Here is a 288,358-nt window from a genome sequence, read left to right on the forward strand (position 1 = left end):
CTCTGGGTTTCATTGTTCTTCCTTTTTTTCCATATCTGGGAGAGGGAAGGAAAGAAAACACTTCAGAAATGAAAGATTAGTATGGTATATCATAAAGATGAGCTTTGTAATCATTTTCCTTTAAGCAAAGAATTAAAAGATAATAAAAGCCCTAATTAAGGACCTCGTTAGCTTAACTAGATTTTCATATGCAAAGCACTGTCACCATAGAGCTGCAATAGAATAGAAATTTTGTCTGGCCATAGCAGGCTCCAACAGGGCCACTTCTACTACTTTTGAATTATTTTCTTCTGCTTCTTTTTCCCCTCTTTGAGATATGGAGTCTTGGTTATTGTACCCTTCTCTCTTTTTTTCCCTCTTCCCCAAGTCCCCAAGTGACTTCCTCAAAATTTTCGCTGCTATTTAGCTGGGATGGCTGTCTCTACTTTTTTTCATTTTTTCCTCCCCTTAAATTTTAAATTTTATCACTCTATTTCTCTCTCATTCTATCATTCATCTACTTCTTATTTCCATTTCAATAGTATTTAGAGCTTTTAATAGTATTTAGAGAGCATTTAATCTATTTATTCTTATGTTTTTTGTGTTTCATGGACTCAAAAGTCTGATGAAGCCTTTTTTTTCCAGAATAATATTTTTAAGAGTATATACAAGAGATAGGATTACAAAGGAAACTATTTGATTGAAATGATTATCATAACATTAAAAAATATTATAAACCTCTTATTAAAAGTCCCTTATTTAATCAAGGTCCTCATTTTCCTGATGAATATGAGAAAATGAAGTGACAATTTTTATATTAATCCTACTTTGGGGGGTGGTTTAGAGGACAATGACTCTGATTTCATGTATATAACAAACTTTCTCCACCAGAAATCTGCTCAGCTATGTATAGTCTTAAAGTGAGGCCTGGAGGAGATGAAGAGGCATTCTTGGGGGTTACAATCTGTATGCAAATGAGTTGACCTTGGTCTCTAGTCTTCCTGACTCTGAGGCCAGTTCTCCTATCACTAGGACATTATAGATACGAACAGCTTATTTTTTTTATTTTTCTCCCCTGTAATTTATTCTATGATTGCAAATGATTCTCATTGTCTCCATCATTCCATGACCTTGAAAAATTTGTGATCATTCCATACTTTCCTGTGTTCCCAGGTGAGATGATAGCAGGGTTACTTTCTTTTTTCTTATTAAAGGAAGAGGTGAATAATAAGGAATTACAGGTCATTCCTAAAGATTTTAAAAACTTGCAAAGCACTTTTAATAATTATCTCATTTGATGTTACAAGAACCCTGGAAAGTTAGCATTGTTGGATAGAATTCTATTTCCATTTGACAGGTGAAGAAATAGGATTAATGAAGTAAAGTGATTTGTCCATGCGAAATAGATTACAAACCCAGGACTGAAATGGACTCCAGTTGGAATCTAGTCAAAGTCCCTCATTTTACAGAAGGGGAACCTAAGGTCTGAAGAAGTGTTAAATGATTTGCCATACATGAGAAACAGAGTAAGCAACAAAAGTGGGATTGAGAGAAATTAAGGAGATATAAAGCCAAACTAAAACAATAACAATTTTAATAATATTTTAAAAATTATTCAGAGTCAGTATAACCGTAGCTTTTTCCTTCTTTGTAAAAAAATGAATGTCTTTTCTCAGATAGTATTGCAAGCCTTTTGATTTGAGTTTTAATTCTGATAGACTACCACTCCAACATTATTCAGTCTCAAAATAGTAGTGAGAAGCATGCATAAATAATTTTAACCAGTCACCAAAGATTTTAGTGCTAAATTCATATTCCATTGAGAAGAATTGTGAATATTATGAACCAAATGATTATTGATACCTTTTCTGTCATCATGATTATTATTATAAAGAACAACATTTTCCCTTAACCAAGTACTTCTCTTCAGTGCTACTGGACAAAACTCAGAAAAGAGTAACTTTGAAAAGAAAATGAAGTGGCTAGTAAAACTAGCCTGTTTGATGAAGGACAGGAAATGAAATTCAGAAAGAAGTAACAGATCCATTTTTGTTTGTTTAGCTAGGTTCCTTCTCAGTGCTATTAATCACAGTTGGGTGGCTGCAATGCTTTGGATGATGTATACAGAGCAGAATTAGACAGTACTATAGCCCACCAGGGGTATTGCATTGATCCAGGAAAGGCTTTGCTAAAGACTTAAGTCTAAAAGAAGTCTGAATGATTGGGGGAGATAGTTTTAGCAATCTTGGGAAGCAGGAAAGACTAGGTAAAAATGGGGATAAGAAAAAGAAATGAAGAGGTCAAAGGAAAGTTACACCTGGGTCCTTATGGTATTTTGAACTATAAAGCTAGAGGTACTAATTCCAGCAAGGAGAAAAAGTAGCATACTCAAAATGGGAAAAAAATGATACAATTACATATTGAGACAAGAAGCAATATTGGATCATGTGAAATGCAAAAGATAGGAAGTCAGAGATAATGCCAATGGTAATTAGGGAGATGTGAGCCAAAAATTTTAATAATCTTAGGGATAATTAATTAGTTGTTCAACCATGGTGCTTTTGAAAATACAGAACGTTATATGAAGGGAAAATGTCCCGCAAATTCAACATGGATATTAATGATGTATTAAAGCCAAAAGTCCAAAAGTACATAAAAATGTTGTACTTCAAACTAGATTTTAGGTGCTTGGGCATGTTCTGCCTTTTGTGTATTGAAATAAGTAATTTTGATAGGTCATTGGTAGATTTTATTTCCATTTAATCTATTTGGTTTTATTTAATAGATAAAAAGGAATAAATTTTTGTTTGTGAATAATAATGGTCCCAAGAAGGATTAAAGTTGAAAGGGATTGGACAAATGTAAATTTGGAGGTGCTTTGACCTCAAGGTGTGTTTCAAGTGGATGACATCTGACTTTCAATCTCAGGGGCAACTTTTAATCTACCGCACTCTTGTTTGTGAGGCCAATTTAGAGGAGATGCTTATTAGTGTTTCAATTTCGATCTTTTAGGTTCACTTTTTTTTTTTTAGTTTTTTGCAACACAAATAAGGTTAAGTGGCTTGCCGAAGGCCACACAGCTAGGTAATTATTTAGTGTCTGAGACCGGATTTGAACCCAGGTACTCCTGACTCCAAGGCCGGTGCTTTATCCACTACGCCACCTAGCCACCCCTTAGGTTCACATTTTGAAAACTGCCACCTCTATTCCTACTCCACTAAGTAACCCAATCCCAGGTAATTCCATTTTATGAGGGAGTGTTTTCTTTTTTACCCTTAAGAGTATTAAGTTTAACCAAATCTTATCTGAACATATTGCAGTGTGATTTTTTTCACCAATCACTGAAGTTTGTTTTTTAAAATTGATTCTGTATGATATTTTAAAAATCCCTTGATTTAAAAATACCCATAAATATCTGTTCACATGGAGCTTAAAAAGTCAATTTTCTTAAGTGAAAGAAAGAAACATTTTTATCCTATTTCATTTTTTTTGGTAAAGAGTCTTCACTGAAAGATTGCTCTTTGGATACAGAAAGGGCATGCAAATTTTTATCCCCAGATAACTCTTTTCTAAATTATGGCCATATGAAAGCAGAGGATTATAATAGAAATATGAATGTAACCACCCTGAACAGTCTAATATACATGAGTTTATATACATTAGTGTTCCCTTAGGCAATCAGAAATCCATTTTATTTCTTAACCCCAATTGTCCACTGAGGTTTCATGTCATTTCTTTATTGGCAAGAATTCTCTCCTTTAGTAAAAACTGAGGAAAATACAAAGCTATGAATCCAGAAAAATTGTCTCCCAGAGAATTTAGCTAGACACCCTTATAATTCTGGGAAAGCACAACCAGAAGAATGCCAACAGAGGACGACTGCCCAGCAAGTGCGGTAGTGGTAATGGTGGAAGGGGTGGTGGCAGATGGAAAGGAAAGCTTACTGGAAATAATCAAATATAGTCCTACAGCTGGGAAATCAGCAAGAGGTGAGGATCAGGCTTTCATCCTTGTTAAATCTGTAATTAAGGCCTCATTCTGCTTCATTTAAAACCTGCTGTGTCTGTGGGTGATACCCTCTCAGTACTAGGGTAAGGGAACTCTCTCAGAATTGGCAGTGAGCAATGGACCAATCAAGAGAAAGACATAAAGAAGGCACAGGTGTTGGAGAGGGGGCCAATCTGATGGAGGATCCCAAATAATAATGAAGTGATCCTGTCCAAAGCTGACATGCCCACACCAATCTGAGGCCTTGACTTTGTGACACTAGTTAAGTAGTGATGAACATCTGCTTGCCAAAACTAATTTTGACAGTCTGCTAAAATCAGAAATCACTTATTGGATTTATAAAGATGAATCCATCATAGTAATTGCTCCCACCACAGCTCATATAAAACAAATAAACAGGCAAACAAAATTATGTTAAACCATGGATTTGTGATTTTTTTAAAATAAGAACCCAAGAAATGGTTTTGATATCAGACAATTATATTATAGAGATTCATATACTTATGAACCATTGTAAAAAGCTGCACAGACTTCAAAGATTTTTTTAGAATTTAAATATAACTATTATCAGTATTTCATTTTTCTTTGTAACCCTTTATTAAGTAGAATATGATTCCCATATTATAGATGTTGAAACTGAGCCTAAGAAAGTTCAAAGTTACTCATAGTCATATAGTATACAAAGAAATTGACTCCAAATCAGGACAGACACTTAAAATTTTGGAAGGAATTAATTAAATTCCAACATTATCGTTACTATTTTCTCTAATTTTTAAGCATTTTTATTTAAAGCTTTGAGTTCCAAATTCCATCCCTCCTTCCCTCCCTTAATCCCCTTTCCCCCAACTGCTCCCTGAGGTGGTAAACAATCCAATATAGATCGTACAGGTGCAATTATATAAAACATTTCCATATTTGCCATTTTGTACATGAAGACTCAAATCAAAGGAAAAAATGAAAGAAAATGAAAAATAGCATGATTCAGTCTATATTCAATCAATATCAGGTCTTTCTTGAGAGGTAAATAGTGTACTTCATCATTAGTCCTTTGGAATTCTCTTGGATCATTGTATTTCTGAGTACAACTAAGTCCTTCAGAATTCTTCATCAAACAATATTGCTATTACTGTGCATGCATAATCCTGATTCTGTTCACTTTATTATGCATCAGTTCATAAAAGTCTTTCCAGGTTTTATTTTACTGAAATCATCCTATTTGTCATTTTAATAGCACAATAATATTTCATTACAATTTTATACCACAGTTTGTGTAACTATTCCACAATTAATGGGCATCACTTTGTTTTACAATTCTTAGCCAACACAGAAATATCTTCCATAAAAATTATATAAATAGGCCCTTTCCTTTTGGGGAGGGATATATTTGAGATATAGACCTAGAAATAATACTCCTGGATCAAAGAATATGTAAAATTTTTTGACATGGAGCATAGTTTCAAATTGTTGTCCAGAATGTTTGAATCAGTTCACAACTCTATCAACAATGCATGAGTAAACCAGTTTTCCCATATCCCCTCTAATATCAACATTTTCCTATATTGTTATATTATTTACTCTGAAAGGTGGGAGTTGTTTAAATTTGCTTTTCTCTGATCAGTAGTGGTTTAGAACATTATTTTATATGACTATAGATCACTTTGATTTCTTTGTCTAAAAACTACCTATTCATATCCTATGATCATTTATTAACTGAGAAACAACTCTTATTTCTAGAAATTTGACTCAGTTCTCTATAGTTGTGAAATGAGACCTTGATTAGAGATACTTGTTGCAAAAAATTTCTGTTTTCTCTTTTCCTTATAGGTTTGATTAAATATTTACTATTTTTTAAAAAAGGAAACATAGAAATAAGTTTTAATTGCAAAATAACATTTCATTACAATCATATACCAAAGTTTGAGCAGCTATTCCTCAATGAGCATTACTTCTGCTATAAAAATAATATAGAGTGGGAGAAAAAATTGTGCATTGTATAGGAGACTAAAGTGTCACATCAGATCTTTGAAAGATTTTGAAAAGGTAGGTAAAAAAAAGATAATTGAGAATTTTCCTTACTGTTGACACCTTTTTAATTGATCTTTTTTTTCATTTTATGTATATAGCATTCAGGTCCTGAAATTCAGTTGCTTACATAAGTCTGGAGACTTTAATCCACTGCTCAGACAATATTTAGTCCCTTTCCCTTCTTGGTCTGAAGGACTTAATTAATTTGTACCATGTTGCATTTTGCCCTACCTAATTTCTATTTTTCTTGGGAGTTGATGGATAACACTATCTTCTTAATCTGTGGCTGTGGCTTCCTTAGACAATAGACAAGATGACAAACGAAAGAGAATGTAAAAACAGTGGACAAGGCCTCTTCTAATAATTTAGGTAAAAATCATTTTTAGAAAAGGACCCAACCATTCAGTCACCAAGTAGACAAACAGACATCTGCAGCTTGTAACATCAAAAGTTCTTGCCACCCCAGCAAACCCATGGGAGCACTGAAGCAAAAGCCATCCAGTTCAGAACTAACTACATCCTTTCCTTTCATTACCAGTCAATAAACTTGCAGTTCTTTGACCTCTGAGTTGATTTGGGGGGTGATTTCAAGGGAGTCTGTGAACTTGCGTGGGAAAAAGAATCATCTTAATCTTCACTAACTTTTTGGTTTCCTTAGTAATCCTATGTATTTTATTTTGTTCATTTAAATATATTATTCTGAGAAAGGTTTTATAGATTTCATCAGACTGCCAAGGTAGTCCACAGTGCAACAATTCCACATACAGATTCTCAACTCTTATGGAGGTTGCAAAGCAAGATTCTCTCCATTATAATTTTAATAATGATGCCTCATGGGCAATGAAGTGACTCAGTAGAAAGAGTTCCATCTGAAATCAGGAAGACTCACTTATCTGAGTTAAAAATCTGGCCTCAGGTATTTATTATCTTTGTGCTGCCTGAACAACTCACTTAGACCTGTTAGACTCAGTTTCTTCATCTGTCAAATGAGCTGGCAAAACCACTCTGGTATCTCTGCCAAGAAAACGACAGTGGAATCACAAAGAGTTGGCCACAACTGAAAAAGACTGAACAACAATGATGCCTCACACATTTATACATTGCTTTATAGTTTCAAGGGATTTTCATGTATGGAAGAATGTGTATATTGTTACATGTTTATCCATGTGGAAGTTGTAAGTCTCTGATCCTCAGTATGTGACCCTATGCAAGACCTTCAGTTTCCTAGACCTAAGTCAACTCTCTCAGCAAAAGCATTGAGTATTGCCTTGAGAGTAGTTCTCTACATATATGAGATGAAATCAATAGTCCAGAAATCCCTCACCAGCCACCCCCCCAGTAGTTTGTACTTGGGGGAAAAATTTAAAAATTGTGTTCTAGATAGGCTAAATTTTATCTACAAAAGATCACATTACCACATGTCTAATTAATGACAGTTATATTCTCTAATTCTTTTTAATCCATGATCCAGGAACTCTCTGAGTTGTATGGCTTCTGTAGTCTTTATTAAGGAATTGTCCATACATAGTGGTATTGCCAAAGTGACATTGAAAAAAATTAATGTGTGTGTGGGGGGGGTATGTTGGTGGTTATCATACAGAGTGGGGTTCCTATAACTCTAGCTCCATTCTTTCACTGTCCCTTACAAAATAGAGGAGAGGATTTGAAAGATATATCCCTGCCTGGGAGAATCTAGAAAAAAAGAAAATATGAAACTTGATATACCCATTACCCACTACCCAAGGAGAGGCCAAAGGCTAAGGATCCCAACTCCACTTAGGGGAAGAATGAAGTGATGTTAATCAGATTGCTATTGTGTATAGCGAATGTTCTCTCAAGAGAAGTAGAGAAGCACATCTGTCCCACTCACACATCAAAGACCGAGAGCAGCTGAGACTGCTTGTGTCAAATTCCCTACTCAGCCTCTTATTCTACTTGTGCTCCTTTCCTGGTTCATTTACCATTCTGTGGACTGTTTAGCAATAAGCCCTTCATCTGATTAACATTTCAAACCCATTGTTGGTTTGTGCTGGCTTAAATGAACTAATCATAATTAGTACTTCAAAACCTGTCTGGCTATGCCTGCAAGGAGGGTTGGGGGGTGGTGGTAGGAAGATAAAAGAAAACAAGCTAGACTTTCATTAAACATGTCATTCAGAAGGAGGTCAGGATAAATGGTTGGGCAGTGGAAGAGATTTGGGGATTTTGACTTATGATAAGGTCATGATTCACTTTTGGTCTACCTAGGTGGTTTTCAGTGGAATAGGAGTTCATTAATATAGTGAAAGGAAAATTGTGACTGAAAGGAAATTTAGTTTTTAAACATTTGAACCAAAAAGAACCTCCTTAAAAAAAGCCCAGAAAAGTAATTTAATTTCCCAGGACACAGTTTTCACAAAAGATTTATTCTAGTAAAAAGAGAAACAATGGTGGGGGAATTGTGATTTGAAGAGATGCTCACTTAAACTGTTCCTTGAACTTGGGTACAACTTTCAGAGGTTTGCACAAAAAATATATGAATTATGTGTAGCAATATTTCAGATGATGTGATATAAAGGATAGAGGATTGGTTTATGAGCTAGTCAGGCTTAGGTTCTGAACACATCCTAGCTATGTGACCACAGGATGTAATTTTTTCTTGCAGTACTCTAAGACTACAGGTTACAGATTAATTGTAACTACATCAGGGAGAGAATTTCTGAATAAAGGAGTAACCTATAATGTGATGTGAAATCAAACACTTCCCCTGTAAAAACAAATAATAATAAAATAGCTAGGAGCAGTAGTTATTACATTGAATAGCAGAAGAGGTAAAGACAAAGGTCTCAACTTACTGGAATAGTGTGCTATAAAGAACAAGATGAATTTTAATAGCTAATAATAGGTATCATTTATATGATGCTTTAAGTTTTGCAAAGTGCTTTGTATATATTAACTCATTTGATTTTCATAAAGACCCTATTGGTAGGTGTTCATTTCAAAGATAAGGAAATAGAATCACAGAGAGATTAAGTGAATTTCTCAGGGTCACACAATAAAAATATGTGAGGCAGGGAAAAAAAAAAAAAACCTTAGGCTGTCCTGACTCTAAATCCAACACTTCTATCCACTATATCACTTGGCTGTCTTTTTGAAAATAGATTAATGAAAAGTTCTGTAATTTTGTTTAAATGAAATTTATTTCCCCAGGAGAGAATTAGGGGAACTATGGTTAACCAAAAGTTCAAATGAATAACAATAGCCATAGCAACAAAAAAACAAACACCTGGGGGTTTTGTTGGATTATAAACTCAATGTCAGTCAATAATGTTCATGGCAATCAAAAGAACTAATGTAATTTTAAGATAAATGAACAAGAAGATAGTCCATTGTACTTTATCCTGGACATTTCTAGGTCTCTGAATTTAAGAAAGGCATTGGCAAGCAGGAGCTCAGACAGGACAGTCAAAAGAGGTTAGTTCCTCTAATATGCTTTCCTAAAAATGACAGGTTAAAGGACCTAGGGATGCAGACATTGGAGAAAAGAAGACTAGGAGGAAGAGCAAGTGGTGGTAATTTCAATAAAGCAATTAAGAGACTGTCATTTCAGAATATCATTTTGGTGAAATTAGTTTTTAAACTTAAGATACTATAAAAATAAATGTGAATTATTTTATTTGTGGAATGGATTGCCTTGGGAGATAGTGAGTTTCTAGCTGCTTAGAAGGCACTACTGGAAGTTGATCTTTAGAGATATTTTTATCTGAGATTTATAATTTGGATAGAACTTGTTCCAGATGACATCTGGCAACCCATCCAATTCTTAAGATTATTTCTTCCTATGATTTTTAGTTCACCAAAGAATGGTGAATATTAAAGATGTAGAAAAGACTCTGAGCTTAATATGGTCAAATATTTATATATTTATATATATAATTATATATATATGTTATATATGTTTATTAATATTCAATTATAATTGCATATCAATTAAATATTCACTTATACTATAACTATTAGTACTATCTATTATTTATAATATAATTCTATATTATAAACATATGCTCTTGTTCAGTCATATCCAACTCTTCATGATCTCATGACCATAGCATAATATTATCCATGGGGTTTTCTTGGGAGACACTAGAGTGTGTTGCCATTTCTTTCTCCAGTGTATTAAGGTAAATAAATGTTACATGGCTTGTCCAGGATCATACAGCTAATAAAATGTCTGAGGTCAGATTTGAACTCAGGTCTTCCTGACTCCAAGTCACTGAACCAGATAGTTGCCTCTCTATACACATAGATGTATCTATGTATATATATATATATATATATATATATTATATATACATATTTAATATTTACTTGTTTTGTTTTTATGCATAGTCATATTTTTTTTAAAATTGCAATGAAAAATTCAGATGACTGGAATGTTGCCTCCCCCCCAGGAATAATGGAATGGTCCTTTCTCTTTCTTTGTCTCTGTCTCTCTCTCTCTCTCTGTGTCTCTGTGTCTCTGTCTCTGTCTCCCAGTCTCTGTATCTCATATGTTTTCAGAAACTTCATATTTTTCTTTGCTTTATTCTTTTATTTTGTTGCTATAAATGGAAAGAACATGCTAATGGCATTGTTAACTTTTATTATGAATTCTTTTGCTGCAGTGGCCAATATACAGTATTGATCTACTCTGTATAACAAGATTTGTTTATGGATTTTCACATTTTTGCCAATTCTTTGCCTCTACCTAGATATGACCAGTTAATTTTAAAGTTGGAATTGATAATAATATTATTTGAATGTTTCTTCTGAGCCAGATTCTAGAACAATGTGCTAGCTATTTCTTCAGGAACCTTTGGGGCCAAACCTTTGAGCTGGTCCTACCACACATACTTCCCAGGTGTGTGACTGTTCAAGAGACTTAACTCCTTTCAGACTCCATTTTCCTATTTCTAAAATACTGGTAATGCTACTTCCTCCTCAAGATTGTTGTGAACATCAAATGAGGTAATAATATACATGAGGCCCTAAAAGACTCAGTTTCATTTTAAACTTTGATAGTTTTGTATATAATATATGCATGTATAATATGAATTTTAAGCTTTGATAGCTTAAAATGACACTGAGACTTTTGGGATAGCTTAAAGCAGCACTAAAAGTTTTGGAAAACCTAGCAAAATGCCTTAAACTGGCAAATAATTGCTATTGAATTGAATTGGCATTCCATCTCCTACCAATGAGTATTTACATCATGATCCTTGTTTTTAGAACAAAGTTTTTCTCTCCATCTCTTACATTTCTTTTAAGGCTCATTTTCCAAGTTACCTTCACTGTAAAATATTACCTTATTTTGATAGCTGCAAATGTGCTCCTTTTCTGCAACCTATCTCGTATTCACTTCTCTTTGTACATGCTTATTTCCTCATCAGAATATGAGTTGTTTAATGGGCAGGAACTTTTATTTTTTTTTGTTTTTGAATCATCAATGATTAATATAAGATTGTTTTAATTTTATGCATTTCTGATAATTTGAAAACTCCCATCCCACGAAAACTTATTATTCTGTTTCTGCATAGTTGCAATTGAATTAGTCCAAAATAAAAGATAAATCTCATTCTTTGAATAACTTCTGCTTAGTTCCCTGATCAGTCAGTTGAAAAGCATTTATTAAGTGCCTTATGCTAAGTGTTGAGGATATAAATACAAATAAAAAAGAAAGATGGTCTTTGCCCTCTTGGAGTTTACATTCTAATGGGGGAAAAATACATACAAAGAAACTGAAAAGAAGGAAAGGAAAAAAGGATCAGCTGTGCAGGGGGTTGGAGAGGATAAGACAGAGAAATTCAAAGGTGTGCAGTCTAGTGTAAAGAGATCCTCTCGATCAATATAGCATAAGTCTAATCCCTTTTGCTGATGACAGCCTTTCAAATATTTGGAGAACACTCTTAAGTCTCCTTTAAGTCTCTTTTTCCTGAGCTAATAATTGCCAATTCTTTCCATTGATCATCATAAGATATAATTTTGAGTCTCCCCATCATCCTATTTGTCCTCCTTTGAGCATGTCCCAGTTTGTCAATGCCTCCTTTAACGTGTGAGACATACAGAATTTAATATAATCCTCCAGGTATTGTCAGATCAGCACAGAATATAAGGGAGACTATGGGCTCCCTCATTCAGGATACTGAATATTGATTAATGAAACCTAAGTTCACTATCGCTTATAGCTCTGAGAATAAATGAGGAGCAGAAATACTTCTAGGTAGTTCATTCTCCTCATCTATAAAACATGGAAGTGAGCCCTTTTGATCTCCACTTCTTGATTTAAAATGGGGGTAGGGGAGGATTTTATTTTTATGCAAAAACAGTACCCTTTTGCACCAATGCCTTTACTTCCCAACACAAATGAACTGTCCTTGGTCCTGAGAATATTTGGCAGTTTGAGCTTTAAAAGATGAATGAGGAGTAAAAAAAGTGATATATAAATGTGTGTGTACATATATAGATACATATACACACACACAGGAATTTTTTTATGATTTCTTTATGATGGACTTATGCTTAAGTCATGGCCTTAAGGGAAAAAAATATGTTTCACAGAAGCTGCAGGTGGCAAGATGAGGAAGAAATGTGCTTTCTTCTCTTATAAAAAAGACTACATAGGGATTATGGAAGAAGTACCTGGGGAGAGAAAAGGAGGGCAAACTGCTGGAAACAGAGAAGAAAAAAAAAACAAGAGTAGGAAGAAGATGTTTTCCAATCAGTGGCAGGAAGTAAAACAAGGAGAAGGCTTCCAGTCCTGCCCCTCTGCACTGTGACAGGACTTGTTTAGTTGTTTTTGTGATTTTTATTCCCTCTGGAAAAAAATCACCTTTATTTTCCTGGTATTTTCAGCATTACCAAACTTGCTTCAGAAGTAAAGGAAAGGAGAAAGGTGGGGTGTGGAGGTTAACAACTCTGGCTCAGGATCATATCTTGATTTTGAGCACAGAGGACTGATTCTGCAGAAGAGACTTGGGCAGTACATGGTCAATTCTCAGTGTGTTATGCAGTTAGTTCTCCTTTCCTTTCAGCAGCTGAATTATTAGAAATTACCTCTTGATCACGTTCAATCAGTCTACAGGCATCCATCAAGAACCTTCTGTCGGTGACAATGGGTATCATTAGCTGGGCTATGGAATCATTGACATGATTTCTACTCTCCAAAAATTTTCAGTCTGGTTAGGGTGAAAGGTATATACCCATGAAAGAACAGAATACCACGTTTCATTATAAAATTCATATATTTTGAATTTATTTGATTTGATTTGATTTGATTTTTTTTTGGAGCTAAGATTAAATGACTTGCCCAGGTTCACAAAACTAGCAAGTATCTGAGGCAGAATTTGAACTCAGATCCTCTTGTTTACATGGCTGGTGTTTTATCCACTGCCCCACTTTGCTGCCCCCACACTAATAATTCTTTGGGCCAGAAAATTTCCTTTCTACCTTTGAAGATATTAACTACTCTGTAATTGAGTCTTAGAATTTACTTAGCCTTAAAGACATTAAATTACTTGACCCTATTGCATAATAGAGGTAAGATTTAAATACAAGCCTCTCTGAGTTATAGAAATATATATTTTCCTATAGATCATTACAAGTTCCCTGAAGAAAGGGCCTTTTCTTTTTTTCTTTTGCTTTTTTCTATCCCTAGCACATTCTTGACACATAAACACATTCCTAATTTGAAGACTAGTACTCTTTTTACTATCATGTCTCTTGTAATTATCATAAAATAATAACATGTATTATCTGCATAAGAGTTATACAATTGATAAGGTGTCAAATTATATAGGAATTCTTATGAATGGGAGATGTGTGATAAGAGGAAATGGATAAGGAAAACATCATGGAGAAGACAGAATCTCTAGTAAATTCATAAGTGATAAAATTATCTCTAGTCCAAACCTTTCCCTTTACATATGAAGACCCTTGGACCTATTGAAGATTAGAGATTACCCAACCTCATGGAGATAGGGAATATCACAGACAGGCCCTCTGATTTCAGAGGCAGTGCTTCTTTTCACCACTGTACTATGGTACTAAATCTTGAAGATTCAATAGAGATAAGCTTAAAGAGAGAAGGAGCAATTCCTGGCTGAGTAATGTGAGCAGGACTATAGGTAGTAACCTGATTCTGGCTGGCTTGGAAGGCATTGTGCTGAAGGATTAAGATTGGTAATGATAACGAAGTAAATTTAGAGAATTTTTTGTAAATGAGGAATTTAGTTTGTGAGTAGGGAACTAATAGGAAAAATAGTATGTTTAAGGAAGATTAATCTGGAAGGATGGAGTGGAAGGGAGGAGTCTAGTTGAAATTGCACTAAACGGATGCTTTGCTATGGGATAAAATCTGTATAGTAGAACAAATGCAAAGGTCCCAGAAACAATAATTACATTTAAGAAACTAATATAGTACAAACTGCTTTATCACAATGACTTGCTGATTTGGATTTGTCCCAATTAAGCAGCTTTTTCATTGAAATTAAGTTTCTAAAAATGTTACAGCTACATTTTCTTCTGCTTAATTCATTCAGTAGAGCTCGATTGTTTGTTATGTATCTTTCTTATTCCTGTCTTCACTTGCAACTAGTCATTTAAGATATCAAAACATCAAAATTAATGCAAAATACTACCTTTTAAGTTACAGCACTTTCTTCCAAAGAACTTGCTTGCTTGAATGAATTCAAAGCACTCAATATCATCTCAACACTAAGATGGGATCATTATTACTGCTAGTACCAGTTCCCATTTATATAACATTCCAGATTCACAAATCACTTTTTTCACAAAAATCCTGAGTTAAGAAACAATATGTAATATTATTCTCACTTTACTCACTTTCCACTTTACTAAAATTAAGTTTAATTGGTTTATCTGAGAGAGTATACTGTTAACAAACAGAGCAGTCAAGACTAAAGACTATGACTTCTGAATTGAAATAATATGATGCCTCTGCTGAGGTCTTGTGAGACAAGGCTCAGAACATCTGAGTCAAGACAAAGTCATACTTTGAAGAGAAGGAAAGAGATGATAGATATGAGTAGATGGCTTCTGACCTGCACATTGTTTCATATGGCTAATCTTTTAGTCTTTTGAATGATTTCAACCACACATTACAGAGAAGGAGGTCTTAGGAAGCCTGATGAAAACTATGGGCCAGATTGTTTATCTGTTTGCCTTTTTTTTAAACTTGTGTTTCTATATTTCAACTAGACTGGAAGTACATCAATCAGCCAGAGCCAGAGACCACTATTATTTGGCACGTGTTCTTGGATCTGTTCCATTTCCCACCTGGGTCTCTCCTTAGGTAAACCAGTGGCTCTTCATATTCCCTGACTTTCCTCATTTGCATGTAGACACCTTACTGTCTTAGCATACTGAAACTCAGAAAATCTAATCTCTCAAGAATTTTCAGTCTCAATTTCCTAGGTCATAAGGATTACAAATGTTCACTACTATGGTCACTGTCAAATTATTTTTCTAAATTCATAAAATAAAAGACATAAGATCACAAGAGGAGTTGAAATGAAGATGAATTGAAATTACATTGGAACCCAATTGGAATTATATAAAAATAGACATAATATATTTGATATATATGTATATAAATGAAATAACAATGAAATGCAATTTCATTTAGAAAACAATAACAGTATGGTTAGTAATATTAATTTTGAAAGGACTTTGAAGTTTGAGAATGAGGAAGGCTATCACCACATCATGTTGTATACCATAAAGAGTAATCCTTCCTTCTCCACTAACAGTACTTTATTCCAACTGAACTGAATTTGTATTGATTTTTTAAAAATTTTCAGTCTTGATCTATCATTCCAAATCCATGTGCCCTCAAAAATAAATAAATAATATAAACAACCACATTTGTCAATCAAAAACAAGGGAAGGATCATTCTTGAATGGCAGTAGAGGATGCTTTCCATTAAACCAAGGTAGTTCCAAACTATAGATTTCTAACAATTACCAGCTCTCTATCTAGCCCCACCCAATACAACTTCACAATAATCATAGTGATGCACCAAAAGGACAAATCAATGTTTTTAGATTAAGATCATTGTGGTGGACCCATATACCAAGAATCATCTGACATCTTTCCTAGGACATCACTTACTGCTAAAATTCAAGTAGATTTATTATTGTCTTTCATATTCCAAGAAAATACTATTGACCCACTCTCATGAGAGCAGGTATTTTCATTCATGAGGCAGACGGTTGAGGTCATGGGTTCAGTATGTGGCCACAATATAGAGTAAAGTTCACTGACACCTACAGGAAAATAACCCTTCACCATGAACCTCATTAGCCTCCTTAATAGGCCCTGAAAGCTGTAGGGCTAAGGTTAGTCCCTCCAAAGAATTATGCCAGAATACTTAGGAAATTTCCAGTTTACAAGTCACATATTAGTCAAACATGCAGTATTCAATTTGGATCCCTTAATAAATGTTCTCTTGCTTTTGTACCCTTGTTCACAAAGTGACTAATATGGAAATATGTTTAACATAATTATACATGTATAATCTTTATCAAATTACTCACTATCCAGTGGAAAGGAGAGAGAGAAGGAAGGGAAGGAGCAAAAAGCTCAAAATATTACAAAAATGGATGTTGAAAATTATCTTTGCAAGAGGTTGGAATAGTAAATAAATTATTTTTTAAAATATTCTCATGGTTATTTTTAAAAATATCAATTCTAGGTTTTTTAGTTCTTACTTTTCAAAAAAACCCCTTCTATGTCCTCTGCAGTTCAGTGATCTCTTCACTGTTCCTCCTTTTATCTCCCAAATCCACACATCATTTTCACTAAGTCTACCTCCTCATCTCTACTTCCTGGCTTCCTTGGTTTCATTCAAGCCTTATCTAAAGTCCAAACTTCTGCAAGAACTTTTTCCCAGTACTCCTTAATCTTGGTCTTTTAATCTGAGATTACCTCCACTTTAATTGCATATATCTTATTTATTTATTTATTTATGGTTGTTTGCATGTTTTGTCTCCCAAATATATTGTGGACTCCTTGGGAGCAGAGACTATCTTTGCACCTTTTATTTATCTACAGTACTTTGCATGGTCTAAGGCATAGGCATCTGAAAAGTTTGATTAGGAGAGTGGTATAAAGAATAAAAGGAAGAAACCTGTTTTGAATAGGAATGGAAACAAGTGGATAGAAGAGTAGAATATGTGCATTATTTTTACTGAATAAAGAATCTGGTGTTTCATAAAGGAATGAATTCATAAGCCTATAGGTCCTAAGAATATAAATGTAGAGCTTCAGAGTTTATTAATGGTGATCTTTTGTTGTTTTTCAGTCATGTCCAAGTCTTTGTCAGTTCATTTGGGCTTCCCTGGCAAAGATACTAAAGTGGTTTTTCATTTATGGGATAGTGATGGGAATGGGGAAACTGAGAATGCAGGGTTAAGTGACTTGCCCATAGTAATAGAGCTATTAAGTGTCTGAGACCACATCGGAACTCAGGAAGATAATTCTATTCTCATTTTATAGATGAGGCAATCAATGAGCATAAAAGTTATATGACTTACCTAAGGTCTTTCTGATAAAAGGCAACACATCTAAAATTCAAGCCAAGTTTTTTAATTTGAAAACCAGCATACATTCCACCATATGATGCTCTTGAGTGTTCAATGTATAGAATACACATTTTCAAAAAGCTAGCCAGAAATTTATGTATCTCTTTTGCTTCTCCTCCTTGCTAGTTTGAAGGCTGAGAAGGAGTGGGTTCAGAATTTCGAGGGTATTGGCAGCCCCTTGATTCCCCCTTTTCTCATGCATAAGCCCTGCAGGTGCTTCTGCAGGAGCTGCTTCTGCCATCAAACAGCTGTTTGAAGGCCCCCAAAGGTTTGGTGTCTAAATGAATTTCCCGAATATCATGAATATCCGTTTTATTCAGTGAGCTGGTCAGCAAAAATGAAAGCAAAGCAACATCAATTGCTGCCGTCAAATAGTGAGCTGCCAGGAATTCAAGAATGCAGACGCGAAAGCTGTGTGGAAAACCTAGAGGGAGATTTCAGAGGCTTCCAAGGCTCTCTAGCCAATCGCATCAGAGTTTACACTTTGGCCCACGTGACCTATTTTACTCAGATACTTTGCAGTCATTCTGCAGATGTTGCAGGTGCAGGCGAAAAGCAGTTGTTTGTGCTCTGTTCTGGTGATGCTCGAGAGGATCCTTGGTTCTAAGCATCCTTGTCATCCTCCTCAACTCCCCACTCTCCAAATCAATGCATATAACATGCAAGTGGCATAAAGGAAGGCAAAGCCTACAGACTGTTTTTCTTTTTTTTTTTTTGAGCAAGTTTTTTTTTTTTAGCAAGTTGTGCTTTTCTTACTTTAAAAGCATTATGTAAATGATATCACATGTCATTAATAATGCTGTGCCTTTCTGTCTTTGAGGAATTACGGACACAGTCTCACCTCCTGCTTTAATCCTCTCCCCTTGTGTGGAAATATTGAAACAAGTACAGAAAGAAATGCTGCCAAAAGCTGAAATATGTATTTTCTCCCACATGCACACACACAGGATACACATATTGGAGGAACAGATATGCTCAGTCACTTAATGCTTGTGCCCTACAGTGATTCAGTATCTGAACTTGGAGTGGCATTTCTGTAGCTCCTTGTTGATTTTAGGTTAGTTTAGCTGTTGGCCACTGAATTGAATTCTTAATTTAATTCATTTATTTTTGACACGGCCAGCCTAGCACAGTGTGAAGGGAAGCAAATTCATAGTAAAGTGTAACATCAGGAGACTCTAACTCTAATATCTTCTTAATAACTAACACCAGTATAGATGCAAGAGATATTTTATTTACATGTACTCTGAACCTGTACAAGACAGAAATGGTGCTTCAGAGCCCATTAAGTCAGATGATTTACTGAAAAGAAGTACAGGCAGGGAGGTACTCATAATTCCCAGGCTTTGTTAGCAATATTTAGGAAGGTTAGAGATAACACAGCTCTGAAAGAATTCCTTTTAGGGGGAGACAAGAGGGGAACAAGAGACTCTTGCTCATAATTACCACCAGAAATATGTATGAACTAAGAGAAAGGACATACATTTTGTCATATAGAAAGGCCTACTAAATGATAGATTACAAAATCATTTGTCTAGAACAGAAACACAATTCAATTCCAATTTTTGGAATATGGTTCCAAAATTCAGTCCTTTCATGGATGATATAATACAATTTAAAAAATTTTCCTAAAATCACCTAGGTGCCATAGTAGATAGAGTGCTGAGCCTAAAATCAGGAAGACATCTTCCTGAGTTCAAATCTAGGCTCAGACATTTACTGTATGGCCCTAAGAAAGGCACTTAATCCTGTTTGTCTCAGTTTCCTCAACTGTCAATTGTCAGATGATCTGAAGAAGGAAATGGAAAACTACTCTAGTATTTTTGCCAAAAGCTTTCCAAATGGGGACATGAAAAATTAGACATGAATGAAAAGACTGAAGAGTAACAATAGCAACAGAATTCACCTAGTAATAATAATAATGGACTTGGGTTGGGAAAATCAGTAATCTTTCAATGAATCCATAAAGTTTCTTAAATCTCAGTGTTTCAATTGAATGGATTGAACCTGAAGATCAACAATCTTGTAAATCAAGATCAAGTAGTTAGAACCAGAGAACAGGAGGCAGGAATATCTGAGTTCAAATTTAGCCTCACAAAACTAATAATTGTGTGATCCCTGACAAGTTACTCAATCTCTGAATGTTTCAGTTTCTTCATCTATAAAATGAAGATAATGATATCTAGTTCCCAGGATTGTTGTGAACATAAAGTAACATTTGTAAAATATCACAAACCTTAAATCATTATCATCATCATCATCCCTACAAAAATAAATGCTCCTTTAATTCTTATTTCTCTGATCATGGATACCATAGACATGGACAGGCTGCAAGTCGGACACAAGAGCCTATCATCTTTTCAATGCCATCATTTCTTCCTTCCACAGTATATGTGCCACACCACTTAGCAGAGGTAGAAGCATTTTATTTATCGAATTGGTAGAAATTGTACACTTAGTGACCGTAACACCCTAGTAATAATACATATCATCTGCCTACCAGTGGTGATGTTAGTGGATCCCCTTATTATGAAATCTTACTGCCTGTAACCTATAATTGTCATTCCATAAATTGTGTTGCCATCATTCTCCTTATTCAGCTCAGCAAAGTTCTAATATTTTTCTTCCATTTCCAATCTACATTTTCCAAAACCAATTTCCTCTTTCTTCTTCTTCCCCTCATATCTGACAGCATCGGAGAGTCCCATATTAGAATTTAGAGGATCTGACTTCAAATCTTGACTCATGATGCCAACATGACCTTGGACAATTTGCTTATCTTCTCTAGGCCTCACTTTCTACATTTTCAAAAAGAGATTTGGTGTTCTATAATATTTTAAGCTCCAAAATCCTTTGATTATATGAAATGTATTTTTGAATTTCAAAACATTTCATTATTTGATCGCCATCCTTTCTAATCATTCTATTTACTATTCACCAAATAATTGGATTGAATTTAGTTAGGACATTCTATGATTTGTTTTTATCTTCATGAGTTTGTTCTCCATATCTGATACACAGTTCATTCTTAATTCTCTATTAATTCAGCCCCCAATCGCTCTTCAAGTCTCATTTAAAGTATTAGACCTCACTGATCCTCCAATTATCAAAATCAGAGTAGTGGATAGGGTGACAGCCTTAGAGGCATGAAGATAATAATAATGATAATTATAATGATAATAATAACACCTAACATCTCTATGTGTACCAGACATATATAATAATTATAACTATAATCTCATTTCATCTTCACAACAACCTTTTGGGGGGGGGAATGCACTATTATTATTCTAATTTTACAGATGAGAAAAGTGAGACAGCAATTGAATGATTTGTTCACATTCTTATAGTTATTAAGTATCTAAGGCAAGATTGGAACTTGGATCATTTTAACTCCAAGCCTAGCCTTCTAACCACTGAACACCCAAGGAGTTTGGTTTTAAATCTTGCCTCTAGCACATGGTGCTTTACTTCTTAGTGCCTTAGGCAACTCCCTAAATTGCATAGATTAGGAAAAATGACTGGAAGAGAGTTTCCTCTCTTGGCTATTTCCCATAACAGTGAAATAAATAATCCAGTCTATATCCCTGACTACATAGCACTTAAAATGAACAGGATTTAGCATCAAAAAACATTTGATTATCATTCATGTCTATTGTATCATTCATGTCTATTGTTTCACAAATAGTAGTTTTGACTTCTTAATTATACTGAATATTATTTTAAGACAAAGACCAAGGCTATTATGTTGCACTTTCTTTTAGTCCCTTAATCATTTTCCTTCCTTTAGAGACTCACAAAAATCAAGAGAAGAAAAGAGAAGAGAAGAGAAAGGGGGAAGGGAAAGGGGTAGGAGAAGGGAAAGGGGCAGGGGAAGGGAAGAGTAAAGAGTCACTATCCTTGAGGAGCTTGCACTCCAATGGGGAGACAATATATAGATCAATGGAGTAATTCAAGATGCAGATAGGCATTGTAGAAGGAAAAAACAAGTTTAGAGAAAAAGATTGCCACATTCATACACTGAAAAAAATAATTCTGCTAAAGGATAAGAAGCAAGTATTTATATTCTGTTGAATTATTTTTTATTTTGATATAATCATATGGTAAAGGGAATGACACCTCAGTATCATAACATTCCTCTTTACTGAGGTAGCTACATGAAATGGAAGGTGCCTTTTCCCCATTCCTCACCACTAGTCCCCTATCCGCAACATGTAAAAGTGTGTGTGGGGGGATTTGAACGAAAATTTGACATAATAGAAAAAAGTCTATGAATTTCTTTCCCCAAAAGAGTCAATGCTGTATCTTTTTCTATAAATTCAAAGAACTGGGGTGGCTAGGTGGCACAGTGGATAGAGCACTGGCCTTGGAGTCAGGAGTACCTGAGTTCAAATCTGGCCTCAGACACTTACTAATTACCTAGCTGTGTGACCTTGGGCAAGTCACTTAACCCCATTGCCTTGCAAAAAAATCAAAGAATTAATATTGTGACTTCAGAACATGAAACTCCAGAGGATTAGGGTACATAAGACCACAAGATCCCTTTTATAAACAGGTGTTTGGGGAACTGGTAAAAACAATTTGCATGGCAGCAGAAGCATTCAGAAAACATCACTACGGTACCTGATGCTAATACACTGACCATGTGAGATTCTTAGAAGGCTCAGAGCCAGACAAGATGAATAGGAAATGGAAAGATAGGCACTCACAGCTGTACTGACATTAGGATGATAAGGAACAGCTTAATAACAGCCCAGTAAATACATCATCAGCATTTAGTTCCCTGAAATTCTTTCATTAGTTTGAATATTAAACATATGTTGTTCCTGGGTGGAGGAGCAGTGGGAGAGAGGAGGGGGGCTGGTTTTCTCAGGAGATTGGTAAAGAAATGAAAAGCTATTTATCTTGAGATTATGAGTCTGTTTTCAATGAAGATTGCTAAAGACAGTTATTGCTATTTTATGGTCTATACAAAATGAACTTTCATTATCCATTTAGATATTCATTTGAACAACTTGTCACCATAATCCAGTATTGGATTACTCAATTGGATATTTGGGCAAATGCATGGAACTGCTACCATAGCCAGTAAAATACTGTGCTCACTCCACCACACTCCTCACACACACACACATCCTATAGTTCTCTTCCCAACCTATAGCTGAGCTTTTCTGCTTTGCTCTTACTGCATCTTTGATAAGATTTGACCTCTTGACTGACACATCCCTTGGAGGCAGGAGGATTACAGAAATATTCTGTGCTTCTTTGCTGTTATTGTACTCTATTCCTTTGTTTGTGTCTTTTGCAATATTTCTTTGGTCTATGGCAGATTCCTAACCCTACTGTTAAGGGATTTCTTCAATTGAGTTATTTGCAATTATCGCAAAAATTATATGAAATTATAAAAAATAAAATCAATTTTGAATTTAAACTATATTAGTGTACTTGAAAGAGGGGAAATATACTGGAATAAAGGACAAATCATTAGGCTTACAGGGGAAAGGTATGACTTTTGAGTTCATTTCTAACACTATGTATCAATGTGGTCCTGCCTGAGGTACTTAACCTGAGTGTTCCAAGTAATTCTTTTACACTATAAATTATGGCATAGTTGCTGATATGCCTCGATAAATAAAATTCTTAATGGGTCATACCCTCCAAAGGAGAAATTATATGTCAAGTAGAAAACTAACCAAAAACAAACAAGCAAACAAGACTTTTAGGGGGTTGGGAAAGTAACCATAATAAACAAATTACAGTAGGATGTCCTATAGTTTGACCAGGGATTAAAAGTCATTGTGTTTGATGCATCCAATGCTGTGATATATTAGTAGCATGCTTCATTTAACATTAAGATAACCTACATTCAAATCCTTTCCCAGATGTTTGCTAGTTGTGGGTCCCTGGACAAATCAATTAACTTTTCTCATCTTTGGTTTCCTATCTGCAAAATGGGAATGATAGGGGCAGCTAGGTTGCACAGTGGATAGAGCACCGGCCCTGGAGTCAGGAGTACCTGGGTTCAAATCTGGCTTCAGACACTTAATAATTACCTAGCTGTGTGGCCTCGGGCAAGCCACTTAACCCCATTTTCCTTGCAAAAAAAAAACCTTAAAAAAATGGGAATGATAATAGGAATTCATTCAAAGAATTATTTGAAGATAAAAATGAGATTATATATGTCAAGTGATTTGCAGTCCTTTAAATACTTTATGAAGGCTAGTTATTATTATTAACCTTCCTATTTACAGTAAAAAAAAGTTGTTCCTAAATTGTGATCAGATTTAAATTCCTAGAATCCCACTGCACTGATAATGTTTGTCCTTCATTTTCAAAGAAGATCACATCAGAGAGATGATGCCTTGATGAGGACATGAATTGGATTTGAGTGAGGGGGTGCTGTGCTAAGTCACCAGTCTCACCATTTCCTCTAGAGTCATCTGGGTCCAGCGGCCAGATATGAATCAGGATGACTGGAAATGACCTTGGATGTAAGGCAATCAAAGTTAAATGACTTTCCAGGATCACACAGCTAGCTAGAGTCAGGGCTCTGAGGTTGGATTCGAACTCTTGACCTCCTGACTTCAAGGCTGGTGCTTTATCCACTGTGCCACCTAGCTACTTGCTGTATGGGAGACAGCTTGGCATGATAAACATGGGTACATGCCTGGAGATCAGAAGACCTGGGTCCTAGGTCAGTCTTATTTTGACCACTTACAGAAGATTCATTTAACCTTTCTTGAATTCAGTCTCACCTGTAAAAGCAGAAAGTTTGACTAGATGTTATCAATACTTCCTTCTAGCACTTTGCTTTTGTCATGTCCTTTAGTATAGCTTTTTGATAAAATATCAATCAACAGGCATGTCCTATAAACACCTTCTATGTCCTAGTATTGTGATAAGTACTAAGAATGCAAAGACAAATAAGGCAAACTCTAGCCTTCCATTTTTGAAGGTGGTATAGTTGATTTTTTTGCATCTTTTTTTGTAATTTTGATCCTTTAACTTCTAAATGAGTCTATTTTTGGATTATAGTGGTATTTCCTTCTGCTTTAAACATGCAAAAAGCAGAAAATCCAGTACTTTAAAATGGACTTAGTCAATGGTTCAGAGGCAAGAAGAACTGGATTTTGATCCATTACCAGTGTTCTGAAAATTGATTTGAGAAGAACAATGTGAAAATATGGGGTAGAATGTGAATGGGGACTGGTTTGGCTTGACCTCAGCTCTGATGCTCTATTTGTGTGTGGGACAGCATGAGTGACAGAGGGCGTGAGGAGTGCTTCATAAGATGTAAAAAGAACTGATTGATTTATCGATCTAAGGAAGACAGTCTCCTTGACGGAGACATGCTGTCAAACAGTGGCAGGATGCTCTGCTAAAAGCCCTCCAGATTGATTACCCTACCTGGCACCTGATCCCTCATCACTTTGGCAGGTAAAGAGTTCTGGAAATGTACTCACAGCTGCATTAATAAGATAGGAAGGGAACAAACAAGAGAGATGGGGTTAGGCTGAGGAAGAGATTTCTTACAAGCTCTGAATTTCCTCAAAACCTCAAAATCTTTCAACTGGTGTGAAATACACAGACAGAAAATGAGACAAAATAGCTAATCCAGCTGAAAAAGTGTGCGGCAGCAATGACACCTCTGCGTTCTGAAATTCTGTGATTTGGTTTTCCCATCTGTTACCACTTTGAAAATTCAACTAGTCCTCTTTGAATTCTTATGTAATTAGAGTGTGCTTTGGAAATACTCTGTTAAGAGGGACACCTGGTATGATACATTGAATGCTTCTCCTTTGATCCACGCTAAGGAATCTCTACATACAATTCAAACATTTTACTGTGCTAATCAAGGAGAGTACTTTTAGAATCACACAATTTATTTTTGTGTACACACATGCTACAAGTATGCCACAACTGACTAGTTAGGCAATCAGAGGGATAGGATGTAGCAACACATCAACACCAATATTGTCAGATCATTAGATGTCAAAATTTGAGCAGAGAAGACAAAAACAATGATATAAATCGACATAATACTGAAAGAGGGTATATCTAGTAAAGAAAATGAAACTTGTTGAAGATAGAAGCAAGGACTACTTGATTGAAGAGATAATTCTTTGAAAACTGAAAAGAACAGTAAACTTGGAGCCTGAGATCTGAGATTCATAGAATTGTATTATGAGTAGATTAAAGAATCTCAGGCCAAACTAAGTCATATGTTATCTGTAAAATTCCTGACAGTAGTTATCCAATTTTTACACAAAGGCTTCTAATTCTAGGGAATTCATTACTTCCCAGAAGAGTACATTCTCTACTTTAGAGTAATAAAACAGAAAGTTCCCTTACCCACATTATATTATCTATTCTGAAATATCTTCATGTCATGGAAGTGATCCTAGCTTCTCAAAAGTTATGGCAACTTGGGCATAAACTCTGGAAGGTTAAACTGATTTTGAAAGGATCATTTGATGAGTTTTATGATTCTTGGCCTAGGGCCAGCCTAATTTAAGCTCAGAGAGACTCATTATTAGGTTAGCTATAAGGTGATGAGTGGTGTTTTTGTTTTTTTGAACACAGTAACTCAAAAACTTTCTACAAAGTTATACAATGCTTGCAATTTAGGATAACAAAGGGAACTATCCATAATTATAAACTCATTTATATATTGGGATATGTTTTTTCTAGTGACTTTAAGCTGGATCTCCATGATTTTGTACAGAGGAAGTTTTATCCTAGTTCTGCCTTTTGGAGTCAAGGAAAGCAAATTTAGCTCTCAGATCTTTTGAAACTCAACATTATATGTTTGGAAAAAATATTTTTAATTTTTAATTTACAGTATTCTTATCTATAAAATGATACCATATAGCAATGTTTATGAAAAATGATTTGAGGAAACTCTGTGACTAAATGAGAGATATATGAGATGTGTTTGTTAATTAATAATTATATACATTATTTTTTATTTCAGGTAATACTCATTATATTATTCTGTTCTATATTGTCATTAATAATAATAATAATAAAATTATTAAATCATTAAAGTACTTTGTTCTTACAAAGTACAAAGATCAATTTCCTATACATAAAACTCGAGACACTTGTCAAATTGATGTTTCCAAAGTTCAGATCTGACAATGTCACTGTTTAAGAAGCTTCAATGACTATTTCCTGACTTCAGAATAAGGTATAAACTATGTTCCAGTATTTAAAGGCCTTCATAGTATTGGCTGCAGCTTACCTTTTCACATTATTTGCATTCACACTTCTAACATCTCAGACAAATAGTTCTACTTGCTGTTTCTAGTGCATAATATTGTTTCTCCCCCCCCTTTTTGTATAAGTTATCCTGGAGGCCTAGAATATACACACTTTTCATGTTTACATCTTAGAATTCCTAGGTTGCTTCAAGACCCTATCTTCTTCAGGAAGTCTTTCATTATCTTCTTTACCTCATTCATTGATGCCTTTCCTTTTCTGAAAATTAGCTAAGTGTAAATTTTGTTCAGTTTTTCTTTAAACATGATGGTTAGTTCCAGTGGAATGTAAGGTCTTTGAGGTCAGGAATAGTTTTTTGTTTTGTTTTGTTTTGTTCTTGTCTTTGAATTTCCAGTGCTTAACACAATATTTTACACACCATAGGATATTGAATAAATTTATTAATAATAAAATAAAAACCTAGAATCATAGAAAAATAGAAGCTTACATAGGGATTTGGGGACAGAAGTTAGGAGATGAAGTTCATGACAACAATACACAATTGTCTAAGGGAAAATCTATTCCTATAGCCATTTTTCTAGCTCTTATCTAATGAACACATGATGTAATCTCCTGATCTTAATTTGCTTTCTCAAGTGAGATTTTTTTCTGAAAAGAACTATTTTTGATAGTCTGATGGAATGTCAGTTAGCTGTGCATGAATTTAGTTGATACTACATTTTGTTGAAGCTACATTTTTTCCTGGATCTGATCAAATTTTGATAAAAAGACAGGCAACATTGTAGAACAGCAGTGATAGGAGACCAACCTCATGTGAAAATAGTTAAAAAACTTTGAGAGCTTTTTTTGTCCATCAATCTAAATTCTTCCTTGCATTGCCACTCCTCCTAACTCTTTCACTGATTAGTCCTGGATGTAAGTGATAGAAACTCGGGCTCATTCTACTTTTATGAGTATCTATCATATCTTAGAATTTTAATGTCTTCTTAATTATGTTTCATCTGAATCTCTCCCCCAGTCTTCATCATGTGATTCAATATTCCGTGAGACTTACCTGGTCTGGGAAAAAAGATATTTTCTGATATCGAAAACAATTGCATGATACAGGACCTGAGTAATATTTGATCTTGTGAACTATAAAGGGACATGCACTTTTCAAAGAAGCTCTTATTTAGGTCTGAGTACATGTCCCCTTCTTTTATATAGAGATGAACAGCTCTTGACTTAGCGATATGGATGGTTTCTTAGATCCATATTGTAGCAGACTTACAAAAAAGGAGTCAGATCCTCAAATAATAAGATCATTAGAGATGGGTGGGATTGAGCTGCTAAATGAATGAGCCAGGGACTCTAAGGATAAAAGCTTAGGAATCTCTGCAAATGTCATTCCTTAGGATATATAAGGAACTGGATTTCATAAACTTGAAACTCATTCAAAATATTGGGGTCCTTTTTTTGTGAAGACATTGACTCTAGCTATATTGAAGTTATCCCTTGATATATTGTCTGGTTTCACTGCCTCCTGTCTCACCTCTACAAATCATTACTTTAATCCATGTATCCTATATTTGATTAGCCGCTGTGCTAGTTATTTGTTCAGAGTTATGTATTAGTTAACTTCAACTACCCTTTATCTTAATGACTTCCCCAGTCATTCTTTAGATTGATGGCCCATTTACCAATGCATTTTTTCAATGTAGCAATAATGAAAAATACCTTATAAAGTTTAATCAAATCATTACTTTTTTGGGGGGTAATCTATGTATGTATATATTGAAAAACCTCAAAGTGGCCAATGAATAGAATATAGTATATTTGCACAATGCCACTTCACTTTAATTAATTTTATTTATAAGATGTGACATCCCTGCCATAAGATCATGGTTTCATACAAACTGAAGGACAACTACTTCTACTACTAGAAATGGAATAGACCCTAGTGATAACTAATTCTCTCTTTTTAGAAATCATAGAAAGAAGGCTCAGAGATGAACTGACTTCTCCAGTGTTCCAATTAGGACTAAAACCAAAGTTTTTTTAACTTTTAAATCTAACTCTCCACTACTTTCCACTCTTTCCAAGTAACACTCAATTAAATCACTAGTAAGTTGATCTGTCTTTGTGATTGTAAAGGGACATTGCTAGATTCACTCCTTTTCAGAAATTTCCATGAAACATTACAGTTCTAGCTCTATAATCCTAAAGTCATTTTTTAATCTATGGACATGATATATTTGAAGATTAGATTAGTGAAAAATTATTCCTGGCCCAGAGAAAAGGAAAAATCACATTAAGTAAATAATTTTACCCAGATTCTATGACATAGAACTCATGTTCCTTTTGTGAGGTTGGAAGAAGCAGTGCTATTAATTCAAACATTTAGAATTTTTGCATAAGAAAAGTATTTAATTTTAATTTTCTGGTTCAAAAGACTTAAGGTATACTGAGTTGGAAACATTGTGGGAAAAAGTATTCCTGAATGGTTACTTATATAATGCTGCATCCCTACCTCTTCTAGTCTAATGTTATCATCAACAAATGAGAGAGCAGTAAAATTCTTGCACAATATTCATTAATTTTTGAGATACACATTACCAAGAGAATATGACTCAATTAGAGTTACTGTGAAACACATATCTATTGCCAGAGAATACAGATGAGGTTGTCCAATACCTAAAATCTGATCTAATCATGGCCCAGGGAAGTGAGGCAAGGGGGCAGCGGGTGAGGTAGAACTGAGCCTCACCTCTGATTTGGAAGGGTTGAACTCATACACCCAGCTTGCACTGAGTGTTTGCCCCAGGTGTATGCACTCAACCCTTTCCAATCAGAGGAGAGGCTCAGTTCTGCCTCTCCTGCAGGCCCCTCACCACACAACCCTGGCATGATCCCAACTAAAAGATATGCTGACAGGCTGAAAATGGTGGCAAGTCTTACCAAATTCATAGGTCCAGTGATAAATCCTTTGTCTGTTGTTCCAAATCTAGTCCCCAAAGGATAGAGAAACTCATCAACAGAAATGAGGGTTTTTGTTTTTTATCTATCTACCTATTTTTCCATTTATTTGACACAGAAGGTCTTGAGGATCATGTTCCAAGATATAGATTACTTTTTTTCACTAGAGGTATACCTGCTTCAAAGAAATCACAGAAACTTCAAGTCTTAAGGTATGATAGTCCTAACATTTTCCCTCTCTGCACTGTGATTAGTACAGTCTGGAACATAGTAGGCACTTAATAAATATTTTAATAATTGTATTATTCTTTTACCAAAGCAAAATTCCTAAAAGATACTCCTAGTGCCCAAAAGAAAAATGTTCAATTAGATGTCACTTAGACTTCAAGTTTCTCATCTGAGAAAGAAGTGGGGCTGAAGATATGATTATTAAGGTCTCTTCAAATTTTATATAGATGACCCTATAAAACTGTATATATGACAGCATACTTGATAGAGAGAAGCAAAGAAAGAAAAGCAGGTGTTTTATTATATTTTACTTAATTGGATGTGAAAGTGACATTTATATTAAGTATGTCTTTTCAGATTTAGACTTTTAAGCTTGAGAGCCTTTGTTTTTTAGGAAATGAAGGACAAGACATATTTGGGCGAATTTCAAATATGACACATTCCCCTCCCTCAATCAATTTTCTAAAATATCAGAAGACTTGAATACAATATTGGATCCCAAAGTCAAGTCAATCAAACATCAGGTGAATTTTGATCAGGAAAAGAAAAGGCTTGCCCCGGACTACCTCTCTAGCTTAGAATTCCTGTGTTTTGTCACCCCTACTATTTTTTGGTGGGGGGATTTGGATTATTTTTTTGCATTTTTTGGATTTTTGGACAATGGATTTAAGTGACTTGCTCAAGGTCACATAGTTAAGGAAGTTCCTTTTATCTTGTATAAGCTTGGTCAGTAGAATTTAGCACAGTTCACTATCAGCCAACTTATAACTCATGGTCTCGCAGGTGATACTGAAGCAAGGTCTAGATTGCTTTACGGAGTCAGAAACAATATAATAATTTTTTAACTCCTTGTATGCTCTAGAAAAGCTGTTCTACTGACTGATGCTCTTAAAATTACCAAAGATCTTCTCCTATTAGCTATGTTATCTGGTTTTAAATTAAAATTAAAAATAAATATAAAACAAAAATATTAAGGGAAAATATGCAGATAAATAATTGTTTTGATCTGATCAAAATATATATTTTTATCCCTTAGATATTTCACTGCCTCCTTTCCCATGAGGAGTTAAGAGTAATAGTACAACATGTGGTGACCTTGAATGATTTTTAAATTATTTTCAACTTCTAGGAGCCAGAAAAATATCCACATATTTTCTAAAACTAAGTCCAAAAGTCAAGGGACTTTTTTTTGTAATAACAAGTGATACACTCTTTTTAACTGTACCACCACTCACCAAGTTATTTTTTTTAATAATGCTTGTCATTTTGTGGTTTAAATAATTAAAAGAGATTCACCCAAGTAGGAAGAAGAATACAGAAGGAAAAAGAAAAATATCAGACAGATGTATAATTATCCCCCTCCCCGAGTCCCCCGGCCCTGGTAAATGTTTACATTTAGTAATCTGAGATTCTACTTAAGATTCAAACTGTCATTTGCCCTGAAAAAGAGAAGAAAATATGGTAGCAATGTTTGACTACAGCTGCTATCCAGTGATTCATGTCACAGAAACTTGAAATTTAAGCACACAACTGCATCAAGAATATACTATTTTCAGTCTCCAGTGTCCAGAAGAAAATATAAATTATAAACACATTTACATATTTCCTGGACATCACATAACCATTACAAAGTTACCTTTCACTGCAATCCCAGATTCATTTTCTCACATTATCATTGGGGTCAAGTGGCAGAAATGAGAAAGATGGGCACAAATGGCCAGGGAGAAATGGAAGTACAGAACAGGACAGAGAAATTGCAATGGACAATCCTCGTATTTTGGAAGTTCTAGCTCCTAACCCAAACTCTCTCTCTCTCTCTCCCTCTCTCCTCTTTTGTTCTTGCCGCCAGGAAAGTACAAGAAAACTGAGAGAGTTCAGGGACTAGTTAATCAAAAACACAACCAAATGTGGATACTTTGAACAAATACACTGCAAAGAATAGCTGCTAGGGATTCATTAGATTACTGTGACTTGAAAGGTAGAGGAAAGAAAGACAAGATTTTCATGAGACATGGGAAGTCCAGTACCCTTTTCCCCACATCATTCTGTAAGAGCAGACCTTTAGCATCTGATAGACAAACAGTGGAAACAAATATCTAGGGTTTACCACATAAGAGAATCATGAAAGTTATGTTTTGATTTACCCTCAAATTTGGCTATTTTTACAGCTAGAATTATTGTAATTTGAAGGATTTTCATAAAAAATAAAAGGCAGTATTCAATCCACAGATCCCTGGCATGGAATTACGCTGTTAGAAATATTAAGAGATATAACTGAAACATGTTAATTTTGCCATGGGACATGTTGACACAATTTTAAGAGCTATCCCCTTTCTTCTGTTTATTCTTTCTTTATCTTGTTCCCCTTTAGGAAAAGAGGTTCAGAAATTACATAAACCCTTTCCTTCTCTTTTCATCTTATAACTTTAGGTTGTTCTGCAGACCTCTACTCAATTTGCCTGGACTCTGGGCTTAAATTCAGTGTAGGAACTTGGAGGAAAGAACTAGTGGGGCTGATGGAGAAGGGGTTAAATCCCACATTTAAACCTGCTAAGTTTTGCATATTTCTACAGTTTCCAATCCTGAGTGATTGTAGTTTTTTCTCAGTGATCCCTTTATTAGAATCTTGGTGCAGTAAGAGTCCCTGAGAAAAAGAAATTTTAAAAATATGGCCTCTTCAATAATATATCTCTTTCCTACAGCTTGGTTAAAATAAAATATTAACTTGTCCAATTTGAAAGAGGGGGAAATGGCTAGGTTATGGGATGTTTCCCATCATATATTTATGCTTCTGTTAGTACATAATATTTTCATATATTTTCTTTTTTTTGTCTTTTCTCTATCTGCTATTCTGGCATGGATTCCTTTGACTATTTCAGGAAAAAGTACCTCTGACATTTCTGACTGTGGCACAATCTTCCGACAATTGGAGTAGGGGAGTTATGGTTATTATCTCCAGTATATTTAGTTACCTCAACATATTTTTAAAGTTTTTCATTCTCTTCTGGAAAATTTAATTCTCCCTATTAACCTTTTAATTTCAACATCATGAACTCTCTTCCATAGTTTTTTTCTGTTCCTTTTAGTCTTCATTCCCAGGTTCCCCCACTCACGCTAAAATATAGGACAATTTTCTAGATAGAGGATGAAGCTGGCAAGTCTAGAAATTCAAGTGGCTTTCATGCCATTCCAGCTCAAGGAAAAATGTTAATGTGTCTTGATAGAACATTATTAAATCTTTATGAGGGCATAAAAGCAGTAGTAGAACAGGTAAGTAAGAAGTAATATCTTTCAGATTAGATTTGGAAAACTAGCCTTCAGAAACTCTGGCATTTAAGCTGGGTAATGTATACATGCAGATCATTTACCAACTTTAGTGTCTTCAAAGTACCCCAAAATATGTCTGTAAATCTATCCCAAATACGCATCTGAAAAGTTCATCCAAGAACACATTTTAAAGAATCTATGTATTATTTGATAACAATTTAATGCGATGAGAGGAAATCTCCCTCCCCCCAACTAAGAGTCATTGGGAAACATATATAAAATACGCTTTTTGGGGGGTCTATTCCTTTGATTCAAACTATTTAGAGAGCTCCTAGTGAGTAAATAATCTTCATCAATGCAGATCAACAATTATTTTGTTACTTAATGACCTTAGGCAGCTGTATCAAAGACCAACAAGCTGATAACTTACTTGAGGTTAAACAGCTTGGACAAGTATAAGTGATGGTATCTGAACCCAAGATTTCATAACTCTATCATCAGGGGATAAACTGCTTTCCCATGTGCTTATTTAAGTAAATACTAAATGAGTATCTTTTGGAAGCATATGACAAAATTAGAAATTCTGAATGAAAAAATATTAGAATTAGAAAATTTGAAGTCTCTAGTCCAACTATGTCATTTCATAGACAAGGAAATCAAGATTGAAAAGGGTGAAGGAATATGCTTAATGTGTTATGCAGCTAGTAAGTGGCAAAACTGGAATTAGAATTCAGATTTCTACTTACCCTTAATCACTGATCTTTGAGTCAGAGATCACTGCAATCTTCCACATTTTGCATATGTATATAAAATACAGGCACACAGAAGAATAAGGATTTCAGCAGTATGGGAGCACCCTCAATGAGATCAACGAGATCATAATTTTTGCCTTTGTAGTTTAGGCATTGGGAATTACCAGAAACATTTAGAAATTAAAGGAATGAGGATTGTAGTGTTGTTATAGATGATGATGATGATGATGATGATGATGATGATGATGATGATGATGATGATGTTTGTCCTTTCTTCCCAAAGAAGACCATGATGTCAGGTAGGTATTACTATGACAACTACATGAATTGGATTTGAGTGAGGGGGTCCTGTGCTAAATCACCAATCTGACTTTCTTCTCTGAAGTCATCTGGGTCCAGTGGCCAGAGATGAATCAGGATAACTGGAGATGTATCTGGATGCAAGGTAAGCAGGGTTAAGTGACTTGTCCAAGTTCACACAACTAGTCAGTGTCAAGGCTCTGAGATTGGATTCAAACTCCTGTCCTGCCTGACTCCAAGATCAGTGCTCTATCCATTGCAAATACTGTAATAAATCTAAGAGATCATCTAATCCAACCCTCTCATTTTACAGATCAATCAGCAAATATTTGTTGTTGTTGCTATTTGTCCAAGTATTTATCATGTTCCATGCATGAAGCAGGTTGTATTTCCATTGGGGCATACAACATGGATATAAATAGGTATATAGGTAAATACAAGATATCTATATCTATATTTCTATATTTCTATATATCTATATCTATATCCATATCTATATCTACATCTCTATCTCTCTATCTCTATCTCTATCTCTAATCTCTCTCTAGCTATAGCTATAGCTGTATCTAATCTATATCTATCATCTATATATATCTATGTATCTATATATCTATATCTATATCTATATCTGTCTATCTATCATCTATCTATCTATCAATCTATCTATCATCTATCTATCTATCTATCTATCTATCTATCTATCTATCTATAGCGTCAGATGAAAAGCAACTTTAAAATAAAAGATACTAGCTGCTGGTAGAGGACTAGGAAATGAAATCCTGAGAAAGTGGTACCTGAGCCAGCTGTTCTAAGAAGAGAAGCTGAATCAGGAGACTTCTAGGCATAGCGTATACCTATTGAAAAGGCAAAGCCATGGGATAGATGGAGCTGCAAATATAATGAGGAAAGCTGGTGGTTCAGTGAATAGAAACTGGGTCTGGAGTCAGAAAGGTTCATCTTAATCCCCTATCAAGCCTGACCTCAGACAGTTATTAGCTGTGTGACCTTGAGAAAGTCACTTAATCCTGTTTGCCTGAATTTTTCTCATTTAAAATATAACAGCATTTTCTTCAATCATGAAGAACAGGTACTAAAATGAACTGGAGAAAGAATTACTAAACTACTCCAATATCTTTGAAATTGTCTATACATATATCTATCAAGATATACATATACATATATAGAAAATAAACAAAAAACACTATATATTTTAAAATCTATTTTTAAAAAATGCACCTAAATTTTTCATTGGGAAGAGTTGGAACAAGGGTTAGCAATGCAGAATTTATAGAGGATCAGTATCAGGGTCAGAAATATCTGGATTCAAGTCCCACCTGTAATGCATATTGGTCTCTAAGATCCCCAAGAAGATCTTTAAGATTATATATACTAAGGGTAGCTAGGTGGCACAGTGGATGAAGCACTGACCCTGTAGTCAGGAGGACTGGGGTTCAAATCCTACCTATGTGTTTTGAGTTGGGGGGTGACCTTGGGCAAGTCATTTAACCCCATTGCCTTGCAAAAAGACAACCAAACAAAAAGACTATATGTACTAACATTACCAAATGAAAATTACATGCTGTCATGGGGAAATGGTAAGGAAGGGAGGGAGTCAGAAAAATATAAAACTCAAAAGTTTCCAAAAATAGGAATGTTGAAAATCATTGTATGTAATTGAAAAAATAAAATAAAAGTAATTTAAAGACAATATATGGCAGCATAAAGCTAATTTGTATGGTAAATATGGTTACCTTATCAATTCCCTACATACATGAAATCAGAGGTCCAGAAAAATATATGCATATATACATATATATATATATATATATATATATATATATATATATATATATATATAGAGAGAGAGAGAGAGAGAGAGAGAGAGAGAGAGAGAGAGAGATCTATATATTTATATATACAGACACATGTGTGGGTGATGGAACAATACTGTAAAAAAAACATTGTTGACTCTCAGTGTGTGGAAACTCAAAACTGTACTGTCGTATCTACAAAATTAAAAGTTTAAGCTTTTTAAAACAAGTATCTATATATGAACACCTTGTATATAGCCATGACATTATAACATGCTAATAGGCCTGTAACTTGAAAGGAATAAGATGGTGTAACTAATTGAAATCAGTTGGCCAAGTTAAATTTTAATATGCCACTTTGAGCATACAGGTTGTATTTTTTATGGGATTTGAGTGAGTTCTCTACACAGTATATTAAATGTCAGACGACCTTAGACCCAAAAGGCAGTCATGATTAAGGAAATGAGAGTAAATGCTGAAGAATATACTGTTTCTTTCTCTCTTTTATTTATTTGATTCTTAAATTATGGGTAACTTGTTTGTATATTGCCTTCATTTTCAAATATGACCTTCTCTCTTCCACTTTTCAATGAGCCACCCCCTAATCAATGAAAGAAAGAAAGAAAGAAGAAAGAAAGGAAGGAAGGAAGGAAGGAAGGAAGGAAGGAAGGAAGGAAGGAAGGAAGGGAGGGAGGAAAGGAGGAAGGGAGGAAAGGAGGAAGGAAAAAGAAAAGAAAGGGAAAATTATCAGTAAAATCAATCAACACATCAATGATGTCTCATGATACACACATCACATTAATGATAATCAATAATCCACTTCTTCAAAAATGGAAAAGAAATACATTTTATAAATCAGGATATATATGTATATATATGTATATATATATATATATATATATATATATATATATATATAGAGAGAGAGAGAGAGAGAGAGAGAGAGAGAGAGAGAGAGAGATGGCTTCATATATATATGGATATGGATATTTCTGTATCTATAAATTTTATATATATATATATATATATATTTTGAACCACTAAATTAATAACTTAATTTACCTATGTATTACAATTCAAAGGATCATTTTCAAATAGAATAATCTTTCTGCCTTATAGAATCAAAATGAACTATATTAAAGAGAGCAAACACAAATCGAACACTTTAGAAACTAAATAAATACATTCCAATAACTATAAAGTTCATTAGAGAACAATTAATCTAACTTCACTTTTCAAATGAGTAAAATGAGGCATATCATCCAATGTGACAAAACTAGGTTTAGAAACAAAGTCTCGTTATTTTCATTTTGATGGGCTCAATTCTTACCCACTTCATCCTGGGAATTAGAGAGGATAGAAAATGATCTCAGCTATACTGTTCAATACTCCTCGCATGCCCCATTATTGGCAGCCTTGATAGTTCATAATAAGGAAAATGGGTTACATAACTTCAGTAAACATAAATATGCTGCTTATTGGGCTACCTGAGTGGCAGAAATGATATTGATACCTGGCGCATATCTATACATCAAACAGTGCAGCTACATACCTTTCTGAACATTTAGTTAGGTAGATAATTGTCATGAAACTAAGTCATGTGATGTGAGTTAGGACAATTTTCTCCCTTTCCAGTTTTATTTATATAAAGCTAGATCAAAAAGCATCTCACAATAGAGCAAAACTAAGGTCTTTGAAAAATAAAAACCCATTTAAAGTATGGAAAAGGAATGAAAATTTAATGAAGATCTGATATTTTCTTCCTCCTTATTACATACCTTAAACACGTTTCCATTTTGAAAACTCTTTCATTCTGTTTTTCTATTATTACCTGACCATTTTGGAGTCAACATTCTTTCCTGTCACAAGAACAAAACTCTGAAGAAAGGATATTTCACATGTCAGAGAGAAGAGAAGAGATGGCTAAAATTGTCATTAAAATAAAAGACAATGACCATGTCTTGTGAAACTGTTATGCATGCACATGATAATACCAGAGTAGGGTTAGGGTTAGAGAAAATTATTCCCAGGGAAATGCCTTGTACAAACACCACAATCTCCAAGTAGAGTCTAATAAAAATTAAATAAGCTTTTTATCCCTCAATATTAGTTCTAAGCAAATGATTATCTTGTCATTTAACATAACCTTAATATATGAAATCATGAGATTTTGCAAGGGGAACATTACTCCAGTCAAATCACTCTGAAAAGTTGTCCTTATTAGGTACTTTTTGGTTCACCAGGAAAGCATAACTTTATTTTGAGGACTAGTAAGTAAATTAATATAATCTAAGATCTAACCAGACTGTGAAAGTCTGTAAAGGATATATCATTTCTACCCACTTCCCACTCTCAGACAACAACAAGATGTAACTACTGATTGTAGAATTTAGAGTTTGAAGGAAACTTAAAAATAATTTTGTGCATGGGGTTCTTAACCTAGGGTTTGTAAATTTTTTTTTGGAAGAACCTGTGGCAAAGTCTAGGAGTCCTTAGAAGATGTCATACAACTCAAGTATAGAATTGTATTTCAAAATAATCAGCTTCCTTTGTGATCCTATACATTTTATTTTTGTATTTAATATATCATTCTGAGTTAGGCCCATCACACTAACACACACACACACACACACACACACACACACACACACACACACAAACATGATTATAAAACTTTCATATATTCCACACACACACACACAAACATGATTATAAAACTTTCATATATTCCAAAGCTCCCAAACTACATCTATTACAGATACAAGAAAAGATAAGCCAGAGAGTTGAAATGATTTGCCTAACATCATGTACAAAGTAACTTACAGCCCTGGAATTTTAATTCATGTCTCATGATTCAAATTCTATGGCATTTACAACTATCCTATTTTAACTGAATGTCCACTCCGCTAATATACACAAGCAAATAACCATTCTTCCCCCCCAGCTTACCTGTCCTCCTCCAATATATTTTGAAGTAGGCTAACATGAACATGGGGCTATGCTAGATGTTATGTTAAAGGATTCTAAGAGAAAATCAGTCTCTGGTCATTAGGGGAAATATCATTAAACTAGTCAAATGTAGAGGGGAGAGAGAGAGAGAGAGAGAGAGAGAGAGAGAGAGAGAGAGAGAGAGAGAGAGAGAGAGAGAGAGAGAGAGAGGTTTATCTAGCAAATACCCATTTACATTTTCTAATTATATTTTCTTTATTTAACTGTTTTTGACTAAAGATGGAATGAAATTATAGAGAGTAAAAATTCTGAGAGATAAAGTTTAGTTCAATAAAAATTAATTTATTAAATAGAGTAGTTAATCAATAACTTAATGGTTAGTGTTTCGGTAATCAAAGATGCCTTAAATCACATGTGTGTCTTCTGACAATCAATCCTAATTAGTGAACATTTAATGGGTAGAGAGGCTAAAAGCCCTCAGCCCCTTCCAATCACTTCATTGGGTTTGGGGCTGGGATGCTCAGCTGAAAATATGTCTGGCTCTTGAGGTCCAAGTCCCCTTCAGCAATATGAGTACCCCAATCAAGTTCTCTCTTTGATTTTTACTTCATGAGCTGGCTACCTTTAAATTTTTTTTTTATTTATGATAATGTGGTTAAGTGACTTGCCCTAGGTCACACAGCTTGGCAATTATTAAATGTCTTACGCTTGATATGAACTCAGGTCCTCCTGACTCTAGGGCCAATGCTGTATCCACTGTGCTACCTAGCTGCCCAGCTGATTGACTCTTAACTCTACTAAAGGGGATCAAGGATAGAAGTCCTTTTCCCTGGGGAAGAATCTAATTCAAACAGGATCCTGTTTATGTTGTAGCTAGAAATTAGATTCCCAGTTGGGTGGGACCCAGGCCAGATACCTTGAGAAGACCTGGAATGACAATGATGCTCCTTAGTCAGAGAGGTGCTTCTCTTTAAAGCTAGCCTCTTGACAAAAAAGGGAATAATATAAATTATTATTAATAATCAAATAATATGGTATTTATATTATTTTATCTCAACATGAAGATTAGTTTAATGAAGTAATGGAATCATGGAGATATTTGATGAGAAATAGGAATCTTCTTAAAAGAGATGGAGCTATGAGGCAGCTAGGTGGTACAGTGGATAGAGCACTGGCCCTGGAGTCAGGAGTACCTGGGCTCAAATCCTGATTCAGACACTTAATAATTAGCTAGCTGTGTGGCCTTGGACAAGCCACTTAACCCCATTGCCTTTTAAAATCCTAAAAAGAAAAAACTAAAAAAGAGATAGATCTAGTTTAGGAGGAAAGGTTACATTTTGGGGTGGAAAAACAGAGAGAAATCAAGTGAAATGTATATATTTCCTTTTTCACTGAATATTTCATCAGGAACTTAGCAGAGTACTTGGCACACTGTTACATAAATGTTTGCTCTTATTATTATTATTAATAATCATTCTAAACTCTACTATAAAGAATTGGTATGAATTTAGGCATGTTGCATCTGTGTCCTCATTTGCAAAACTGAGTATAATACACATATCACATGTGCCCTTCAAGTATATTTTGAAAATCAAAGTCACACATCCACAAAACACATGGTAATCATATATTTGTAAACAAGCAAGTTGGAGCCAATGCTTTCTCATAGCTCTCATATTCTATGAATCTTCTGCTACTATAATTATGATGAGTTTGGTTTCTGTGGAATGTCTTTGCCTCAGGGGTGTCCACATCCTTTTAAGTCAATGAACCAGACCCAGTCTTTAATGATAGTGCTCATTAGATATCCTTTGGTCAGCCTGAATCTTGTTTCCTTCCACCACCACCCACTTCCTCACCTTCGGGAATGAGGCAGCTCTTATAGCTAGAGCTATATAAAGGCTTCTGTCTACAGTCTCCTCTATGTTTGTATTTACATGTATATGAATGGATGAGTAGGGGAAAAATCATTTATTAAACATTGTACTAATGACTGGGCATTTAAACAGAAAAAAAAAAACATGACAGTTCCTACTTTCAAGGTGCTCACATTCTAATTGGGGAAATAACATAGAAAAAAAATCATCTAACTTCCTGATAAATACTCAAGGGGACCTTGGAAGAACCTGTGGTAAGGACTAGGAGTAGTTGGAAGGTATGTTACAACTGAAATATAGAATCATAGAATATCAAAATCTGAATGGACTAATCTGAAGTCTAATTTCCATTTGAATCCTTTTAGAATGTCATAGTGGGCAAACAGGCTTTTTCTCCATTGGAAGCAAACTCTTTAATAACCTATAGCATCAGAGATTGGGGGGTGGTCTACATAATAAAACAATTTTACTATTAATAATGATAGCTAATGTATATACATATAGAACTATATTTACATATATATTTACTATATGTGTTTGTGTGTGTGTTCTTTGATCCTCACAGCCTTGTGCTATTGATTTTTAGCTGTTTTCAGTCATGGTTAACTTTTTGTGATCCCACTTGAGATTTTCTTAGCAAGAATACTAGAATATTTTGCCATTTTCTTCTCCAGCTCATTTTACAGATGAGGAAACTGAGATAACAAAGGGTAATTGACTTTCCCAGCAACACAGCTAGCAAATGTCTGAGGTCAGACTTGAAACCAGAAAGATGAGCTTCCTGAATCCAGGCTCTACTATTATAGCCCTCTGAGGTAGTTGTTATCACCATTACCATTTTGCAGATCAGGAAATTGAGGGCAACAGGAGTTGGGTCTCTTGTTCAGAATTTATTAGCTTAGAATAATCAGAATTGAGGCAAGATTTGAATTCTGGCCTCCTTGATATTAATATCTGCATACTATCAACTGTACCATTTATAGAACCAATAAGAAAAAGATACTATTTCCATGTTGAAACATATGTAGATTTCCTCATTTTAGGTAGATGTCTAGGCTTTTTTCTCAAAGTTGCTTTTATTCAGGAAAGAAAAAAATAATACCAGAAGAGGACCTAATGATGAACATCCTGCATACAATGCAGGAAAAAAACCCAAAACACCCAATTTATTCTTCTGAGATGACACTGAGCCCTAGCTATTCTTTACCAAGACTAGTGTTAATGGTTGACATAAAATCAAGATTTTTACTGTCTATGAACTAAAATATTGATAGTACCACATTAATAATTTTTAAAATTTCCATTTTCTGTTAAAGTATAGAAAGTGTATTTGGGGGCCAAGGAAAGAACTAAAGAAAGAACTAAAATTTAACTGGAAACTAAATAAACTAAATAGCCTAATTTTTTTAAAAAAATTAGTGAATCAAACTACAAATCATAAAAATAATCAGCAATTTCATCCAAGACAATGATAATGATGAGACATCATACCAAAACTTGAGGATTGTAGCTAAATAAGCTATTAGGGGAAATTTTATATCTTTAAATGCTTATATGAATAGATAGGGAAAGAGGAGATCAATGAATTGGGTATGCAATTAAAATAGCAAGAAAAAGAATAATTTAAAAATTCCCAACTTAAATCAAAATTTAAAATTGTGAAAATCAAAGGAGGAATTAATAAAATTGAAAGTAATATAAATATTGAACTAATAAATAAAGCTAAAAGTTGACTTTATAAAAGCTATAAATTAGATAAACCTTTGGTTAATCTGATTTTAAAAAAGAAAGAAGAAAATGAAATTACCAGTATCAAAAATGAAAAATGTGAACTCACCATTGAGGAAGAAATTAAATGATTTGAAGCTATTTTGCCAAACTATATGTCAAAAATTCTGACAATATAAGGGAAAATGTATGAATATTTACAAAAAATAAAAGCTACCCAGTTTAACAGAAGAGGAAATAAAATACTTATAACCCAATTTCAGAAATCATCAATAAGAAAAAGAAAAGAAAAGAAAAGATCTCCATGGCCAGATGGATTTACAAGTGAATTCTACCAAACATTTAAGGAGAAATTAATTCCAAATCTATATAAATTATTTTAAAAAGTAGGTCAAGAAGGAATTCTATCAAATTCCTCTATGACACCAATATGGTGCTGACACCTAAACCAGAAAGAACCTAAATAGACAATATTATGGACCAATAATAAATATTGATGCAAAAATTTCAAATAAAATTTTAGCAAAGAGATTATAAGAAGTTATTTTTAGGATAATACACCATGATCAGGTAGGATTTATGGCAGGTATGCAAAGATGGTGCTATATTAGGAAAACAGTCGATGTAACTGACTTATTCAGTAATAAAATTAGCAGAAAAGATATGATTATCTCAACAGATGCTGAAAATGTCTTTGACAAAATGCAGCACCCATTCCTATTTAAAACACTAGAAAGCAAAGGATTAGATGGAGTTTAAACTGATAATCGTGATCTATCTGAAACTATCAAAAAACATTATATGTATACTAGGAGCATTTCTAGTAAGTTCAGGGTTGAAACGAGGATTCTCATTACTTCCTCTATTACTGAAATAAGAAAAGAAAAAAGAAGTTGAAGAAATTAGGTTAGGAAACTTTCATTCTTTATGGATGATATGATGGTATAATTAGAAAATACTGGAAAATAAAATAAAAAAAACACTTGAAACAATTATCAACTTTAGCAAAGTAGCAGGATACAAAATAAACCCATGTAAATCATATGCTTTCTATATATAACCTATAAAGCTCAAAAGCAAATAATAGAAAGAGAAATGCCATTTAAAAAAGCTGTAGACAACAAAAAAATCTTGGTAATCTACTTCTCAAGGCAAACACAGAATCTAAATTACAAATATTTTTCACACAATTGGAAAAATGTCAATTCTGAGTTAATATAATAAAAAAGACAATTCTACTCAAACTAAATTAATTAATTCAGTGCCATATCAATCAAACTACCAAAAACTATTTTACAGGGTGAGAAAAAAATAGGAAGAAAATTCATCTGGAGCAACAAAAGGTCAAAATTATCAAGGAAATTGATGAAAAATGCAAAGGAAGATGATCTAACTGTACCAGATCTAAAATTATGTCATAAAGGAGAAGTCATCAAAATTGTCTGGTATTGACTAAGAAATAAAGAAGTGAATCAGTGGATTAGATTATATACAAAAGAAACAGTAGTAAATGACTGTTGTAATCTGATAAACTCAAAGACTCCAGCTTGTGGGATAAGAACTCACTATTTGACAAAAATTTCTGGAAAAAACTGGAAAATAGTTTAGTGAAAACTAGACAGAGCCACAGTTCACACCAAAATAAAGTCCAAATGGATACACGATCCTGTATCTTGACATAAAGGGTGATACCATCAATTAAGAGAACATCTGCTGGACCTGTGGAGAGGAGAGAAGTTTGTGACCAAACAAGAATAAGAGAATATTCTAAATTGCAAAATGGATGATTTAAACTGAATTAAATTAAAAAATAAAATAAATAAAACCAATGAGGCCAAGATTAGAAGGAATGCCAGAAGCCTAGAAACAATTTTCACAGTTAGTATTTCTGATAAAGGTCTCAGTTCTAGAATAGAGATCTGAATCAAATTTTTAAGATTATAAGTCATTCTCTAATTGAGAAATCGTCAAAGGATATGAACAGGATGTTTTTAGATGAAGAAATTAGAGTTATTCATAATTATATGAAAAATGCTCTAAATCTTTATTGATTAGAGAAATACAGATACAAACAAGTCTGAGGTATCACTTTATATCTATCATACTGGCTAAGATGACAAAAAAGGAAAATGATCAATATTGTAGGGGATGTGGGAAAACTAGGATATTAATGCATTATTAGTGGAGTTGGGAACTGATTCAACCATTCTGGAAAGCAATCTGGAACTAAAACCAAAGGGCAATAAAACTGCATATCCTTTGATGCAACAATAACACCACTAGATCTATATGCCAAAGATATCCTAAAAATTAGGAAAAGCCACATATGTATAAAAATATTTTTAGTAGTAACAAAGAATTGGTTATTGAGTGGATAGCCATAAGTTAGGGAATGGCTAAAGAAGTTATGGTATATAAATGTTACGCAGTTCTATGGTTCTTTAAGAAAGCATGAGTGCCTGGATTTAAGAAATACATGGAAACTTGCATGAACTGATGTTGAATGAACTGATCAGAACCAAGAAAATATTTTACACATTAACAACAGCATTGTGAGATGATCATCAATGATGGATGCAGTTCCTCTCACTAGTTCATTGATTAAGGACAATACTGAGAGACCTGTTATGGAAAATGCCATCCACATCCAGAGGGAAATATCTATGAGGTCTGAGTACAGAGCAAAGCATACTGTTTACTTTTTGAAACATTTTTAGTTTTTTTTCTGTTTTTTTCGTGACTTTTTTTTCACCTTAATTCTAATTCCTATATCCCCCAAATACATGACTAACATGGAAATATGTTACATATGATTTTACATATACAATGTTTACCAGATTGTTCACAGCCATGGGGAGGGAGGAAGGAGAGAGTGGTAGAAAAATTGTGGAATTTGTAAACTTGCAAATTGATGAATGTTGAAAACTACCCTTTCATGTAATTGGAAAAACATGTTTTATAGAAGTCTAATATATTATTACTATGTATTTTTACTGCCATAGACCAAATTGAAGATGGATATTGATTCAGTTTTACTAAACTGATTTGCCATTGCAACAACTAAAAAAGTTAATCATAGGATATCATCTCCTAAAAATGAAGAAATAATTATGTTAAGAGCATCTCAAATGTTTGGGTATTTTTACTTGGAATCTCTCTCTCTCTCTCTCTCTCTCTCTCTCTCTCTCTCTCTCTCTCTCTCTCTCTCTCTCTCTCTAATTGAGTCTGTGTGACTTTCTTATCTCCCCATACCTTTGCTACACACATATTGCACAAATGATTCATGTGTGTTACAAACAAAAATGGGTATCGCAAAACTCTTGGATCTCTCACGGGAGAGTAGCAAATGACCCTTTAACAGAACTTGACATTTCTTTTATGTTTTTTTCCTTTCTTTCCCATTTTCCCCTTAGTTCTTGGTCTTCTTTCACACCTTGACTAATGTAGAAATATGTTAAATATTATTTTTCAAGTACAACCTATATCATATTGTTTGCTGCCATTTGGGAAGGGGGTAGGAAAGGAAGGTGGTAGAAAAAGGAGAAACTTAAAAATTTGCAAAAGGATAAATCTTGAAAAATATCTTTGCATGTATAATTAAATAAATAAGGAAAATATATGGTTTTTAACCATACTTTAATAGAAACAGAACAATTACAAAGTTAAAAGATGAAAAGGGAACTTGTACATGGAGGCTGACAATCATAGTCTATAAAGAATTTAATACTTACTAATCAAATTAATTAGTTATGTGCCCCTTGAATCACTATACATGGTAACATGCAAAAAAGTAACTTTCCTGAGAAATATTAGATTTGACATTTAATTATAAGAATAACCTATATTTAGAGAACTTTTTAACTTTACAAACAATTTAGTTCATAAAAACCTAGTAAGATAGAGATTATAAGAAAATATTGCCTTTTTTTCAGATGAAGAAACTGAGGTTCAGTAAATATCAAAGCTTAGACTCAATTCCTAATTTTTAAAATTTATTTTCATTCATCTGAACATGTGTATTTTTAAGTTACACCCTCCCTTTCCACCCCCCTCCCCTCAATGGTGAACAGTCAGGTTAGCATTGTACATATATATTTTGATAAACATGTTTACAGATTAGTTATTTTTAGTCTGAGAAATTAGAATTAAGGGAAAGAGATACATAAAAGATAATTTTTATAAAATATTCAGATTCTGAAGTTTTTTTGGTTTGTTTTGTCTTTTTTTTCCCTCTGGGTGAGGATAACATAGTTCATAGCTGGTCTAATACAGTTGCCCCTAGCTCTCTGAACTGTTGAGAGGAGCTACTTCCATCAAGATTGATCATCTCGCAATGCTGAGAGGAATATAGGAAAATCTATTTAAATGTTAATTAATATCGATGAATAGAGTAGTCAACATGGATTCCAGAAGACTAAGTTCAAGTCTTACCTTTGAACCTTAATGTCTCTATGTCTATAAGTAACTCTTCCTTTCTCTTCAGGTCTAAATTTTCTCAAGTGAAAATGGTAATAATAATAATAATCATAATCATAATCATCATAATAATAATATAAGTAGCTTTTTTGAGATTTACAAAGTGCTTTATATTTAATCTCATTTTGTCTTTGTAATAATCTCGTGAAATAGCTGCTATTATTAATTCCATTTTACTGATGGAGAAACTGAATTTGAGAAAGGCTATGTGACTTGTCCAGGGTCCCATAGTAGACAAAGGTGTAAAGCAATATTTATTCTCTGTCTTCTCAACTCAAAATCAGCTTTATTACCTATATTCCAACATTGATTTATAGGAATGTGATTGGGATCTATTGATGCATAAATAATGATTATCATTTTCATGCTATAAAATAATACTATGAGACTGTACAGCATATATTTAAATTCAAGAAAAAACTGAAGATAAAATAATATGAGCACATAAGAATATCCATGGTTGAATAAGTTTTTGACTCTTCCCAATAATTTTCTCAGGTGTTATATTTATCGCAAGGAAGCTGCTGTTGTTATTCAATACATTTTTTAACTCTTCTTTTTTGAATTTACCTCAAGATCAATTTATTAGTAAAATAGGAAGAATATTTTCATTATCAAAATACTCAGCTTAATTTATTGGAGTATTAATGTAACAACTCTTATAAATTTTTCATGTAAGGTAGATAGCATAAGTATGATAAATCCATTTGACAGAAATGGAAAATAATCATCAAAGGGATTTGGCAAAAATCATAGTTGGGAAGTAATAGAGCTTGGAATTGGACCCAGTCTTATAACTCAGGTTCTTGCAAAAATCTAGGAAGGAAGATGCTATTATTATCTTCATTTTTACAGATGAGGAAACTTAGTCTAAGTGATGTTTGAAGGACAGTGGCACTAATGATTGAATGGCAATGGTAGTACAAAAGTTACACAGCGTGGTTCAGGTTAAGATTTGTCCATTGTCATAGGGCTAGTAAATATCTAAGGTTAGACTTAAATTCAGGGCATCCTGGCTCCAAATCCAATGTTCTATCCACACCTCACTGCCTGTACTGAGATGCATGTTATAAAATATGAGCAGTTGGTCAAAGTCCTAGTATCTAATAATATTAAATGACAGAACTATTCTGTACCTCTGGACTATTGAGAATCTTCATATCCTATAGAACAAGTATAAGCTGGGGATTTAAAGATGGCTAGTAAAGTGACATCCATCCTACTCAGTGCTTTAGCAGAATAGGCAGAAATAACTTTTCGACTATTTTGAGAAAGTTTGTTGATAATATATTTTGTTGCTGTATATCCAGTGTGCAACCTGGATTTTCTTTCTGCCAAAGACTTGATAGGATCTTTGGAGATTTTGTTTGATGTGGTACTTACATTATGTGATCTTCCACAAAAGAATTTCTTGGCTACATCAACAAGCACCTATAATCATCCTGTGACATGTGATGAGCAATTATCAAACTGTGGACTAAAGTATAGGTTTAAAGGTAAAAATGAAACAAAGTAGCATAAATAGCAGTACCAAGTTATTTGAGTACCACGGTATTCATCTCTCCATTAATGACCAACAGCAGCTGACAGTTCCAAAGAATTTTAAGGTTTGAAGTAGAATTACATACATTATACAATCTTAGGTACAACTTTAAGATACATTATTATCTTTTTTTATGTAAGGACACTCAATCCAAGAGGTTAAACATTTTGACCCTGGTCATAAAGCTATTAAGAGATAAATTACATATTTGTATAATGTTAAGCAAAGAGCTTGTCATTTAGTAAGTACTATTTAAATACTAGTATCATTAATATTAATTATTATCTAATGTAAGCTGTGAACCTATGTCCTCTTAGCTCCAAGTCAAAAACTTCATCCTTCAGGCCACACAGTTTATCATGATATCATTGCAAGGAAGCTCAAACCAAAACTGGAATTTTAAGCATAGACTGAAGATTTAAAAGTTGCTCAAATTCTTAAGAAAATCACTTAGGATTGAATGACAGGGTTCTGTGCTAAGATGAGCATCTTCATTTAAGGAAACATTCATTAACAGTCTTAATTTTTGTGCCATACAAATTACAATGTCTTTTGTGAAGTTTTGCTAAAAAGTATTTGGACTCAGAGTTATCATAAAAGAATACATTTAGGGATAGACCTAGATCTCTAAGTCAGGTCCTATTTGGATATGTTACTATACTGACTAAAAACAAACTTGTTTATGGGGAGAGTAGTCTAACTATTTGCTAAAACCTAGAAATCTACACTAACATCAAATTGAATATAATCTACTAACTTTCCCTCTTCACATTCAATGTTAAGTGGTAATATAAACCCAGAGAGAGAACTACTACTGAAATGAGAAGAAACTAGATAAACCAAAATTCTGTTGAGTTTGTTGATAATAGTCAAGGCCTTAGAGTGATGGACATCATTTCATGCTCCCAGTACTTCAATGCATTTAACTCTTATTAAAAGTTGCATATCATTTTGCAAAATATCATAATCTAGAAATTCAGCAGAAGGTATTTATCCAGTGTTCTGTGCTTCTTCTTCATGTCCTCTTCACATTGTAGGAAATTATTAGCATACCAAGAGATCAATTTTCTCTCAATAATGTTGTGTGATGGTTAATTTGTTTCTCAGATTATTCCACTTTCTTTGTGATATCCGTTTTTATTACTTCTACATTTCTTTAAAATGTCTCATTTGTAGTGTGTTGTAACTTTTCTCTGTCCACCACATGCTTTTCCATTGCCCTTTGGGTAATTCTGCACTTCAGTTCTTTGGAAATTGTAGTCTTTAAAGAAACACGCTTTAAAGCAAATAAAAGGGATGGGCCTGCTGAGTCAATTGTGTCTGTCTGAGGTGTAGCATGACTACTTAGGAGTTTGAACTTCTCAGTAATTATGCTAAACCTAAAACAATCACAATTAAATAGAGTTTGAGGAAAATGAGAATGGTACCTTGGGACTAAGGGAAAAGATAATAAAAGGTAGAATTGTGGCTATAAGAAATAGGATCTTTTATCTTAGACCAAGGTAGAATGGCTCCTACTCAAAATCATATTTTTCAAAAGTTCAAAATCCTGTCAAAGATAATTTATAGTAATATCTTTAATAACCTCAGTATCAGAATGTTAATTCTGAATGGAACTTTTGAAATCATCTGGTCCTGCCTCTTTTTATTATAGATGAGTTAACTGAACCCAGAAAGGTTCAGTGATTTGACTCAGGACATGTGATAGGTCCAGAAATAAAAATAGAAAAGTAGTATATTTTCATTTCAACACAGTTTCCAATATTGCAAAAAAGCCTCTCATCTGGGATCATAAAATTCAAGAGGGCAGAAATTCTCTATATACTTCTCTTTGTCAATCACGTAATATAGCAACCACCTGCAATAAATCACTTAAAAGTGCTTTTCCTCAATAATAATTACAAACAAGTATTTTAACTGTATGATTAGTACTTGACTATTTTGTAGTTACAATGATTAGGAAACTAATTTATTTTCTTAATAACTCAAATATATATATATATATACATATATATGAGTCATGAAAAGAGATTCATGTTTACATTACATCTCTTGAAATGTACCAATTATTAGACTAGTGCTGTGCTGTAAGAAATGATTAGCAGATTGGTATTAGAAAAACTTGCATAAATATATAAGAGAATGTTGTACTTGAAGAATAACAGTGAACAACTAAATTGTTCTGAGCTCAAAGCAACTGCAAAGGATCTATGAAGGAAGATGCTATCTACCTCAAGAGATTTGATAATTAGAGCAAGTATAGTATGATTTTATATATATATATTCACACACATACATACATTCATATACACATGCATATATACATGCACAAAACATGTTTTCAGTGTATATTAGATACATATGTATTTCTACACACATACACATCAAACACACATGCGCATAAATGTATGTATACAATGTGTATACATGTGCATGCACATATGCATACATGTAACACTACATGCATGTCCTTTTCTAATTCAAGGTAGTAAGGAAGTGGGAGAAGATATGGAGATAGTTTGGAATTTTAAATGTTACCAAAATAAAATTAAGCTAAATTAAGAAATTGACCAACTATATGCATAAATATCTGATATGATCATTTGCCTATAATGTTTGTTAAATTCCATCTAAAATATCAAGATGATTAATTTTTATATTTTTGAATGTTATGCATATTTCCACAGAAGATCTCAGGATAAAACGTTTACTCTTGTTGTTAATCTATCTGAAGATAGGTACCATCCATTTTTTTTAAAGTCTGATAAATGCAGAAGAGAATGCTGAAACAAGTTACTCAAGGTTATGACATAAGTATAAATGTAAAAGTCCTATTTGGATTCCACAGACCTTGACTCAAAAGCCTCCAAACTAAATCCATTAAACAATTTTTTTTATCCTTGTAAATAGCACATTTTCCAGAGTTCAAGATGCTTTCAGAGCTTTAAGCATTACAATTTTTTAAAAGTAAGTTCAGTGAGCTTATTTGACTTCTAACTGTCTATGATCATTTCAATGCAAGTAAATTGAAGTGGAAAATTTACAAAATTATGTGAATAAATGAGGCAATAAAATATTTTTGAACCAGATAATTTAACAAAATATTTCTTTGACTGAACATCCAGAAGTACATGTTTCTGCTCATACCTGTTTTTTTTCTGCAGATATGTTCCATGTCATACTCACTCTAAGCAGTACCAAGGTTAACAATTGGAAGGATGTTCATGAGATTCTGACATAGGTCTGAATGGGATTTTTGAGAATCTTTCAAAAGTAATGAGAATATTAGATTTTTGCAAATTGTTTTTGGCAGTCAATTAACTTTATGAATGGGCCTTGCCCTCCTTTAGCTCTCTAATCTAAAGATCAAGATTTGGGTCTTCAATGATTTTCCTTTTTTCTGTTTACATTTAAAAGCACAATTTTAAAAAAATAACTGAACAGAATTGAAAATCTAGAAAATTTTAAAAGCAAGTAATACTGATACAAAAGAAACATGTCCTGGGGAAGATTAGTGGATAAGGAATCAGTGCTTATTTTCAAATTCTTAGGTATCATAAATAATAAGCATTTTTCTTAACTGAGGTAGGTAAAACACTTAATCCATTAACAAAGGTTATTTTCATTTTCTCATAGATTACAACAGCTTTTACTTCAGCAGATTATTTTTATGGTGACTTGGCTTAAAATCAATATCTCATTCACCCACTTAAGTATTTTGAGTTTTCTTTGCTCTCTTCAGATACTTAATCCTGAAAAGGCTCTTAGTCAAACTATCATTTTCCCCCTAATTGCAATCTTTTTGTGAAATAATCATGTCATCCTGTTGGACCACTTACTAGTTGAGACAGCTTGTTCTACAATTTAGCATTCTTGTTTTAGAGGAAGACTTGGGTTTCAATCACAACTTGATACTTATTAACGGTGTGACCTCAGACATATCAATTAACTTATCTGTGATCATTTTAAAAATGAAGATAATAATACTAGTGATATCTACAATGTCAGAAGGAAATGCAATATTATATATAATGCATTATATGAATGCTGTAATTATTATCCTTGGGAACTGGTTATCATGATACAACAAAAATTATTTCTAGAACACCTATTCCTATCATTATTTATTGTGATATACTAACAAATTATCTCCTGCTGGCATAATGCGTTTATAATAAAGAAATGTATTTTTCAATGTGCTATTATTATTATCCTTCAATTAAGTTCTTCATAATTAAATCACCATAGGGTACAAAGATAATGAAAGGATATCAATTTTTCCTAACCTGGAAGGTATACTAGGTCAGTCAAGTAAGATTTTAATGGGAAACTGGATCAAAAATACAGTTCTATTTGTATGTTTATAACAGCATTTTCACCTTGCAGCAGAATAGAATTGAAATTAGAAAAGTTCATCAAAACAATGCATAATCAAGTTCAGCGAAGTGGCTAAAATATTTAATATACATTCTGTATAAGGGAAACAACAATCATCATATTGAAAGCAATGAAATTCCTGCTTATCTGTGTATGTATGCATATATATGCATGCATTTTATATATATATATATGTATACATACATATATGTGTGTGTGTGTGTGTTTGTCTGTATGTCTATCTATCTATCTGCCTTTAAGTTAAGATATTTTCTGAAACCAGGGCACTCTGTAGTGTGAATTCTCTTTAAAAATGTTCACTAGAGACACAGTCAAGGTAATGGAATATAGGCAAAATTCACTTGAGTTCTACCAAATTCCACTTCAAACAACTTTAAAATATCATCTCAAAACAAATTCTGAAATGACAGAACCAGCAAAAGGTTGGGATAAAAAAAAAAAATCATCCATCCTCAAATGACTTAGAAGTTGGTCAGGAAAGGACAGGTCTCACTGGGGTAAGAGTGGAATACAGTTCAATACAGAAAGTCAGTAGCAATCCAATAGGGCTATGGAATCAGCAGCAGAAGCTTCAAGCACTCTCAGCTGACAGACAGTAAGCAGGCTGGACAAGTCAGACAGAAATTACAGAGAACCCTCTCCTATCACTGGGTGTAAGACTCTGGAGCACTGTGCACATGTGGTTCTTAGTTACAGTTCAAAGGCAAGGAGAAGCAACAGCAGTAGCAGGGGCCTTTGTTGAAGTTCCAGGATAGAAAAAATAACTTTGACCACCCCTCTCCTTAGATCATGCCACCTTAGAATAATTGAAAACTTACAGAGCTAGCTCTGGAAAATCATGAAAGCGGCAGTTATCAAAACTGCCTGGTACTTGTTAAGAAATAGAGTAATGGATCAATTTATTAGAGAAGATTCAAAAGAAACTGCAGTAGATGACTACAAAAATCTATGATTTGAAAAACCCAAAGACATAAGCTTCTGAGATTAGAACTCACCATCTGACAAAAGTTACACCCTCCCTAGAAAATAGTATGGCATAAACTAGATCTATATCTCATACCATATACCAAAGTAAGGTCAAAATAGGCACAGAATTTAGATATAAATGAGTGACACCATTGATAAATTAGTAGACCAAGAAAAACTCAGATCTTTGGAAAGGGGATAATTTATGACCAAACAAAAATTAAAGCACAAATAAACTGCAAAATAAATGATTTTGACTATATTAAATGAAAAAAGTTTTTTTCACTAATAAAATCAATGAATGCCAAAATTAGAAGCAAATCAGAAAGCTGGGAAGCAATCTTCTAAACCAGCAGTTCTGATAAAGGTCTCATTTCTAAAATGTATAGAGAATTACATCAAATTTATGAGGTTACAAGTCATTCCCCAACTGATAAATGGTCAAAGGTTACAAATAGACAGTTTTCAAATGAAGAAATTAAATCTATATAAAACAATATGAAAAAATGCTCCAAATCACTATTGAGTAGAGAAATGACTATTAAAACAACAATGAGGTACCACCTCACACCAATCACAGTGGCTAAGATGAAAAAAAAAGGGAAAATGATCTATGTTGGAGAGGTTGTGGGAGGATTGGGACATTCATGCATTGCTGGTGAAGTTGTAAACAGATCCAACCATGCTGGAGAGCAATATGGAACTATGCCCAAAGAGTAATAATACTGTTCATACCCTTTGAGCCAACAATTCCAATTCTAGGTCTAGATAAAGAAGGAATTATAAAAACAGTGGTCAAAGTCCTACAAGTTGCAAAATATTCATAGCAGCTCTTTCTGTAGTGGCAAAGAATTGGCAATTGAAGGATACTCATCAACTGGGGAACAGCTAAACAAGTTATGGAATACTGTTATTCTATAAGAAACCATAAATGATCAGACTCTAGAGAAGAATGGAATGATTTATGGGATCTGATGCTGAGAGATGGGAGTAGAACCAAGAGAACAATGTACACATTAACAACAACATTGTGAGATGAACAACCTTGATGGAAGCAGCTCCTCTCTGCAGTTCAGAGAATTAGGACAACTGCATTAGACCAGCTATGGACAATGTTATCCCCATGCAGAGGAAGAAAAACAAAACAAAACAAATCACACACACACACACACACACACACACACACACAAACTCTTTAAAATATGATGAACATTTTATAAAATTGTCTCTTATATGTATCTCTTTCCCTTAATCCTTTTTTCTTATACTGAAAATAACCAAATTGTAAACATGTTTATCAAAAATATATATGTATAGGTTATTCTGACTGTTCACCACTGAGGAGAGGGGGGCTAGGAAGGGAGAGTGGAAGGAAATTATATAGCTTAAAGATATACATTTGCAAATGGATTTTAATCAATTAATTAATTTAAAAAAAGAAAGATAAAGAAAAATTTGAAACTTGGGACAGTGCCTCCTCTGCCCCAGGAACAGAACCCAAATTTAGCATAAAATTAAAGGTCAATTAATAGTAATGGAAAATGAACAACTAACAAAAAGAACCTGATCACAGAAAATTACTAGAGTAATAGGGAAGATCAAAACACAAACTTAGAAGTATTGTCACAAAAGTTATATTCATAGCCTCTAAGAGAAATGTGAATTCATCTTGGGTCCAGAAAGAATTCCAAGAAATATTCAACATTTTTTTAGAAAAGTCACCTGAGAGGGACAGTTAGGTGGCACAGTGGATAGAACACCAGCCATAGAGTTAGGAGAACTTGAGTTCAAATCTGACCTCTGTCACTTACTAATTACCTAGCTGTGTGACCTTGGGCAAGATAGTTAAACCCATTTCCTTGCAAAAAACATACAAAAATGGCTCATAATGGGGGCGGCTAGGTGGCGAATAGATGGTGAATAAAGCACTGGCCCTGGAGTCAGGAGTACCTGGGTTCAAATCCAGTATCAGACACTTAATAATTACTTAGCCATGTGGCCTTGGGCAAGCCACTTAACCCCATTGCCTTGCAAAAACCTAAAAATAATGGCTCATAAGATATGTAGAATAAAAATCAGGAAAATGAGTGAGATATAATTCCTTAATATTAGAATTAGCTCAAATGAACACTAATGACTTCTTGTGATATGAAGAAACAAGAAAACAAAATAAAAATTGAAAAAATGTTATCTCATAAAAAACATTAAAAACCAAACTGAGAAGAGACAACTTAAAATTATTGAAGTAACTGAAAGCCATGATTATAAAAAAGAGCCTAGACATTCTATTTCAAGAAATCATCAAGGAAAACAGCTCTGATATCCTAAAATCAGAGACTTAAATAAAAATTGAAAGAATACACTAATTGCTTTCTGGGAAAGATTTCAAAAATGAAAATTCTCAGGAATAGTATAACCAAATTAAGGAGTTACCAGATTAAGGATAAAATTTTGCAAGAATTCAGAGAGAGAAAGAATTCAAAAATTATGGAGTCACAGTCATGATGACACTTGATTCAACAGCATTTACATTAAAGCATCCAAGAGTTTGTAATATTATATTCTGGAAGGTAAAATAGCTAGGATTACATCCACAAATCATCTCCATTGTAATACTGATTATAATCTTTTCAGGAGGAAGTGGGGGTAGGAAACAGAATTTAAAGAAATAGAGGTCTTCCAAGAATTCCTGATGAAAAATGAGAAAACTTGATTTTCAAATACAAGACTCAAAAGTAATATAAAATGTGTGAGAAACCACAAGGGATTCAATAGGAGTAAACTGTTTACATTCCAAAATGGAAAGAGGATACTTAAAAATCTTCAGAATTTTATGATTATTAGGACAATTAGATTATTAGGGCATATAAATAGAGGGCACAACTCCATAAAAATAAAATTAAAGAGTGAAAAAGAAAGATGCACTGGGAGAACAGGGAAGGGAGAGGTGATGATGATGATGATGGTGGTGGTCTTTTGTCCTTTTTTAGAAGAAGACCATGATATCATAAGAGGTGATGCCATGAAAAACACAGGAATTGGATTTCAATGTGCTAAGTCACTAGCCTCACTTTCTTCTCCAGAGTTATCTGGGTCCAGTGGCTAGATATGAATCAGGATGCCTGGAGATGGCCCTGGATGTGAGGTGTAACTTGCCCAAGGTCAACAGCAAATAAATGTCAACTGTCTAAGTCTGCATTCAAACTCCCATTCTCCAGACTCCAAGGCCAGTGCTCTATTTACTGCCCTAGAAGGGAGAGTTAAAATGGGGTAAATCTCACATAAAAAAAGAGGCAAAAGAAGAGCATTTACAGTAAAGAGAAAGATGGGGATGTTATATAGCAATTTTTGAACCTTACTCTCATTGGAATTAAATCAAAGAGGGAATGATAGATATATTCAGTTGGGTGTAGGAAACTTATCTTACCCTAGAAGTAAATAAGAGGGAGAGACTATTAAAGAAGGAGGGAGGTTAATATAAAGAAGAGTAAAATACGGAAGGTGGTGATTAGAAGTCAAATACTTTTAAGAAAGAACTTTAAGAAAGAAGGAGAGAGGAAAAATGAATGTGAATGGAATCAGTTCACCTGTAAAAAAGAAGTGAATAGTAGAGTTTACAAGAAGCACACTTGAAGGGGAGTCACATGCCAAAAAAAATAGAGCAGAATTTATTATACTTCAGCTGAAGTTTAAAAAAAAAAAACCAGTGAAGGCAACCACTTACTTGCTGTGTGACCTTGGGTAAGTCACACCTCATATCCAGGGCCATCTCCAGTTATCCTGGCCAGATCCATATCTGGCCACTGGACCCAGATGACTCTGGAGGAGAAAGTGAGACTGATGGCTTAGCACAGCCCCCCCCTCACTTAAATCCAATTCCAATGTTTATCAGACTATAAAAAAAGCAAAAACAGATCTAATTAAAAGCCATAACCAGGGAAACAACACTTTGCTAAAAGGTATCATAGACAATGGAGTAATATCAATACCAAACACATATTTACCAAATTGTAAAACATCAAATTATTTTTTTAAAAAACTTAAATGAATCACAGAAAGAGAGAGTTCAGATACGCCCCCAAAAGCAATTCTTTCCTTGACAGCCCATTTACCTTTTGTCCATTCTCTTTCTTCCCTTTAACTACTACTTTCTCACTACCTATTGACTTGTCTTCCTCCTTTATTATTGATTCTTCTTTCTCAGTTATTACTAATGGTTCTGTTCAACAAAAGCAATTATTATTCTTGGTCCTGATATATCTGCAACATGTGATATTGATGACTTCTTCTGTATACAAGTATGTAGAGTCTCTTCTTTTGACTCCCAAAATATCTTTCTTTTCCTATATGAATTATGATTATTGTCTACTACATTCTACTCACTTCTGAAAAAAAAATTCTCTTACTTCATCTTCTGAGATGCTATGCCTGTTCAAGTCTACTCCTGTACTTTATGTTACTTGTCTATTTTCCTTCGTTCTCTTCTCTCCTGAGCTCTGGGTTTTTATTTACCCTATTCCTATCCACTTTGATGGCAATGTTTCAAACTAAACAGTTTGTAAATTAAATTGAATTTATCATCTTCCAGTTTCCACTCCTCCTTCGAACTTCCTGATTTTTTTTCATTCATGGCACAATTCTCCTGATCACCCAATACTTAAACCTCCAAAGTCATCACTGACTTTTAATTTTCCCTAATTTACATATAAAGTCAATCATTTTCTTTCTGATCTTAGCCTCTATAATGTATTTATATCCAAATCTTTGCCTCACCCTTCTTTAACATTACTACCACCTAATTTAGACATTTATTTTCTTGCCTATTTCAGAATACTGAAATTGCTATGACCCATTTCCCCATTTCCAAGTTCTATGCTCTAGGTTATTCTGCATATTATACATAACACTTCTAGGATAACTTTATTAAATGCCCACTTTTTATCACATAAGTACTGCAATCAAAAATTTTAAGAGTATTTATTTCCCAAAATTAAGGTGAAACTTACTAGCTTAGCATTTAAGTTCCCTAACTGTGATCTTAATCTAATTTTTCATTCTTCTCTCCTTACTCTCATGTATTAAATGTCTCCTATGCCTCAGCCTATGATTCTATTAACCAAAGGATTTCAGTCTTTCACAATTGCCTAAAAATAGTCACTAACTCTAAGCGGGAACACATCCAAATTACATTGAAAACTCATTGAGGGGAAATTCTACATCTTATTTGTATTTAGACCTTCTACTATGCCCACTATAGTCTTTTGTAACACCAAGTTTTTAATAGATATTACTTATTTTTTAGTTTTTTTTTTAGTTATTTTTTCAAGGCAATGGGGTTAAGTGGCTTGCCCAAGGCCACACAGCTAAGTATTAAGTGTCTGAATCCGGATTTGAACTCAGGTACTCCTGACTCCAGGGCTGGTGCTCTATATCCACTGTGCCACCTAGCCACCTCTTTAATAGATATTTCTTGAATGAACAAAATAATAAAGCTTTGAGGTCTTAAGACTGTTTTAAAATAATCATAGTAAGTACAGCATTGTTATTTTTCCAGCCTAGGCTTAACATTTTTCTTCATCCTCATTTAGAGAATGAATATTTCAATGAAAACTATTTGTAGGTATATGATTTACCTCCCTTCTCTCTGCTGCCTGGAAATGTGACATTCCTAAAGGGAAGATGACATTTTCTTCTTTGTTTTTCAACAAACTCTATCATGATGTATAGTCTTGAGTAGTTTAGTGATTCAGTGAATAGAGCACCAGCCCTGGAGTCAGAAGGACCTTGGTTCAAATCTCAGATACTTTATAATAACCTAACTGTGTGACCTTGGGCAAGTCACTTAACCATACTGCTTTGCAAAAAACAAACATACTGATGGTGTTTTGCAAAGATTGAACTTAAATGTCATGAAGTATATTTATATAATTCAAACAGTTCTGATTGCATATAATTTAAAAAAGCCATCACAAAACTATGAGACTGACAAGGAACAATAATTTTCCAAGGAAATTTAGAGGCAACCACATAGCACAGTGACTAGAGCACTAGACATGGAATCAGGAATATCTGAGTTCCTTTCCTTTCTAAAACACTTACTGACTGAATGTAGTCTTGGGCAAATCATTTAACCATGCTGCCTCAGTTTCTTCATTTACAAAAGAGAGCAATTAATAGCATCTACCTGTCAGGGAATATTGGAAGAATAAAATGACCAGATGTGAGATGCACTTTGCAAACTTAATTTAATATCAATATGCTAACTTTTATCACTAGCTATAATTATTGAATTCTAGGTTTTGAATTAGAAGAAACATGGGGAAAAAAACGCTCTCATTTTGCACATGAGGAACTGAGGCTCACGGTATAAAGTGATAAAGTTAGGACTCAACTTAGGCCATTTGACTTGAAAATCTGCACTCATTCCACTCTAAAATCATTATTCTTGTTTTACAGATGACAAACCTGGACAAGTCAAGTGTCCAAAGATACTCTTACAGCCTACAAATGTATGTTGGTCTATCTTAAATTCTTCCCACTAGGCTAATCATCTACATAGCAATGAAGACAAAATAGACTGCAATTTTCGACTGGTACTGAAGGCAAAAACCAAGACCTTTATAGCTCTGCCATGATTTGGCTTTGTAAAACAGTAGAAAAGACCCCAAAATTACTATCATTACTCTTTTGCTGAACAATTTAAAGTCTTATAAACATCTGTTAAATAATACTTGAAATACTCTGTGAGACAAGTGGGTAGAAGGATTTTACTGCTGAATAGGAGACTAGGATTCTTGCCACATCCTTTAATTCTTTATTGCACTATGAGCTTGTGACAAGACCTGATTAGAGCCTAGGACTCAGTTCCCAGAGGAAGATTGGCCATCTTCACCTCAGAGTTTCCAGTGCCTTTATCTCTCTCTACCTATCTGCCTTCTAGAGTTTCAACAGGGAGGAGCAGGTGTACATTCTAATTGCAGTGTGCAACTAATGGATCAGAGGAAGCCTGACAGTTTCCAACAAGATCCTAAAACCCCTGAGACTGCCACTACATTCATCATGCACTGGGTAGAAGAGGGATTTCTTGCTGTGACCAAAGAGAAGGAAATGGAACAGTGAAAACCAGAAGCTGATTTTCATGCCTATAATTTTCTACTTTACTTTGCACTGTTAATGCTGGTAATTAATGGAAGTGTTTGTGTTTAAGTGAGATTTCTTTCCCTCCCTCTCAATTGTCTCCTTCTGCTTGAGCTCCTCTATAGTCCCCTTCTATTCAGAGTGTGTCTTGAACCACACAAATGCACGTGAGCTTCAGAATTTACAAATAAAAGGGAACTGAGGAAAAGTTGCAGTTAATTCAAAAGAAAATGAACTTTACTACTGGAATTTATATCCATTTGAAAGTTATCTAACATTCAATATAAGAGTGTTTGCTTTTGCTAACTACTAACTACTGAATAATTTAAGGAGTATCATTATACATAAAGTTCCTCCTTGTTCTGAAAATATTTAGGTAAATGCAGTTAAAGAGTCCTATGAGCCTCAGGCTTCTATCCTCTTTCCCCCTACCTATTTCTCCCCCAAAAGGGATTAATTGCTAATTTTGAGCTGTAGTGACTTCTATAGAAAAAGGGAACTGTCCATATTCAACCATATATTTTACAAAGACTGTAACAAAATGTCCATGGAGTTTTTGGAGAATATAAACTGCTTGAAGGTAGGTTTTTTATCTTGCTTTTTAATTTTTTTCTTTAACATATAGGACCTAACACAGTATTTGACATAGAAGGGAACATTGAATAAATGCCTGTTGGTTGATGTAATAATTGGCAAATGTGTATTATGCAGCTAGGAAGGAAATACTGTAACTATCTATAAAAATATGTATTTATTTTGTTTTTATATTATAGCTATATACCAATTTAGTCTCTAACTCCAAAGTGATCTTTTCCGTATAGGACCATTAAGCGAAACCATATGAACCAGAGACTGTGTCTGATGGAGTAAACAATATTTCCCATCAATTCTTCACCTTCCAATCTCTTTAAAGAGAAAAAAAAGATTTCCATCTATAATTTCTGAGAGAATATGTAATTGCAATTAATTAGAGGTCCAGTGTCTTTTCAGTCCTATATCCATGAACTGATGTAGAAGTATGCAGAACAAGGAGAAAAAGTAGAAACCATGACTAAAAAAATAAACCACTCCTTTTTTTGAAAATCTCTTCTATACAGTGCTTTAATAACACATCCTCCTTTTTTTCTCCATTCCTATCAACCATTCCTCCTATTTCCTTTTTTCTTCATTTGAATTAATTTTTTGACTCCTTAAAATTTGTATTCACCAATATTCCATACTCTCATCATATCTTTCCTTTGATAATAAATCATTGCAAACAAATAGGATATAAAATGCAAAGATGTTCTAGAAATGAAACAATTCATTCTCTAGGACATGAACTTTCATTCATTTATTTATTCATTTGTTTGTTTTTGTTCCTACTTGTTTGTTAATCTATTAATTTTATCTCTCTATTTATCTGTTGGTTTGCTATTTGGCATGGATCTCTGTGTTAATCTGGGAATCCTTTGGATATATTTTTAGATAAAAAAAGGTTCAATATGTGCCAGAATTTTATAGTGTCTTTTTTTGTGTGTGTTGATAAACAAGAAGAATCTAATGGCGCACCCATCAATTGAGAAATGACTGAACAAATTGGGAAATTTAAACATGATAGAATACTATTTTATTTTTTTAAAAACAAAGAAATAATGATTTCAGTGAGATATGCAAAGACTTGTACTAGCTTGTTGCTAAGTTAGAAGAATCAGAAAATAGATATTTTTTATCACAGATTACAAAGACAAAAACTTGAAATAAAGAATGATCAACACAATGACTGTCTAAGATTCCAGGTGACTCATGATGAGCCATGTGGTCTATCTACTAACAGAGGATATAGGTTCAGAACGCTGAATAAGATTAATTTTTCAGCATGGTCAATTAGAATTTTTTTGACTATACATATTTATTACAACAAATCTGTTTTCTCTTTTTCTTTGGAGTGGTGGAAGGGGGAAATATATTATTAAATAATTTTAAAAAATATAAAAATTAAAGGGAATTCTAAATTTTAGCTAGAGGTTAGTGAAATGAAGATTTTTTTCCATCCAAGGTCATGATCCCCTAAATTCTATTATTGTACCCCAAATTAAAGATTACCTCACTAAAATTTCTGCTGACCCCCAGGGCATTATTCCACTTCTAAAAGCCATATTCTATCTTTTTCCCCCTCTTTACTTTTTCTGCCTCTCTGCCATTTATCATTATCCTCATCATCATTATTCCTTTTTGCAGTTTTTACCATAATTTATCACTCAAGATTAAATTCATGACATCAGCCAATAATTACTTGTCCCCCAAAAGCTGTGCACACAGCACAAAGTTAGTTCCTCTGGGCCTAACCTTGGATTCAATCCTCAGATTGAGAAAACATATGGACTTTGAATCATGACCTGAAAGTTTACGTATACAAGCTATGTCAAGCCAACAGGGCAAAATTCCCATTTGAATCTACTAAAATGTCTCATCATATCTTCTTGTGAATCCATCATATACTGAATCCCTAAACCTCCCCCAGATGCTTCCTATGGTCCTCTCTCTTCCCTGGTATGTTGTACTCTGTTAACCTTGGCAGACAGATTTTCCTTTCCTTTCACCAGGTGAGGGAAATGCCAGTGGTGAATCATCACCTGAAAGCAGCAGGTACACAATATTAGATTTCACCTTGTTCCCTCCGTATGCCCATTGTGTGTCTGTCTGTTCATTGACTTTGACACCTGCTATTGGCTCTGTGCCTGAGATGTAGGAGTGACTCTTCAGTACATTCACATGGTTCTGCCAGAAATCAGCAGAGGTTCTTGTTTTCAGTCATTGGTGAAGTTGCAAGGCTTGCAAAAATGGAAGCCAATAGAAGAACAAATGTACATGTAGGAGAAGAGAAGATTAGGAAGAAGAAGAGTGAGAGGGAGAAAAATGAGATTTCTCTCTTAATGGATCAGGACCAAACTTCTGATCTCTTTGTCCTATGAGTCCTAGTGACCTTCAATTACCAATTCTGACCAGAAAATGTGGATTAGGCACTCTAGAGGGAGACTAGAGAACCTGATTCAAATCCTAGCTCAAACATTTAAATGACCCTGAGCAAATCACTTCTCATTTCTACATTATAGTGTTGATTTTATTGCCTTGATTGTTTCTTCTAACTCTAAATCTATGGTCTTATGATATATATTCTCTGGACAATTCTACTGCTAGAAAGTTACTAGGAAGTGTTACAAATAACTGCCTTTTTAAAGTTTTCTTAGAAGCATTATATTTAGAAACAAACAAATGGAAACAGCCTATTGAAAAATAGCTAGATGGCACAGTGGATAGAATCCTGAACCCAGGGTGAGGAAAACATCTTCATGAGTTGAAATCTGACCTCAGATACTTGTTGTGTGACCTTGGGCAAGTCTCTTAACCTTGTTGGCCTCAAGTTCCTCATCTATAAAATGAAGTGGAGAAGCAAATGGCAAATCACTCCAGTACCTTTGCCTAGAAAATCCAAAATGAGATTATGAAGAATTGGACATGACTGAAATGATTCAAAGATAGCAGCAACAACAACTATCTAAAAATAGGGGAAAGACTAAATAAACTGTCCTGTGGGAACCTAAAATGCTATTTATACTGATGCATATGAAGAATGCACAGACATTTAGAAAGACTTTTATGAAAAGATGTAAAACCATAAATGTGAAATGAGAAAAAATGGAGTATATATCAATTAAGGTCATTTAATAAGGAAAGTGAATTAAAATGAATGAACAAATAAGAATTTATTATAAAGATCTGAAGGAAATGACTGAAATTTAAAAATAAAATTTCATATGTTAAAATTAATTACAATGCAAAAAATTCTGGTTATGTTTTTATTTATTCATATTCACCATTAAGTTTTTAATAAAATATAGCAAAGCATAAAAGATACACATAATTCTCTCACTTCTATTAACAACATCTTGCATTAAATAGTAATTTAAAGCACATTTATGACAGACTGTTACTTCCTTGCTCCCTGTGATGCTATGTTTTATTTTCTTAGTCCTAGAATTTTTAGAAGACAACCAAAAAACAAAAAGATACAGTGGAAGAAGCATTGGAATAAGAGTTAAAAGACCTGTTTTCAACTGCTAGCTCTTCCTCTAACTTATTGTGTCATATTGAACAAGTCATATAGGTAGTGTTGGGCTTGTTTTGTCATTAGTATAGTGAAGGAAATGTTCTTTATAAGGTTGAAGATCCTTTCCCTTTTAATACTTATTATATGAATGTTTCTATTGCATAATTTTCTCTTTAATTTTCTTGTTTGAAAAATCAACTGGGATTATAAACAAATATTTACTGGAGGTTTAGAATAAAACAAAAAGTAAAGCACACTTTGTCTCCTTAGGAGAGAACCAAAGTCAGATATAAGAATGTCTAGGTGCTTGCAACTGACTAGAATGAAGGTGGTTGGATAAGAGGGAATTAGAATATATAGAAGTAAAATTAGCATTTTTCTAAGATTCACAAGAAAATTGGGGAGTGCCCCATGTTTTTCCTCTGAGTGTTTGTATGAAATTATTTTTTCCAAAGAAGAATATAAATCTAGCCCTATTTCATTTCTTGTTTTAAAAATGATATTGATCATATAAGGCTATGGATAGACAAGGGTCAGCTAATGTACGAAGAGCTAATGTTTATAAGTTCTTCTTCACTTTCATGATACCTTAGTTGAGATCTAGACACCCAAATTGGTCAGCTTTTCAATGATATCAATTTTTCAAAATTTACAGTGTGAGTTCACCATGGTGTATTATTTAAAAAAACAAATTTTTGAGCCTAAAACCCAGAGAATGTGATTTTTAATCTCTGTTTTTTGACCATGTATGTAATTTGTGACAGGCCATACTCATCTCCAAAATTAATAGCTTGATATAAATGACCTCTAAGAATCCTTCTGGTTCTAAATTCTATGATCTTAAATTTTTTGATATATTGACTCTATAACCCAATTCAAGTGTCACCATCCATGTGAAGCCTTGATGAAAACTGGAGACCAAAATTTCTAGTTAATTATTTTGCCTAAAACATATTTCCTCTGTAAAACATTTCTAGTTGTAAACGTTCTCTCTCCTCTAGGTTAACCTCACTTTTCAAATCCTATCCACTGTCTCTCCTTAGTTTTCTGTTAGCACTTCATTGTCTACATACATGCACTATTATCCTATAACAAATTACCATATTTCCTAAATAATGATACCTCTGTTTTGCTTTCCCTTATTGGGGGATATAGCTGTGAACTACTTGAAAGAAGGATTTTTTTCATTCTTTTTTTTTCATCTTTCTATATAGCCTAATATAGGAGATATATAGTTCAACTTAGTAAAAATTTTTACATTTCTACTAATTGAGGTACTGGGAAATCAAAGACAAAAATGAATCATAACTCAAATTATAATATATGTTATAATATGTTATAATTCAAATGAAATATATTATCCATCTACACACTACCTGATACTTGGCAGTTAGTTAACAAAAATTGGCTTTACTGTGATATACTACACTCTTAGTGAAGGTACCGCTCATATATTATTTTTTTCATATATATATATATATATATATCTACATGGGATTGATGCATATTATACATGAATGTATGCATATTTTATGTTTTTATATATGTACAAACTATGGTAAATCTCATTTAGCAAACATTCTGGAGGAACTTGAAACCTTTTCAAATATTAATGAAGAAAATAGGAAAGTCATTCAAAAACCATCCATCAGTAAATTTAGATAGGCTGAAAACTACAATTATGATAATCTATTCCATGTGTTTTTTACCTTTTTCTAAGATCCCTTTGGATATTGTGGATAGCCTTTTCAAAATAATCTATTAAACACATAAACCTTTTCTCAGAATTTTATTTTAAATGCATGAATTAAAATATATAGGTTTATGAAGCTGATCATATTGAAATACAGATATAAGCTATGTCTTTTTAAAAGATTATAAAATCTAGGTGAAGAAACTATTTAAATTTTCTTCTTAGGCAAAATAAAATTGACACCCTCAAAAAATGATAGGACTTGCTCAGAGTCATACAGGAAGCAAGAAGCAGAGCTGGGAATAGTCTCATTCTTCTTTTTTTTAATTTTTTTGAAAGCAATGGATTCAAGTGAATTGCTTAAGGTAACACATCTAGGTAAGTGTTATATGTCTGAGTCAAATTTGAACTCAAGGCCTCCTGACTTCAGGGTCAGTGCTCTATCCACTGTGCCACCTAGCTACCTCGAAGCCTCATTCTTTGATTCCAAATCAGGTAATTTTTCTACTACACATGTTGACAATTGGTCTTGGCTGTCATGATAGCCTTGGAATAAAATGAAGAAATATGGAGGAGAGTGATAGGGAAGTTAAGTGAATTGAACAATTGTACCTCAAGTGCACTGAAGAATGAATTTTGTATACCCTGTAGGACATTTGATCCTCTTCTATTCAACATTTCTTTGTTGTTTTAATCAATGACTGAGATCAAGAAATAGATAATATGTTTAAAGGGATGTCATAGCATACAAAACTGGAGGAGAATGAGTACTGTTAAATTACAAGATGAAACTAATGATAGGAAGTCTAGAATCATGAATTAAAACCAACAAAATGATATTACATATTCTTTTGATTTAAGTTGTATGAAGTAATAAAAATTAAATGGAAAATTATGAACTTAAATAAAAAATCAATGACATGCACTATTATCCTATAATGATAGTGATATGATGATACAATGATAGTGACTGAAGTTAACTATGTGTTAGTTTTAAGCTTGAATTATTAGAGGACTTTTCAAGCAGCATCTATTGAGCAAGAGTTTTCCCTCTTTATTGTGCATTTGCATTGTAATGATAGTCTAGTGCCTGCAATTCTAGTTCGAGTGACTTATCTATTTAAGTCTCAAGGAAAATTTTAGATCTTGCAAATTTCTGTCTTGGTTGTGTATATTTGTTTCAGACTGGCAATATTCAGGAGTGGGTACTGATCTGGTCAGCCTATCAAAGTTGGTGGCTACATAGTTCTGTAGGATTTGTTAGAATGCTTCTGAGGTCTCATCCATATCTAACAGATTAGAGAACATTTTTAGGGCAAGACTACCCTGACACAATGATCCGGTTCTATAACAAGGCTACCAACATTTAGTGTCTACTTATGTAGCATTAATAGATTCATGGCACTAAGGAAAAGAGGAAGTAGTAATTCTTCTATCATCTAACTGTTCAGATTACATGTGAAGAAATAGGTTTCATTTTAAATATCATTAATTAATTAATAATAATAACAATAAATAATTGTTATTATTATTATTGTGAAAATTAAAACACAGACACATATACACACAAACAATAACTACCAAAAATGTAGCACATAAAGACTATCTCTTATGGGTATGTTTACAGTAAATTTCCCCAAAATACTTCCGTAAGAAATTATGGAAGAGTATGAACAAAATTATAAAGTATTCTTATCCAATAAAGTCAGATCTAAATAATTGTAAAAATATCAGTTGTTCATGGTTAGGTCAAGCTAATATAATAAAAATAACAATTCTACCCAAATTAAATTACTTATTCAGAGCCCTACCAATCAAACTACCAAAAAACTATTTTACTGAGCTAGGAAAAATAGTAACAAAATTCATCTGAAGCAACAAAAGGTCAAGAATAGCAAGAGAATGGATGAAAACAAATGTAAAGGAAGGTGGTCTAGCTCTTCCAGATCCAAAACTAAAGTGGCAGTCATTAAAACTACCTGGCACTGGTTAAGAAAGAAGAATGGATCAGTGGATTAGGACAGGTTCAAAAGAAATCTCAGTAAATGACTACTGTAGCCAATTGTTTGACAAACCCAAAGACATCAGCTTCTGGGATAAGAACTTACTATTTGACAAAAATTGTTGGGAGAACTGGACTAATCTATAGACATGTCTATCACAACTATGTATGTACAATATTAACCTATTTGTCACTGAAGGGAGGGGCGTGGGAAGGGAGGTGGAAGGAAATTTTGTAACATAAAAATATACATAAGAATATACATGAATGTTGAAAAACTTTTGTAGCATGTATTCCTAAAAATAAAATATCAATAAAAAGTTTTTAAAAAGATAAGACTTAGAAAAGATCTGATTATTGTCTTCAAATACACAGACTTGTATATGCCATAAATATTGGACTTCTATTGTGTATCTCCTTAAGGTTGACATGAAATCTGAGGATAGAAGTTGATATTTTGGTTCCATAAAGAGAAACATTTTCTAATTATTGCAACTGTTCGATAAAAGAAAGGGATATGCTTTGCCCTTCCTCAAAAGAAATAGTTGAGTAGACCTAGAAAGATTATTTGTTTGTATGTAGATTCAGGCTTTAGATAAGGATCACCTATAAAGTTTCTTTCAACTTCATAATTCTATTATTTGTCCCTTCAAAATAGATGTTTAAAAATCAAAGATGAAACTTGAAAAGGCAAAACTAACTTCTAACACAACTTTTTAGTACCTTTCTAAATCATTCTTCTCCCTCTCTCTGTCACTTGCACACTGATATACTGACAAACTTCCCACACAGATCCTCCACTGTCTTCTTTTGTTAATCTTTTTCTGTTTAAAAATCACTCACTAGGAATACTAATAGGGCAGAGAATAAGTATTTGGAGAGTTATGCTTCAATTAGCATTGCCATTTATTATCCTGTTAAAAAGATGGTAATATAAAAATAATTTTTTTAATTGAGTAAGTAGCTGCAGAACTGGACCGAGATGCTGACAACACAAGGACCACTATCTGAATAGTATTGTTCTAGACACAGTATGTGCACACATAGTTTTATTTGTTTTCTTCTCGTGTAAAGATTGAGAAACCTGTCCAGTCATCAGATAAGGATTATATAAGAAAGAAATATGTGATGTAGTCAATGGCTTAGAACACTGTTGAATATATAATAGGTATTTAATAAATATTTATCCTGAAAGTAATTATTATAGGACTTAGTGAGAGCATGGATGTGAGAGATCATAAACTCCTTTTTTTTTTTAATAAATCAGGGAACCAAAGCCCATAAAGGTAAAGCAAATAATCTAAAGACATGGAGCTGTTAGATAGCAGAGTTGTTATTAAGTCTTTTTGTTGTTGTTGTGATTTTTCAGTCATGTTTGACTCTGTGACTCTATTTATCATTTTCTTGGCAAAGATACTGGAGTGGTTCACCATTTCCTTCTCCAGCTAACTTTACAATTGAGAAAAACAGAGGTAGACAGGATTAAATCACTTCCCCAAGGTCACATAGCTAATAGGTGCTGGAGGAGGCCAGATTTGAATTAAGAAGATGAATCTTCCTGTCTTCAGGTCTTTCACTCTATCCACCAGGCCATCTCTTCAGTGAACCATTATCACTTTATAGATAAAACTGTAGGGGTTAAGTGACTTGCCCATGGTCCCACAGCTACTAAATGTGGAGGCAGTAATTGAATTAAAGTCTTCCTGAATCAAAATTTGACTGTGCACTTCATTACCTCTGATAGTTATCAAAAGAACAGTGGTGGTATGGATAGAAAGAAGGGTAAGTATATGATAAATATGTGAAGGTAAAAATGACAAGATTTGATAATGATTCGGATATGTAACATGAGAAAGAGAGGGAGAAATCAAGGATGACACTAAGATTGTGAATCTACATTATTGGGAAGATTGTGGTTCCCTTAATTAAAAAATACATAAATAAAAATTTAAAAAACTGAAAAGAGGCCAGAATTTTGGGGTAAAGATAATTGAATTTGTTTTAGATATTAAGGTATTTGAGGAAAGAGTAACAATATGTACTTTGGACCAGTGCCAGTATAGATTTGAGGTAACCTCATATCAATTTTTAAGAAAATTTCAATTTGGATGTGAGATTTTGAGAAGGAACTTGAACCTAGGAACACAAGACCTGGTCTGAAGAGAGAGCCTCAGGGTACCTTGAATGTGTTATAAAAGCTTCTTCTGAAAGAAGAGCAAGGTAGGAGTGGGCTAGGGTGGAGGAAGCAAGTAGATTGAGGCTAATTATTCAGGCTAAACCCATACAAAGCTCATTTGTTTGTACATAATAAAAGAGGATAGCAAACTTTACTATACTCTAAATTTCAAAATTCTGGTTGTCTCACCCCAGTTACAGCCCTAAATCTAGATCATAATCTTCTCCAAAGAATTTTTGGGACAACTGACTTCTGGAATGCCTTGTATAGCCTACACTTTTGCTTTAGTGTTGTGATGTATCATTTTATGTAATCCCTCTCCTTTTGATTATATACCCTATAGTTCACTCTAGATATTTATGTGATTTAAAAAAAAAATCTTGTTTCTGAATTGCCTTGGATTATTTGAGTGTTCCATTGATTAAGCACTGACACACAGATGACTGAACTCCTTAAATCATGAGAAAGCACCATACAGGTAGCTCCAGGGACTCGGGAAAATGTCCCTTGTATGTATAACAATACAGAGAGCTAGAAGCCTCTTGAAGTCAAGTACTATCTGGCTTGCTAGATTGTTTTGATTTCCCCAAGACTTAGTACAGTGTCTGGTACATAGGAAGCATTTTTTTTCATTCATTTAGAGACCTAAACAGATTGGAAACAAATTCAGGTTCAATCCTGATGGTAGAGTCATGGGCTCTTTCTTCAATCTGCAGATCAAGTCCCTATAAACAAAAGTCATATTCAGGCCCCAGGATCTGAGGACCTGTGAGCTGTCCATATAAGCTGAATGAAATCCCATTCAAGACAAGTGCTCAGCCTGTGAAGTGGCCTACAGCATCAGCTTACCATTCATCTTCCCCAACTAGAGAGGCACAAAGGAATGAGCTATGAAAGGGAACCTTAGTCAAAGGAAAGGCTACTTTAAGCCTGGAGCTTGTGGAAACAGACCCTGGTGACAGAAGTGGGGTCAGCAAAGAGCACAACAAAGAATTGAAATAAAGAAAATGTGTTTTACTAAGTATCTTGGGTTCTGAGATAAAGTTGCTATGGTTGATAAAAGAGGGCATTTTTTTTGGTCTCTTTTTTTTTAAATGGGAAAATATCTCCCATTACACACACTTGGCCAGGTCCCTGGGCTGCCTTCTGTCTATAGCTCCAATGAAAACAAGTTACTGAATGAAAGTAAGACAAAAGGTGAGGTCAAAAGGGAAAAAAGGCAATAGGAGAGAGAGTGAAAAGAGAGTGAGCAAGCTGAGAAATAGTGTTGGGACTGATTCTACATATAAGCTTCAAAAAAAAATTTCCACTGTAGAACAGGGCTATATTAGAGGCCCCCAGAATGGATCATATACATTTTTGATTCCCATTGCTTCCCAGGTCCCTTCATCAGCAGAAGAGACAGCATAATCTGTGACTTATGGGCAATCAAAATAGGGGGGAAAAGCTGTCTAGTCAAGGAAGTGTATGGGAAAATTACATGGGCATCTTAGTTGAATAACATGGAAATGAAAATTGAGGGAGAGGAAGGGTAGTATGGACCTCATCACTCATTTTCCTGACTTAGCAAGCAAAAAAATATGTATCCTGAATGACTGGACCTCCTTCTTCCCTTTTCTCTAGACCTCCATACCCACTTCCTATTCTTTTGATGTAGTGCTATAAAAGTCAGTACATGAATATTAGGGAAAGGAAACTGAATACAGTAGGATTTATAATTTCACATTGACTTTTTCCTATAATGAGAGTTGGAGACTTTGAAATTAAGTCTGCATTTCTCCTGACTGATTAGAGTTATTTCTTGTCACCAGTAATTTTTTTTTTTTTTTGGTTCCAAAGACCAATTGCAGAACTTGACGTCCTAGGAGGCTGGTTCTAGTGCATCCGGGAATATCAGAAGTCATCTGGTCCAAATCTATTTATTTTAGATTAGTAAACTGAAACCCACAGACAGTAAGTGCTATGTCCAAAATCATACGTGAAACAAACCTCAAAGGTGAGATTTGAACCTAAGACCTCTGATTCAAGAACCGATGATATCTTGCCTGCATCACTACTTCTCTGTAGTTCTCAGATTAAGTGAATTTTAATTTCCACATTTTCACTACTCTGCTCCACTATACTTTCCCAAAAGTTAATGGGCTAGATAAACCTTCTATATATAAGTTTGCAAACATCAGTTTTTTCCTTTTCTTTATAGATGAGGAAACTGATACCCAGAAGTGAAAAGACTTGCTCAAGATCAAGTAACTATGGTATGACAGTTAGTCTCCAAATTCTACTATACCATACTGCTTTACTACAGTTAATTTAGCATATAATTTATAAAAATCTTCATGAAGTTTGGAAAACCTGAGTGTAAATCCAACCCCAGTCACTTAGTATAATTGTGTGACCCTGGGTAAGTTGCTTAACTTTTGTTTGCCATAATCCATTGGAGAAAGAAAGGACAAACCACTCCAGTTTCTTTGCCAAGGGAAAAAAAAACATGGATGACTTTGGTGTGCTATGGTTCATGGGATCAAGGAGAACTGGACAGAACTGAATAAATGAAGAGCAATCAACAATTTTGAACCACAAGGAAGAGAAGAAATTTGCTGAGAGTTAGGGATTTACAAGGATACAATCATTGACATAGTTGATATATAGTCCAAGCTTAGACTAATCACAGATATATAAGACATCACAGAATCACTAGTTATTATAACCAGATGTAATCTTAGAAATTATTCTGGACCTGAGATATGATAAATGACTGATGACAAATCAAGCAACCCTAAAGAATTATACTATCAGAAAAAAGATACGGAGCTTTGAGTTTAAAATCATCCATTGTTTGCTTGAATAAGAAGATATCTGGATGTGGGATATTCAACATGTGCTCTGAGGCTATTTTGTCTTTAGACAGTTCCAATGGTAACACATGAAATCTCTTTGACCTCATTGCTTCCAGTGATATTTGATATTCTGGAAACCAGGTGAGTCCCTCAAAGGGAGAGTTGAGAGTATAATAAGCCAACAGTACAATCAGGTAGGAACAAGGATGTCTCAATTAAGATATCCAAGGCTCCTGTCTCTTATTTATCCTTTTATTCACTAACATAGTCTAGACAATTAATTGTTCCAGTGACCTCATCACCTCACAGATGAACTGAAATTTCTATGTCTAGCTTTTCTCCCCTATAACATTTATGACTTGCCATAGCCAGATTAAAAACCATTTTCATCACTTCACTCTCATATTCATGAATCAAAAACTGCATTTGAATTAAATCTAAATATGTTTCCTTCTCCCTGATTTACCTATACTTTATTCAAACCTGTTTGGCTTCACTACCCATCTACTTAAAATGTTTCACTATAATCTTACACAAACCTCTATTCTAGTTAGGTTAATTTATTGATTGCCTCAAGATGTTTCATGTACATTTCCTCCCTCAATGTCATGGTTCCTATTTTCCCCTCCAATTGAATCACTTATCTTTCCATTCATTCCACCAATCTAAATCTTAATATTTTCAAAGAAAATATCATTAAGTTTATTCTAAATCCATTCAAGTGATTCCAACCTACACTAATTTCCATGAGTTTGTAGTATTTCAACATAGGTATAAAACAGAGATCATATAATCTCTTGAGAAGTGAAAAAAAAATAATTCCTAGGCCAATGGTACAGAGATATGTGTAACAATGACTCCAGCTTTTACTATTTTTCATATGTCTATAGTATTTCAGTGTAGGAAAAAGTACAGAGATCATATAATCTCTTGAGAAGTGAGAAGTGTTTAATTCCCAGACCAAAGTTACACAGATAGAAAATAAAAGAATAAATATTGGAACTCATGTCATCTGGTTTAAAATTCAGTGTTTTTTTTCCTTCTATAGGTTATAATTACCTCCTTCTCTGAATCAAAAAAAAATCGATAGTGCATACCATACAATAACACCTTCAATCCAAAAATATTCTATCAATCTCTAATGGTTTATGTGTTTTTCATATTTCTTCAGCTAGATTTTACCTGTCTTGAGGAAAAGGGCTATACCTTTTTCCTTAAAGATGATACTACAATTTAGGATAAATAATTAGCACTCTATATATTTGTAAATTGATTTGTAATGTGGGAAAATAGTTGAGGCAGCTAGATGGTAAAGTCCATAGAATGATGGATTTTAATTTAATTAAATTTAAATTTAAATGAGCCAGGAATTTAAATCCTGACTCAGACAACCAACTTTGTTAATCTTCCTGTGATGTTATGAAGATAGAATAAGATAATATTGTGAAGTGCTATGTAAATCTTCTATTTAAAACTATATACAATAATAGCCATTATTATTTAAATAAGTTTCTTTTAATCTTTATTCTTGTTATTGTCATAGAAATAGACATTGGTATAAATCATGATACACAATAACTCCCTAGTTCAGATTATCCAAGAATTCTCCTTTTGCTGCCTCCTACTTACCTTATATCATAGTCATAGCATCTTCCTTCTGCTTCTAGAAGGAAGACCATGGTGTGGCTATATGATCTTGGAAAATCAGCTACATGATGGCACTTTTTGAAACCCCAGTGAATCAGTATAAGTTGGCAAGATATCATGTCTTCTTACATGTTTACTAAGTTGTCAAACACAGAGTTCTTAACCTCACAGATCACTTTGTTGATCTTTTAAAGCCAAGAGACTTCTTCTCAGAATAATGTGATAAATGAAGTAAGTTAGAGGGTGAAAATATTTTCAAACTATACAAGTTGAGTTACTTACTTAAATCTGTCCATGGAAGACTGCATTTTCTAGTAGATAAAGTTTTTATGAGATTTATCTCCATTCTGGGTGTGCTTACACTTTGAAAAATTTTACTGTTGGGGGTGGCTAGGTGGCATAGTGGATAAAGCACCGGCCCTGGAGTCAGGAGTACCTGGGTTCAAATCTGGTGTCAGACACTTAATAATTACCTAGCTGTGTGGCCTTGGGCAAACAAGCCACTTAACGCCATTTGCCTTACAAAAAAACCTAAAATAAAAGAAAAAAGTTTACCATTAAACATTTGTTTTCCCTTTATAGCTATGGTTATTTTTGCAACTTATTACTCAATATCTATCATATTCATATTGGTATTACCATTCACCGTGTATTCATACTCTTTCTTTGTAACTCCTTTCCTTATTACACTAGTGTAGAAAAGTGCAGATACAAATTACTAGACTTATGAACGGGGCAACCATGTGGAGAGTCCCTATACACTTTCTCATTTGCTTTCTCTTTTCCCTCCCCTTCTCATTTCACCCAAGTGGATTTGTTGAAGTCCTGAAACAATTCCAACAAGGTCACACTATTTGATTCTGCTGTCAGTTTAAATTATGTCACAGCATTTATAACTAAATAAAAATACAAAAGAATAAAAATAATGGAGGGATATGACTGGATTCTGCAGCAGGTTAAGGTATAACATTTCAGTTGGCCAACTTGAACTGTCTTCACTCTAGCTTTCTCCAAATAATCTCTAGATTTTAATTATTATATGTTATTCATTCTAAATGAATTAATCAAAAGGATATGTGAACATCAGTCTATAGTTAGTATAAGCCATCTCTTTCAAAATGGTTTACCTCCCTAGATTTGAAGCCAGGAAGAATAGTTCCTTGGTCTCCATCTGAGAACATTGGCCTCATTCTATAGAATAAATTGAGAACCAGAGAGGTCAGTGACTCACAAAGTCAGAAGGCTAATAAGCATCACAGGTAGGATTCTAACATGTTGAGCGAAAAATAAAATTTAAAATAGACCACAAACATTTCTATGATTAGTGTGTTTATTTTTTCTACTATTTTCACTTCTGACATTTCAAGGATAGGTATCAAAATGATTAAATGCTATCAGAGAGAATGTTTGTAGGATAGTTTCTTTTTTCTGTATCAACCAAATATCAATATGATGCAGGTTTTTTTGCTATATTTTGTTACATTTTGTTTTTTAACCATCTCTTTTTGTTGGATCTCCCATCTTTTATTGCATTTAAGAATCCCAGAGAACATTTAGCTTTTGTCATCAGGGTAAGAATTTGGTGAGTTGTGGTTTAATGATAAGGGCTCATGACCTTATTACTCTTTTTATCTAACCTGATACCTCACGGTGGAATGTAAATACTCTTGGAAAACTGTGCCACTGGATTTTCAGCTCTATAAAGTTAAGTATACTGATGAGGGCCCAAGTGTCATCTTCACAATATATTGTACCCTGTCTAAGAATAAGTATACCTATACACAAAAAACTTTGTCCAATTTGGTGATGAAATTTTTTGATACATTACATTATCACATGTCTCCATCAGCAAAATGCCTATTAGTATTAGTATTTAAATGAGTGATTTTGAAGTCATTAATTATAATAGTGCTGCTAAAAAATGTCTCTGAGGGGTTTCCATGTGATCTGTGGGTTGATCTATGAATATTTAAACTATAACATTTTGTACTTATGTTTTAGCTTACTAATTGTTTATTTCTATCTCATCAAGAGAAATCACATTGTTCTTAATTATGAGGAAATTGTTTCCCCCAGAGGCAGGTGAGGACATTAGGGAGAGGTGCTATGGAAATAATAATTTATAATAATAATAACTTATTGATTACTATTTGAGAACATGATGAGGGACCAGAAAATACTTTCAGTTGCTTTTTTTCAGAAAGTGTATTGGTTAAAAAAGTCTATCCACTTTTGCTCAATCTTTTTTGCAACTATTCACAAACACTTAATTGCATAGCAACTAATTTAAATTAAGGTTAATTTCTGTATAGTTAGGGCACACAACTACAGTACCTATGCTCAGTTGAGTCAAGCCAGGCCCTGTCCTGATTAGCTTCATATAATGTCCAAATGGAATAACTAAAATTCTAAATTCAAAAGTCTGAAAAGGGTATTTGATGTTTATACTGTGGAATAATAAAAGCGACAACAAAATCTTTACATTAATTCAGCCAGCATCTATTCTGTGGAATGGTCAGTAGTTGGAAAGACGCCATGGTGTAGTAGAATTGGAATAGTCACTTGTTACACTGACAGTACCCTTTGGGGTAATAATATGGGAAATGTTTGTTGTTATATGGTCCCCCACTGGAGCTGTAACAATAGAATAGTGTTATTATACCCAGAATCCCCTCTGTGGCAATAACCAAAGAAATGCTGACTTTCCCACCACCTCTACTCCCTCACTCCCATGTGTAGTTGTAACACATAATGGTCACTTACTATGCTACGCCTTCAACCCCTTTTGGATCACTAAAAGTAACTATCTTTGTCTCATTTAAACTAAAAGACTCCCCAAAATAAGCTCAGGGAAAGAAGAGAGCTACATGAATACTCACTACTCCAACTTTGTCTGAAAATTGCTGTGCTTCTTAATAAATTCTTAATAAATTTTATCCTGCTCCTGATCTTCTTTGAAGAATCCTATCCATTCTCTCCCTCTCATCCAAATTTCAAATAAACCTGTGTTTTTTTAATTTTAGGAAATAAACAATATAAACCACGCACATTTTCTAATCCAAAGTGAAGATAAGGAAGTAGACAAATGAAAGCCTTTGAAACTGGAACATTAATTTTCATATAAATCCAGCCAGAATTAGTAGTTAATTTATTTACTTAGACAACTTGTCAATTAAACTACTTAGAGGGAAAGAGTTAGCATGGATAAATGTAGAAGTATCATGTCAAATTAAACTTCTTTTTTTTCCCTCTTAATCAGAACCAGTAGACAGACTAGGAAAATATCATATAAAATGCACTTAGATTCAGAAAGGAAACACTCACTGTTTCTTATGATTCGTGAACTATTTGATATCAAGGACTGCCTTTTGACTTTCTTTTAATCCACAGCACTTAGTATAATGTCTGGTATATAAAGAAGTTTAAAATTTTTTATTAATTGTAAGGCACATCCATCCCCTTATATATAAGATGAAACAATGTGAACTAGAGGACAGTATGGTTATGTGGATTTGGGATTAGTTGGATGACAGGGTGTCCAAAGTGTTGATTAATTGATCAATATCATCCTCAATGAGATCTCTAATGGAACACCCCAAACATCTGTCTTTGGTCCTATCCTGTTCAAAATTTCAATTATTTAGGTGAGTCTTATTGAATTTTCTGGAACTAATAAATAAGACAGTGAATAAAAGAATTGGTATGGTAGTGAATCTCAATAAACTAAAACAATATATTAAATGTAATCAGAGGGGATTTAACAGGGATAAATGTGACCTTCCTAACTTAGATTAAATATATTCCATTTGCTTATTTCAGGATCAAAGAAATATGACTAAAAAGGAGGAACTATACTAGAAACCCAATAAAACTGAAAGCATCATGTAGCAGCAACTTCCAACAAAATAAACTATCATCAGCAACAACATTTAGTTGCATTAATTCCTATATCGAGAATGTGGGAACTACTAGTCTCATATATACTTTGATTTGGATGGACCGATTTAATTTTATTCAATTATGTGTGGCATATTTTATGATGGACGATGGAAAAATTCTAACATTAAATGAAACGTGGCCATGATAGTCTAGGGCAGGGTACCTGGATATATACAAAGCAGTTAAAGGGATTTAAGTTGTTTAACCTATAGAAAGGAAGAATTAAACTGGTTAGGCCTTTTGCCCTTAAGTTTGAAGGATTATATGGAATAATGATTAGAATTCTTATTAAGATTAAATAGTAAAGTTGCAGGGGATTTGGGGAAAAGTTGATTTTGCAGGGGGTGTGGGGAAAATTTGATTTTGGCCAAGAATGGGGGGGGGAACCTTCCTAAGCAATTAGGACTTTCAATTCTAGGACTGCATTAAGTGGTAGTGAGTTCCCTATCAATTAGGGAGCTATATGAGTACTCTCTGGGGATATCATCATCAAGTTTTCATATTTAATTAAAGAATTAAATAAATTTATTTCAAAGTCTCCTCCTATTATAAGAATTTTCATTTTACAGCATTCTTTAAAAAATAAAAGTGTATAAGACAGTTACAAATATTATTGTCCCTATTTTGTGTTGATAAAACTCTCAGATAGATTGGGCAACTCATCTACATTTGAAACAAATGTCAAGACAGGACTTGAACTACTCATTCTTCTGACTTTAAGTTCAATGTGCATTCTGTTATAAACCATTAACTTTTTAAAACCCAAGTAATGTATTTTTTGAAATATACTTTTCATATTCATGTTATAGATCATAATTTATAATATGTTTCTATTAGAAAATATAATCCTATGTCTTACTTTAGAGGTTAAGAAAACATTCCTGCCTGCTTATTCTTCAGGCAAAGTCAGCATTTTTTTCAATATAAATCCTCCTTACTATGTTGTCTTGCATTTAAACTCCTACTTATGCTCTGGAATAAATTATGGTAATAGTGACTCCTGAACTCCTAAGGTCAGAAGCCAGACTAGCGCAGTTTTGAGAGTAGCCAGGAATACCTCAGAAAACATGACTTCCTGAAATTTAGGCCAATAGCAACAACTGCCATTTATCTATGAGATATTGGTAAACTCTGATATATCTAGAACTACTCCAGGCCTTTGTGGGAAGTGGTTATTAGAAATAGATAAGAATAGGTAATAATAATAATAATAATAATGATAATGATAATAATAATAAGGAAATTCTCATTACATTTTAAATTTCATGAAATGTTTATATGCAATATATCTATTTTTAAAAATTTGCTCAGCATTTTCAAAAATTAAATAGTATACATATTATTATAATCATTTTACAGATGATGAAAGTTATTAACAAAAAGGTTAAATATATAGACCTTTTTTCTATATATGTAATATTTAGATATTTGATATATAAAAAGTATTTTCAGAAAACTTATCTATGGAATTTTTTTTTCTCATTCACAATTGAATGTCTGTTTTAAAAATCTGTGTGTCTGCAGTACTAGGCACAATGCTTTCTTGTATTTTTTCCTCTTTCTCTGAGTTGCACTGATTTTTAGATTCAATGATTGACTGACATTTTAACAATGAATTTGTTGATCTTCCCTTTTTCTACTTTGTTAATATATTTTTAGAAATCTACATTGTCTCTGAGAGATACTTTAACTGCAATCAATCCCATAATCTTTGGTAAGTTATTGTTATTATCTTATTTAACATTATTATTCATTGTTTCTATTCTTCACGCAACTACCACCACATTATTTAGAACTGGTGATAGCATTTGACTCTCAAATTTGTAGCTTTTCTTCAACTTCCATTTATTGATTACTATTTAAATTGAAAATGAATTTAGAGTCAGGAATAGCCAAATTTTTATATTAACACACTTAAACACATTTTTGCTTCCTTCTCTTTCTACTTTTAACATTTTGTGTTCATTAAATCCATATTTGTGGATATTTGACAAATTTTAGATCCTGACTCCAGGGCTGGTGCTCTATCCACTGCCACCTAGCCTCCCCCACTTCAACTATTTTATAGGTGTGATTTCTGGTTAATCAATTAACCAATCAATGGCTCAATTTACTCATTGATAAACTGTTGATTACAATGTCCATATTACCATATGAAAGAACCAATTTGTCTTTTTAAAAATTTTAATTAACATAGAAAAATGAGTTGAACTATGATTCAACTTCAGCAAGATAGACTTTCCAATATCATTTCCTTAACATGTAAAACTGTAAAGAATTTTGACTTTGAAATTTTGAATTCTTTTGTGTCTTCTAGGGCCACTTAATTATGTGAACTGACACTTTCAAGAAAGTGCTATTAAAGACAACTAAGACAGAGTTTTAATATGTCATATTCATTAGGGATCAAAACAACCAACATTTTGCATACTTTAAACCACTACAATGGAAATAAGCTGCCCTATTACCTGTCCATCTCAAAGTCTATAAATTATGTGTTTATATTTAAAAAATTCTTCACTGATTATGAAAGTGTCCCATAGTGTCCACTGTTGTCAGGATTTGGGGACCTTTTCAAATTAGGGCACTTTATTTTTGTGAAAAAGAAAGAAAAACTCTATTTGTATATAGTATGTTAAATGTATTTCTGGGTATATGTATGTGTATTATACAGATTAAGATTTCAGTGGCATTTTAGATTTTTGCTGTTTAAAGGAAACTCCTATATTATCTTCTACATCTAAAATGTTGATAGTTTATATTAAATTTTGAGTCATTACTTCCTCTATAAGGTGAAATGCATGTGATTTTAAAAAAATTATGACTTGTTTAAATGAAAGAGAAATCTAATGAAGAAAACATATAATACATATATTAACAAAAAAATAAAGCAAACTGGATATAAATAGACAAGCATCATTATCATACATAATATATATATATTCAGGTATATATGTATATGTATATATATTATCCTGATCACATTTATTACTTATTAAATAGGTACTACCCCTTAGTCTCAAAAAGTGGAAGATTCTATACTGAAAAATCTATGATTTTTGAATTAATATCTTATAGATTTAATATGTTTATCTTGTGTGTGTATATATACACATATTTATATTTCTGTGTAACAAGATATGTAAGAAGTATTGAGAGTTTGATTCCCTACCACCACAATAAAGTGAAAATTGCAATAAAGTGAATCATACATTTTTGTTGTCTCAGTACAAATAAAAATATCATTTTGCACAATTTGTTGTAATTCAATTGTTTTATTTTTATACATCTTCATGACTTGACTAAGATACTGGAGAATCTGCCAATTTTTCTCCTGTTCATTTTATGGATGACAAGTTTAAATGATTTGCCCAAAGTCACAAAACTAATAAATGTCTGAGGCTATGAACTCAGGAAGATGAGTCTTCTTGACTCTAGGCCTAGCAATCTTTCCACTGCTCAAACTAGCTTTCCTCCATGTTTACATTGCATTGTAGTCTATTTAGTCTGCAACAGTATTGTATTAAAAAACGAAAACGATTCTATACTTTAATTAAAAGTATTGCTAAAAATGCTCTCCATCATTTGATAATTCAGTTATGTTTTTTTTTGACTGGTGGGGGGGTATTGCTTCAATATTGATGACTGCTAACTGATCAGGGTGGTGATTACTAAAGGTTAGAATGGTTGTTACAATTTCTTAAGACAGTGAAGTTTGCTGTATTGATTGAGTCTTCCTTTCACTTGAATATTCAGACACTATTTTAGGGTTATTAATTGACTTAATTTCAATATTGTTGTGCCCCAGGGCTGAAAATAAGTGGAGTAGTCAGAAAATAAAATCTATAAATTAAGTTTATAGTCTTTTATGGGTGGGGTTCTTGAAGACCCCAGATAATTATAACAGTAACATCAAAGATCATCATAGATCACCTGTTATGGGAGATATAATAATAATGAAAACTTTTGAAATATTTTGAGAATTACTTAACTGTGCCACAGAAACATAGTATGTAAAAATATTTTCAATTTTCCATGTTATTGGAAAAATTGTTTCAATAGACTTGATTAACAATGTTGCCACAAACCTTCCTAACTGCTGTTGTTCATCCTTCATTCTCAAAGAGGACCAAGGCCATCACAAGGATGATGCCTTGACTTACATGTGAAATGAATTAAAGTGAGTCAGAGCTACTGAAAGTAGTCAGACTCATTCTAATTGCTAAAAAATTAATATATAATAAATGTAATAAAGCAAATGTAATAAAGCAAAGCACAATAAAATGAGGTATTTCATATTTTATAGATCTATGTATATTTTCTAGTTCTCCTGTTTTGGGACTATAATGAATATAGAATTAAGGGGAACATTTAATTAGGATAGGACAGATTTTTTTCAGGTATCCTAGTGGAATAACTATAGTGTTTAACTTTCCTAGTATCTTACCTAAATTCTATCTATTATATACCACTTCTAAATATATTTTTTTCTAACTATTCCTTTCACCTTTTCAATATTCTGCTTCCCTCCTATTTCAATCAAGAATCACTAAACTATGGAATTCTTGTAGGACTAATTTTAATACTCCAGCTTAAGAAGTTACAGCTATGTTGAGGGTAGTTGTCCTGCCAGAATATTGATGCCCATGGACTAGGAGATGCTTGAAGAAGCAATATGTTTGTTTGTTTGTTTTAAGTTTTTGCAAGGCAAATGGGGTTAAGTGGCTTGCCCAGGGCCACACAGCTAGGTAATTATTAAGTGTCTGAGGTCTGATTTGAACTCAGGTCCTCCTGACTTCAGGGCCAGTGCTCTATCCACTGCACCACCTAACTGCCCCAAGAAGTAATACGTTAAATGAAAATGTTCTAGAAAAAGTCTGGTTAGAAAAGAAGGAAATAAGCATTTATCAAGTTCCTACTATGTTCTAGGCAATATGCTATCAGTATTGTCTCATTTGATTCTCAGTACAACCATTCAATGCAGGTACCAAGATTATTTGTATTTTATAACTTTTTTGTAAGGTTTTTGCAAGGCAATGATATTAAGTGACTTGCTCAAGGTCCCACAGCTAGGTCGTTAGTAAGTGTCTGAGACTGGATTTGAACCCAGGTCATCCTGACTCCAGGGTCATTGATCTATTCACTGCATCACCTAGCTGCCCCTGCATTTTATAATTGAGGGAACTGAGGTAAATTGAATAAAAGTGATTTCTCCAAGATTGTGAAGATAATCACTCTGAAGCTAAATTTGAACTCATCTTTTCTTGATTCTAGGCCCAACACTCTATTTACTATGCTACCCAACTGTCTCTGCAAGGACATGCAAATGAAAGCTATAGATTTAAGAAGAGGGAAAATACCCTAAGTAGAGAGGTCCTCTACAGAAGGGAGGTATAGGATAATATCTTAGATCTAAGAAAGCAGTCTTTTAAAAATCCAGGAAAGTCAATGAGGCAAGGAGGATCACATGGAATAGGAGTGGATTTATGAGTAGGGCAAGGTTATGACTGCTATACCTAGACTGTTTCTTTTGTATCCTCTTTTGAGTGGATTAAAGATATGTGTTGAATAATAATAAATAACTCAATAGTCTCTAGAAGATCACTTGTCAGAGGTGTTATAGAAGGAATACCTGCTCAGTTATGGATTAGATAATTTCAGTTGTTTGGTTCTATGCAATTTGGGATTTCCATAGAACTGAATTAAAACAAGAACATGGAGGGTTTTGGGATCATTGTAGGGGCATGGTTTCAGTTTTTGTAATAACCTCTTATTTAAAAAATAGAAATACAATTTTGATTGTATTATCGGAGAGTTGTTTTTTCATGGCATCTTTCAGTTTGTATTTGTAGCTTAAACTCTCAGGAAAGTAATCTATCTCTGGCTTTCCAAAAGCTCTTCCATTGGGTGCTAAATTTAATGGAACATAATTGGGTTAAATACCTAATGGAATATCATTTAATCTTAGGTTTTTCCCACAATAAAATAGACAAAATAAGTTCTTCTTCCCAGATCACAAAATACAGTTTGAAGATCTAGTTATGGAAATAGTGCTTTGAGCTCTTGGTACGCAGGTGCTCTACAGATAAAATATGCAGTTTTTATTTCTATGGGTCACTACTTCAGACAATGACTTTCACTTGCATTGTAAAGAGTTTAATTACTTTTTCTGAAATTTGAGGGTGTGGGGGGAGTCTGTTTTCCATTTGGATAGGGGCCAGGGCAGCATATCTAGCTGATATAAGCTGATTTATTCTGAGCAGTTCTCCCAAGCTAGTATCAGGAATGGTTTATAAATATCAGCTAACAGGCCTTTGAAGGTTTCTAAGAAATTAATTACAATATACTTTCAATTAATTGCCAAATTACTGAAGGAATTCCCCAGGAACCCACATTTTAAAACTTGTGATATTGCTGTGAGGAAGACATTGAAATATTCAGTTATAGAATCATCAATTTTGAGATAGATGGTTGATCATCTCTTTTTTTTAGGTTTTTGCAAGGTAAATAGGGTTAAGTGGGTTGCCCAAGGCCACACAGCTAGGTAATTATTGAGTGTCTGAGACCGGATTTGAACCCAGGTACTCCTGACTCCAGGGCTGGTGCTTTATCCACTATACCACCTAGCCACCCTGATGGATGATCATCTCATCCAACACCTTGAATTTATAGATAAGGAAATGGAGAAACAGAAAGGGGAAAATGACTTACCAAAGATCTAGTCAGAAGTAAGTAGGTAAACTTGAACTGAACTCCAAATCTAGTATTCTTTCTATTATAACAATTTCTAGTTACCTATTAATTTAATAAGTCCTCTCTTGTAATCAGTATAAGAAAATGATTGAACTAGACCATAAAAAGCCAAGCTTACACTTCAAATGTCAAGATATTCTACAAATTCAACATATGTTCATTAATGCCCTATTATATCTATTATGAGCAATCCAATTGGGGAGAAAAGGAAAATCAATTGATCAACAAGCATATATTGCAGTCACTTTGTATCAGGCAAGGATGCTAAAGATACCCAAACCAGACAAAAGTAAAATAAAGAAAAAAAAAACAAAGAACTAGTCCTCACCATTATGGAATTTTATCTTCTATACAGAGAGAAAGCATATACACCTAGAAGTAAATGCAAAATACATATAATATGTACCATCTGACTAGAAGAGTTAAGAAATGAAAAAAACAAAACAAAAAAGCAACCTTGAGGCTATAAGAATATTAGCATATCTATGAAATTTGCTTTCTCAGACAAGGTATTGATGAGGTACACTAAAAATGACTGCTGATTTTCCAAGGCAGCAAAGAGAAATGGTTATCTATTTAATCAACCTCACAGTCAATTTTAAGTGTTTGCTGAAGAGGATGGAAAAAAGAGAGCTTTTTTTTATCATATACTATGGACTCCCTTAGCTGTCTGTAAAACAAAGGAAGCATTGCAAGGTTGATTAATAATATATTAGAAACCATTGGAAAGTGTTTGATTTCTTTTTCTTTCTCCAAATTAGCTGATTTAAAATTACTTAGACTGTTTACAACATTCTCTCTTCCTTGTTCTCGTCCAGTTTTCTCCTTTGACCTTGCTCTATCTCTCATGGAGCTTAGTCTACTATGATGACTTGCACAATGTTGGCAGTTAAAAAATGTTTGTTGATTTTAAACATATTCTCTGTCCTAAATCTTGAAACTTCCCCTCTACCATTATATCAATTTCCCTTTTTTATTTTTACTTTTTGTGTAGTTACTTCATTGATTCTTGTGATCTAAACTGTAAGAACCTATGAGGGCATTTTAATAGTCTAAAAAGTGTGGGTTTTTTTCTTGAAGTCAAGAAAAAATTAAATTCAAATCATTATCTGACCCTAATTATTTGACTATGGAAAAGTTCTTAAGCTTTCTAAGTTGAGTTTTCTCATCTGAAAATGAAGATAATAATATTATCATCACTGTCATCATCATCATCATCATCATCATCATCATCATCATCATCATCTGGTTTAAAAGTGATGAAAATCAAGTTCCAGGTCTTTCCCTGTAATTAGCCCTTTATATGACACTGGACAAGTCCTATCACCTTTCTACGTTTCTGTTTCCTCGTCTATAACATCTGTAAGGTTTTTCCCATGTCTAATATGCTTTATTTATTTATTTATTTATTTATTTATTTATTTATTTTCAGCCGTATGTACATGTATATTTTTAAGTTACAAAATTTTCTTCCACCCCTCCCCTAAGTGATGAACAGTCTATATGCAGAAGAAATTATAAAAAAGGGAAAAGTCCTACATGCTCCAAATACATAAATATTTTTGATAAATTAGTTATTTTTGGTATGAAGAATAAGGATTAAGGGAAAGAGTTACAAAAGAGATAATTTTTATAAAGTGTTCATCAGATTCTAAAGTGTTGTTTGTGTTTGTGTGTGTGTGGGTATGTGGTGTTTTGTTTTGTTTTTCTTCCTCTGGATGGGGATCACATGGTCCATAGCCAGTCTAATTCAATTGTCCTAGCTCTTTGTACTGCTGAGAGGAGCTGCTTTCATCAAAGTTGTTCATCTCACAATGTTATTGTTAATGTGTTCATTGTTCTCTTGGTTCTACTCCCTTCATTCATCATCAGATCCCACAAGTCATTCCATGCTTCTCTAGAGTCTGACCATTTGTGGTTTCTAATGGAACAATAATATTCCATAGTATTTATGTGCCATAACTTGTTTAGCCATTCCCCAATTGATGGGCATCCCTTCAATTTCAAAATCTTTGCCACAACAAAAGGAACTTCTATGAATATTTTCGAACATGTAGGACTTTTCCCTTTTTTATAATTTCTTCTGGATATAGACCTAGAATTGGAATTGTTGGGTCAAAGGGTATGAACAGTTTTATTGCTCTTTGGGCATAGTTTCATATTGCTCTCCAGAAAGGTTGGATCCATTCACAAATCCACCAGAAATGCACCAATGTCCCAATCCTACCATAACCTTTCCAACAATGATCATTTTCCTTTTATCTCATCTTGGCCAATCTCATATGTGTGAGATGATACCTCATTGTTGTTTTAATTTCCATTTCTCTAATTAATAATGATCTGGAGCATTTTTATATGATTATATATATATATATATATATATATAGCTTTAATTTCTTCATTTAAAACTGTCTGTTCATATTTTTGACCATTTATTAATTGGGGAATGATTTATGAACTTATAAATTTGATGCAATTCTTTTTATATTTTAGAAATGAGACCTTTATCACAACTAATCATGAAGATTATTTCCCTAAAATGTTTAAGTAGTGAAACAGATAAATCTAACCCAGGATGGGAAAGAAATGGATTGGGAAAAAAAAACAACAAAAGTATAAACACCACAATCTTAATTATATGCAATCATGAGGAGCATCATATTTAAGCTGACACTCATGGTCCATTGTCAAAAAAAAGGAAATAGATCAATCACCATTCTGAATAGATAATGCTAAAATTTTCCCGTTTAATATTTCCATTATAGGTCTAGATCATAGAATGAAGAATATGCTTTAAAAAAATCACATCTGAAACTATCATCACACACTCAAAATGTGTAAAATAAAATAAATTCCAAGCAAAAGACACAAAGTTAGATATATTTCTAGTGGTAAACTATTCCTGACTACAGTTTACATGGAATATTCATACAAAATAAGGAATAATTATGAAGATGCTTAAATCTAAAATAGGAAAAAAATTAAGAAGAAATTGTTCTCATATTTAAAGCTCATTCATTTGAGCTAATGAGGAGAAGCTATCTGAATTAATGAAAAATCAAATGTAAGATAAAATTAAACAAGTTCAATGCTATGTACATGAGAAGTAATTCATAAATGTTCATTTGAATTGAATAACTTTCAAGTACAAGTGATAATTTGAATAGTTCATTCACAAAGTAGGCCCAAATTTGCTGGCACTAATTTTATGAATTAGATATTATATAATATAATTAGCAGCACCCATCTATAAATAATTAATGTTTTTATGTTTGCAAAAAGGTACCAGCTCTTACCTCTAAAATGGTATTTTTTTAGCATTTAGTAAGGCAATGGGGTTAAGTGCTTGCCCAAGGCCACACAGCTAGGTAATTATTAAGTGTCTGAGGCCAGATTTGAACTCAGGTACTCCTGACTCCAGGGCCAGTGCACTATCCACTATGGCACCTAGCCGCCTCTAAAATCCTTTTTTGTTTAACATTAATTAACCTTTATTTCATTGTGTTAGGTTTTTGTCTGTGATATAATTTTAAGATAATATTTCATATGTAAATTTTATTAATGTAACATTAGGATAAAGTATTTTTAAAGATAGATTTTATATTATTTTAAATAAGACATTGTTTTTAATATGACATATCAAGTATTCCTGAAAAAGCTCAGTTGAAGAAGAGTTTTGATCAAGATACATTCATATATTCCTATTTTTAGCAATAAAATAGAATTTAGTAGTCACTAAAAGTGATCTTCAAGGAATGTTCAGTTCATGTGAAATTTGCTTATTTCTTTTTCTAATCACAGAGTAAATGAAATAACCAGCACACCTGGGTGTGTTACTGGAAAAAGAGGGAGACAAAGTTTTTATCAGTCCATGCTTTTTCATCTTAGAAAATTGCCTCGGTGACATAAAACCCAAATTGAAAATATTTTCTTTTAACTGAAGAAGAAAGTTCAAATCATCAAGGCTGCCTAGAAAAGTAAAGGGAAAAAAAGGAAAACAAACACTGCTTATTTCCCAGGCTTGTTGAAAGTTTTTGATAAGAAGTGTTAAAAAAAACCCTGAAAATAATAATAATAAAATTCTCCCATGTGAGAAAAACTGTGAATCTCTTAGGTAAACAGTCTGCCACTTTCAAAGCTGCCCTAAATGATTCCATATTGTATATCTCCATCTTCTTGCTGTCTTGATGTAGCTTCTACAGTGTGACTACTCCAGCCTGGTTGCCTTGCTACTCTTGGCTAGAACTGAATATTATAGACTTAAAAAACAAAAGCACAGTCAGATACTACATCTTTTTTGTATGGTTTATTTTTACTCTTTCCCCTGGCCCAACTATAGCAGCTGCATAGTTTAAATATTCAAAATCAAGCTGCTGGAATTAAGTTATTCCTTTCTTTTTTCACTACACTTAGTTTTGAAATAGGGTGACTCTGACCTGGGTAATTTTCACTGCCGACCCCTTCCTGTTCTGGGGTTGCATTGCCTTGAATTTGATCCTTCTTTTCTTCTTTTGCACTGTACCTTTGAAAACTCAGCAAATGTAATCTTATTGCAGAAATCTTTTATAGTTAGCTATGCAAATCTGCCTTATCTGAATGGTAGAAGACCTCTAAAAAATAATAACCACAAAAAAGAAGTTCTATCTGCATGGTAGACCTCTAAAAAATAACAACCACCATCAAAAAGAACAACCACAAAAAAGAAACAAATAAACAAAAACCAAAACACCAGGCAACCTGTTTCTTCCTTCAGCTTAAAGCTGCCAATGGTCTAGGTGGGCCAAGATAAGTCACATCTTCAAGTTGCCTCCATTCTTTTGTGTGAGTCTAACATTTGGCAACTAAGGTTGATGCCATCATTAGCAAGAGGGTCAACTACTCTCTTGAAGATTTAAAATCCCATAGAAAAGGACTGGAATTCAATTGGCATCCATCTCTCCCATCAAATATATGTATATGTCCTGGGACCATGTGTGAGCTTCCTTTAGAGAATCTGAGGATTGTGAGACATTGACTTGACATTTTTTCTTATCTTTTGGAAGAGCTGAGCTTTTTTTCTATTTTTTTTTCTTTTGAACTACTAAAGCTTACCAACTCAATTGATGACAGATAGCTACAACCAATGTCATAGAAAGTGGATTAAAATGAGACAAATAGAACTGCCAGAGAAAAGGAAAGTAGGCTTAGCAAATTTAGCAAATTTAGCAAATTCTATTCCCAGCTGACTTTTTGTGTGACCATAAATAATTCACTTAACCTTCCTGAGACTAAAATTCTTTATAAGTAAAATGGAAAGATAGTAGTCTTCAGTTTATAAGCAAGTTTGTGATCCAATGACTTGTTTATAAGTTGGTCTTTTGGAACCAATATATTTCCTTCATCACAGCAGTGCTACAGCTTTTTAGAAGAGCACTAAAAATGTTGTAGATGAGCTTTGGGAGCCACAAAACAGAATTTAGGATCAACATTTCTGGTGAATGCGCCAGGCTTTTCCATCCTATGATTGTCTCTTGAAATAATGGAGTGAAAACTTGGAGGAGGAGTTTTGCTGCTGATATTTGGGATCAATCCACGCAATTGGGCTTGTTCAAATCTTATAATATGGAAATACAGCAAAGGATACCAGGGATCTTAACTTGGTAGGGTTATATGGAGTTTGATTATCTTGTGGCAGCTTTCTCTGTGTATTAATTATGTGCTGAATAAAATTTCTAAGAAAATCGTTTGTACTAGACCCTACTAAAGAGTTTTCTGAAATCTGAAGGACAATTAACAGCAAAGGGATTTGGTTATGAACCTATGTCAGAATGTTAAGGAAAGTTGTGGACGATTTCATATTCCATGGACCAGCTAGGTCAAAGTTTGATGTTGTAGCACTCAGTTATAAATGAGATTTAAATTCCAAGGCAAGATCATAAAAACTCATTCAATACATAATACAAAGACATTATTCCAATAATAGTTCCACCTACCTCTCCTTTTTAAAAATGTGGGTAAACTATTAAATATATGATACTACAGAAATTTTCAGGCATATTTGATTTTTAATTGATTTTTCTGAAATCTCTCCATCTCTCAAACTCACATTTTGAGGGATGGCTCTACTGTATAAAGGAACATATGATGTGAATGTAGAAATGAAAGTTATTACTAAAATTATATTTAAGCAGGGAGTGGAGGCATATATCTGTAGTCCCAAATATTGAGAATGTAGAGAATGATGGAATCACTTTGATATTAAGATAAACTGATACTGTGAACCTCTGGGAACACAGGTTTCAGTGATTAAAAGAATGATGAACTAGTCTGGAAATGAAACATCAGAATAGGACCTATCAGTAGATATTGTACTTATAGGCTGGGGGAAATATGGAGAACCAGTCTCAGAAAATCTTATTAATAATATTTAAATAACAAAACTAAAACAATAAAAACAAAGGTTCTATAGGTATGGGTGAAAAAATCCCAATTCCTGAACCCAAAGTTCATTGATTTTCTCTTGGGTTCTTCAAATCTTTAATTTCCCCTGTAACCTCTCTGTGCTGTATCATTGTGTGTTTGTGTGTGTGTGTGTGTGTGTGTGTGTGTGTGTATATGTCTGTGCATGTTTGTGTTTGTCTGTGTGGTGGTGAGTGAGATGATGTTGAAGAATTGGACAGAAGTTTCAGTGATTCATTATTTCCCAAAGCCATGGAAAGATTTAAGTAAATTGAAAAGTCTTTCCTACTAGTAGGGATTAGGGTGTCAGGGACTATTTATCACAAATCTTAAGGGAAGTAAATATTTGTAACACTATCAAATAAGTTGGTTGAGGGCAGGAATTGTTTCCTATTTATCTGAAATTTAGCACAGTTCAATGCACTAATAGACACACTAAATATTTAAGTCCAACAGAATGTTTTGGATTTCATTTGTTAATACATTAGAAGCATTTCTCCTTTTTGACCTCTGAATTTCCTTTCTCTGCTCATTATTGTTGACTAACAAGCACCTTTACCTCTTGTTTTCTTTATGGGTTCTTTCTATGCTGTTTAAGGTTTACTTTTGCATATTAATGGTTAATCATAGCAAATCATGCCTGCGTCTTATAGTTTTAGAGACTTGCCTAGGATTCTAGAGAATTTAGATGACTGGCTTAGGGTCACACTGTCTTTCTGTTTCAAGGGTAGAACTTGAACATAAGCCTTACCTAGAAATTGTTCTCTAAACATTCTTGGTGGTAGGATACTAAAAGCAAACTGCTTCAGAAAAGTTGGGGCAATTTATGTCTCTAAATGACTACAGACCTGTGGATGAAGGCAGTTACAAAGGAATGACTAGTGACTGAATTGTAGACCTTCTTCATTGCATACATAGATCTCTGAAACACATAGCTGTGTGTGTCATTGTGGTGAAATCTCTTTAGAATGACAGAAATAGTCACCTGAAATATATGAACAACTTTATCGAGCTATTGAGGCTAATCAAAATCAGTCAGTACCTCCCAAAATAATTGTAAAATAAATACCTAAACACTTAAATAATGTGCAGTCTTACTGAATCAGGTAACAAATTTTATTTGGTCAATGAAAATCTACACCTAAGTCTGTGATTAGTTAGCTTAAAGTGGAATTTGCATTTTTTAATTTATTCTTTTGCAATAAATTCTCATGAAGCTCTATATTTTATACTTGAAAAGCCAAACTTCTTTTCATTAATGTAAATGGAACATTAACTATTAGCCTTTCCTGTGGGCACTTGAATGCTACTATTATGCAAAGCAACCTAGAAAAGACTACTTCATATTTGTATTTGTTCCTCATATGAACAATGAAATGGGCTTCTTTCATTATGCTTTACTAGTTTATTGCTAAATGGTTTCTTGGTTAATTAAATTACTTTTCAAAGACATGTAACCAGATTCCTGTTCCTCTCTCATTTCTATTTGCCTATTTGTCTGACTCCCTTCAAGCTTGATAGATTCAACTTTAATATGCTATGCTTTAGCTATTGTAGTTTCAGGATTTAATGCATCACACAAGTAGAATATCCTGCTTAAGCCTGAATATGAATGAGTGGTGGAGAAAGGGTCAGCTTTGGAGTCAGAAATACCTGGGTGTAAGTTGTCCATTGTATGATAGTCACTGTGTGAACAGCGGATAATTCATTTGTACTCTGAATGTTGGGGAAAACTCATGGTCCCAGTCAAGTTTATAAAACAAGAGTTCTTAAGCCTTGGTTACTGATTTTTTAATATTATGTTTTAATAATATTATATATTTAAATAAAATTAGTTTCTTTTGTAAGTCTATATCTTTTACTTTATGATTTTTTTTCTCTGGGAAAATGTCCATTGACTTCACCAAATACAAAAGGGATCACTGATACACATACATACACAAACACACACACACACACACACACACACACACACACACATACATACAACCCCCAGGTTGCTGTTTCAGAATGAAGTTCCAAAGGAATGGTTGATGCTTAGATTTCCATATATTAGTGAAGTCACAAGTCAAGATCTCTCCTCTCTCTATAACTGTCATTGAGGAGAGGGAACAAAGAATGAACATACAGTGAAAGGAATCTCCTCAATGAGCTTTCATTAATGATCATTTGGCAGAGGGTGCTTATTGACCTCCTCCCATCCTGCTTGTGGTACTGTTTGTTTTTGGTCGGAGAAAAGTAGTAGAAGAACAGGATGAGTTTTTCTTTGTCTTTTTTATACTGATATTTTATTTTTCCAATGATATATTATGGAAGTTTTTCAACATTAATGCACTTGCATATTTATGTTACACATTTTTCTACCACCCTCCCTTCCCAATTCCCTCCCTTCCTCAGCAAATAGTCTGATAAAAGTTATACATATGTTTTTGTGTTTAACATATTTATATATTAGTCATTGTGTATATGAGGAATTAGGACTAAAGGAAAAGAAAGAAAACCATGGGATAGGAAGGAAAAACATGAGAAATTTTAGAAAAGCAAACATAATAACCATTCAGGAAGAGTTTTTCTTGAAATGTGCTACATTTATCTCTTCATCCCTTTCCTGCTGTCTATGAATCCACACACTACTTGCAATTTTTAGTAATGTGTGGCGTGCCTCACTGTAGCCAAGTAACAGAAGTGGCAGGGTTTGGATTCAGGAAGACCAATCTGCTGAGTTTGGTTTAAAGGAAGGCAGCCCACTTTTCATTAGAAGATTTCAAATAATGAGGTATTCCTGACTAGTCAATTCAGCCAGTTCATTAAGCATCTCCTATGAGTCTGGGATACACACCAGGTAACAGTCATAAGTAAAAGAGTTTAACATTACCCTTTCCACTCTAACTGCTGAACAAAGAATAAAAGAGAAGTGTTGGGGAAAACAATCATGTGAGGAAAACAATCGACTCTTTGGAGAGCAATTGTAAAATCCCCCTCTTCACAACAAAATACTCCCTTTCATCTATCCTACATTCCAGCAAGACTAGATGATGTGCAGTTTCTCTTCTCACCTCAACTCTTGCTTAAATTATTTCCTCTCTGCCTCCCCAATTCCCAACTCTACTTGCCTACCCTATTCTTATAGTTTTCAATGCTATCTACTCTATGGAACTTTCCCTAAACTCATCTGCTTCTAAAAATATATCAAATAGTTCTTTAATAAGTTACATTTGTACATTTCTTATGTGATCTTGTGTAGTTACCATGAGAGGGCCAACATGGTATAGCAGACAAGGAATCAAGAAGAATTAATTGGGTTCAAAATCAACTTCAGATACTTAATAACTGCATTACTTTGAATGAATATTTCATCTTATTTTACCTTCAATTTCCTCATTTATAAAGCATATGACAGAAGATTTTGTAGGGCAGCTAGGTGGCACAGTGAACAGAGATTAGGGTTTAGAGTCAGGAAGACTCATTCAGGTGATTGGACTTGATGTCCATTAAGTTGCTTTTCAGCTCTAAATCTCTGATGTAATTTCAATTTACCTTGCCTCCATCTCTACTAAACAGACTCTTCTGGTTCCCAAGACCTTTTCTCTATTTTTCTGTTACCTATCCTGTTTGCTCTTTTTGCTCTAACTGATTCATAATTAATTCATTACTTGGAATTAACTAATAATAAAAACTCATCCTTATGCAGTTCTTAAAGATTTACAGGCCAAGGGAAGTTCTCTTTTGTCTTAGTACCAACCATTGTAAGTTTATAGATGTTGCTCATTATAGCAACTTTCAAATTCCATCTGTTAAATGATAGAGGATTTGTGATTTATCAGTAGGCAATGACCAGGCTGAGAAATGGCATATCCTTGAGTATTTAAGGTTTTAAATGATTTTATTTTTATAATGCACTATTCTTACAACAACCTCTTGACTCAAGTAGAAACAATACAGTAGCTCACATAATTCAAGAAATTATACCAAATATTATTTTAAAAGAAGCACTTGAAGAAACAAAGTCCTTAAATGTTGAGAGTAATACATTTCTATGGTAGAATATTCAATAGGATAATAGAAATAAGCAGTAGGATGTGCAATTTGGGGTCAGGGTCCCTGCCTACCACTTTGAAAAATTATATCATATAAGTACTTGACTATGTCTAGTTGATCTTCAAGTTTTACTCATGATGCCAGATTCAGATATTATTTTAAGGACTTTTTTAGGTCCTAAATGTTTTATGTTTTATTTGAGGGGGAAAAATGTTCATAGTTAATAAGCCTGACCTAAGAGTTCCTTATCCTAGTAATCTATTAGCCAGAGAGTTGCATCAAGTACTCCTTTGAAGTTGGCAGAAGTTCTGGTGTCTGGCCAACTGAACAACTATTAGGTGCTCATAAGGGTTGAATATGAGTAGTTGTCATCAAGTTATCATCTTTCTAGACCCATATTATCAAAATCTAGGTTGGTTTTGGGAATATCTGTAACCAATAGAGGCAATGCGCTATGAAAAATTCTCCTCTGGGTTAAGGCAGATCATGGTAATTCATACTGCATCCATGGAAGACAGGGATATTTAAGAATTACTAGCAAAGTACCAAAAAGACCCAAGTTTGTAGGAGCGAAGGCAATACATCCAAGAGCCCTCACGTTATACATTTTCTAATACTAAAATCATCTCATAATGGAAGACTTTTTCATAACTAGAATATCTTGATGGTAATTCTGGGGCTTCTGCAATCACTTCATGTGTTTGTGTTCCTCAGCATTCCACATCGTGTTGAAAGGAGCAGACTAGCCATTTGTGCTGTGTCTTATCACTGCAATAAAAGTTGTAGATATTCCTTAAAATAATTTTAAAAGCACCTTTAGTAAGGAGAAATTTAAAAGAAACTATAGCTAGCAAATATAATCCACATGTGTATAATTCTTGGTGCTTTAGCATCCACAAGAAAACCCTATGAGGGTAGTAATATATTAATTATTATTCACACTAATATATGAGGAAAGTGAGGCATAGAGAGATTAAGTGACTTTCCAATATTTACATAGTTTAAAAAAACATAGATTTGGAATTGGGGCCTAGATCCGGTTTTCTGCCTCAAAGACCTTACTGATTCCTTAAAACAAATGCTTTTAAAAGTGGTGGACCAATATCACTCCTAATAGAGCAAGGTTTCTCAACCTATGGTCCATGACCCTGAGTTTAATTTTAATGCATTTTGATAACTATTTTTCAATATAATTGGTTTTCTTTGTAATTCTATGCATTTTATTTTATACTTTTAAAATCATTATTTTAAAATGGGGTCTATAAGTTTTACCATAAGGGTTCATGACCCAGAGAAGCTTAACTAATGAATAGATAAATCTGGGCATAACTTCTATTTTATGCTTTTGCTTTTTTTTGCAAGCAAAAGCGTTTTAGGGCTCTCCTTTTTGCTTTTTTGCATGTGTAATTTGTCCATCTACAAACCTATCTGAATATATATATATATATATATATTTTTTTTTTTTTTGATACTGGATTTTCATATCTCAACCCTACTGAAATGTGGTGGCTACTTAACCCTATCTTTATGCTGATCAGTTAACCTCTACTTTTCAAGTCTGGGTTAGTTAGCTCCTTTTAGGCAACCTGTTGGCCCTCCACTACCGGGAAAATGTCTCTTTTATGCCAGAAAATGAAGATAACTGATTACCTTTAACCTCTACTGCAGTTTAGAATTTCCACACTCATGCCATACATGAACCCCAGACTCCTAATAACAGGAACTGCAAGTAGGTTCTACCACATCCATCTAGACCCTTTTCTTTCTCCCCATAGACCCAGTGCAATCCCATTCACTTTCCCTAGTCAGACTGACCAAAGTTCATTTAATTGTTAGCTGCCTGGTCACATTCTTCCCAAGAGCTCAGCAAAATAAGTGTATTAAAACACACTTCCAAAAGAAAAGTGCCTCCATAATCTCCCAAAGTTGACTCAACTACTGAAGTAATGACCAATTCTGTGGATTTTACTATAATAGTGATCTATACATCTTTTAATTAACCTCAGGGAATTCACTTCCCACTTCCATTCAACAAATACATTGTGAGGGCATACTCAAGTAGAACACTATCACCTTTGAGAAAAGACTGGGAATCGTGCAAATAGGGTTAATTTACATCAGGAAGATCTGGAGTAAATCCTCTTTAACCGACTAGCAATGTGTACATAAGCAAGTCATTTAATTTATCTGAGACCTGGGCAATTATCTAAGATTATAGAAAATGAGTTTTTAATTTGGGGCCTGTGATTTTTTTTAATACTTGGATGTTTTTCTTTTGATATAATTGCTTGCCTTAGTAATGTTTATTTCATTTTAAAAATCATTCTGAGGGGCAACTAGGTGGCACAGTTAATAAAGTGGCCCTGGAATCAGGAGGACCTGAGTTCAAATCTGATCTCAGACACTTAATAATTACCTAACTGTGTGACCTTGGGCAAGTCACTTAACCCCCATGTCTAAAACAATTAAATAAAATATCATTCTGAGAAGGGGTTTGTAGACTTATAATGCAAAAGCAATGCAATTCAAACACACACACATATATGTATATATATATATGTATATATATATATATATATATATATATATACACACACACTCACACATGCACACACACAGGGAGGTAGAGGAATTTTGACCTATATAAATTGAGGGGATCTTCCACAGTCAGGTTCATACAGCAATGAAATCACAAACCTCCATCTTTTTCATTTCCTCATTTCCTTCACAATATATCTTTCTAAACCTTTCTTCCTCTGTGCTTTATCCCATCTATTCCTCAGCTCTCTTCTTTCCTTTTCCCACTTCCATTCGACTCCCACTGCAAATCAATACTTTCTTATATTTGTTTTATTTTTTTGTTTGTTGATTTATTTTTGACCCTGGAGGCTCTTTTCTAGTGCCTCTGGGAACTCATTGCATGGGTAGCAATCTATTCCACCGATTTTTAAGCCTAATCCTGTTTCTAAGCCTGTAGCTAAAATGCTCTGGGAAAGTGTTTTCAGAGATTCCTGAACATGCCCAGCACACTTAGGCTTTCAGAATGATGCCACATGTGATACCAATGGGATGCCAATAGGCAGACTGTCACAAGCAGGATGTGAATGGAATGTGTGGCTCTGGCTCAAGCTGAGTTCAAATTCATTGTCAATATGTCAGCAGTTAACTCTAGTAGAAATGAATAGGGATGAGTGGATCAGCTTCATTGCATATTCTGTAATCCACTTCTAAACCACTTTGCCTGGACCAATTTAAATTGTATCTGTGTGTAGGCTGAAAGCAGGTTGGCTGAAGGGTATTTGAAACTAGATTAGAAAGTGCTTTAATTATTTTGCTCATGTATAAGTACCCAAAGGGTTTTTGACCCTGCATAAACAATGTAGTGTAGGTGGGACTTAACATGGGCTAGGGCACTTTCTCACTCATTAGCGGCTCATTAAGCTATCTTAATACTAAAACTGTGGGTAGAGCAAAAACTGCTTAGCAAATCGATGGAGAAGTAGGCGAGGCAGACAACAAAATTCTTGGCAGATAATAAAATCCTAACTACCCCCTCCACAGTTTTTTTTTTCTTATGTTGTTATAGCTCTTTTTTTCCCCTCCCAGCACAATCTCCCCCAGCATCAAGAGTTAAGATTGCAAATCTAAATAAAAAAATGAACCTCAGAGGATAAATAGTATCATTTTCTCATTTTCCAAAAGTGGAAGAGGAGGTTAAGGGATTTGTCCAAAGTTACCTAGGCAGAAATTATCAAAAGTGGGATTTGAACCTAATTCCTTTGACTCTTTAGCCAATACTTGTCTCACTGCTGTTTAATTCTTAGTCTTATACCTGTAGTTATCATTCAGAAAGTGAGACCACAAACCACATGCAGATAAAAAACAGAACAAGTAAGAATTAGCCTTTCAAAATCCCCACCACAAATTGAGATCTAGATAGTAGTGAATTTATCCCAGATCAAGAAGCCAATAGAAAGATAAGTAGAAGGCAATAAGAAAAGTCATGATGATGGACTCTTTAAAATTCAGAGAGTATGGAGACAGAATGATTATGAAATGCTTTGATTTCTCTGTATGCTTTTTAGAAAAGGTGGTGAGTTTTAGGTTTATAGAGGTCAAATATAATAATAAAACAGAGACAACATTTTTAATTACTTCTGGTAATTAGATTCCCACCACTGGGAATTTGGAGATGGATAAGGTTAACCATGGAATGGTAGTGTAAGAATTTAAGTATGTGCAGATAGGATTATTCAGGAAATAGTGGTGCTGTTTATTAACAGTAGATCTCTAGGTTCAGCATTTATGATAATTTCATGCAATCAAAACTCACCATGTTGTTAAAAATGATCTGATTTTCGACAGTTTTGGTATAAGGAAAGTGTCATGAGAAAAGTGAAATCGGGGTAGAGTGGGAGAAACAGCAAACTTTTCCTACATCTCTGAGTTACTATGGGACCTTTAAAGAAGTGATTGCAGGAATTATAACTAAGAAGGATGTGGGGAAGAGTAGGAAAGGAGAAGGAAGTGAGATAATGAAGAAAGGAGGGAGAAGAAAAAGGAGAGTAAGAAACCAAGATATTCAGAGACAAAGAGATAAAGGGGGGCAAAGATAAAGGGAAAGGACAGGAGAAAAGACATAAAGACAGAGAGACAGAGAATGAATCACCACTTCCTCGAGAAATCATGATTCAGAAAGAAGCTTTCTTTATTCTAATTCCTCAGCAACTGCTAACCCAATAGAATTATCCAACAAGCATATTGGCAAGAAAAGGAAAAATTTATTTTGAAAGGCTGTCCACTATAATATCCACATATGCCTATCAATAGCATATCTCTATCATTTAAATTGAGTTTTAATCAGTTTACTTTCATCCATTAGAATATGAAAACCTAAGTCTATATGTTCAGATAACTCACAGATTATGATGATGTGATTTCCCATATACTTTATATGTTGTAAGGAAAAAATGTTAAGAGTGAGAGGTAAGTGGTAGATAACACATGTGTTCCTGTTGCTAGGAAAAAAAGCAAAGAAAGGCTTCAGTACTTTGGGTGGCCTTAATATAAGAAGATATGGACAAGAGTAAGATGACTGTGATCTGCATTGTTGGGGGAATGGCCACATTAAAGAGATCACAGATACATTTGAGTGTCTGAAAAGGGGGAGGAAAGTCTTTTGGACTCAGTTTAAATATCCAAGTATGGTTAAATAATAAGAAAAAAATTTTGGGGGGGCAATTGAAATGTGTGCAACTTTAATATTAGGCTTAAAATACCATTAAGTAGGGTAATGATGACAAAATTGTTTTTACCTTTCCCATAAACAGATGGATCCAGGTTTAGATACATTCCCACGATTGTTATGAAAATAAACCCTAGGGAGCCTGATTCTATCAAAACACATTATTAGCTTACACATACATAACATCTGATTCTCTTCTTTGTGCTTTAAAAAAAGAGAGAGGAACAATTTAGTGGTGAAAGAAATTGCTTCTTCAAGGGTTCTGTGTACTTTTGGATATCTTGAAATGTTTGTTGCCTGCTTCATGATGTGTGACTTACCTAGTGAAAAGATCATTAGACTGAGTCAAAGTATCATGCAGGATCACCCAAGGTGTATGATGTTAAACCAGTTAACTCCCATTTCTTGGTTAATTAAAATTAAGAGTGAACAATTGGAATAGTGTCCCAGGGAGCCAATGCACATCATTTAAGAGAGAACTCTCCTATTTGTAGCAGTCTTCTGTCCTTTATTGCATGGTGTCAGTTCTGAGGGATCTCCTTTCTCCTACAAGTACTGGAGAGTTAGAGATGTTAAGTAGTGGTGCACATCAAGGGGAATTAGCTCCCTCAGTGTTAACTGTGTCTAACTGGGACAGACTGAACTCCTTGTCCAACTAAATTTGTCTGGAAAACTGAATCTCTAGTTATGATTATGTCTCTTGACCTCTCATTTCACATTTGTAAAATTTAGGGATTGTGCTAGATGGTTTCTTAGATTCTTTCCATTGCTGGTTTTCTAGACTTCTATGATTCAAGTAATACACTGGAATATCGATATATTCCTACTTATTTTTTTCCATTATTGTATCATGTAGTTTATCTAGCAAATAACCTGTATTATCTGGTTCATTTTCAGTCACAGAAGACATCAAGATATTAGCAAATGTGCTGGTTTAACTTTTCTGTCTTTCACAGAACCAACCATGTAAAGTGACAGTCTATTATATGTCATGGGAAATTATGACGAGAATTTCCCCTCTAAGGAAAAAATAAACTAACAACCATAATCTATTTTAGTTCCAAGTTTTGCATCTTGGGTTCCATTTTTCTTCTAGTGTCCATCTTACACTGACTTTATTCTAATCTAGAAGGGGAAAATCATTAGTATTAGCAAATTCTAACTTGACTTAAGTGTCAGAAGAACACAAAGGAATACAAGAATTCTAAAGCTAAGAGCTGAAACATAATTTATTCATCTGGGGCAGGCATCCAAGTGGTCAAGGTCTAGGGTTTAGACTCCAGAGTACAAGAAATTTTTCAAGGTAAGTGGGTCCTCTGCAGTATTGGGCTGGTAAAGGTTTAACAACCAACTTCGCAAAAGGAAAAATAAAACAAAACAACATATGAAACACAAATTTTAATATTGTTAACATCATTTTTTAAACTGTCACTTTCTTAAGTCTAGATCAACAACAAAACAATTAACCAAACCCTGATCTGGAGTATTTACTGATTTCAAAGTTATAAATACACATGTAGAAAGCTAAGGAATTGGTTCTCTATGAGCAAGCTCTAGCACATCCTTAGTCCTATGGACTAAGCAGTGTCTGGAGTTTGTGTTCAATCATAGTATGGAGGAACAAAAATTTGATAGAAATACCAATATTGAACATGATTTTGCACTTTACTTGTATAGTAATGGCTCTGACATTTTTGCCTTATTTTTATGCTCATTGTTAACTGTAGAGGACAATGAGCATAGGAATTAAATGGAACAATAGAAGTCAGAGCTTTCAGATCAGTATTCCTTGTGGATGTGATAGAAATAGAGTGATTGATTTATAATAAACAAGATGTTCCTTAACAACACTATGTTCTGGAATATTATCATTCCTGTGCCCCATGGTCTAAGTAACTTGATAAACTTGAAAGTGTCTTGAAAAGACAACCAGCATGGCAAAGTCATATGAAGACTGGTTGTTTAAGAGGTGTTTAATCAAGAATAGGGAAAATTCAGTAGGGACATGAAGACTATCTGCAAGCATTTAAAGGTTTGTGATGAGAAAGGGGTTAGACTAGTTCTATTTGATTGTGGAGGGCAGAAAAGGGAACAATGGTGGGGAGAGTTGTAAAGAGACAAATGAAGGCAAGATATGAGAAATAAAAACATCCTAACAATTCAAGCTGTCCCAAAGTAGAATGAGCAGCCTAGAAAAGTGGTCTTACCATCCTTGAAGGTCATCACACAGAATCTAGAATGCCACTTCTTAGATATGTTATAGTAGGAAAGTAGTGTGTGCGTGTGTGTGTGTGTGTGTGTGTGTGTGTGTGTGTGTGTATAAGAAGGGGAAGAGGGAGCAGTAATTGGGTCGGATAGCATTGGAGATCTGTTTCAACTCTTAGGTTCTGTGTTCATGTAGCCCTGGTCATGACAGTTACTGAATTAGTTTAGATACTTCTCTATTCCCTGAAACCCAGAAAAATCCTAAATAGCCACTATATGACTAGAAGAGAGAATAGATAATACAATTTCTTTTCATATATTGACAAAGTAGGGATATATTAAATACCATTTATTATTAAAATAATAACATCAGGAGCAGCTAGGTGGCTCAATGGATACAGCATTGGTCCTGGAGTCAGGAGGACCTGAGTTCAAATACAGCATCAGACACTTAATAATTGCCTAGTTCTGTGACCTTGAGCAAACCACTTAACCCCATTGCCTTGCAAAAAAGAAAAGAAAAAAGAAAAATAAGATAATAACATCATATAAATAATACAATGATAAAATATAAAAACAATTATATTATTAATGGTGTATTAGTATAATTAATGCTATATAATACCATAAATAAAATATAAAAATATAAAAAGAAATAACCCATTTCTATGTATGTGATTGTTTTTATAACTCTGCATCCATATTCATGTATAGTATGGTTGTGTTTAATCTTATATACACTTACACATATATATGTATATGTCTACACATAATCATATATACATACATACACTGTGTGTGTATGTGTGCATTTGGTGGTTGTGCTTGAATACAGAAGATGTGTGGGGGTCCAGCCTCTGCAGGGTCCTTGGAATCTGACAAGAGAGATAGAGTCAGTGAAATTAGTTGAGTCAACCAGTGGGTAAAGTCAGGAGCAGGTTGACTGACTGTCAGCAGCTTGGATTTATTTTTATAGTCTCAGAATCATGTATGTTTCAAGCAAGCTAAGATCATTTCCTTGGTTACAAAAGTTTACAATTTTCATCATCAATCATATAGTTCATATGGTTACAAGTTTGATCATGTAGTGGTTACAAGTGTGATTATCAATCATGTAGTTAATTTTCTTGTCCCTGCTCAAACCGTGATGACCTCAACCTGCCTATTGCCTAGTTTGTTGCTGCATAGTAAAGTTATTAATTAAACAGAACTTTCCTTATAATAATTTTTGATATAATTTCTTTAATGGAATGCTTTTATGTTTTTGTGCTGCATATGTAATGTTTGCCGATATGCTCCCTTGACAACCTATAGTGAGGGTAGTTATGTTTGTCCACCCATCCATTGACTCCTTCAATAACCAATTTTCCTTTCAGCCCTTGTTGGTAGACGCTATGGTTTCTATGACTTTTTATTCTTTCCCAATAAACTAAGGCTGTTAAAGTTTACATATTGGTTACCTATACTAACTATTCTCTCACCATCTTTATCATATATTCCTGCGTATGATAAGGGGGGCAAAACTGTTAATTTCCCTGGAATTCTATGTGACCCATCTTGTATCTGGTTTCCCTGTATATATTCTGACATCTCCCTGGAACTCTCAGTGCTATATTTTCCAAAGATTTCATAATGTTGACGCCTTTTGTATGTCTCAGGGAGAGGCAATCCTGTTAAATTTGGACAAAGTTCACAATCTGTTTTATTCAAGGAATTTCTCTGAAATCCTTCCTTTATAGTCATTCCACTATTAGGATGAGTAAGTTTTGCAATCAATAATAGACCTATAAATATGGGTATACATGGAATTCCTATATATATTGAAGAAGGAAATGTTCCATCAGGCAGTGTCTTCTTGAGTCTTATTGCTGTGGCTGTGTCAAACAACTTAGAGACCCTGGCTCCCAACAAAGAAGAAATCAGTAAAACATTGTTAGACTACTATTCCTTTCTCCTGGAAAACTCCTTCTCACTAAAAACTATGAATATTATTGAAAGTCTATAAAGTATTTATGGAAAAGACTATAAAGAGCTAATACAACCTAGGGGTTCTAGTTAAGAGGTTCTTAGAATTGTTTGTGTCTTGGACCTATTTAGCAGTGTAGTGAAGTTTATGAATTAATTTTCATAGTAATGGTTTGTTGCCTACAGTCATTATCAAAGGAAATGCTAAATTTCAGAGTTCAGTAAAAATAAAGATTCCCCCCCCCCCCTTCCCAGTTTAAGGACTTTCTGGCCCAGAACCTCTTGGGTATTTGTGTGGCCCCCCAAAAAATAATTCCTAGCCTAGAAATTAGAAGTTGATAGAACTATTCTTCATGTCACATTCGTTGAATTGATTTGAGATCATGGAACACTCACTGGAGTTAGTACAATCATTCCCCCCCCCCATCATTAAAAATAGTCTGTTTCTCACTTCTATTAATACTTTTGGGGAAGAAGTTCATTGCAGTTGAAAGAGTGAATTTGGAATCATTATTTTAATCTCTGCTTATGATGAATTCTGACAAATCATTTACCTTCTCTGAATCTCAGGATTTTTTTAACCACAAATATGCAAGCTAGACTGCATGAACCTTAAGGTCAATTCCATCTCTAAATGCTATAATCTTGTCACTGTTAGGAATTTTTAATCTAATTTTTTTTTACAAAATTACATAATTTCAGAACTGGAAAGGACCTTAATATATACTAACCAGTCTATCATATATACACATGAATTCTCATATATTTGGTAAATAGTCATCCAGAATCAGTTTGATGCCCTCTAATGATGTTTCTAATTGGAGTTCAAATTCATTATCTCTTGTGGCAGCCTACTACTGTAACTCTAAGATTTAGGAAGGGAATTTTTTTGTTTTTGTTTTGCCTGTGTTGTATTTGTGTGTGTATGTGTATATTTTCCCCTGATATAACAGTTAAATTCTCTTTTTTGTAACTTACAACTGCTGTCCCATTCTTCACTCTAGGTTAGAAGAGAACAATCTCCATCCCAATTCCTTCATTCTAATTATAAAAAGAGTCTGTATGTGTTAAACTAAACTTTTAAAAATTATATAAATATTGATGTTATTAGACATCTATAACTATATCCCTCTGTATTCTTCATCTTCAACCTCCCTTGGTAAATTCTATTATACTGAATACAAATGGAACAGTCCATTCCCAGAATGTAAGAAATGAAAAAAACTGCTGAGTCTATATAAACTGAGGGAAGAGAAGAAAGCAGATTGGACACTCACACCATAAATTGGTGTCAAAAGGCGACTCCTCCCCTGCCCCCAATTGACACAAAATCCCTTTGAGGTTTGCTGGTTTATTTAGTTCTTTCTCCTGAACCCAACCTTAGATCCTTCACACTCTAAACAGCACCTTGAAAGACTGTGTACATAGGGCTTCCTGTTGTCCCTCTTTGAAGGAAGTATAAGTAGTCTTGAAGATTTTGTTCTGAAGGACAATTATTAAAAATGCAAAATCCTGGTCTCCTCCAGACCACATCTCTCTGCCATCAGCTGAATAAATGATTTATATCCTTTCAGGACTGAAAGCTGCTCTTTGTGGAGCTGGCAATGTGCAGTTTCAGACGGTTAAGCTTCTGCTCAGCTTGAATGATGCTGCTCATGCATAAAGATATAAAACAAGGATGTAGAGGGATACAGATACATCTTCCAAACTAAAGCACATACATCATTCACAACAGATTTTTTTAAAAACATAGATCCCATAGGAAATAGAAATTGACATATAGATACCACATAAGAAGTAAGGGAGAAAATCATAGACCCAAGCATACAGAGGATCCTATAGACATAATCCCAGGAGGGGAGTAAATTGGGAGTGAGGGAGAGAATCAAAGAAATGGGAAGCTGGGTCAAGAGATAGAGTCAGTGAGAGTCGCCTATACCCAGGGGATAAGACTTTCTTACTGGAATCTCAGCATATATAAGAAATTCCAGATCTTCATTGTTTTATAGAAGAAGTAAAAACAGCCAGAGGCTTAAGTGAGGGACTGGGTGATTGGTCCCTACACAAAGAGCATAAAAGGAGAAATGGAATATCACAGTAAGTGGAAACCAGTGAAGAAAGGAGAAAGGAAGACTAGCAGTAATCAACTCCAAAGTACATGTCTGGTATGGCATTACACCTACCAAAGACATGCAGGGAAAAGGAAGGAGTCCTAGGTAGAGATGAGAGCAATTTCCACAGAACCAGGAGGCACATCTGTAGGAGAGAGGAAATCGTACCAGCTAATCCATGGGCCCCTGGTGAACATTACAGCATTATTCATGGGCTATCTGGTGAGAGTTGCAATCAGTGAGGGTATTTCTGCCTGAATGGCTTGTAGGGTGTGATTACTAAATTAAATCTAATGAGAAAGGGAAAGAGACAGATCAGAGGTTAGAAAGCAAATGAGAATGCAAGTCTGAAAATCATGTCAGATGTGCACCTTGGTAGCATTAGAAAGTAGAACTAGATCTGCACCTGTCTCCTTATGGTTGAGGATCTGTATGTTTTGTTTAGGGATAGTTTCTCTTTAAGATGAATAATATTCAACTCAACTCAATTCAATTCAGTAAGCAAGTATTAAACTCCTACTGTATTACCATGATAGACTTGGGGAATTAAACTATCTTAAAAGATTATGAGGGGATATGACATTTTACCCCATGAAATTCAAAGTAACTTTAGTGAGCTAGGTACAGGACACTAACGGTAAGGAGAAACTATCTCCCATAAAAAGTTTGTGTGTGTGTGTGTGTGTGTGTGTGTGTGTGTGTGTGTGTGTGTATGTTACAATTAAAACTGAAAAAGGACAGTTTAGAAAGGGAAGCATTCTCACATAGGGAACAGCTTGTGACAAAGCATGGAGGCAGATCATATGAATGAAGAATAGTCAATAGGCCAGTTGGGCTGGAATCCAGACTTTAGAAAAATCAGTCTGGAAAGAAGAATAGAATCAGATGATGAAGGATTTTAAATACCAACCAGAGGTAGGTCAGGAAAAAGATGTTTTCAGCAGTTACCTGGGTCTAACAATTTAAATCTTGAATGTTTGTAGCTGTACATCTTAAACAACTCTAGAATATGAAAAATTTGAACTGTCCTAAAAGAAATCAGCTTATCAAACACAAAGAATTTTAATAACACCAGAAAATGCAATTCTATTTTTTTTTCTTCAGGCTACCAGGATGTTTGACTATCCAAGAAAATATCACCGTGACACTGTTAAATGTGAAATGTTGTGAACATGCTGTAGAGGGTAACACACTTTGAAGAATTATTTATTTTCTAGTCCTTCTAACTATGCAAATGAATTAGAATAGACTTTTTTTTCTTTGTTTTGTTTTGGGAAGTAGGAAGAAATGAGCAAATCAGATATGGGATTCTGTCTTTTCCTCCCATTTGTTTTTTGAAGCTTCATCTGAGCAAGTCTTTCTGATTTTTTAAAAAGTACTTAATCTAATCCATTCCTTTCCTTGTAGAGCAATTTGGGATTTCTTAGAGTTTTTCCAAATTAGTCCAATAAATTAATGGGTAAATAGGCAACATCTATGTGTCACGTGGCATAGCAGATTTTTTACACAGAAGTCTTGTCCTTATTTGAAAAGATTCTCTTGGACATGTGATGGAAAACACCATCCATATCCAGAGAAAGATCTGTGGAGTTTAAATGAAGACCAAAACTTGCTATCTTCAATTTTTAAAAGTTGTCTTATGTATTATGCTTTTTCCCTTCTATTATTTTTTCTCCTCTTTTATTTGATTCATCCCCCACAACATAACTAACATGGATCTATATTTAGTATAATTATACTTGTATGGACTATGTTAGATTGCTTTCTGTCAGGGTGTGCAGGGAGGGAAGGAAAGGAGAGAAAGAAATGTAAAATTCAAACCTTCCAAAAATGAATGTAGAAAACTACCTTTTCATGCAGTTGGAAAAATGAATAACCAAAATATTTATTTTTTTAAATAAAAAGAAGAAAAGATTATTTTGGTAATGAGTGAATGTGAACAGTTTATGACTTGAAAGACAGATTAGGAAAAGGTTTCTTCATTCCTGCACTACATGGCAGCACTCTCCTTCATGGTCAAGGTTTTAGTTGGTGATGTCACCGGCCATAGTGATTCAGGGATTAATCTCCATAATTGCCTTTTAGCTTCTTCATTATAAAAGTATAGTCTCCTGCATGGCAAGGAGCCAATCTGCTGACCCTACTAGGACAGTGCTTCACATGAGACACTCCATCCCTGGTCCCTATATCTTCCCACTCTATAAGAGTACTACAAGAATTGCAAAAGATGAAATAAAAATAGATGATGCATTGGAATAGAGATGGGACTCAGAACCACATTGCAGAAATAGCTCTTAAGTTTGGAGCTATATCTAGTTATGGCCATTCTTCCAGAAGTTTTCCCTAAAGAATAGAAGTTATTTGAAGGCAGAATTGGTTTCTTTTTTTCATAATTATTAATGAGTGCCTAGTAGTAGACATTCATAAAAGTTAACTTTGAACATGTGATGTGCTACTGTTAAATAGGAGAGTTGTATCTGAAGCCCTCTACCCCAACCCCTGGCCCGCGAAAGAAGAAATTAATATCCGACAGTCTTTGCAGAGAGTTAAAACTATGTTCAGAGAGTGATGATAAGGGTAGAAGGAAAGAATTAATTTACTAAAAGATATAATTTTTGTCCTGGGGAGTACATATAACTCAAATTCTCAATAGTCAAATTGATTGTGACTTCATAATGTTTATCTTTGTCCAGGGCTAAAGCAAAAATCCCATCTGTGCCTATCCATCATTCACAACGCCCACACTATTCCATAAATTTCAATCAGAGAATTTTTTTAGATGTTTTTACAAGGCAAATGGAGTTAGGTGGCTTGCCCAAGGCCACACAGCTAGGTAATTATTAAATGTCTGAGGTTGGATTTGAACTCAGGTACTCCTGACTCCAGGGCTGGTGCTCTATCCACTGCACAATCTAGCTGCCCCTCAATTAGAGAATTTACCCAATAGAATGGGGCTTTTCTAACTTTCTTTTAATGGAATAAGGACACTAATGGAGTACATGGGACTCTTTCAGTTGTCCCTTTCATCATATGATTAGACTATTATATTTTCTTCTCATTTGTTTCTATAATAATATAATTAATTCATTTTTCCTTCTTAGATATTTGCTTATATTGAAGTCTACCTAAACCACCAAATGCTTCTCCAGTGTCCAATGCTTATTTTTTATTTAAAAAAAATTTTGATATATTTTGCTTGTATACAGCTTAGCTATTCCCTTGTAACACCCCCCCCCACACACACACATACACCATCATACTCATTTTGATTCTTTGGAGAATGCTGTATTCCCAGAAACATGGCCATATAATAACCATATTAGATCAGTAAAGAAAATATGGACCTTTTATTTTCCCTTTAGAGAGACATTTGGTATCAATAAAAAAATTTTAAAAATTTTCAACAGCATGAAATAGATACACCTACAAAAAGTCATAAGAGCATATTTCAAAAATTCCACAAAATTAAGGTCCTAATATAGCTTTTTAAAAAACAAGATTAATCTGGAAGGTGTACTGTAGTACACAATAAATGCAGTGATTGTACACAGAAGTTATTCCTTAACTAGAGCTTTGGTTATGAAATGGCTCAGAGAAGAAAAATGGAGGGGGAGACACAATTTAGAACCAACAGAAATTCTTCTGCTCCTGCTGCTAGTTTTTTGTTTTCCATACATTATAAAACTTGATCTAACAGGAGTTGAAAGAAAGGACATTTGAGAAGGGGAGAGAAAATATACTTATTTAGATATAACCAAATCTAAATCTAGAGAAAGTGTAGAAGGAAGTGTTCTTAGGGAGATGTATTTGGTGAGGAATCTGGTCTTTATTAGAAAGATAAATGTAAAGAATTCCAAGTTTTCAAATGTAAAGCAATATGCTGAAACCATGCTTTGGAAACTGAATTCTTGGTATTGAGGAAAGGAGTGAAGGGCAATGAGGTGGCACAGTGGATGAAGCTCTGAGTCTGGAGTAGGAAGACCCATGTTCCAATACAGCCTCGGTCACTTACTAACTGTGTGATTCTGTTTGTCTCAGTTTCTCTCATCTATGGCAAACCACTCCAGTGTTTTTACCAAGAAAACCTCAGTGGGGTCATGAAAAATCAGACATGACTGAACAAGAAGAACTGCAGTGAAGAAAGACTAAAACAAAGTGGGCTGCCTAGGAGGCCACTGCAATCATCCAGTCGTAAGGGGGTTATAGACTTGGATTAAGGTTGGGACTGTGAAGTATATAGAAAAGGGTGTGATCAGCAGGATTTTGTGACAGGCAGGATGTAGGGAACAAATGAGAGGAAAGCATCAAAAATAACTCTGAGGAGATGAACCTGAAGTATTGAGGGGAGGATCATGTCATTGAAGCTTAGGAAGAAGTGACATTCATTTATCACTTTTGTCAGCACTCTTTGTGACCCCACTCTCACATTGTCCTGCAATAATTTGTGCCTTATATTTTGTAGCTGATTTTTAGTTTCCTTCAGGCCTGAGTGCATAGAGATAATGGGTGAGGGGTTACAGGATCCAGTTAACGAGATGAATAGTAGAATTGAGAGAGAGAGAGAGAGAGAGAGAGAGAGAGAGAGAGAGAGAGAGAGAGAGAGAGAGAGAGAGAGAGAGAACAGGAAGGAAGGAAGGAAGGAAGGAAGGAAGGAAGGAAGGAAGGAAGGAAGGGAAGAAAGGTTATCAGAGAGAGAGCAGATGCTGATGTTAGAGGAAATAGGCAGCCAGCAGTGTCATAAACAGGGGAGAGATCAAGAAAGGAAACAACTGAAAAGATGCCAACTGATCTTGACATAGAGTGAACATTTTCAGTGAAGGAGTGAAATAGAAACCTAATTTCAAGAGGTCAAGAAAGGCGGAGGAGGTGGTGAGTAAATGGAAGTCTCTGTAGTCAACCAACTCACAAACTATAGGATTTTTTTTAAAGATAGAGTAAAACTTGGATGTTTACATAGTATTCAATGAATTAGGACAATAATTTTAGAAGTGAAAAGAATGTAAATTCGTTTTTAAAAGTACTCTCTGGGGGTGGCTAGGTGGTGCAATGGATAGAGCACTGGCCCTGGAGTCAGGAGTACCTGAGTTAAATCCAGTCTCTGACACTTAATAATTACCTAGCTGTGTGGCCTTGGGTAAGCCACTTAACTCCACTGCCTTGCAAAAACCTTAAAAAAAAAAAAACTGTCCAGAAAGAGAAAACTTCTTTCAAGCAAAACTTTACTGTGCATCTCTGGGAAAAATAAGCTAGAAAAGAATACAGCAATAATAGAAACTGGTCAAGTGATACAAGCTTGATCTAGATGCAAACCTATATGATTCTGGAGAGTTTAGCAGCATACATAATGTTGTGGAGAAAATTTCCCTGAGAATATTAAAAAGTTATATAATCTGGATCAAGCCTATGGAAAATTGTAAAGTTATGGAGTAAGAAATTCACGGTAGCAACACAATTCCTTGAGCAAATTTATTTCAGTTCAATCTGGGAAAATCCTCAAAAATGCTTCATATAAGTTTAGATAACACCAATGCTCTCATAGCTATTCTAAACTTCCTTAGCCTGTATTCCCTTTTGTACCTCTGTAACTCTGTGGTACTGACCAAACTGCTTTCTGGCATTTTCCTCCCTTTTCTTGCTGACAAAATCTAAATGATCTAAAAGCATCTCCAATGAGTACAAGAGGGAAGAACACAACCGTTAGCAAATGTGTATTTGAGCTCCACACTCCCAGGGTTTTCGAAGTAATAAAAACCAATTAGATAACACTCAGCAGCAATAGTGAGAGGGAACAGTGCAATCTCACCACTACTAATAGGGTTTTTAATAATAGATAGGTTTCTTTCTGCAGAGCGGGAGAGGGGAGCAGCAGAGGTATCAATTGTACAGCAATCTGCTGACCTCCATGAGATGTAAGAAGTGTTACATTAATGGGGCTGGGCCTCTCAATCCACAAGTGCAAAGGGGATTCCTAGTCATTCAGTCATGAATGATATTTGTCATTACCAGAGGGAATCTTGCAATGGAATGTGGGGAAAGTTATATATATTTTCTCCTTGCAATATTACAGCTACTGGGGAAAAAAAAAGTTTTGAGAAAGTTCCTAATTTAAAGCAGTTTTGCATACTAGATTGATAAAAGATAGCATGATATAAAGGACAATGCTTAGAAATGGGAAACTTTGGAGTCAGAGGACCCTGACTCAAATCTCAGATGAGTTACTTAACCACTTCTTTTATGTTGATGAAATTACTTGTTGCTTTTGGGCTTCAGGTTCCTAATCTGTAACATGAGGGAAATCCTAAGATCTGTGATCTTAGAATTCTCATTATGATAATGTTCAATTTTGGGGTCAAGTAATGCTAGAGATATGCAGACCATGTAGAAATCTATTATGTTAAATGGACTAGCTTTGTTCTTTAATGGAATTTAGTGAATGTCTGATTTGAACTTAACACAAATTAAAATTCTTATGACAATCTTTACTATATTCACTATTCTTATGAAATATTTGCCTAGAGCCCCTCTGCTTAAAACTCAAATAAAAGCTATGGAAACTATTTGTCTGGTTGTCATGGAAACTATCATTATAAACTCACCATACTGTACTTAATGCATCATCTCCTTCCTTCAGAACTGTGAAGCAAGCCTAGTGTGCCATGGAAAGGAAACAATGTCATGGAAAGAGATGAAGAAGCAGTAAAATACAATTCTAGCACTTTCTTCTGAGTGCACCACTACTATAAACTTGTAGCATTCCCATCTCTTTCAAGTTTATTCACTTTCCCCTTCCTTTCCTCCATATTATTCTTTTAAGTATAATCACTTATGTTTATGAAAGAAATTTCCTCAGGGCTGATGTTTATAGGACAAATTCCATATGATCAGATCAAGTTTGTGAATAATACATTTGCCTATGAATAAATTCCCCAGGGCATGTCCTCCTGGCTGAAACTATCTGCAATGAAGTATAATTCATTTAAGGAAGCTAGAGATATAAATATATGTGGGTGGAAAGTATGTGGGTGGAAATGACTTAGAAACATATAAAAGCTGCCTCTAGCTTTAGGATGCAATGTTTAGCTTAGAATACCAGCAATAAAGCCACTGACTTGTATACATTTGATTCATCAGGTCATTTTCTGTCAAAGGGAAGAATGGATTGATCCAGGCAAATTGTATTTGTCTGGATAGGACAGTTGATGTGATATTTTTAAAACATCTCTAGGTCAAAAATAATGATGAAGATCTTTTTGGATATTAAGGCATAATAAAGTTTTTCACCTGAGCTCTTTCCCCTAATGGTCAGTCTTATTTTTAGTGTTCTCCCTATTATGCCACATATGAAGGGGTTAAAAGTATTTCCATTGCTGCCCTTTATCATCATGACCATTAACAACTGTTAAAAATGTGCAAGAACAAAAAAAAGGAGATACTTATAATTTTTTTTATTGAATTCTGTTATCATTAAGTCAATGGCTAAGTCAATCCACAAATCTATATGGGGCACTTACTAGGAGCTAGGCCAATTTGGGGAGAACAAATAGAAGTATTAATTATTTAGAAGATATGATATGTCCATTAGAAATTATAACTTAGTAGTCTCTGAATGATTTGTTAACTCATGTTACCATATAGGAATTCAGCAAGTGGGAGAGATCATTTTAGGCTTAGGTGATGTGTTCATCAGAGTGGATTTTAAAATGAATCTCAAAAGATGGCCTAAGATTTGAGCAAATGAGGAGTGAGGAAAGACATCTAAGAAGATACGCTGCTATGGACAAAAGTATGAACATGAGGAAATAAAGTATTTTCAGGGCTAGTGAGAAGAAGATTTATGATGCAACAAAGGGTCTGTGTAGGGGAGTAGTGAGAATTGAGTCTGAAGAAAAGACACGGGCCACATGGGATATATTTTTCCTTTCCTTTTGCAACCAAAGTCCTAGAAAAATCTGTCTACACTTACCATCTCTGTTTTCTCTCTTCTTACTTAATTTTTAACCACTTGCAATCTTAATTCCACCCCATTATTTATATGAATATATCTCTTTTTGGGGGGGATCTAGTGACCTTTCAGTACTTACCCTCTAGATCTATCTGCTGCATGTGACACTATCCACCACTTTCGATTAATTTTGCTTTTTTTGGTGTCTCCCTTCCTGTGGATTATATAAATTGTCCTCAGTCTCTATATGTACATTAGAACTATGACTTGAGTATTTGTTTCTCTCTCTCTCTCTCTCTCTCTCTCTCTCTCTCTCTCTTTCTCTGTGATGATTTTATCAGTTCCCATGCATTCAATTATTCAATTATTATTTTTCTCCATGACTCTTAGATATAGATATTCAGCCTTCATCTCTTCCTTGAGCACCAATATCACATCTCTGAATATATACATATTATATATATATATTAAATATATAATAAATATTAAATATTATATATATATATATATATATATATATATATATATATATATATATATATATATATATATATATATAAATTTCAGAGATCTCCACCCGGATATCCCATTGAGTCATCTTGATTTCAATAGTTTCAATACATAACTTGTTCTCTTTCCCTCCTAAACCCACCCTTCCCCATTTCTGCCAAAGATGACACAATTTTTCCAGTTATTCAGGTTCAAAATGTAAGAGATATCCATAAGTCTTCATTCTCACTCACTTCCCAACCTAATTATTTGCCAGGTCTTACTGCTTCTATCTCACCAACTTGGACAGCTCTTATTTTAATTGATTTCAACACATGGTCCCACCCTAATTCTAATCCTAACCCTAATCCATCCTCAATATGATTGCCAAAATGATATTCCTGAAATATATTTGATCATGATGCCTTTTAAAGAATTTTGGCATGTACCCATTCATTGCCTTTAGGATAAAATACAAGCTGCTATGCATATTTAAAGCCTTTTAGACTCTAGGCTATATTCCCTACATATTACCTCCTAAATCTGTAATCCAGTTGTACCAATCTATTTACTATTCCCTGTACATGAAATTCCATTTCCTATTTCCAAACCTTTGCAAAAACTGTCTTTTCTCTCTGGAATAATTTCTCTATTCACTTCTTCCTCTTTGAAAACCTACTTCTCTTCAAAGATAAGTTCAAGTGCTCTTTCTTTCAGGAGGTCTTTTCTTATTTTTTCCAGTTATTAGTCTTTCCATCCCCATTATGATATATTTGTTTTGTCTTTAGCTGTTTTTCCTTATCTATGAAAAGTTTTCATTCCCATTTCAGTAGAATATAAATTTATTGAGGAAAGGAACTATGTCACTTTTGTACTTGTATGAACCCAGTGTCAAGAACAGGACCAAATATATAGTAGCCATTTAATAAATACTTGTTGATTTGATTGATCAAATAAATTCAATATGCTAACCATGTTTTGATCAGACATGTGATGTGATGAAAATGATGGTTGCAAATAATAATACAGTAGTAGAGTAATGAATAAGTTGGAAGGGGGGAGATAATAGGAATGAAACACATTTCTTAATCAGATTCACATAAGCAGGTCAGTGTGGTATTGACTACAGTGCTTAGTTAGAACCATTCCTTCCTATTCAGTAAGCAAAGTGCAATGCTCTTCAAGCTGTCAAGAGGGAAGAACTGAAGATCACAGATGTATATGTAGTTAGAAAATCTGCAGCTGTGGATTAGATGCATATAGAGAAAAGATTCTCCATGCAGGTCTTTGTGTGAATTATACTCACACTAAGTTGCATACAGATAATGATGGGAATTATTCTCCACAAATTACTTTTAAAAATTAAAAAAAAAGTACAAGCAGAACCCAATGGGTAAAAGGAAGTAATTGGACAGGCATTCAATAGAGTACTTTATTTTCTTCAGTGATTCATGGCCAAAAAAGGACCATGTGTTTATTTTTCCTTCTTGAGATAACTACATATGGCAGTCTGGGAGTTTTGAAGAAAAATAAGATAAACAAAGGATTTTGCTTTTATTGAAAATGAAAAAAGGAACCTCTACTTAAGATGGAAGAAAGCTGGATTAAAAATTCAAACTTTGGATCTACAAAACAAAGTCAGGCTTGCTTCTACCTTATGACATGATATAGTATTACATATTGGACTGATGATAGTTATATGCCTGTATTACAATTCTGGATCCACCATTAGCATACTATATAAATTTGACTTAGTTACTTATGATCTAGATCTCACTGATCCTATTTTTTAAATAAATCCTATTTCTGTAGTGAGTGGTTGGCAGCTCAATAGATAACAATGCCAGGAAGGAAAAATCTAAATTCATATCTGGATTCATAACTCCCTAGTTGTGTTTGTGACCCTGGGCAAATCATTTAACTCATTTGCCTCAATTTCCTCATTTGCAAAATGAGTTGGAGAAGGAAATGGCAAACTACTCCAGAATATTTACCAATAAAACTCTAAAAGACATTAGAAAGAGTTAGATAAGACTGAAAATAACTAAATAAAACATTTTATTAGCATTTTAAAGTTTACAGTGCTATCTTCACAAAAGTTTTGTGGAGTAGGTAATATCGATTTTGAAGTTAGAGAAATGAAGCCAGGACTATTAAATGAGGGGTGGAACTAAAATAATGACATAAGACCATAATATCTTAAATTTGGGGCTGAGGAAAACAAGATGATCCAGTTCAATTCCTTCATTTTATAGATTAGGAAACTGAGGTCCAGGTTGCTTAAGTAATCTGTCCCAAGTTATATTAATGGTAAGTGTCAATTCCATCATTTAAACCTAGGGCCTCTAATGACAGACAATACCTTTAGGTGCTTTGATCTCATATTTGACTTTCTATCACACCAAATGAGGTGGTGAAGGTTGCATAATTGGATTAAATATAATGCCCTTTTCATCACTAATAAATAGTCTGTAAAGATGCCAAATATGAAGAATATCCTAATGGAAGGTTCAATAAACTCACAATTTGTTGATTTCCTGACCCAGGATGTGGGTGACATGATGGACATTGGAAAATCTGACACATTTTAATGAAGAAAAAATATCAGCCAAAAGCAAATTGTTAAATTCAAGGCTCGTTTCCCCTGATTTACTTAGGTACTACTCATTAATGATCACCTAGTTCATGTGTCAGCTCCTGGGGGAAGAAGTCTAATTCAAGTTCCTGGATTTAAGAATCTCAAGAATGTGGTTTCTGACCTTCTATCAATTAATTGCCTTCTTTTCAGTAGCTGCTTGACAGTAGCTATGTCTAGCACTCTTCCAAAATTAATTCAGGCCTGGTCACCAGAATCAGTAGTCAAATGCTTAATGCTGAACTTCCCTAGAAATGTACTTGTTCAAAGAGCTCTGTTTAATATTTATTTTCTATTTTACAAGCACCAATAATAGATGCCCCTATTGTGAAGAATGTATTATCTATAAAGGTTTTCCTGGGCAAGCTACCTATGACACCTGCAGTTGCAAATGCTTGCCTGTTAGTTCTCTTTAGAACACTAACAATCTCTCTTCCCCAGTTACCCTTGTAAGATACATCTTGGATTCAGAGTCTTTATAAATATCTCTTTGCCTTTATGTTCCCCCGCTCCCCCTAAGTATACTCTCTGCTAACAATAAATTTAAATGGTTCAGATTTTAAGTGACAACCCGGTGTTAATGTTGCAACAGATTTCAAGATTCCTTGATCAATAATCTTAATTATGCTAGTTCAATAACAGAAAACTTACTGGTGAAAGGAAAGATCTTTTTAGGGGGTGGCTGGGGTGAGTGGAGGGTCAGATCCTATTTTCTCTTTGTTAGATGCTAATGATACTAAACATTTGTTCAGATAGGATATACAAATTCTGAGTGCACAAAAATATGTAACCCAGAATTAGAAAAGAGGGCTAAATATTGAAGTGTTAGATGCCTGATAAATATTTATTGAATGATTAGATGAATATCCTAAGGAAAGTTTAAGTAAATCTCTTTATGTTGTCTTCTCAGTTGCAAAATATTGAGGGGGAAAAGCCTGAAGATACACCCAAAGATACAGTCATACATTTACAGATTATCAAACTCTCTTCATTGACTTCCATTACTAAATGTATAATAATCTACATTAAAACAAACTTCTGGAAAGAAATTTGTTGTCCTTAGGAAACAAAGTAAAAAAGTAGATTTTAAAGTATCCTTAATCATTGATGGGACTTGTGTGGTTAATCAATTCAAGTATGAGAAAGTAGAAAAAGTGATGAATTGAAATATAGGTGAGAACTGAGATAAATCCCTGTTTCTGAATGAAATACTCTGGCTGAGTGATCAAGGTTAAATATTCTCTGATATTCTGATTCTTCATCTTAAAATTGGAACATTAGTACTTCATTCACTGAATTTTTAACAGGAAAAAATATATAATATGTTAACAAAGTTTACAAGTTTCAATGGATAGAGAGCCATCCTGTCCGAACGACCTGCTCTCTAGATGCATATTTTGGCTATTTAATAATAGTAGCGATGATGATGACAATGATAAATGGTATTTATAGAGCACCTACTACATATCACCCATTGTACTTAACACTTTACAATTATTACCTCATTTGATCCCCACAACAACCTTGAAAAGTGACTGCTAACCTTTTCTCCACCTTTCAGATGAGAAAACTGGGGCAGATAGAGCTTAAGTGACTCAGCCAGGGTTACAGTGCTAAGTTTCTGGGGCTAGATAGGAACTCAGATCTTTCTGATTGTAGGTTCAAGTCTCTGTCTACTGTGCCACCTAGCTGCTTTTATTGGATTTGGGGCAAGTCATGTGTCATTTGTGAAAACATATTCAAAAATCTGATATTAAGATTAAAAAAAAGTTATTTGTCACATGGAAGAAGAGAGCAAGATGGAAAGGGAGTGTCTTTCTCCCCAGATTCTGGAAGGTTTACATTATATAGAATTTTGACAAAATTATCCACAAACAAATCACATTATACTTCAGTTAATAAACTTCAATTAGAGAGCAATAGGCTAATCGGGTAGATTGAAGTAGTTGTGAATAACTGTAACGCCAGGGAGTGGTAAAGCAAAACAATATAACCTGGGTTGGCAGCCGGAGTCAATATAAGGCTCCAGGGAATTAGAAATACCTTTCAACCATCTCTAGCATTCCTAGAGTGTTACTAAGGTTATCACATTTTGACTGCAGTTAACCATTAATCACATAAGGTTGGATTTATATGGTATAATATTTTCCCCAAACAGCATAATAAATCATTTTTCTATACACTTTATCTCTGAATTCCCTTCAGTCAACTGCATGAGACAAGAAGTTACAGATCAATTGCCAAACAACATTGAGAAAAAAAATTAGAAACCCCTGCACTGATGAAATCACAGATCTGAATAAAGTATTATTTTTATTATAAACAGAATCAAGACCCATAAAAGAAACATATTTGAAGAAAATTAGAGTGAGTGGATGATGTGATTTGTGCACAAACAAAATTGCAAGTTCATTTTTTTTTTAGGTTTTTGCAAGGCAATGAATGGGGTTAAGTGACTTGCCCAAGGTCACACAGCTAGGTGATTATTAAATGTCTGAGGTCAGATTTGAATTCTGGTCCTCTTGACTCAGGGCCTGTGCTCTACCCACTGTGCCACCTAGCTGCCCCACAAGTTCATTCGTAAATAGTATATTGTAGATAGAAAAAACCAAAACACTTTCTATCAATTAGATATATCAAAAAAGTCAAATTGCCTGTCTCAATAACTAATAAGTTTTATTTCTCTAGTTTTCATGTAGGACCTGAAAATCACACATTAGGGAAAGATAAATGTTTAGGAAAAGGACTAAGATGAAGGCTCTTTCATTTTTGAAAGTATAATAACTATGATTTTTGGAGGTTTGAGATATTGTGTCCAACATTTGGCTTTGAGTAAATCTACTGTACATATTGAAAAGTCACCATACTAAGCTGCAATCATAATTAATTTTCTCATTTGTAAAGGAAATATCTTATGGTAGAAAGGACATAAGACTAGAATCCAGATCACCTCGGTTTTGGTTCCAGAACTGCTGCTTCAATTATCTTCTATAAAAACAAAATCCAATAAAATAAGAAAACTAACTATGATAGTCTTATACCTTTAATCAAGAAAAAATGATTTATTATTAAGGGGACCAAAAGAACTCCAAAAAAACTTTAGTCAACAAAATTTTGACCTGTCAAAAGGAGACAAGAATGAAAAAAGAAACACCATATTAGCAAAAATAAACTAATCTTTAATATTTACTAAGAACAATGATGGGTGTTTTATCATCTTATAAAGTCAGCTTAAAAGAGATTCCAAGAAAAACTGTCTATTTCTCCTCAAGATCCCCCCCAAAGAATTATATGAATGCCAAATTAATTCCTTTCTCCCTCTAAATATGTGAGACAAGAAAAATGACTATGTAATATTTTCTACCCTCCTGACCTTTACATATGGGATTCCCCAAAGCTAGTGATGGAAAGACAGTTTGTTTTGATTCAGGAAGACCAGGATTCAAATCTAACATCAGACATTTACTAGGAATGTGACCTCGAACAAGTTTCAAAACTTCTATCTGCTTCACTTTCCTCAACTATGTGATGAGAGTAATAATATACATTACTACCCAGGGTGGTTATGAGGATTAAATAAGAAATTATTTGTAAAGTTCCTGGAACATAGTAGGTATTTAAAAAGTTGATTTACTTTCTTCTTCTTCCCTTCACTATCTATGCTTTCTTATTAACTTATTCTTATTAAATACATCCATTGTAAGCATGAAAACATTGCCTTAGGAAAATATTTCCAAAACTTTTAAGTTCTAGTCTCAGCCTCTTCTAAACTATGATGTAGGGAAAATCCCAATACCAATTACATTGATTACAAATATCTTATTCTCCTGTCCTGGATAACTTCCTCACACCTCAAACATGCTTAAAAATTCAACTTCTTATCTTCATCCCAGCACTCTACAACTTTCCTACAAATTTATTTATCTTTTCAGATGGTATAATTTTCCTTCTAGTCACCTGACTGAGAACCTCAAATTCTCTTCTAAGCATTCTCTTACCTTCAGCCATCCTTTACTGTCCTGTCAATTCTAACTTATACATATTTCTTTCATTTGACCCATCATCTTAATAACTTCCCCCCATTCCAAATCTTTCTCCAACCCCACTGTGACCAGAACCTCATCATCTATCAAAGTTAGTCTATTTTATTATTATTAATATTATTTATGAATGGTCTCATTGCATCAACCTTGTTAGCATGCTCTTCGTAAATGTACTAAAATAGTCATTCTAATGTGCATATCTGGTCATTTATTATGGTTAACAATACTCACCATTGAATTCCTTTTTTTTTTTTTTTTTTGGTACTTAAGGCATTCCAAAAACAAGATTCTAATTTATCTTTATCTTTCTGGTTTTTTATCACACTATGATCATCATTCAAAAATTCAACATTTGAATCAAATTATACTAATTGCTGTTCTTGTAGTCACATCCAACTCCATTCTTTTTCTTTCCTTTTAGTGCTTATTCTTATTTAATTTACAACATCTTTTGACATCTTGAACTTAAAAGTCTTCTCTTGACTTTAGAGACACCATACTCTTCTCATACTTCTCTTTTCCTCTTATCTACTTCTCTTTCTTTACTGACTCCTAATTATTCTCTTCCATAAACAATTTGTTGGAATTTCCTGAGAATCTGTCCTGGGTTCTCTTTAGTCCCCTTATTCAATTTCACAGTTTCATGTACCAACTATACAGATGGTCCTCAGATCTTTAGCATGTTTTCACTTCCCTTCTGAATGACATTTCCATTTCTCTCAAAGAAATATTCAATGGGATTTCCTAGGCACCTAAAATTAAACTCTTACTCACTCAATTCTTCTCTTCATTAATATTATTCCCTATCTTAGTTTCAAATACTAACTGTACATATAGATGGCTCACAAATCTTTAGCATGCCTTGACCTCCCTTCTGAGTTACATTTACAACTGTCTATTAACTTTTCTCTAAATCTTCTTTGTCTTCTTTCTGTAGTATACCATTTTCCTGATATTTCATGATTATAAACTTGCTGCCACCTCTGACTCATATCATGTCATTCTTTCTATTCAATTTTTTATCAAGTAATATCAGCTTGATCTTCACAGTATCATATCTCTATCTCATCTCTATCTCTATCTCTATCTCTCTCTCTATCGATATCTCTCTCTCTATCTCTATATCCATATCCATATCCATATCCACATCCACATCCACATCCACATCCACATCCACATCCACATCCACATCCACATCTACATCTACATCTACATCTATCTACATCTACATCTACATCTATCTATAATCTATCTTTATCAATATATAGGTATATGTAATGTCTCTTCTTCCTGCCACACACTAGTGTTCAGATATCATTTCCACCTTTCTAGAATATTGAAAAACCTCCTACAAATTTTTACCACAACCACCACCACCTCACTTCCTCATTTCTGAATAAAAATGTGTGGGAATAGATCTGGCATGTCAAAAATCTTTAGTAACTCCCTGGTGTGGTGTCTGCTATATAAAGTTCAGTATCTTGTGTCCAGCATTTGGTTATCACCCAACTTTTCCAGTGTTACCTCCATCTTTCTTTCTTTCTTTCTTTCTTTCTTTCTTTCTTTCTTTCTTTCTTTCTTTCTTTCTTTCTTTCTTTCTTTCTTCCTTCCTTCCTTCCTTTCTTTCTCTCTCTTTCTTTCTCTCTTTCTTTCTCTTTCTTTCTTTCTTTCTTTCTTTCTTTCTTTCTTTCTTTCTTTCTTTCTTTCTTTCTTTTTTTGTAAGGCAAATGGGGTTAAGTGGCTTGCCCAAAGCCACACAACTAGGTAATTATTAAGTGTCTGAGACTGGATTTCAACCCAGGTACTCCTGACTCCAGGGCCGGTGCTTTATCCACTAAGCCACCTAGCCGCCCCTCCACATTTCTTTGTCTACTTAATTTTAACAAATTTGAACGGACTGACCCTTGAATGTACCCTTTGCTTTCTTGCCTTTACTCATAAATTTTGCTTATGCCAGGAATTTTCTCTTTCCTTTTCATAGCATCATTTAAATTCTAATTCAAATGTCTACTACAGCAACAAATTGGCATTTCCATCTGTCACTTCCTGCTCTTTTTGTTCTTTTCTATTCTCTCCTTTATTCTGCTAGTTCTTTTTATCATCTGCATACCTTGTACTGCTGGTCTTCCAAAGAGCTTCACAACAGCAGATTTGAAATAGGAAATACATGGATTCTTATGAAATGTTGGTAACAATGGGAAAAATGCCAAAAAGGCAACATGTATGTTCATTTAGTAGTAATACCTGTCAAAATAGGAAAATAATAGTACTTCAAGATATTGGAATAAATGCCAAATCTAACAAGAAGAAATTTCAGTAGCAACTTTTTCAAACACGATTTTTAAGTCCCTTCCCCTTTTTGTTTTTCACTACAATTTTGATGAAAAGTCAAGGTAGCAAGTCAATGATATACATAGTGATAGTCTGTCCTATGAAAGTTTGAAACTTAAATGGTAGCAATGTATAGGAAGATTGTGTATGCCAAATAAATGAGGCAATCACCAGCAATATCTTCTTGAGATAAAATGGCCAAGGACTATACAACTCAGCCATGTAAAATAACTAGAAGGCAAAAGAGGGTTAGACCCCTAAATGTTATTTCCAGGTTCAGATACATAAATCAATATAACCTAGGAGTTTCTCTAACCTAATTCCATTTGGCTGGAAAGCAAACATTCTGTTTTACAGAAATGAGTTCTCTATCACTGAAGAAATTGAAGTGGTGGCTAGATGGCCATTTTTCAAGGTGACTGTAAAAATCAATGCTTGTTCAGATGCAGGTTGGACTAGAGGACCTCTGAGATTCATTTGAAAACTGAAATTCATGATTTAGACATGCTCTTTAGATGCCAGGCAAACATATTTTCAGCTCACAGAAATACAAGCACATCACCACCATCATTATGATTACACCTTGATTGAATGATAAATCCCTAAGTGGTTTTTGATTTTGTTAAGGCTCCCAAACTATTTGAGGATAGACTAGATAATCTCTGATTCTTATCCCAAACATTTGCAATGAGAAGTTTCTGTTTCTCTGTGCCATGTTCATCAAGTAGTTACATCAAGGTCATATATTCCTCAACTTTCTGACCTGTATGATACCAATACATTCTGTTTTATATCTTGACATGCCTCAGTATATCAAGAAGAAAAACAATGTCTGTGGCTTGTCATAGACCTGTCAACAAACAGATCTATAGAAGGAGGCAAAAGAAAGGGAAAAGGAAAAGGATGACCTTACAGATAGAAAGCAGGGGACTACAGAGTAGTCTCAGTCTACAGTCCTGTGTAATGATTTGTTTACATCTGAGGTAGATGAAGATATGGAAGAGGCAGGGAGTGATGATGGAGATAAAAATGTAATATATCAGAATGAGGCTCAATAAAACTCATATGCTCTAATATAATCCAATTATTGGAGTATTTGAGTCAGGAAAGAGACCTATCATTTGGATAGAAGGCTATGACATCAGTCATAGAAGTGATGAGTTATGTGATCCCAAATGGAATATCCAAGATAAAGCTCTAGTAGGAAAAGTATGTATGACATATCAGAGGAGATAGAGCAAAAAGAGAAACAATACTGAACACTAAGTTTCTGTAGTCAGATTAATTTGCCTGGGGAAGAAGAAGGAAGAAAGGAGAGTAATTTGAGAGTAAGGATTAGAATTTGAGGAATGAATCTTTTCCTTGCAGTCTCCTCTATATTTTACCATTCCCCAATTATGTATATATTTACAGTGCCTCATAAGCTATTATTAATAAAAATATATAAAACCACCATTTAAAATTGCATATGCAAAAGAACCAAATGACTAAATTATTTAATGCTCACTTTTTATGGCAATGGCAACAAGTATTTATTAAGTGCTGACTACATGACAGACTTAGTTGTCTAAATTAGGCATAGCCCACCTTTTATCATGTACACAAAATGAGTCACTGTAGAATATTGGGAATTTAGGGGATTTTTCCAGGTACATTCCTCTCTTCACTCTAAGATTTCTGAGATCTGACTTCTAGATACCTGTAGCTTTATCTTCATAAGATGGTAAAATATAAACTACAAAGTAAAGAACTTGACTCAGGAAAGTAGTAGTCAGGTATTAGTGTGAGAGAAGATGTCAGTTATATGAGGGAAGCAAAGCAAGAATCAAATAACTGCCTACTGTGTTGCTGCCCAAGGTACTGAGAATTTGAATCATTTTTAGGAAAAAAAAATCTTTTGGAAGCATATTAAAAAAAGCAGAGTTCTTTTTTCATTTCTCCAGATATTCAGATATTTTAATGTGATTCTTGAAACATCTAAGAAAAGTTTGACAGTGAAGAGAGCTTGATTTAAATATGCTTTTTTCCTAGTTCCTCAGAGTATTAAAAAATTAAAGCATGCTATGGAGGCTTTGATGTGTGAAAAGTGACCTTTTACTATATTGATTGTTTTATTCCTGAATATTTACAATATCTCTGTTATTTGGAGTGAATATCTATACCAATAGCAAAATATAAGTTTCCAGCCTCAGCTAGGACACTGTTATCTCTCAGGTAATCTGAAACTTCTTCACATCAGGAAGATTAAACCCTCTATAGCATAAATATTGAAAGCTTTTAAAATGAGAAAATAGCTCTGATTAACTTAATAGGCATCCATGAAGGATCTATCCTATATGAACCACCAAGGAAACCTTATTCTTGTTATCATTCACATAGCATTTCTTATTGCATAGAGTATACAACACTGCTCAGGATGGTTTTAAGGACATCTTTACAGGACATGACCTAGCAAGAAAATTAAATCTTCTCTAGATATACTAGTCCATATTGACTTTCTTTTCTATGTCCCATCACACTAAACATATGTTTAGTATATTGTGACTTAATCTATTATCCTTATGATTTGAGCTATGTATGTGTGTGTGTGTGTATGTGTGTGTGTACTGATACTAGTAAATAATATTTGTCAGCAACATAAACAAAGATGTCTTCTTCAACTGACAATGGAAGTTTTGAGTTTGGTTTGTTTTTGTGTTGTCACAATTGACACAATATGTATACATTCACACTAAGTTCAATTATTGGGCACTTGCATAATAGGACGGTTGGATATAAAGGCAGTATATTCTTTACCTCTAGTGTAAATTTAAATATTCTAGGATTCCATATTTACTCATTTTTAATGGGAATGGTATAAGGTAGAGGAGATGTCAGTCCTCTCAATTATTGAAAAAATGTCTACATATATATTTTCATTGGAAACTTTGATAAATGAATTTTCCTTATCACTAGTATTGTTCCATCCTAGATAGAGGCTTAAAGTCCTCCATATGACTCAGTAATCAAAATTGACCCAGTTTCTTTCTTAAATCCATTCCGGCCATCAGCTTTATTATATTTAAATATAAATGCATGTAACTGATTCACAAGAAATTTCAGAAAACAAAATGCAAGAAAACATTTCCTCCCTAAGCTTTAATTCCTTATTGCTTCAATTTGGGTTTTGTCTGGTATGGAAAATAAGAATAATCCCTTGGTGCAACTGGAGAAGAGAGGTAGAATATGTTTCTAGTGCCCCCAAACCCTCTCTCTATCCCTATTAAATATCCATTATTTATTCTCTGTGCAGAAATCTCTGCCAAGTCATGTATACTTGTTAGTTGTAACTAATTCAAAATGAGTGAGAGAAGATGACAAATGTCCATTGTTGGAAAAATTCCCAGGCAGATTTGGGATTCTAGACTAAATACAGTAGAATTATTGAATAACAATTATGAAATTATATCTTCTTACTAAAAAAGGAAAATATATAGTCAGTGGCTCGAGCTCGAGTTGGCATATTTTCCTCTAGGAAATCAAAAAATTCTACACATACACACATGCATATATACATAAATATATATATATATATATATATATATATATATATATATATATACAGCAATAGACTGTATATCTCTGAAGGTAGAAGTATACATTACATTAATTAGCTACTTCATTCACAACCCAGTCCTATAGACTACATCCTTTCTCCTTATGTATTCTTGCTTTTTCTGTACCTCTTATTCAAAATGTCTGCTTCCCTATTTTCTGTCAAAATTCCATCCATTCTTTAAGTTTCAACTCCACAAAATTTTCTCTAGGTATATTAGTCCATATTGTATTCACTTTCTAAAGTATGGAATTTAGAGTTTATGATATTGTAGGTTGATAGATTTAGAGCTGAAAACTATGCCAGAAGTCATTGAGTTTAATCATTTTCTTTGATAGATAAGGAAACTGATATCCAGATGGGTTGTGTGACTTGGTCAAGGACATAAAGGTAATAAGTGTTTGAAGTGGGATTTAAAGCCACTTCTTGCTAACTCTAAGCCAAACTTTTTATTATGCCATTCTGCCTCATAATTATTTAAGCATATACTTGTCACATATTTTGTCTCTAACCATTTTGCATGTATAATTTTGGTCTAATGAAAAGAATAACTTTATGAAGAGTGATGGAGGATACATTTTACAATGTTCTGCAGCTTAACACAGTAGGTACTCAATAAATATTTAGTTAGTTGAATGGTTGGGACATATTAAATGATGATGATGATGATGATATTAGATTATACATGGAGATTGCAGAAAGTACATAGCATATCTTTATAGACTTCAAAAATCATTCATGTCATAGTGGTGAAAATTACATATCAGAAGTTCACTATCTTTCATAGATTCAAAGACAAATCTTTACAACACAATTATCAAACTTCAAATATTCTGAATAACTCAATATAATTGTAGTACAATGGAATTATAATTAAAGCCTAAACTGTTACACATAGTTACCTGAGCATAGAATCAATACACAAAATCTTAAAAAACAATCACTTTACCAGATGCTGTGATATCAAGTATTCATCATCTCTAAGCTACATGGAAGAAAAATACTTTAAATGTTTGGTATCCCAAAAGTCTCAGTGAAATTACAACTATTAAACTGAGATTTACTTCCATGGGACTAAACTCCAGCTGTCTTGTCTGTTCTAGTTAAACTTCTGCTATTTGCTCTTCTCTGAACACAACCACACTTTCTTTGTTCTTCCTTTAGCTATTAAAGTTCAAATTATGCTAAAACTTTTGAAAATCTTGCTTTGAGACCTTTGGAAGGAGATTATATTCCCATGTAAATTGGATGAGTTACATCCTTGCTACTGGAATTGCGTTGAAGATGGTTTCTATCAGATTGCAAAGGTTGAATTTGTATCCTCATGAATTTACCTATAAAAGGAAATTATTTTTACCACCTGCATAATAGTTGATTCAACAATAAATATAAAAGATTGACAAGAGTAATCAGTTTCAGGACTGCTTTTATCTGAACTCCATTGAATAACATGAGAAGGAAAGCAAAGCAATTTATGGTGTATTTTTTGGATGTAACCTTAGGAGAATCACACAAACACACAGACACACAGACACACACACATACACACACACACACATACATTCTATCATTTCATTCTTATGTTAACTCTCTCTATATTTATTAGAAATTATAACCAATAAGGAACTTGAGACTCAACTGCCCAAAGCCAAATACTGAGTGACAGAGTTTAGACTCAAATTCAAGTCTTCTGGTTTTACATTTAATTTGATTTCCACTACAATCTTCTGCTTCTTATTCATCCAATTGACTTTTATGATCAAAAAGCAAAATCAGAACTCTAGCTTTAATGGAAACTAAAGATAAAATGTTGTTCCTGGTAATAGTACCACATATCTATTATATAATAGACACTTAATAATTTTTTTAGGGTTTTATCCCATGCATTTTATTATTTAATATTACTTTCTCATTTATTTTTAAAATTTTTAAGTTTTTTTTTTACCACAGCTACATGCAAAATCAGGTCTCAATTTTTTCCCCATATCCTTGAGATCTAAATTCTACCCCTTTCTCTCACCTCATTCTCCCCATTGAACAAGTCAGTTACTTGGTGTAGTTTAAAAATGTGTAGCTATTAAATACATTATTACAATAGTCATGGTGTAAAAAATGATTAGTATTATTTTCCACAAAATGTTAATTCAACTTATGAATTGTTAAGTTATATATATTTATTTTCCTCCTTCTTTCCTTTTTTTTAGGATAGAGAAGGTGCCTAAGAAAGTCTGAATTTTCTTCTGGACTCTGAAAAGTATCATATGCACCCTGACCCCATTCTGACATAGACATTCCAACCAAAAAGATTGAAAGGAAGCATTATTCCTCTATTTTCAAATAATGAAAAAATATAAAAGATATCAGACTATAAAAGATAATTGACATTCTTTTAAGAGTTTATAATTAAAGGGGGGTGGGAAGGGAGGGTGGAAGGATATTTTGTAACTTAAAATTACACATGGATGGAAATAATTGATTAATTAAGAAATTTTAAAAAGAACTGACACAGCTAAAAAAGGAGAGTCATGTAGGAAAAATTATGAAAAATTGACCAGAAAAATCAACACCTTTAAAAAGGAAACACAAAAGATAATTGAAGAAAATAAAACCTAAACAATAGAATTGAACAAATAGAAACCAATGAAAAAAAGAATTTATAATTAAAACAACATTAATTACTATTCTACAATCTTTTGTCAGGCAATAGGATTGGCCATAATAGCTAACAGTGAGGGGCCTAACATAGTATATGATGTTCTCCCAGAGTAGCTAATTATAGCAATATTTAAAGGTTTTCAGTACACTAACATCTTTTTTTCCCCTCACTTAGGTAAAATACTCAAATGTTATCCATGTATCATAGAGATGATAAAGAGGCCAAAAATGATTATTTGGTAAAACTCTCATGGTACAACTGAATTATGTGATTTTAAAAATATATATAAGTCATATTTATTACATGAATTGCCCTAATTTTTCATTGCAAGCAAATTTGCTATAGTAACTATAGTGATCTGCTTTTCTTGCCTATGCTACCAATGCTAGAGTGCTACCAAATTCTGTTTCAGCTTGCCTATAGCTAGGATTCAATTTAGCAATCATAAAATTAAAGAGCATTAAAGTTAAAATAAATTTCAGAGGTTGTCTAGGCTAGAACATATTTGAATTAGAATGTTGTATGACACATCTCAGAAATATCCAACAAGGCTCTGCTTCAAGACCTTCAATAATGATGGACATTGGTAACTACATCCTGAGAAAATTTATTGCAAATTAATTAGTCTAAATTTGCCTATTTTCAATTTCCTCCAAAATAAAAATATCAGTATAGGACATTCATTCTTCATACACATGTTTCTCATGTTTGAGATATTGCTTTAGCTATTTTATTATTTCTTTTTAAATAGATATCATAAAGTTGATAGTTAATAAATATAGATAACACACAGTTTAAAATGCAAAAATATAATGATGCAATAAGAAAAGTCCAACATGTCATGTTAGTTTAAAAAGAGGAAAAGTTGAAGACTATTTCCAACAAGTTGAATCAGTTAGATCATAAACAAGGTAGAATTTCAATTGTTTCGAATAAGACTGTGGTCAGGCAAATCTGTATGAAGGAGCAATGATGGTAGACAGAATAATGACTACAAAGGCTTAGAGATAAGAAAGTAGGAAATGTTCAAAGAATATTAAGAGGCCAAAGCATAACTAGAACAGGGTGAGTAGTGCTTAGTCCAGGGCAATGACAAATTTAGAAGCCCAAAGCAATAGTTGTAGCTCTTCAGCATCATGGATGCAACTATTTGCATTAGTTGCAAAGAAAAATTAGTTAAAATAGGTAGCTAACAAATGACAAAATGGAATGCATTTCCTTGCATTGCTTTGCCTTGCCTTGTCTTATTTTGATCTCCTCACTCTTGGTACCTTGACCTCCCCAGTAATCTCATGTACCAAAATATTTCACTGATCCATTTCAATATGTAATTTCTCCCATTTTTATTATAGTTCTAGTAAAAAGTCCATATAGAATGGAGTTGAGTGATTTAATGAATTAATGAATTAAAATGCAATCCTTAAGAGCTCCATAGGTATACTAAATTTTGGTAAACACTAGGCAAACATTGCAAAGTAGCATGCCCTCAATGGAACTGGGTTTAAATCCTGACTCTTATTTATCACTTGTGAGAACCTGGGAAAGGTACTTTCTCATTTTTAAAATGAAGATCTTGAGACAAATGACATTTGGGATAATTTATAATTATAAATCTATATCTTCTAAGCTTGGATTTCATTTATAACACAATGGAGAACCACTGAAGTTTAGAAGAGCGAATATGAATGGAAATATAATTTATGAAATATTACCTGACATGACTTTTTTGGCAGTATTGGTGTCAGGATAGTTGAGGAAGAATAGATTCAAGAAGATTAGTTAGGAGACTATCTCCACATTCTAAATAAGAAGTAATAAGAGGCTGAGCTGTGATAATGATGGTGGGAAGATAAGAGAGTCAATTTAGCAGATGATATAGAAGTAGAAACATCAAACCTTAAGAACTGATAACATGACACAAAGTTTGGGGTTGAACTTAAAGGAAGTTCAAGATATGCTAAGTTTAAGGCTCCAGTGGAAGATTCTGAGGTAGATATCTAGCAAGATGCTGGCTATGCCCTGAAACATTGAGGAAATATTTTAAAATGGAAAAGCTGATGCATTCAGGAGGAGGAGAAAAGATTTGAGAGGAATATCAGTTCTTATGAAGATATAGTTTTATGCAGATCATTTCACCTCTCTCTATCTCAAGAGAATCAATCATTGCCTACCAAATTTTTTTACAGATATGTAAGGTCAGTTTGGAGTATAGTTGAGTTTGAGGTTAATTGTGCAAAAACAAATTTTCAGGTGAGATATTAAAATGCTGATACAGACTTTAGGAAAGAAAAGGCTGCAGGTTCTCTCTCTCTCTCTCTCTCTCTCTCTCTCTCTCTCTCTCTCTCTCTCTCTCTCTCTCTCCCATTTCTCTCCCTATATCCCTTTTTTAATCCACAAAAAAAGGCAATGAAGTAGAAAAAATCATAATGAAAATAAGATAATTCAATGAATTCAATTTAATATTGTTATTCTTTAACAAAATAGGGTATATATTCTTTCAAAGTCTTAGAAAAACATTTATGAATTGATATAGAGGGAAATGAGCAAAACCAGAAGAACAATTTGTACTGTCATAGCAATATAATAAATGTACATTATGAATGATTTAACTGTTCAGTATTTGAGAAGAATGGTAACAAAAATATTTCCTGACTTATGACAGGAAAATGGTAGACTAATATGCAAAATAAAAAATAATTTGGGGGCATAACCTATTTTTCTTTCCCTTCCTCCCCTCCCCCTCCCCTCCCCTCCTCTCCTCTCCCCTCCCCTCCCCTCCCCTCCCCTCCCCTCTCCTCTCCTCTCCTCTCCTCTCCTCTCCTCTCCTCTCCTCTCCTCTCCTCTCCTCTCCATTTTCCTTTTTCCTTTCCCATTCCCTTTTCCTTTCCTTTTTTTGCTCTTCTTTGAATAGGCATAGATAGAAAAATATATATCCTGTATAATTTAAAAAATACATTAAAAAAGAAAATCATATGTGTTACATGAGTTCCTTCACACCTTTCACCCTCCAAGGTCTTTGATTATCAATGTGCATATGTATGTATGTATCACTTCAGTATAGGGACTGATTTGGACATCTGGTTTAGTTTTTCCAACAAAGATAGTTGGAATATTTGAGATGGAGAGTGGTGAGAGAGGCTGAAAGGTCATTGTTGTTTTCTGTCCTTCAGGCAAAACAATAAAACACAAATACTGCTCAGCATTCCTTTGACTTCCTTTCCCCCTTCCTTTTTACCTGCTGTTTTACTTCACAGTGAATTAGGAAGTGGAATGTTCTCTGAAAATATCTGAAAGGTGCCCTACAGACAGCATACAATCAGATACTTAAGAGTACAGAGAAGAACTGAGTCTAAGGTTAGGTAAAGTTGACAATACATAGAGGGAGACAATAAAGCTCATTTTAATGTTGCTTTAATGTAAATAAACATTTTTATTGATAGAAAATTCTACTTTCCATGGCATATAAGTATTTATATTTTATGTTGAATTGAATGTGTTGCAATGAAGGCTTTAAGTTTCTTGTGCGCAATATCACTCAGGGAGGGCAATTTTTCAACCTTGCCTAGGGAAGAAACATGCCTTTTCCTAATTCTGGTATAGACAGCATTTATTAGATGGTTAAATGAAAAGTGAAAGAGTATCTAACTCCAAAGTTTACCATGGAAAATGCATGCTAACCTTCCTTTCCTTTTATCAGAATAAGACTCTGATATCTCACTGATGTCTGGAAATGCTTCTGTACCATGTGCTTGATAAACAATGGGAAGCCCTCTAGATAGGGGTTCATAGAGGATGAAAGTAGATACCCCAGTGACCATCATAGTTAACCTTAGAAGTGTGAGAAGAGAATAATCACTTGTCTACTGGCAAAACAACAGGGAAGTGGTCCTGGGGTGCGTGGGGGAGGGAGTATCTTACATTAACAATTTATTACCTAAAAGTGGAATTAGTCAGTCTCAAAAAAAAGTAGGGAAGTTCCCCCACCTCACTGGACATGAGAGGGATCCTGTTATTGGGGGAATATAAGCTCTGGAATGTCCTAATACAGCTGCAAAAGCTGAGAGGATAAACACAATAACTATTTTCTATTTAATCATTTATGTTTAAATAATAATATGACAGAATTTCAAAGCAGGAAGAATTCTCAACAGTCTTTTGATTCATTTCCAAATCAAAATTCTTGCCAGAGCTGCCCAGCAAACATAAATAAATAAATAAATAAAAGTCAACCATCTTTTTCTTGAAGACCTCCAGTAAAGTGGGACCTCTCTGTGAGATAGGTTAGTTTCATTTTTAGATGAGTGATTATCAGTGTTGAATTTCCTCTGGGGCTATTTTGGTGTCCATACTTACATTAGAATATTGGTTTGCCACTGGACAGTTGACAACATCTCCTCTAAGTATTTCAGGGAAAATGCTAATGTTCTCTGGGATTTCTAGTAGTGTTGCTTATGAACTATTCATCCACACTTAATTAGTTTTTGAAAGAAGAAAATATTTACTAATGTTATTCTTTTTCTCTCTCTCTCCCTCCTCCCTCCCCCTCCCTATATTCTACATGAATAAATACATGGATATATGTTCACACAAATAATACACATGCATGCATATACATAATATGTTTATATTTCCTAAACTAAGGATAGACTCTTCTATTGTCCACTCAAAGTTCCTAAAGGGACTTGCCTTAAACTTAGGAACCACTTGCTGTCAAAAGGGAAAATCACAATTCCTGATTATTGAAAGAGTTCTTTTTCTTTTGGGGAATCTCCATGAACCCCCCCCCAATATGTAACTCCCTAGTAGGATCAAGGGTCAGTATTCTTGTAGTTCCTGAAATTGCTTATCTTCAAGATACTTCAAGAAATAGAAAGCCAGATCAACAAAATTTTGTGTTTATAAGTGTTTCAGAGATTTTTTTCTTCATTTCTCTGTTAAATATTTTGTCTCATACTGGTCTAGTCACAATTAAATTACATTTTTTTACTAAATTAGAAAAATAAATATAAATTTCATTTGGAAGAACAAAAGGTCGAGAATATAAAAGGAACTAATTTTAAAAAAGGCAAAAACAAAGGCAATAATTATCAAAACCATATGAATTGGCTAAAATAGAGAGGTAGATTAATAGAACTTAATAGATTTACACATTGTGGCAGAAATAAATGTAGTATACTTGAATTTGACCAGTATAAAGACTCAAGATTTGAGGATAAGGATTCAATGTTTGATAATAATTGTTGGGAAAAATCAGAAAGTTGAATGGCAAAAACAGGGCAGTCTTTCTAATGATATGTTAAATAGGATGAAGGAAGGTGCAATTTGTTCTCAAGGAGTAGAAATTTAGCACTCTCACTGGGACCATTACCTACACAGCTTGCTACTCTCTGACACAAGAATTCGTATCCTCAAGGTGCTCCTGAACCAGGAAATTTCCAAAAGCTTCCCTCCTTCGATGCTGAACTGCCCAGATCCATTGAAAATGACTGACCCTCTCAGGGAATCATACTATTTTATTTCTTCACTCAAAGAATTTCATAACTCATAAAGTCATCAAACAGCCTAAATTATCTTGTTTATATCTTTAAAGCTATTCTGTCAGTTAGATCAGTGATGTAGAACTCAAATAGAAATGGGGTTCACTAATCTATACAAAAAGATCCCTGGGTATTGTACATTGACAATCAAAATATAATATTAGGTATATTCATTATATTTTAATTATTTTGTTAAATAATTACACTATGCAAATATAATTCCAATTACACTTTAGTTCAAAATCTACTCAGGGTGTTGCTTGGGGTGGGCATAATGGTTTGTTGATTTAAACCTATAGATTAAATTGATTCATTAATTGTAATAAGAGGGTGGAATATCACTCTTACATTAGAAAATTTTAATTTAGTTTCATTTAATTATTTTCCTTAACATTTAACTTAAATAATCTTTTTCAGTTTTTGACCCATTGCTACTCTTCTGCCCTCTGTAGCAAGGATCCAGAAATCTATGGTCCTTGGTTCAAATCTGGCCTGATCCATGTTTGCTTATCCAAAAAAAAGTAACTGATTTCTGAATTTTTAAAATAAAATTTTATTGTATTTAAACATGTATAAAGAAAAAAATAACAAAACAACAAAGCATTATTAGCTCCCGCTCTGCAATATAAATAAAACAGGCAGGGGATCTGGCCCTCTGGATGTAACTTGCCACCCTTGCCTTGGAGCCAGTAGGAACAAGCAAATCTAATCTTGCTTCAAGCTATTACCTCATTCCTAAATCTTGCCTTTTCCAGTTTTGCCCTAGAATCTTTACCTAGAATCAAGGAGTTTCACCATCTTATTTGCCCTCCTGTGGAACATTCCCCAGGTTATCAGTGCTCTTCTTGAAATGTACCACTCAGAAATGACCATGATATGCGAGGTCAACACTTAGTATGCTGATCTCTCATTTCCTTTTATCTGGATTCTATATCCATGTATCTTCTAAAAGACAGCCTAAGATTAAATATCTTTCTTGATTCCAAGAGAACATCTTTGACCTATAGAACATCTAGTCAACTAACACCCCCACCCCCACCCCGCTCCCAATATCTTTGTTGAGTTAAACTACTATCCAGTTGTTCTGTTACATCTTTGCCCTGCTGAAACTAATTGTTTGAAATCCGAATGTGAGACTTTCCATTTCATTTCTATGAAATTTTGCCTTATTTAGACTCAACATTCTACTCTGGCAGTACAGTTTTGTATCAAGATTCTGACATTAACTGAATTGGTATTGCTCTACTCATTTGAGTTTTTTGGGGGAAGCAATGTTGTGGATTCTTAGCGCATGTGAAGAATTTTAAGAACAGAAATTAGCCTTGAGTACAAATGAGTAAGTGCAAGCATAATTCATCATTTTGTCAGGTTCAAAAATCATTCTGATCTGCTAACAAATTTTGATGAGGGCAAAGGCCATAGGTTAAATAGGTAGACGACTTAGTTGAAAAATGGAATTGTCAACAGAAATTATCTCAATTTGCCGATGACCACTGGACATAGAAAGTAACCAAGACCCACATTTCAATGCCGTCAGTTTATCTTTTGACTTTCTATAGATGTCTGTGTAACTTATTTTGCATAACTTTTAGTATAGCATTTAATAAATATTCGCAATGATGATATTGCTGCTGATGATAAGTGATCAAGCAAGTTTGAAAAGTGTCCTAAAGTAGATGAATATGCTGCTGATGTGTGCATAAAATATTGCAAAAAGCTTAGATAAACTATAACTGTTTCAAGAATCTCAGAAAACATCAAATACCAAGACTAGGGGTCCTTCTTACCCCCCCCCAGAGAATCTGTTATCATGTAAGTATATAAATATACATGTTTGCTTCAACTTATATGCTGTTTGTGGGTAGTTACATGGTATATGGATAGAGGCTTGGATTCAGGAAAAAAATCATCTTTGTGAGTTCAAATTTGACTTCAGTCACTCACACACTTATCTGCATGACCCAGGACAAGTCACTTAATCCTGTTTGCCTCAGTTTCCTCATTTATAAAATGAACTAGAGAAGGAAATGGCAAACAATTCTAGTACCTTTTCTAAGAAAACTCCCTAAGGGGTCACAGACTCAGACACAACTGAAATAACCGAACCGATAAAGTGTTTTCAAGTAATTAAGCCATAAAATATAAAATATTTTAGCAAATATAAGATTTACTAATTCTATTGAACTTTACTATTAAGAAGCCTGAGGCATGTGAAATTCATACTTGATTCTTGGATTAATTTGATCCCACTGTGAAATAGGAAAAAAAGGCCTAATTACCCTCTATCCTATTTTCATCTCTTTTACTTTAGACTTTTTCTTTCTTTCTCTGTCTCTCTATCCCTATCTCTATCTCTGTTTCTCAATCTGTCTGTCTCTAACTCAATTTCACTTTCTCTCTCTCCAATTTATACTTCGTTTCTCATTTGCATGTATCCACTCATGTAAACTTCATATACTTATCTTCCTTTTCCTTGATGTTTTATGAAGGACTTTTTTCTTATCTTCTTCCTACTGTGATTCTTTTCTTTCATAAGGCAGCAAGGTGGACACTGGGAAACACTTCCCAGTGTAATTCCTGTCCCAGTAGTGACTTGGCAATTTAGGAATATATTTACTCTTGAACCTATCCTCACCACAGTCTCAACTGTCTCCTATTCAACCCTGAATATGAAAAGATGCTGCTTGTACCAAGTACACCAGGGGCTGACCTAGGTGTACTATATAGATTTCATTAGACCTCATTTCTTCACTCAGACTATTCCCCAATATAAAAAAGAACTGTTTTTTGAGGGACCTTCAGTCTTCCAAGGGATGGGAGCACCTACAAAGTCTTCCCCTCAGCATAGTCTTCAAATATATTTGCTTTGCTTGATATCGAATTTACTTCTGTTCATTAACCATGATTTACTCGCTCAACCTAGAATTAATTAATTAATTAATTAATTAGGTAAATAAATATGTGTAGAACCCCTTGGGATTAAGCGATAGTTGGGGCCTTCTCCCTCCAATTCAGAAAAGGCATAGATATCATCTGACTACTTCCTTCTGCCATAATTGACTGCAAATCTGGATTTAGTAAAGAGACAACCCATGCCCTTCCAGATTTTCAAGATATAAGAACGACTCTTTTATCTCTTGAAATTTGATGAGGGGATTATTATTCTTCTCCCGTAATTTCTCCCAGTTTTATGAACATATGACATCCTAGAAAAGTCCGAGTCTAGTATCTGACATTTTTTTTTTATTTTGGTGCAAGGTCTTGTGGATTTCAAATGACAATTGGTGTCTTCCATTTTTTTTTTCTGGAACCAGAGTTAAGTAGTATCAGCTAAATGAAAATTATTAGTAGTCAGAGAAAGAGGCAGATTGACCAAGAAAGACAGGATTGCTTACAGAGAGAAGAATAAAAAGATCCTCCTACCCCTACCTATTCCCCTCCTCTCCCCAAAGAGAAAAATGCTAAAAGAGCCCACTTGATATTGCTCTAGTAGGATTCAGGACAAATCAAATGAAAAATATCTAATGAAATGGACCAGCAAGGCCTATAGACAGGCTTTTCAACTTCTTGTAAACATCCTTTAATCTTTTTTGCTGATCATTCCCTTTGTGGAAATACCAGATTCAGGTTTATATACTTGGGTATCCTTTTTTTTGCTTCTCCCTCCCAATCCCTACCTTGATTCATTTGTTTTTAGACACATTAGCTGCAGTATGATACTTGATCTCCATTTGTCTCAGTTCCTTCAATATCAAATGAGGAATAATAAAACCTACCTCCTAAGGTTGAAAAAGATATTTGTAAAGCACTTTGCACATATAGTAGGTGCTTAATTCTCTACCTTGTCTTTCTCCTCTCCTCCAAACACTGTCCTGGAGGACATCATCTGTTAAAGTCAAAATCAGAATTACTGGAGAAGGGATAACACAGTGACTTTGGTTGTCTAATTAAGAAGAAGGACAATGTCAGAGCAATGAACCCAAGATCAAGAGACAGCTTGGCCAAGATTGTAGCCCCAGTGACCTCTTATGGAACCTGACGTTGTTGTATTAGAAGGAGTCTTTTTTCATTTTGGAGAATTCCAATAAACTCTGAATGCTAGGAGTGCAATGCATTTCTCCCTCTTATGTGCTACATTCTAAACAAGGAAATGAATAATTCATGCAGAGACAGGCTCCTGAAAATATTTCTTAAACAAATAATCTCAATTCCACACAATTCCTTGGACATACTTACATGGAAAAAATATTAAGTACTCTGAAACCATGAAGCCTAATTAGGAACTCTTATATAAATCAGCATAATTTCTTAATACTTTGCTCTGATGCTTGTTAAGATTAGCAGGGTAACTATATTCAATTATCAGCATTATGATCTATAACTAAAGAGCACTGAGTTATCATCTTAAAATGGAATAGAATTTTTATTTGAATACGCCTAGAGATTTTTATTATTGTGTGTGTAATTCAATTTGTTTGGGGTAGAGTGGGGTGGGGTGAGTATAGTCATTAATTTGTATAAAATTATCTGATGGGTAAAAAGCTTTCTGAGACCCCTGCTGGCTCTAAAGGAAAATTGCATCCAGGTAGAACTTCAATTAATCATAGAATTTTAGATCTGAAAGGGAACTTGGAGAGCTCCTAATTCAATTTCTTAATTTTTAAAGGAGGAAAACTGATTTTTGTTGAATCATATATATTTCTTGAAAAATTCACAATTGCACCTTGTCTCCAATCAACTCAACAAACTTCTATTTATTATATGCCTATTTTATCAACAATTCCACAATACATGTTTACCAAAAAAATATAAATTAGAAATTTATTACACTTTACAAAAAATCACACTCACTTATGTGTATGTGCATACATACATGTTCATATTCACATATAATATGCCATATTAGATATAGTTCTCAGCTTGAAGTCAGGAAGATCTGGGTTTAGACAATTCATAGCTGTATGACTGGGCAAATCACTTATAACTTTTATCTACTAACCTTTGTATTGGTAAAAGTTATTTCCCTCACTAAAAATTCCCCATGCTGAGACTATCATCAGCATTTGCATTAAAAATTATACTGGAAAATAACTTATGACATAAATCATGGTAATATTTATATGTGCAATGATTATTGAAGTTAAAAAATGAAGGAACTTTTTTTAAATTAAAGATTATATTTATTTTGAGTTTTACAATTTTTTCCCCAATCTCACTTCCCTCCCCCCCAAAGGAACATTTTTAATATTAACTTTACTTATATCCAATATATTTTATTTTATTTTTTTGGCAAGGCAGTGGGGGTTAAGTGACTTGCTCAGGGTCACACAAGTAGGTAATTATTAAGTGTCTGAAGTTGGATTTGAACTCAGATCTTCCTGACTCCAGGGCCAGTGCTCTATCCACTGTGCCACCTAGTTGCCCCATTCAATTTATTTTAAGTTAAGCAAAGAATAAAACAAAATAAAAATATTCATGTAACAGGAAGAAAGTAGAACACCAATGAGTTAAATTACTATGAACAAGTCTCTTCACCTTCCTGGGATTTGATTTCTTAATCTGCAAATAAAGGGCTAGAGCTAGAGCTAGGCTTCATCATGATATCATTCTATGAATTATGTATTTTGAGGAAGTATATATTTACTTATTGGTGGTATGACTTAGCTATCTTCACTTAATATTTTGTTGTACAAGCCATATATTGTTGTATGGGCTGTTATGATTTGTCAGACAAGGAAGATTTTCATCCTAGCCAGTTTATTAGTTATGGTAAAGAAAACAAATGATTTACTTGCCTAGACTCACTCCTGCTCATCTTTTTAAATGACTCCCAATTGTTCAGCAGTTAGAATTACACTTACTAGGTGTCTCATGCCCAGGACAAAGTTACAAGTTAAAAACTTCTAGAGAGAAGGAAACAAAATGGGTACAGATGAGAAACACTTTAAAGGGAATCAGTTCAAAAGATAATCTAAAAATTAATTTCATGAATATCTTTTATTATTATATTAACTTTCACTGCTGAATATATATTTCTTCTTGATTCTCCAAAGTTTTCTCCAAAGGGAAGAATTAGCTGATTTGGGGTTTGGGGAGTTATGGGTTTCTGTTTTCTTAAGTAGAATAGGGGGATAATATAGAGAGATAGGTGAAAATTGCTTCTGTTAGCTAAATCTTTCTTTTTCTAAAAGTGCACATCTGAAGGCCACAAAAGAGTAAGGCAAGAAAAGGAAAGGTAATAAAGAAAGGATGAGGACATTTGGAAAAATCAAACAAATATAAGTTTTTTTCAACTGCATTGGATTAGGAGTCAAAAGGTATGAGATCTGGTCTTGGTTTTTCCATATGCTTTTGGTGCAAGTTACTAATCATCCTAAAACCTTAGATTCCTCATCTAATAAATGAGGGAGAAATAAGAAATAAACTATATAAAGATTATATCCAAGGTTTCTTCCACATCTAATATTCTGTCTCTGGTTCTTTTTAGATTTAAGTTCAATATTAAAAGTCTGATTTCTCCTTGTACTTTTCTATACTTTATATAAAATATAGCTTTTCTTAAAACAGCTTATTTAGAAAATATAATAAGTTTATATCTAGCCTATTTCTTCCTTGATTATTCAGGTACCTGTTTCATGTTTTGCTCTTGTTTTCATCCTCAAAGAATTAGTCAAACTGCCCTATCAGTCAAATTCTCAGATTTTAACTCTATTCATTTCTCACCCTACTAAGTCACACTTAAAGTAATCATAATCATGTATGTAAATATTCTTCCATGGAAGAGGTATTTATTAAGTATCATTTGTAAAAAAGGTATAGCACTAGATGTGATGAAGATGAAGAAGATGAAGAGGAGAAAAATGAAGAGAAAGACAGTAAAAAAGATAAGCAAAAGATTTATCTTTTTCATAGCCTGTCTTTTGAAAGGTAAATAAAAATTCTATCTCTTGGAACAGAAGTCAGCAAGAGTTGAGATCAAATTTGACCTCAGATCATAACTATGAGTGCTAGTATGTAGAGAGAGGATAAATGGTGTGTCAGTAAAGACTTCTCTCAAGAGGAGATATCTGACTATTGTGAAGGAAACTACAGAGTCTCTGAAGTTGGTGGACCTGAGGAAGGAGGACCTTCTAGACACTAGGTTCACTCATTCAGCAACATAAAGAATGGAGACAAAATGTGATCTATAGAAAGGAGCTAGCATGCTGGCTTGACTGGAATAGTGAATTGTGAAGTGAGTAATATGAAATAGGAAAGGTGGTTGCAATCATGTTGTAAAGGGATATCAATACCATTAAATTATATTTTCTTTGAGAAAAGTTTGCCTTCTTCCTCTTTTATCCCTCCACACTTCAATTCATCAAAGATTTGTTAAGATCCTACAATGTACAGAGAGCATTGTATTAGGGACTAGAGATACAAAGGTTAAATAAAGAATGCTGCCTTAAATATGGAGCTTATAGTCATGTAGAAAATAGCCCACATGTTCAAAAGTCACTTTAATGACTCTTTCTCTCCTTCCTGTTTATAAATCAATTCCTTCCAATTAACTCTGTGTTAGTGATGATGCATTTATGTACCACTTAAGATTTTATAGAGTTCTTTCTTCCAAACAATGCTTTGGGAAATGTAATGGAATTATTACTATGCTTGGGTTCAGAGAGGTTAGATACATAGCATGGCATGACACCTAAATGGTGCTGATAAACTGTACTTAAACATTCTTCTCCTGTCATGTCTGAAATTATTTTTCTCCTTGTGATTGACCATGTTGAAAGCCTACTCACCATTTGGAGCCCAGGACCAAAGGTGTGCACTTGACAAAGCTTTTCTGATCCCCTTTCTACCTGGCAAACCACTCCTAGTTAGCAGTAATCTCTAGCTCTGTGGATCTTTCATAGTCCTCTGCAAGTTTCCTATTCACTCATTTCCTTAAAATTTTCATTAAGGATTTTCAGATACGTGTTAGTCCCTTCACTGGATCTTATTAATATTACCAATGGTTTCGGGAAGGATGGTAATCTCCAGTGTTCTGTCCTGGGTCTGCTTCTTTCTCTGTTCATTCTCTACTTTGACAATTCCATTACTTGCTATGCCTTTATCTACCACCTCTACAAATGTGATTTCAAAGGCAACATTTTTAGATTTGATCTATCTTCTAAACTTCTGATCCTTTAACTCCAATCCAAACTTTACTGTTCCATGAGAGTCTCTGACTCAATGTGTCTCTAACTTGATTCTCTTATTTTCCTCTGAAATCTTCTCTTCTTTCTAAGCTTATTATTACCCACTGTGGTACCACGATTCACTAATTTGTTTTGAAAATTTGGTATTATCCCATGACTCTTTTCTCTACCTTGACTCTCATTTCTATGATTTTATCTATTTATTCAAGCACTGGAAACCCATTTTCAACTCACCTCCCTTTTCTATCTGTACCTCTATACTGCAAAACAACTGAAAAATTAATTGATAACAACCAGCTCAAACTGTTATAAAATATCTTGACAACTTTTCTTACATCCATTCTTTCACTCTCTAATAAATGTTTTATACTATTCCCTCAGTCATTTTCGTAAATTGCTCAGATCAGACTTTAACCCTAATTTATCAATGGTTCCCTATTATAATGTAAGCTTCTTGAGGGCAGAGACTTTATATTTTTTTAATTTTTCAGTCTCTATTAAATGCAATTCCTGCCATTTAGCAAGGGATGGATAAATACTTGATCATTTAATGACTGATTGTCAAATAAATACTGAACTCTTTAATTTGACATTCAGTCTTCTATAGACCTCTCTCAGCTTTATACAACAAACTTTCCATTATTATCTAAGGTAGCTAAGGGTTGTACTGGATATAGCACTAGATCTTGATTCAAATAAAATTTGAGTTCAAATCCTGCCGAGATACTTACTAGCTGGGTAACACTGGCAAATCATCTCTTTTAATAATAATAAGAATTCACATTTATAAACCTTTATGGCTTGTAAATTATTTCTCAAATACTACTTAAAATAATCCTTGCCATGCATGAAAATATTCTTCCTTAGAAGAGGTATTTCTCAAATGTTACTTAGAACCACCTTGTGAGCTTGGTGCTATTTTTATCTTCATTTTATAGATGAGGAACTGGAGGCAGGGAGAGGCAAATTAATTTTAGTGTTACATAGTTAGTATGTGTCTGAAGATGGATTTGAACTCATGTCTTCCTGAACTCAAGATCCAGAGCTTTCTCCACTGTACACAAATAATCGCCCCTACCTCACAAAGCTTTGACAAGGGTAAAACTTAGATAATAGAACTAAATAATTTTTTAAAACTTAAAACATTATATTAATTTTAGGTATTGTTTTAGTCTATCAGACCCCACACTAATCTACCTCTGTTTTGTTCATGTTCTCCTTTATTAGACCTGGGACATCCTCTCCTCTTATTAAGCTTGAATTTTTACCTATCCTTTGAAGCTTATCTTAAATGCAACCTATTTCAGGAAACTTTTCTTCACCCCTTCTGTACTAATCAACCATTGTACAATATAGCATATTGCTTAGATCTCTCTTATACACTTAGAAAAAGTATATGTGGATTTATCTTACTTTCCCACAAGATTATGTGTTCAGATAAGTGAAGGAATATTTTTCTATTATGTTGCACAATCTTAATATATTTTGGTTGAAATGAATTTAATTTACTTGTAATCTGCAAGTTCCATGGTGGCATTAACCATGTCTTTTTTACCTTATATCAACCAGCATACACCAAAAGGTCTTGCATATTCTAAGTATTTAATATATATGTTTAATGAATTGAATATCAATTCATCTGGTTAATTTAATAATTTAATGCCAATTTTATTTATTTAACTATTCTTCCATCTAGAAACAATATAATTTAAATTGAAAATCACTACATTAGAATGAAAAGAAAATCTAAATTCAAAGAAGGGAGACTGGCTCCCTGGCTGTTCCATGAATAAGATATTCCATCTTTCTGTCCAACCATTCAATCTGGCTTCCTCCATGTGCTGGAAGGTTCTATCCTCTTCCCCAACTCCTGACCTCCTAGACTTACTTTAAATCCCTAAAATTGCACTTTCTAGAGGAACTCCTCCCTTAACCCTCTTAATTCCAGTGCTTTTGATCTTTTTATTATTTCCTTTTCAGCCCAAATTGCTTTGTGTATTTCTTTGCATACCCCCCCCCCATTGGATTGTAAAGCCCTTGAAAGACAGGGTTATCTCATTTCTCTTTTTTTTATTGCTAACATTTAGTACAATGGTTGACAAATAGCAGGTGCTTTAATAAATGTTTATTGAATGAATGAATGTCATAGTGACTATTTTCTAAAGAAAATATTTTTTACTTATGCCTACCCTGGCATTCTTCCTGACAGCCTCCTTGGCCTCAGGTGATTATGGTGGGACATGGACATTTGTTTTAGAGAAAGTAAATTAGTTGGACCTTTCCTAAATGAGATTCCATAAAGTACTTTTGGGTTTACACACACACACACACACACACACACACACACACACACACAAGGTTTCATTAATTGTTTGGAGGTTGTGAAATGAAGCACATCAGCAAAGATTTGGAGAAATGAATTCTATCCTCTCTAAAAGAAATGAGGGTTCATATTTGGCTAGAAACTCTTGATGAATATTACTATAGTGTCTGAGCAGAGTGAAATAGAAAAATGAGATAACAAAAATAAATAATCCAGTCCAAGAAAACACTATTACCTGAAATATTCTCATAATTTGAGCAGAAGGAGGTTGGCTTCCCCCCCCCCAACCCCTTTATACTATCTAACTAATTGCCTCATTTTCTACTTCCCCTTTCAAATGTGGACAAAAACACAGTTTGCAGTGACAATTTATAATTCTAGCCTCCTTTTCCAATACAAAACTCTAGCCTGAGTATTAAAAAAAGCTTGATTAGTTGAGCTAACCAGCTGTTACAAAATTAGAGTTCAGATCCTCAAGTCAAAAAAATATTATTTTCCTGAGGAGGAAATATTAATGTTACAAAAAAGTTATCATTAGCAGAAGCAGAGGTTCATATTAATCTATACACTAGTCTCCACTGTCAAAAGGCAAAAAGGCCCCAGAGGAACCTCTTTCACTGGGGAATGAAATGACATTAGCTTTAATGATAATGATAAGGAGGCTGTGGAAAGTGCTATGCCAATTCCCAATGTAATCCTGCTTGGGGGATGTTTTTTTTCCTCTTCTTTCCTGTTCTTATTTTGCTGTTGTTTTTAATAGGCATTCTCTCATTTCTCCAGGAATGTAGAGCTGGAGGGAACTCATGATATAAGAGACATCCAATAGCAATCACCTTTCTTGATGAGTTTGCTCTAGGTCTATACCACAAGGAAAGTGTTGCAAATCCAAAAGTAAGAAGAGGAAAATTAAGAAAAAAAGTGATACTGACAATCAATAGAATTATAGAAAATAGTAAATATTACACAAATGGTGTTCAAAATGCCTAGACTTTGGTGATTTACATTTAATTTTATTTTCAGCTTAGTTAGTTGACATATTTTCCTAATCTTCTATACAATATTTCTCATATATGACCCACTTTCTCTACTCATTCTCTAATCACGTCCTTGTCCTCATTACTTCTAGCAAAGTTGATAGCAATAATTTTCTTAATGTTGTTCAATCTCAAGAATTTTCCTACTCTATGGTATATACTGCTGTCAAATTGATTTTTCTTAAGCACAGATCAGATCACGATCTTAATCAATGCCAATTCCTATTTGCTTTAGGAGTAAAATTTAAACTCCTTTTAGATTCATTCTATTTTTCCAACATCATTGGAAATTACTTCCCTTCTGGTACTTTTTAATTGAACCAAAATGTTCTTCTTTCTGTTCTTAGCATATATAACTTTTCTTTACTATTACACTGCATAATACACATGCCTGGAATGCACTCCCTCCTCAACTATACCCTACAAAGTATATCTTTTTCTTCAAGACCCAGCAGGGGCACCATCATCTACATAAAACTTTTTTTTCTCATCCTGACAACTATTATTTCTCTTCCTCCTAAATTACCTTGGATTTCACTACTTTAGTTGTTTATATTTGCTTTCATTCTATTCATTTGATGTACAATTATATAGGACCTTGTCTCTTTTAAAATGTAAACTATATGAAACTCCAGAAGGGATGCTAGTGGGGAGTTTTGGTCTTTCTTTGTATTTGTAACCAAAAGACTTAGCATAGAGTCTTGTGTGTATTTATTATATTATATATACATATATACACATATATGTGTGTATATGCCTATATATTTGCATATATGTATATAAATATACACACATGCATCTGTGTGTATGTATGTGCTTAATGAATGCTTGGTGATTGCTGCTGATTGTTTTGGGGGTGGGTGGGTGAAAGCACTATACATTATTACTACAATGGAAAAATTACATCCTTCCATAAAACAAAGGAACAAGTAAAGATCAGAGGTTCCCTGGGTATCAGAGAGAAGGCTACTGACTAACTGTGGGATTGATTTCCCATTAGGCTGTTTTGGAAAGAGCCCAGCTTGTAGTTATAGACTCCTCCTACCCTGTGTCTAACAGCCTAGAGAGCTATCTATCCATTACTCAAATTGTACTTGGACAAGTAAACTTCTAGAGTAGACTGAATCAGTCTCTTACAAGTCATATGAGTAATATTTAGCTTCCAATCAAAGTTGTGGGAAAAGTCATGGCACAGAAAGAACCAAGAGCAAGTCTCATTTCTTACTGTTCCTGTTTTACAGTAGAGGAAATAAATAGCACAGAGATATTCACAGGAAAAATCCCAATAAAAGACAGAAGCAAGGGCAGGTCCCTATGTTAAATAAGAGTTAAAACAAGCAGAGCCAATAGAATGAATTTGTATAAAAATGGGTTCATTTTCATTAGATCCAATTGGTCTGGGTTCTTTATTTCAACTCATCCCCCTTTACTCTTTGGAATTAGAAATCTTTTTAATACACATTAATAGATCCATCTCACATTTTCCACGTATAGCAAAACTTACTTTGACACACAATAGTAAGTCAGCTGGCAAGGCACTCAATGAACAATGGGAAGGACATTACATTTTTAGTTTGTCGCAATGAATCACAAGGAGTCAATTGCAAACAAACTTAAAAAAATTTACCTTAAGACTGTTCCATTTTATTACACAATTAATATCTTTCACATGGATATCAATGATAGAATTCAAAGACAATCAGCCCCAGAGGGGAAAATTCTTCTCCAACAGATGAGCAGAGAGAGCAACTTGACAAACTCCACTGGTTAGGTAAATTAGTATAAATAAGCTGCTGAGTCACTCTCAAATAGGAAGAGCAGAAGAACCTGCACTAGCTCAAAAAGGGCCTGCAGATAGTTTGTTCAAATTCCCAGCTTAGAATTGTAGGAAAAAAAGGAGAAAGTGAGAGAGAAAGAGATTTCAAGAAAGATGACCAGATCACGCTAAAGATTATGGGAATCTCAGGGCTAATTTTACAAGACTTGTCACTTTCCAAATATTTAATAACTCCCAGGCATCCCTTTCCACTCTTTTTTTAACATTCCTGTCATTCTTGCCAACTAAATCAGCCTCCACATTGCTATGTTTAATAAAATTCAGTATCTTCAATTCTAAAGCTCAGGCCTCTTCTAGCTGAGGTGAAGGAGATAATAGAGGAACAAAAAAGGTGACAAATTTGAAGCCTCCAGAAAATCAGAGAGCAAACAAATCACAACTGCTCAACACTTCAGTATCTATCTATGAAAGTATTCAGAGACATTCTGCAAGTTCCAAAAAATACAAACAGGTGCACCTCAATTTATGCCTCAGATATTTTCTGGGAAATTTCCATTTAAGCTTTATTTCACCCATAAATCGAATCCTTGTAAATGTGTCTGTGAGTCAAGGATTCCTAGAGTGAATCCTTTAATATAATGTGAGTAAATATGCCGCATGCATTTTTTTTTGAAAACCCAGATTTTCACATGTAAAGTCAGCATAAAGTAAGGCACACTCATTCAGTAGACCTCAGCACATACAAGGAGGCTATTTGTAATCTTTTAATCACATATAATGTTATAGTTGTTTACTTCTTCAGAGTAAAGACTCACAAAACCATACACTTGGATGGAGGGAGTATAAATATGAATCTGTAGTATTCTCAGTCTAAGAATCCATTCTTCACATTGGCTCAGCTAATTCAAGATCATCTGCCAAAAGATGCTTCACTTACCTAGAAAAAATAAAACAGAGAGAAGAGGAGAAAAGTGTTAGTGTAATTCTTTGAAATCTAAAGTTGTACTTCCAAGCATTCTAGCAGCCTTCAATCTAAGAATCCTGTCAGACTCTTGACAATTTTAGGCAAAGAAGTGGCCTACTTTCTATGAAACCTTGTCTTTACATGGTCACTACTTTGTTTGCTGTAATTGGTTTGTGGTGCCATTTAGTAATGCCAAGATTATTCATTATCAAAATTATGAATAAGCAGGTGTTCCCATTAAAGCTTGATCTATTCATAAAATAAAACAACAACTAATCTAGGACAACATTAACTATGTTATAAAACCAAGTAATTTGATTCAAGAAGAAAAACAGTGTGAGAAGAAACATTTTTATAAACACTGATAGAAGTTAATACAGTGTATTAAACATTTGAGAGTTTGAAGCAAAATATATACATTTATGCTTTGGTTGAATATTGGTTGGTGATATGCCACAATTTAAAACTGTTTGGTGGTCATGTGGAATAAGTGATTTTTCCAGGATCTAGGAACTAGGATACTTCAGTGTTTTAACTATAAACTTTAATGAAGGAAAACAGACAAATACATGATAAGGCTAACTGTCCAAGAACTGAAAGTGGTAAGTCCTTCAATAAAATGCTTTTTTGGATAATGGTGGTTTAAGATTTGTTTGACCTTCAAGGTAAATTGTATTAGTTCTAAGAGCCTGCAAAATACAAAGAGGAGGGAATGACTTTAGTCAATGGAGGAGAATGCATTTTCTTTCAAGTAAAATGTTTATTACCATTATTAATGCACCTATCCTATAGTCTAACCTTCTTGAAACACTCAACTACTTAGTTCCTTTTTCTTCAATATTTTCTAAAAATAGCTGGCAAGTCCATTCTCTCCACTCATTAAGTCAGATTTAGTAATAGTGAGAGCTGGCATTTATATAGCAGTACTATGTGCCAGACAATGGGCTAAGTACTTTAAAATATTATCTCATTTGATGCATAAAACTCTGGCATATAGATGCTATAATTATCCCCTTTTTGTGTTGAAGAAACAAAGCTAAACCAAGATTAAACCAAGATTATGTGGCCAAGATCACACAAACAAGGAGCTGAGGTAGGATTTGAATTCAAGTCTTTGTGCCACCTAGCCCCAATCATTCATGTATTTTACAAGATTCACCGGAAAAGACTGTGTAGTAGCTTAAAATCTATAGTAATGAGAGTCTTCATGAGGCTTCAGGACGAATAGTAGTTCTATGCTGGTTAAACTTCCTTTTCGGGGCATTTGGACATTTAAAATTCCTATCAAACAAACAAACAAAAAATAAAAAACCTTGGACTATTTCCCCCATGGCCAATAGGCAATTTAAACATACAAATTCCCTTCCTTTCCTTCTTCCTTCTCTTTCCTCCACCTTCCCTTTTTCTTTCCTTTTTCCCTTTAATTCTCTCTCTCTGTCTCTCTCTCTCTGTCTCTCTCTCTGTCTCTCTCTCTGTCTCTCTCTCTCTCTCTCTCTCTCTCTCTCTCTCTCCTCTCCCCAATTTTAAAAGCTTTTAAGAAGCTAACCCTCTTTTAGTCAATGTTTATCTTTAATATCTGCCTCCCCCCTACTATGCCATGTAGCATTTACCATTTGCTTATTGGTGCCTGGATAGTTCGTTGGGCATCTCAAATTCAAGAAAACTCACCTTATATTTTCTTTAATCCACTCTTCATCTAAACTTGCCCATAAGTTTTGAAAATATTACCATCCTGGGGGCAGTGAGGTGGTAGAGGCAGCTAGGAGGTACAGTGGATAGAGCACAGGCCCTGGAGTAAGGAGGATCTGAGTTCAAATTCGACCTCAAACATTTAATAATTACCTGTGTGACTTTTGGCAAATCATTTAATCACACTGCTTTGCAAACTTGCCCCCCAAAATAATTCCAGCCTTTCAATGACAATGTTTCAACACAATTTTGGAGTAATCCCTGATATTCCTGAAACATATCTTTGGTAACCAGTTAGTTCACTTCACTTTAGTGATTATTTATCACCTCTCAGACAAAATATCTTTAAAGCAGCATTTAAGACTGTCCACAACTTTTTCTAATCTTAATTCATGTTATTCCTCTTCTTTTTTTTTTTTTAGGTTTTTTGGAGTTGCAAGGCAAATTGCCCAAGGCCACACAGCTAGGTAATTATTAAGTGTCTAAGACTGGATTTGAACCCAGGTACTCCTGACTCCAGGGCCAGTGCTCTATCCACTGCGACACCTAGCTGCCCCCCATCCCTCTTCTTGAAACTGGCAAATTAGCACATTCATCATACAGAGCATTCCCAATTCACACAAGATAAATTTCACTACCTACCTCAGTGTTTGTACAAGTTGCCTTTCTCTGCCTGGAATGAACTCTCTCCTATCTTCTACCTCTTGCAATTATTTGAAATCCCATGTCTTTTTCAATAGCGTTTCTCCGTGTCCTCCCCTACCCTAAATAGTTATTAACTATTTCCTTATCATTTATTTTTGCAAGTCTTTGCACTTTTCTACAAACTTAGCATTTATTTATCTGCGTACCTTTGTATTCTGCTCTAGTAGAGCAGTAGGTGAAAACAATTATTAATTTTTTATCTTTTATTCTTGTGTCTTTAGAACCTATGCCTTGTATATAGTAGGCACTTATTAAAAAATTGAATTCATTTGTATCCATTATCAAATAGACCAGTACAAAAGAAAGTGAACTAGTCTTTAAGCTAGGATGATTTGGGGTTAATTAATACTGCTAATACATACTGCCTTTTTTAAACTTAAGATCTAGACAGTACTCACCCTCTATCCAACAGCATTTTTCATTCAAGGCAACCAAAAAATTAAAAGTCTTGAGACAAAAAAGAAATTTCACTCAATTAGTCCCTTCCTCTTTTAATCATGCAAATAGCAGTATTGCTTCTGTCTGTGTGTTTGTGTGTGTTTGTGTTTGTGTGTGTGTGTACAGAGGGCTATTAGGGATAATCCTTTTGTGACTGGTGTATTGACAGAAAAAGTATTTGTTGCCTTTGCATTTGATTATATAGCCTTCAAAGAAGGCATGCAGGGACAAGAAAGGAGCCAATAAGGAAACTTCCCCAGAATTATACTCCAAAATGTAGAGTGCTCATCTCCTTAGACCCTCTCCTTTTTTTGTCCTTCAGTTGCCTGAAACACTACAAGTAACTACGGCTTCATATGAGTTTGGACTGATACTGTGCTGATAGTTGGATAGCTAGAGGATTGGGGGAATTGGGAAAAAAAGAAGTTTTCCCTTCCTACTCATCCCCAACACACTCCCAAATATATATATATATATATACATATATATATATATATATATATATATATATATATATATATAGAGAGAGAGAGAGAGAGAGAGAGAGAGAGAGAGAGAGAGAGAGAGAGAGAGAGAGAGAGAGAGAGTAAAATGAGATAGGATTTAAGAAATCTTAGATTTAACTAAGTTTGACATATACTGACTTTTCTAAACCTCTTTAATTTTAATGAGATTCTGCCTCATAGATTTTACCTGTATGATAAAAATAATAAAAAAATCTATTATTCTTACCTTTACATGATTATGACAAAGTCCAAATGCAGGGATACCCCTAAAGATATTTTATACACTCTAAAGTATGAACATGAAGGCATGAAAAGATATAATCAAGGAAAATAAACCAAAAAATATAAAAAGAAACAGTGAAGAAGAAACAAAGACGAAGAAAGGAAGAATAAAAGAAAGAAAGAAGGAAAGAAAGAAAGAAGGAAAGAAAGAAAGAAAAAGAAAGAAAGAAAAAGAAAGAAAGAAAGAAAGAAAGAAGGAAAGAAGGAAAGCAGGAAGGAAAGAAAGAAGGAAGGCAAGAAGGAAAGAATGCAGAAAAAGAAAGGAACATAGAAAAAAGATTAATTATGACTCTGGGTTTTGTTTTGAAATCTAGAACTAATGAGGATTCATGACTTTAGCATTCAGTTCTGACTAATTCCTCAAATTACTTGTACTTAGTGTAGAAAATTATTGGGGGGGGTAATAGTGATATGAAGATGAGTAACATCAAAAAACACTTTAGGGGTGGGACTTTAGTTTCTACCTATAGCACAGTTAAGAACAACTTTTTAATTAAATTAAATCACTCTACTATTTTAGGCAGCAATAGCTGTAGTTTACTGGCCAACCTCTGCCCATAATTAAAAGGTTTTGAAAAGTGATTTCATTGAAAAGTTTTAGTACCCTCATCTCACAAAGATCTTGTTAGCTTTTTTCTCCTTTTTGTCTTTTGTCTTCTTTGCTTTCCTTTTCTTCTTCCTCTCTGTCTTTCCTCTTCTTTCCATTTTTCTTGTCTCCTCTCTCTTTCCTTTCCCTGTGATTCTCTCCCCCCCCCCCACTCCACTCTGGTTATTCATGGAGAATTCTCTCCAATAGCAGCTGTAGTAAATATTATTTATCAATGATTCGAGAGATTAGTAGTTTACACACCCAAAACAAAATATAACTTATTCTTCCACAAGTATTTAAATTAGCATTCCAATCAGACCTCTTCACAGCAGCTATTCTGCAGTATACTTTGGGGATTTCTGTAGGACAGCTTTACCTCAGAACCTTCAGTCACTTGTTTATTATATTTGCTGTCAATTGCAGTAGACAAGAAAAAGTTCACTTGACTCAGTTGATTGTATATTCCCAAACACCTTGTCATACCAGTGTTATTTGCTCACCCAGGAACAATCTTTGTAAGTCTCTTTTTACTTTTCCCATTGCCCTTCATGCTCTCTTCTGAACATGGCTGCCAGCAAAGGGAGTATTTCATAGTTCTGTTATTAGCAAAGCTATGAATTGATGCAAAAACATGGAATTTTACTAGGAATAAAAAGTAACTTAGAAATTAGACAAACTATTGATGATATCATCTCCCTTAAAGCAGTGGTAAAGACAGACCTCTCTGAAAACTTGATTATCTTCCACATCAATACTGTCTGCTTAGGTCCAAATGCAAAAGCGTAGAGTCTCATGTTATACCTTGGTTCTTTCCTAGATTACTTTACATTGTATTTATGTGAAAGACCCATTGGAATAATTTCTCTCTTTTAGCAATCTCATCTATCACTTTACTGTTTCACTGCTTCTCATGAGTGGTATCATTACTGTCTTACTTTCTCAGTCCCTGGAATTCTTGTGTTTTTGCATCTAAAGGGAAAACTTTTGTAAAATGAGTTTCATATCAATTCCTGTTTCCTATGCTCTGAAGGAGTGGGTAATTTGACCCCTCAAATCCTTCCCTCTTATTACTTCTTCTTTCTCCCCTGACCACTTAGAATTCTCTCTTGAAAGGGGCCATAGCCTAAGCCAAGATAATCTTCAAAATTCATTATCCTCCAAAAGATGTTATTTTTTTCTTTCTGACATCCATTTTATTCATATTCTTGGCCTTCTTAGTTCTCCTCTCTACATATATTTTTAATCAAGCTGTCAGACTTCACAGTCCATAACTACAGAAAGAAGAAAGTATCAATATTAAGAAATATTGATAACATTGGAATTTATGTCAGATAAAAGGAAATCTGGGTGTCTGATTTCTTTGCCAATCTTCAAGTCATCTATAATTTCTCCTCACTGACCTGGAATTCTAACATGCAATCACTTGAGCTGGTGAACACTAGCGATCAATCTTTTCTCTTGCATGCAAACCTTGTAATTTAGTAATAACTACTCAACCACCATTGACCTGCTAATTAATCCATGGATTTTTTTGTTGTTGTGCCTTTAATCATTACCTCAATATCTGAGTCACTTTCAAGCTACTCATTCTCTCTTGATCTTAACCAACTAAATGGTGCCACAGTTCCATAGCAATAAAACACTGAAATATATTGACTCCCTGCCAACTTGTTCTCTCTCTCTTCCTCTCTCTTTTTTTGTGTGTTAGCTGAGTGCTGGGATGTGGAAAGAATACAAAAAAGGGATTCCAGCTGCTATTAAATAAGCATTTTGTGTCACAGGTGAGAGAGAAAGAAATGATTCGTCGCCAGGGCCAAGAAACAAGTTAGTGTGCACCCCATTACCTATTCTCTGTCAGCTGAGATTTTTGCAGTTCCCCTGACTGCCCATCAGTTATTTCAAATCAGCCTGAAAATAACTGATTGGGATCTTATTCCCATAGCCCCCTCCCCCAAGAAACACATCACTGGTTCTCGTCTTCTATCGCCAAGCAACAAGATGAAGTACTTTTTTCTGAGCTGGACACATTTCTATATGGTGATTCACATAATACCTTCCGGAAATATTGCAAAGGAAATGACTGTGTTAAAATTCCATCTGAGGATGCATAGGGGGAATTGTTGTATGTATAGGTTGAAGAAAAGGGGTCATGCCAGCCTTCTATTTGTGGAGATGAAGAGATCTCTTATGGCCAGGATGTATGGATCATTTTGTACTGCACTGTGATTTTATAATCATGAACTGCATAGCATAGATCTTGCCTCACTAGGCATGGGTGGGCAATATTTACCCTTTTGCCTCACTATATAAGAAGTTTAAATTTGTAAAAGATTAAATTTTCCTTAGTGAATCGTACTAATAAATAGTATAATATCTTCTAAAACTTGTATTTTTTGAAGCACATTTCAGAGATGAGGCAGAAATTAGAAGTAGCGTGATATTTTAGAAGAAGCACTGGGCTGGAAATTGAAAGATCAATGTTGGAGTAACAATTCTACCATTAATTACCTCTGTCAATCATCAACCCATTATATTAACTCTCTAAATTCAGTTTTTTCCATTTATAAAATGGAGAAACTATTACTTTTCTCCCTTTTAGGTCTAAAACTATGCAAACAGTTGTTTCTATGCCAGTAGCAATTTTATTGCTGATATTAGGGCTTTTGTTAGAGCAAGATGTAATAGATGTAAATTTATGATGGTCAAGGAGATAACAACATGGCTAAGTAGGCCCTACTCTCCTCTTAGTTGACTACTAGATAAGCTACAAAACACAGTCTGGCAGTGACTTAATATACAAAATATTGTCAATATGCAAATCATGCCACAACTTGTAGTCCTCCACTACTGCAAAGGGGAGTGATATAAAATGGACTAACTTCTCTGATTTCATTGATATAGCGAATTACTAAGTAAGTGATCCCTCTTTACTAATGTAAGTGAACACATGTTCTATAACCTATAATCTTACAACACTGTCCAGACTTTAGAGCACTGAATATCAAATGACTTCCTCAGTAATACATGGCTACTATGTGTCAGAGGCAAAATTCAAAGTCAGGTAATTTTGTCCTGGAGACCTGCATTCTAGCCAACATAACATGCAGCCTCTCTTAACAAGAGGGAAAGGCATAGATTTTTTTTTTTGTTCTTATTTTGTTATCATCATTCTTTTCTTGTTTGATAGAGTTCATCTAGATATTATTCTGACACTAGTAACTATCTTACTTTTGTTCTTTCATGTTTATTTTGTCTGTTAACTATACCACAATGCATATAATATCTGATTTTTTCAGTTAAGTAAAAAAAAGTATTAAGATGTAATCTTATTAGGGCATCTAGGTGGCTCAGTGGATAGAGCACCAGCCCTGGAGTCAGGAGGACCTGAGTTCAAATCCAGCCTCAGATATTTAATAGTTACCTAGCTTAGTGAATTTAGGCAAGTCACCTAACTCTATTGCCTTGCAAAAACAAACAAAAAAAGCAACAATAAAAGGTGTAATCTTATCTTCTAGAAGGTCAACAAAAGCATTCACTGGCACATCTCCAGTAGCAGAAAGAATAGGGATGACATTTACCTTAGCCTGTACCCTCATTTTGCTAAGCCTCTATATGTTGATAGCTTTTCATTCCAAGCAACTTAGAGACCATGAGAAACTAGGAGGACAACATCATTAAATTGTTGTATTTGGGTTTTTTTTAATGGATTAATGTTATGACTTGGTGATTATGGGTAACAGTATGGATTATGATGTTGCTTAATTTTAATATAGCTTGCTGTTTTTCTTTCTTTTCAAAACAAAGAGTTCTGAGAATGCTTTGTGAAGTGAGATAACTTCTCAAGTTGATTAATTTTATGGGAACAACCCACTTGAATATCTACTCTTATATATTTGTTAAGAAATTAGAGATAAAATGTATAAATAAGATATTAATACATATTTAGACATAAAGAAAATAGGAATGTAGACAAACAAGTATGTATTATATATATATATATATATATTTATGAAAATAAGTAGAGACATAGCAAAGTTGTAGGTAGTAATTGTGATAGATATAGAATAAAATAGAAGCACCATGGCTGAGAGATTATTGCAGAGATCTTGCCTTAGCATCAGGTAGACTAGGATTCAGGTCTGCCTATCTAAAACATACTGGCTTTGCTACCCTGGGGAAGGGACAGCAGGTGCCTTTTATATCTAGAAACTTCAGATAAGGTATCAATAAGTCTCAGTAGAAGCTCCTGGCTCTGATGAAATAAAAAAAGACCTGTCCAAATATACTTAAGTGAATACCTACATACATGCATACACAAATACTTCAGGTTGTCTTACACTTATACTGTAAATTATTGATCAGATTTCATAGGAGAAGGAAGAATAGGATAGAGCCAAGTTATTTGAATAGGCATGCCAAATCTGGTTTAATTAAGGAATGGAATTCATTCTTTTATTAATCTCAATGATGAATTTACTAAAATTAATTTGCCAAAGCTTCTTCAACCTGTTTCTCCAATGATCTAAAGATCCCCCCAAGTCAACTCCAAATGGGTACTCATAATTGTTATTATAATAAGAAAAAGAAATTTAATGGGGTTTAAAAAAATCTCTTGCTTAATTGGCCATTGCTTAATTGGGCATTCAACATTGTTTCATAATATTTATCATGTTTCTTCAGAAAGGTTTAAAGTGTTCCCAAATGATAAATGATCAAAGGATATGAAAAGACAGTTACCGAATGGAAAAATTAAAGCTATACATAATCAAATGAAAAAATGCTCCAAATCATTACTGATTGGAGAAATGCAAATTAAAACAACTATGGGGTTCCACCTCACAGTTATCAAATTGGCTAGGATGAAAAGAAGGGAAAACGATCAATGTTGGATAGATTATGGGAGAACTGGAACATTAATGCATTTTTGGTAGATTTGTGAACTGATCCAACTATTCTGGAGAGCAATATGGAACTATGTTCAAAAAGCAATAAAACTAATCATATCTTTTGACTCAGCAATGCCAATATAATACTAGATAATGGTATATATTTAGAAGAAATATATTCATAAGAAATCATAAAAATGGAAAAAGTTTCACATTCCAAATATTCATAGAAGATCTTTTTGTAGTGCCAAAGAATTGTAAATTGTGGGAATGCCCATCAGTTTGGGGAACAACTGAACAAGTTATGGTATGTGAAAGTGTGGATTGCAATTGTTCCATAAGAAACCATCAATGGTCAGACTCTAGAGAAGCATGGAACAAATTACAGGAACTGATGATGAGCAAAGGGACAATTATAAACATTAACAACAACATTTTGAGTTGATCATCTTTGATGGATGTAGCTCCTCTCAGCAGTTCAGAGAGCTAGGGCAATACTAGGACACCAGCTATGGACAATAGCTCATTCAGAGGAAGAAAAACAAAATGGAACCAAAAACAACCATACAGAATCTGAATGAAAACTACATTCACTTAAAATAAATTATCTTATGTATTTTTTTCCTATCTCATAGTTTTCTTTCTTTTCCCTTCTACTATTTCCTCACACCAAAATAACTAATCTGTAAGCAGTTAAACACAAATGTGTGTGTATACAATATTCACCTGACTATTCTCCGCCAAGGGGAGGGGAATGGAAAGGGAGGCTGGCAGGAAATTATATAACCTAAAATATGCAAATGCATGTGGATGATTGTTGAAAACCTTTCATAACATGTAATTGTAAAAATAAAGTATCAATTTAAAAAAAAAAGACTTAAGGTGAGTGATAGTCAAGAATATGTTCCAAACACTGGGATTTTTAAAACAGACAGGACATTTTATATTTTCATAAATATGAAAATCTTTTGTTCAACATGAATGGAATGGACCATTAGGTGTCCTGTCATCCATCCTATTTCCCTCTATACAATGATTTCTGAATCCAGGAAATCCCATTTACCAATGTCTCAGACCACCTCGATGCAACAAGATTTATAGGTGCCAGTGCCCTTTTCTTATTTGTCTCCCAAGATTTAAGGAGTTAATATGAGGTCTTGTTAAGGCTCTAAAGTACTTGGTGCATCCACTTATGAAAATGACAATGCAAAGCTCCTTTCATGTGATGGTCTTTATTTAACCTCCTTTACTGCTCTTCTGCATGGGAATGTATTACTTTCTATTTCTTTGATTTCTATGATGCTGCACTATTCAGTTTCTTCAACCTCTCTAATAATTGTTTATGACAACTCTGACAACACTTTCACTAATCTAGTTCCTCTCATGAATTATTCTCAAGGTTTTCAGTTCATAGGTCTTTGTTTTTCCTGATTTAAAAAAAAATTCCCCAAAATGTGGAACATCAAAGATTGAAAAAGGATGAATGTTGAAAACTACCTTTTCATGTAATTGGAAAAAATAATAAAAATAAATGCATTTAAAAAGTATTTCCTTCCTCAATATCATTACTATCAATTTCTTTAATGATCATTTCTAGTTTGATGACTTTTTAATGTTATTCAAAGGTTCCCTCTCATATCTAGTTTTCTTCTGTCTGTGGTTTCTTATCAGTTAGCTATTGTTATCTTCAGGTCCAAATGGATAATAGAATCATAGGTGTAGAGTCAGAAAAATTTCAAATAATATCAAGTTCCATTTTCCATTTTATAGATGAATGAATTGAAGCTTAGAGGTTCAGTTAGTAGGATTTGAATTTGCCTTATGATTCTGGAGACAATGCTATTCATACTGTCTTGCTTACACCATGGTCTCTCTCTTTCTCTTTTTCTTTCCAACTTTATTACATATTACTCCCCTTAAGGTGTTATCAGTCCAGTCAAACTGGAGTTCTTGCTATTCTATACACAAGATCATATCCTCCATGAATGAAATTAATTCCTTCCTCGCCTGTACCATTTTAAATCCCTAATTTGTTGCAAATATCTGCAGCATATAGTCTTTCTTGATCCCTCCTCTTCTGACTACTAATGCCTCCCCCCCAGAAAAGTTAACATGCCATTATTTATTGACCTGTCAATAATGATAGAGGAGTCTACTGTCTATGAACATGAATCCAGGTTGCAACAAAAGAAATCTATCAATAGTTGTCAAAGTTAATGACTACTGTCCCCTTTGGCAATTCATCTATGGTCAATGGGTCCTGCCAGGGGAAAAAAATCTAAAAATTAGTTTAAAATTACAAAGTTCTGGACAAGAAATGAAAGAAAATGACAGTATTTTCAAATGATAGTAATAGAACTTGGAGGCTTCAAAAATGGTGGTATGGAGAGGGTTAAGAAGATTTGAGAATCAAACAGCTGCTTAAAACAATTGTTCTGAGAAAAAGATAATATTTTTGGCTACAGCTTAAACTAATAATAATTGACATATATTTAGCACTTCAGAGTGCTATTGTTATGTCAATTATTTTTTCAGATAAGGAAACTGAAGCTGAGAGAGGTTGCTTGACTCCTCTAGAGGGATATAGCTATTAAAATAAATAAGAATTTGAATTTAGGCTTACCTCACTCTAACTTCAGAACTCTATCCACTGTGCCAACTATTTGCTTATAGGAATATAGGATATTGGACATAGATGGATTACATCTAAAGAGGGAGAATTAATAAATGTATTTCCTTGGAGTCTTGTAAATAAAATAAAGTACCCTTTAAGATGAAAAAAAAGAGTGTGTTGGAGAAAGGAGTTTAATGTATATTTACCAAGATGGATTCAATAAATCGTAGCTACAGAGAAGAAGGAAGTAAGCCTTAATGATTAGTGTTTTCCTCCTTTCAATATGTTTTTTTCCCCAATAATGCAATAACAATCAAATCAACACAATATGCCATTACTACTGGAAAGCAGTTGTCAATGCACTACCCTATGGTTCCAATCACCAAACTCAGTCAGTAATTCATAGGAGATTAAAGAAAGCTGCAATGAAATTCATGGTAGATATACATACAATGGAAAGGAAAGGAAAGGAAAACTAGAGTTTTTAACTTAAAGAAGGAATTTTTACCTAAAAGACATTACTTTGGCTTAGTATGATCCATACCAGGATATGGTCTCGGAAAGCTCTAAGTTATTCCCAGAAAAATAAAATAAATAAAATGGTGAGTGAAGAATGTACAATTTTATATCAATAAGAAATAATCATTCTTGCTTTGGCAATACATAAACTAAAATTGGAGTGATTCAGAGAAGTTAACATGGCCTTTGCATTCAAATTCATAAAGTATCCTTTATTTTTCTCCTCTTCATCTTTTTTCTTTATTTTTATTTTTTAAGATATTTTAAAAAGGTGGTCTACCTGGAAGTGAAGAAGTTAGATAGAAGGGGGTTGGGAGTTTAGACAATATTAAAAGAAAATACATCAATAAAATGCTATTTAAGAAAGATATGTGGCATAAAGGAGAAGCATGATGAATTATGATCAATCTAGCAAGAAATTGAAGTGATGCTATTCATAGTATTAAGAATATAATTTGATGATATTATAAAGAAATAATTGATGGCACTTAGTGATTGGTAGATTACAAAAAATAACAAAGAAAAATAAATCAGAAACAAATTAAAATGTTAAGAATATAGATTCAGGAGAATATCAGTGTCACAGACAATCATGAACAAGTAGAGAAAGGATCCTGTCAAATAGTCTGGTACTCAAGTTTCCAAACAATATATTAGGATTGCTACTATTAATCAATAGAAATTAAACTCAATACTAATATAATGAATAATATTGATATTGAGATCACCATACAAGGTCATTCAGGTAGAGTTGTCCAGATCAAGGTTAGAAATTCCCTATATTCTATCTCCTCTTCCATAAATCCACAGAATCATAAATTTTCAAAACTATCTCAGAAGTCATCTATCATTTAAATTCAGATTGTTTACTATTCAACCCCAGAAGCACACTATTGTCTCTTTTTTATTTTTTTTTTATTTTCATCCATTTGTACATGCATATTTCCAAGTTACTAAATTTCCTTCGATCCTTCCTACCCAACCCTCTCCCCTCAGTAGGGAACATTTGGATAAACATTTTACAAATATATTTTGTTAAACATATTTTAAAATTAGTAATTTTTGCATGAGACTATTGTCTCTTTATGTAGCAACCTAAACCTGGTTTCTGGATATTAAAATTTGAAGGGGGGGAAGCAAAATATATCATTCATTGCTCTATTATTAGGAAAACAATGAAAGTCATATATGGTCATTTTTTCACCTCCAGGACTACCAAGAGGAATGAGCAATTTTATTTTTCCTGACTGTCAAGTAGAAGGCCCCATATTCTGTCTCCTTCCATAAGCCTATTGAATACTATCCTCCTCATATTCAAATGAATCTACTTTTTAATTCTTAGTTTATAAAATTAAAGTATTAAAGTGATAGAAAATGAGATTCATGAGGAAAACGTAAAGGTTTGAGCTTATTTTTTTTACCCATAATAAGGAATGAATAAAAAGTTGCCTTTTAATTGTTTTTTAAGATGAGTTCTCATAAAGAGAATTATGTATCCCCCCATTGAGTATAGTAGAATAGGAAGTATTTTAAAAGAAAATATTCTAACAAAGCCCAAGTTATATATATATATATATATATATATATATATATATATATATATATATATATATATATATATGAGTTTTAATGCAAGAATGAATTCCTTGAATGCATCTTATGGAAATTTTAGTATATCAGTGATATTTGCACTTGTCATTATTTAATTATGATCTTGTTCAAAGTTAAGAGAATGAACCAGCTCATCTTCAAGTCCCACATAGGCTATATAATTCAATGATATTTTCATAACCAGTGAAATGTAATACTATAACTAGGTCTGTATCCCAAAGAGATCATGAAAAAAGGAAAGAGGAACCATAGGTGCAAAAATACTTATAACAATTATTATTTGTGGTGGCAGAGAATTGAAAATTGACGAGCTATCCATCAATCGGGGAATGGCTGAACATGTGTGGTATATGAACATAATGGAATATTATTGTTGTGTAAGAAATGATGAGCAGGAAGTTCAGGAAAAAACCTTGAAAAACTTATGTGAACTGATATGAGTGAATTGAGGAGAACCAGGAGAACATTGTACACAGAAACATTCTGTGATGACACTATGATGGACTTAGCTCTTTTCAGAAATATAGTGTTCAAAGACAGTTCTAAAAGATTTGTGGTGGAAAATGCCATGCACATCCAGAGAAAGAAATATGGAGTCTGAATACAGATCAAAGCATACTGTTTTCACTTTTTTTTCTTTCTCATGATTTTTCTCTTTGTTTTGATTCTTCTTTCACAACATGAAATGGAAATTTGTTTAACATGATTGTACTGTATAACCTATATCAAAGTGGGAAAAGGGCAGGGAAGAGAAGGAGAAAAATTCAGAACTCAAAATTTTACAAAAATTAATGCTGACAACTCTCTTTTCATGTAATTAGAAAAAATTAAAAACACTATTAAAATTAAAAAAATCTTAGTGAGCTGCAGGTCCATAGAAGGTTTAGTAAGAGAACAAAATTCATAAAACAATGGAGGATGTTTTCAACACTTTGAAGGTTTTGGGGACACAATTATTAAACAATTTAGATGCCATGATAAGATCTTGCTAGGCATTATGGAACTAGAGAATTAACACTATAATATCAATCTTTTTTGAGGTATTCCAAGAGTAAGTGAATGGACTTCTGAGAACCAGACCTGCAGGAGGGAATTGGGCTCTGTAGCAGAGCCAGACAAAGACATCAGCCTGTCAGAGGCAGTAAGTAGGAAAAAATAAGGGCCAGACACATATGGTAACAATTGAGCACTGGAGGCCAGACATTGCCAAGCAGGATGGCAGAAGCCACAAAGAAGCCAGAATCAGCTGAAGCAGAAGGAGGGCCTTCAGCAATAGCAGAAACATCCTTAGGAAGAGACTGGCCCCTGGCATCAGAAAGCTAGTGAGAGCCAAGCAAGGGACGGCTCAACAGAAAACACTGAAATTGGGCAAGGGCAGTCCACTGGCAACAAGACAAAACTAGTGAAGTGGGAAGTCAACATGAGAACCAGAGCCAGAACCACGAGGATAGGAGAAACATAAGCACAGGGAATGTCCACAGCATGATTATGACCAAGAGCCCTCAAACTGTGAAAAGCAAGAAGTTTGAGAGGGATAAGAGATCAGCCCTCAAATAGAGTCACAAATCAAGGCTGCACCAATGGACACTAGTGATCCCTCTTGAAATATCAGCCTTGCCCTTGTCATGCAAGTTCCTGGCAACAGCAAGCAACTGAGATAGATATTAGTCACCATATATAGATAGCAGGAACATCTAATAGAACCTAGGCTAATCTGAATCACTGAAAATCAACCCATTAGCCAAACATAAATGCCTATGTCAAAAGGAGAATCAGAAAGCAATACGCCTAGCCAACTTATGTGGCAGGCACGTTGGGTCTGAAGTTTTTTTTTAATAAACTGGGAAGACTTGTTATGTGCCAAAAGTTTTGATATCTTCCAGAGAAAGTTTTATGGGAATTGCAAGATGCTCATATTCATTCATTCATATGTTCTATGTTTCATGTTCTGAAAACTTTTATCCAGATCCTGTTACTTTCAAAGCACATGATGAATAGAATTTTCTGCACGCAGAGAAATTCACAAACATCATAAGTGTGCTATGGCTATTCCTGATCTTGGTCATGGGAGGTCAGTTTGATTAACAATCCAAGAATAAGCCTTAGATAGGGGAGGGGAAACAAAAGAATCTAGTTAAGTGATAGAGCAGAATAATTTTCCTCAGTGGTTAGGGAATGTGTTTTTTACTAACATCAGGAGAATATCATGAAAGATTTTATTTCTTTTTTCGTGAAAATCACTTAATGGTGATTTTGCATTTTGCACAATAGTGTTTTTTTTCTATTTTCCTTACAAGTATGTCTGTTTAAAGATAAAAGAGGTGCCAGAAAGCAAAGACAATAAGGTGAGAGAAACAAATATAAGCAATGTCCACAGCATGAATGCTGGGATGACCTATTGGAAAAAGAAAAAAAATGGAGCAAGATAAAATTCTACAAAAGGAATCAAAAATCTAAGAGGTGGTTTGTAAGAACCCCTAAAGATCTAGGTCCTAGTGCTAGCTCTGTGCACCTGAAACCCTGATCAATTTGTTTAAACTCACTGAGTTTCAGGTTGTTCTTCTGTAAAACGATTGTTATCTAATAGTTCTCTTAAGTATTATGATTCTTATCTTTGATAACATTCACTGACATATTCAATTTACATTTTACAGTTACTAATTTCCTGGTATTATGCCAAATAATCTATGGAATAAGAAACCAATAAAGGACTATATCTTCTCATGATTTGAGCATGTAAAGTGGGGGAGAAATTCATAAGTATATATAAATACATGCATGAATAGATACATACATGTATACACAGAGATAAATCAGTTGTACATTTACATGTATGAATATATATGGATATGCATATTATATATGTGCTATTTATAAACTCTTTATTACATTGTATGTATGTACATGGAAATTGAATATATCTATGAATGTTATTAAAGAGAAGAGTCATAGCACTTCAGAAAACTATTAGTTTAATACTCTCATGTTTTTGTCATGTCTGTGTTGGAATTTTAGATGACTTCATTTATACAAAAGTGCTTTAACATTTTAGAAAACTAAATTAACATGTAGTTAGCACCAGTCATAACCTCTGCTAAGGCTCTTTTCTGATCTCACATAATGATGTAGAAGTGATGCTGATTCCCAAAGTCAAGGTCAGTAGAACATTACCTCTGTTGGGTTCTATCAAACTAAAAGTGCTTTCATCATGACTCCTAGTGACAAAATATATGGCTATATTTTGAAGACCAGAACAGATAAGGAGTGGTTACTATCAATTAATTTCAACTAACCAATCACTTAGCAATTATCTATTAAGCTCCTATTTTTTCTAGTTGTAGAAAAGAAGTAAAAAAGAAAAAGTGTCTCCTGTCAAAGAGTTATTTGAGATGATGATGATTTCTTTTTATTTATTTAATTAATTTATTTATTTTCATCCATATGCACATGTATATTTTTAAGTTACAAAATTTCCTTCCACCCTCCCTTCCCAACACCCTCCCCTCAGTGGCAAACTGTAAGGTTAGCATTGTACAAACATATTTTGGATAAACATGTTTACAGATTATTTGGCATGAGGAATTAGGATTAAGGGAAAGAGATACATAAAAGATAATTTTTATAAAGTGCTCATCAGATTCTGAAGGTTCGTTTTTCTTTTCTATTTTGTTTTGTTTTGCTTTGTTTTTCTTCCTCTGGATGGGGATAACATTGTCCATAGCCTTTCTAATACAGTTGCCCTAGCTCTCTGAACTGCTGAGGGGAACTGCTTCCATTAAGGTGGAACATCTCACAACGTAGATGTTAATGTGTATGTTGTCCTCTTGTTCAACTCCCTTTGCTCAACATTAGATCTCATAATTCATTCCATGTTTCTCCAGAGTCCACCCATTTTTGGTTTCTTATAGAAAAGTAGTATTCCATAGTATTCATGTACTACGACATGCTTAGCCATTCCCCAATTGGTGGGCCTCAATTTCCAATTCTTAATCACTTCAAAAAGAGCTAGTATGAATATTTTGGAACATGTAGGATTTTGCTCATATTTATATAATTTCTTCTGGATATAGTCCTAGAATTGGAATTACTGGGTCAAGGGGTATGAATAGTATTGCTCTTTGGGCATAGTTCCATATTGCTCTCAAGAAAGGTTGGATCCGTTCACAACTCCACCAGTAATGCATCAATGTCCCAGTCCTCCCCAAAACTCTCCAATATTGATCATTTTCCCTTTTTTTCTCATCTTTGCCAATCTTATAGGTGTGGGGAGATATCTCATTGTTTTAATTTGAATTTCTCTAATCACTAATGGTTTGGAACATTTTTTATTTGATTATATATAACTTTAATTTCTTCATTTGAAAACTGTCTATTCATATCCTTTGACCATTTATCAGTGCCCTGGGGAATGACTTGTGATCTTATAAATTTGATGCAATTCTCTATATATTTAGAAATGAGACTTTATTGGAACTCCTAGTTGTGAAGACTCTTTCCCAGCTTTCTGCTTTCCTTATAATTTTGGCAGCCTGGATTTTATTATGCAAAGATGATTTTTGACTCAAACTATGGTCAAAACTCTATTAAAGTGTAGTAGAAGTGTGATCTATATTAGAATAGGAATCAATGAAATCACAACTGGAGTGTGCAAAGTAAGGAAGTGATCTGCTTAGAATGAGTGAAAGCTTCTCATGAACCCAGATGCTTAGAGAGCAGACAAGGAGAATCAATCCTCTAAAGAAAGTGAAGAAAAAGGAATAAATGTGATATACCAAAGAGACCTCAGGCTACAAGAGAAAAGATATAATCTGGGCTAACAAAAGATGAGATCAGTAAATGATAGGTTGACAGGATAGGGAGAAAAGGGAAAACTGAAAGAGATTGAGAGATGATAAATTGGGGTGTTTAGATTTTTCTTTTATTCAGTTTAGTCACTTTAGTGACTTCACATGTATAATCAACATCATATTATTTATCTTCTCAAGGAATAGAAAAAAAGGAAAGAACTTGGAACTCAAATTTAAAAATAAATGGATGTTAAAACATCATATTACTCATCTTCTAGAGAGATGATAAGGGAGAAAATTTGAAAGTCAAATTTTAAAAAGAATGTTAAAAATTCATATTCAATTGGAAATATTTAATTATACGTATATATATATATATATATATATATATATATATATATGTAGTCATCATTTTGTTTCTTGAGCATGATAAAACTGTTTAACAAAAATTATCCTGTAAATTGTAAGCCAGATGGATCATAGTGGGAGAAAGAAGCACCAGTTGACAAAGATAACCACTATTATTGCAGAAGTTAGGAATACCTGGATTAAGTTGGTGACAGTAGACATTCACAGACTTTTAATTAATGCTTCTGGGAAAATGGTACATTTTTTGTGAGACTATTTTTATTTTGCTGCTACAAAAGTTAGGCCTTCTCCCTGCCTCAGTTCTTTATTTTCCCATTGTCTGGGCAACCTGAGAATATCCTTTATCATCCTTTTTCTTTCAAATGCTTTCTGAAAACTACTTTATTCAAGAAGCCTTTTTTTTAACCACTAAACCTCTGTCCTTTTTGTTTTCCCCTCCCATAATTAGCCAAAACTTTCTTTTCCAGTGCCAATTTCCTCTATTCTACTACTATTAGATGGTGTAATTGTTTTATCTGCTCTTTTTATTCAGCATGCTGACAGGGCAGGAACTCTTTTTTCCATTTTTTTAAAAGTACAGAAAGTGGTCAGTGATAATTAAATTATCTGCAGATAAATAAATCACATGGCATAACTGAAAATGGACATCCATATAGCATCTTGAAAAATGAACATTATAGGCAAGACTCTCAGCTGAGTAATCAAAAACTCAATTCCCAAGAGGTTATAGGTCACTTTTCAGAGTTTATATTATTAATATTTTTGGGCTGAGTGATCCCACATTGGGAGAATAAGTTATTGTCCTGTAGGCATATGACCATTCCTGAGCTCTGAATTATTATTATCATTATCATTATCATCATCATCTTCTTCATCATCATTATTAACTCTAGATCTCTGACTTTATTGCTGTGGGAAAACCCCCAGTGTAGAAGTGATGCAAATAAGCAACTTATTTATAACTTATCATCTGGGAGAATTGCCACAGTTGCTGACAAGTTCAGTGAAATGTCTATTCTTTCATGGCTAGTATATGTCGGGGCAAGATATATTCAAGGCTTTCTACTTTGTCATATTTTTTTCTATTTAATATTCTTCTATGTTGCAATGTTAGGAACTTGGGTCAGTTGTATTTTGGAGGTAAAAAAGTCTTTTCTTAACTCAACTAAAATTCCATAGGGGAATTTTAAACAATGTTGAAGTTACATTAGACATTGTCATTCAATCAGACATAGGACTATAAAATTCAATTAGCCAGATTTTTCTGGGCTTGTTTGTCTGCTATACAAACTATAAGTAATAATGGATTCATGTCACATTACATGGTCAATTAAACCAAATGAACTTCAGGTTTGATCTTGCCTGATGCAATCCTTGTTTTACAGACAAAAATAGAAGTTAAAGAATTAGTCAAACTAGTAGAATTAATTCTTGAAGAATCAGCAAGATCACAATCTGATACAAAGGAGATTCTATTTTTCAAGAAATCCCATTGAATCACCTGCCTTATTGATCACCAGAAATCTAACAAAATTATTACTTAAAAGATCTGGATTCTCATTAGTACAAATCTGGCATCTTCTAACCTGATGATGGAGGCAGTACATATACTATTAAACCCATTTTGCAGAAAAGGAAATCAAGGCTGTTGCAGTTTAATAATGTATTCAAAAGACCACAAGGTTAGAAAGTGGTCTTTAGCAGATGCAAAACAGATTTTAGGGATTTTGACTTGCCAGTTCAGTAGGGTGACTTGGAAGAAGTAGACACTAGACTTCAGATGACCAGTTGGGAGACTGCTTTAATCATAGCTGTAATAATGCAGGTATGCAGTGATGAGATCTATCACTCCAGTGATGACAGTAAAAATAGAAAAGCAGAAACAATCCAGAGATTTAAAATTGTTGCCATGTCTGTATATATGGGTATTTTGGGAAATCAATACCATAAAGTTTAAGTTTATGGTATTCATATTACTACTTTGAAGCTTCATAGATCCAATTGATTTTTCAGTGTTTTGAGCATTGGATCTGGACTCAGGAAAACTTGGCATTGTTATTTACATATTTCATCTGGATAAACTGAGGTTCATAGAAGTCAAATACCATTAAATATTATATAAAAAAGAAGATACTGTCAGAACATGCAATTATTTATATTTCTTGTATGGCTTTCTTTCCGGTCTTTCATGCTGCTCCTTTTGAATTTCCATTTCTGTGGGTGATTTGGGATGTTCTGAACTTAATCTTATCTCTTAAGTCTCACTCCCCAACACACACTACCTCTCCTGGATTTTATCCCTGCATCATCCCTTTTTGTTCTTCCCCATTCTATAGAGTCACTGTCATCATTTACAAATATATTAACTTTATTTTAAAAATTAATGACATATCATGCTAGGCAGATAATTTGGCATAGGAGCATAAGCTTGGAGATAGACAGATTTGAGTTCAAGTCTAATCTCTTTTATAGACTAGTTGTGTGATGATAGGCAAATCATTGAACTTCCAGTTGTCCAAGGCAATTCCCTAAGAAAAGAATTCATAGATGAATAGCTAATCTTTCTTGGTGGGGAGTGTTTCTACCCAAGGTAATCACTGAACCAGGCCAAAAAATGAAGCAACACAAAGAAACAAAAAAGTAAGCAAAACACTCACAGATAAAATTGGAAATATTTGACAAACAGAGATCTGGATGATGGATTTATATTGTATCTATCATAGATCATTAGCATGCTAACCACAACTGGTTTCATATTGGGCAAGGAGTTAGCTTTGAAGAGCAAAGCTTTAAAAGGAAAAATCCTGACAAGCTAATCTAATTTCCTCCATGACAGAGTGATTGAGTCTTTAGGGTAGAAGAAAATGATCATTTATATTAACTTTGCAAGGATTTTGATTCTATATACCATACCTATCAGCAAACTCAAAATAATAATCACGATAAGAATGATAAAAATGATACTTTGTTCCACTAAACTCATCTTCTGACGGCTCATTATGGTGTCAAGGCATCTCTGGATCCTTGAAGTCTATACCAGTAGAATACATCGCCTGCCAAGCTCAAAGAACTTTGAGTACAGCCCAGTGATGGCAGTCAAGTTTAAGAAATGAAAATTTTCTGATAGATTAATTATCATTTTTACCTTTTAACTAATTGGCCACAATTGTTGTTGTTGTTGTTTAGTCATTTTTCGTCATTTTGACTTTCCGTAACTCTATTTAGGGTTTTCTTGGGAAAGATGATTGAGATGTTTCCAGTAAATTAGTGTCTCAGTATGAATTTGAGAAAGAAGTTTCTTCCTGATTCCAAGCCTGGCACTCTATTCACTATGACACCTAGCTTTCCCTGCCCATCAGTGTGGTTATGTGAAAGACAGGTAGCATGATATAGAGGGAGGGTTCTCAAGGATTCATGTTGTTCATGGATCCTTAGGGAATCTAGACATAGGTTTCAGCAGGTCCATGAACTTAGATAGGAAAAAAATATTTTAATAGAATTAGCTTTCCCTTAATCCTAATTCCTCATATTGAAAATTACTAATTTGTAAACATGTTTATCAAAATATGTATATACAATGCTAGTCTTACTGTTCATCACAGAGGGGAGGGGGTGGGAAGGGAGGGAGGAAGGAAATTTTGTAACTTAAAAATATACATGTGCATATGGATGAAAATAAATATATAAATTAATTAAAAAGTCACAATTTATGGTTAAAAAGCACAGACTAAATTATTTGCCAATTCTTAAAGATTCGGAAGATAACATATATATATATAAATATATATATATATATATATATATGTATATATATTTCTAACCCTTGGTAGTTTCATTTAACATTAAACATAACTCTGAGGAAGAATCTGCAAGTTTCACTACCCTACCCAACAATTCCTCTCTGTCTCTGTCTCTGTCTCTGTCTGTGTCTCTGTGTCTGTCTGTCTTTGTCTCTGTCTCTGTCTCTCTGTCTCTGTCTCTCTCTGTCTCTGTCTCTCTCTCTCTGTCTCTCTCTCTCTCTCTCACACACACACACACACACACACACACACACACACACACACACACTCACTCACTCACAAAGAGCCCCTGCAATGGATAACATGTTGTACCTAGAGTCAGAAGAGACTGAGTTCAAATTTGACTTTTGATACTTATTTTTTGTGAAAACCTGGGCAGATCATTTAAACTCTCTTAAAAGTGGAAGAAAATAACTGGATTGGATAAGATGGCCTTTTCAGTTTGAAATTTATGCTCCTATAATCATTGAATAAAGAGTTGGGAAGGACCTTAGACTCCATTCAATCAAAAAGCTTTCCTTTAGATACAAGGAAATGGAAGACCAAAGAAAGCAAGTCCTTTTCCCTAGGTCATATAGGAAATCAGTGACAAATAGAAATCAAATATAGGTCCTCTGACTCCACAGCTAGTGATTTTTTTCAAACACATTAAGCTGCCTTTCAAGTATTGCCAAGAAGAAAATGCTTCTATTTTTTATTATGTGTGTATACTATTGAGAATCTCTTATCATTCTAAATATAATTTGTGGCATACTGTATTGCTTTGTAGATGAGTTCCCTCTTTAATTCTTTAGACTCTTAGGGGGAATAAAAAAGAAAAGCACTAAGGACTTGATTGTTGAGGATAGTAAAAGGATAATAAAACTAGAGTTAGAAAAAGATTTCAGAGTATATCCATCCAATGTTATCACATTACAGATATCTAGAGAAGTAAGAGGACTTGCCCAAAGTTGCAGTTACTTAAAGTATCTGTGTCAGAAGTATGATTTGAACCCTGGTCTTTGGACTCCATTGGATAGACTTTCAACCTAGGTTGCAACAGCACAACACTTGATTATGGCTCACTTTCACATGCATCGGTATTTCATATCAATATTTGATAAAAGTGACAAAAAGTCTCTGAAGAACTTTGAAATCAATTGCGTGGTATGAGTGACACTGACAAAGGGTTGTCCAGCATAACAAACCCACATCAAAGAAGGCATTTTGCTCAGGGAGCTAAGTAGAATTGCAGCAAAAGAAACAGGAGATATACAAATTTAGAGACATCTCTACTCCAAATATTTATATATTTACCTTGCCTCCAGCATATCACTTTGGTCCTCTTGGAGAACAGACAACAACAACCATCCAACCATTCAATGAAAGAGACAAAAAGATCTCTCACAATCAAGAATCCCCATTTTTCAGAGGAAACCTCGATTCAATCAATTTATTGAGTTTTCTCACTGATCACTTAGGAAGTGACAAATCCAGGACTCAGTCCTAGAGTTCCAGGTTCTAGGAGCTGGATATTGTTTCACTACATAGGATGGCATGGCTTACAGATGGTAGAAGGATCATTGAAGAGTTTTTCTTTAAAAACAAACTTATAATTTGTTTGTTTTTCTCCAAACATGCAGTATGTGGGCTATGAGACTTTTAGTCCTCACGCAATGTTTCACAACTTTCATTTTTCTATTCACCACAATCCACTCTTTTGAGGCCTCAGGCATCAGCAAGTGCTGTGAGTATATTCTCTAACTCCCTCCCCCTAGGTCTGCCTACTCTCTGCATTTTCCCATCAATATCCTTTCTAATACCCACTGACAGAGCCACTAAAAACGGTGAGGTTTGTTTCTTGACAAATGTCCCATTTTCACAGGCAGTTGAACTGAACTGCAGCTTGTGCTCCGTTCAAACATGTCAATAAACATTATTGCAAAGACGTAGAAGCAATAATGGGAATGTATAAAACTCACCTTTATTGCTTCTTGCCATGAATTTACACGCTACTCTAAGCAGCTTTCACTCCCTCTAGAAGATGCTGCAGGAAATCTGCCTTTAGAAGTATGGGCCAATGAAGTCTTCCCTAGGGGATGGATGGAAGTGGAATGCTACCATCCCTCCTGCCCCCTCCCACTTACTCATAGACCCTGCATGTCATTCTACAGAGATCTGTGACAAATGATGCCAGCTGTCACAGGTAAGAACTCATGCTTCTCAAGGTATAACTGTTAATGTCACAGTACAGTGGCAAGCGTGACAATAAAGATCTCAAGCATTGTGAGGTTTTGCCAAAAATTCTTAGTTATTGCAAACCTAAGTATGAGCAAATTCAGTATAGAACTGTGTCAGGGTGGAAGGGAATATAGCTCCTAAAAAAAGATTAGTCATCAAGATGGGAAATGTTTGTTGAATGTGGAAATGGGAGTCCTGCAGTTTTTCTGTGGGCAAAAAAAATGTTTTGGGGTTGAGGGCAAGCACCATGCCAGACTGATATATCCCAGAATGTGAAGGTTATTCTCAAAAATGGTATTCCAACATGTTTATGCCTGGGAAATATATCTTTAGATGAACAAAAAAGCTTATTTCTATATTCTTGAATCAATGGTTTTGAACCTCACATAACAGTGATAATAATAAAACTTTGAGGAAAGCTAGGTGCTGCAGGGAAAGAATGCTAGAACTGGAGTAAGGAAGACTCAGCTTTGTGAATTCAAATCTGACCTCAGACACTTACTGGCTGAATAACCCTGGGAATGTCATTTAATGCAATGTGCCTCAGTTTACTCATCTGTAAATGAGCTAGAGAATTAAATGACAAACCAGTCTGGTATCTTTGCTAAGAAAACCCTAAATAGGGTCACAAAGTGCCAGACATTACTGAAAAAATTATTGAATAATAATATACATGAAATTTTTAAAGCTGTATTTTCATATTTTTGTTTGATCCATAAAACTCTTGATTATCTTTGCTAAGGAAATCCTACAAGAGGTCATGAAGAATCATTCATGACTAAAACCTATTAAATAACCACAACAATAGCCATGTTGACCAAATAGAAAGGCAAAAAAAATTCATTTCTTAAACTCTCATTGAACCAAGAATAACAAAGCCTCAAATCAGTTCTTTTGATACTTCCCTGATGAGATCCTCACTATATAGCGTCTCAGATACCTTTCATGGTTTTTGTCAATTGATAAAATGCCACTAGAAATATCTACTGTTCTATCAGATGTGGATTCTGAGATCAGTGTACATCTTGTCTCATGTATCTACACCTACAAGAAACCAAGAAACAATGTGAAGCATTTTTCTACCAACACACTGCCAATTTAAAAGGTGGTAATCTTTCTTGAAGCTAAAATGAAGACAAGAATAAAGAGGAAAAATAATTATTAACTGCCAATATGTCCTTGATAATTGAACATATACTATGATGGTAATGCTGAGGATTAGAAAAAAAATAATTTTTCCATCGATAAATGTTTGAAATCATTAGAGAAGCTGTTGTCAAAAATATAATTTAAAATACACCAATAATACATCATCAAATGAAGGTTTCTTCTCATAAATTCCCCCATTATGATATAATATTCTGAAAAGTGAATTAATGGATAAGACCTACTAGGTGGTTACAATTTCTGCTATTGCTAATTCAAGTAACAAACATTTGAACTCAAAATTTTAGTGTGGTTTTCTAAAAAAAAAGAGGAAGTATTACATTTTGAAATATTTTAATAACATAGTCAAGTATATTAGATATAGTGTTAGTGGTGGAGTCTGAAAGACTAGAGTTCAAATTACAGACACTGAATCCTCCTAGTTTTCTGTTTCTAGATGATTCACTTATTTACTTATTCACTCATAATCCTCGAAACTCACATCTTAATTCAAACAGACAGGGAACTTTGCAAAAGAAAGTAGTTCCCCTATTGGAACTTCTATATGCTGTCAAAATCATAGGCTCTATGCTGGCATAAATTATATTGATATTAACAATTTTAAATCCAAAATAAATATCAATAAAATAATTCATTTATATAGACATCATTGTATTTCCTTAATAGAAATAATTATAGGAAGAACTTATGGTTACATATAATGTAATTTCTTCAATGTGTAATATGTTTTTGAGCATGACTTTGTATTTTGTTCTGGACGTGATATTCTGTGTTTTAGCCTCTACTTAGAAAATAAAAAGTCTTTTGTGTTTGGATAATATAAGAATACGACCTTTGACCTTTCACATATTTTTAAAGAATACTTCTTATGATATCCCATATGTGGTTGAAGTCATATTTCAGAGATAAGAATCCCTTAGAGCTAATCGAGTTCTAACTCTAAAATTATATCTTACCTGGACTGTTTCCATGGCCTCTAAACTGTTGTCCATGTCTAAAATCATTCTACATTCTATTCCATGTACTAAAAAGCTGCCGAAATGATTTTCCTTCATGCAGATTTGACCTTTTCATTCTACACCTTATTAAACTCTAGTGGCTCCCTATTGCCACTGGGATAAAAAATAAATCCCATGAAATGACTTTTAAATCCCTTCACAATTTGGCCACCATCTATCGTTCTTGTTTTATTATAGAGTATTCCTCTTTCCACAGTCAGCCATCCAACCAAATTGACCATATCTCTCCTCTTTCACACCTAACATTTTATATCCTATCTTACTGCCTTCACATGGGCTTTCCTTTATGTTTGGAATGGACTTCATTCTTATCTACTCATCATAGAAGTCCTAAATCACAACCTTCAACATGGTATATATTTCACGATCCCCAAAACTGCTAGTGCCTACTTTCCCAAACTACCTTGTATTTTTACTACTTTACATCTCTTTCAATTTATTCTGCATAATTTTGTGCTTTAAATATACTTAAATATGATCATGCTGTCTTTCATTAGAACATTTATAATCATTTTGAAAGAAGGAATTATTTCTCATTGACAAAACATTTTAGTATTTTTGCGAAGAAAATCCCAAATGAGGTCACAAAGGCAAGAAAACAGCTGAAACTACTGAAAAACATAAGTGGAATATGACCAATGTGATGTGTTTACTCTACCTCAATCCTACTTTTTCAATTTCCTAAACAGATTACATTGGAACATGGAGTCATGGCTTGTGTAAAGTCATTTATAATTAATTTCATAAGTGAAAAGAAACAACTTTATATGAGGAAACTAGTGTAAATGTTGTTCACAAAGTCCCTGGGGCAGGGTAAGAAAGGGTGAGAGAAAGAAGGTGTGAGATGAATTGATCTTAAATTACCTGGCTCGGGAAAAGTAATTCAGTGATAAATGCTTATCCATTTACAAGAAATCTACATCAGTGAAAGGTGCTTTGAATAAATCTATCCTAAACCTATCCTGATCCTTTCAGATTTCCCATGCAACTCAGTCATGGCACAAAGCCTTTCAAAAATACTATCAAAAGGCTCAAGATTTCATTTTATATCTCAGATTTTGGTCAAGAAGTAAGGGATGGAAGTTGAGTGCCTAAGAAAGAAAGGAACAGAGTGGTAGATGACAGTCAGTCTTGTCTCCCAGGTGACCCTTTATCATGATTCTAAAATGGAGACATAGATTCTGGTATTTCAATTATAATACTGATTGGCAAAATTCCCCCCCTGGAAATTTGTCAAATGACCTGAAATCCCCATGGGATACAGTCTTTTCTTAGTTCCATTAAGAGGCTGATTTCAGTATCTGAAAATAGTAATAAAATCAACCAAGAGGGAGATACTTCAATATCTGGATCTACTGTTCCATTCTATCATGCTTGTAGCTTAATCATCTTTGAGCATATAAAGATGATTATTACTGATTACACTAAAGCTTTCTTTAAGAATCCTTAAAGCACTTTACCTACTTAATTAAACTTCAATAGCTTGTGATGCCTTTATGATTGTACCTATTCCAGAGGTAGGTAAACAAATGTTTTAGTAGATAAAACATAAGAAATGTGCTAACTAAATTGTCGAAATCAGAGGAGTCCAAATGACTACCACTACTTATAACATCCTAACAACGAGAAACAACACAGAGGAAGATTAACCTTAGAGTCATGATTTGTCATCCAGGGGAAGAAGTTTTCACAATGGGAGTTCCAGTACCAAGAAAATATAGAACTGAACCAAAAATAGAAATAAACTACAATATTTAAAACTTATGTCATCTTTTCTGATTTTTATATAAAATACGTATATATGTATATATATATATATATATATATATATATATATACATATATTCATTCAGTTTAGTCATTTCTTAGTTATGCTTGACTATTCATGACTTCATTTAGGGTTTTCTTGGCAAAGATAGTGGAATGTTTTTACCAATTCCTTTTCTAGCTCATTTTATACATGAGGAAACTAAGACAAATAGGGTTAAGTGGTTTGTCCAGGGTCATATAGCTAATGTCTGATACTGGATTTGAATTCAGGTCTTCCTGATTCTAGACCTGCTACTTTATTTAATGCAATACCTAGCTCTTAAATATATACATAAATATGTATATATATATATATATATATGTGTGTGTGTGTGTGTGTGTGTGTGTGTGTGTTTTGTGTGTGTGTACATAGCCATCATACATCTATATATAGATATATATGTGTCATTATGTGTGTATCTATACCTATATACATAAACAAATGTGTGTCTAAATATATGCTTATCATAAAAATTTAGCTATGTAGGAAGGACAAATATCTTCATTAAATAAATGAGGAAACCAAGGCTATTTAATGGTCAAGTAATCAACTTATGAAGTATGTAGAAATAGATAAAATAAGGAAATCAACCAACCAATCAAGTCACCTGATATCAGTTATCTTTCCACTGAGAAATAAAAAGATATTATTAGAACATGACTTTTAGAGTTCTTCTCTATCTAATTAAGAATTGTTTTGCTACTATGTAAAATATTTGTTATTGATACTGCCCTAAGGCATCTAAATGAAGCAACTTGTCCAGGGTTTTGTGTTATCTAAATCCCCTAAACCCTCACAGGCTAACTTCTCTGAAAAAATTTTCTAAGACAGCTGAGTGTCAAGGCAGGCAGAGCATGGGACCTAGAGTCAGGATTAAATTCTATCAGCTTCATTTTCTTATCACTAAATAGTAATGATAGAACCTACTTTCCAGGGCTGGTAAAAGAATAAAATGAGATCATATTTTTAAAGTGTTTAGCATAGAGACTTGCACATACATGTTGGCAATAATATTGATAATTAGTAGTATTGGAATAATGTCATTCAACTGAATGAAACTTCATATTTATATATATATATATGAAATTAATAACATACAAATCATCTTAACTAAGATTGTAATAACATGTTTGAAATTTCATTGAATAAGTTATTATATATAAATGACTTGAGATTTTTCCTCATCCTTTGAGTTCCTTATAACCAGGCAACAACATGCTCTGTACAACCAGTACTTCAAGATAGATGGGTCTATTTGATGTTATGGAAAAATATATGCCTAAAACAATAATATTTTTTATCAGATTTTAAGATTTATATTAGAGGTCATAAAAACTAGTTACTTAGGGAATATGTATTATTATAATGATTATTTATACTATTAAAATCATCCAGGCAATGCCAGTAGTCTGCTTTGAGTAAAGGTTTTAATAATACAATAAATAATGTTTTTAAAAGCTTATCAAAGGGGGAAGGGGAGGGAAGGGAGGGAGGGATGGAGGAAGAAAAATATGGAACTCAAATGGTTACAAAAATGAATGCTGAAAACTATATTTGAATGTAATTGAAAAATAAAATAACATTAAAAAAGCCTTATAGACCATTTATGACTTGTCTTTGAAGATCTGAATCCATATTAGGCCTATAGTCCTCAAAATAAAGTAAATGGGAAAGGCTCAAAATGCATAAAAATATCTATATAGAAGATCATTTTGTAATATCAAAGAACTGAAAATTAAGGACATGTCCATCAATGCAAAGAAGGTTAAGCAAAATTTAATATATATATATATATATATATATATATATATATATATATATATATATACACAAATATGCAATGAAATACTACTTTGTCAGGACAGGCAAAAATGAAATTTCTTGAGAAACTTGGCAATGTAACAACATAGAGAAATGATAACAAGCAGATTATTGTATAAAATAACTTTTTTTAAAATAAACACATTTCAAAGAATAAGAACACTTATCAGTACAATGATAAATCATGATTTCAAAAGACCAATGATGAGGAATGCTATCCAACTCTTGGCAGAAAGGTGATGAACTTAATAACCATAATCATCTACTTTTTGGAATAGTGAAAATAGGAATTTGTGTCTCTTTAATATGTAATTTTGTTACAAAGTATTTCCTTTTATTCCTTTTCTTTCCTTCTACCCTTCTTGGAGAGAGGGAGAAGGAGAGAAGACAAAGGGAAAGAATGTTAAAGGGAGAGGCAGGGAAAAATGAGAAATAGGAAGAGGAGGGCAGGAAGAAAGAATAGGGAGAAGGGAGGAAGAATCAATACCTATTATTTGAAAAAAAATTAAAAGCAAACTGAACTTCAACACTTAAAAGTTGTATGATCTTCCTGCAGAATTTTTTTTTTGCTTAAGAATATCATTTAGAAAATCAGGAAAGAATAGTCTAGAGAATTTTGAAGTGAGGAAATGGAAGGGATCTTGAGAATCACCTAACATTCCAAAGTCAAATTCTACGAGATGTGTCTAATTCATGGTCCACATGTGGCTCTCAAAGTCCATTCATCCAGTCTGTATTACATAATCAGAGAATTAAAGAGTGCCAAATGAGCATGGGATAAATTTGTTCTATTAGAAGTGATATTTCTAGTATCACTTGTCATAAAAATCTAAGCTTCTACAATGGGATTTTCTAAAAGGTTGGACACTCATATTTTAGAGTTAATTCAAGAGAAGAACTAATTCTAGGACCCAGGTCTTTTATACAAAGTTCACTAGTCTCTCCATCTCCATTTCTCCATGCTACCTCCCTCTCCCTCCCTCCTTCCCTCTCTCTCTCTCTCTGTCTCTGTCTCTGTCTCTCTCTCTCTCTCTCTCTCTCTCTATATATATATATATATATATATATATACACGCATACATGTATATATATATATATACATATATATACATATATATACCTGGAAAAGTTCTCTGCTAGTTATAAAAGCAATGTTTTTCTTTTAATCATTGCTTCTGGGAATACAAAGATGACAATCTTGAAACTAGAAATATCAGGGAGAAAAAAATCATAGAAGAGATTGTTTTAGAAAAGAATCATTATGTGTGTCTATAATTTCATGATTTTGTATTGGTCCAATATAATACTCCAGTTAAATTATCTAGTAGTATAAGATAAAAGTACACTTGAGGAGTTGGGAGGAGAGACAAAGTAGTCAATTAAATCAAATCCATTAAAAAAAATCAATAAGAATTTATTAAGTGCTTACTATATGTAAGGCACTGTGTTGGGTACTGAAGATAAAAAGACAAAACTCAAACATCCCAATCCATAAGGAATATGCAGTCTAGTAAGAAACAACATATCTATAATCTATCTATCATCAATCTATCAATCTATCAATCTATCAATCAATCAATCTATCAATCAATCAATCTATCTATCTATCTATCTCTCTATGTAATCTAATCTATTTATCTATCCATCCATCCATCTAATCTATCTCTCCATCCATCTATTTATCAATTGGTCTATACAAAATCTATACACCATAGTTTAGAGTACTCTACACTTGGGTACGTCATGAAAGGAAAGGCCTCACCTAGAAGATAGCATTTTACCTGAGTCTTAAGGGAAAGAAAGACTTTTAAATTGAATTTTATTTTATTTTTTTTCAAATTAAATGGAATAGTAGTTTTTCAACACAGCCATTTTCAAACTTATGAGTTCCACCTATTTTGACCCTCCCTTCCCTCCCCCAACCATACACTAGGGAAAAGTCTGGTAAAAGTTGTACATATACATTTGTTTTTAACATATTTACATATTAGTAATTTTGTGAAAGAGGAATTAGAATTAAAGGGAAAGAAAAAAACATTACAGAGGAAGGAAAAGCATAAAAGTTTTTTTTTAAATGAACATAGTATGCATTCAGTTTCTGTGTTTTTCCCCTCTAGAGGTAGATGACACTGTCCATAACAATTCTTTCATGTTTGTCCTTGATCTCTGAACTGCTGAGAGGAGATGCTCTTTGATTATCACATAATATTGTTAATGTGTACAATATTCTCTTAGTTCTGTTCCCTTCATCATCATCAGCTCATGTAGTTCTTTCCATGCTTCTCTGAAATCTGACCACTTATGATTTCTTATAGAACAATAGTACTATATAGCATTCATATACCATAACTTCTTCAGTCATTCCTCAAATCATTAAGTTCCAATTACTTGCCATTACAAAAAGAGCTACTAGAAATATTTTTGAACATGTTAGATTTTTCCCATTTTACGATTTCTTTTGGATATTGGCCTAATATTGGATTTTGATGGATCAAAGGGTATGAACAGATTTATTGTTCTTTGTGCTTTGTTTCAGATTGCTCTCCTGAATGGTTGGATCAGTTCACAACTCTACCAACATTGCGTTAATGTCCCAATTTTACCACATCCTCTCCAACATTGATCATTTTCCTTTTTTTGCCATCTTAGTCAATCTGACAGGAGTGAGTTGGTACCTCATAGTTATTTTAATTTGCATTTCTCTAATCAATAATTTGAAACATTTTTTTCTTATAAACTATAAAAAATTTAATTACTTCATCTGAAAACTGCCTGTTCATATCTTTTCACCAAGTGGAGAAAGACTTATAATCTTATAAATTTTATTCAGTTTTCTCTGTATTTTAGAAATGATGTCTTTATCAGAAACCAGAAACACTAGTTTGGAAAATTGCTTCCCAGCTTTCTATTTTTCATCTAATCTTGGCTGCATTGGCTTTATTAGGGCAACACCTTTTTTAATTTAATATAGTCAAAGTCATACATTTTGCAATTTGCAATGTTGTCTATTCCTTGTTTGGTCATTAATTTCTCCCTTTTCCATAGATCTGTCAGATAGAGTATTTCTTGTTCCCTTCATTAGTTCATGTTATCACCCTTTATATCTAAATTCTGTACCCATTTGGACCTTATTTTGACATAAGGAATGAGATGTGGGTCTATGCCTAGTTTTTGCCATAATATTTTCCAGTTTTCCCAGCCAATTTTGTCAAATAGTAAGTTTTTATCCCCAAAACTAATGTCTTTTGGTTTGTCAAATAGTAGATTACTATAATCATTTACTATTTTTCGTATTTAATTTAATTCATTGATTCATTACTCTATTGAATAATCAGTACAGACAGTATTGATGATTGCTGCTTTATGATAGAGTTTTAGATCTGTTACAGCTAAACCACCTTCCTTTGCATTTTTATCATCAATTACCTTGATTTTTTTAAATTTTCATTTATTCTTATGTTTGTACAAATGATGTATGTTATACATTACTAAAATATTCTTGCTTAAGAGTAAACACAATATCCCCTCCTCACAAAAAAGTATAGACCCGCATGAGCAATAAAGTAAAGAAAAAATTAATAATAATAATAATAACAATAACAACAACAACAACAACAATAATAATAATAATAATAATAATAATAATAATAATAATAGGGGCAGCCAGGTAGCACAGTTGACAAAGCACTGGCCCTGGAGCCAGGAGAACCCAGGTCCAAATCCAGCCCCAAACACCCAACAATCACCCAGCTGTGTGGCCCCGGGCAAGCCACACAACACCATTTGCCCTGCAATCCCTAATAATAATAATAATAATAATAATAATAATAATAATAATAATAATAATAAATGTGCTTCAGTCTGTGTTCCAACACCTCCAACTCTGTCACAGGTGGATCACATTCTTTATGATAAATCCATCATGCGTACTTCCATATTTTTCCAACATTGCCATTGCTGATCGCAACTCCCTCCATTTGTACTTCCCCACTACCATATACTATATTTTCTCTCTCCTTTCACTCTGTCCCTCTTCTTAAATGTGCTGTAGGGTAGCTGAGTGGCACAGCAGACAGATCCTGGGCTCTGGGGCCAAGAGGCCCCGAGCCCACATACCACCCCTTAGGCCTAGCATCCACCCAGCCCTATGGTTCTGGACAGGCCATCCAATCCCAGACCCTTGCAAGAAGTAAAAAAAAAAATGTGTTATATCTGACTACTCTCCCTCCATGGTCTACCCTCTCCTCCATCATTCATATCCCCCCGTTCCCCTTTTCTCCTTTTTTCTCTGGATGTCTATACCCCATTGAGTATATATATATATATATATATATATATATATATATATATATATATATATATGTGTGTGTGTGTGTGTGTGTGTGTGTGTGTGTGCTGTTTCCTCTCCTAGTCACCTCTGATGAGAGTGAAGTTTCTCTCATACCCCCTTGACTTCCCCCTTCAATATCATTGCAATAGCTCATTGTAATAAAAAAAATCTGATTATATGAAATAGCTTATTCTACCTCTCCTTTCTCTTACTCCCATTACATTTCCCTCTTAGCCATTGACTCCATTTTTACACGATATTATATCTTCAAATTCACCTCTCTTCTGTGCTTCATCTACAAAATTTCCTTCTACCTGCTATATTAAATGAGAAGGTTCATATGAATATTATCAGTATCATTTTTCTATGCAGGAATACATGTAGTTCATCATCATTAAGTCCCTCATATTTTACCCTTCTTCTTCACTCTCTATGCTTCACCTGAGTCCTGTATTTGAAGATCAAACTTTCTGTTCATCGCTGGCCATTTCAACAGGAACATTTGAAATTCCCTTGGTTCATAGAAAGTCCATCTTTTTCCCTGGAAGAGGATCTTCAGTTTTGCTGGGTAATTGATTCTCATTGCATTCCAAGATCTTTTGCCTTCCAGAATAATATATTACAAGCTCTATGAGTTTTTAATGTAATTGCTGCTAAGTCCTGTGTGATCCGGACTTCAGCTCCATGCTATTTGAATTATGTGCTTCTGGCTGCTTGTAATATTTTCTCAGTTTTTTTCCAATGATATGTTTCACATTTTCTTCTAATTTTTCATTCTTTGGGTGTTGAAGTATTGTGTCTTGACTTCTCATAAATTCATCAGCTTCCTTTAGCTCCATTCTACATCTGAAGGAATATTTTTTTCCTCAGAGAGCTTTCTTATCTCTTTTTTCCATATAGCCAATTCTGCTTTTTAAAGCATTCTTCTCCTCAGTAACTTTTTGAACTGTTTTATCCATTTGACCTATGCTGGTTTTCAACATACTATTTTCTTCAGCATTTTTTTGAATCTCCTTGACTAAGCTGCTAACTTCTTTTTTTAACTTCTTTTTCATGTTTTTCCTGCATCTCTCTCATTTCTATTCCCAATTTTTCTTCTATCTTCCTTACTTGATTTTCAAAATCTTTTTTGAACTCTGTCACAGCCTGAGCCCAATTTCCATTTTTTCTTGGACTCTTTAGATACAGGAACTTGTACTTCCTCATCTTTAGATTGAGTATTTTGATCCTTCTTGGGATCATTGACAATGTAGTTCTCAACAGTGTTCCTCTTTTTACTCTGTTTACTCATTTCCCCAGCCTGTGCCTGGTTTTACATTCTTCCTGAGCTGTTGAGTATTATTGGGACACCTGCCCCCCCACAAGTATCTCAGTATGTGAGGCTCTGTCTTCCCTCCTGGTCTGTGAATGACCACAGACTCCCCCCTGCTGTTCTATTAGGGTCTAGACTGTGATCAGGATCTGAATGTGGTCAGAGACCCAGAGCCCTGTTCCAAGGACAGAGGACAGACCTCGGAAGTCTCTCTCCATTCCCTTACCTAGGCTTAAGTACTCATGACTCAGTTGCCTGGAGGCTCCTGCTTACTGGTTCCACCTGCTTCCAGCTTCCTGGATCTGGGCTGCCCCAGCCACACTGCTCACTGAGTGTCCTGAGGGCTGGGTTTCATGGGCTCACTCTGGCAGAGATCCCCTGCTGATTTTCCAAGTTCTGCCAGGTGCTCCCCAGGGTATAGGTCAGGAAACTGCCCCCCCCCCCCCGCTGCCGTGAGCTGCAGCTCCCAGGCACCCTGGGCTGCCCCAGGAGGCTGAAGTTCCTTTGCTCTGGTGGGCCACCCCTCCAACACAGTGTAGCGGAGCCTTTCCACTATTTTCCAAGTTACCTTGCACTGGAGAACTTCCTCACTGGATCCCTCTGTGGATTCTGTCTCTGGAAAATTTAGTTAGGGTCCTTATTTTATAGCTTTGGAAATATTAGAAAGAGAGAGCACCTAAGAGAGGATCTTCTCCTGTGGCCAACTTGGCTCTGCCCCACCTTGATAGTTTTGAACTTTTGTTGTTCCAGGTGAATTTTACTACTATTTTTTTCAAGCTCTGTAAAATAGTTTTTGGTCATTTGATTGTTATGGCACAAAGTTAAGTAATTTAATTTGGGTAAAATTGTTCTTTTTATTATATTAGCCTAACTATGAACAATTGATAATTTTCAAATTGTTTAGGTATGACTTTATTTATGTGAAAAGTATTTTGTAATTGTTTTCATATAGTTTGGGGGGTTTTTTGGGAAGTAGATCCACAAGTATTTTATTTTGTTACTTTAGATGGAATATCTGGCCCTTGAGATTTATTGTTCCTATCTAAACATGTAGATGCCTGCTACTTTGCTGACGTTTTTCTTTCAAGGTTTTTAGTTGATTTTCCAGGATTTCTAAGTATTATCTGTATCATATCATCTGCAAAGAGTGGAAGTTTTGCTTCCTCATTGCTAACTCTAATTTCTCAAATTTCTTTTTCTTCTTTTATTGCTAAAACTATCATTTCTAATACTATATTAAATAGTAGTAGTGATAATGGTCATCCTTGTTTCACCCCAATCTTATTGGAAATGTGCCTTATAACAAAGGCTTCTAAGAGACAGAAATAAGGAGAAAATACATTGAAGTATGAAAAATAGTCAATCCCAGAGGGGGCAGAGCCAAGATGGTGACAAGAAAGGATCAAATCTTAGGCACTCTCTGATAAAACTTATAAACTAAGGACTCTAACTAAACTTTCCAGAGACAGAACCCACAAAGGGACCCAGCAAGGCAGTTCTCCTACTCAAGGTAACCTGGAAAAGAGCAGAAAGGCTCTGCTCCCCGGGGTTGGAGGGGTGGCCCTCCAGAGGGGTGGCTCGCCAGAACAAAAGAACTTCAGCCTCCCGGAGGCAGCTCCAGGGCACTGGGAGCCCCAGCTCACAGCAGCTGGGGAGATTCCTGAGGTATACCTGCCACAAAGTGGGGGAACAGCAAGAGGATCTCTGCCAGAGCAAGCAGCCCTCAGGGTACACAGCAAGCAGTGTGGCCAGCACAGCCCAAATCCGGAAACAGAAGCAGGGGGAGGGGGTAAGCACGAGCCCCTAGGGCATGACCCCATTGAGTTGAGGGAGGGGAGTGGAGAGAGACTGCAGTGCTCTGTCCTCTGCCTCTGGAACAGGACTCTGGGGCTCTGACCACATTCAGAACCTGATTGCAGTCTAGGCCCCCATAGAACAGCAGGGCCCCTTCCACCTCAGCCCAGTGGCAGAGGGGGGCGCTTATGGTCATTCACAGTCCAGGAGAGAAGAAAAAGCCTCACACACTGAGACTTTTGGGGGAGTGTCCCAAAAGCTCAGGAAGCACCCCAAAACCAGGCTGGGAAAATGAGCAAGCAGAGAATAAGAGGAACACCATTGAGAAATATTTGCAAATGAGCCCAAGAAGGATCAACATACTCAGTCTGAAGATGAGGAAGCACAAGCTCCTGCATCTAAAGACTCCAAGAAAAACAGAAATTAGGTTCAGGCTATGACAGAGCTCAAAAAAGACTTTGAAAATCAAATGAGGGAGGTAGAAGAAAAACTGGGAAAAGACATGAGAGAGATGCAGGAAAAAACATGAAAATGAAGTCAGCAGCTTAGTCAAGGAAATAAAAAAAAATGCTGAAGAAAATAGCATGCTAAAAACCAGCTTAGGTCAAATGGATAAAACAGTTCAAAAAATTATTGAGGAGAAGAATGTTTTAAAAAGCAAAATTGGCCAGATCGAAAAAGAGATAAGAAAACTCTGAGGAGAACAAAACCTTCAGACAAAGAATAGAATTCAGGGAGATTGATGAATTTACCAGAAATCAGGAATCAATACTTCAAAACCAAAAAAAAGAAAAATTAGAAGAAAATGTGAAATATCTCATTGAAAAAACAACTGATATGGAAAACAGACTTAGGAAAGATAATTTAAAAATTATTGGAATACCTGAAAGTCATGATCAGGAAAAGAGCCTTGACATCATTTTCAAAGAATTACTACAGGAAAATTGCCCTGATATTCTAGAAGCAGAGGCAAAATAGAAATGGAGAGAATCCACCGATCCCCCCCGAGAAAGAGATCCCAAAAAAAACAACCCCTAGGAATATTATAGCCAATTTCCAGAACTCCCAAGTCAAAGAGAAAATATTACAAGCAGCCAGGACACAGTTCAAATATTGTGGAGCTGAAGTCAGGATCACACAGGACTTAGCAGCAACTACATTGGAAGCTCGTAGGGCTTGGAATACAATATACTGGAAGGCAAAAGAGCTTAGAATGCAGCCAAGAATGAACTACCCAGCAAGGTTGAATGTCCTCTTCCAGGGAAAAAGATGGACTTTCAATGAACCAGGGGAATTTCAAAGGTTCCTTTTGGAATGGCCAGAGCTGAACAGAAGGTTTCATCTTCAGATACAGGACTCAGGTGAAGCATAGAGAGTAGAGGAGAAGGGGAAAATATGAGGGACTTAATGATGATGAACTGCATGTATTCTTGCAAAGAAAAATGACACTGATAATACTCATATGAACCTTCTCAGTGAATAGATCAGGTAGAGGTAGCTTTTATAGTTGAAACACAGGGGAAAGCTGAATTAGAAGATAAAATATGGTGTAAAAATGGAGTCAATAGAAAAAAAGGGAAATGGAATGGGATAAAGAAAAAGGAGAGGGGGAATAGGCCAAGATATTTCATATAATAAGATTTTTCTTTATTACAATGAACTATTGCAATGATATGGAAGGGGGGAGGCAATGGGAATGAGGGAAATTTTGCTCTCATCAGAGGTGGCTAGGAGAGGAAACAGCATATATACTCAATGGGGTATAGGCATCTGGAGTAAGAAGGAGGGGGGAGCAGGGTGAAGGCATGGGGATGTGAATAAAGGAGGAGAGGATGGACCATGGGAGGAGAGTGGTCAAATATAACACATTTTCTTTTTTACTTCTTGCAAGGGGCTGGGATTGGAAGGCCTGTTAGGACTGTAAGGCCAGGTGGATCCTAGGTCTAAGGGGTGTCATGGGGGCTCAGGGCCTCTTGGCCCCAGGACCAGGGATCTGTCTGCTGTGCCACTCAGCTACCCTACAGCAGAGTCAGAGTGAAAGGAGATAGAAAATATAGTACATGGTAGTGGAGAAATAAGAAAGGAGGGAATTGAGATCAGCAATGGCAACGTTGGAAAAATATGGAAGTAACTTTTGCGATGGACTTACCATAAAGAATGTGATCCACCCATGACAGAGTTGTTGGTGTTGGAACAAAGACTGAAGCACATTCATTATTATTAATTATTATTATTATTATTATTATTATTATTATTATTATTATTATTATTTTATTATTATGGGGAGGGTGCAGGGTAAATGGGGCTGGGTGGCCTGCCTGGAGACGCATAGCAGGGTGATCCTTGGTTGTCTGAGACCGGATTTGGACCCAGGTGCTCCTGGCTCAAGGGCCAATGCTCTGTCTGCCACCCAGCCACCGCTACTATAATTACTATTTTATTTTATTTTGGGTCTTTTTTTCTTTCTTTTTGTTTTTTGCAGGGCAGTGGGGATCGGGTGGCTTGCATGTCACACGGCTGGGTGATTGTTTTGTGTACGGGGCCAGATGTGGGCTTGGGTGCTCATGGCTCCAGGGCTGGTGCTTCGTCCATTGCACCACCTGGTCACACCTAAAATTATTACTATTATTTTTTCTTAATTTTAATTTTTTTCTCTCCCCTTTACTTTATTGCTCAACAAGTCTATATTTATGGGGGGGAGGGGGTATTTCGTTTACTCTTAAACAAGAATATTTTATTAATGTAAAAAAAATTTGTACAAAATGAGAATAAAAAAATAAATTAAATTAAATCAAAAGAAAAAGAAAAATAGTCAATTCCAAGCCATGGAGGTGGGAGAGTCAGGGCATACAAGTAACAAGATCTGTTTGGCAAAATGACAACAGTGTTGGGGGGTCAGGTTATAATTAAGTGCAAATTCCAAATAGGAGGAATTAAGTAGTGGTTGACATGATATCTTTGAGACTCAAGTATTGAGAGGGCCTTAGGACCAGTACATGTCTCCTGTTTATGGAAGCATAGGAAAAGTAAAGTTTTCTTTTGCTTTGTTTTGTTTTCTCCCAAACTCTCATTAACCCAAGAGTAGCAAGCGACCCTGGAGTCAAAACACCAATATGCAGAACTAGAAGGGAATTTAAAGTTTTAGTGTAATTCCTCAGTTTACAAGTGAGGAAACACAGAACCAGAAAAGTTCAATGACATGACCAAGGTCATTCAGAAAATATGCAATTAACAAGTAAGAACCAAGATTTACATCTAAGTCCTCTGACCCCAGGTACAACTCTCTTACAGGCATGTCTTGATTAGAAGATTTTTGAGCTCTTGTTATTCTTTTATTGATTAGATAATGGAGTTTCTCTGGTAAAAGAGAAAAGAAGCACAGGTCTGTAGGTCTTCTAGGAGTATTAATATGGAAACCCATTTGTTATTCTCCCCAGTATTTATGATTATAATGAATAGAGTGATCTGCCTTGTAAAGAATGAGAGAAAGAATTAAGAGAAAGGGCCCTGTTTGAAATTTCTGAAAATATATACCAAATTAATGCAAAATTCTTTGGGATCACCACTACCAGCAGGAGAGGAGGGAGTATCAGAAAAGGCTGCCTTCACAAGTTGAGGGGGAATTGAACTCTGAACAAAACTAAGAATTTTAAGAGGTGAGGGCAAAAGGGGAATGCATTTCATACATAGGTGGCAGCCTGTCCAAATATGCAGATGGAAGACAACAAGAAAGTCATGTCAGGTAGACCAGAGAATGTGTGAATGGGAGTTATTTAAAATAAATCTGTAGAAGGTTATTCTTTAAATTGAGAGACATTCTAGAGGCACTTGGAGAGCCCCTGGAATCCAATGTCAGATTCATAATTTCTATCAGTTTGTTAGAAGATATGGGGGTGGGGGTCCTTCTCTTCCTTCTAGTCTCAGTTTTACTTGACTGCGACAGATTTCTTCCATTGTCTTGGGACCTCTTGAAGCTGATTCTCTATCCCCAGCCCTGACCAGGCTGTGTACAAATCCAGTAAGCATGTGTAACCCAGAATTGCCTCATTAAGAAAGTGCCTCTTTAAGATTCTGGTGCTTGCTTCTTCCTGATTGAGGCTCTCTACTTCAGCAGGCTGATCCTTAATATTCACTTTGGTGCTTCTGTGTTAGAAGAGTCTATCTTCAAATAATTGGCCTTGGGCTTCTTAATATTCTGCATCTCAAATTGTGTTAGTTGGCTACATAGCTAAAAATATGTAGACTCTGATACTTCACTATTAATAAAGATGATCTTTGTTTAGCAATAGCGTTTTACATGTGTAATATCTCTAAACAGAAAATGGGATAATCTTAAAGGCTTTTTGATAAACAGCACCCTAATCTTAGGATCACAGAATTAGATCTGGTACAGACCTCACAGATCATCTAATTCTATTCCTTCATTTTGCAAATTAAGAAACTGAGATCCAGAAAGGTCAAGAGCTTTGCCCATTGTTACACAGGGGTAAGTTTTGAAAGCAAGTCTTCTGAGTCTATAATTGATACTTGTTTTTTCAAGAGCCCATGATACTTTATTTGAATAGTATATTTTGAGTAACAAGGGAAAGGGTATGTGGGTTGCAAAGGTCTTTTGATCCTCTCAGACGCAGATAACACAGGGAATCTACAATCTCATTTCTTAAACAGTGGTCATAGATAAAGATACGATTGACCCACTATAAGGAATAAGGAAGAAAAATTCCTTGAGGAAGATCAGAGATCACATTTATTTTGTAGCCCAAACTCTTTCTGGCAAAATCACAGTTGGCAACTGGTTCAGAAGGGACCATTCCATAGCATGGGAGATATAAAGTAGTGATTGTGTCATATACAATCTATCCCGTAGAAGTGATCTGTGAGCACACATACATTTAAATATTTGAAAAGCATTTTTTACAATGAATCTCAAAATGACAAATAATCTAAGTCAGAGAAAAATGCCCTAGCTTCCCCCTATCTCCCTTTTCTCATTATGGAGATAAATTCTGGGTTGAATCTGTAGACAGCAGAGGGAGAAGAAAGAAATACTAGTAATCATAACAACAATAGTAAGAAAGAAACCTAGCAGAAAATTGCCGGCTTGGAACAGCAAGCCCTATAGTGAGAGCAGTAGCAGCAGGAACAGCAACATTTAGGAAACTGAGTAAGGGCTCCTAATACTTGGGCACTGAACTGGAGCTGGGACTGGGGGACTGGGGAGGTGGAAGGGTTGGGGGTTGATGTTTTGTGGTGGAAATGGATTTTATTCTATATTTCCTGTATAGTAATAGGAGCTAAAGTGTAAAAGATTTGGGAATATGATTCAAGATTAGCATTCCTAAGCATGGTTTGTTCCCAGAACCTCATGCCGTTCTTTTAAATACTTTACTTCAAAAAAAAAAAAAAACACAGAAATTGCAATCTGAATTTCATCAGGAGGCACATCCTCTCAGAAGATTTCCAATACTAATTGCTAGAAAAAGACAGGAAAATGTCCACCTTAATACATCTCTCTGGGCTTATGACAAGAATCATAACATATTTGAAAAGGGAAGGAAATTATTAATCAGACTTTGGGGATATTTGGGGAAGGACATGAAGGGAGAGAGGTTGGATGAGAGTATATATATATATATATTCCCCCCCCCCATCCCCCACTAAATTTCTAGGGAGGTGTTTCATTTAGAAATGTCAAAATTCAGCGAGTGGCATGAGTCTACTGGATGCCTTTTTTAGCTGATCTTTTCAGCTGGCTCAACCCTTATAAACTCAATGTAGTATCCACCTGGTCACACAGCTGTAATGTTGCTTTAAATGCAAGTGGTTGTACTGGCTCCCAGGACCGTGATGGGAGAGGAACAGATGAAACAAATGCCATCACTTAGAGTACAGCATCTGCATAAATCACTGTCCAGTGCATTCATTTCTAGTGACAGATTAATTCCTTTCTCAGGTTTTGCTTAAGAGTGTACCACTGAATACTAATCCCATTCCCCAGAGACAGAATGGCTAAGATGTCACTCACAACACAGTGACAAATAACATGTGAGAGTGCTAAATGTGGAGTGGCCTCCTGCTTTCCCAACAGAGGAAAACTTGAAGCAGCTGGGGCCAGGGGTTGTACTGACTGTGAAGAAGATCAAAGAAACCAACTCCATCCTTTCCACCTGGAACAGCTAGTTGTAGGAAAGTGGGATAAGAAACTAGAAGGTCAGCTATTTAGGGAGTCCCACGGCAGTTTGTTTCCAGTCATACACTTTAACCAGGATAGAATTGTCCATAGAGAAAAAGCAAAGTATATTATTTGATGTCTCTGGATTTTGGAAGATGTATTCACTGGAGAGTAGCTCTGAGGGAACACATTGAATTCATAGGAATATAGGTCAGGAGAAGGAATTGGACAGCTTTTTCTACCTCCCAAGACTAGCTCCTCCTTAGTCATGTTTTATAGTGTACACCTGAAAAATGACCAGGATGATATTTTCAGTTTATCAAGTCTTCCGGTGGAGGTGTCAGGCTCAGAGAAATCACTTGTCACTCCAACGTTTTCTGGCGTCTGCTAACGGCAACAAGGAATGGAGGGCAAAGGGATTACAGAATTATGCGTCAATGGTACAGCAGCCAGCGAGGGGCCCAGATTTAGCTGTCACTTTGAAGAAAACCCCATTTCATTTTGTGATTTAGAAGGAGTGAAAGTTAAAATGAAAGAACTGGACTGGACCAACCTTTAGATCTATGTTCGGAGTAAATAAGAGGATTCAGCTCCCAGAGAAGGTTCAAGGAGCTATTTTGTTCACCCAAGTCATTAACTGCTTGGATGCTAAAAGGCACCTGCTCTATCCCAACAACTCAATTTTAAAGATGCAGGTCACAGCTTCCATCCTCCTTTCCATTCATCTTCTCCAACTTTTTGGCTGTTCTAGCAGATATGTGTATCTTGGCTTTGGTCTTCATAAAATTATCCAAACGTGTACAGCGATTGGACAATAAAGATCCATCAGTGTATCAGAAAGGATGACCTTTCACTTCTTTTTTTTTCTGCCTTGCATACTTGCCTATTTAGATCACACAGTGGAAAGAGTTGTGTTAGGTCCAAGTGGAACACACTCTGTATACTGAAACAAACATTCCATTCAAGAGGATTGACAGGGGATGCTCAGGAAGAGTGGTACATGCTCTAAGGAACACAGTGCTTTGGCAGGCAAACAAACAGGGGATATAAGTGTTCACAGTCTGCCTTTGTTCTCTACCTTTAGTGGACAGTCCATGCTAAATTAACCATTAACAGTCTTTTCTACCAAGGGGTTTAAATGAAAAAAAAAAGAAAGTATGATCAGACTGGCTAAAGATGTTTCCAATGCATGACAGCAAACTCTGGGATCACTCAGGTAATTATTACACACCTTATTTAATGGGGGTGGGATAGTGAAGGACATCTGGATTACTGACATCACTTTTACTCTTTCTATCCTTTCTTATGTTCTCATTCTAATCAGTTGCACCATATGATTTCAAGTATCCAAGACTCAAAATTGTCAGGGTTCAAATTCTATTTTTTTTGTTTTTCGGTTTTTGCAACACAAATGGGGTTAAGTGGCTTACCCAAGGCCACACAGCTAGGTAATTATTAAGTGTCTGAGACCGGATTTGATCAAATTCTATTTTTGCCACCTACTGCCTAGGTGTCCTTGGGAAAAATTATTTTATAAACCCTTTATCTTCATTTAAAATATGGGACAATAACAAGGGTCCTAACATAAAGGAGCATTAAGAGGATCAAATAAGATCTCAGAATTCCAAAGACAGAAGGAACTTCAGAGGTCATCTATATTAAAACTTAGTCAAATGTTGACCTCTCAGAACAACATTTCTACCCTTGGTTATTGAGCATCACTAGAAGAACTCTGATGATACTACAGCTCACTGCCATATAAAATAATCCATTTAATTTTGCGATAGTTCAATTGTTGCATCATATATCTTTTTCAGTGCTATAGATAACTCTCTAAAAGGTAAGCTGGAGAGAAAGAACCAACCTTCATTTGTAAGAGGATGTTTTCACATGTGGAAATTCCCTATGCCAAAGAAAACAGATTTAATATCTCAAATAAATTATTAGGAAATTGTTCTAAGCCAAAAATCTGCCTCACTGTGAACTGGGCCTTTTCTACTCATTAATCTTTCAGGATGAAGCAAAACAAAACTAATATCCCCTGTTCAAATATTTGAGTAATAAGAGCTAACAAAAATAGTAAGGATAATACAAGTTACATATGTGCATAGATAGATAGATGATTCAACAGATGATAGATTAGATAGATTAAGGTTTATAAAGTATTTTTACCTCTGCCATCTCATTTTATCCTCATAACAACCCTGAGAAATACATGCTATTTATTATCTTCATTTTATATTTGAGGAAACTGAGGCAGAGAATTAAGTGACTTAATCATTCACATAGCTAGTAAGTATCTGAGGAAATATTGAATGCTGATCTTTCTGATTATTAGAATACCTATGAACCAGAAGATAGCTATCATTTTTCTTCTTAATTCTTTTATTCTCCAGAAATGCCATATTACACCTCATCTAAGTCACTGATAAAAGCATTGAAAAAACGGGGTAAGGACATGCTCTTATAAACCATACTTTATCACATTTCCATTTTATCATCTCAATAAGTATGAAGTATTGTCATAATGAATATAATAGTCTAAAAATCTAAAGCATTATAGAAATATAAGTGAATGATGTTAGGATTATTCTTTTGATTCATGATGGGGAAGGAACAAACATGTATTAACCATGTTCTAGATGTGAAAAGAACTATGCTAAAGGTTTTACAAATATGATTTCATTCAGTCATTTCATAGACAAGACTTCAATTTAGAACATCCCATTAATTAGATTTTTTTTCTTCTTCCTCTACCTGATTTTAGGAGAGAAGATAAACAATAAAAATGGATTGACATCAATTATTTATATAAAAGATCAACTTTCAGAATATTCCTTTCATTTAGAATAAATTCAGTCCTAAACCATTTACATCTATATCTACATCTCTACCTCCATCAAGAATAAAAGTGAGAATTGTTGTGCAGAGTAATATCCCTGAAGCACTATAAGGTCCTCAATCTTAAATGAAAAAAGTCAATCAGGCTTATTGCCATGTATTTCCCAGGCCAGGAAAATCGGCTAATGTAATTTAAAACAAAACAATTAAAAGAAAAATGGTTTTCTGCTTAATGCTCAGTTAACTAGAAAATCTAATTAAGCATAACTTAAAACATTTTGATCAATCAGGTTTTACTGTAATAATATTCTAATTTTCCTGTCTCTTGTCAGGGGCACCTCCACTATCCCAGCCACCCAGGCTCAAAAACTTGGAATTATCTTTGACTCATTACTTCCCTACATGCTCCATTTCCAGTCATTTAACAAGTGCTATTAATGTTTCCTTTAAAATGTTTTTATTCCTGGCCATTGGCATCATTCCTGCCCATCATAATGGAATAAGCCCTTATCATCTCACACATGTATTATGGAAACAGTTTCCTAGCAGATCTCTCTCTAACTCCAGGATCTCCTTCATATATCATATCCTATATCCTTTTATATCACATACCTTCCACATTGATATTATAATAACATCAACTCAATTCACCAAATGGTCTAGCATCTGCTCTGCACAAAATACCACAAAAAGCGATGAAGGTACAGATTAAAAAAATAATCCCTCCCTTCAAAGAATAAGGTGTGCTTCTGCTGGAATAACACATGTACATGGAAAAATAAAGACTGCATTTGATGACATCACGATCACTAATGTCTGAAATGAAGAGTAACAGAAGTGATATCAGAGTTGAAAGGCAATGAAGTTTAATGATTCTGAGAAGTAAAGGCAAGGTTTAAATGACTTTCAGGATTGAAGATAACAGGAATGAAGGCATAGAGATAAAAAATGAAATGTTGAGTTTGGGGAAATGAAGAGAAAACACACATACACATTACCACCACTAACTCCAACACCACTGCCCCACCACAAACCCATCAGAAAAAAAAAAAAAAATATATATATATATATATATATATATATATATATATATATATATATATGTATGTATAGTGGTGGAAAGTAAAAGATAGACCATAAAGTTATTAAAAAGAAATGAAGAAAGTAAAATAAGATTTGAGAGAAGCAAATGAAGAGTAGCACTTTTACACCATGAGTTAATTTGCTGAATCTTTAAAAGTAAATTGATATCTTTTGAAGGAGCGAATAACAGAGTGGGAACTTGCACCAAGGGAAGGAGAAGAAGCAAGTGAAAGATAGAATATGATGCACAGCTGCTAGGAGCAAAACAATGAAAGTATAATAATTATTTTAATCTCTCTATAAAAGAAGGGGGAAAAGTCATTTTTGAGAGGGACAAATTTAAGAATAACAAGAATGGGTGTATCTCCAAAACACTGAAAGTCAAAAGTGCTGAAAAAAAATATTTCCAACAGAAATGAGCTGTATGTTTGCACTAAAGGATTTTGACTCTATAATGAACATTAGAGAACATTATATTCTCTGTGAGATAATTGTAGTTCATTAGACAATATACAATCCCCAAAAGCATAGCACAGATTTTGAAATGGAGGCAAATTATGGTAAGGGAAGGGTTTAAAATTGAACCTCATGATTTGGGATGCAAGAGTGAGTTTTATCTCCTGAAATTTTTCCATCCAACATTAATGACCTCATAAGTGAATTATTTCTAGAAGTTTAGCAAAGTATAAAAACAAGGTGGTTGACATCAGGTTTATATAGATAATAATATAGAAAATGAAAAGAAGGAGGTTAAATCTTTTTCTTTTAAATTTTATCACTTTGAATGATAAAGAATATGAAACAAGTAAATGTGAGTATATACATATACATATATGTGTTCATGTGTTTGAATAAATATACACATATATGTTGATTTACATATATACATATATAATATGTCTCATGAAAAATAATATTGAAAATAAACTGAAAGGGAGGATAAATAATGAGAACAAAGTAATGGGAAACATGAAAGTGAAAAGGAAAGTTACAGAAATGAGAAGTGTGAGGAGATAGAAGAAGGAGATTTCAAACCACTCTCTTTTTCGAGACAAAGTTAAAGAAGGGATAGAAGAGGGGAATGAAAGATGGAGTATATAGATTAGATAGATAGATAGATCAATAGATTGGTACATAGATACATAGATACATAGATGATGGATGAGATGGATAAATGGATGGATGATTATATAGACAGAATGATTAAATCATATTAATAGATAGGGAAAATGAACAATTTAAGAAAGTGAATTTTGTCTTTTGTTAGAATTTATTTGATGAAAAGAGAGAATATGGAAGGACTTTCTTTCTTTATCATAATAGAGGAATTATACTATTCCCTTTCTTTTTCCCTTGGATACACGATTTTTTTAGGCCCCCATTTCATTTTTACTATGATGGTCTGCTAACATAAATAACTATATCAGTTTTTCAGTTTCCAAACATTTTCTGAAATATGTCCTTAAGAGAAGAGAAAAACCTATCTCCCTTATTCAAAAATCTGAATATTTCCCTTCTCAAAATTATGAAAAAAATGCTCATTGCCCTTTATTAAAAATTCTAATGTATGGGGGAAAGAATGATTATTTTCTTTAACAACATGAAAATAATTATTTGAATTTTGAAATACAAATTTTGTGTATATATACATATATATATATATATATATATTTCCTATTTGGTAGTTTGTTAAAAAAAAGGAAACCTTTATATGGGTAGGTTAAAAAATAATAATCTGGAGCAGCTAGGTGGTGTAGTGGATAAAGCACTGGCCTTGGAGTCAGGAGTACCTGGGTTCAAATCCAGTCTGACACTTAATAATTACCTAGCTATGTGGCCTTGGGCAAGCCACTTAACCCCATTTGCCTTGCAAAAACCTAAAAAAAAATAATAATCTAACATGAATTTAATAGATGTCTGTCTTTTAAGGATTGGTCTGAGTTTGGGAAAACTTCAGCAACAAAAAACTAAACAAATAGCTAATGTTAAAAATTTCAGCCACAATGGGACAATATTTTCAACTAAAATAATCAGGGAAGTTAATCTTGGTTGACATTGGTTGAGGAACTGCCCATAGCAGTGATGCTAAATCCTTGAAATGTGGAAGTAAAAATGAAATGTGAATTCGGAATTCCAATTTTACATACACACACACATGTTTAAGTGTGAACACACATCTCTTTATACATGTCTGTGTTTAAAAGAAAAGTTTCATAAATAAATATCAACTGATCATATATTTATGCAAATTATTATTGAGGTAGTAACATTAATTTTAACTCTTCATGATCAGCTCTTAATTTATTGAACTATTAATCATATCTATCTGTTCTCTGCTGCTTTTATTTTGTCCTATTTAATTTTTCTACATCACTGAATATAGTACAGCTAGGTGGTGAAATAAATAGAGTGTTTTGTCTAGAGTCATCAAAACTCATCTTCCTAAGTTTAAACTTGGCCTTAGACACTTAGTTCTTGTGTTAACCCTGTAGTCATTTAGTTTCTTCATCTTAAAAAAATCATTCAGAGAAGGAAATGGGAAATGATTCCCATATCTTTGTCCCGAAAACTAAAAACTGGTTCATGGAGAGTTAGATGAGACCGAAAACAAGGAAACAACAAATGTCATTGAATATACCTCTCATTCCTCTTTGTATAAATTACTATGCATGCTGCCCATCAATTGGGGAATGGTTAAACAAGTTTTGGTACATGAACATTATGGAATATTATTGTTGTTGTTCTATAATAAACCATAATTGGTTGGACTCTAGAGAAGCATGGAAGGAGTTACAAGATCTGATGCTAAGAGAAGGGAGCAGAACCAATAGAATACTGTACACATAGACAACAACATTGTGATTTGATCAACCTTGATGGAAGCAGCTCCTCTCAGAAGTTCAGAGAACTAGGACAATCCTATTAGACAGGCTTTAACTATCCTCATGCAGAGGAAGAAGAACAAAATAAAAAAAAAATAAAAAAAAATCCTTCAGAATCTGAGGAACACTACATTTGCTTTGGAAAAATCTCTTATATATTTCTTTCCCTTAATCCTAATTCCTCATACCAAAAATGGATAAATTTTAAACATGTTTAACACAAATATGTGAATATAATATTAACCTGACTTTGCCACTGAAGGGAGAGCAGAAGCAAGGGAGAGTGGAAGGAAATTTTGTATCTTAGAAATATACATAGGCATATGGATGAATGTTAAAAAAAAAACTTTCATAACATGTATTTGTAAAAGTGAAACATCAATTAAAAAATTACTAAGATGCCTGCAATCTTGGTATATTATGATTGTACTTGTAGTAATCACTTAATTTATCCTATATCTGTTTTGTGTTTGTCTCTGTCTCTTTGCATTTCTTTCTATCTGTCTCTAGTTCTCTTTGTTGATCTCTTTGTCTCTGTCCCTTTAATTTTTTGCGTCTCTTTCTACTCTCTTTGTAAATTTGTGTGTGTGTGTGTTTCTGTGTGTGTGTGTGTGTCTGTGTGCGTGCATGTGTGTATGTGTGTGTCTATCATTTTGTCTCTGTCACTTCCAAAATATCCCCTCTTTTATAAAAGGCTTTTCACTATTTTCAAAATCCCTCTTAGCTCTTCCCTGATTAATTTCAGATAACTCTCTTCACCGTTAATTACTTCAGTAAACTATTAGCACTTGAATATATAAATATTCATTCCTTTAAAATGTCTATTGAACATATGTCATTTGCAATCTCAAGTTTCAAACAGTATTTGAAGACCAGAAGTTGCTCATGACTCCAAGGTCAATGAAGAGGGACACTGTGGCTAAAAGCAGACTGGAGACTATTTCCAATTTACACAAGATAACATAAGGAATATCATTTGGGGAATATCATGTGGGAAATTGTGAATGGAAAATAAAATATGCTGATCATGCATCAATCAAAAAATGAATGACTTACAAACTTCACTTCTATTTATAAAACATAAAGTAATTTTGGTAAAATCTTCTTTGTGGAGACCACAGATAAGAATTCACACAGGATGAGACAGTGTGAATGAGTGGCAATCTGCTCCAGAAGAGGGAATTCCTCATTAGTAAGATCATAAGAACATCAGAGTATTGAAATATATCATGTATAAAGAATGATATGACATTGGTATAGGTATATTTATTGCATTAATAAGGCAAATGTTTTTTAAAAAATTTTTCTCATTCATATTCATGATCTCTTTGTCCTCATTTTCAGTGACATATCCTGAAATAAAGTCAAACCTTGCTGTGTGGCTATGGTTAACCCATATCACATGGATTAAAACACCTCCTAATTTTGTAGATTGTCTCAAAGAGTTGTTACAATTGAAAAACAAACCATCATTTTAAGACCAAACAGTCAAATATTTTTGGGGGGCTGACAGGGCTACTGACCAGACATTAGATATACAGTACATGTAAAATCTGTACATAGTAATTTGATTTTATAATAAGAGAGTGTAAAAGCCCTTTAAAATTGAAATATGTGACTTATTAAATCATGAATTTTTAAACTATCTTTTGTTTTATATCATTTTTCTTTTCAACATCTTCCTCCCTTTTCTATCATGAGATCCATTCCATATCCCTTATTTAAAGAGAGAGAGAGAGAGAGAGAGAGAGAGAGAAGAAGAAGAAGAAGAAGAAGAAGAAGAAGAAGAAGAAGAAGAAGAAGAAGAAGAAGAAGAAGAAGAAGAAGAAGAAGAAGAAGAAGAAGAAGAAGAAGAAGAAGAAGAAGAGCAGTTCTGGAAAATTAACTCGTATATCAAAAATTTAATATCATGTGCAGTGTTACACACCAATTATTTCATATGTAAAAGAATACATCCCTCCCAGCATTGCTGTGAGATTTGTAAAGTACATTACAAATCTTAAAGTGCTATCATCAACATAGAGGTGTATCATCATATATTTATTCAAGAGTATGGTTGGTAATTGTGATTATACAGCTTTCCATTTTGATTATTTTTCTTTACATTTACATTGCTGTGATCATTTTATACAGTGTTTTCTTAGTTTTGTTTACTTCACTTCACATCCTTTCTAAGATCTCTCCCCATTAGAGGACTTTATATTCTTCATTGTTTACAATACAGTAATGCTTCACAAAACATACTTTGCTTAACCATTCCCTAACTGATGGACATCTATTTTGTTTACAATTTTTAAACATGGTATTTTTAATTAAAACTATATAAATATAGTTTCCGATTCATATTTTACTGTTAAGGAGTTCTATATGTAATGAAGAAAGGAAATTAAAAACATTTCTTGGGGACTTATCATACACTAAACACTTGAAAACAAGGGTTGCAAATACAGAAGTAATAAACTTCTGCACTCAAAACTTACATTTTGGTAAGTGGGGGTCAGGGAATGTGGTTTTGATTTTGGGAGACTCAGGGATGGTTCTGGAACCAAAGGATGTAAATGGACACAGCTTCTCCAGAAATTGAAATGATAGTATTTGTTTCCTTGTTTTCAAAGCAAGGCATGTTTAACAGGGTGGTACATGGGGAGCTAATTTGATCAAAAAGGGTCCATGAAAGAAGATAGATTTCAGCTAGAATTAGAAAAACGATAGGTAAGGGATAAAAATGCAAAAACCTCAAAGAAGGTTATGTCAACAAGATGGAGACTGTATTTCCTTGAATAGATTTGTGGTGGAGAATAGGAAAACTAAAGTTGGGTAGCTTGGATGAGACTACATAACCGGGAAAAAAACCCAAAACTTGAATATGTCTGGTTCAGGTGTTTTGACTTTATCTTATAGGAGAGAAATTAGGATTCAGTCAAAATAGTGTTAGGGTTGTATGGAGGGGTATTGTCCTAACTGGAACACTCTTCAAGATCTCATCAAGTTATTTAATGTCTGGACCTCAGTCCATCATTTATAAAATGGAAATAATTCTAGGTGCATTGCCTTCTGTAGAAGTGCTATCTTCTGTAGAGCATTTTGGAACTCTGTCCAAAGGGCTATAAAACCAAGCCTACCCTTTGGAACTGGAAATTAAGGGGATGATTATCAGTTGGGGAATGGTTAAACAGATTGTGGTAAGTGGTTATAATATTCTTCTTTAAGAAATGATTGGCAGGATGCTCTTAGTAAAATCTGGAATGACCTTCATGAGCAGATGTGAAGGGAAGTGTACTATATACAAAGTAACAGCTATATTGTCATATGATCAACTGTGAATGAATTACCTTTTCTCAGAAATACTGTAATCCGAGACAACTTTGAAGAACTTATGATAAAGAATATTATCCAACACCAAGGACAGATTTGATGGTATTTAAACAAAGACTGAATTATTTTTTAAATTTATTTCCCCAATTTTTTCTTTTATTTTAATTTTGGAGTGAGGGAGAGGAGGACCAATATGACTATTTTGGAAATGCTTTGTATGACTACACATTTAACCTTCATCAAACATTGCTTTCTCAGTGACTGGGGGGCAGGGAAGAAAGAGAATTCAGAACTCAAAGATTTAAAAATGAATGCTAAAACTTGTTTTTACATGTAACTGGAGGAAAATAACAATAAAAAAGAAGTTGCTGTCATAAAAAACCTTTTGTGAACCACACTGTATTATATTAATGTGAACTCTTATCTGTAAGAAGACATCTTATCTGTAAGAAGATAACTTATAGGAGCACTTTGAATAATAGTAGCAAAATTCAGAACTAGAACAATTATGTTTCACCTTTTTGTTTAGCATCCCTGTTTAAAAAATAATAAAAAATAAACATCAAACATATACAAGGGCAGCTAATTAGCACAGTGGCTAGAGTATCTGGCCTGGAATCAAGAAGACTCATCTTCCTGGGTTCAAATCTGGCATCAGACACTTACTCGCTGTATGACCTTACTCACTTAATTCAGCTTGCCTCAGTTTCCATAATTGTAAAATGAACTGGAGAAGAAAATGGCAAACACTCCGTAAAAAGAAACCCCAAATGAAGTCACAAAAAGTAAGACATGACTGAGAAATAACTAAGAAATGACAAATGGAGAGTCAAAGATAATAAAATATATGTGTCCCTATCCCCACCCTTGGAGTTTGCTACTTCCTCAGTCAAGTGTTTCCTACCTTCAATTCTACGTAGACATCTTTTTCATAGCTAGCTGTCAAGCATTTTCAAATAAGATGTTGGGTTTACACATTTACATTTTTACAATATCAAAAAATCTACATTAGAGTTAGAAGGGACTTAAAGATCTTCTAGTTCAACACTCAATTTCCTTTGGATGCTTCTGCAAGGCTTCTCTCTTCATCTTTAGTTATTTTTTACCCTCTATTCTTTTTCCTTTCCCTTCCATTCCAACCTCATTTTTTTCTTTCCAGTTTTAATAAATAAAAGTGAAAATCTCCAGATAATATAATCTATGAATATAAATGAAAGACCTTTCCTGAATATTTTAAAGACTTAGAAACAGCCTTCGAAAACATCAATTTGTAATAACTGGTCTCAATCAGATTACAGATAATAACCAGCCTTCACACTTTTTTGTGCAATTTTACTAGGACTATATTTATGTAACTATAAGACAACCAAAATCATCCAGTCATTTATTTGTTCAGCATAATAGATACAAGTCTGACTTTTTTTCCCTTTCCTTTCTCCTTTCTCCTTTCTCCTTTTTCCTTTTTCCTTTTACCCTTTCCTTTCCTTCCCTTTCCTTCCCTTTCCTTCCCTTTCCTTTCCTTTTTTTTTAAATTTGCGTTGGCTCATTTCTTTGATTTCACATAAACACAAAGATTTTGCTGGTAGATCTCACTCATACTCTTTTTATTTTTATTTTTTCAACATTTATCCATATGCATATGTATATTTTTTAAGTTATAAAATTTCCTTCCACTCTTCCTTCCCACTCTCCTCCCCTCAATATCAAACAGTCAGGCTAACATTGTACATAGCTATTTTTGGTAAATATGTTACAGATTAGCCATTTTAAGGGAAAGAGATACATAAGAGATAATTTTTTATAAAGTGTTCATTAGATTCTGAAAAGTTTTTTTTTTTTAATTCCTCTGTATGGGTATAGCATTGTCCATAGCTGTTCTAATACAGTTGTCCTACCTCTCTGAACTGCTGAGAGAAGCTGCTTCCATCTAGGTTGAAGATCTCACAATGGTGTTGTTAATGTGTACATTGTTCTCTTGGTTCTGTTCCCTTCTCTTAGCATCAGATTCTGTAAGTCATTCCATGCTTCTCTGGAATTTGACTATTTATGGTCTCTTGTTGAATAATAATATTCCATGGTATTTATATATCGTAACTTGTTTAGCCATTCCCTGATTGATGGGTATCCCCTCAATTTCCAATTCTTTGCCACTACAAAAAGAGCTGCTATGAATATTTTGGAACATATGGGACTTTTCCCATGTTTTTATGACTTTTTCTGGATATAGACCTAAAATTAGAATTCCTAGGTGAAAGGTATGATCAGTTGTATTGCTCTTTGGGCATACTCATGCTCTCTTAAAACCTCTAGTCCCCAATCTTCTCCTTTGCCCCCCTTTACAAGCTAAACCCCCCTAGGGGATAGAGGAGTGGAAGGAGGAGGTGGTAGAAAAGTCAAATATTTAACAATCAGTTTTCAAAAAATGCATGGCATACTTTTAAATGCAATTGACATTATTAATATTTCTTAATCATTTTTTAAGTTGGAAAAATCAACAAAACAATAACTCAAATCCTATTTTGTATCATTTGGTGATGTATAATGTTCAGTCATTTGGCAGAAAATTTAACAATCAGGTTTCAGGGATTGATTCAAGCTGACTTCAACATGGCACCAGAAACTCAGATAAATTCCATTAAGAGAAGTCAAGATACAACTAGGTGGTGAATTTCTCATGTGGTTATGGAATGCTGAATCTTTCATCTATAAAACTGAGATAAAAGCACCTGCCTTCCAGGGTTTTTGTGAGAACCATATCAGATAAATCATATTAAATTTCTTAGAACAGTGCCTAGCATCCAGTAGACACTTAATAAAAAAACCATTTGCTCCCTGATAAATTTTATTACCTAATATCTTTGTTACTATACAATAATAACAATTACTTGAATAAGTTACAAACATCAGGACAACTTTACAATGCCAACATGATTTAATCCAATATCTTGTAACCCCATATTTTCTCTTTTATGTGGGGATCCCAAGATAATATGCATATCTCACGGAAGCACAAAAAGGGCATGACTCCTCAGAGAACAACACCCCATCCTTCAAAAACCTGAGTATCTCTCCACAGGCTGTATTTTTGAAGGGACCACTTTTCCCTTAATCTTGAACTTTGCTGACTAAAGTCTGAATTCTAAGTACATTATGGGTCTTTTCTTTTCTTCTCTTTTAATCAGACTATTTCATCAAAAATTGCCAATAGTGCTATCTCCACTAACTCATGCTGATTCCAAAACTAGTCATTTCCATTATGGGGTCACCCCCATTTCTCCAGTTGATGTCATGGGAAAATAGCTTTAGAGATTTAAAGATTTGTCAGAGTCATCTGGTCCAAATTTTCTCATTTTACAAATGAGGAAGGTGAAATGAGAATTGACTTGTCCAAGGTCTCACTGGTTGTATCACAACCAGAATTTGAACTCTAACCAAAATCCAGAATTCTTTCCATTACTCTATTGGGCATCTTTAGCTTATATAGAGAGATATTAAGAGAAAAACAATGTGATCTTATTGTCTAGAAGAAAAAGGAAAAGACAGACACTACTTCTAATAGGCTACAGAAGAAGCCTAATGGTTGACAATACTTCAAGGGCAATGTTTGTATAAGTTCCATGATAACTGTCAAGTTTGGAAGATGCTTTTAAGAAGTAAATCAGTTTAAGAAGAAATTCAGTTCAGCAAAATCTCTACTGTGTGCAAACCTGAATTCATTTTAGCAGTGCCTCTACTTGTCTATTCCAAGATTGCAACAGAACTGACCTCTAAGAGATTTCTTAGGGCTATCTTGGTACAAATCTACATACCTCTGGCTTCCCTAGAATCAACCTTTATCTATGCAGAACTTTGTCCTGCTTACATGTTTAACATGCTCTTCATGGTTCTTCACTTTTCCATTCTCTTCTGGCCTAACATATTTGAGTGAAAGGTTGATGTGTTATTTCCAATAGGATGTCTCTCATACCTCTCTTGAGACACTTTTAAATACTTGATGAAGCAAATATATTCAAATTCAGAAGAATGATATTTTTCCAGGAAACAGGCTAACATAACATTTCCTAATGGGTGAAACTTAAAATATATATCATTATCTGTCATTGGTGGATAGAGCTCTGATTCTAGAATCAGAAAGACTAGATTTCAAATTCAGACTCAAACAAGGAAACACTGAGTATGTCACTTAATGTGTATCTGTCTCATTCTATTCATCTATGGACTTGAGATAAGAATACTAGACTGAATAAATTAACAACTGGTTCACTGAATTCAACATAAAATTAGGTATCTGTTCTACTCACAGAGTTTTGGTGAGAACCAAATCAAACAGACACTAAATGTAAGTATAGCACAGTGTTTGTCACATAGGCTCCCTAAAATCTTATTGTAACAACACTCAGCTTTCATCTCTCTTTATGCCCCTCTTTCTCTATCTCTGTCTCGCTGTTTCTGTTTCTATCTTTCTCAACAATCCCTTATAACAAAGATATTTTTAAATAAAAATATCTTAAAAAAGAAAACTATGTATTGAAATCTTCTGACCTCATATAAGGTGTTACACATTCATGGGGAAAAATAAGCATTATATTATAGAAAATTTAACATGGGATTGGGGGACCTGAAGAAATACTCTGGTTCTATATTACTGACCCTTTCAGATCTCTGGAGAACTCTGTTTGCCCATAAAAGAGTACAAGCCTTCAACTTAACATGTGATGATGACAGTGCTAGGATGCCTATCAGGAAGGAGAAAGTTCACTCTGGGCTGAATTCGAGGCTCCAAAAGTCATCAGGGAGCTTTGGGCAATGCATAGGCAGTAATTCAGTATTGAAAATTGCTTGCTGTAGGAGAGTGAGATTTGTGTGCTGATAAAGACTCCAATGAGGAATACAGTAAAGAATAAAATAAAATAGTTGGAATTGATGTAGATTTCCTTTTAGAACTCTGGCTCAAGTGCCCTTCACATGCCTTTGTAAGGTATGCATTTCTGATGTCACTGGAAGTAACATCAATCAAATTTTCCCCAAAAAACCTGCCAGCTCAAGAAATGGCCAAACTAGTGATTTCAACCATCTTAACAATCAAAGAGCATTTGACTGCTCAGCCTATCCAATCAAATGTAAAAAAACAGGTTGTTATGAGATTTGAAAAACTATTTGTCATTTAAAAAATGTCCATCTACTGGTGATAAATAAGTATAACCTAAAATAGCAAAAAGTCAGAGGGGAAGAGCATTTTAATTCTTGTACAAAATGAATTATAACATATAGCAAGAGAAAAAAATGTCTCATGGTGTGGGCACAGAACTAGACTTTCCTTATAATAGTTACAATCTTCTTTATTTCATGGTTATAAAACATTAGTTATCTTGCCTCAGTTTCCTCATCTTTAAAGTAGGAGCAATAGCACCTCTGAGAGAGATTTTGAGGATTAACTGGTTAATGTTTACTGCATTTTTTATGATAATGAAGTCTATAGAGAACAGAATAAGTGTGTGGTGAATGCAGAATGAGGTGAATAAATCAATACAAATAAAACTTCTGCATGCATTTTATATGTATACATAGGGAATAAATTATATTGAACATCATAATAAAATATGTTCTTGAGTGGAAGAAAGAAATAGAGCCCTGGAAAGCATAAAATAGGTCATCCCTAATGAGGGAAAATATTCTACATAACACACTGCCCACTTTCAAGTGCATTATTTATATAAAGCAGTTGCATTTTGAGTGAGTCATTCAATATGTATATATATATATATGTTTATATATATATATATATATACATAAAATTTAGTAAGACATAATCTGAAGGGGAAAAAAGGGTTGTTGACTGAGCTATAAAACTGGCTCTGATATAACAACATTTGACAAACCTGCTGCCTGTTCCTGAATGATTATTTTTTCTAATCAAATTGAGGATTCTTTAGTTCCATGAAGTCTTCAAGAACCAGTAGTCAGAAAATATAGGCTTCAGTTCTAGATCAGGTACTGCCTAGCTATGTGACACTGGGCAAGTCATTTTCTCTTAAAACTCAATTTTGTTATCTGTCAAATAATGGAGTTGGAAGAGAGCTAAAATCCCTTTTAACTTTGATGTTCTAATCAATGATCCCAGATGTTTCTAAGTATCTAAGCAGCCCTTGCTGCATAATTTATCACCCTTCATGGTTTTGTCCAGCTGTGAAGAATGATAAAGAGTGCTAGTATAAAGGAAGTCCAAAATGTCCAGTAGGAAGACATCAAAACACTTCACATATGTCATAATGAGTAGAGAGCCAGGCTGATATTGGGAAAGACTTTAGGTCAAATCCTGTCTCTGAAACAAACTAGATATGTGACTAGGCAAATCACTGTTCTAGAAAATCCTCCAAGAAAAGAAGGCACAGAAGGTACTGAATGACATTGATAAAGGAAGTTTCCTCACCAAGAAGTTTCCTATGCTAATGAAAGAAATGGCAGAAATAGTGATTTTAACCATCTTAACAATCAAATAACCTAATAGCAAATAGTTGTACTGTTTTTTAAGAGATACAAAGATATAGAGCTTGACAATCTACAAGGGAAATGTCATTGGAATATCTGAAGTAAACTGACTGATCAGAAGAGGAAGCATTTCAACTCAAAACATTCATATTGAATGTATAGCTGGTGCCTTCTCTCATGCTCTTATATATCATCTTCTTTCATGTCCACTTAACCTATCTGCAAATTGAGTGATCTAAACTAGATAACTGCAAAGGTAATCTTAGTGATAGAGAGAATAAAATTCTTGTAGTATTGGCTGCCCTTCCTTAATACTTGGATTAAACCAAGTAGAGTATTGTTCATTTGTTAGCGTCTGACCCTGAAATGTACCTAGATAAATTATAGAGTTCTCTACACCCAAAGGACAAAAACCCTGTGCACATCCTTTGATCCAGCAATACCACTACTAAGTCTGTATGCCAAGGAAATCGTATAAAAGGGAAAAATACCCAAATGAACATAAATATTTATAGCATCTCTTTTTTGTAGTGGCAGAGAATTTGAAATTGAGGGGATACCCATCAATTGAAAAATGACTGAATAAATTGTGTTATATGAATGTGATGAACTTTTATTCTATAAGAAATCATGAACAGGAGAACTTCAGAAAAACCTGGAAAGACTTACTTAAACTGATGCTGTGTGAAGTCAGCAGAAACAAGAGAACATCGTGCACTTTAACAGTAATATTGCGTGATGATCAAATATGATGGACTAAGTTCTCCTTAGGAGTAAAATGATCAAAGACAATTATAAGGACTAGTGATGGAAAATAGCATCCATATCCCAAGAAAGAACTTTGGAGTCTAAATACAGACCAAAGCATACTATTTTTATTTTAAAATGTTTTATGATTTATGTTTTGTTTTACTCTCCCAGTTTTTTGGTTCCCATGTGTTCTGATTCATCTTTCACAACATGACTAATATTCAAATATGTTTAACATACATGTATTACCTGTATCAGATAGCTCACTGTTAAGGGGAATGGGGAAGGAAAGGAGGGAAGAAGAAAAATGTGAACCCAAAATCTTACATAAAGGTGAATGTTGAAAACTATCTTTGAATGTAGTTAAAATAATAAATAAATGAATTTAAATTAAAAATAAATTAAAGAGTTCTTGTTAGGACAGAAGTAGAAGATGGGAATATATTACTGGCATTCTATTCTTTATTACTAGACTACAGATCTAGCATCCACTTCCTTTGCCTCACTTATATAGGTGTTGTGCTCTTGTATAGCATTGCTTCATAGGGACACAATCAATTCCTGCATGTGTCAGAGGTAGAGTAGAACAGTAGATATGAGTAATGGCTTGAAATGAAATGCCCAAAGCTCAAATCCAGCAACTGGCAATACTTTATACTTCTATCACCTTTGAAAAAAATCACAATCTTTGTGGGTCTCAATTTCCTCATTCATAAAAATGACAGATCTGAATGAGGTTCCTGCCTACTTTGATTGTATCATCCTATGACATTCTCTTTGCTATCCCACTTTTTCAATGCACTATGTACTATTGTCGGAGTTCTAATAGGTTGACAAAAACCCAAGAGCAAGAGATGTAGAGCTGGAAGGGATACTAAGTAACTTTGGATCACATATACTTTATCATCTAGTTTGATAGGTAATTGATGCTATTTAACTATTTTTACTCGTGTTCAACTTTTCATGATTGTTTTTGAGATTTTCTATGCAAATATACTGATGTGATATGCCTTTCTTTCTTCAGCTCATTTTATAGATGAGAAACTGAGACAAACAAGGTTATGTGATCTGCCCAGGGTCACACTGCTAGTAAGGGTCTGAGGCTGATTTTTATTTCAGGTTATCCTGATTCTAGACCTAAGAGTCTATCCACTTCACCACCTATTTGACTTACCATAGCATCATCCTAACTAAATAATATTATATCAAGTCAAAATGTTAAAAGATTTACCCAAGATAATATAGAAAAGTAAGAACTTGAATTTCAGTCCACATCCTGATATACAAAGGTATTCAATATCAATACTCCTTACAGCACTCCACCCTTAGCAGTAAAAGAAGGGCTAGTGACCAGGACTGCAATTTCAGTGATACAGAATAGCTTTCTCTGCCACTTACAGTGTCATCTAGATTATTAGGTTAAGTGTTTTACTGCAGCCAATACATATTTATTTTTTGCAAGGCAAATGGGGTTAAGTGGCTTGCCCAAGGCCACATAGCTAGGTAATTATTAAGTGTCTGAGACTGGATTTGAACCCAGGTACTCCTGACTCCAGGTCCAGTGCTTTATCCACTGCGCCACCTAGCCGCCTCCAGCCAATACATATTAAAGGTAGAACTTGAACCCAGGCTTTCCTGGATAAAGTCAAGTATATCCCCTATACCACTTTGCTTCTGGAGTAAAATTAGAGTAAAAAAGTAAACACATAACAACAAATATCATTCAGTAAAAATGAAGAATTCAATAAATACTACATTATTCATCTTGTGAGTGTGGCAGCTATAGAAAAAAAGGAATGGAAGTAGTATACTGGCAGTGTAATAACTCTGCTGGAAAAATCAAGATATTAAAAATACTATAAAATTCAGGTAAGTAAATAGATAGATAGCCTGCCGCGCCCAGTCAGCACTCAGTAAATGTTAAATAGTAGGGGGTAAGCCTACTGTATTTAGGTAATTTGTCTGGTTAGCAGTTGAGTGAAAAGGTTATTCTGATGTCAAGCCTCAATCTGAAAAACCCACCATTTTAAAATTACTTAACTGTGTTGATTTCATGCTCAAAAGATGATTGCCATTTCTATAAGTTCCCACTAAATCTTCAGTGTTTATTTGGATATTCAATCAGAGCACAAGCATGAACAAGGGCTGCCTTCCTGACAAACCAGTCCATGTTCTTTGCTTCCTCCCAAAGACCTACCACATACAGTGACCTAGTGTCATGGAGTATAACTAGGATGAGTGGGAGACTGCCCTAGAGGCAGGGGGGAAAAAAGGATAACTAAGATGGCATAATTTTTTTTTTTAGCTCCAGAGTTTAAAGGAAAGGTCTGACTCTTTCTGAGGTGTTTATAATAAGTTCCCTTCTTTTCCATCTCTATATCTATGCTTCTATGACCTTCTCCTTGAAATCTGTCTTTTCTGGAATCCCTACATATAATTGTGGGTATTCTTCTTTTGGGTGAACATGAATCCAAGAGATAAGAAAATTACAACTGGAAGAGATAGTATGTATCATTGAGTCTAAGAACATTTTATAAATGAAGAAAATGAGGCCCCAAGAGTTTAAGAAATGTATTTAATGTCACAATAGTGATGTGTGAGAATTGAAACTTGAACCTTTTGTTTTTCATTAGGGATCATTGGCCTCAAAGTTAGGAAAAAGAGAATCCCACTCTAAAAATTTTTTAATTATTTAAAATTTTGAGGGGTTTTGTAAGAAAAATGTAAAACATTAAAAGTCATGACTTTTATGGGAATTAAACCTTTAGTATAGTTAGTAAATCAGTAGATGCTCTGAGAGGGACATAAGAAAGACAAAAGAATCAGGGAGCATGAGTGTACAAGAAAGTAAAGATTATATTAGGTTTTTCCTATATCCCAATCTTCTAACGTCTCCCCTCATGGTCTATCTTGTATTTAGCTACCTTATATTTTCTTGTTCAGTTGACTCTTGTTGCTCCAACTGTTTTTTCCCCTTAGTAAAGATACTGGAGTGATTTGCCATTTCCTTCTTCATCTCATTTGACAGATGAGGAATTGAGGTAAGAAGTGCCAGACATGTAATAAAAGACTATTAATTGATTATTACTGAAGAAGATGTGCAGGTTATGCTCATCATTATCCCCATTATCTACAATCCTTTACACAATGTTTATCATTTATAGATAGGGGACTATATTACCTTGGGTTCTGAGAATATCTACATGTGCTTTAATGAGCATTTGAAAATTTTTTAAACTGTGATGAATAAGGCCTGTTCAAAGAATTAGTACAGCAAGAATAAATTGGGTTAAAAGAATAACGTAAGAACTTGAGAACATGGTAGAGAAAAACAACACCTGATCTCCCTCCAAAAAAATCTATTCTGAAGAGATGATTTTGAAAGGTCTTCATAATACAATTATCAAAGCCTTTAGGATCATGTAAGACTGTTACAATGGGAAATCTGGGGGTAATAATGTAATAGTATGGGAGTCAGATACAAAGAGGATGTATGGGCAAATCTTGAGGACTCATTTATCCATCTATGAGTGAATCTATACTGTATTCCATATACATGCATGTAAGAGGATGTAAAACAACAAGAGCCAACAACTAAGCTATATACCCTGATTGATTCTGCACTTGATAAACTGAAAGATTAAGAGTCAGAGGAGATCCCTAATACCATGGAAAGAGCTTTAGAATCCCAGGATCTAGATTAATTCCTACTTCTAGCTCTTACTATGTGGAAGACCTTGGGCAAATAACTTAATCTGTTCAAGACTCAGTTTCCTCATCTGTAAAATGTGGGATTTTTTTTCATCATTCCTCATTCAACCAAAAAGAGTTTCATTTAGTAGTGAATAAGATACTGGTCTTTGGCATTAGTAAGACGCAGATTTAAATCTGTCCTCACAGTTAATTGATTTGTGATAACAATTTTTCTTAATTACTTATCACTTAATTACATAACATCCCTGTCTTGCAGTTTCCCTATCTATAAAATTAGGGGTTTTTAATAGATGGGGTCTCCTTTCCACTTTTAAATCTAAGGGCACCCAGTATTTAATTAATGTTAAGTGAATTCAAAGTTTGTGAGCAAGAAATGGAGGCAGAGTTGGTGGAATTATTATTATTATCCTTACCCAAGGAAAGATAACCAATGCTATCTCTTAAGATATCCAGAATCCACTATTCCAAGCATATAATATGCTTTTCAAGAGTCAAGAAACCGTCCCTTATGTAGATTGTTCTATTGAACATTCCTCAGTTATGAACAGATCTCTGGAATTCTTGAAACAACATTCTCAATGGAGTACACCATGTTTATTTTATGTTCAAACTTATAAACTTATCATATCCTAAACAAAACTCATTATTCTCTGTCTCCCCATAAAAGCTCTCTCTTTCAAACTAGCTTATTCCTGTTGAGAAGACCCTCAATAAAATAACGGTATGTTCCTCAACTTTAATTATCAACATGTTGCCAAACTTGTTTTTACATCCACATGTCATTCTTGTCCATTCACAAGACTACAGCATTATTTCAGCCTATTATTGTCACTCCCCCAGGATATTGAAATAACCTCAGAATTGTCCTCCTTGAATAGAGTGCTAGACCTGGAGATAGGAAAGACTCATCTTGCTGAGTTCAAAACTGTACTCAGATACTTAATAACTGTTTGATCCTGAGAAAATCATTTAACTCTGTTTGCCTCAATTCCTCATCTGTAAAATGAACTGGAGAAGAAAATGGTAAACCAGTCCAATAGTTTTGTATAGAAAACCCCAAATAAGATAAAAAAGAGTCAGACACAACTGAAAAAAGCAACAATCTCAAGTCTGCTCCTATTCCTTGGGCACTATGTAAGCTTGGGCAAGTCACCTAACTTCCCTAGGCCTTACTATCTTCCTCTATAAAATAAAGGATAATACTAAATGGTTTGATAATGAGGAATGTGGAGAGTGTGAATTAGACTAAAGGGTGAAAAAGAAAAATCTCTTAGTAAGTACAATCCTGGTAAATAAACTTTCCAAGTCAAATCCAGTTATGATGGGAATTATGCTTCATGTTTGTGATCTAACATTGTTCTAAAAAGCAGATCATAGTGCTAAGCTAATATTGGTGTTATATTTGTATTCGGAGGTATGGTGTAGTTGCTACAATGGGATTTGACTTGTAAATGAATACCCTGGCATGGATGGAAAAAGAGATGGAGACAAAGAGAGAAAGAAGATAATAAGCTTCAAAATATATAATAGTTAGAAAAATATAGACAGAAGATAGATAGATAGATAGATAGATAGATAGATAGATAGATAGATAGATAGATAGGATATATAAGCATATATATATGTTTATAAGGTCATGTATTCATTTGGCATTTATTTTAGTACACATAGTATACTTATTTAAACAATTTCTTCCAGATTACTTTCTAATATTCACCTCAGTTTTTGCACATAAAATAAGAGACCCCTTAAATGAATAGTTAGATTATTCATGTTAATGAGATTTTCTATGTTCAGTTGACTCTTTTTGGCCTCATCAGTTCCATCAATAAAATTTTTATGAATATAATATACATATGCAACTAACTATGGCAATTCTTGATACATATTTTAGGAGGGATTAGGGAGGCTTCTGCAAATGATATTCTATTGCTAGTCACATCTTTGTAGTTGTACAATTAAATTAAAGCTGTGGAAAATACAAAATCCCATTGTTTGGGATTCAGAATAATATTCTCCCTCAATAAAGTTCCTCCTAATACATGTCAAAATACTATAAGATTCTTAAAAGTTCTAACAATAAAAATAACTTTTTTGATTATCCTCTAATAATAGGGCCAAATAAGCCCTAGAACAAGGACTTTGTAGTCACCAAAGGAATTTGCTAATATTATAGTTGATATCTATTTAGCACAGTCTAAAAGGAAGAGGGAATCTCTCTAGGTAGCCTGGTCCTATCGAAATTCCTCTTCAGAGAAGGGATCACTCTCTCTCTATATATATAATGCTCCAAAGAACTGCATTGCCTTTCAAATAAAATCTAATATTGGTCAAAGAAATCCAGCTAATTATCCACAAAAGAAAGCAAAGTTGATGAGTAATAGCTATTGTTTGGATAATGATATGCAATTGTATGGACAGTCCATAGAGCTATTCTTTAATTACAAAGATTAATTGATGGACACTCTAGTTGGACAATGAACTGGGTCCAGAACAAAATAGGGATGAGGAAAGAGTTGGAATTGATTGTCCCTGAAAGGTTTTAAAGGGTTAATGTCTTTTTTCCCTTTTCTTTTTTAAAGGGCAAGTAGGTGGCCCAGTGTATGGAGCAGTGGGCTCAAAAGTCAAAAAGATCTCCCTCTGATGATCATTGTTCCTGTGACAGTAATCCCTCATACCTCAGTTTCCTCATCTATAGAAAGAGGGAGTTGAACTAGATAACCTCTCAGTTCTCTTCTAGCTCTAAATGTATTTTCATATAACTTGATATTATAAATGGTTTCTCAAAAAGCAGTTCTTCACAACAACATTGTGAGATGAACAACCATGATGGAAGTAGCTCCTCTCAGCAATTCAGAGAGCTAGGACAACTGTATTAGACTGGCTATGGACAATGTTATCCCCATCCAGAGGAAGAAAAACAAAACAACACAACACACACACACACACACACACACACACACACACAACAACAACAACAACAATAATAGCAACAAACCTTCAAATCTTATGAACACTTTATAAAAATGATCTCTTAATGTATCTCTTTCTCTTAATCGTAATTCCTCATACTGATAATAACTAATCTGTAAATTTATTTATCAAAAGCATTTATGTAGGGGGCAGCTAGGTGGCGGAGTAGATAGAGCACCAGCCCTGGAGTCAGGAGTACCTGAGTTCAAGTCCAGCCTCAGACACTTAATAATTGCCTAGGTGTGTGGCCTTGGGCAAGCACTTAACCCCATTGCCTTGCAAAAACCTAAAAAACAAAACAAAACAAAAAAATACTTATTAAAAAAAGCATTTATGTACAATGCTAACCTGAATTTTGCTGCTGAGGGGAGGGAGGTTGGGAAGGGAGGGTGGTAGGAAATTTTGTAACCTAAAAATATACATGTGCATATGGATGAAAATCAATTTAAAAGGCGGGGAAAAAAGAAAAAAAGTAAAAAAGAAAGAAAGAAAAAGAAACAGTTCCGTGGCTACAATTCCATTTATAGGCTTATTTGAAAGAAATTAGCACAAAATAGAGTAATTGAATGATTATGCTGTACTATTTAATAAGAACATTTGTTCTTCTCCAGGTACAAGACTAGCTCTATGTTACTCTCTCATTCAAAACAATAATGTTAAAGCATTACCTGACTCGGATTAGGGAAGAACACAACCAGAAGGCGGAGACAGAGAGCCTGTCTCATTGGCAGTTGCACAGGCAATGCTGCTCACAGGTCACTTTTTTCCCTACCCAGGAAACTATTGTATGTTCATTTTCTTTGGCCAAAAACTAGGAAGGTAAGCAACTAGAAAATTTTCCCCTAAAATACAAGGAGATCCCTAAGCTCTTGGATGTCATGGAGGGTATTCAGAAAGGTTTTTCATTTTGGATACCCAGGTTGGGGTTAATATCTATCTTTTCAGTCACAGAAAGAGAAATCCATGTCTACAGTGAAACTATAAAGAAACAAAGGGATCAAAAGGTCAATTTTTAAATTTTTCTTTTGCTTAAATTATCTGTTTTACTGTAGGAAGAGGAAATAATTGGGTTTTCAAATGCTATGGGAAGGTCAATATACCTTATTTAATATTATGTAAAGCACATAAAAACTTTTAACATTACATAAAATCAAATAACTATTGCTATTTATTCAGTTCATTCCCTTCCCCCATCTACCCTCAGCTCAGTAAAGTCCAATGTTGGTAAAGGATAATGAATGAATTAGGGTCAGTAAGGTATGTATGATATAACATTCTCTTTTATGAAGTTTAGTATCAGAAAAAGTTTTTTGCTCTGCCTTACTCTTTAAAATGTGTTTTATTGATATTTTTAGATAACTATTATTCCTAAATAAGTCATTCCTTATGCCTTCCCTAAGCAACTATCTCTTATAACAACAACTAAAAAAATAGAGGAAAATAAAGCAGGCAATATAAAGAACATGGTTCTGGAAACAGATGACATGGATATGAATTATCAGTCCACTGATATTTAAAATCTGTGTGATCTTGGACAAGTCACTTAATGTGAGCCTCTTCAATTTCTATTTCTATCAAATGAGATCCCTATCTGATCCATAACTGTGTTCCTATGAAAACCAAGCAATACTTCAGCTGACACTTGAAATGTAGGCAATATTTCATAACTGTAGTCACCTTACCTATGTAAAGAAAGGAGCATATGGAAGCCTTTTAGTTTTTTTCCTCTCTGGGATTAAGACTTTTTTCTCTTCCTTTTAAAAATAGTATAACTCTATATGGCACATTAGATTCTGAAGCATGAGACCTTAGACTCACAGTTTCAACTTCATTCATGACCATGTACTCACTAAATACATTTCCTCCATTTGTTTCTCTTTGTTCCCTTGACCCAAAACAGGCATTTTCTAATGTGATGACACCCGTTAGGTTTATGAGAATAGACTAGATGAACAATCTCAATCAGAAAACAATCCATCTTTCATCAATTCAAAATAGAAACTATGAAGGGATCATACAAAAAGGAAGAGTTTGCATATGGTGAGTACCTCACATCCTCTGATTTCTTACATAAATCCTTCCCCAAAATAGAATAGAATCTATCCTTAAGAGGTAAAGACAGAGATGCAGATAAATACATAGTAAAATAAGGGAACTGTGGTGGGTTTAAGGGAGAGAGAAAGAAGAGTTGCATACATGACAAAAAAAATCACAAAGAAAAAGCCTGCTTCTGAAATAAATCACTAGATTCCATTTGCTTCATTCAAGTTCTCTTGAATTTGGAGGGTTAGAGAAAGCAAAGAAGGTGGAACTATTGTAACATTGGAGTTCCCAGTGGCTATCCTAAGGAAGATATTCCCCTGTTCATTGATTGATGAGTTTCAACTTGCATTTTTGAAGCTGGGGTGTTTTAGATTCCTTTGGGAATCAAAAAAAGTCCATCCTCTCAAGCAGTCTGAATAATAGCCCCTAATAGATTCAACAATGTCAGAGAATCCCTCAGTGTGCTGAAAAAATATCAGGGCACACAAATTTCCCCTTCCTAATCCTGACAGTTCCCTCCCTCCCCTGACTCAAATACATTATTGGGGATGGAAGTGCCAGCTTGTCTCTCCCAAAGGGGTTGTAGGCAGCAGGAAGCTAAATCTCTTGTGTGAAACTCACTGGCTCCTCCATTTGTTTTCATTTTGTCACCAGACATATCTATTTAAACTACTTGGAAGGATATCTCAATAACATCCCTTTGTTGGACTGAAGGAGATTAGGGTATGACAATTTTGGTGCCCTCTTTTGTAAGCCTGACCTTGAATGGTGGATCATATAACACAAAGACAACGGGGACCTTCAACTGAAAAGCCTTGTCTTCTAGTTCTTGTCAACTTAATGAATGAGAAAGACAATTGCTGAGCATTAGCTGAGTGACATTTGCAGGTGAATGTGTAAATTGTAAACCACATTCATCTATCAAAAAATAGATTTGATAATAGACTACAAGTAAAAAAAGCACGTATCAAGGAATGAATTGGCCACAAACACATCTTCCTCCAATCTCCACTGCAATCTAATCCTATATGCCAAAATCCAAACATAGAGGTTCATATGAAATTTATTCTCTTTAATATTTAATAAAGTTTCTTACCAATGACCGAGACTCTATCACTTTGACCATATCCTTCTCTGCATAGGGTTGGGCATATATACAAGCCTCAGCACCCAAATATCAATGCTGTGTTAACCATGGCCTTTTTGTCCTGTAAGGATGAATTCTGTGCTATTGTAAAGAAAAACACCATCACATGTGTGAAGTATGTGAGACAGGAAAAAAACATGACTAGGTTTGAGAATAGTAACTATAAAAGCTAGTGCCCATGGAAAACCACTAAAGGTTAAAGATCTAGAGGGTCTAGATAACAAAAACATTTAAAAATAAATAGTAAGATCTTTTGGTTCAAAATAAACATTACTTATCCTAAGAATTGGAACTCAGACTTAAATAGTTCAGTTATTTATTAAGTGGATAAAAGATCAATTAATTTGCCTCCAGGGCATAGACTTGGTTTTTAACTTTATCTCTAACTCATCTTTATAAATTCCTCAAAGGAGTATGGAAGGAGGAACTGATTGGATTGGAACTGAACACCATAAGGCAAGGTAAAGTACTTCATTAAGAGTTAGGTTTGTAAGCAAAGAAGGATTGTGTAAGAAGAAAGGCAGGAAACTTCCCAACTCCTACCTGAAGCTAAGAAAAAAAAATTAAAGCTGAAAGAAGGAAAGATATTTCTCTAGCTGAAAAATCACTGTAACACTCCAACAAAAAGACCAGTTTCACCTAGCCTAGGCACTTGGAGATTGAAGATTGCAGCTATCCATTGAAGGCTGGTCTCAGAGAATTCAGAAAGTTGATTCAACTAACAGAAGCTCAGGACCCTGAAAACAACCCAGTGACTGAACAACTTGCCTGATCCAGACAAACAGTTATAACCCAGCAGCAGTATAGCCTGTCCAGCCAGTCTGGCACAGCTGCCCAAAAGTAGGTCAGTCACCAGAGCATTTTAGCAGAAGCTGAACCTGGGAAGGATGCAGTACAGTGATTGAATGACTATGTAGCAGTTTGGCTGGTCCGTCACATCCTGTAAGTAACTAAGTCTCAATGTCAGCAAACATTGTGTCCTTCAAGGAGCCAACCTTGTAGAATTATTTAGTTCTACAGTTTAGTAGTTATTCCATTACTAATATCATGCCCAAAGGCAGGAAATGTCATGATGAGGAACCTCAACAGAGAGAGCAAGCAATGAAATATAGAATTTCTAGACTTGCAAGATACCTTTAGCTTGAGGTGTTCCATATCCTTTTTCCTCTCTACCACTGCCTTTGATGTTCATCCCACCTTTTATGAGTTTGTGCTAAAGGGAAAGACATCCATTGAGTTATACCTTTACCTATGAAAGTTGTAATATTCACTCCACCTTACTAGTGTTGCAGGGATTTAGATCAGTTGACCTGGCATGGGGGAAGGATAGTTACCATAAAATATAGTGATGTCTTCATCAGTCACTTATGGCAGCAAAGTACACCAAAAACTGTATAAATTACATAAACATAGGTATATAAAGTAATTCATAGAAACAAATATGATATTGTGAAAAATAAATCTATTCATATTTGTTAGGACCATTGGTTATTGCAACTATAAAAAATGTTGTTCATTTATTTTAGCCATGTCCAACTCTTTGTGACCCCATTTTTTTTTGCAAATATATTGGAGTAGCTTGCTATTTTCTTCCCCAGCTCATTTTACATATGAAAAATAGAAGCAAACATAATTAAGTGACTTAGCCAGGATCATATAACTAATAAGTTTCTGAGGTCAAATTTGAACTTTGGTCTTCCTGTTTCCAGCTTCAGTTCTAATCACTGTGCCAAATTGCTGCCCCAACTACTAGAAATTAACTTCCTCATAATTAGAGCTTTCCAAAACTATAATAGGTCTATCCTTACCTGTTCCTCAGCATTAGTAGTCTTTAAGGAGAGACTGAATAAGTATATCTTAAAATTTTATAGAGGGAATTATTAGTCAGATTTTAATCAAAAACATTTATTATTAAGTATGCATTAGAATGAGTGATCTTTGATATCCTATCAAAATCCATGATTCTAGTTTTTTTAGAAAACTATAGCTGCTTGACTTAGAACCAAGATGGTGGCATGAAGCTAGAAAGCTCTAGGAACTCTTCCTGAAACAACTTTTAATGATGCCTCTAAACAGATTCAAAAGCCATAGAACCCACAAAAACAAAACAAAAAAAAAAAAAAACCCCAACAAAAATAGTGAAACAACTTGGAGGAACTCCAGGGAAAGATCTGTTGTTTGGGTTAAAGGGGAGTATAGTTCAGTGTAGGCAGGACAACTGGGAAAACAGCTAGAGACTTTTAGCTACTGTGCAACTAAGGTTGCAGGATAACTACTCCAAGAGTAAACCCCAGTTAAGAGAGCAAGGTTTTTGAGTCCTTGGAAGCTGGTGAGGTATTGGACTACCCTGCCAGATGGAGCAAACAGGGAACACTGGAAATGCCAGAGTAGAAAGCCAGGGACCAGAACCTCTTCCCCCAGCCAGAAAAAGCTTGGGATTATATGTTCTATACCACAGGATCAGAGCTCAACTGACAAAATGACTAGAAAAACAAAAAAAGCATTAACTATTGGCAGCTACTATTCTGATAGGGTTAACAAAAATACTATTCAGAAGACAAAAGCAGTGACAAAATGCCTACATATGAAGTTGCTAAAGAGTTGATAAACTGGTCTCAAATGCCAAAAAAACTCTTCATAGAACTCAAAAAGTATTTTAAAAACCAAAGAAGAAAGGATGAAGAAAAAAAAGAGAAAATAAATGAGTCATATGGGAGAATTATGAAGAATTAACTGAAGAAACAATAATTTTTAAAGTAAAATTGATCAGAAAGAAAACAAAATTAATCAACTGAGAAAAGAAAAAATACAAATTGAAGAAAATCAACCTTAAAAACTAGAACTGCACAAATAGAAATGAATGATTCTGTGAGACACCAAGATTCCATCAAATAAAACCAAGAAACTGAAAAAAGAAAACAGAAGACAATTTAAAATATCTCTTAGAAAAAAAAAAAAACGACTGACCTGGAAAATAAAGACAGCAGAGACAATTTATGAATTATTGGTCTATCCAAAATCATGATCAGAAAAAGAGCCTGGATAATATCAAGAGGAAATCATAGTGGAAAACCCCTCTAATATTCTAGAAGAATCAAAAATAGCCCTTGAAAGAATCCAATAATCACCCCAAGAAAGAGATACCAAAATAAAAACTCCAAGAAATTTCAAAATTCTCAGCTAAGGAAGAAAATCCTACAAGAAGTCAAAAAGAACCAATTTAAATCCCACAAAACCACAGTTGGCTCTATGTAACTTATCAGTTGCACCAAAGACTGGAGGTGGAAGGCCTGAATGATGATATTCCAGAGGGCAAAGGAATTTGGATTACAACCAAGAATCAATTACCCTACAAAACTCAGCATACTATCAGGGGAAAAGATGAATTTTCTTCTTTTTTTAAGGATTTTTCAAGGCAGTGGGATTAAGTGGCTTGCCCAAGGCTACACAAGGAGGTAATTATTAAATGTCTGAGGTTGGATTTGAACTCAGGTACTCCTGACTCCCGGGCTGGTGCACTGCACTACCTAGCCTCCCTGAAAAGATCAATTTTCAATGAAAATAAGGACTTTTAAAATTACCTGTAGAAAAGAACAGATTTAACAGAAAAGGTAATATCCAAATTCATGACTCAAGCAATCTATGAAAGATAAAAGGAAAGGGGGAAAATGTATGGTAATTCTTGAGAATGGTATTTCTCTTCAGAAAATTTTAAGGAATATTTTTAGGCATAGATTGTGGATATAATTTGACTCTATTGTGATCAAAATTTTAGCTCCTGAGTGACTTTGCTATAAATGATATTTTATCTCATGAAGATTGTTTTCTATAGAGAGTACTATAATCAAATAAAGTCATAATAATTTTTATGTTTTTATAGCTTTTCAGAATTATATTACATTTTTATTTTTTAAATTTATTTTATTAAAGATATTATTTGAGTTTTACAATTTTCCTCCAATCTTACTCTCCCCCCCCACTGAAAGCAATCTGTCAGTCTTTACTTTGCTTCCATGTTGTACATTGATCCAAATTGAATGTGATCAAATGCTTAAGGAAGAGACAAAATGTCTAAGAAATAACAAGATGCAACAATAAGATAATTGGTTTTTTTTCTGAATTAAAGGGAATAGTCCTTGAACTTTGTTCAAACTCCACAGCTGGATACAGATGGCACTCTCCTTTGCACACAGCCCAAAATTGTTCCCTATTGTTGCACTGATGGAATGAGCAAGTCCTTCAAGGTTGATCATCACCCCCATGTTGCTGTTAGGGTATACAGTGTTTTTCTGGTTCTGCTCATCTCACTCAGCATCAACACATGCAAATCCCTCCAGGCTTCCCTGAAATCCCATCCCTCCTGGTTTCTAATAGAACAATAGTATTCCATGACATACATATACCACAGTTTGCTAAGCCATTTCCCCAATTGAAGGACATTTACTTGATTTCCAATTCTTCGCCTCCACAAACAGGGCTGCTATAAATATCTTTGTACAAGTAATGTTGTTACCCTTTTTCCTCATCTCTTCAGGGTATAGACCCAGTAGTGGTATTGCTGGGTCAAAGGGTATGCACATTTTTGTCGCCCTTTGAGCATAGTTCCAAATAGCTCTCCAGAAGGGTTGGATGAGTTCACAGCCCCACCAACAGTGTAATAGTGTCCCAGATTTCCCACAACCCTTCCAACAATAATCATTATCCTTTCTGGTCATATTGGCCTGTCTGAGAGGTGTCAGGTGGTACCTCAGAGAAGCTTTCATTTGCATTTCTCTAATATTTAATGATTTAGAGCAATTTTTCATATGGCTATGTATTGCTTTGATCTCCTCATCTGTAAATTGCCTTTGCATATACTTTGAGCATTTGTCAATTGGCAAATAACTTTTTGTTTTAAAAATATGACTCAGTTCTCTGTATATTTTAGAAATGAGTCCTTTGTCAGAATCATTAGTTGTAAAGATTGTTTCCCAATTTACTACATTTCTTTTGAACTTGGATACAGTGGTTTTATCTGTGCAAATTTAATGTAATCAAAATCATCTAGTTGGTTCTTGGTGATGTTCTCCAACTCCTCCTTAGTCATAAACTGCTTCCCTTTCCATAGATCTGACAGGTAAACTGGTTCTTGATCTTCTAATTTACTTATAGTATTGTTTTTCATGGCTAAATCCTGAAACCATTTGGATCTTATCTTGGTAAAGAGTGTTAGGTGTTGGTCTAATCTAAATTTCTTCCATACTAATTTCCAATTTTCCCAGCAGTTTTTATCAAAGAGAGAGTTTTTATCACAATAGATGGACTCCTTGGGTTTATCAAACAACAGATTTCAATAATCATCTCCTGCTTTTGCACCTAGTCTATTCCACTGGTCCACCACTCTGTTTCTTAGCCAATATCAAACAGTTTTGATGACTGATGCTTTATAATATAATTTTAGATAGGGTAGGCCTAAGCCACTTTCTTTTGCATTTTTTTCATTAAGTTCCTAGAAATTCTTGACTTTTTATTTCTCCATATGAATTTACTTAGAAATTTTTTTCTAACTCATTAAAGAAAATTTTTAGAATTTTGATTAGTAGGGCACTAAACAGGTAGTTTAGTTTTGATAGAATTGTCATTTTTATTTTATTAGCACTACCTATCCATGAGCAGTTGATATTTGCCCAGTTATATAAATCTGATTTAATTTGTGTGAGAAGTGTTTTATAATTCTTTTCAAAAAGTTTCTGAGTCTGCCTTGGCAAATAGACTCCCAATTATTTTATATTGTCTGAGGTTACATTGAATGGGATTTCTCTTTCTAGCTCTTCCTGCTGTATCTTGCTAGACATATATAGAAAAGTTGAGGATTTATGAGGGTTTATTTTATAACCTGCAACTTTGCTAAAATTGCTAATTGTTTCCCAGTCGTTTTTTGGATGATTTCTTGGGATTCTCAAGGTAGACCATCATGTCATCAGCAAAGAGTGAGAGTTTTGTCTCTTCCTTCCCAATTCTAATTCTTTCAATTTATTCTCCAATTGCTGAATCTAACATTTCTAATACAATATTGAATAGTAGTGGTGATAATGGACACACTTGTTTCACCCTGATATTAGTAATGCCTCTAGCCTGTCCCCATTGAATATAAGGCTTATTGATAGTTTCAAATAGATACTGCTAATTATTCTAAGGAACAGTCCATTTATTCCTACACTCTCTAGTGTTTTTAGTAGGAATAGATGCTGTATTTTGTCAAAAGATTTTTCAGCATCTATTGATATGATCATATGATTTCTAAAAGGTTTGTTGTTGATATAATTGAGTATACTAACAGTTTTCCTAATATTAAACCAACCCTGCCTTCCTGGGATAAATCCTACTTGGTCATAATGTATTATTCTAGTGATAACTTGTTTTAATCATTTTGTTAGGATTGTATTTAAGATTTTTGCATCTATATTCATGATGGAGATAGGTCTACAATTTTCTTTCTCTGTTTTTAACTATTCCTGGTTTAGGTAACAGCACCACACTGTTTTCATAGAAAGGTTTAGGCAGAGTTCCATCTTTCCCTATTTTTCCAAAGAGTTTATATAGAGTTGGAGCCAATTGTCCTTTAAATGTTCGGTAGAATTCACTTGTGAATCCGTCAGTCCCTGGAGATTTTTTCTTAGGAAGTTCAATGATGGCTTGTTGAATTTCTTTTTCTGAGATAGGGTTGTTTAGGTATTTAATCTCTTCTTCATTTAACCTGGGCAATTTATATTTTAGTAAATATAAATCCATTTCACTTAGATTATAAAATTTATTGGCATAGAGTTGGGCAAAATAATTTTGAATTATTACTTTAATTTCCTCCTCTTTGGTGGTGAGTTCATCTTTTTCATTTATGATACTAGCAATTTGGTTTTCTTTTTTTTAATCAAATTGCCCAGAAGTTTATCAATTTTATTGGTTTTTTCATAATACCAACTTTAGGTTTGATTTATTAATTCAATAGTTCTTTTACTTTTGATTTTATTAATTTCTCCTTTAATTTTTAGAATTTCTAATTTAGCATTTTATTGGGGATTTTTTATTTGTTCTTTCTCTAATTCTTTTAGTTGCATGTTTAGTTCATTGATTTCCTCTTTGATAATTATATTTTTAATGGGATAATTGAGGGGAGTATACTTGGACAGAGACTGTGGATATGAAGTGATTATGAGTTAATGCTGCTTATAAATCAATCAATCAATCAAATCATGAGAACTGTACTTCTAACAGAAAGATAAAAGGCATAAATCTTATGGGTACAAGATAGGTTTAAAACAAAAAAGATATGAAAAGAATTTTTTCAGGAGAAAGTGAGGTACTAGAAGATAAAAATATCACCTAAAGAGACAGAAAGATCTTTTAAAGTAGAGGGAAAGAAGGGAGGGTGTGAACACTGAGTATGAATGGGGGAAGGTAGCATGGAAGGAAATATAGAATTATTAATCATAACTGTAATTGTGAATGGGATATTTTTTCTTTCTTTCTCATGTTTTTTTACCCTTAGTTCTAATTTCTCTTTCATAATATGACTAACATGGACATATGTTAAACATGAGGGTACATATACAACTTTTACCAGATTATTCAATAACATTGGGAGGGTGAAGGGAGTCTGATAGAAAAATATGAAATTCATAAAATAGTAAATGGATGAATGCTTAACCCTGCATGTGATTGGAAAAACTAAATTAAAAAATCATAAGGGATGGACCTTCAGAAAAATCTGAAACTTTCATGAACAGATGCTATGTGTTCAGAAGATCATTGTACACAGTAACAGCATCATTGTGTGATGACTATGATGAATTTACTCTCAGCAGTATAATAATTTAAGACAACTCTAAAGGACATGTGATAGAAAATGCCATCTACATCCAGAAAAGGAGTTATGGAGTCTGAATGCAAAGCAAAGCTTACTATTTTCAATTTTTAAAATTTATTTTATGTATTATATTTTCCTGCTTTTTGATTTGATACTTCTTTCACAACATGATTAACAAGGTTATATGTTTAGCATAGTTATACATATATAACCTGAATTAGATTGCTTTCTATCAGGGGGAGATGGGAAGGAATGGAGAGAGGGAGAAAAATATGAAACTCAAACGATTACAAAAGTCATTATTGAAAAATATCTTTACATTAAGTTGAAAAATAAAAAAATAAAATATTTAAAAAATCAACACTACAACTACTTGTAGAGAGGACAAGTAGTTAATTCCAGTGTCAGTAAACATAGGATTGATAAAGAAAGTGGTGGAGGCATGGATGTTGACTAATACATATTTAATGAAGTAATTCACATTTACTGGTCATGTCATAGGGACATATGAAAATAATAGGTAGTAATCATAACAAGAAATCCAAATTTGAAAATTTTTCAAAAGTTCTGATTCATAACCACCTAAAGAAAATGAGAATAATATCCATAAAAATAGAAATTATTTTGTAATATATGGTCCCATAATATAAATATATTGTAAAAATTAAAAAAAGTTATAATACTACTTGCCCTGTAAATAAGTGTTGGTCAGACAATGTACAAAATATTGCATTTACTTATGGGAACCATATTTTAAGAGAAACATTGACAAAGTGGCATGATTACATAGAGGGATATCAGATTGATGAAGGGCTTGTAAACAATGTCATATGAAGAATCACTGATGAAAAAAAAAGAATGCTTTAGTATAAAGAAGAGAACACCTGAGGGGACAAAGTACTTATATGAATATGATATGAATATTTAAAATGTTTTCATCTTTTGGGCTACACCAGGGATTAGAACTATGATGAACAGATGGAAACTATAGAGTGGAAGATTTTGATTTCATTTAAAGAAGCATTTTCTTATAACTTGAAGTGCTCAATGTGCTGTTTTTTAAAGAAATGAAATCTATATCACTGAGTTTTCAAGGAGAATGGAGAAACTTTACCAGAATGAATGTGGTACATGGGATTCCTACTGCATATGTATTATAAATTCTATGAAATAAAATAGTCCTCTTAAATCTAAGATTTTGTGATTTTATGTTGAAGACTAGTGTTTTTAAAATGTTTTGGTCTCAAATTCCATTTATACTCTTCAGAAAGAGTTGGGAATTTTAAAGAGATATTTTATGAATTTTATCTTTCAATATTTCCTATATTTGAACTTAACAAATATTTTAAAATATTATTTTCCAACAAAGATAATAAATTTATTGCATGTTTACACAAATATATATTATGATAAATAAAATATTTGAAAAATAACTATAATTCATAGAGCAAAAATAAACTGAGAAGACTGGCATTATTTAAATAATTTTCAAATTTCTTTGAGTCCAATATTAATACAAAAATTTGAATTTTAAAATTTACTTCTGCATTAAGTGTATTGCTATATTTTACTTTGACTGAAGAGGATGAAAACAATCTTCTTTCATGCACAAATAAATGCAAGCATATAGATATGAAAAGTAACAGTGTTTTACTGGGAAAATAACCAGTATTATTATAAAAATAATTTTGACCTGCGAGAACTTTGGTTATTTACAATCACATTTTGAGAACTACTGCTTTATGTGAAGTTGATGCCATCCTTCCAAATTGAAAGGGGATGCACTAGATCAGATATGAAGTGTATTTTATACCAGTAATTCAATGAATTATCAAATATTTGTTTAAGGAAAATTTAAATGAATGATTCTTTAACCTCTAATTTGGGCTATTGTCAACTTAAAAAGGGGAATCATTTGTACGTCTTAGTGATGTATAAGATGGCACATATATCAGTAATTCATAAAAAGTTAGAATGTGCAGATGCTCAAATATTTCTGCACAGCATTCTCTAAAGAACAGATTTTTTTTTTTTTGCTCTACACTTTCCTGATAATGTCTCAGATGTAAACATAATGTGTGAGTCCTGGTCCTCACACATACATAGCTAGTTATAGCATGATCATACTTCTTATAGAACTCAAGTAATACTTTGTATAAGAGAATTTTCTTAGTTTTCTCCAGTTGTTAGTACTCTCTAAACTCTGAAATTCACAATTATTCTTTACATATTATTATAAGAAAGGTCAACTTTATTTTAGAGTTCTTTCATGAAGTTCTTCTTTAGCATCTTTGGGAGTCCAAATTGCTACAAGAATAAAACTCATTTGTATGATCTGGGTAGCTGTTAGATTGAATATGAGATATATATATATATATATATATATATATATATATATATATATATATATACGCAAAGAATATAAATTCCTTGAGACTAGGGACTGTTTTGTTTTTGTCATTGTTTCCCCCAGGAATTCAAAGAGTGTTTTGAACATAGTAAGGATTTAAATATCTATTTGGTTAATTTTTTGTTGAATTTTTGAAATTGCTTAAATCTTTAGAGAAGGTCAAACAAAGATTTTCGAGCATCAGACAAAGTATTGAGATATAGTCAAAATATTAATTTAATCAGGATAAACAACATGTAAGCAAAATTTATATGTAAGATAGATACAAAATAAGTATGACATGATTTGAAAGCTTTGGGGAGGAAGGCACTACAAAGATAAAGTGAAGAACAAAGAAACTTATGGACTTAGGAAAAAATGTGAGGAAATGTAAGAAGAGAAAGTCAAGGAATGGAAGAGAAAACTGATGGGATAATGAGTAATTATTATCCAAACTTTTTTCACTAATGACTATCAAAATGTCTTCCTGTCTGATGGATGTTCATTAGTTTTCAGATGGCAGAAACCTCATCAATTGTTTAATGCTATCAGTGTATTCGGTGTATAGGAGATGTCACATTACTATGCATATGTATATTGTTCTTTTTATAATATGCTAGGAGGAAGCCTGTTCATTTTTGGCACATTTTCCTTATAAATTCTCCAGTTAGTGATATTTGTGTGTATTTTCATATTTGGGTGTCACTGGGTCTTCTACATACAAAGCTTAAATATAGATTGTGTATAGGAGAAATATTCTAATTATAAGACACATAGATTCAATCAACTAACTAGTCAAGTATCATCTCCAAGTGTTTATTAGGTGATGGCAATTGTGTTATTTGCATTTTTTTTGGTTCTATAGATAAGGTATGGACAACTATAGTTAAAAAAGTTACCCATGCAATTTAAGTGAATTATTTCATCTAAAAGATGTTAAACCAATGACTTGATTGATTCCTTCTCCTCCAGAATTTCGTTTACTTGTTTGTGCACTGTGTAGATTAGGCTTGTTTGCTTACCAATTACATATAATTTTCCATATAAATATGACACACCTAAAGTATAATTCTCCATCTTTGTAGTTATATTGGCTACTATGAATGGAAAAGTGATAATATGGTTATCATATTCAGTATACAGTCAAATGCATGAATTTGGCAATATCTTCATATGAAAAGGTTTGTTTTGTTTTCTATAGTGTATAATTGTGTAGGTATTACAAGAAAATTAGAAATGAAGGAACAGAGCAGACTAGAACTCATTAATGCTGAAGGACTTGATTTTTCTTTCTTTTTTTTAATTGAACCATTTCCAAACAAAACTCCTGACTAATGTAATCCTCAAACTATGCAGATCCTTTTTTTGTTTGATGTCTTAAGGAGAAGAAAGGAGAAAGTAAAGAAGTTAATAATGAAGGTACCAAGGAAACTAGAAGAAATGGCTTTAAGGGAGTTCCTGACAACTTGACTCTGCAAGGAAGAGAAAAGAGGGAGAGAAGGAGACAGATGGGGCAAACATAGTTTTGCTCTCTGAGCTGCATTGTGCACTTATTATTCGCTTGAGGACTAATTTATAAACCCTGCTAGTGTTTATAAACTCCACTGTCCTAATGGAAACGAAAACATTAATACAACTAGAGGATTCTTCACTTTCCAGGTTTTAATTAAAATCACAGGCGTTAAGGAGCGAAAGTGTCTTCATGGAATACAAGTCTAATGAAGTATTTCCTTGCACAGCACAAATCTCTGTGTGCAGCCCCAGCTTTCTGGCACCAGCCATTTGAATAACCGACCCCCATGTAACATCTTTCCGATTATTAGAAAAACAAATTATCCTGCAATTTATTTCAAATAAATATACTTGCCAAGTCAGAGCTTGGGGTGGGTGGGTGGGGGCATGGGGGATAATATGAAATAACAAGGAAAAAACAAACCAGTATAAAAACATGATAACTTAATTGACTAACTGGAGGCAATAGCAATTGTACTTCATGCCAAATAGAGAAGCTTGGAATGGAGAGGAGAGAAAAATAACGAGGAGAGAGATATGATGGGAGTGAGGTAAAGGAAATAGTAGCAAGAGAGGGAGATGGGAAGAAAGAAAAAAACTTGGTGGCAGATGGAAACACACCAGCAAGAAATCTAGCCTTGGTGTTACTTGTGTCATCCAATACGGGAGAGCAAATGTGTCAAACCACTAGAAAGCAAATTGGACTGAAGCTGCACTGCTGGTGTTAATGAGGGGATTCAGTTCTCACATCTCATTTTCATTTAATCTCTTAAGGGTGGTTTCTTAACTTCTACAGAGTCTGGCCAAATTAAGGACTTGGGAAAATCATGTTGGCTCAAGTTCAGTCTAACCAAGTTAGCAAGTAGAAGAAAGCATCTGTAGAATGTATCTAGAAATGTTTTCAGTTCTTCTGTTGGAAGGAATGCCTTTGGTATTTGTGGCATTTTTGCTCCATATGTCAGAAGAAACTTGTGTAATTGTTTCTCTGAGTAACTGGGGCAATCTTATCACATTAATGGTAAGGTAGTTTTTCATTTAACTTTGACCTCTTCACTCTCCCTGGTGAAGCTTCTATTGATCTGTTTAGCCAGATTTACTGGAGTGTCTGAGTGAATGAGTGGAAGAAAGAACAGATGAGCTAATAAATGGAAAAGAGAAACACTGATTAAATCCTTACTGTGTTCAAGGAGCTATGATAAGAAAATTGAGATAGTCTTTGCCCTCAAGCATCTTGAATTACAACAGTGGAGTATGATACATGTAAGGGACTGGTGGTCAGGGAAGTGTATATGGTTTGGAAAATGATAAAGATGGTGAGAATAATAATAGGACAGTCACTGTTGTGTACTAACCAGTGGCATGATTGGTGACTTTTCAAGACTATCTTACTATTTAAGGAAGACCTGGATTACATTCCACTTCTGAAAATATGACATTGAGTGGAGACAATAATTTTAGGGGGAGAGGAAATATAATTAGTTAATTTTATCAACTTGTCAAAGGTGTCTTTCTAGAAAAAATTGTTGAACTACTCAGAGAATCAAATTACTGGTGGAAATATACTGTGGCACAAGAAATGATAATGAATATAATTTTTTTCTATCCAGGCCTCTTTTGATGAGACAAAGAGTGTCAATATTATAACTGAGCATTCATGATATAAAATGTGAGATAGTTGGACTATGATGACACAGATTTATAGAATCATAGAATGTTCAAGGTAATTTGGAATATTAGTCATCAGTTACTCACATACTACAGAGAAACACTGAAGCTAAAAAAGTTAATCAACTTCCTAGAAGTTACAAGGTTTAAACCCATATCTCTGAGCTCCTATGCTTTACCACTTTATTCTACATCAACTCTGCAATGAAAGAAAAAATTATCTTTTCCAAAATTCAATTGATGTAATATATATTTTAAATTACTCACTGAAGAAATGAAGGCAATGATAAATTATTTTCCATTTTAAATACTCACTCTAATTTGCTTATGAGTTTGACATTCTTACAATTTGAGGCATCTTAAAGAAATAGTGCAATATTAATGTCATTTAAATGATCACAAATTTATACTTTGGAAGAGACCTTAGGTGTAACCAAATTTAACCCCCTTTAGTTTGCAGATAATGGAAGTTTCTCTTAACTTTTGGATCAAACCCTTTTCACTTTACTTGAACCTGAGGTTGAGCCTGGCTAATATAAATGACACTTTTTTCTTCCTGTTTCAAAAATGATTTCTCTAAGCAATCCACCACATTACACAGGTGTTGTGAGTAGCAAATCTTGTGTTGGTATTTGAACCCAGGTCACCTGGGAACCCTCTAAACATTTTTTTTTAGGTTTTTGCAAGGCAAATGGGGTTAAGTGGCTTGCCCAAGGCCACACAGCTAGGTAATTATTAAATGTCTGAGACCAGATTTGAACCCATGTACTCCTGATTCCAAGGCAGGTGCTTTATCCACTACACCACCTAGCTGCCCCTTAAATATGTTCTTACTACATCACCTGGTATCTTGATTTCAAAATAAAATTTAAAATATACTCTCAAGATACACTTGTGAATGGATGATAAATGTCCTTGAGTAACTTTAAATTGAGAATTTGTCCTGTAATAAGATGTAAAAGGTCTTATTTTCATCTCTTCATGGTTCTTTAGTAGTTCCACAAATTTTATTGCTGATTCTATGCAGACTAGCAACTTTGTCAACAAAGTGAATGAAGATACAGGACTATAAAAATTTCAAAATGTATAAATAATCTGATGAGCTAAAGAGAAAGTTTAAGATGATCTGGACAGTCTGCAAAATAGAGCCATAGCCAGCAAGATGAAATTTAACTAGAATAAACATAAAATCCTACATTTAAGGTAAAAGGAAACCTGATTCCACAAACATATAGTTTAGGAACACTTGGAATATTTTATGTTAAAAGATGTAAAAGTTTTGAGTGATCACATATTTAATATAAAAGTATGAAAAAAAACAGGGATGGCTAAGTGGCACAGTGGATAGAGTAACAGTCCTGAAGTCAGAAGGACCTGAGTTCAAATTTGACCTCAGATACTTAATAATTACCTAGCTGTGTGGCCTTGGGCAAGCCACTTAACCCCATTGCCTTGCAAAAACCTAAAAAAAAAAAACTTTGAAAAAGGAAATAACAATTTTCTTAGATTAAGAGTAATACATTGTCCTTATCAGGCAAAGCAATAGCTCAGCTCTGCACTGACCAGGCCACATTTGAGAGCAGTCATCAGTTAGATTGTATTCATGGAAAAGTGACAAAAATGGTAAATGATTTTCTGATTTTCTATGATGCAAAATAGAGCAGTTCAACAAAGAATAATCAAACAATTGAGGAGATAATATTGTTGGAATAAATGCACATCTGCTCTTTACTTCTAGGGAAGAACATATAAACCATAAGAAGAGGGAAAGGGAAGTATAGAGAATGAAAACAAAAAAAGAAAGAAAAAGTGGAGGTAAGTAAAGAAATTGTTATATTTAAATCTTGCAATATTTAATGGACATACTTTGTAAATGAATAAATTGGCAAGTAACAAAATTATTTTCTCTACACTGAAGGGAGAATAATTTTCATAAACCATCCTTTGCTAGGATGATACTATGAGTAGCTAGGGTATATTAATGGGTACCAAAAGACACTGAGAAAAGCAGGTAGCAATGGGAATGACAGGGAAAGGACAAAGCAGCAATATGTTATTAAGGGATATTAGGACTCAGCCTTTGCTCTTTATTCAAGACTCAAGCCATCATGGAGCTTATTCCAATAGTCCTCCCCCCGCCCCGCAACTTTCAACAGGCACAGTCTCACCTCTAAATGTCGACATATAAAAAACAAATAGTAAATTTGAAAACAGAAAAAAAGTATTTGCTAAGAAATCTACATCTCATCAGGGTATGGCATGATGTCCATATTACAAAGTAATTTGAAAAGATAAAGCAATTAAAAAAATTAAAAATTAAAATAAATTAAGAAATGGGGCAGGTTTTTACAGTGATTCTACACGATTTTTGTCAGAATTTTGAATTTCAACAATATCATATAAAATATATATTCATGCTGAAGTAGAAGTACAGAGAAAACTACTTGAAAATGACTAGAATTTATATAGTACTTTAAGATTTATAAGTCATTTTACATATGCTACCTCATTTGATTCTCACAGAAATCCTATGAACTAGATCCTATTATCATCTCCATCTTACAGAAATGGATACTGAGTCTGAGAGAGGTTGAATGACTTACCCAAGGATGTATTAACTAATTTGCAACTGTATATAGCAGGATTTTAAATCAAGTTTTCTTGTCTGAAAATTTAACTCTTTAGGCTGTGTCATTTAGTTACCAGATAAGAATTGCAAAGTAAAATACTTGTGTTTGGAGGATTACCTATATGTAAACGTTTGACTGTGATATTATCAGCACCTTAGATATTGAGTAGAATAATCAAGGTAACTTTTTAAGCCAAAATAAAATAATACCCTAAATTCTTCCTAGAGCAACCTCTCTAGAGATGTTCTACCACCAAAAGATCAAATGTACACAGCAAAGGTGGGAGAAAGTAAATGAATAGGAGACACATTCCGAGTGAGACCCAGAACAGATGACAGGTACAAATGGCTTTGGGAAAACACTTTCTTCATCTTTCTATTTCATGCTTGGATGATCTCAACATTTTATGGACCCTCTCATCCCCTACCCCTCCTCCCGTAAATGTTTTATGTAATGTCAGCCTATCTGTTGTACTGCACGATTAGTATGGTGGGCATACTGCCAACATTTTCCCTGAAGACAAGATGGCAAGGCCATAGCTTAGGAGGATGGATAGGAATGATGGGAATACAATCACTCCACCAGCATGAGCTGGGATGGAAACATCACTAGAAAGAACAGAGAACATGAGACAGATAGGCAGGATGGGGCTTATAAAGTGGAGGCAGATTCTGCCATCCCTGTAGAGCAAGCTGTGGAAGGAATATAGCACACTTGTCATTGTTGCATAGTCTCTGGTGGGAGGGACAGAGGTTGGCAGTGACACAGCCACCTATCAACTACACCAGAGATGATTGATGAACCAAAGAAACCAGACAGCAGAGCCCTGCCTCTCTCCAGAATCCATTTGTTATTTCCGATCTCTCTCTGTCTCTGTCTCTCCCTCTCTCTCACTGGAGCTAATCAGGGGTGATAGATGAAGGCAGAAATTCACTCCTTCCTTCAGGCACCCAATTGAATTTTCTATCGTTTGTCACTAGGTTTTCCATCCATTTCTCAACTAGTCCCTTATTCAAATTAGAAAGAGCCAGAACCTCTGCCCTAAAACTGACTGGTAACATGATAAAGTCCTGAGGTGTGTGGAAGTAAATGGGATAAAGGAATGGGCAAAAGAAAAAAATATATAAAGAACCTAGTTGTTTTGCCTTTAGGGGAACACAAAGTAATTTCCAGGAGAATTTTTTTTCTTTTCTGAGGCACAAAAGCAGATGGAGTCTCTCTAAGTGTCACATTGAAGGCCAAGTTCAATGAAAAACTGCAAGCCTTAAAGAGAGCCAGGAATGGGGATTCATGGTGACAATCTGGAACCATGTGTGTCTATAGTTGAACCAGATAAGATCAAGAGATATGGTCATGCTAGTTTTTCACAGCTCTCTAAAACAAACCCATGAGCAGTGGGACTGACATTCCTAACATCTTGCTATTTTTTAGCTCTGGTATAGCAGATTGCAGAAAACTAAAATGATCAAATCTTGGTTAATGTATAAATTCAGTGAATAAGGAACCATTAACTAGTGAGTGAGGAAGTTAAATTGGAACCAGTGTCATGTCTATCAAAAGCTAGAGTGGAATTATGTTGTCATGATTTTTATTTCACTTATATTGTTATATCTTATACCTGGGACCCAAAGTATTGGCCCTAGAATCTGCTTGCTGCCAACAGAATCTCTCAAGAATGAGAGAAATTGCATAATATTGCTCAATTACTCTTTGACAGTGACCATCTTTATCCCAGCTTACTTTAATTCCAGAGATTCAATGCCACCAATGATGGTGATAGAGATAAAACTGATAATATTGTTGAAAAGACTTTTGACTTTCTAAATTAATCATAATTATACCTAATATATATATATATATATGTATATAATAAAAAGCACTTATGTGTTAGTATCTTGGGGGCCATGAAGATCTATCAGTAGAATTGGATATGACCAAATGATTTAGCCTGTCATATCTATATCATAAATAGAATATACAATATAGAATACATAATATAGAATATACATAATACATAAATAGAATATACAATACTTAAGAATACCTATCAGTTATGACATCATGTACATGCTATATAGAGAATATGGGAAGGAGAAAAAAAAACAACTCATGCCTAAAGGGTTCAAAGAGATAGGCCAAAGTAGTTTCAAACATTGTCACTTCTGAAGTGACTTAATATTCCCAAGAGGAATTACATTGATAGAAAAAATGAAATTGACTCCCTAGATAACAGTAGCAGTTTTGTTCCATAGACTTAAATTTGCCAGCAATGATGCCACTTTAAATATTAAACATTTAAAAGTGTACTCAGAACTTATTAGGAATGTAATACTGGAAAAAATCAATTTGCTGCTATAAATTAGGAAAAAATGAATAAAGCCCTTTGGGAATTAAAATCATTGGCACCTGACACTGTGTTCGCTTAAATGCAGCATCTTTCTCTTATCCAGTTGAGAGCCAGTTTCTGAAGCTGTTACTCTATCAATGACCATATATGGACAGGCCTAATAATGGGAACATTTTACATTTGTTCTGATCATTTCAACTTCTGAGAATCACAAATCTGGAAAAAGTCCAGCCTTTTCATTTTATAGATCAGGAAACAGAAAACTTAAGAGTTAAAATAGTGTCCTTAATATCCCACAACTAATAAGGGTTAAGAACAAGTCTTCCTTCCCCTAAATATCCCTCCTTGCCTGCTCAAATGTCTGAATTGTCTAATCAATCTTGTTTGCCACAATTGATTTCTTATAATAAGAAATCCTGAACAGTTTATGGTATATTCAAGCTGATGACCAAGTATCACCTGTGTATTGACTAGGTTTCTTTAGATGAGTGGTATTGGGAAAAATCAATGTCATTTAACCAATGCATTAATCATTCAATTAATCAAAGTAGGAAACACCAGGGTTTGCTGGAATAAGTACTGGATTTAATGTCAAGAGTCCTGACTTATACCTAGTTCTGCCAATAATTAACTGTATCACATAAGATAAGTCACTTAACATTGCTGTTCCTCAGTTTTTTGGGGTTTTTTTTCCCAATTAATGAAGGTTTGGGTAGATTGAATAATGTCTGAAGATCCTACTATGGACTAGAATCTTGTGGTATTTAAAATATTCTATTACTGCTCTAAATTATCCAGATGATCTGCTTGTATGGTCCCAAAGATAATAGTTAATTTCTCAGCTCCCAGTTTGTTTTAACTATAAAAAGGAATACTAACCTAAAGGAGCATAGAAAACTAATTCTAATGGTTCAAGAATCCAAGAATTCAAGAGTTCAAGAATAGCTCCTATCTTATCTTCTTTCTTATCATTAGACTCACTCTCTAGAAGGAACTAGATAAGTTACTCAAATGATGTGAATGTGTTAGTTGTTGTTGCCCTGGGGATATGGATGTTTGGTTAAGTATTGACATTTCATCCTTCATCAATGCTAAAATTTAGCACAAAGTTAATACAATAAAGGCTTATGTCTTAGGCCTTTTCTTATTAATCCTATTACGCATGTCTTTATGAGCTCTCTTAGTTCCTTTCACTCCCTTCAGGGCTTAGCTGCAAATGAGATTTCATATCTCAGTGTAAAATAACCCGAACATTTTTCTATAAAATTAAATAAAAATCCTCCACCCTGGCAGTACATGCCTAGAATCCAATTTCTGGAACCAAAGGCTTTCCCAAAGTCTTATTGTCTTCTTGCCTTTTTTCTTTTTTTCTTTTCTTTCTTTCTTTTCTTTTTTTTTTTTTTTACTTTTCTTAGCTCTGAGAAGATTTCTCTTGCATACAAATTATTTATTGATTTAGGAAAATAGAGAACAGTGTCTAAGAGGTACTAAGACCTTGGAGGCATAGGAATTAGGATACTGGGATTCTAAACCTATGTGTCCACTGGTTACTTATGATTATTATACAGAGGTTAGTAACTGGATCTTTCTTCACCATAGGGAAAAATATTATTTTCTCCCATATCTTTCTGACTGTTATTTTCTTCCCTCTTCATCTTAATCTTCACCAGACCTAGACCAGAAAATATTCCTTCAAAATTATTGTTTTAAAAGGTATTTGTGATCCTAAAAAGAAAGCAGCACATAATACAAGTCCTGCCTGTTTGAGTTTTGAAAGAGCTAGTACTATTTGGGGTTTAGAAAATCAGAGGTTTCTGATGCTTATCTTAGAAACTTATCTTAGAAATACATGGCAGGCAAGGATTATCAGTCAAGGCAGTTGGGAAATTTCAAAAGGGAAATACACTCAAGAAGAAAATTTTCTTCTGGGGGATATTTTTCAAATTATGTAGAGGCTATTGGGTAAAAAGTATTTTTCATTTTCTTTCAGCAATAATGTTTCACATCCTAGACAAGAGCAAGAGGCACAAGCATGGCAAAAATGCAAAAATAAAACCCCCCAAAATGAATTCAAATATCTTATACCTCCTAAGGAATTCAATTCAAGTTGAAAACAGGTGTAGTGCTTATAAAGCAAGGCTTTCTGGTTTGTCTTAGAAGACACTTTGGTGACTCTATCACTGACAATGTACAACAACATAGAAGGAAAGAAATAATAATATAAAGTGATGTTAATTTTCATAGTATTGAAAGGGACTGCAATTATTTATTCCAACCCTCCAAATTAACAAACAAACCCAGACCTACAGAGAATCCAAGTCACCCAAGCAGTATTATTCAGCAGTAAGACTTGAATCCAGATTCTTTATTCCATCAAAAAAGCTCTTTGAGTACACAGTTAAATCAAACACTTCAGTCTTTTTTTTAATGAAGAAAGAAAAACAATGGAAGGTTTCTCTACTTATGTATTGTGCAATGGACTGAGGAAAAAAATATCACTTGTTAGGAGTACCATAGAACAGACTTTTTCCAGTTCTAGAATTATATGATTGAAGTAGGGAAAGGGCTCCCAGTATTTTGTTAAGCTTCTTGGAAGAAAGGAATTTCTGGTATATTTTCCTTGGTCTTCATATAATACCTTGGAGATTTGAGACTAGATCAGAAAATCATTTCTTGCTCTTCAGATTCCTGTTTCAAAACAAGAGTACTGCCATTGGTGAGACCAACAGAATTCTAGAGAAATCCTTAGGGCTCTATATAGCTATATATCTAGGTAGGTAGATAGATGGATAGATTATAGATAGATAGATATCCATATCTATATATCTTTATATGCTTGTTACTTTCTCCCTTGTCTTAAGCCGTCATGGAAAAAGCTGAAGCTTCAAATAAAATGAACTAGATTAACAGCAAGAAACCTAGACTTAGAAGTGAAACCTAGTAGGGAAAAGGTGTTTACTCTGCCCCTGTTATCACTGTCAGCAGCATTAAGAGAATTACAGAGGAGTGTGATGCTGACATGAGGCTGATGAGAGTCCTGCTCACTTTCTCACAGGCTTCAAAAGCCACCATATTCATAAGAGGAAATAAATGTAGATGGTTTAGTTTTCAGTGATACATTTTATTATTGCCTCCAGAAATGCATAAATGATATGTCAGATGAAAGATTTATCTTTATACAACATGGACTAGGATTGTTATAAGCTTGATAATCATTTTTTAGTCCAATGTTGTTTCTAGGGCGGCAGGATTTATTGGTAGTAGAATATATTCTGGTGCTTTTTTTGAGATTTGTTAACTTAAATTCCTGCAATTCTCTGGTGGGGAAAAAACACATCTATCAATATTATCTTCTTTAGAAATGTCTGACCAGGGATGAAAATGTGAAAATTATTTGCATTCACAATTGGTTTATTATTTTAAATAATTATTTTTAGCCTTTACCAAGGCTAAAACACTTTAAGAAAAAAGAGAGAGGGACACAAGAGAGTGAGAAATAATTACTGATGTAGTCTAACACCTCACAAGAGCAAAAGAAGAGTTTCCTATACCAGTTTTGTTTTGGGGATAACCTGTCAAAACGAATTGGTATTAAGAATGGTTTCAGACCACATTTTCCATCTTTCACAAGACTTCAAGATGCAATTTCCTTTACCACCATTGTATCAAATCTAAACTTCAATGTTTGGCTTAAAAAGTCTTCATTGTTGGAGTACAATCCCACTACTTCAAACTGATTTTCTATTGTCCCCAACATGTACCTTCCAATCCAACCAAGTCAACCTCCTCAATGCTTGTATAGACCATGGGCATTTCTGCTACTGTGGTTTTGTACAAGGTATCTACTGAATCCTGTAGTAATGTCCATAAGGCAATACCTGCTTTCAAGAAATTCACTTCCTCATAGAGAGAGATAACTCATATAGAAGATTTCAGCTATAAGTAATATAGTCTTTCAGGGTATAGGAGCAGAGTAGATGCTAATACATCTTCCATAATGCTATTTCTACTAATAAAGGCATAACCATTTCTTATGTTGAAACCATTGATAGTGCCAGGGATTTTGGTGGTAAGAATTTTATTTTGTAGGTATTTAGTAATATTAGTTATTAAGGAAATAGGAGCAGCACCTAATCAGTTAGTTGTCTAGTTGTATTTCCATAAGAGCTGTACACTTGAAGGGTGATTTCAGGTGGAAGTTCAATTGGTGGTCTGTGGAACACTGCTATTCAGATGCCCTATACCTCTCACATGTTCTACCTTAAAAGTTTCTCTGAGGAAGGAAAGGGTGGTAAAAGGATTGGAAGTACCCTTCTCCATGGGTGTTATTCCCTAGAAAGATGAATGGATAATCTGAATTATTTGAAAAATTAAAGAATCTGCCAAAGAGTTCCTGTAAATTATTAATGGAAAATAACCAGTAATCTTAGAAATTTGAATTTTAAGTCCATACTGAATTTCTGGAATTGGTTTGTCTGGGATAGAGAAAGACCTTAAGAAAAGGATTGAATTATATCCTCATGATTTATGTATTCCTGGGGGTGGAGCCAAGATGGCAGTGTGAAACTAGCATGCTCCCAGAGCTTTTCCCAACCAAAGATGAATGAAACTTCTATTCTGAAATTCAAGTTAAAGATCCCACCAAGAAAAAGAGAAGATTCAAAGAAGTTTTCAATTGTAGACATCATGAAGGATATTCAATGAAGGTCTTTCTCTTTGGGGGCAAAGGGGAAGTAAAGCCCAGGAGGCAGGAGAGCAGGAAAGCCCGCAGAAGGCTTTTAGCCACAGAGTAATCCAGGTCCCAACAACTTGACAACAGCAGAGGTCCTGGCAGCTGGATAGCAAGCCAGCTGGGAGGAATCTAACCCCAAACAAGTGTGAACCCTGGGAACACCAGGTCAAAAGGCAAAACTGGGTCAGGAACAAACTACTGCTAAGTCAGAACATGGACATAAAGGAGAAAGCAAAACTCTACAAAAGCAAGGCCTGGACTGCATAGGCAGCATGTTGGCCAATGATTTACATATCCCAAAGCTACCAGAATTTTTTTCTCTAGATGGGAAACAATCTATCTAAAGTAGGAATTTTCCTTAATAATCTTGAAATTTACTGAACATTTTATAGTTTGTTTTTTTATTTCCCATTACAGAATTCATTTTTTTCAGGGAAAACTTCTCTTGAGGGTTAGACTAGCCAAATTAAATGTCAGTTCACCTTTCCTCAATTTGGAAAGTCTTCTTCAAGAAGATAGCAGAAAGATAAAATAGGTGATTGTCCCCAAGTTCTAATTACAGACTTTCCAAGACTAATGATAGTCTTATGAGAAATAAAAGTCTAATCAAGTCCTGGGGAATTCCATGTGGAAATAACTCCCAATGTCATTCTGGACAACTGAACCAATATGTTTCCTTGAAATATGTATTTGAAATGATCTTATTTGACTTCTAAGAAAGCAATATTGAGTACAGAAAAAAGTAGTTCTGTTTATTACTGACAATTAAATTCAATAACCATTTCTTAGACATTTAATTTTGGACTTGGTGCTGGGGAGATAGCTTTTTGATTTATCCTAGGTGTTCATGGAGCTTATAGTATAAAAGAGGAATCAAAAACCTCAAAAGAGAATTGCATACAAAGGAACATATGTCAGCTATATATGAGAAGTGTAAAGTCCTCTTTATGGTCCATGAGGGAAAAAAAAAAAAAACATAATTCCTACTGACTGAGGAACTCAGAGAAGATTCATAGTGGAATTTAACCTAGAATTTAAAGAAGAACTAAATGAATCCTGAAGAAGAGTAGAAGGTTGTATTATGGAGAAAGAACATGAGTAGAGCTTGAATTATGTATATTTCTCTGTGTTTGAATGAATGAGTATACATGAGATTGATTCTGACTGCTGCATAATGTAGTGTTTGTCAAGGAAGAATATAACATAAAAGTGAAAATGTAGGCATAATACCTGACTACAGAGGACTTTGAATTCTATAATGATGATTTGGGGTTTCATGTTGCCATCTTGGCTCCACCCCCAGGGGTACATAAATCATTAGGAAATGATTCAGTCCTTTTATTAAGGTCTTTATGTGCCCCAGATAAACCAATTCCAAAAATTCAATATGTACTCAATAATGAACTGTTGAAGTGCTTAAAGACAAATTACCTGATGGAAGGCAGAATCAACAGAATGTGAAAAGGAGATATGGAGAGGAAAAAAATTTTTTAAAAATTCCAAGATTTCAAACACAACAGACTTAGTTATTAGTATTATCATTGAGAGGAGTGCTCACTTCGGCAGCACATATACTAAAATTGGAACGATACAGAGAAGATTAGCATGGCCCTTGCACAAGGATGACACGCAAATTCGTGAAGCATATCATTGAGAAGAAAGGGGTGGGGGGAGGTGAAGGAAGACTAAGTAGAGATCCAAATTTTGATCAAGATTAGTTTGAGGTCTTGAAGGGAAATTTCATTCAAGACATCACTCTAGAAGGCAGACTGAAATACTAATTTGGTTCCCCAATTGATAAATTGTCAAAGGCTATGAATCTACAGTTATCAAATGAAGAAATTCAAGCTATATAAAATCATGAAAAAAATGTTCCAAATCATTATTGTTTAGAGAAATGTAAATTAAAATAACAGTGAAGTCTCACCTCACAACTATCAGATTGGTCAATATGAGCAAAAAGGAAAATGATCAATGTTGGAGAGGTTATGGGAAGATTAGGACATTGATGCATTACTGGTGGAGTTGGGAACAAACCCAACCTTTTTGGAGAGCAATATGGGACTATGCTCAAAGAGCAATAAAAATGTTCATTGCCATTGACCTAGCAATTCCAATTCTAGACCTATATGCAGATGAAATTATAAAAAATGGGAAAATCTCACACATTCCAACATATTCATTGCAGTTCTTTTTGTAGTGACAAAGAATTGGGAATTGAGGGGATGTCCACCAATTGGTGAATGGTTAAACCAGTTATGGTACATGAATACCATGGAATTTTGTTGTTCCATAAGAAATCAGAAATGGTCAGATTCTAGAGAAGCATGGAATGAGTTACAGGACCTGATGCTGAGAGAAGGAAAGAACCAAGAAAACAGTGTACACATTAACAACAACATTGTGAGATGATCAGCCTTGATGGAAGTAGCTCCTCTCAGCAGTTCAGAGAGCTAGGATAGCTGTATTAGACTAGTTATGGACAATGTTATCCCCATACAGTGGAGGAAAAACAAAACAAAATGAAACAAAAAAAACAACCATTCTGAATCTGATGATCAATTTATAAAAATTATCTCTTATGTATCTTTTTCCTTTACTCAATTCCTCATAATACAAATGACAAATCTGTAAATATGTTTATCAAAAACATATATGTACAATGCTAGCCTAGCTGTAGGGGTGGGGGTGGGAAGGGAGGATGGAAGAAAATTTTGTAGCCTAAAAATATACATGTACATATGGATGAAAAAATAAATAAATATAAAAAAAGAAGTACTAATTTGAAACCTTTGAGACTTGACAGTGTAGAAAGACAGAGTAAACAAAAGATGTGGGTGTTGTCTGCAAACAGATGATGGTTGTAATCACAGGATTAAGTAAAATTGGTTCCTATGTTAAATATTGAAAAATTTTTGAGGGAAAAGACTTGGGTGGGTGAGGGGACAGAAACTTATAACATATGAAAATTAATTATTAATAAGATTAACAGGAAGCAGAAATAAAATAATTATCAGAGAGGTAAAAGAATACTCAGAAGGATATTAGATTGTCAAAATCAGGAATATACAACAATGGAGTAGGGATGACTTGAAATAGTTAGGACTAGAACCCAGAATCCAAGTAAATGGAAAAAATGTGAAAAATATGGAGTGATATCTAAAATCAAAAAGGTCAGTAAGACCTCTCTAATTTCAGAGACATTTGCTTCATTTAATACTAACTCTGTGTAAAATATCATGAGGAAGAAAGTAAGCAATCTAGTACAAAAGTATATCTTTTCCTAAGAGGGACAGAATTACTAGAAGATATCACATCCTCTAGGACATATCATTACTTTAGTGTAGTTATGTTAACCAGTATGTTTTTCTCATTATTTTTAATTATTTCTTAAGACTATCCTTAAAAATAAAACAAAATGAGTTTTGTATTTATGAAAAGTATTTATACATACAAAAAATAGACTTTGAATAGAACTGCAAAGTTAGGAAATAAAAGATTGAAAAATTAACAAATACCCTGATTTCCCATTTCCTTTTGGGGAAGATAATATCCTTGTTCATGACTTTATGACCAGCATGATTGTTATCTTATCATTCACCTCACCTAAACCTTTTTGTTTTGTTTTGTTTTGTTTTGTTTTTAGTTTTTGCTAGGCAATGGGGTTAAGTGGCTTGCCCAAGGCCACACAGCTAGGTAATTATTAAGTGTCTTAGGTCAGATTTGAACTCAGGTACTCCTGACTCAAGGACTGGTACTCTATGCACTGCAACACCTAGCTGTCCCTTAAACTAAACCTCTTGATGGAATAGTTATATGAGAGGAATAAAGGCATTTTCAATTCAATTCTTATATGCTAACATCCTAACAAATATGAAGGGTCAATAGATAGATACATAGATGATAGAAAGATGATGGACAGATAGATAAATGATATACTCAGAGAAATAGAGACATAGATATGTATAAATATACATGTTTTTGTGTATGTAGATATAGATCTGTATGTGTGTGTTTGTGTGTGTGTGTGTGTGTGTGTGTGTGTGTGTGTGTTTGTGTATTTGAGACTGAATTTCTCCTGGGATATATGTACAGGGTCCATTTTGGGGCCAATCTCATTTTTTATGCTCCCTTTCTGGCTTAGGCTATGGATCAGATGCAATTTTAGACAACTCAGTGACCTCTTGCTCCTCATTGCTCACTTTATTGGCATCAGATTTAAAGTAGATACCTGATTGGTTTTAGCTCTACTGCATCTCAGAACTCTCAGGCTCAAACATTCTACCAGATTCAGAATATAGCTATATGTCCCTCCAATCCTGTACTATGAAACACCTTTACAAATTCATTGCTCTAATAACTAACTTTCTTTAACACCAGTCAGACCCAGTTAAACTAATTTTACACATTCAGACATTTATAACGGATGATAAGTCATCTCTGATATGACAAATAGTAATAGCTATTAAACCATTTGCCCATCCAATATATCTGATTAATCATGACAAACCATGTGACAAAGACAAACCTCTCAATTTTTTAAAAGAAAGCTAAGTGAATTGAAAAATAGACTCAACTCAACATCTCTCATTGGTATTAATGAGCCTGATTCCCGCTTCACATATTTCCCAATCAAGGACAGAAGAACAAATTCTTGACAGATTTTCCTTATGATTCACCATTCTGTCCAACCTGACTCCTAAATGAAAGTAGCCTTAACTTAGAAATGAATTTTATACAAAAAAGGTTTAGAATGGGAAAAGTATGAGACTTCTATTCAGAAGACTGTTTTAGATACTGGCTCTGTTACTTAATAAATTTAGTCTTCCCTCAAGCACCCTTCCCTCAATTCCCTCAAATTATCTTCCCTCAAGCACTTTAATTTCATCAACTAAAAAAGGAGGGGTCTAGTTTAAATCATTTCTATGTCTCCTTCTAGCCCTAAACCCTACTATACTACATTCTTTTGTTCTTTGCAGGTAGCTGCAAAAATACAGCTCCAGTTTTTGAGAATATCCACTTTTAAGACTTCTACTAGGGCTATGCAAAAGAAAATTCAGAGACCAAGATCCATTTTCTTTTATATACCAGACCTAAAAATGTACCAAAAAATCCATCTGAATGATATGTTAAAATTCCTTTGTAGTCTTTGTATATTATAAAAATATTGAAATAAAAGATAATAAATGTAATTAAAAATTCTGATTCTAAGATATTTTAGATGCATTTTGTTATTGTATCTGTTCAGTCATGTCCAACTGTTTATGACTTCATGGATCATATGCCAATACTTTAATGAGGTTTTCTTGGTAAAGATACTGGAGTGATCTATCATTTCCTTCTCTAGTAGATTAAGGGAAGCAGAGGTTAACTTCCCCAGGGTGACACCAATATATCTGAGCTATTAAATGCCTCCCAAGTTAGTAAATGCTTGAGCATGTATTTGAACTCAGGTTTTCCTGACTCCAGGCCCAGTGCTCTATCCACTGAGTCAGTTACTTGCCTTTTGACTGTATAGTTTCAGACAAATCATTTAACCTGGATAAATTTCATTCTCTATATCTGGAAAATCATAAGATTGATAGGATCTTACTTTACTAACTACTTCAATATGAGATTTGAATAATTTCATGGACTTTTAGAACTAGAGTCAGGAGAAAATTTAGTGGTCAACATATCCCGTCTTCTCATTTTATAGTTAAAGATACATGTAAATTTCAAGATCTGAACTCACATCTCCTAATTCAAGCAACATTAATGTTTCTGCTTTATTTATAGTTCATTATTTCCCTAAATCATTGGATGATGAGGATATTGTTTCACAAATTAAATAGCATCAAATAAATATGAGAGCCATCATCATCATTAACATCATCATCATCATCATTAATCATTATTTAGAAGCATGGGTTGCCCTGACCAAATGATGCATCATGTAGTGGTTAACTTTCTGTTGAGCCTTGACTCCCAAGGGAAGGTGGAATTTGGAGAAGGAGAAGCAATGTTTGGAAAGGCTATGATCTCTGCCTTTTCAATTTGACAGAACCTACTTCAATTTGAATGCTACTGGCATTAACTCAAGATTACAATTAATTAAATTTAATTAAAATTAAATTGGGAAAAGTTCATGCATAAATGCAAGCAGTCTTCTGAATATTATCAAAGAAAACATCTACAAAGTCATCTGAAGTCATCTTCACTTTATGATGGAATGCTAGTCTGCATAAGAAATGATGAGCAGGATGCTCTCAATATAACTTGAAAGACTTACATGGGCAGATACAATGTGAAATGTATTTTATACAAAGTAATAGCAATATTGAAGGATGATCAATATTATAGAATGACTTAGCTTTTCTCACCAGTTCTGTGACCCAAGACAACTCTGAAGGATTCATGATAAAGAATGCTATCAATCCCCATAAAAAAAGAGCTCATGACTTCTATATGTAGCTGAAACACACTTTATTTAACTTTATCTTGAGGAGAGGGGAGTCCATTTTTTCTTTTATAAAATAACTATTGTGGAAATGTTTTGCATGCCCACATTTTAACCTATATAAAATTGCTTTCTTTCTCAATGATGTGTGGGTAAGGTTGGAGGAAGGGTGAGAATTTGAAACTCAAAGTTTTAAAAAACAAGTATTAAAATTTATTTTTACCTGTGATTAGGGAAAAATAAAAATACTAAATAGATTTTTTAAAAATCATTTTCACTAAAGGAACTATCATCCTCTCAGTCACCCAGGCTGAAATCTCAGAACCATCTTCAGCTCTTTCCCTCCTTTAATTTGATATATACAAGTCATTTGCCAAATGTTTTGATTCTATCTTCATAGCTTCCTTCATATATATCTTATCTCCACTCACACACTAACTATCCAAGTTAATGTCCTTATTACCTTTCAACGGTGCCACTGAAATAGCCTCCTAACTGCTTTTTCTGCTTCAAGTATCTCCTCACTGCAATACATTTTCTACATGAGTGCTAAAATCATGTTTCCAAAAACATACATCTCACGATGTTATTTTTCTATTGAGCAAATCCCAGTGACTCCTTATTACCTATAGGGTCAAATTGAAACTCCTCTCTTTTACACTTAAAAATCTTCAACAAATAACTCCAACTTATCTTACTTATCTTATCAAATATTATTCCTCTTCTCAATCCTACTTTAGGTATAAACTTGCCTTTTTTACATTATTCACACATGAAATCACATCACCCAAATTTGTATAAGTTTTCTATCTTTCATGGAATGCACTTTCACCTCATTTCTGCTTCTCAAAAGCAATAATTTTCTTGTGGTTGCTGTTATCATTCAGTCTTCTCTGTTATGTTTTACTATTTGTGAGTCCATTTGAAATTTTCTTGGCAGAGATATTGGAGGGGTTTGGCATTTCCTTCTACAATCCATTTTACAGATGAATAATTGAGATTGATTTACCAGTTTCACAAAGCTAGGGTCTGGAACCAGATTTGAACTCACCAAAATAAGTCTTTTCTGACTTCAGGTCTGCCATTCTGTCTACTGTGCCACTTAATTGTCCACTAGTTTTCTTAGCTCAAGTAAAGTTTTCCACATGAAACTCTTCTCTAGCTGTTCCTTTCATTTAGGACAAAAGTCCCAAAGAATTTAACATTTATTTTGTGTATTTTAGTTGCATATTTATAAGTATAGACCTATCTTGTGTCCATTGATAGAATGAAAGCTCTTTGAGGGAATGATCTATTTTAATTTAACCCCAATAACTAGCAAAGTGTTTCAAACATAGCAAATATTAATGAATGCTTTTTTAATTAAAGACCAATCATCTGTGTAAACCAGTTGCTTAGGGAGAATCAGAATGAACACATAGATAACCTGAGAATTACAAGAATATCTATGGAATATATATAAATGAAAGAGGGGTAGGGAGAGGGAGAGAATTTATAACACAAAATTAGAAAAATTTAAAAATCAAGTCATTGATGAGTTCGTGGTATATAATGTGTTCAGAATATAATCTTTACAATTAAAACAACTTTTGAAATTCTGATTGAACCTTATTGATTGGACATTGACTTCATGGTATCCATTTAAAAAGAAATCTCAGTTAGTTTTCTTTCCATTTTCCAGCTTACTGTTTTCATTATTATTAAGATTATTATTATTATTTCTTGGAATTCTCCAACATGACTTCAATAGCAAATATCTTCCTCTATCTCTCTGAATTCCCATTTATTTACTTCTGTGTGTTATCTGCCTTCATTAGATTGTAAGCTCCTTGCAGAAAAGGGCTATGCTTTTATGTGTCTGTTTATCTTCAAACTTTGCACAGTTCCTGATATATAGCACATACTTATTTAAGGCTATAGCTATGGCATCAACCCTACCTTATATGGTAACTATTTATAGTAGTTTCAGAAAAAAAATAGCAAGGACAGTAATCAGTTCTGAATATTCAATTATCATTTCAAACTCAGTATAGCCAAAACATAACTCACGATACATTAACTTAGCCATCTGAATACTGTGTGTCTCTGACAAATTATAACCTCCTTGAGGGCAAATAAAAATTAGTTTTAATTTTATATTCTTACCACCTAGCACAAGGACTTCCATGTAGTATAATTATTAATAGTAACTAGCACCTTAATAAATTTTTGTTGAATTAAATTGACCAATGCTATAATTTTTAATGTATTAAGTAAAAGAAGACATCACAGTATACACTATGGTTCCTTTCAATTTTATATATATATATATATATATATGTATATATGTATGTATACATATATATATATATACATATATATATTTCAAGGGAAAAGAAAATCAAGTACTTTGATAGGAATTTTTTTTGCAAGGCAAATGGAGTTAAGTGGCTTGCCTAAGGCCACACAGCTAGGTAATTATTAAGTTTCTGAGGCTGGATTTGAACTCAGGTTTTCCTGACTCCAGGGCAGGTGCTCTATCCACTGAGCCACCTAGCTGCCCCTTGATAGGATTTTTAAAAAAATTAATTAAACTAGCTGCTTTTATAATTATTTAAAGATATGGTGATTATGACTGGAAAATTATATGAATCCCTGGACTAAACAAACATGATTTGATGATGATCTCTAGCAAGAGAATATAACTCTCTTTGTCAAAAAAGACAGAATTGTACTGAGGGAGATCCAAACTCTATCAAACTGATTTATTCTGTCAGCTAAGCTGGCCCTAAAAGACTTAAGATCTTAAGACCAATATAAGCCTGAAGATTGTTCAATCCAAGGAATCCAATGTTGCCTGTGGCAAAGGACATTGTGTTGTCAATTCATGTGGATAAAGCTGTGAGAGACTTGATACTTTTTTTTTTCTTATCTAATAACAGAGTGTGCCAGGAATTAGAGACATGTTTCTTAAGTAAAGAAAAAGTTGGTAAGATTTAAAGCTGAACTATGAAATCTTGAATCCCCTTCAGCATTTGATTGATTTTAGAAGTTGGATAAAACTTTAGACAATTCATCCAACTGCTTAATTTTCCAGATGTGGAAAATGAGTCCCAGTAACATTAAGTGCCTTACTGAATATCACTTATCCCCTAAGTGGCAGAGCAGAGATGAAACCTACTCTCCTGTCTTCCAGCCCACTGCTTTCATCACTCTATGATTTCCTAACTGTCTGAGCATTGTACTGTTCACATGCATTGACAACATTTAAATAAAACAATAAGCAAATGAATGTGCCTTTTTTGTAGTGGCAAAGAATTGGAAATTGAGGGGATACCTATCAGTTGGGGAATTGACTAAACAAGTTATGAGACATGAATATTTGGAATACTATTGTTATAGAAGTAACTATAAATGGGCAGGTTCTAGAGAAGCATGGAATGACTTACAGGATCTGATGCTGAGCTAAAGGGGCAGAACCAAGAGAACATCATATACATCAATAACATTGTTAGATAAACAACCTTGATGGAAGCAGCTAGTCTCAGCAGTTCAGAGAGCTAGGACAATTGTATAAGACTGGCTATGGGCAATGTGATCACCATCCAGAGGAAGAAAAACAAAACAAAACAATCACACAAAAAAAACAACCCTTCAGAATCAGATGTAAACTTTATAAAAATTATCTCTTAAGTATCTCTTTCCCTTTATACCCCCAAATAACTAATCTGTAAACATGTTTATCAAAAATATGTATGTACAAAGCTAACCTGACTGTTTGCCATTGAGGGGAGGGTCTGGGAAGGGAGAGTGGAAGAAAATTTTGTAACTTAAAAAATACATGTTGGGGCTGCTAGGTGGCATAGTGGATAAAGCGCCGGCCCTGGAGTCAGGAGTACCTGGGTTCAAACCCGGTCTCAGACACTTAATAATTACCTAGCTGTGTGGCCTTGGGCAAGCCACTTAACCCCATTTGCCTTGCAAAAAAATACATGTACATATAAATGAAAATAAATAAATTTTTAAAAACATGAAAAAATTTAATATGGAATAGATCTTTGATTGAACATTTCTTTACATGTCATAAATATTACCCAACCTCATCTTCCAAAGAAACTATTATAGGAATAGATGTAGTTATTTGTTACTAATTGAACTTTTCTCAACAAGCAAAGATTATACGTGTGTTTGTGTGTGTGTGTGTGTGTGTGTGTGTGTGTGTGTGTGTGTATTATCAAGCACCAATAATACAAGAAAAAGGCAAAGTTCTGAAAACTGATGACTACAGGTCTCCTGAACTAAAGCTATTTTTATATGCTGCTAGAAAATCTGAATGGAAAGGAAGGTCCAGTGAAGCATATTGATGTTCTATCTTCCTAAAGACTTTAGAATCAGATGCTGTAGCATACCTTAAAATTGGAATGTTAGTCCCAACCAAAAGAAATGAAAACTTCAGTCCTTTAGAATGAAAATTTTATTCCCAAGCTTTTTCTTGTTTATTTACCTGGAATTTGGAAATTTCATTTTGTATATAGAAGGGATATGCTTATATAATCTCCATCTTCTCCAATTGTCCTTTCTATGCCCCCATCAAAGATTCTCCCTCTCATGCAGAGTTAGCATATTATGCCCCGGATGTTTTGTCTGGAAGGATATGTTTGTTTATATCTGCTATATTGTGTATTTTCAGTCTTTACTTATCTGAGAAAATTCAAAAGTAATGTAATTTGAAAACAGGACTGTATAGTACTGTAATTCTGGAACTTTATTCTAGACATCAAAATCTCCTTTGAGTTTATGAAGCACCTGTGTAGAAATTTTGAGGCATGAAGCATATATGCCTGGGCCTTTTTCCCTTCCAACTTCCCTTCCAACCCTGAGGGGCAGGGTTTAAAGGATTTAAAACTTATAAGCAACCATAAATCATCTACATAACTCTATTATTTTGTAAAGGAGGAATTCAGGCCCCAAAATGATTATAATAGCAATACAAGTAAGATTTATATAAGTGTTTTACTGCTTGTGAAGTTTCTTGCCAGTATTATTTCATATTTTTTCACAACCTTGCAAGGAAGGTACTATTATCCTCAGTCTACAGGTGACAAAACTGATTTTTTACAGAAATTAGGTGACTTGCCCAGCAAGACACACCCAGTGTCTTTAAGTCTTTAAATCTGATTTACACTCTAGTCTTTTTGACTCCAAGTCCAAAACTATAACCATTGTTCAACAATGAAGTCACAAAAGGATTAAATTATAGAACCTTAGAATTGAAGGAGTCCAGTGGGGGTCTAATCCAATCTATTCCCACAAATATTTGAGCTTGGATTTCAACTCAGGTTCTTTGCTGTTTCTACTTCACTGAACTAACTGTCACAGTTTTTCTTCTTTAAAAATAGCACATTTTCAACAAATGGATGAGAAAATTGAATTTAAGTTATAAAAGAAAATTCTCTTGCCCTGCTTCAATGTATTTTTTTTCTGCCAATATCTTTAATCAACCTGGAAGTATAAATGATTCTAACCCAATGTCATAATGTTTTGCTAGGATTATTTATCCAGGACCATGATATCACAATATATTCCCTTTATGGAGCAACTATTTGGGAGATAGTACAGTAAATTTCATTGCATAAAGAATTAGTTTCACATTGTATTAATAAGAAATATTTAATATCCCCTCATTTGTTCCTGATCAATTTTAGAATAGAGACCTAGCCAATGAATCATTTTCTTAAAGGGAATTTGGTAGAATTCCAATAAGAGCTGTAATTCTCCAGTTCTCATTCACAGGCCAGCTAGATGAATTTTTTTCAAAGCCTGGAGTAAGGGCATATGTAAATTTTGTATTGATGTATCACAGCTTGCACAACTAGGAAAGGTAAGTAAGCGAAAAAAATTGTCAGTATGTCAGTGGGAAATGAGGGTGGAGCTGGGATCAGAAAGCAGATTTGTCACATTTCAAATCTTTAGTAAATGTAGGCAAAATACCAGGAAGATGCAAATTTACATCTTTAAAGTAAACACAAAAAATTCTATATGCACATGTATTTAGTTTAACTTTCCTTATTTCATTTCTTTTTAGATTTGCCCCAGTCCTGTATTCACATTTTCTCTTAATCTGTAGCTACTCAAAGACCAAACATCTGGAACAAGAATGAAACATCATTTGAACACCTGGATCTGCTGCCTTCATAATAACAAACATTCGAATATTTGGGAACATCTGAATGCCTGGGGCCACACAGATGTTTAGTGTCACACAAATAAAATGTCCTGATGATACAGTCATTCTCTGTATATGTCCAACACCTTCTGTCCTTTATTCTTGTATTTGCAAAGTCCTTTCTATATCAAAAATTACAGACTCAACAGAAACTTTAAAGCCCAATGAACCTCATCTTCTCTAAGAAACCTTTCCTGATCCCAGAGCTTTATCTTTTATTTAGCCTTAGTTTTGTACCAAAGCAGTGATATCTGCAAAACCACATTTCCTCTCTATGAGGTTTTTGTGAACCACGTGATATGGCAAGGCTATCTCTGCTCTTTCTATTTGCTTCATGCTATTACTCCTAGACTCCCATTGCTCCCATTTTCTCTCAGGTTCACTTGTCCCTCGTTTTTGTTTTTCTTTTCCCGTCATTTTTCAGTAGAGTCTGACTCTTCCTTATTTCATTAGAGATTTTCTTAGCAAAGATACTGGAGAAGTTTGACATTTCTTTTTCCAGGTCATTTTACAGATGAGAAAACTGAGACAAACAGGGAAAAGTAACTTGCTAGGGTCAAATAAGTAGTGAAAGATTTGAACTCAGGAAGACAAATCTTTCTGATTCTGTGCCCAACACTCTATCCAATGTATTGCCTAACTACCTCCCCACTTCCCCCATTAACAATCTCTCAACCTCATCCCAGGGTAGGAATGTATGAGATAGAAGCTATGACTAGAGAGGATACACTCTGTGTCTGGATGATGAAACTTTTCCAGTTCAATTGTAAAGGCAAATACTATTATCATTTCAGTTGTCACATCCTGTTCAGTCCAAGCTGAATTTGATCAAATTCAATAATTCTGATTCTGTTTCTTCCTGACTTTCTAATAATAAACCACTTTTCTTTTCTAAGAACATTTTATTTGAGTTTTTAATGCACTTATACATTGTACTACAGTTAATTTTGTATAGATTTCACATCCTTTAACTGGACTTTTTGTTCCATGAAGTCTGGAATTATAGTATATCTAAATTGCAAATTACTACCAGGGTCTGCATTAGAGTTCTATATGTGTTGGGATTGGGACACACATTAGACTTGGACTTTGTTTTCATCAAGAGATTCTAAAATCAGGAAACTCCCTTGACCAATGAAGGATGATACCTTTTTGCAACTTTAACAAGGTTACTAGAGGACAAAGAGATAATGTGACTTGTCCAAGATTATAGAAAGTATATGTCAGAAGAGCACTTAAACCCATGTCCTAATAGCCTCAAGACAAAGTCTTTAGGTTCTATTCTTTGGTCCTTTCTAGCGACTCTTATAAAATGTGAATTGAATTATTAATTTACCCTTTCATTTTTGGAGAATTTTGGAAATGTAGCATGATAAGGATAATCAGGGGAAAACCCACCTCCATTTGATTTGACTGATGTACACTGCAATCAGTAAGATTATAAGCATTTATTAGGTGTTCACTATGTTCCATGCCATAAGGATATATATGTATGTAAAATATACACATGTGTGTATATAGAATTATGTGTATATACATACATATAAAAACATATACATATACATGTGCACTTCTTAACCTCAAGGATCTCAGATTCCAATAAGACAGGTGGCATACACAAATTATCTAATATATATATATATATATATATATATATATATATATATATATATATATATATATATACAGTATAACAGAAAGCAATATCAGTGGGAAGGTCAAGCATTATTTGTGGAAAAAAAGGAAAACCCAACTGCAGAAAGTAGGATTTGATTTGAGATTTGAAAGAAGAACAGGAAGCCAAAATATGGAAATGAAGAGGGAGAACTTCACAGGCAAGAGGGTTTTTTTTTTAGGTTTTTGCAAGGCAAATGGGGTTAAGTGGCTTGCCCAAGGCTACACAGCTAGGTAATTATTAAGTGTCTGAGACCAGATTTGAACCCAGGTACTCCTGACTTTAGGGTCAGTGCTTTATCCACTGCACCACCTAGCCACCCCAGGCAAGAGGATTTTTAAAGGGCTACTGAATCCTTTTCTGGTAAACCTAAAATATTAGAATCATTCAGTTTGTTGCCAAATCTTAGTTAAATAAAAAGACTTTTCCTATAGTACAGGCAAATAAAAAAGCGAATGGGAGAGAGATGGAGTACCGTGTGAAGAACAGTAAGAACACTAGAGAAGTCAGATAGTAGAATACATGGATAGGAGCAAAGTGGAAGGAGACTGGAAAGAAAGATTCAATCATCTTGTAAAGGAATTAAATGCCATAAGCATTCATGTTGATTTTTGATTTTATAGAGACTCGTTGAACTTTATTGCATAAAAAGATAATTTGATCAGATCAGACTATTACAAGGTTTATTTTGATCACTGGAGTTAGAAAATGCTAGGGTGGGACAGACTTGAGGTAGGGAGAGCATCCAGTGACTCTTACAATGGAACATGTATAGAGAAATGAGGGAATGATGCTGTAAAGAGAGAAGTAAGATGGTTTGGAAACTTAATGGATACAATTGGTTCATTTACTAACTTTCCCCCTTTTTTTGCTGACTCTTTTCTTCTTCTCTATTTCTCTTTCTCTTTTGCTGTATCTCCACATTCTAGAAGCTCTTTTTTTTTTTCTTTTCACCACTGAATTCACTGTCCCTGGCTAACTGCCCCTTCTCTCCCTTTAACACCCCCTCCCTGCTGTCACCACCCGCTTGCCATTATGCCCCCCCTTTCCCCGACTCAGTCTTTTTAGCCAAGTTCCCAGATTAGCCACGCTTTCTTCCCACAAGCACATGTTGTGAGAAGAGGAAGGAACAAAGAAAAAAGCAAAAAGAATTCCCCCTGACCACAGTGGCACTGGGTTCTGGGCAGCTAACATTTCCTTCTCTTCATTAGCAAATTATGGTAGAAAGGGGCAGAAAAATGGAGCTGGAGCACTTTCAGATCAATAGATTTCTATGTTGGATTCTTTGTTGCCTTTGGGAGGGCAGGTGAAGGAGACTTCTGCTATGACTCTACTATTACATGGAGCAGACCTAACAGGATTATCCAATTTGCCTTATATTTTAATAAACTAGGAGTAGTTTATGGACAATATAACCAGACATAAATCTATAGTTCCTCATTGATTAAATAATTAAACACGAACCATGTGTAAATTACTATTTCCTATGCAGTATGAAATCTGTAAACTTAATTTTTCACACAATGTAAGCCTTCTCCACATGAACATTTCTTAAATGGATTTTCATGTTCTCCAGGCTCTGATGCATGAATCTCTTCTTCTGGGCCAATGCTTCAAGAGTAGTCTGTGACTGTCAGATTTCTTTGCTCACAGCTTTAGTTACCATAGCTTCTCAATTCTTTCATTTTGTTTTCATTTACCCCCACAGAGAAATGTACAATAAGTCCTCTGTTCTCTTTTCTTCCCCCTTACTGATTTAAAGTTGACCTACAAAAAGATGGAAGTTGAGCTTGGTAGTAAGGATTGAATGAAGGGCTGACCCAAAGAGGAGGTCGGCTCATTTAGAATCTGGCTATTTCTACATATGCAAAAGAAAATAGAAATAATAAATAATAGTCTGGAAAATTTTAATAGACACTCTTATCAGAAATAGCCAGGTAACTGAGGCCAGAGAAAAATTTATGACTTTTGGGAAAATTATCCACATTATTACCTTGAAATGCAAATCAGTTAACATGGGTAAACAAGTGGTATGGCATTTTCCTAATAATGTCAAAATTTTAAAAGAATTTATAATATATTATTGTGATTTATCAATACTTCTACCCTTTTTTAACTCATTGTCAACTTGTATCACATAAGAATTTGTAAAGGGCTACTGAATTCCTTTCTGGTGAACCTAAGATAATGGAATTATCCAATGTTTCCAAATCTTAGGGAAATAAAGATTTTCCTATAGTACAGACCAAAAAATTATGAAGTAAATAAAGTTTCTCTTTACTGTTACCACTTGCTTTTTGTCGAAACTTTCCTACTCCATAATGCTCCTGTGTCTCCAGTGTTCCACCACTCAGGTTCTAAGTTCCATGCTTTACCTAAACCCATCTCTGATGTCACAATGCTATATTAAAAATAAACAAAAATAACTTTCTTTAAAAATGTACAAAATGAAATGAGCAACAACTATGGTTTCATGATGGTGGACTTATCTTCCACAGATAATAACACTCAAGTGTGAGACAGGACCATAGAAGTAAGAAAACTTGGTGCCTAATCTAAACTCTAACACACATACATCATATGAATTTAGTTATGTGACTTTGACTCCTGTGCCCTCTGTTTGCTCATCTGTGGAATGGAATGCACTAAGGGTCAAGCAAAATGATCTCTAAAGTTTTCTTCCATTCTGACATCCTTAAATATGTTAGTACTGCTAAGATTCCTTTTCCATTTAATCTTTTGACTAATATGTTCTGTGCTCTTTACATTTATCTGACATTCCCACTCTCCTTGTTGAGCTTGTCACATGCATCTCTAAACCTGCCTTGCCTCATCTCTACCTTTTCTTTTCTAAACATCCTGTATTTTAAAGCAAGTAACCTGCTAGAATTTCATTAAATGGATATAATCCACTTAAAACAGCCCTGCAAACAGCATGCTCAGTGTATCTGAATGAGTGTTGGTGTATAGGATAAGAGAAGTCACATTTGTTACAAATGCACTGATATGTATGTGTGTATGTGTATGTTCTACCTGAAAATATCCTATTCACTTGTTTGATCACAGTCTATAGCAGTCATGGTACCGTTAAATCTTATTCCTCTTTCCACAATCATTTTACTAGTGGGTACTCGAAAGTCAAATGTTCAGGATTTTTCTTGTTTCCCTGGATACCATTCAAGGGACATGATCATCTTTCATCCTTCTAATATATTCTTAAATTCTCTTGCTAATTATTTCTCTGGTTAAGGCTCATCTTTCCCCTAGAAAGTATTTATTCTTAAAACATCTTATGTTTTACCTTCTCCTTTTTGCTTATCATATATTCCATTTCATAATACTTTGGGTCATTATTTTCTTATATTATAATTCCAAAAATAGTTGAATGCTTAATTTCTCTTAGACTATAGTTAACTATTCTAATCTTTTACTTTTTGAGACAATAAAGTCTTCTTCCCAATCATACATTCAGACACCACAAAAATCCATATGCACTTATTAAATGTTTACTGTTTGCTTAGGGTTGAGAAGAATGCACAGTTCAAATCCTAAAAGGATTGCAATTAAGCTTGGCAAACCAAATGAGAATATAGAACAATTAGAGAATAATATTATGCACAACATAATTAAATACCTAAATTGTCTCTCTCACTAGCACAGACATGTCTTAACTGCTTCTTTCACATTACTCCTGCTAATGGTAAAACTCTTCCCACTCCTGAAATATTTAAAACCACACCATGCTTTCACTGGCATGGCTGCTTTCATTTTGAAGAATCCTCTTTGGCTGCTTGTAGCATTGTACATTTACAGTTACTTGTTTTACAGAGAACAGAAATTTCACTCTTATCCCTTTATGATAGCCATAGGTTAGAGCAATAGATTGAGAACTATATTTATCTAATGTACAGAGTAGGGTATTCAGCCACACCTCCTCAATACTTTTATGTTTTGGGGTTTTGTGTAATCATGAAACAGAGGATATCAATTGTTCTGTCTACTTGCTATTGGTAATACTAACAAATATGTAACAAAGGATTCATATTGGATCTAAGGAGACTACTCAGTCCCTTTAATTAATAAAAATATTGGTTTCAATTCAATATTCAATGGTGGTTAGTGCCCACTTTCTGACTTCTAAGTCACAGAGCTAAGTAAAAATGTATTGCTTTTCAAAATAGTTTCCATGGTAATTCAAGATTATTCTTTTACATTCATCAATAGTTTTTTTTGAGGTACAGTTAATCCATCTATAACATCTTGTTCCCATACCCATTAGTATTATCCAATTATATCTAGATCATTTAGTCACATTCTCACTGATTTAGTTTATTTTAGAGCTTGAAGGTCCGTTAAAGGTGATTTAGGTTAGTTTCCCCTCATTCTTTAAATAAGTAAACTAAGGTTTAGAGAAATTAATTATTTTCTCTAATGTACTATAAGAATAATTGTAAAACTGTGCTAAGTGAGCTGGAATTAAAAATAGGATCTCAGAAAGGATGCTGTGATACTTGCAATATTCCTGACCACTCATAGCTTTTAGCTCCAACCCAACTACATCTATTTACCTAGCAACATCTATATATTCTTGTTGACTCTCATCATTTCTCATCCTTCACCTCCTTTCCATGTCACCTTAGGCATACTCTTGAATGGTCACACCTGGGGCCCCATAACAATAACTTCCTTATGTTAATATTTGATGCTGTTTATTTAAAATTCAACCTCATATTTCCATCTCTTGCATACAGAGCAAGTTTATTCTTGACTCTTATTATGACTTTTAGTCCCTTCTTTTTTCTTTTAATCCCTTTCCTTGATTCTAGCTTTATATAGCTCCATACCCTATGCAATTAAATAAGAAAAAATATTATCTAACATGCTTTGCAACCAGGGACGATAACTCAGTTTTTAATTTTATTTAATTTTATTGGTTTTAAAAACCTGCTCTTGACTATCAAAAGTGATATATGCTTATTTTTGTTGTTGTTATTGTTAAATGCAATCTGAATTAATTCTATTGCTAGTTAAGAGGCAGTAGCCATCACACCAGAAACTTCCTTATCCAAACACACACACACACACACACACACACACACACACACACACAGAATCCTGTCCCTTTTGCTGTACTTAATATGCAACATCAATTATAAGCAGTCTGTTGTATTTTTTGTTCTTTCTAGGAGAATGCTAAATGTTATTGAAAAAATAAAAACCCAAAAGAATTAAATTTCTATTACTAAAAGGAGTACATAAATTGAACTGAAATCTTATGTGGAACTTGGTAATACTTCTCTCTAATCTTCCTGATTTCCTATCTCATTGCTCATAGTGAATAATCTCCACCATTTCCTCCTCTCCTCACTGTGTTCCAAATATCAACCCAAATCTCTCTTTCAAACTAACTTTGACTCCATTGAGGTTATCCCTTGCCAGATTCATTTACTCCTCTCCTTTAGTTCCTATTTCATACTTTCCAATTTCCTCAACTATTTATCTCCTTCTTTTGCATCAGAATAAAATGACTTTGCGAACTTTTATGTTAAAAAATGTTTATTTTTAATTGCTAAATGTGATTTCATTACCTCTTCTCTTGTTACTAGGTCCTGTTCCCTCCTTCAGGACTTTGCTATCACACGATGAGGTAACCAAAATGAATGTCTAAACCAGACTGTACTCTATTCTACACTCTAGTAGGCTCATTACCCTTATTAGTAGCCCTACTCTGAGGGAAATAATCAGAAATGAAAATAATTATAAAGAAATTCAGAAAGAAAATGAAATTTAAAATATATTTGATTATTCCTATTTTACCTATAAACATATTCAAGTTTTGACAATTCCAAACAAACAGCTTTTTAAAAGCCCTTATTTTGATGCTTTTGAAATATCCAACTACCATCAAATCCTTTCCTTTCCTTATTGGCCAGTCTTTTCTTTTTGACCATTTGTATTTTATCTACCAAGCAAATTAGTATTCCTTGTCAAATATCTATCTATCTATCATCTATCTATCTATCTATCTATCTATCTATCTATCTATCTTTCTTTCTTTCTTTCTTTCTTTCTTTCTTTCTTTCTTTTTTCTAACTTTCTATCTATCCACATTGCTTCTCATCTCTTGTCTTTTTCACATATTATTCCTTTTGCTCAGACTTAAAACAAAGGAGAGAGAGCAGATGAAATCATTGGCTGAATTCATTCCTGAATAATCAGATATCTCTAGGTTTTAGAATTTAGAATTATCATGGAATACTCTATAACCCACAAATTAGCAAAAGAATTATATTGTACACGCACATACACACTCATACATTATTTTATATGTATATATATATATATATGTAATAATATATTTCTTAATAAATGAATCCCAGAAAGGTGACTGAGTCAATGGATTCTTCGTGATTTAATATCATGCACCTAGAGGTGGAAAGAACTCTATAGGGAATCTAGTCCAATTCTCTGATTTTATAGATAAAGAATTTCATATCAAGAGAACTTAGATGTCTTACCCAGGTCTCTGATAGAGTGGAGCAAAGATGGGTTGAAACACCTGTCTTGTGATTAAATTGAGTGATCTTGTCACTGCACTATATTTCTCCTTCTTACCCTCAAGGAAATGGGATTAAGTAACCTGCCCAAGATCACACAACTAGATAATTATTATGTATCTGAGGCTGAATTTGAACTCAGGTCCTCCTGACTCCAGGGCTTATGTTCCATCCGCTGTACCACTTGCTGCCTCCAGCACTATATTTCTTTCAGTATCTAGAATCACACAGCAAATTTATATTCAGAGGTAAGATAATAATAATGTTAGGGCAGTTGAATGGTACAATGGATAAATTGCTGGCCCTGAAGTCAGGAGGATCTGAAATCAAATGCTGCCTCACACATTTATTAGCTGTGTGAACTTGTACAAGTCATTTAACCCTGAATGCCTCACATGCAGGACCATATCCAGTCATATTAATCCATATATGGCCCCTTGATCCAGATGGATCTGGAGGAGAAAGTGAAGCTGGGGACTTAGCACAACATTCCCTCACTCAAATCCAATTCATGTGGTTATCCTGGCACCACCTCCCTGATGGTGCCTCTTTAAGAACAAGGGACAAACAGCATCAATAATATCATTAACTTTTAGGCATAAAAAGTGATAACACAGATAAATTAATAGACCAAGAAATACTATATTTATGAGATCCATGGAAAGGGAAAAACATGACCAAACAAGAATTAAAACACACCATAAACTGCAAAATGAATCATTTTGACTATATTAAATAAAAAGGTTTTACATGAATAAAATCAATGATGCCAAAATTAGAAGGAAAGCAGAAATCTGGGGGGAAATCTTCACAACTAAGAGTTCTGATAAATGTCTCATTTCTAAAATAAATAGAGAATTGCATCAAAATTTATAAGGTCACAAATCATTCCCAATTCATAAATGATCAAAGGATAAAAACTGACAGTTTTCAAATGAAGAAATTAAAACTATAAAAAAAATAAGAAAAAATGATCCAAATCATTATTGACTGGAGAAATGCATATTAAAACGACATTGAGGTATCATCTCACACCTATCGGATTGGCCAAGATGAGAAAAAAGGGAAAATGATCATGTTGAAGAGGTTGTGGGAGGATTGGGATATTGATGCATTGCTGGTGGAGTTGTGAAATAATCCAACCTTTCTGGAGAGCAACATGGAACTATGACCGAAGAGTTATAAAATTGTTCATACCCTTTGACCCAGCAATTCCAATTCTAGTTCTATAACCATAAGAAATTATAGAAAAAGGGAAAAGTCCTACATGTTCCAAAATATTCAGAGCAGCTGTTTTTGTAGTGGCAAAGAATTGGAAATTGAGATGTCCATCAATTGGGAAAAGCTATACAATTTATGCTACATAACTACTATGGAATACTGTGGTTCTATAAGAAAAAAAATAAGTGATTGGACTTTAGAAAAGCATGGAATGACTTATGGAATCTGATACTGAGCAAAGGGAATGAAACCAAGAGAACAATGTACACATTAACGACATCATTATGAGATGATCAGCCTTGATGGAAGCATCAACGCTCAGCAGTTCAGAGAGCTAAGATAGCTGTATTAGACCGGCTATGGACAATGTTATCCTCATACACAGGAAGAAAAAACAAAACAAAACAAAATAAAGCATAAACAACCCTTCCAAATGTGATGATCCCTCTATAAAATTTATCTCTAATGTATCTCTTTCCCATATTCCTAATTTCTTATACTGAAAATGACTAATCTGTAAATATATTTATCAAAACATGTATGTGCAATGCTACCCTGACTTCACTCCTGAAGGGAAGGAGGTGGGAAGGGAAGGTAGAAGGAAATTTTGTAAACTAAAAATAAACATGTGCATATGAATAAAAAAAAGAAATATAAAAAAGAAATATTTATTTGGAACCTTTGAGAGTAGACATGGTAGATATTCAGCATAGACAAAAGAAGATGTGGGTATTGTCTGCATACAGGTGATGTCTGTATCCACAGGGCTAAGTAAAATTGATTACTATGAGAAACATTGAAAAATTTTTGAGGGATAAGACATGGGTGGATGTACTCAATAATGAACTGTTGAAGTGCTTAAAGGGAATTGAACTGATGGGAGGCAGAATCAACAGGACTTGAAAAGAAGATGTGGAGAGGAAAAAATAAAAAAAAATAATTCCAAGATTTCAACCACAACAGACTTAATTGCTGGTAATATCACAGAGAGAAAGGGGTGGGAGGGAGATGAAGGAAGACTAAGCAGAGGTCCAAATTTTGCTCAATATTAGTTTGAGGTCTTGAAGGGAAATTCAATTCAAGACATCATTCTAGAAGGCAGTTTGAAATACTAATTTAGTTCCCCAATTGATAAATGATCAAAAGATGTGAATAGACAGTAATCAAATGAAGAAATCAAAGCTATATAAAATCATGAAAAAATGCACCAAATCATTGACTAGAGAAATGCATACTAAAGCAAAATGATATCAATTTACACCTCTCAGATTGGCTGATGAGATAAGAAAAAGGGAAAATGATCAATGTTGGAGAGGTTGTGGGAGTACTGGGACACTGATGCATTGCTGGTGGAGTTACGAAATGATCCAACCTTTCTGGAGAGTAGTATGGAACTTTTCCCAAAGAGTAATAAAACTTCATAACTTTTGGCCCAGCAATTCCAGTTCTAGTTCTATAACCAGAAGAAATTATAGAAAAAGGGAAAAGTTCAACATGTTCCAGAGCAACTGTTTTTGTAGTGGCATATAATTGGAAAGTGAAGGTATGTCCATCAATTTGGAAAAGTTAAATAATTTATGCTACATGACTACTATGGAATACTATGGTTCTATAAGAAACTATAAATGATTAAATCCTAGAGAAGAAGCATGGAATGACATATGGGATCTGATACTGAACAAAGGGAGTACAAATAGGAGAACAATGTACACATTAACAACATTGTGAGATGAACAACCTTGTTGGAAGCAGCTCCTAGTCCAGAGAGCTAGGACAACTGTATTAGGAAAACTCTGGACAATGTTATCCCCATCCAGAGGAAGAAAAACAAAAGAAAACAAAACTCAGACAAAAAAGACTCAAGCCTTCAAAATCTGATGAACACTTTATAAAAATTATCTCTTATGTGTCTCCATCCTTTAATCCTAAATCCTCATACTGAAAATTACTAATCTATAAACATGTGTTTCAAAATATGTATGAACAATACTAACTTGACTGTTCACCATTGAGGGGAGGAGGGTGGGAAGGGAGGGTGGAAGGAAATTTTGCAACTTCAAAATATATATGTACATATGAATGAAAATAAATATATAAAATTTAAAATTAGTAACATTAACTGCGATGATGATGATCAAGTTGATTGTGTTGTTTTCAGTCATTTTTTTCAGTTGTGTTCAACTTTCTGTGACTTCATTTGGAGTTGTCTTGACTAAGACTAATAGGGTTAAATGATTTGTGCAGTATAATTGATTTAGTAAATGTCTGAAGTTGGATTTGAACTCACGGAGATTAGTCATCCTATGTCTAGGTCTGGCTCTTTGTCCACTGTTCCACCTCATTGCCCATATCAAGTCGTTATTTATATGGCTTTTAAGATTTCAAAACCCTCTGCATGTAATATTTTTTTATCTTTAAATATTTTATTTATTTTGAGTTTTACAATTTTCCCTCCAATCTCACTTCCCTCCCCTCACCCCCCCAACAGAAAGCGATTTATCAGTCTTTACATTGTTTCTATGTTGTACATTGATCCAATTTGTGTGTGATGAGAGAGAAATCATATCCTTAAAGAAGAAAAATAAAGTATAAGAGATGACAAGATCAGACAATAAGATAGCAGTGTATTTTTCTAAATCAAAGGGAATAGTCCTTCAAACTTCATGGTTCTTTATGTGGATACAGATGGAATTTTCCAATGCAGATAGCCCCAAATTGTCCCTGATTATTGCACTGATGAAATAACATGTCCATCAAGGTTGATCATCATTGTTAGGATGTACAGTGTTTTTCTGGTTCTGTTCATTTCACTCAGCATCAGTTCATGCAAATCCCTCCAGGCTTCCCTGAATTCCAATTCCTCCTGGTTTCTAATAGAACAACAGTGTTCCATGACATACATATACCACAGTTTGCTAAGGCATTCCCCAGTTGAAAGGCATTTACTTGATTTCCAATTCTTTGCTACCACAAATGGGGCTGCTATAAATATTTTTGTACAAGTGATGTTTTTACCCATTTTCATCATCTCTTCAGGGTATAGACCCAGTAGTGGTATCACTGTAGCAAAGGGTATTCACATTTTTGTTGCCCTTTGGGAGTAGTTCCAAATTTCTCTACAGAAAGGTTGGATGAGTTCACAGCTCCACCAACAAAGTAATAGTGTCCCAGATTTTCCACAGCTCTTCCAACAATGATCATAATCCTTTCTGGTCATATTGGCCAGTCTGAGAGGTGTCAGGTGGTACCTCAGAGAAGCTTTCATTTACATTTTTCTAATAAGTAATGATTTAGAGCAATTTTTCATATGGCTATGGATTGCTTTGATTTCCTCATCTGTAATTTGCCTTTGCATATCCTTTCCATTTGTCATCTGGGGAATGGCTTTTTTTAAAAAATATGACTCAGTTCTCTGTATGTTTTAGAAATGAGTCCTTTGTCAGAAACATTAGTTGTAAAGATTGTTTCCCAGTTTACATTTCTTTTGATCTTGGTTGCAGTGGTTTTATCTGTGCACAAGCTTTTTAATTTAATGTAATCAAAATCATCTAGTTTGTTTTTAGTGATGTTCTCCATCTCTTCCTTAGTCATAAAGTGCTCCCCTTTCTATAGATCTGACAGGTAACCTATTCCTTGATCTTCTAGTTTCTTATAATATTGTTTTTTATGTCTAAATCCTGTATCCATTTGGATCTTATCTTAGAGTAGGTTATGAGGTATTGGTCTAATCCAAGTTTCTTCCATTATTAACTTCCAATTTTCCCAGCAGTTTTTATCAAAGACAGAGTTTTTATCCCAGTAGCTGGACTCCTTGGGTTTATCAAACAGAAGATTACTATAATCGTTTCCTGCTATTCCACCTAGTCTATTCCACTGGTTGACCACTCTATTTCTTAAACAATACCAGACAGTTTTGATGGCTGATGCTTTATAATATAATTTTTAGATAGGGTAGGGCTAAGCCCCCATATTTTGCACTTTTTTCATTGAATCCCTGGAAATTCTTGACTTTTTATTTCTCCATATGAATTTACTTACAACTTTTTCTAACTCATCACAGTAATTTTTTGGAATTTTGATTGGTATGGCACTAAACATATAGTTTAGTTTTGGTAGAATTGTCATTTTTATTATATTAGCTCTGCCTATCCATGAGCAGTTGATGTTTCCCCAGTTATTTAAATCTGATTTAATTTGTATGAAAAGTGTTTTATAATTGTTTTCAAAAAGTTTCTGAGTCTGCCTTGGCAAATAGACTCCCAGATATTTTATATTGTCTGAGGTTACATTGAATGGGATTTCTCTTTCTAGCTCTTCCTGCTGTATCTTGCTAGTCATATATAGAAAAGTTAAGGATTTATGAGGGTTTATTTTATATCCTGCAACTTTGCTAAAATTGCTAATTGTTTCCAGTAGTTTTTTGGATGATTTTTTGGGATTCTCTAGGTAGACCATCATGCCATCTGCAAAGAATGAGAGTTTTGTCTCTTCCTTCCCAATTCAATTTCCTTCGATTTCATTTTCTTCTCTGATTTCTGCATGTATTATTACATAGGATTTGAGGTCAGGTGGTTTTTGATTCCAAGATCAACTTTCTCTATGACTATAGACAAATCTGCATAATACTAAGCATATATTTTCATGTATGAATATATACACATATGTGCAGGTATTATTTGTGTTTTGTATATTTATTTAAGGGGTTTGAGTTGAGATTTCCTTAAATTTGAGGATAACTCTTTATATAATGCTCTAAATTATATTTCTGACTCATTGGTCTATGAACATGATGCTGAACTTTTCTTAACTTCTCCTCACCATAAGCAATTTTTTAGGACTATAAGTTGCAAACCACTGATAGAGGTAATTTACTCATCATACTTCCTAAAATAATGGAATCATTCCTTAAAACAATGTATATTCATATGTGTGTATGCACACATATATTTTAGTATTTGTTGATTGATGTATATACAGATAAATATAGATATATAGATATACATTTACATACACATAAATTAATGGGAATATATGTATATACAAATAAATACAAATGTTAGACAGGAATAGAGATTTAAAGATACATATATAGAAGGATATATAGGTATTTGGGGAGGAAGGAAGATGTACTCAAAAATAAGTTGTTATAAAACAAAAGGTAGTAACGTATTCACACACTTATATAAATGTTGTTTAATATCTTTTTCACTAGTTATTTCCATTCTCTATAACATATTTACACACTTACATGTGTATATACACATCTATATGGATAGATAGATAGATGATAAATACACAGTTTATATATATATATGTTTTTCCCTCAAGACTGGTGGTTTCTGTTAATCTCATGCTCACCAGGGTCTATAATCCTCTTGTCATATGAGGGAAGGTAGAAGACCAGGCTGTGGCACCAATCTTTTTCCAGCCAATTCTCTATCCTTTGATCGCCTTCCTTCTACCCAAGATGCTACTGATTAAATATTAGGGGCTCTGATCCCTGCCTCATTAAATAGAGAATATTCTCACTCCATCCTGACCTGTGCTGAGGCCAGTTTAAGGAGCAATCCGTCATGAGATCATTAATACAGAGACCAGCAATGAAGGTGAAGATATTCATCCAAAATTAATTTCTTGACCTTTTCCAGGAGGACCTGGGAGGGAATATTTTAACTTTCATAACTGGGGGAACCATTATACTTATGCACTGTATTTCCTGGCTGTGGTAATTACAGAAACAGAGCCAGGATGAGATGATGCATAGGTCAATCAATGTTTCTGAGAGCCTATCACTGAGAGGATGCCTCAGGCTACATGTGTGTTTTCCAGGTTTTGGAGAAAAACAAGGAGCTATGGGTCAGTTCAAAGTATACATCTCATTTTATCAAACATTCCAACAACCATTTATTAAGTGCTATGTGCAAACCATCCACTCAATGCTAGTATACAAAAAACAAAAACAAAAACCCTTCCCCTTAGGAAGATCACATTCTACCAGGAGATGATGATAAGGTTCATGATAATGATGATGATGATAAAAAAGAAGAAAAATTAGTATCTAAATAGCATTTACTTGTTTTCAAAGAATTTTGTTTACTTATTTAACATTCAAAAAATGAGCTTAAACATGATCATTTGAGAATGAGTACACATGCAAAATTCAACTAATGGAATCAGGAAAATTATTTCATGAGAGATGACACATGAACTAAGCTTTAAAAAAGCCATAAATTGTGGGACATATGAGTCAAGAATTCATTCCAGGCAAAGGAGACAGGCTATGCAAGAGCAAAGAAAGATGTGAATTCCTGTTTTTAGAGAACAGCAATGTCTGAAATATGAAGCCAGTAAAGGGGATTAATGACCAATAATTTCAAAAAAATGGGCTGGAACCCGATTGAGATGGGCTTTAAATAGCAAGCTAGTTAACTTGCATTTTATTCAGTGGGAGAGATAGACTTTAAAAAAAAAAAACTTCTTGGGAGATGTTTCAAAAAGAAAAAACAATAACTAAAATCCCTAAGTAAACCTAGAAACTGTAAGGACTATATCAAGTAATGACTCAATTTGGCATAGCAAGAGCTGTCTAAAAAGAATGAGACAATGGAGCAAATTAAACCTTATTTTCATGGTGGCTAAATATAAGAATGAATACAAATTTTAAAATGTATTAAGTGCCAATAAAATGTGGCTCACAATGGCACAAAATCCTCAAATTTACAAGTAACCTTACTGAAAACTAAGAGATGCCATTCTGAAGGTGAAATGAATGTAATAAGAAATCCTTGGATCCTCAAAAAAACTCATTTAGAAACAAAAACCAATACTCATCTACCCTCCCTTTTATCCCTAGGTAATCTCCATCAATTTGGAGAGAGTTTCAGGAGTTCATTTAGGGTTCAGTCAAGAATCATGGTAATTCCTACTTTATTTGAACCTGTTAGTTCATTTTCTGTATTGAATAAAGTCCTCATTTGACTACATGCTTGTCACACTACAGATAAGAAACACATTTGGAGGTGTGAAAATTTGCATGCATTTTTCAAAATGTTTTCCAAAAGTACTACAATCTTATCACTCCATCAAAAATAAAAAACCCGAACTCCTGACATTTTTTATTGTCTCATACCACATATAATACAATTCAAAATGTGTTCTTTCTAGAAAATTGGATGGATGGATAGATAGATTGATTGATGATAGATTAAAACAATTTATTAAATGCTTGCTATATGCTAGGTAGTTTGTTAATCACTACAAATGTTTGTTAATCACTGCAAATACAAATCCAAGTTAAAATGAGTTTCTTCTCTCATGGAATTTATATTCTAATGGGAGAATATAACTCATAAAAAAGATGATGAAAGACAAAGAGATTAGGTTCAGTAGTGGGTTAAAGGGACCCTCATGGGGCCAAAATGGGGAAGGGTGAAAGTTAGGAGTGAAACTAGAAGAGGAGTGAGAATGCATGGTGTTTGGTCATTTTTCTCAAAAGGTGATTCTGGTCAAATCTCACCCATCTAAGGAGGGTGTTGCAAAAGTAGCATCTTCTCTGGAAAGGCTGCATCTTTTCTACAAAGGCAGAGGCATTTTCCAGAGTGAGAAGACCACTTAAGCATGGTGAAATCCCTAGGGTCAGGAGCAGACTAGGGAGAAATAAGTAATCTCTCCAATTCAAGCTATCTTTTTGTTAGAACTGATCCTGCTTCATTTAAGTCTCCACAGTTATCAAATAATGAGTGAAAAAACTAATAAACCTTTTTAAGTGTCTACTCTGTGGCAACTACATTCCCTATATGTAGAGTACATTCACACATGTAGAGAATGTGCTTTATTTCCTACCTAGAATGCCTACCTGGAATATGAGTGAAATGTCATAACATAACTCATGTTACTTGTTCTACTCTGTCAAAGTGAACAAAATATGCTTTGATTTGCCTTCTATTGTATTTAAATTATACCATTAGAGCATGGATTCTTGACTTGAGGCCCACAAGTGGTGCCCTTTCTATCTCTAATATATAGATTTCAATAGGGCTGTGAACTTCGATGGAGAAAATATTTTAATAAAGTTGATTTCCTTCATAATCCTATATATTTTACTTTGTGTTTTAAAACATTATTCTGATAAAAGGATGCATTGATTTCATCAGACTGTCAAGACTCTGGAGTCTAACGTACACACACACACACACACACACACACACACACACACACACAGATGCACAGACACGAATTCCTGCATTAGAATCAGTAGGGCCATAGACTTTTATAATACTTGAAAATCTGCAAATCACTTTTGCACACATTAATTACTTTGATCCCCATAAGCAAGCCTCTATGTTAAGTAGACCTGGGATTAGGAAACATAGTCCAAAAGAAGCTGTATCTTAATTTAGGTCAATCAGCTAATATATATATAAAATGGATTGAACAGCAAAAACTGAGGCTCATACTGTTTCCCCTCTTAAAAATGATGATTTTTAAAATTTAAAGCTACTAATACTTTAGTTTTGGGGTGGGTTATATAGTTGTTACTTTCATAGGGCAGTGCCTTAAAGGAATTGGATAATGGAACTGTAAATTGTAGAATTGTACAATTATAAATTGTAGATTTTAAATTTTAGTAGGAATCTTAGGATTTGAAGCCAAATGGTTTATTATCCTTACCTCTAAGTAGTCAGAGATTTAGCATGAGAGTTTTAGATATCTAGAGGAAAATTGCCCAAGTTCAGTTTGTCACCATGAAAAGAGATGCTAATTCTTAGAACAACTTTTATTTTGTTTTATTTTTTACCTGATTTATAACCTTAGCTAGCCTGGGTTCTGCTTACACTGAGAACTGGACTTGAAGTCAGAAGTCCAGTTTTAGAAATAAATAAGTATGCAATCTTCAGAAGAGCAAAATGATCTTTGTAGACTTCTTTTTCTGCAACTTAAAAATACTTTACCAATATTTCCTAGCTGCAAAGCTTTGTGTTTGGTATTGCAAAGCTTGTCTACACCTTAAAGGAATTCATATTCTTCAAGGGAGTTGGGTAGAAAAGAGATTTCTTCAAATAGGATAAACACAATATGTTTTTTTTTTGGTGGGGAGGAGACTTGGGGAAGGATAAATCAAAGTAAAAACTCAGTGTTTATAATAAAAAATTCCATGGCCTAAGGCAGGAAGAATAATCTCTGCCTTTAGTAAGAGTCTCAAATTAAGGCACATAGCCTGTATACATGGAATTTCTTCAGTAGGAAGAGGAGATGAGATTGTTCAATCATTTCAGTCATGTCTAATTCTTCATGACCTCATTCATGGTTTTTATGGCAAAGATATTGAAGTAGATTGCCATTTCCTTCTCCAGCTCCTTTTACAAATAAGAAACTGAGGCAAGCAGAGTTAAGTGAATGGACCAGGGTCATAGCAAAATAAGTGTCTGAGGCCAAACAAACATGTCTTCCTAAATCCAAGCCCAATGCTCTATCCTCTACATTGTCTGTTTTCTAGAAGCCTTTAGTCTGATTGGAGAAAATCAGAGTTACTATTCTTGAGAAGGTCCTATATGATAGAAGAAATTATCTCTACTCTCAGAGATCATAGAATCTGTTTGGGAGAAACAGCCTCTTACTCTTAGTGAGTCATTGTTCTGATGGGGAGACAGTATCTAGTTTTCTGAAGTTTCTGTTGTGATCAATACATCATGAAGTCTCAAGGCTGGCAAACACTGTGGAACAGGATGAATGTCTTTGGTTTTGGCATTGGAAGACTGTCATTTTATTCCTGAATATGCTAGTTGCTATCTGTAGAAGCCAGGACTGGTCATTTTTACCATTTGAGAGTGTGTTTGTATGTGTGTGTGTGTGTGTGTGTGTGTGTGTGTGTGCACATGTGTGTTTCTGTCTATGTGTATATTACTTTTCTCATTAGCAATATGAGGGTGTTGGATTAGATGATCTCTGAGGTCCCTTTCAGTCCATAACTCTATTGTTTCAGTTAATATTTATATTCTAACACACTTTTCCCCCTTTCTTTTTGGGGAAAAAGGAGAGAAACAAACTCTTGTCATAAGTTTGTATGATCAAACAAAGCAAATTCCTACATTAAGCCATGTTTAGCTTATAATGAGAACATGAAAACATGCCTATCTCAGGAAGTGAGCACATGTTTCATCAGTGATTATCTAGAATTAGTTGATCATTATGCTGATTGGAGCTTTTAATACATTCAAAATTGTTATTTCCACAATGTTTTTGGCATTACATAACTTTTTCTCATATATATACATACACACACATACATATATATATATATATATATATATATATATATATATATATATATATATATATATATATACTACAAATATAGAACAGTTAATACAAGTCTTTTGAAAGTATTCCCAGGATTCATGAAATTGTCCCATTCATGATTTCTTATTGCATAAATTTCTTATCGCATTCTTTATTCAGTCATTTCACCATTGATGAGAACTCAGTTTCCTGTTTTCTTATAACTAATACAAGAATTATTCTCAATGGTTTTGCACATATGGGTCCTTTTTCTCTTCTTCTGAACTCTTTAGTGTATAGGCTAAATAATATTTTTGATGGGAACTTCTTCCATTCCATCTTTCCATCATCCTCTGATACATGTTTCCCTCACTCTATGTCCATATAAAACAGTTGGAGTATAAGGGTGGTTAATAGTAAAGTCAACCATATTGCAAAGAGGAAGGAGTCCAAAGTTTCCATCTCTTTGGTAACTACATACCACGCAATTTTTTATGTATGTCTCAATATAAAAAAAAACTGCTCACTTTTTTTTCTGTACACACAATTGGGAAAATAAACACAAAGTTAAAGAAGAACTTGAAGCAAATTTGGCAAATGACATCAAATGGAAATGTTTATGACTCTTTCCTAGCCAGGTTGTATTCAGTTAACTTGGGGGAATAGATGTCACTCTGCTAAGACAGATTGTTCATGGAAGGCATAATAACCAAAAAAAGATAAATGCTAGGGCAAAGGGTGAGAATTTAGTGAGTATCTCTAATAAATAAACAAAATAACAACAACAAAGAAAATCCTTTAATATGCACTGTATCAAAGTCACCTTAAACTAGGAATCCTCCAAAGTCTTTCCTTTCTGATAACCATTGAATGAATAATCTTTCCACTTATAGTATTATTAAATATTGAGGAAGATTTTATATATATGCTCCTGAAAAATGAATTAATAGTCTATTTAAGGGATGACAAAAGTATAGGAAAACCAAAGCAAGAAACAGTAAGACTTTTCTCATATTAGCACTAGATCACCAGCTTTTCCAGGTCAGATGATGAGAGGGAGCCTTCCAACTAATGGAAAATGCCTATTCAGTAGTAAGTCTTGTCTTTTATATAATGGATTGAAAGCCAAGATTAAAGCCAGGAAGAGCTAAGTATATATTCATCTTCTCATCCACACTACTTGTGAATAATTGGCAAGTGAGTGAGTTATCATACAGTGCTCTGGACTCCTCTCTATATTTAAAAATTGCAGAGAAGATGTCATATGCATCAGTTGAGGAATTCTTTTCACTAGGTATTTTCCTAAAAAATGCAGAAAGAGAGAGAGAGAGAGAGAGAGAGAGAGAGAGAGAGAGAGAGAGAGAGAGAGAATGGTTTAGAATGGGACCTGTGTTTTTAATGGTATAAGGAACTTCTTTGAAAGAAAACTCTTTTTATCTCTTGCTGGTCAATGATTTCTTTCACTTATTTATTTATTTATTTTTCATCTATATGCACATGTATATCATGTATATTTTTAAGTTAAAAATTTCCTTCCAACCTTCCTTCCTAACCCCCCCCTCCCCTCAGTGGTGAATAGTTAAGTTAGCATTGTATATCTATATCATCTATCTATATCTATATCTATATCTATATCTATATCTATATCTATATCTATATCTATATCTATATCTATATCTATATCTATATCTATATCTATATCTATATCTATATCTATATCTATATCTATCTATATCATCTATATCTATATCATCTATATCTATCTATATCTATATCTATATCTATATCTATATCTATATCTGTATCTATATCTATATCTATATCTATATCATCTATATCTATATCATCTATATCTATATCTATATCTATATGATAAACATGTTTACAGATTAGTCATTTTCATTATGAGGAATTAAGATTAAGGGAAAGAGTTACATAAGAGATAATTTTTTAAAAGTTCATCAGATTCAGAAAGGTTGTTTTTGTATGTGTTTTCTTTTGTTTTTCTTTCTCTGGATGGGGATAACATAGTCCATAGCCAGTCTAATATAGTTGTCCTAGTTCTCTGGACTACCAAGAGGATTTGCTTCCATCCAGGTTGTTGGTTTCACAATGTTGTTGTTGATGTACACATTGTTTTCTTGGTTCTACTCCCTTCACTCATAAGAGATCATTTTTATAAAGTGTTCATCTGATTCTGAAGGGTTGTTTTAATTTTGTTTTTGTTTTTGTTTTTCCTCCTCTGGATGGGCAGTCAATGTCTTAGATTGAAATTTGTATTCTTAGATAACATTAGATCATATCCTCAGGCTACAAAGTGATGCAGTAGATAGACTTCTGGATCTGGAGTAAGGAAGATGTGAGTTCAACTACAACCTCAGAGACTCACTGCAAATCACTAAACCTCTGTTTACCTCTGTTTATTCAACTCTAAAATGGGATAATACCAGTATCTACTTCAAAGGATTACTTTGAAGATTAACTAAGAAAATATTTGTAAAGAGCTTAGCACTACCTGTGGTACAAAATAGGTGCTATCTAAATGCATATTCTCTTCTCCTTAGAGAAGTGCCTAGAGCATTGACAGATAATGACTTTAAGAGGAAATCCAATTTGTTTAAAATTGTGAATAGAATTTCATGTTTCCCTCACCTCAAGACTGGATCTTTATGCACTAGGCCTTGTCCTATCAGGTAAAGATAGATAGAGATGGATAGATAGATAGATGATAGATGGTGGATAGATAGATAGATAGATGAGAGATAAATAATTTCATATTCATTATATATACAAATATGTATCTTTTTTCTCAACTGTCTTCTTGGGAGAATCCTAGTCAGACTGTCTCTCAAGTAAAGCATCACTTTCTTTCACTTCCTTCCAATGACATTCCCTCCCCAAGGAATTATGGAGCACCCAACTTCAACCTCCATGGTCCATTCCAAAAACATGTCCTCTTTTTTCTCTTTTATGCTACCATTCTTTCAGCCTAATTACAAGAATGTACCCAACAATCAACTGCTCCATTTTTCTCCTACTTATACCCTGGGACTCGTGCATCTTTCCCCTTTCAAGTGTGTAGGCATCTTCCTCTCCAAAAATCCCATCAAACCTTTATACAATTTCCTTCACGAAAGTATAATGGGGGTAACATCTAGTATAAGGGAATGGCAAAATATAAGCAATATCTCCTTACTGAAAAACTCTTGCTCCATTGCCTAGCTTTATAACCATTAATAAATTACCTCAGACTTTTAACCTTCTTTTCCTTAATAGGTGGAATATAATATTTGTACTACCTTTCTCAAAGATTTACTGTGAAAAACATTTTGTAAACATTAAAGTGAAAGATAAATTTGTTATTAAAATTAAAATTTTAATCTTTTGATATTTGACAAAATTTAAAATATGATTTAATTTATATTCATTTCACTCTGATAGGTAAACAAAGCATACCTGCAGTAAACTAAATTACCTGAAATGGACAGCATTATTAATTTTTCCAAAATCTGACCACATGACTCAGAATCTGTCCTGAAATGAACTTTTTTCAATAATGCATCACCCACCCAAGGGAAGGCTAATAAGTGATTTTTATTATATCATAAACAGCTGCCAATTTTGTCCAGTGCCAGCACTCCTGGTTCTTAATGCCAGTATCTGAAGGAAGCTGGGATTAAAGTAAAGAATCTGAGAGTACATTAAAGGTAGTCTATGGCCAATGAATCACAGGATCTTTTCTCTGTGGAGAAATTCTCTCTATAGTATGCCAGACAAATAATCTTTCAACCTTCCTCAAAGACCTCTAGAGATGGGAAACTCATTATAGGGCTTTTGACATGGCTCACTCGATTTTTGGAGCAGCTGTTTTTGTTAGGAAAATTTTCCTCATGTGTACCAAGAATCTTGCTTTCTGAAACATCTATCCAAGGCAACTTTTTGGTTCTTTGATGCTAAGCAGAATGTTTGATTCTTCTTCCATGTGATAAGACTTCAAATAACTTAAGGCAGTTAGCATTTTCTCCTGTCTTTCTGTTTACAGGTTAAATTTATCAGTCCCTTTGAAACCATCCCTTACAAATTAGAGTACAGAGTATTTGCACCTAAAATATCTGACAAGAAATTGTTTTTAATTCCTTAAAACCACCACTAAATCTTTACATTGGTAATCACTGATCCTTCAAACAAAAATTCTCTTTAGGGAAAACAAGAGCCATCATTAGGACATGACTTCAGCAATTGGATTTTAGTACAACTTTTGTGTGGATCAGAACAATCATGAATCTAGAAAGTTCGTTATTTTATTAAAATCTTCAAAAGCACCCTCCTATATCAATGTACTGTTTTGCAAGGAATCATGTTGTTATGCTAAAGAGCTAGAAGTCAGAAATTTCCTTTGTACTCCCAATACTATCATTGATTAGCTGTGTGATATTAGGCAAGTTACTTCCTCTGCGTTAATTTCTAAAATGAAAAAAAAAAACTGGTTTTGCAGATTGTTAAGATCCATTGACCTATTATTTCTCTGTTGTTTAAAAGGTTTGAAAATTTGAAATGCACACCATAGTTTTATATCACTTCCAAGAGGAAAGAGTTGAGGCAATGACACAAATTATTCAGATCCAAATAAAATGACAGTTTTCAAAATCTCATTTTTGTTCTACTGGCTGTTGGAACTGATCAAATCTATCCAACCACTATTCAACTTGCCACCTAGAGACATAGCCCAATTATCTGAAATCCCATTACTGAAACAGGTCTCAGGTGAGCAGCTTCAGATTTTCCCAGCATTTCAGGACTCAGACATGTATAATTCAAAGACACAGTTTGGTTTTGTAAAATGAGAAAGAAAAGTGAGTGGGTCTTGTAATCTTAATTAAAGAGTCGTGATTATGTCTTTCTGGAACAGTCACGACCACCTAATTTATTTCACCAAACACTGTGTGTGTGTGTGTGTGTGTGTGTGTGTGTGTATTCGTTAGATTCAATAACTTCACATAAATGCCTAGACATCCATTGATGCACACCACCATTATTATAAACCTATGATCAGTTCCACAATAGAAAAGTCTGTTTAATTTTACCTCCTAACAGATGGGTTCCAGGTCTTTTGAAATCCATCCATTTTTGTCCTTTAGTAAGGGGGGAAAACGCTTTTTGTCCTTTTCTTTTCCTTTCCCTCCCCCCAATCAAAGGGGCGGGGTCATACTGTTGTTGGAAACTGTTAAATTTTTCTTTTTATGACTAAATCATTTTGGTGCCTCTTAGAGATTTTCTTAGCAACCATTATCCTCCTTTAACACCTAAATAAGTCACATGGGGCATTTTGCAGACAGCAGCTAAGTCTTCAGGATTCAGGGTATTTCAAGTTAATGGAGATGTAATTTCCTTTTCCTAAAGAAATTTCAGTTATGATGCATTTACTTTTTCAAACAAAGGATGATTTTATTTTTTTTATTATTGTGATTTGTTCTGGAATGGGTCCACTCTACCCATTGAATATTCTATATAGATTTCATCCTAAGCATCTTATTGTCTCTAGACAGTGAGAAGCTACCCTGTATTCAATCATCCAGTCAATAAACTTTAGTTAGCCCTACTATCTGCCAGACTAAGCACCATTAAAAAGAGGCAAAAGATAGTCCATGTCCTGCAGGAACTTGCAATCTAATGGAGGAGCCAATGTGCAAATAAAACATATACATGTTAATAAAACAAAGTGGGGATAGAGCCAAGATCACAGCTTGGAAGCAGCAATTCTTAGAAGGTATTCCCCCAGACACTATATATACCATAAAATTATGGCTGTAAAAAAATTCTAGAGTGGTAGAACCTACAGAAAGACTGAGCAAAACATTTTTTTTCTGTCCCATGGCAATTTGGAAGATCAGAAGGAAAGATCTATTCCTCCAGAACAGGGTTGGAAAGAGTCACAATACAGCCTGGGACAGAGTAACACTGTACTGGAGGATACTAGCTCCCATCTTCCAGGACAGCCAGTAGGGCACCTGGATCCCTGGGAGCACTGGGAAAACTTTGGTAACAGAGTGAGTATACAGCCAGGTCAGCTCAGACCTCATGTCAGCCCTGTCCCAGGAACCTGAAGAACTACCCAGCACCTGCTTCCAGAGCTCTTAGCCCATAGATGGTAAGGGGGTTGGGAGAGACTGCAGAGTCTCTCCCTGAGGCAGGATTCTGCTGTTTTGCCCTTATTTAGATCCAGATCATAGTCTGGGGACCCATTGCCATAGTAGAGCAGGGACCATCCTCACAGTTCCAGGGCAGAGGGTTGGCAGAGCATAGGCCAGGAGAGCAGTCAGAGCCCCTTATAAGACTTTGAAGGAATTGAGGTTGGGGGGAGTGGGTATCTGTAAAACCCTAAAAACTCTGGAGGAATGTTAAAATCAGGTCACAGGATGGGAAAATGAGCAAACAACAGAAGAAAAAGAATTTAACCATAGAAAATTATTTTGGCTCCATGGAGTATCAAAATATACACTCAAAAGATGACAAAATCAAGCTTCTGTATCCAAATCCTCCAAGAAAAATAGGAATTGGTCTCAGGTTATGGAAGAATTCAAAAGTCTTTGAAAAGCAAGTAAGGGAGGTAGAAGAAAGATTGGGAAGAGAAATGAGAGCAATATAGGAAAATCATGAAAACCAAGTTATCAATTTGGTGGAGATACCAAAAATACTAAAGAAAATAACATTAAAAACCAGTTTGGATCAAATTGAAAAAAAGCAGTCCAAAAGATCAATAAGGAGAAGAATACCTTTTAAAGCAAAATTGGTTAGATGGAAAAGGAGATACAAAAGCCCTCTGAAGAAAATAACTCTTTCAAATATATAATAGAACTAAAGGAAGCTGATAACTTTGTGAGAAAACAAGAAACAATAAAACAAAACCAAAAATAATTTAGATGAAAATGTGAAATATCTCATTGGAAAAACAACTGACCTGGAAAAGAGATCCAGAAAAATATTTTAAAAATTATGGACTACCTGATACTCATGACCAGGAAAAGAGCCCAGACTTCATTTTTCAAGAAATAATCCAGCAAAATTGCCCAGATATCCTAGAAGTAGAGGGTAAAATAGAAATTGAGGGAATCCACTGATCACATCCTGAAAAAAGATTCCAAAATAAAAACTTCCAGGAATATTAGAGTCAAGTTGCAGAATTCCCAAGTCAAAGAGAAAATATTACAAACAATCATAAAGAAAGAATTCAATTATCATGGTTTTGTGGTCAGTAAAGACACTATTTAGCAGCATCTACATTAAGGGCTCATAGGGCTTAGAATATGATATTCCAGAAGAATAAAATTACCACTAAGTATCAATTACCCAGCAAAGCTGAACATTGTCTTTCAGGGAAAAAGATGGACATTCAATGAAATATGGGACTTACAAACTTTCCATTTGAAATGACCAGAGCTGGGTTGAGCCAAGATGGTGGCAAGGGTACAGTACCTCTTAGGTGATCTCTCCAAAATATTTCAAAAACTTTAAAATTATGACTATAACCAAATTTTTCAGAGGCGTAACCCACTGAAAAATCCAATGAGGCAATTCTCCAGTCTAAGGTAACCTGGAAAATAGTGGGAAGGGTCTGTTCCACAGAGTTGAGGGGACAACAGTGCCAGAGCAAGGGACTTCAGCCTCCTGGGAACAGCCCCAGGGTGCCTGGAGTGCCAGCTCCAAGTAGCAGAAGCAGTTTCCTGACCTGCACCCCAGGGAGCACCAAGCATAAAATGGAAGATCAGCAGGGGGACCACTGTCAGTGCGAATGCGAAAGCCCAGGCCATCTTGGCTTCCTCCACATGGCTGTGAGTCTCAGCACAGCCCAGATCCTAGGAAATGGAAGCAGGCCCATGGAGCCACCCAGCAGGAGCTTCCTTGCAGCTGCTCCATGAGTTCTCAGCCCACAGAAGATAAGGGAGTGGAGGGAGACTGCCAAGATCTGTCCTCTGTCCCTGGGAGAGAACCCTGAAGATTTATTCATATTCATGCCCTAGTGTCAGTCTTCCCCACCCCCATAGAGCAGGACCTCCCCCCCCCCCCATAGCCCCAAGACAGACGGCTGTGAGTGTGGTTATTCAACAGATCAGGAGAGCAGTCAGAGTCTCACATACTGAGGTCCTTGCTGGGTGTCCCAATAATTCTCAATAGCTCAGGAAGCACCCCAAATCCAAGTACAGACTGAGGAAATGAGTAAACAGAAAAAAAGGAACCTGACCATAGACAATTACTTTGGTCCAAAGGAGGACCAAACCACATGATCACAAGATGAGAAAATCCAAGCTTCTACATCTAAAGACTCCAAGAAATATAGAAGTTTGTTTCAGTCTATGACAGAACTCAAAAAGGATTTTGAAAATCAAGTAAGAGAGATAGAAAAATTGGGAAAAGAAATTCTGGAGATGGAGTCAAAACATGAACACAGAGTCAGCAGCATAGAAAAGGGGATACAAATAAATGCTGAAGAAATTAACATGTTAAAAACCAACTTAGGTCAAATGGATAAAACAGTTCAAAAATTATTGAGGAGAAAAAAATGCTTTAAAAAGCAGAATTGGCCAAATGGAAAAGGAGATAGGAAAACTCTGAGGAAAACAAATCCTTCAGATGTAGAATGGAGCTAAAGGAAGTTGATGACTTTGCAAGAAATCAAGATACAACAATTCAACACCAAAAGAATGAAAAAAAAAAAAAAACTAGAAGAAAATGCAAAATATCTCATGGAATAAAACAACTAATCTGGAAAACAGATCCAAGAAAGATAATTTAAAAATTATTGGGCTACCTAAAAAGTCATGATGAGGAAAAGAGCCTTGACCTCATTTTAAAAGAATTTCTAGAGGAAAATTATCCTGATATCCTAGAAGCACAGGGTAAAATCAAAATTGAGAGAATTCATCAATCTCCCCCAGAAAGAGATAAAAAACCAGGAGTATTATACCCAAGTTCCAGAACTCCCAAGTCAAAAAGAAAATATTACAAGCAGTCAGAAGGACACAATTCAAATATCATGAAGCTGCAGTCAGGTTTGCACAGGATTTAGCAGCAACTACATTAAGGGTTCATAGGGCTTGGAATATAATATTCTGGAAGGAAAAAGAGCTTGGAATGCAGCTGAGAATCAACTACCCAACAAAACTGAACATCTTCTCCCAGGGAAAAGATGGACTTTCAATGAAACAGGGGAATTTCAAATGTTCCTTTTGAAATGACCAGTGTTAAATAAAAGTATGATCTTCAAGTACATAGAGAGGGTGAAGCATAGAGAGGGTGGAT

The 288,358-nt window shown here is 34.1% G+C and overlaps 1 non-coding gene across 1 annotated transcript; it reads left to right on the plus strand.

The window, feature by feature from the left end:
* The first annotated feature begins 248,236 nt into the window (after window positions 1-248,236).
* Window positions 248,237-248,343, plus strand: LOC141510386 (U6 spliceosomal RNA). Its single transcript, XR_012474881.1, has one exon. It is a non-coding gene; the product is annotated as a U6 spliceosomal RNA (small nuclear RNA).
* The last annotated feature ends 40,015 nt before the right edge of the window (window positions 248,344-288,358 follow it).

The sequence above is a fragment of the Macrotis lagotis genome, chromosome 1 (assembly GCF_037893015.1).
Source record: "Macrotis lagotis isolate mMagLag1 chromosome 1, bilby.v1.9.chrom.fasta, whole genome shotgun sequence".
NCBI classification, from domain to species: domain Eukaryota; kingdom Metazoa; phylum Chordata; class Mammalia; order Peramelemorphia; family Peramelidae; genus Macrotis; species Macrotis lagotis.